The sequence below is a fragment of the Nyctereutes procyonoides genome, unplaced genomic scaffold (genome assembly GCF_905146905.1).
Source record: "Nyctereutes procyonoides isolate TBG_1078 unplaced genomic scaffold, NYPRO_anot_genome, whole genome shotgun sequence".
Classification (NCBI taxonomy): Eukaryota; Metazoa; Chordata; class Mammalia; order Carnivora; family Canidae; genus Nyctereutes; species Nyctereutes procyonoides.
The window spans coordinates 15,879,673-16,168,030 of NW_026575131.1; the positions used below are offsets into that span (position 1 = coordinate 15,879,673).

General features: G+C 35.5%; 1 protein-coding gene, 1 non-coding gene and 1 pseudogene across 2 annotated transcripts; 2 read left to right on the forward strand and 1 right to left on the reverse strand.

Moving 5' to 3' along the window:
- Nucleotides 1-26,546: 26,546 nt before the first annotated feature.
- On the reverse strand, nucleotides 26,547-182,168 carry CNTN6 (contactin 6). The gene is given in 21 exon segments (XM_055344121.1): nucleotides 26,547-26,733; nucleotides 27,779-27,947; nucleotides 28,717-28,829; nucleotides 38,432-38,461; nucleotides 38,464-38,617; nucleotides 41,624-41,739; nucleotides 41,852-42,086; nucleotides 49,056-49,126; nucleotides 51,796-51,945; nucleotides 52,059-52,217; nucleotides 53,070-53,190; nucleotides 53,545-53,720; nucleotides 74,853-74,980; nucleotides 97,531-97,681; nucleotides 99,721-99,850; nucleotides 101,342-101,478; nucleotides 105,109-105,293; nucleotides 125,704-125,806; nucleotides 128,057-128,260; nucleotides 140,400-140,495; nucleotides 182,012-182,168. Coding segments are annotated over 21 exon segments (2,871 nt in total). The 5' UTR covers nucleotides 182,154-182,168; the 3' UTR covers nucleotides 26,547-26,632.
- Nucleotides 182,169-213,788: 31,620 nt separating this feature from the next.
- On the forward strand, nucleotides 213,789-213,893 carry LOC129522659 (U6 spliceosomal RNA). The gene has a single exon (XR_008666953.1). It is a non-coding gene; the product is annotated as a U6 spliceosomal RNA (small nuclear RNA).
- Nucleotides 213,894-273,959: 60,066 nt separating this feature from the next.
- Nucleotides 273,960-274,868, forward strand: LOC129521646 (40S ribosomal protein SA-like; annotated as a pseudogene).
- The last annotated feature ends 13,490 nt before the right edge of the window (nucleotides 274,869-288,358 follow it).

The window sequence follows — 288,358 nt, forward strand, 5'->3', positions numbered from 1 at the left end:
AATGGGAGACCTCAGATCATACTTGGCTTTTAAACCTTTCTCCACACCTTCACACCTGGTCCTACACTGCTTCCAACTTCACTGGCTGGCACCACTGCTGCTTGTTTCTCATTCTGCAGCAAAAAGTTGAGGCATGATCTGTGGTAATTGGCACGGAGTTGAAATTTAACAGGGTGAGTGATTATGGTCCAGAATATTATCTGAACTTCAGCCAAGAAAGCCAATATTTAAGTAGAATCTATTTGGCATCCACTAACTCTCATTTATTCAAAAAGGGCTTCTCTGAATTGAAGCTTCTTTGAAATATCAACTTTCACATCACCTTGTGACCATCAGCACTTGGTAGGAGTAAGTGTTTTACCATGTCAGCTAATACATCATGAAGCCAATGGCAAGATGAAAATCCACTCACCGGGTAGGAATTCTGTTTTAAGTATAATTAAAACTTCCTTCATTATTACAACGTATCAGAATACAATGCAAATCTGAATTATTCCTCATGAAGTGACTTGGAGTGTGACAGGACAATACCCCTATTCTATCCCCACTTCCATCTTAACACATTTAAAAAAAAATACTGTCTTTTTTTTTCTTTCTTTCTTTCTCTGTGATCTTTAGAGCAAAAATGTTCTGCTTGGACTTTAGTTCTCAAGCTTTAAACTCCTAAGACAGATGAGCAGTTGAACAATAAGACATCTGGTAAGCAAAGATGCTGCTAGCCAAGGAATCACCATGGAAACCACCAAAGACATGGATTATGAAGATGAACAACTGTGAGTTAATTTCTTCTCGGGGTTGTGGCATTTTGGTTCATTGATTCATATGTTGAGGTGTCTTTTAGAGGAAATGCTGTCAGAGACACAGAAGAATCTCTTATGATTCATTATGGAGTAAAATTCAGAACAAGTCAGGCTCAAGTTCTTCAAGTAAGAAAAACGAACATTCAAAATATCCCAAAGAAGCATAAATTCCTGCTAAAATGTAATCATGTATGACTTGGAAATTGAACCACTAAGTATATCCTAAGAAAAGCATTATTGGGGGACTGCGGTGATTTCTGTCATTTCAGGTGTTAGATCATAGAATTCTTCTGTGTAATGAATCATCAGATGGAGTCCCCCTGTCCAACTCTCCATGCTTATTAAGTAGCAATTAATGCTAAATGCAAAGTGTAGGTTAAATCCAGCTACAGTGTATTATATCTATTTTGTATTCAGATTACATAAAATGTAATAAATGGCAATGATTTTAAAATTTAGAAATATACACTACACCTTAAGAAATATAATGAGTCCCTTTTGAAGACTGAAAAGTTGTCAGATGGAATATAATTGATTAGTAAAAAAATGAGTTGGAAAGGACCTTGAAAAATCACCTGATACAGCTGGAAGTCTTTGATTTGCACTCCAGCAGTTAAATATCTAAGCCTTCTAGAACAGATAGATGCCTGTTCCTACCTGACGTTCTCCAGGGAGGGAGTCTCGACAACTTAATTCAATAACCTTTGCCAGGGTTTTATCACTTTGACAGTCTAGAAGTTCTTCTTTATATTCCACAGAAATCTTTCCTGGAGCCTGTTTTCTATAGGTGGGTTTTTGGTGGACATAAAACAGAAAGTGTTCTGTGTCTTTCTCAGAAACATTGCTCACATAGCCAAGTTGTTGCCTCTTAATAGTATCTTCTCCAGGCTAAATTATAACCATTCTCTTGTGCTTTTAACATACAGGATATATTCCTGGGTCCTTTGGAATTCCTTTTTCCCTGACCATGAATTTTTGAAATAGGAAAAATAGCTTCACTCTATCTTACAAGAAGCTCCAGGGAAAAGAATAACAGCTAAATTTGTCCAGTACTTTGCAATATACAATCCATTTCACATGCATTATTTCATTAGATCTACAACATCAACCCTGTTAATTAGGCAGAGAATGAAATCCTCATTTATATTCTCAGGATTATGTAAACCAAGTATTCATGTGGATTAAAGTACTGGTAAATAAACCCAACTGAAAATATTGGGTCCCTGAAGCATTACCAGACACAGAGCTATCTGCTTTGCCATAGTTGAGGTATTTACATGCTATTTCATATACTCATTAGAGACTGAATATGCATTTTATAGTTAACAAAGCTAATTTTATTGTATTCCTGGTATGTATTTTCATAATATTGTATTTATAGTGTATGTTTTTCTTAAGGCCATATACCTGGCAAGCAGAAGAGCTGGGATTTGAACTTGTGTTTCCACAATTAAGGGGCACAGATTTTCTTGCTTCTAAACAGCTGACTCTTTCTTGGCATTCTTTCTTGGTAGAGAGATATAAAACATAATGAAATAACAAAGTACTATAATGAATATATTAGATAACGTCTGAATCAATGCTTGCCACAAAATGTATTACATAGTAAGTGCTCACTTAACATTAGCTCTTAGTATTAATATTATTAGAGCTAAAGGCACAGTAAAGGAATAAAGCAATTAGATCACTAAAATCGATGGAAGTGATTACATCTAACTTTAGTCCTATAACACCTAATAAATCCTTTTATAGGACAATACTTAAAATGCAATTCATATTACTTAGAAAAAACTTTAGATTGTCTTAGAAAACTAAAAGCCAAAAAATGCAACACATGAATTCTCCAGAAACTGAAGAAAGCTTGATATTAGGAATAATCAAGAGTATATCTCTAAGTGTAGTGCTACAGATAAATTAGGTAAATTATTATAGTGGACATTAGATACAAATGTCTACTGCTGTGAAATGTCTAATATTTCAAAATCAGTTCTTTAATATTCTATCCAAGAGAATAATGAATAATTTATTCATCTCTTGACTATGATCATCAGTATGTGATGCTTCTGAAATAGAGACTTCTCATTTTTAAACCTTTTGCTTTTAAAGGTACTCAACCAATGTGATAAGAAATTCTTTTCCTTACCATTAAAGAACTGCAACTGCAGTGTTTCTTTCTCTAAAATAGGACAATGACTTCTTTCTTAGTATTAAAAGTATAAGTAGGCTCTTTATGCTTTATCTACTGAGAGCAATAAATCGAGGTTTAAGGCTTAAAGGTTCTGAATTCTAGTTCAGCTTTGCCACTTGGTTGTTCTACCAACACGTTACTTAAATAGTTTCTCAGTCCCCTTGGTGCTGTGGACAGAGAGTTTGTGTTCCTACAAAATTTTAGGTTGAAACCTAATGCCAAATGCGATGGGATTAGGAGGTGGGGCCTTTGGGATGTACTTAGGTCATTAGGGTGGAGCTTCATGCATAAGATTAGTGTCTTTGTAATAGATACTCAGAGAGCTCCTTTTCTCTTTCCTCCATGTGAGGACACAGTGAGAAGCTGCCATCTAGAAGCAAGCCCTTACCAGATTACCAAATCTGCTGATGCCTTTACTTTGAATTTCCCAGCCTCCAGAATTTTGAGAAATAAAATCCTATCATTTATAAGCTACCTAGTCTAAGGCTTTTTTTTTTTTAATAGCAGCCCAAATGGACTAAAACATTTACCAAACAACAATGCTTCTATTCACAGAATTTTTTGAATCAGATAATGCAAAAGAAAGCACTTTGAAAATAAAGCATTGTCTCCCCCTGCCCTCCAGATAGATGAAGTTTTATAAATAGAAAGCACCTTTTTTTTTACTATGGCTTTTATTTTTAAATTTCCTTATAGCTTTTAAAATGTTTATATTGATTAATCAGCACCATACTCCTTTTCTTTCTTTCCTGTCGTGTATTCCACACCTTCTACCTGCAAAACTCTTGCACAATTTTCAAGTTTTAGTCAAGCATTCCCTCCTCTGAGAATCCTTAATTAAGTTTCCAAGACTGAGATGATTATTTCCTCAGTCTGTGATCTCATCTCTGGCCAAAGAGTCACCCTGCTAGAGTTCAAATCATACATTTAAATATCTGTTTCTTTTACTCTACTGAATGCATCACATCAATCAAGTCATGTTCCCCTCAAATACACCTAATGTTACAAGGGCTTATAGTACTAACCACTATACTTACCTTCAGGAGCATACATTTGAATTTGAATTTGAATCTCATTCTCACTCTTCCCTGAAATAAGTGCACACCCATATAATCACAAAATTATGCAAATATTATGCAGAAATTCTCCCACTCCCCCACTTACCTAGCTTCCAAGCCTTGTGCTGCTCAAAGATCTCCTGGAAATTCCATCAATCCCTCTCCATGATTTGTCACCAAATTCTCTTATTTCCTAGGCAACAATGAGGCTCATATGGGCTGCCATAGGTAAGGGCACACCTTTTCTGGTCAGATGGTCTTAGACTTGAACCTTAACTCTGACATATGTTTTTGTAACACCTTGAACAAGTTAACCACCTTGAGTTCCTGTTTCCAGACCTATAAAACTGGCATAAGGACACCAGTGTGTTGAAAGATATGTATATCTTTGCAGTGGGCTCAATACATAATAGTTATTTTATAAATGTGAAATACTATCGTTGTGGGCTTTCAAGTTTGACAATTATGAGATAAAACTGACACCCCCAATAATCAGCTGACTTTGGATAAATTTCAGCTTCTATGTATGTGTGTCTGATAAACACACACACACACCTTCTATGCTACAAAACAGAGTAATAACATCATTACATTTCAGGAATTTATCTTTGAGTGTATGGGTACAGGGTACCTGCAAAGGTAGCACTGTATCACTTCTCTCAATGTTTGTCTCCTGCTACAGGTGATCTAATTAGCATCCCATTATCCAGGCCTGCTAAACAGAGATGTTTGCTAAACATAGATGTTTGATTAACAGGAATCAGTTCTTCCCCTCCTTGTAAGTAGAGATGCACCTTACTTTTAGCCTTCAAGACCTTCGAACTCTATATTCCCTGCAAGGTGTGTATTCTTTCTTTTGAGCCTCACAACCACCAGCAAGGTGAAGTAGAAAAGACAATACTCTTATTTATGTTCATTTAAATAATAAAGTCTCCAGAGTTGAAATACTTTAGAAATTTTCCTAGGGTCACAGAACCAGTAACAAAATCATAGCAAACCAGCAACCTCAATGATCATTTATTGAGTTTTTGCTGTGCGCAGGCCACATAATTGGTGTTTTAAATGATTTGTCTCAATAGTAGGAGATAGGTATTGTTTCCATTTTAAAGGTAGAGCAACGAGGCTGACACTTGTGATGAGGGCCCAGAGACACGATTAGAAACAAGAACTGATCCCAAAACTTATGCACCATCAAGCATTCTCACAGGCAGCAATGTCTGATAGACCTGTGGGCTCCTGCATGTGGCTGGGTGTGTGCTGCTGTGGTTTGCGTCCTGACCCCCATCATTCAAGCTGTATGACTGTGGGAAGGTTCATCCAATTTTTTAAAAAATATTATTTATTTATTCACGAGAGACACGGGGGGCGGGGAGGGGTGCAGAGACACAGGCAGAGGGAGAAGCAGGCTCCATGCAGGGACCCCGACATGGGACTCCATCCTGGGTCTCCAGGATCACACCCTGGGCTGAAGGCAGCACTAAGCCACTGAGACACCCAGGCTACCCAAGTTCATCCAATTTTGTAAACATCTATAAGATAGTGATATTGTAACAGTCTCAATCTCAGGATTTTGGAATAATTCAACACAATAATACATGTTTAGTAATTAGTAATTTAATAGTGTTTAGTAATTAGTAATTTAATAGTGCTTAGTAATTAGTAATTTAATAAAGTGCATATTGCATTCTGAATAACACCTTTTATTATTATTTTATCTTTGCTATGTCAGTTGACAATCCCCATTTCTTGTTCATTTTCTTTCTCATAGACAAATGGCTTTTCAATTCCTTAGATTAATACTCTTGTAGTAAGGAAGAAAATCATGCTATCATACCTCTCAGGGAGGAGGGGGCTGGTTTCTTTGATGCACTGTTCTTCCCAGCCCACCCAAAAAACCATTGCTTCTTCCCAGCATTCCTCTACTTCTGCACTGATTTGATTGTTCATTAAAGCTACCTTCCTCTGAGGAAATGTGCTCCTCTTAAAATGGAAAAGAGGATGTCTATGAGAATGATAATAAAAATGGAAAAGATTATGGACCGTGTCTCAAAGGAAAATATCCCTTTTATTAGAAACAGATTAAAGGAAAGGAAATCAATCTTGTGAGATCATGAAAATCTGGAAGAGTCCAAAGTTGATTTATTTATTTAAGATTTATGCCCAGTCTACTTCCATAAAGGATTCAAGGTAGTCACAGACTGGGCTAAAATCATTTTCTTGTAATATGTTTCAGACTGGAATTAGAAGTTCGTTTTCTAGCAGATGAAGTTAAGCTGATTATACCAAATGAGCTATTGAAAATCAATACCATAAAACCATTCCATTAGTACCTGTACAATCATCCTAGGATTATAAGTAATATTTATATTCTCAAACATTGACATTTTCAGGAAATGAGATGCAAAACATTTGCACGAGGCATAGCCACCTGTGGTTGCTTGGCTTTGATGATTAAAGCATGTTGCTAATGAGGCCAAGGTCATGGGCTAGCTCCCTACATAGCCCAATTATCTCTCCTCTAGTCCCCTCTGTTCAACTATGAATGGAACCAGATTCCTGCAATAGCTGCCTTGCTATAACGTGCAGGGGGTCATTGAAGCTAAGAGAGCATTACTGGATCATGACAAATACATCCCCACTGTTGGATGAGCACTCCCAAGTATGTGGCGCAATGTCTATCTTTTTCCTATGCAAGAGACTGAGCACACACACACCCCACCCTGGAAGAGGCAGGGTGATACAGAGGAGGAAAAAAACATCCACTTTGTGCAGTCAAAGGAAATTCAGATCACGTCTCAGCTTTGACATATACAGGCAGCAAAGCTTTGGATAGATAACTTGCCTCAGTTTTCAAAATCACAAAATGGGTGATATATTTACTTTGGAGGGATGAGGAAGTATTAAAAGATGTAATACAGGGATCCCTGGGTGGCTCAGCGGTTTGGCGCCTGCCTTTGGCCCAGGGTGCGATCCTGGAGACCGGGGATCGAATCCCGCATCGGGCTCCTGGTGTGTGGAGCCTGCTTCTCCCTCTGCCTGTGTCTCTGCCTCTCTCTCTCTCTCTCTGTGTGTGACTATCATAAATAAATAAATAAATAAATAAATAAATAAATAAATAAATAAATATTAAAAAAAGATGTAATACACATATGGCACTTGTATTAGACACACCAATGATTTTAAAAACCTTATTTTACTGTTAGTATAAACCACATATTCTAGTAAGTTCTTTTAAAAAAACTATTTTATTTATTTATTTGGGGAAGAAAGAAAGAACAAACAGTGGGGAGAAGCAGAGAGAAAGGGAGAAGCAGATTTCTTGCTGAGCAGGGATCCTAACACTAAAAGCTTGATCCTAGAACCCTGAGATCATGACCTGAGCCAAAGGCAGAAGCTTAACTGACTGAGCCACTCAGGCACCCTCTAGTAAGTTCTTTACATACATTATCTCATTTAATCTTCATAACACCTCATGAGGTAGGTTATTGCTATTTTTTTCATAGTGAATTAAAGCAAGAGTTAAAGGTTTTCAGTCACCTGCCCAATGTCACAAATGACACTAGCTCGTAACTAGTGCTCAGATCTAAGCCAGTCTCACTCCTGAGCCCACACACTCATGTCGTACGCTATACCCACGCTGCTTTCCCTAAGGATGCGCTGCTATTATTATTCTATCCTCTATTACCTGGCCTTTAAAGATGTGGTCCATTCTTTGACACAAAAATATAATTTTATCTCGTCTGGGCTGCCTGCCACTTCAGCACAAATCCTTTAGATGGTACCATTCCTATCACACTTCAGGAATCTGCTAGAGCCACTTTTGGTGGTGTATTTCCTCAGGGACCTATGTGATATAAATTCTCCATCTCAGGAGACTTTTGCAAAGAATCTAATGTTAAATATATAAAGTAAACAAGAACCACAGATTACTCCCCACTCTATCTGTATACATCTATTTTTACCTCTGGGAAGTCTAACAAGATGAATTTTCTAAAACAGATTTACTGGAAAACTGCACGAACACAAGGCCATGGCTCATTATCCAGCTGTACCAATGACTTGAAATTGCTACTTCTTTTTTTGTAAGTAGCTCCCATGCCCAACCTGCAGCTCAAGCTCACAATGCTGAGATCGAGAGTTGCATTTTCCACCAACTGAGCTAGTCAGGTGCCCCTGAAATTGCTACTCTTGAAGGTCAAATAAGCTATATCAATCAACCTGATAGTGCCCAAATATTCTACTATTGTGAACATAATCCTTTTATCTCTGATAGAAGACATTACAGCTTCAGAAAAATTTTCATAGAATGGAAATCCAAAAAAAAATTTTTTTAAAAAGGAATGGAAATCCAGAGATTCCCAAGGTGACAGAGTTTTTGCTCAAGAATATTGTTGGTTGGCTCCTAGCACTAAAGTTTTGATTTCTGAGTTAGTTTGATGAGTGGAAAGACATGAGTGTCGGAGCAAACTCAGACTGACGTTTGAATTTTGAACCTGCTACTTACTAGCACTATAGTGAATTAATTGCCCTACCTCTTTGAACTTCTGTTTTCTCATCTCCAAAATTGGGCTAATAATAATATGTAATTCCAGTTCACAGTGACAGTTATTAGAAGTGATGTAAGCAATATGTTTGATGTCAACTAATTGTTATATATAACTATTAACCATTATAGTTAGAATTTCCTAGAGAATTACTTCTGTTGATTCAGGAGTATGAGGAGATATAGCCTAGGCCAATCTTCTTCCAAAGAAGTCTCTAATTATTTCTTGAACCATGACAGTAGGGGTGTCTACCAGGGTACAGATGGCATAATCAAAGTCAGATAATTTGATGACAGTTTATGAAAACTAGACTATTGATAAAGACATGGGACAGGCCAGTTATTGATCAGTTAGCTATTGCTATATAACAAAAATACCTTAAATGTAGTGTTTCAAAGCAACCATTTATTTTTTCATATTTCTGTGTAGCTATTTAAACTGGAATCAGCTAGGAAGTCCCTCTTCTGCTTTTGCCTGGGTAACACATTTAAGTGCAAAGATCTGGCAGATTGAATAAGATTAGATGGTCCTGACAACCTCATTCATGTTTCTGATGGTCAGTGCTTAGTTGTTGGCTGGGTCAACCTCTTCTTGTGGCCATTCATGTTCAAGGAGTCTAACCATTCCACATATGATAATGTCAGGTTTCCAGGAATAGACGGAGAGAAGTTACAATTCCTCTTGAGGTTGATGCTCTGGGACTTTAAAAATGTCACTCTTACCACATTGACTTGGTTAAAGCAAGGGACAAGTTGAGACTTGATTGACAAGATGGGGGGTGGACTCCACCTCTGTATTGGAGGAGAGAAAAGTCACATTGTAAAGGTGTATTCACACAAGGACAGGAGGAATATTACAGACAATTCCTGAGGCAATCCTACACAGCAAACCTTTGGGTCAAAGGGAAGAGGAGCCATAGAGAGAAAATCACATCAGCTGCCTTGAGAAAGGTAATGATGGTAGAAGGGCCTCCTTCCAATTCCCTTATGGTGTCCCTTATTGGCCATATTTAATAGGAAGCCAGAGACAAAGCAACTAATTAATACATAGTCTTTACAGATCATCCTCATAGAACAAAGAAAAGAGCAGAAAGGTGTGGAGAATGAATCTGGAGGAACAAATGGAAGATATCTAGCAAGAGAAAGGAGGCAGTATACCATGATGGATATAGAGTGTAGATTTTTTAGTTGGCTGGACCAATTTGAATTGAATTCCTGGTCTGATATTTTCCTACATGGTACCTATGGAGCCATTTCTTCTCTATCAACTTTAGATTTTCATTTGTAAAATCAATATAAAAGAATATCATCCTTGTAAGATGATTGTGAAGAATAAATTAGATTATACATATGTTACTTAGCACAGAAATGACAATGCATGGTTAGCAATTAAAGATTTGAGAGTCAATAATTGTTAGAAAAAGCCAATGCATACTTCTTATGATTTTCACAGTGTTGCTCAGAAGTTGGGTCTTAATTTTCTGATGAATTGTTTCCTTTCTCTTTTGAACTTTGTCTGAGTAGGCAAATCCTGACTGGAAGACTCCAGAGTTCTTTCAAGCCTAACAGCCCACAGAACTTTCTGCTGCTGCTCATTGCCAAGGCTCACATCCTTTAGCAGAGGCAAGTACTTTACCTGGACTGGTGAGAGAGGCTGGTGGGCCAGGGATTTATACAAATGTTATAGGTGTCTCATTTACCAGCAATTTCTCTTCTCAGCCCCTTGCTCCACATGAAGGGAGTGCATCATCAATTCCCCTGCAGTGGCAAATACAGGGACTCCAGCTGGCAAGAATAATTGGTGTGTAGTGAAAGAGAGAAAGGGAAAGCACTTTGTGAAAATTGGTCCCCCAGAAGCAGCCTCTTCCCTCTAGCATACTCATCCTGTACTCTGGTTCTGTACATTAATGGTCTAAACCATAATTTTCAGTGGAGGCTAGACAATGCTCTCAGAAAACAAGATCTCAGCATTGAAGACACAGAGGCACAAAGCCATTCCTGCATCCTCCAAGGGAAACATGTATGGTCTGGGATTGACAGAGGTCTTGGGGAATTGGAATATCATCTAATGAAGCATTTACCTCAGGGGTTTGGGGACATTATTGGGACATTTCATTGAAATTATTGTAAATTTCGTATATATAGTGGTTATTGTGATCAAAGAATTTTGGAAATACTGTATTAGACCAAATTAATGTTTCTTTATTGCAGGACTTCTAGGATCTTTTAGATTGATAAAATGCCTTGTGAAACTCCCAGAAAGGGGAGAGAACAGTACACCCTAAATGTAGTTGATCATGGGATGTGCCCTTTGGGGAAGGATCTCCCGGGCTCAATATTTCACAGTTGAAATGTTAGGAGGGGGACAGGGTTTCAATAAATAAAATCAATTAATTTCTCTCTGTTCTCTGTCTCTGTCTCTCTCATTCTCCATTTCTAATATGGAATCCCACAGAGAAGAAAGGACCTATGTGAGGTTTCTTAACAAAATGTTGGGAGTTTGGCACATATGGTTTTATGATTAAGTTTGTGCTAGCCTATCTCAAGGATTAAAATTCAGTGAAAGTTTTAAAAGAGGCTGTGTCCCTCATGAACCAAACTCTACTGGCTTTTTAAATGTAGGGCATTTGTTCTGAACTGAATTATTCTCTAACAGAGATAATTGGGTTGTGCTTCTTCATTGCCAGTCTCTCACCTTGCAGCCTCTGGGGCCAATGTTGTGTATTTTTCCTCTGATCTACCAAGGCTTTTAGGAACCATCAGCAACATTTCTTTCACATGGTAGAAAAGATGGCAGGTCAGATGGTGTGACAGTATAATACTAACCTCATGCTTGTGTGGAGCTTTTAACTCTACATAGTACTTCTGCATACTGTGTGCAACCTTATTCTCACAACTCTCTGTAAAAGGAACAATGCAGGTAGAACAAAGTTCTTTAAATACTAAATATTTATATGAAAGTCAACAGAACCCTGAAACAATAAAGATATAGCTCTAAGTTCTTATATTTTGACACCTTATTCTGTTTGTTTTTTGGTCTAAATGTGCACTTCTTTTTTCTTTTTTTTAAGATTTTTATTTATTCTTGAGAGACACAGAGAGAGAGGCAGAGACACAGGCAGAGAGAGAAGCAGGCTCCATGCAGGAGCCTGATGTGGGACTTGATCCTAGGACTCCAGGATCACTCCCTGGGCCGAAGGCAGACACTCAACCGCTGAGCCACCCAGGGGTCCCTAAACGTGCACTCGTTATAGTATGTTTTATTAAATTTGTTTCATATGATTGTCTATGAAAAAATTATGTTGTCTGATAAAATTTAGAAATGCTCCTTTTTATATAATGTATATCCCTCAGAGAACCACAATACAGAGAACCATACTGAAGCCTCTCAGAAGTCCTATAGTAAAGAAATATAATTGAATTCATTTAACAGAATTTATTTAAAAATGGACAGAAATCTTACGTGGTATATCACTTAAAAGTAGCTTATTTGACAAAGCAAATTTAAGGATATATTGCTCTAAAGCATACAAAGTTATCAATGGACAGCAGGGACAAAGAAGGAAATAATATTTGTTGGACACTGACACTGTCTCAGGTGATTTACATGCACTGGCTCATTTAATTACCACAACGGCCTCATGTGGTAAATACTAATGTGCTTTTTTTATGAGAGGAGAATCAAGTTCAGAGAGGTTAAGTGTATGATTCAGCATCATCCAACTGTAAAATGTGATGGCATTGCAAATTGATCTCTCTTCTTCCTGGCTCTAGGAAGTGGACATTCACTCTGCTTCTCTCCAAACATTCTAAAAATTTCCTGTAAATTACTTCAAAGTCTAGTTTTCAGGAGAGCTTCCCCACCTTTCCAATTACACTTGCTATCTAAGCTCATTCTCGTACCGACACAGCCTTCTCTAATTTCTTCATACATTTCTCAGTTCCTGGTTGTCACTTTTTGTCTGGTGCCATTAGTTTTGATTTTAAGATTCCTCATATCTAAATTATGAATAATTTATGAACAATCATTAGTAACAATTACAGTTATAAACATTCTCAGTACTTTGAAAGAAGGTAGATACATACCCAGACACACGCACGCTCAGAGTAAATGAAATCCACGATCCACAATCAATTGACAATCTGAGGATAATGCTGGTAGAATTGTAATTTCTTTTAAGTGTTATGTGTGCAGTACATCTTCAGCATCTCATAAAACAGGCTATATAAACAGTATTTAGTAGCACTTTGAAACTAAGTTTATCTTTGCACTGTCATTATCATAAAGCTGTGCTATTTCCAAATAATCAAAGTAAATGGAGCATTGCAGCATTGGTAATGACATGTATGTGTGTGTACACACATATTACATATATGCATGTATATATACAATTTTATACTATATATATGTTTGTGATATGTTTATATATTCATCTGTGTGTATGTGCATGTGTATATGTACACAGTTTCGAGTTTGTTTTTACATTGCCAATTACATAAAAAGGGTTTTCTTGTCAGACTATCTGGGTTTTATTTCTAACCCTCCATTCACTGTTTGAACTTGGCAAGGTTTTAAAACTCATTATATTTGCTTCCTATTACTGCTTTACCACAAACTTAGTGGCTTACAAAAACACAAAATGGATCTCCATGGGCTAAAATCAAATTTTTAGAGCATTCCTTCTGGATGCTCTGAAGGAAAATCTGTTTTCTTGCTTTCTCAGCTTCTAGAGGCTGCCTGTATTCTGTGGATTGTGGTCCCTTGTATCTTCAAAGTGTAAATGTATCTTCAAAGCCTAATCCAGTTTTTCTCACATCAGATGACTCTGACTCTTCCTCTTCTTCTACCTCTAGCTTCCACCTTTAAAGACCATTGTGATTACACTGGGCCCATCTGGATAATTCAAGATAATCTCCTCACCGCAAGATTCTAATTCAATCACATCTTTAAAGTAATTTTTTGCCATATAAGGTAATGTATTTACCAGTTCTGAGGTTTAAGATATGGACTGAGATAGGAGTGGGGGAATGGGAAAGCTTTATTCTGCTTGCCATACTGATTATTCTAAGATATTCTATTATATAAATAATGGGGTCCACATTTCAGGATTTGTATTTATGATAACTGGAATAACTGAGACAGCATCTGATATATATTATGGGAAGAAAGAAACATAAATTTTTTGAGTGAAAAACTTTTCATAACAAAACTACAAATTTTTAAAAAATATTTTATTTATTCATGAAAGGCACACACACAGAGAGAGGCAGAGACACAAGCAGAGGAAGAAGGAGGCTGCATGCTGGGAGCCTGACATGGGACTCGATCCCGGGTCTCCAAGATCACACCCTGCGCTAAACCGCTGAGCCACCCGGGCTACAAAACTATTCTTAAGGTATGGTTGAAACCAAAGCGACATGGTAATTAGAAAGTATGTTTTCTAAGGAGGGTACTTGATGGGATGAGCACTGTGTATTATATTATATTATATATGTTGGCAAATTGAATTTAAATAAAAAGTAAAAAAAGAAAAAAAAAAGTATGGTTTCCTCATTATACTTGCCCAGAAAATTTTATCTTCCTGATAACAGAAAAAAAGTGAGGCTGGTTTTTATTTACTTCTTTTAGGAATTACAAATCAATTTCATTTCACGATGCCAACAAAGTTAGAGGTGATAGTTGCCCATGGCATTGTAGTAAGAAGGATTCTGATGTTCAGTAGGAAGGATCATCTTGGGTGTAGGAAGTTGGGTTGTCCATGCCACATATTGCTGCCTTTATTTCACTGGTTTGATGGGAAAAAAGAGCAGGAGGGTACAAGATAAAGAGGAGTTACAAATAGAATTTAATGAAAAAAATTGAATTTCTCATTTTCTGTTCTGTTAGAACTACCTACTAGTTTTGAGGAATAAGTAGCACAGCAAAAACCCCAAGATAAGTTCTACAAATAAAAAAATCTTTTAGAAAAGATATAAATAATAATCACTAACCTATTAATTTAACCTTTTGTAATTGAATAACTTGTGTTTATTTTACTAGATACTTACTAGAATTTATTAATTGCTACCCATTTGTTTCTAAATAAATCCCATTCATTGAGAGCTTCCTATGTGCCAGGAACTGTGTTAGGTTCTGGAGATATAAAAATCAACCAAACCCCACATGGCCTCTATCCTCATGGAGTTTACAGTTTATTAGAAATTATAGGAATTAATTAAGACAGATTTTTTAAAAACTATAGGTTTGATAAATGTTAGGGGAGAATGTATTGGTGTCATGAGGGAATATAAGAGGAAGGTTTTATTTAATCAGAATGAATAGCATTTAATTTGGTGAAAGAAGCAGTAGATGAGTGAGGGCAATAGGAAATTCCAGAGAGAGATAATAGGATGTGGAAAAGTCCTGTGGTGAAATGGGGCTCAACATGGTTGGAGCAGAATGAAGTTCTGTTGTGCTGGCATCTCAAAGGCCAAGACTACAGTGCTAACAGATGAGTTTAAAGAGATTACTAAAAGAGAAGGTAAATAGCAGAGAGATAAGGCAGGACAATTCTGGAGAAGAGTGGAGAAAAAATATATATATAGCAGAAGGTGTTTCTCTGACACAGGAGATTTCACTCATAAGAACCTCTTTCCCTATAGTTCTTTAATTCCTGAAACCTGCATCTTACATTTCTACTTCTCCTCTCCTGTTTTACTGGAGCTCCTGTCTCACAGCATGAAAAATACTATGCCAAGTGTGAGTCCCTGTCTCCACTGTGAAGTTGTAGATATGGGTGGAGGAAGATGTGTTTCCCATAAGCCAAGTAAGAATCCTGAAAGCACTTTCTCAGAGAATCATGGTTTCATCTTAATATTTTGTTCTTGAGGACCACCAATGTTATACCGTTGACTCATTATGAAGTAATAAGTCTTTAGTGAGCTACAGAAGGGACCACTTCTAGCAATATTTCTGTGAAAAAAAAGTTAACATTATGTCTTAACAACCAAATGACAGATTTCCTAGAACAATACAATTTACTCATACACTAGTGACTATACCTTGAAAGAGTCATATTTTATCCCATCTGGAGACTACCATTTGGAAATAGCTAGAACTCACCTAACTCTCTGGGCATGCTGAATGCCAAGACTATATAGGCAGGTCAAAAGGAGAAAGAAGAATCCATTTAGGAGAATAAATTAAACATTGATCTTTGGTTATAAAGATGTCTAAATCATTTTACCTTTGGATATTGTCTTCTGGACAATGGAAGAAATAGTGCTGCAATTTTTTTCTTGCCTTGAAATATAAGTTTACAGAAAAGAACTGCCTCTTTAATTGTCACAAAGCTAACAGAGTTGTTTTAAATACAAATTTCAAAAAAAAAAAAAACCAATTCATGTATAGTCACTTGTCATGATATCTTAAAATGTTTGTTCATCAGCTTGTTTGAGATAAACTAATAAAAGATTCATGTTGATAATAGGCTTTTTTTCATCCTATTTCAAGAAACTCTTTTTATAAATATTACTTAAAAATGCTTTGCATGCAAACCAGAGTATTTAATATTATAATTTCATGTACTTGTGTTTAGATTACTCTTGTTTGGAAATATATAGCTGGCAAAATACTCTCAGACCTGTTAACAAATAAAGAAATAAAACTTTTTTCTCATTTCTTCCCTGCCTTCTTGTCTTTTTTTATGTTTCTCAAAAGCCTAATATGTGCTCAGCATGATCATTGAGTGCTGGAAAATTCAGTGTTCAATTAGTTCACCATTATGTGAAAGAAGATGGAAACTAAACCAACAATCTAAAGATCAAGTGTCAAAGGCTGTGACAGCAATGTATGCCAGGAGCTCAAAGGGTAAGTGAAGAAAAGTGCACACAGTCTCAGAAGGAGTCTGTTGGTCAGAGTGGGAACTCTGTGTCAGTCTGGTTACTGAATGAAGACACTGTCAAAGGGAAGGAAGGCATTCCCTTAGAAAAGTACGGAGGGCACTTCATGAAAAAAAGAAGAGCATAAGCAAAGGTCTACAGGAACAAAATCAAATGTCAGGGAACTGCAAATCATTTGGTTACCCAAAACTTACTAATTCAGAGTTTGCTAACTCTTTTTCTGAAATGAAGACAAAGTAAGAATAATAATAATAAAAAAACACTGTAGATATTCTGTTGATTTCCCATTTTGGAATTTCATTAAACCTGAAGAATCTTTTTGTTCTGAATCAACTAGCAATAAATCTTAATTGCCAAAGTAATTTCCAATTATTTTGAATTGTAGTTAACTTTTTCTTCTGAGTATCTTAGGGGTAAAAAAAAGATTTCACTTAGTAAAGTCAAAGTGGTAATCTGAATCTACCTGATTTGATGGCTGACTCAGGATCTTGCAGTGTTTAGGGTTCTTGTTATAAAACAGCAACTTTGCATCATTTATATTATTTTAGTACCACGAAATTACTTAGAATTATTGTACACATAAGAGTACATTATAATGGCACCTGGGTGGCTCAGTGGATGAGCATCTGCCATTGGCTCAGGTCGTGATCTCAGGGTCCTGGGATGGAGTCCAACATCGGGTTCCCTGCAGGGAGCCTGCTTCTCCCTCTGCCTATGTCTCTGCCTCTCTCTGTGTGTCTCTCATGAATAAATAAATAAAATCTTCTTAAAAAGGAGTACATTATAAGGAAGAAAAAATAAAGACATAAAAAATGAAGTAGGTCACTTTGAAAAGTTACCTCAGAGCTTAAGGGTCACTATTACCTGTTAACGAAGGAGCTGGAACCCTTGGGAAAACCCAGATCTCTTGACCCTAATTCCAGTGATGTGGTCCTTTGACATCTTTACCCAGATTTTTCATAGGCATTTCTAACTTATCATGCCTCCCCAAATCTTTGTTATCTCCCTATCTTCTGTATTCCTAGGTGTGCTCCTTCTTTAGTCCTCTCTGATAATACAATAAAAAATTAAAGGCATCCCTTATCTTTATTATAGCCAATTGATACTTTTTTAAAGTTTTATTTTAATTCCAGTTAGTAACATACAGTGTTACATTAGTTTCAGGTGTACCATATAGTAATTCCACACTTCCATACATCATCCTTTGCTTATCATGACAAGTACAAGTGCATTCCTTAATCCCCATCACCTGTTTCGCCTCTTCCTTCTAGTAACCATTGGTTTTCTCTTTATGATTGAAAGTCTGTTTCTTGATTTCTCTCTTTTTATTTTTTCTTTTACTTTTTTTGTTTTATTTCTTAAATTCCCCACATGAGTGAGATCATATGGTATTTGTCTTTCCCTGACTGACTTATTTCACTTAGTATTACACTTTCTAGCTCCATACCAATTATATATATACAATTATATATATTTATATATGTATATATTATGTATATATGTAATTTATTCTTTATCCATTAATTACCAAATGATAATTCTTGACAAGTCTACAGGTATCCATCCCCTGCTACCAATCTAATCTAAGCCACCATTATCTATCACATAGACTTCTATGAAAAACTAGTTCCACTCTTGACTTCCTGAAAAAAAAACATTTACCCCACAGTAGCAAAAGCAATCTTATTAAAACGTACATATTTAAAACTTAAATCCAAATTCTTCCTCATGACCTGTAAAGTCCAAGAGGACTGGATTCCAGCTTAACTCTGCAAACTCTGGTACCATTCTCCATCTGCACAGGTGTTCCTTGAATAATTAGAACACACGGAGCTCCTTCTCTCTCTTTAAACATTTGGAAATTCTTTCTTTTTCCTTTTCTGTCTGGAACACCCTTTCCCCTCCATTCTTTACATGTCCAACTTCTCTTCCTTTTTTGGGTCTCAGTGTAAATGGAAATTTCTCTAAGAAGATGTCCCTGATCGCTCACTCCAAGGTTGGTTTCCCATTCTGTTCTCTACCACATCACCTTCTATATTTCTTCCTAGTATTTACAATTTGTGATTATTTGAGGGAGATTATTATTTTTTTGGTGGTGGGATGGGGGGAGTTGTTTGGTTTATCACCTGCCCCCTAATATATTGCTTTTTCACTAGTTTTTTTTTTTCTTTTTGCAGAGCCAAATACAATGTATTCAATATGGTACACAATTAATAAATGTTTCTTAAATGATTTGATGATGTGTAGACCTATATGATGAGTAATTACGATGTTTCTAACCTCAATATAAAAAGAAAGATATATATTATTAAAAAACAAATGATTTATAATTATAGTTACATTTCATGTTTTATAAATATAGTTTTTCTTACATTAAACACTCACAGCTCATGAGAGCTAAGATGACGTGTTCATGTAAGTAAGTATAAGGTAAGATGTTATAAAAAGCAATGACAATATTTATTCCTAAGCTTTCAAAAACAGAATAAAACTGGGAATTAACATAATTAAAGTGATAATAGAAAGAAGTTATCCCTACTACCTAATTTGAGAGCCACAACTGGTGTTCTTCAGGGCTAACTACATTTCATCAAAAATGGTAAGTAGCTCACTAGGTTAGTGTCATGCAGGAAGGCAGATACAGAAGTACCCAAGTGAAGCTGGCTTCACATGAAAACTGATTTCTGAATAATGACAACTATTTCAATTATCAAATAAGTGAACTATCTAATCTGTATGGGGTTGGCTTGTGTCTTGTGTTGAAAGTTTGCAATATCTTTAATAACAAAAACTATTTTTTCTTTTGATTTTCCAATAAATCCAACAGATATTTGGAGCTTTTGGCAACAAAGCTGACTAAATCTTAATATGGCCAGAGGGATAGCATCTAAGAAAAGAATATCATAACTTTGTGTTATATTTGCTAACTAAATATACTCTCTTGACTAAATATATGGATTTAATATTGCAGAATGACAAGACTATTACATTTCATTATAGTTGTATGGTCAAGTGTATAGTCTTTAGTTAATTTGGCCATAGGGAGAATAATTACAACATAGACCTTGGAATGACTCAAAGGGCTTTCTACCAGTATGGGTGTTGCTCTCTAACTTGTCTATACAACTCTCAGAGTCATGTTTCTACAGACAAACCATTGAGTGTTATGCTCAGTAAAAATCTTATAGTGGAAGGAGGTTTTGCATAATTCTGCAGTTCATTCTATTGAAAAATATTGCCCTTAAAATTGTTTTAATTATAGAATATTTGAAAAAAATTATATGCAGTCAGAGCCACATCAATTATATATCACATCAAGTTGTAATATTGTAATATGGAAGCTTAAAAGACAACATCATTAAGGTAAGCTTTGCTGCTTTTGTAGGAGTAGTAATGAGATTCCATCGTTTTATACAAACAATGTATGCACAGCAATATATGCTTCCTTTTGGTTGTTTATTCATTAAAAGTCATTTTTTGAGTGACTATTAGATATAAGACATTCCACTCGTGTGGTGGATGCAAGAGGGAATACAAAGACAGGGTCCAGCTCGTCTGGAACTCATTTTATAGAAAAGTGAGATAAGAGATAATATAATATATAACATAACACATAATAATAAAAGTAATATATATGATATATAATATGACATAAGGCAATGTAAAATATTAGAAAGTATAGGAAGTTTTCTGGTACAGAATATTAATTTCAGGTAGACACATCCAGGACCCTAATTTTTTATCAATGGTATGAAATGAATATTAATTTCTTTCCTTATTGATTAACAGCAACAAGTTGCAGGCAATTCAAATTGTCTTTAACTCATTACAATGCATTCTTCAGCAATCATTCAACTTGAAATACTAAGGGATTTCAAACTTTGCTCCAAATAATTTAAGCTACTTCCCTATTTTTCTTTTAAGAGACTCTTTAGAAACTTTTGTACTCTCTTAAGAATTCAGAAGGATGAAAATAGCCCCATATGAGTTTGCAAGTCTAAACATAACAATAATTTAGGCTGACAATGCTTTCACTTTTAAACAAATAAGGAAAAAGATCAAATTTAGAAGGCCTATAATATATTCAATTATGCTTTGCTGTCAACAGAAAATAGGCTGAAATTAATCTGCTCAAAGTTGGGAGATTTTATAACTACTGCACTTAAAGGTAATAAAAGTTGCCTACACTCATTATTATTAGTATCTGAAGCCCTTGAGAATACTCGAGTTTTGTTATGAGTAAATATCATTTGAGAAACAAATTCTATTGCTATGACATTTACTTCACATTCTGAAAATTCCATAATGGATGGATGTAGACATATTTTGTTTGAATGAAAATTATTTAGTCCATGCAGGCTATTATGAATTTGACTAAAATTTCAGTATCTCAAAATTATTACCTTTCAAACTTTCCAATTACTGTTTTCCTCTAGGCATGATACCTGTTCTCAGTCACTAAAGTATGCTTTTTCAAAGTGCCATTGCAAAAAGTCAATATACTTCTGGGAAAAAAAAAAACATTGTAATAAAAGTTATTAGAATTTCTGAAGGGCTTTCCATCTTCAGTGATTTACAAACATTAATTAATCACCATCCAAGGACAGGTAGCTACCCAACACACCATTCAATTCTAGGAATAAATGACAAATCTGCCAAGATTTTATCCAGTATACTTCCTAGTCTTTGATGGAAATGGGAAGCAAAACATATCATTACATCAGGATTCCTTTTCTTTCTCATTGAACTGCAACTTACTGCCTTTATTTCAAGTCATCAAATTTGCTTATCTCTTGAGCTTTGCTCTGGACAAGGTAAGTATCTTCTAAGGTATGCCTAACCAGATTGTAAAGTATATGTTTTTCAAAACAGGAAAATAATTCTGGGGCTTTCTCAAAACTACTATGTTCCAAGAGTTTTATTTTTATTTATTACTTCTTTCAAGAATATATTATTTACCTACCAAAATCTGGAGTTTAGGTCAGCTTATTATTTTAGTCAGGCTATAAAAAATAACTTATTTTCCTAAGGAAACTGGGAGAAAACAAATTGCCCTAACAGTTGGCTGCATAAATCTGCCCAGAAAGCAAAATGTGTTGTAAGCTTCATTCTCTCTGCCCAGGACTATACTGAATGCTGTCAACCAGAATAATATTAAAAATAATGGAACAAAAAATTTACCTTTTTATCAAAATTATTTTGCTATTATAAAGGATTAAAGAACTATAAGCTATTATATATAATTTCACAAAAGAAAAGATATGTTCAAATGGAAAAGTAGAAAGCAAATAATAATGAAGAGGGACATCTGTGTGGCAAATAATAATGAAGAGGGACATCTGGGTGGCTCAGTTGGTAAAGAGTCCAACTCTGGATTTTGGCTCCATTCATGATCTCAGGGTTGTGAGACTGAGGTCCACATAGGGTTCTGTGCTAGACTCAGAGCCCGCTTGAGATTCTCTGTCTCCCTCACCCCCAGCCCTGTGCAGCTTGAGAGCATGGGCATTCTCTCTCTCTCTCTCTCTCTCTAAAAATAAAATAAAATAAAATGAAATAAGATAACATAATAAAATAATAAAGAAATTAAATATTTTGATATTTTTTCATTATTATCTTAATTATATTAATGGCTTGTTATAAAAGGTTTACCAGACTTCCTAGACCTGTAGTTTATGTATATAAACAGCAAGTCCATAGAAACAGAACCTTGCTATTCAAGGGATCCAGGATAAAAAACTCTGACATACAAACTTGAAGTCATTAAACAAAGTCAAATCTATTAATTTGATGGTAATGTGATAAAGAAGTAAATTTAAAGATAGATAAACTAACCACCTGTTATTTTCAAAGTTTTGATTTTTCTCCAAAGATAAAAACTTGAAATAATAATAATTGAATTGATTTATATAAAGTTACCTCCTCTTTTTTGCCAAGTAAGAGTATCTTAAAATTGAACATATAAAACAAACCAGTAAATATACTCAACTTCATGTCATCATAGAGTGGACATTTCATCACAAAAAAGCAGAAGAAAGTTGTAATTTCTTAAATAGTTCACAAATTATTCATTATTAAAATCTCATCACACTGTATGAATTTTTCTCCTTTTTCACTGAACAATGAAAAATTTACCACAGCTTTCACTTGGAAACCTCTGAAACACACCAGTAATTCTCAGTGGAGAGGAGAGATGGGTCAGAATTTCCGAGGGTTCTTTGTGTCTTGAAAAAGCATACTCCATTTACCCATGGTTTTAGGAATGAAAACTCAATTAACTCAGAGTTAAAGAAAGCTGAACACAATCATTTAAGCTAGTGAATATATAGAAATAAATTGGAAAAGCTATACAGAGTGTGTGTATGTCTTGAAAGGTAATGAAATACTACCTCATATTAAAAGTAGTCACCTCTGCAGTTTGATAGAGAATTGCAAGGTTTTAAAGGATCTCAGAGATCTTGCAATCCAACATCTCAAGTTACAGATGAAGAAACAGAGGAATATTTCAATAATTCCATTTCAAAAGTTGATGAGGTTAGAATTGGATTATTTAAAATAATTAAAAACAGCACTGTGATGGTTAATTTTCTCTGTTAACTTGACTGGGCTGCAGGGGGCCAGGTATTTAGTTAATATTGTAGATATGTCTGTGAGGAAGTTTCTGAAGGAGTTTGAATCAGTAGATGGAGTGAAGAAAATTGCCCTTTTCAAGGTGGCAGGGCCCATCCAATCCACCGAAGGCCTGAGTAAAATAAGACTATGGAAGAAAGAATTATTTCTGCCTGACAGTCTTTGAGCTAGAACATTCATCCTCTCCTGACTTTGTATGCAGACTCAGAACAAAATAAGACCGTAGATTCTCCTGATTCCCAGACCCAGACTGGAACTATGTCATTGGCCCTTCTGGGTCTGGAATTCTTTGTCTCCATAACTGTATATCAAATTCCTTATAATCTCCCTCTTTTTCTCTCTCTGTTTATACATGTATGCAACTGAGTACACACACACACAAACATACATCTTATTGGTTCTGCTTCTCAGGAAAAACCTGACTAATTCAAGTACTTGAGTTCAACAGTGATGTGATTACCAAGTTCTTGAATTCTATTGAATTAAGTATGTAATTCCATAGCAAATAAAGTAATAATTATGGCATATGGGGAGTGTTTGAAAGTTAACAACTCAAGAAGGAGTGTAGACTGATAAGATATGGAGGCTTAAAAATAGTAGATTCACTTATGGGAGAGAATGATTATTTTACTGCATTCGAAATCCAAAGAGATTCCAGATCATTTCTTTCTATTTGTATTTGCTGTTAAAGATAGCAGGCATGTTCTCTTGTGGGCCACCTTCTGTTGTACAGTTAGAAAAGGAACATTGACCTGGGAGGATTTTAGTGTGAAGAATAGAAGAGAGGACATGGAGCTGATTTGAACATTTAACATTACTTGGCAACCCATAGCTTTATAGGGTCATAAATCTGCTGTGTCGAGTCTCCTAATATTTATTCCCTTTTCCTTCTTAAACTGTTCCTAGGTGTGATCACATTTTTTTCTCCTTCCTGTAAGAAGTATGGAAATAAGTTGTCATATTTATAATAGTTTTTAACAGCAATATATGTGGTCAATAAAGGGATCCTCTAGAAATCTCTCCTAAATACCAGGTAAGTACATACAAGTAGATACAGAATATCCTCTTGAAATGGATTGATGAAATCATCATTGGTTACATTCTTTAGTGTCATTAGTGTCCAGAGAAGTGGACTACTCATTTTTCCTGAAACTTTACTGGATTTTGACATAAACATAGGCTGAATCTGTTTTCGTAATAAATTGATCACTTATGGAAATATAGTAACTTATTTCATCAGAGATTTAGTTCATAGCAGCAGATGACAGCAGCTCCACTTGTTAACAACTTACAATGTTGCATGCATTACACTAAATAATTGTACACATTATGTCCTCTAATTCTGGATAATAGTAATATGGGGATGTTAAAATATGTGTCCAAGGCCTCACTAATAGTAGAGATTCAAATCAAGAGCCAAAGCAGATGCTATTTAATATTAATGTCAAATTGTATTCCAAAAAATTTAGTATGGGTTGATAAAAAATAAATATTGGACATTGAATAATGCACACTTTTAATACTCCAACCATTATGAATTAAAGCACAACCACAAACTTTTAAGAGTTAATGGTAAGAATTGCCTTAGCTTTCAGACTTGTACACATATGACTATGTATCTTATTCACTTAATCAATGGAAACAAAAATCTCATAGTACATTTAACTCTCAATACCTGTTTTGAGGAAGAAGATACAAATCTTGTCTCGGGACGCCTGGGTGGCTCAGGGGTTGAGTGTCTCCCTTTGGCTCAGGGTGTGATCTCGGGATCCGGGATTGAGTCCCACATCGGGCTCCCTTGGGAAGAGCCTGCTTCTCCCTCTGCCTATGTCTCTGCCTCTCTCTGTGTGTCTCTCATGAATAAATAAATAAATCTTTTTTAAAAAAATCTTCTCTCACCAAGTTGAGAAAACCATTGAGACCATGTACCACTGGTATTTCTGGCCAATACAGATGTGTCTTGGACAGGCAGCTGTTAACACGACTGTGCCAAACAACAGTTGCTATTGCTTATTTATTTTGCTCCATCAAAGCACAACCATATCTTAGGGCATGGAGGAGAATAAGGCTCATTAATTTGTACTGTATGTTTGACACAACTATTCAGGCAGGGAGAAATTCTGAACTATGAAAAGTTATTGTCCATCTGCTGCTGACTACACTCGGTATTTTATACAGCTCTAAAATACATTAGAAATGAAAAGGATAAAATCCAATTTTGAGGACTGTGTGAATTGAGGGTTGTGAGGATAATTCAAATATTTTCAGCATAATTAAGAAGTCGCACCATGTGAAGAAGGCAAAACTAGTGTGACCATTTCTCAATCCTAGCTCCCCAGGACATCAAGTCTGATTGGCTGGGAGCAAGGGAGGACTGCCAAGAGGCCAAACCCCTCAAGGCTGTTTGTGAAGGAAATGGATGGCCACATAGAATGGCATTAGCCCACTCATTAACCTTACCTTCTCTTGGACTACTTTCTCCAGAATGCAGTTCTAAGAAATAGGACCACTGACTAAAATAGGTTCACCTTAAAGAGGAGTTGACCCACAAACATCTTTTTAAGTCTTGGTCAGTATAGGATTTTTATACTTGCAAGGAAGATTGACTATATATATATATATATATATATATATATATATATACCAAAATGTCAAAAACTTGGTTAAATAATTCTGTTACCAGATTTATTTATTGTATGAAAACAAGGCCACATGCATTGCTAACAATTTGTAATAATTACCTGAGATTTGTTCATGCAACTTTTCCTTAGGAGAATTCAAAATTGATTAAAAAATTAAATTTTGCTATGAGAAATTGCCTTATACCAGAGTTGTTAGATTGTTTTAGATGGGTGCTTATTTCCCTTCCTTTCTCCTTCTTTGCCATAAAGCACTTATTCCTGTTATTATTACTGGACCTCTTAGAAAAGCGAGTTGAAAAGAACATCATATTATATATATGATGAACATTATATATGTATATGTATATATATATATATATATATATATATATATATTATTGGGTACAAATATTTCCTGGCCTCACCACATTTAGGAATAAAGGAATATCGCCCTTTGGAATAGCTAACATTTTTTAAAGAATCCCAACTATAAACAAATACTTACATTTTATTTCCAAGTAGAGTGAAAATTTTTAATATTGAAGGAAATTGCTTGGAGCAAGTAAAAAATATACATTTTCTCTATGATAACTGCAACCTATTCCATATTTATCATCGTCATCAAGGGAAGTTATTTATATTTTCCATATAAGTCACTTAAAAGCCACTTAAGTTACAACTCCACAGATTATTTGGCACTTTCTGAATGTATGTAATCACGTGTGAACTTTAAAATTCAAAAGTGTTTAAAATTGTTTTATTAATGTACTATAGATATTTACAAGATCTTAATAATATACACTGTTTTCCTTTCCAAAGGAGTCTGTTTTAATATTGTATTTTGTGATGGGGGGTAGAGAGCTTATTTACAGGATGATTTGTTTCAAAAATCTCTCAAGGATTTACGATTTTATTCATCGTGTAAGTGGCTGAATTGTAAAATAGTAAAAAACGATGACAGCTGACAGGAAGTAGATGCTAGGTTCTAAGACTGGAATTCCTCTGGAACTCAAACCTGCAAAACAACAAAAAAATAAAACAAAATATCTTGAGAAAAAATAAGATTGCTTGTTAGATTAAGTTTTCATGCATACTATCGTTCCTCTTCTAATAACGTATTAGCACATTTGTTGCATTTATAGTATATTTAATTTTAGGAAGTGTCGGGAGGCCTGAGTGGCTCAGCAGTTGAGCAGCTGCCTTCAGTTCAGGGTGTGATCCCGGGATTCAGGCTAGAGTCTCACATCGGGCTCCCCTCAGGGAGCCTGTTTCTCCTTCTGCCTGTGTCTCTGCCTCTCTCTGTGTGTGTGTGTGTCTCTCATGAATAAATAAATAAAATCTTTAACAACAACAAAAAAATTTGTAAGGAAATGTCATTAGCTCTTTGTCCCTAGGATAACTGTTTTAAATGTAAAAATGAACAAGAAAAATGCCTAAACTGGCCAAGTGTGACTGAAGGGCAGATTAGAATTTACCAATGTGTGGTGGCTGATGATTTCACTCAGCTACAACTTCAAGCAGAAGCGATTCTTCTGAAGCAGAAATAATAAACTATTACTACATGCTAAATCTGACTGATTGGTATTACCTGCTTTGAACACTGTATTGAGAGGATTTGAGATTCGTGACTAAGCTTGGTATGCATGTCATAATTGATTAGTGATGCCTGCCACAGATATGGGAATAGGGGTGCAAGTACATGTGTTTCATATTTTCTCTCCCTGCTCCCAGAAGCCTGTGAGTACCCACAGAAAGTCTTATTAATTTTTGTGCCAATAGAATTAATTCTGCACCAATGACACACAGTTGTGTGTGTTTTCTTATGCTTTTTTCTTTCTTTTTGAGATTCAAATAAGGAAACATAAACCTGTTTGTAATATGTAAGCATGTTGCAAATTTGAAGGATTATTTAAAGAAAAATTGACTCATCACCTCTTGTTCACAACTGAAAATGGAAACACAGACCTTTTATTTTTTCACCCAACATTCGGAGAGCCTAGATTTCATGCTGCAGCTGTCTAGATTCAAAAATCTACAACACCAATGGTGATTCAACTTACTTGACATTTTTGGAATTCTAATTTCCTCACTGCTGCTTCCATCTCCACCATCGCTAACTGTTCTTATTTCAATCAAGTAGTCTTCTTCAAATGGAACAAGAAGCTCAGCTGATGTATTGTTTGTTTCCAAAATATGTGTTTTACTCTGTCTGTTTTGCCGGTACAGGATCTAAATAAAATGGTGAATCAAGTTAAATGGACATGCCTTTTTTTTTAAAGTCCAGACACTCTTATGGAACACAGTTAAGACATATCATTGTAAATTCTGTACTCCTTGAGTGGGAATATTCAGTCTATGCCTTTTCCTTAAATTTAGTCATAAAACAACAACAACACAAAAGATTTTGTCTTTGGCCAACGCTTCTGAAATAAGAATATATTTATCTCTATTAATTAAATAGCTTGGGGCTATTATTTGGAGCTTGCTGTGAAAAGTCACTGCTTATTTTGGACCCCTTTCAAATGTGTGGATACGTGCATTTGCCAGGAGATGTTGTCCATTATCAGTAATGGAAATAAGTTGCTCTGGGTATTTGGCTATACTCTTGGTAGACTATTTTTATGTTGTTAAAAGCTCACATGCTACTGCAGCCTAAGTTCTAGAAATTCTACTATTCAAGTAGAATATTGTTGGACTGCATTCTCATCTGACCTTACTGACCCCACACACACCATCATCTTTTAATGGCAAGAGGAGTCACTTGAAGAAAACTGTTGCATGGTATAGAGTTTTATTCTTGTTCCATGACACATTACTGTCCTTAGAATATAAAAATTGTCAATGAAGAATTTGAAAGCAGCAATGCTAAGTATTTTTCAAGTATTTTTAAAAAAGATTCCTGTATTTACACATGCATAGATTTGTTTCTTATTTGGTTGTGACACTCAGTTCCTTAGTAACCCAAATGATATTATTTAAGGAAAAATAAAATACTCACCTTGTAGCCCAACACTTCAGACTCATTTTCCATGGTTTTTACGTGCTCCCAATTCAGGCATAATTTAGAGTTTGTCAGCTTCCAGGCAATGTTAGCTGGTGGTTGGCTTGGAGCTTTAAAGAAATAATCAAACATCCAAATGAATATTAATTAGCTCATGGTTACTATATGACCCATCAGCATAAAAAGGGAAAATAAGTCCTGGATGATTATCATAGAAGCAGCAAAAATGTTTTCAGTGTCATTTGAAATATCATATTAATTCTATTCAGAATAAGCAAATTCATTTAAATTCTGGTCGTTTGAGACTGTCTTCATGACAAACTTATGAATTAATAATGGCCTATTGCATGTCCAGTATTAATTTATTAATCATTGCCATTGACTTTGTTTACTTTATCATACATAAATAGATGGAGGGCTCTGTTATCTAGTGTTCCATTTGGTCATCAATCAATGAGCACGTCAAGCAAAATCAGGCTGCAAATCTTTAATACATATGAACACAGAGGTGTTAATTCCTAGTAGTCTTTGCCTTTTTAATCTTGTATTAGTAGGACTCTTTTACTTTATGTAACACAATCTACTCAAGATATAAGCAAAATAGTAAGAGATTGTGAAGCATATAGGGGAATCTCTTAGAATTCATGGCAAATGCAGCAGAGCTTTAAGAAGGGCAAAATAGGGCAGCCCAGGTGGCTCAGCAGTTTAGTGCTGCCTTCAGCCCAGGGCGTGATCCTGGAGACCCAGGATCGAGTCCCATGTCGGGCTCCCTGCATGGAGCCTGCTTCTCCCTCTGCTTCTCTCTCTCTCTCTCCCTTTCTCTCTCTGTCTTTCATGAATAAATAAATAAAATCTTTAAAAAAAAGGACAAAGTAAAAATGTTAAAAAGCCAAGAAGTTCTTCTCTCTGCTCCTCAAGGTAGTGTTTGTTGCATGCTCATCTTGCTACAGACCACCTCTTTGTCATTCTCAGCGTATGTTGCAGAAATCATGACTGTTCTCCATACATGACATTTGAAACCTACTCTGTTCAGAGATACTCAGGGCTAGAAGTCCCAGGAGAAAGATGGTGATTGATTTAATTTGGCCATGTTTATCTTAGCCTGATCAATTGTAGCTAGATAGTGAGAAGAATGCATGTCATTTATTATAGAGCTGTTGGGAACCCAGAAGAGAGAAAATCATTACAAACTGGAGAAAGATGGTAAGTGAAAGGGAAGATGGCTTTAGAATCAGCTTTCTAAGGTAATGGACGTAGTCCAACTGGGGAATTTTACATAGAAGAATATTAGAGGTCACTTATCCAAAAGCAAGCAGTTAAAGGGTGACTGAGTCACATCAGAATCCTGGTCTCTTGATTTCTGAGCTGGTGTTCCTCCATGACAAAGTGTTGCTTCTCAGAGGTTTGAGTCTACATGATTATTTTTGAGATTTAGGAAACTGGAGAGATTAAAAATAATTCAGCTGGAAAGCAGAGCAAAGATAAAACTATCCAGCAAGATGTTTTTGGCATCTTATTTGAATTTGTGAGGCTGAATGAGCATAATATTTAACTCATTATAACACTGATGGAAATGGGAATGATTTCTTTTGGAGCTTTGACTCAACTGCTATTTAATCTCTTATATTTCACTGGAAAAGTCTCAGGGTGTCTGACATTGCATAATCATATATTCTCCTGTTACCATAAGCCCACAGAGACATTATTCTTGCTCACCTAGTTACTTACACCTCAGTTGGGATATGGCCAAGAGATAATGTTTACCTGCTGCTCCCAATGGGGCTCAGTTCATGTTTTATAATGGATTTGTTGAATTGAATTATAGCTGCTCTTGGTTGTGTATTTCTTTAAATTTATTGAGTGTGCATGCCTTGTCCAACTCTGTATTACCAACTACTGGCACTGTGCTTGGCAGCACAGAGGAGACAAACAATTAATATATAGTGAATAAATGACTATGATAAGATGGCTAAAGAAAAAACACTCAAGAGTCCTGAATGATTTTCTCAGATCATATTGATTATGTGCTGGGCTGTATGCAGAGCCATAGGTGACACATGTGGCCAATCCATTCATTATGCTTTTCTATAATCAAGGTCAATTGCCATGGCCAAACCTACAGCAATTCATAGGATTTATAAGATAGATAGGCCAATTGGATTAAACATGCCCTAGGACATTTCTTGATAATATAAACCCAATTCTAATTAAAGACATGAAAGTTTTGCACTTAGGGAGCACTCAATACATGTTTGTCAATACATTTATTCTGAAGGACTAGATGGCAACAATAATTATTTTGTAACTATTCTCCCTCAACTATCCCAGAGTGCCTTCTTTAATCTTTTTCTCAGTTATAAAGGAGATGATATAAAAATTCTCACAATATATCATAGTTTTAATATCTAGTAAGCTCTTGTGGCACATTTTTTCATCTATGTTCTTTAAAATGAAGCACTAACATAATGACATCATAGAATCAGTACAGAGAAAATATAAAGTCACTTCTTTAATGTCACTGGTAGTATTGGACTCTGAAGTTTTCATCTATTTCTGTGTCTATTTTGTTTGTTTATTTAGAGTAAAAGTACTGTTTTCAACACCATGAATCCACTGGTGAAGCTCCAGGCTGGGAGACAGGACTGACTTTGATCAACTATGTGGACAAGGAGTTTATAACTATGGCAATGATGCCAATATATTTGCATTTGTTTCTTCATTTACCAAAGCATAAGTATTCTATTGACATAAAATGAGAAGAGTTTTATCAGGAATGAATTCTTGGTATGAATGGCTAATGGCATAGATCACTTAGAATGTTTTACTTTCTTGCTATCTGGGCAGTAGAAAGAGCTGGCCTTTAAAGTCAGAGACAGATCCCTGGGTGGCGCAGCGGTTTGGCGCCTGCCTTTGGCCCAGGGTGCGATCCTGGAGACCCGGATCGAATCCCACATCGGGCTCCCGGTGCATGGAGCCTGCTTCTCCCTCTGCCTATGTCTCTGCCTCTCTCTTTCTCTCTCTGTGACTATCATAAATAAATAAAAATTAAAAAAAAAATTAAAGTCAGAGAGATGTGAATCTGCATCCAGCCTGGTTTATTTATCTTTGGAATGAGACAAAAATCTCCTAGTTTATAAAATTTTTAGCTTATAGGTACTAAAATATGTAATGTTCCTCACTTGGTTAGTGGTACACGCTTAAAAAAACTCAGTAACTGCTAATTCTCTTTTCTGACCTCCACTGTGGTCTTATGACATAATCAATTTTTCTATTGTGTTAAAAGCAGTTTGTTAGTAATAATATAATTCCAAAGCTTGCAAATGATCCACTTCTTAAATATAATCATGGTGAATTTAAGATTTGCCCTTAAGAACATTGCTCTTCTTAGGTTCTTAATATGCTCTTGAAAGACAGATAAAGAGTGGTAGAGTTTAAGCTAATTATTTGAGAAATTATCATAGTCTATCATCTTTCTTATCTTTGTTCAGGAGAATGACTCCAATGCCAATGCCTTTTGTCTAGTATCTAAATTAAAAGTTTCTGAAAGTTGCTTTAGAAAGTTGCTTAATATGAACACTATTAAGTATTCTGGTTTCATGAATTTATTGTACTTGATTAAATTGCATTTTAAAAATCTATGATGACATTGAGATTTCTATTACTTGAAAGTTTAAATCCTGTCAAATGGATAATATGAAACACATGGCAGGGATGTTTGTATCAAGTTGGCCAATGGTGAACTCAACAAACAAGTTGTTTTTTTTTTTTTTTAATTTTAAAAATCTTTCTGGGCAATTTTCAAAGACTAAATTATTTTCTATTAATCAAATGACAGAGTAACATTAAACTAGCCCTCTATGGCTCTAATGGTTTCCCTGTGATCAATTTTTCTGTAGATGGCATTTATATTCAACTGTAGTTCACACTGTGAACTCAATTCAAAAACAACTTCTTATGTTACACTTCTAAGTAACAGCATGGGGTTGACATTTGGGCAAGGGAGAAAGAACATAAGTGCAAGATGAAATAAAAGCTTAATGCTTCCTTTATGTCTAAATATGGATTGATTGCAAATTTACAGCAAGAAAAATCCAGTACAAAGTACTAGTCAGTCAATGACCGGGGCAAGATTGAGCCAAAATTTGCAAACACTTGGTGTTGCTGGGTCTGAATATTTCTTTCTATATAAGTAGTGTTGTTGCTGTGTTTTTTTTTTTTTCTTTTCTTCTTGGAATTGATGTAAATATTTTTCTCCCTTTGATTGTAAATCTAAATTCTGTTTAAGTGATATCTCTGTGGATCACAATATATTTGCAGTGCCCCTCAGTTGTCTTTTGGAAATCATTTTCACTAAGCTGTGATATTGTTAAATCATTGATAATTACTTTTTTAAAAAATCAAAAAGGCCAACATCATCACCAGTAACAATAATAACAAAGACTTCAGAAGCTTTGCATATGCTGTTCTTTCTGTTTGGAGATCCCTTTAGTCACTAGCTCCTTTTCATGTTTTATGCCATATCAAAATATATACCCTTCACTACACAGGTCCTCCTTTTGATGTATATCCCAGTCTCTTATTTTCTTTGTAGCACTTTTCCTAATTTATGGTTCTTTTGTTTTGTTTTGTTTTTCTTTTAGGTTGCCTCTCCCCTAAAAAGAGAGATTGCCTAAAGGCAGAGATCTTGGCTGTTTTAATCTCCATCAAGCACTAACCTAAGCATAGCTCATAGGAGGCACTGACTGAATCATCGTATTTCCAAGAAAAGGCTCCGTCTTCTGTTAAGCTTACCCAATCAAAATAGGCAGAGATTTTGGCAAATGTGAGCTTTGCTTTCTGAGAATTTATAATGGATGATCAAGTATCAGACTGAAAATCTAGACAGTGACAGTATGAATGTGTGACGGATGCACGATTTTTTTGCTGCCACCACTGTTCTGAGGTAATTTTGATGTCATCTCAAGGACATGGAAAATCAAAGTTAGATCCAAGGATAGCATATGGAATCAGAATTATCTTTAATGTTTCATTAAAGCCATTCCTCATCTTCACTTTGGTTGTCCTTTCATGACCCTTGAAGAAAATCTCTGCAACAATTTATAAAGAGAAAGAAAGTAGGAAGTGCTTTCCCACCTTAAGAAATGCAAAGGAAGTGAAACCACTACAGAAGAAGTATCAAATATATGTTACCATGCATTGAGCTCTCTCTGTATGGCAGCCTCTAGGATGCTTTGGGGTACATAGTATCCTTTAGTTCTCAGAGAAAACTCCAGAGGAAAGTATCATTATCTCTATTTTTCAGATGAAAAAAATGGGTTCTGAATTATTGGGGAATTAGACTTGTCACCCAGATAGTACACGGCTAAGCTGGGACTCAGCCAAACTTCTCTCACTCAGGAGTTCCTTTTTCTTTCCAACACTGTCTCACAATGGGCCAGAGTCATGGAACAGCCAAAAAACTGCAAATATATTAAAGGGGAAAATATGGGAAACTTATAGATCAGTAGGCAAGACATGTGACTTTGACAAGTATGGCAGGGGCACATAACACTGAGAGAATGTACGAAGTTAGATGAGGGACTGTGAAACTGTAGAAGATCATGAAGTATAGTGCTACCAGGACTGGAGGAGGAGAGAAAGGGAGTTAGGGATAGACAGTAAAAGATTGTCTCAGTTTTTGTTCTGTGGAATAGAGGAGACAATTAAATTTTGGAAGGAGAATAGGGCATGATTCCATTTTAGGAAGAAAAATCTAAAGACCATTTGAGGTTTGGATTAAAGATTTCAGAGTCTGGAGAGAAAGGGACTACTTAGATGGTTAGAGATGAAGATTACAAATTAGCGCAGCATTCATGGGGTGAAGAGATTCAGAGAATCCATGTTCATAATGTCTCAGTCGAATGGATGCCCAAAGAACCTTTTTGAGCATTTGTTTTCTTATATCTAGGAATTAAAATACAGAATTCCTTGATTTTTGTAATAATTAAGTGAGATAATGTATGTGGAAAATTAGCACAGGGCTTGGGATAGAGAAATGCTCAGTATTTTGTAATTATGGTCAATAAAATAAGGCCTGCTTCCTCAAACATTTCCATGTCCTAATGCCCAGAACTTGTGGGATTAGTATTCTTAAGCATCCCTCTCTTTTCTTAATTAAATCAAAGAAATAAAACCCATTGTAACTCCTAATATTTTTATATGGAGAAGGGGACTGTGTAGATGCAATTAAATTAAGGATCTTTAGATGGGCAAACAAGATGGAGGCAGGAGAGCCAGAGTCAGAGGAGACATGATCAGAGTCACAGGCAGATCTGAAGAAACTAAGCTGCTGGCCTTGAAAACAGAGATAAGGGTCACAGCTAAGATATATAGGTGATCTTTAGAAGCCAGAAACCACAAAGAAACAAATGTTTTTATAGACACTCAAAAAGGAGCAGAGCCTATGCCAACACTTTGATTTCCAACCATTGAAACTCATTTCTGACTTCTGGCATCTAGAGTTAGGATAATAAATTCATATTGCCTTAAAGCCCTAAGTTGTGGAAATCTAAACCACAACAATGGGAATCCACAACAGTTTGTATCCTATTTTCAAAATGTCAATAATATAGAATATTACAGAATGAAATTAGAGGTTTAATTTGTATTCAAATATGATGAGATGAGAAACTTGTAGAACTTCTCATTCTCAAGTCCTTATTGGCTATTTTGATCGCAACACTCATATAGACTGATGAAAGCCAAATTCAAGAAATACTGAAACAATATTGCCATTAAAAAATTAGGAATTACAAGGTTTTTATTTGCTTGATTTAATCAAGAAAGAAGATGAATGCTTAAAAATATTAAACTTCATTTTAAATTTTCTGAATCTCATCTTACTTTTCTCTCAGCAGATATATTCTAGCATTACATCTTGGGGAGATTACTTATTGTTAATCAAACTATTTTCAAAGTATATGTTCCACATTCTTTGAAGAAGACGATCATGTGTTGTTAACACTCAAAAAAACCCAACCAATAATCTTCTTGGCATTTATTTCAAATTTCAGTTAAGCCCACTTAAAGTATCAAGTACTTAAAGTAGGTCGACTGAACAAACTTGAGATCACCATGTCAAAAATGAGGTAAGCATAAACTAATACATGATTGATTCAAGTTGTATGGACTATCAAACTAGCAAATTCAGGTTGCAGAAAAAAATCATTTTTTAAAACTTTTTAAAGATACATACAATCTTTTTCAAGTAGTTTAATATTCAGGTCTCTATCTTAAGCTGGTCAATAGGAATACATATAATATGACCTGACTTAAGCATTGCCTCAACAACCACACCATCATGTCTGTCCATTAATTACAATAAAAATCTGTGAGGTTTTTAAAAATACTATCTTTTTTTCCGTATTTTTAATTTAAGTCCAGTTAGCCAACATATAGTACATACTTGTTTCAGATTTAGTGTTAAGTAATTTATTAGTTGTGTATAACACCCAGTGTTCACCACACTATGCTCCCTCCTTGCTCATCACCAAATTACCCCATCCTGAGATACCACCTTACACAAGGCAGAATGGCTAAAATAAACAAGACAGGCATCAGCAAATGTCTGCAAGGATATGGAGAAAGGGGAACCCTCTTACATTGTTGCTGGGAATTCAAGCTGGTATAGCCACTCTGGAAAATGGTATGGAGTTTTCTCAAAAAGTTAAAAAATAGATATATCCTATGACCCAGCAACTGTACCAGTAGGTATTTATCCCAAAGATACAAATGTAGTGATCCAAAGGGGCACCTGCACCCCAATGTTCACAGCAGTAATGTCCACAATAGCCAAACTGTGGGAAGAGCCAGATGTCCATCAATAGGTGAATGGATAGAGAAGATGTACATATATACAAGTTAATACTATCTTGACACATTTCTAATCATCCTTGATTTTGTCTGAAATAGAAACTGAATTACACACAATTCAGTTTCTGTGCATTTGTCATTCCTCAATCAGCCAGAAAGAAATGGCAGGACACCCTTAAAATCACTGAATGACTAGAAATTTCCATCCAGATTTTTAGATTAGCTGGAAGAGGCTAGACTCCAGAAGGACTCCAGAAGCAAATAATTCATACCAGTATATGGCAATGGTTTCATTGATTTGGTCAGCATAGGATAAAACAGGAAAAGGAACAGAACTACATCTCTAGCCAGTCAGTTCTTGAGAATCGGTCATGACCCAATTTCTTTCAAACTTGGGGGATTGGAAGAGAACTGGATTAAGAATTGTTGGTTGCACATACTCTGCTCCTGAAATGGACTGATCCCAGAGGCTTTTTGTTCGTTTGTTTCCTTCTTAGCAGTTTCATAGCACTTTATATTTTCCAAGGTGCTCCTATAATCAGCACCTCATTTGTGCCTCACCAGTGATTGGGAAAGGAGTCAGGGCAGATAGAATTTTCACTTGGCAGAGAAGAAAATTAAAGAAGAAAAATGGAATGTCTTGTCCTGTTTCAGGTCATGAATCAGTGATTCATTTAGAATTAGAACACAGGGTTATAGTTGGTGATGTGGACACAAATGGATTATGTATTCTATAATCAAAAGTTTAATAACTGAGATGATTTAGAAGTTCTTTTTTGGATAGGACAAATATATATAGAAAAAACTTTGTATCACTTGATTTTCAAACTATGTTCAACCACCTATTCTTTTTCAATACACGAGAGAAAAGAAAACTGCATTTAAAAGCAAGCTATACTTTTCCTGTGTATCTATTTCTTAGTCTTCCTCAAAATTCAGCAACTATATTTGAACTATATAATGTTTGAATTGTTTCTCAAAATTTAGCAACTATATTTAAATCCTTTTTTTCATCAGGTTTCAGAGACCAAAGAATGTATTTTTAAAAATCTGTGACCACAAATAATTTGTGTTCATCTACAACATGTAAATAATATACAAATATTATACAATCATAAAAAGTACATAAATCAATCATTACTACATCACATTTGATCACTGTGTTTCATATTACAGAATATTTGGTTGATACTACACTCACTCATAGGACAAACACAGCAAAAATCCACGATTCATTCTTTATTCAGTAGGCTTTGCCTATGTGAAAGACAGCTGGCTGGCAATTAAGGGAGTTAAAAAGAAACATAAGAGTTAATTCTTAAATTTGAGGGAATTCCAAGTACACTGCAGTGATAAGCTATTCTAGAAATAAAGATCTAGACATCTGGCAGTGCTAGGATCACCTCAGAGTACAGTCTAAAGGATGAACAAGATACTTTCTTTATGTCTTTCATTCTTTAAGAGAGCCCTGTGAGGAAATAGGTACTATTTTTCTCTCATTTTCCAGGAGAGGATATTGAGACCCTGAAAGTTTAAATAGCCACCCAACAATCCAAGGCGAGAGGTCAGGTTTTAAAGTCAGGTTGGGTGAGAACAGAGCCTATGCTTTTTAAACATTACACTCTTCTGTCTTTCATCTATATACTCAGGATATTTTCTCTTTTTTGGAATTTCAAAAAGATCAAACTGGTTTCTTTGAATTTTTAGCAGAAAGTTTCAACAATTGTCCATATTTAAAGGATGAACTAACCAAACAAAGCAATTGGTGAGATGATAAGGTGGGAGGAATAAAATGGAGATTGAGCAAATATGTTTCTATTTATAGGTGAATCTTGGTCCTTGCTGTGGGATGCATACTTACGAGACTTTTTGGTGGTGACATTGACTGGGGGCTTGAGGGCCCGGCTCCAGCACTGTTGTAAGCTCTCACGGAAGCAAAGTAGATGGTATTGGCTTTCAGTCCTGTTATGTTTTTGGTTGTGACATTGCCACTGACTCTAATTTTCCCAATCATTGATTCTTTAGAGTCATCTGTCCAGTATAATACCTGATCATTAAAAACAAAGAACAAATAATTCATTATTTTCCAGCAACTATCAGTCATGGTAGGGTATGTGAAAAAAACAAGAACAGAAATAGAAGAATATTTTTAAATTATAATGGTTATTTTTTTTAAGTTTTTTTTTTTTTAAATCTTTATTTATTTATGATAGGCACACAGTGAGAGAGAGAGAGGCAGAGACACAGGCAGAGGGAGAAGCAGACTCCATGCACCGGGAGCCCAACGTGGGATTCGATCCAGTGTCTCCAGGATCGCGCCCCGGGCCAAAGGCAGGCGCCAAACCACTGCGCCACCCAGGGATCCCAATTATAATGGTTATACAACAACAAAATAATCAAAGTTTTATATTTATAGGGAGGAAACTTTAAAAGACAAATTTACAATGGAAATTAGAGAACCTAAGAGATTTTTTTAGAATACCAAAATAAAGTGGGGCACCTGGGTAGACCAGTTGGTTGAGCATTGGACACTTAATTTCAGCTTGAATTGTGATCTCAGGGTCATGAGATCAAGCCCCATGTTGGGCTCTGCACTCAGTGTGGCATCTGCTTGGGATTCTCTCTGTCCCTCTCCCTCTGCCTCTCCCACCCTCAAACAAAATAAATAAATAAAATCTTTAAAGAAAAAAAAGAATATCAAAGTAAAGTATTTCATGGGCTATCCAAAGGTTATCAGCTTTACAAAGGATATATAATAGCTTGGACCAAAACAAGATTCATATTAGCAATCAAGGACTTTGGTTATGATGTTTTGCTCTTAACATTTCTTCCAGAGTTTTTTGAATGACAGGTTAATTAATAATTCAACTTAAATCAAGCTCTTCCTACATATTAGTACTGATTTAGGCACATAGAAAAAGACAAAAGAGAATGAATTTGGTGCCTGCCTAGGATTCCCTTATAATCTAGTTAAGCAGTAGGAATATCTAGGAGAACAAAAAACAGAGGATGAATTCCAAAGAAATGATATGGGGAGGTGGGGAAGCTCTGGGAATTTGAAGAAAGACAACATTAGGGAGTGATTAGAGAAGGATTCCAAGAGAAGAGGAGACTAGAGATGAGATCTCAGAAATAAGTAGGATTCAGGATTCAGATATTAGGCAAGGCATTTCAGGATTAGAGTAGCAAGAGAGATCTAGCATATGAATAGGACTTTCTGCTTGTTCCAGAAGTTGCATTAAAAACAACTCAAAATGGATGAAAGATCTAAATGTGAGACAAGATTCCATCAAAATCCTAGAGGAGAACACAGGCAACACCCTTTTTGAACTCAGCCACAGTAACTTCTTGCAAGATACATCCAGGAAGGCAAAAGAAACAAAAGCAAAATGAACTATTGGGACTTCATCAAGATAAGAAGCTTTTGCACAGCAAAGGATACAGTCAACCAAACTAAAAGACAACCTACAGAATGGGAGAAGATATTTGCAGATGATGTATCAGATAAAGGGCTAGTTTCCAAGATCTATAAACAACTTATTAAACTCAACAGCAAAGAAACAAACAATCCAATCATGAAATGGGCAAAAGACATGAACAGAAAACTCACAGAGGAAGACATAGACATGGCCAACATGCACATGAGAAAATGCTCTGCATCACTTGCCATCAGGGCAATACAAATCAAAACCAGAATGAGATACCACCTCACACCAGTGAGAATGGGGAAAATTAACAAGGCAGGAAACTACAAATGTTGGAGAGGATGCGGAGAAAAGGGAACCCTCTTACACTGTTGGTGGGAATGTGACCTGGTGCAGCCACTCTGGAAAACTGTGTGGAGGTTCCTCAAAGAGTTAAAAATAGACCTGCTCTATGACCCAGCAGTGCACTGTTGGGGATTTTCCCCCAAAGATACAGATGCAATGAAATGCCGGGACACCTGCACCCTGATGTTTCTAGCAGCAATGTCCACAATAGCTAAGCTGTGGAAGGAGCCTCGGTGTCCATCGAAAGATGAATGGATAAAGAAGATGTGGTTTATGTATACACTGGAATATTACTCAGCCATTAGAAACGACAAATACCCACCATTTGCTTCGATGTGGATGGAACTGGAGGGTATTATGCTGAGTGAAGTAAGTCAATCGGAGAAGGACAAACAGTGTATGTTCTCATTCATTTGGGGAATATAAATAATAGTGAAAGGGAATAGAAGGGAAGGGAGAAGAAGTGTGTGGGAAATACCAGAAAGGGAGACAGAACATAAAGACTCTTAACTCTGGGAAACGAACTAGGGGTGGTGGAAGGGGAGGAGGGCGGGGGGTGGGGGTGAATGGGTGACGGGCACTGAGGGGGGCACTTGATGAGATGAGCACTGGGTGTTATTCCGTATGTTGGGAAATTGAACAGCAATAAAAATAAATTTATTATAAAAAAATAAAAACAGTACAAGGCAAAATTAAAAAGTTTATAATTGTACCTTTATTCTAATTCCAAAACAAAAGAGATGTATTATCCATTTGGGGAATCACTGAATTTACAAGTTAAAGAATAATAATGAGTAAGAGTAAGTCTCATCACTTGACTTTGTGAGAGTTAAGGCATGGAAGTGATTTGCTTCATTCTACATAGACTATAAAGGACTGATTAAGGAGAATCTAGGCTTTTTTCTTATCACTTAATTGCCCTTTCCAAGATGACTACATCATTCAAGTCATGTTCTAAATCAAAGACAGCTTTCCCAGTAAAATTCTTCCATGGTTTAAAATCATTGAGGATTAGAAATTTATTATCCCCTAAGAAACAAATATGATGGTGATTTGAAAAATAAATAAGATAATCACTCAGTCACCTTAAAAATGGCTACCATTTGCTAATTTACTTGCTTAAGATCACCTAGAAATATCCCCTTTGCTCACTTCCCTCAATAGCTGTAGACCTACAATGTTATATGCTAAGAACTAGGTTAGTAGTATAGAGCTGCTGAACAAGAATTGTTGTGTGGTTAGCTGGCACATTCACAAGGGAGAGTGAAATTAATTTGGATTACCTCATAGCCCAGCACTCTTCCAGTGTTTCTATTCCAGGCAATAGCATTCCACGAAACCTCCATTTCTGAAGCAGAAAAACTCTGGACAGAAGTTCCCCCTGGGGCCAGTTGAGGTTCTGTCATTCAACAAAAGACTCAATTAACTTTAGCAGAGTGCTTCATGGAAAATAAATGCAAAATATGCATACATGCCCAAGTACAATCACCTCAGGTCTGACCACAACTTACCATCTTCCCCAGAGTAGACAATGGACACGGTACTCAGAGATCCTTCTCCTTCATTATTATATACACCCACTTTGACTTCGAAGGGAGAGAGAGGGGTGATGCTTTCATTTCTGTAAACAAACCTTGATGATTCTACAGATGGTACTCTTTTCTTGGTCCAGGATGTTGAGCCAACTGGCCGCAACATGATGATGTATCCAAATTCCTCTCCATTTTGTAGTTCTTCTGGAATTGACTTGGGCAGAAGTGATCAATCACTGAGTATTTACAAAAATATTTTATAGAGCTATTATAATTTTTATTGATTATTTGACATTTCTTTTGTATAGACAAACATGGATATTAACGTTGCTTAATGAAACATTGAAAAAATAATAATACTTTCATTTGGAATGCCAATTAGGAAAATGATCCCAATTAAAGATATTCAGATAAATAAATGAAAATTTTAAATGGAAATGTAAAACAGGTTTTACATGTTTGTATCTCTTTCCATGATTATTCATTAAGTTGCAATAATATAATGTAATAAAAATGGTTTAGAAGATTGCAAGATTTTATAAGTTAAAACGTAATTTGGGTATGAATTTTTAAACTCAGCACAAAATTAACTATTAACTATTTCAAGGCTACCTATGTTTTCTTTTCATAAAATTTTCAACAAATTCTTATGAGATAACAGATAATTTAACTATTAGGTAATAATACTTGCTTTAAGACATATAGAGTATTACTCAAACACAAAAGCATAAAAGACCTCCCAGTATTTTTTAACATATATCTTCATTAGTAGTAACATCAGCATGCACTTTTCCTAACATTTTTATTTATTTTTATCTGTTTTAAAGATTTTATTCATTTTTTCATGAGAGACAGAGAGGTTCCTGACATTAAAAACAAAAACAAAAACAAAACAAAACAGGGGATTCCTGGGTGGCTCAGCAGTTTAGCTCCTGCCTTCATCCCAGGGCATGATCCTGGAGACCCAGGATCAAGTCCCACATCAGGCTCCCTGCATGGAGCTTGCTTCTCCCTCTGCCTGTGTCTCTGCTTCCCTCTCTGTATCTCATGAATAAATAAATAAATAAATCTTTAAAACAAAACAAACCTGTTTATTCCCACAGAGACCAAATTCTATAAAATTCATTTAAAACCTAAACTTATTATTATTAAAATTACAAAATAGATATAAGGTCCACAGAGCTCTACAGATATTACATATTATAAATAGTCACATAGAGAAAACACATGAAAATTTATTCCTAATAGGACATTAATGCTTGAGTCCCACATGCCTATAACTCCTTTTCTGAGGTTTTCCTTACCCATACATATCCATTCATGTATCAAATTATCCTGAGACTTGGACCACATCTGATTACCCAGTAATGGGCATGGGAATCAATGGCCCCATCTTCATCACTCTCTAGGAGGTGTCCTGGTGCCAAACCTTCTTGTTCTATAGTGACAGCCAGACCCCAGCAGTTTCTCTCCTCTACAGAGTTTGAATATGAATCATAGGTGGGGACAGTTCTGGTTACGCTTAGAGTAAGGAATAAGTAGAAAACATACAATGAATATAGTAGGGACAATGAAGTGGTAGAAGCTAAGAGAAAATGGAAGCTATACCTTAGATAGAGAAGAAACAACAGAGTTGTAGAAGAAGTTGTAAGTTGTAAGTAGAGGAAACAGGTAGAAAAAGGTGCAAGCAGGAGGGGCTACTGGAGCAGGAGCTGGATTCCCAGAGTGGCTGGCAGCAGGCTAGGACTACCATGCTCTGAACAGTGATGGATGAACAATGTTCCAGTTCTTCATTTGACCTGCCTGCTTGGTTATTGAGACTTCTTTTCATCCTCATTACCTCCCACATAGCTTTAAAATAAATCCCCATTAACTGAGATGACCTGAGCTGGCTCTGTTTCTTGGCGTATGGAACAGTCTAACAAATACAGAAAGTGAAAAGAGGAAGGAAAATATAGGTCCAAAACTCTAGGGAAAGAAAATGTGTCCTTATTTTAGCACTTCACAGGGAGATTAGAATTAAAACAGTTCATTTTTAGTGGAGTGGAAGAGATTTGTGAGAACTTACCTCTCTGCTAGAGTATTTGGTTTTTGATATTTCTCTAATCTTAGATTTAATCAAAATATTTAGCTCATCTGAGAAAGTGAGCTGGTTTATGTTAGTCAAGTACAATCAGTGTTTCTCATGATGTTTCCTCAAGAAAGATCTGAGTCTAACATGTGCAGTTTAGAAAGGGGGGAGTGAAGATACTTATTTAGGGTCTTCATTTTATTCTTCCCAAATGGGCAGAGGGGAAAATTATGGAAAAAATATACATAGCTGTTTAAGATAGGATGAAAGTTTCCTTCTTTAAGCAAAGGAGGTGTTCAGTAGAATAAAGAAATTCAGAAATTCTTCTGGTAGTAAAATCTATTAAAGTTGTAAAGACTAAGAACAGAATCTTTAGTCTAGACCAAGGGTAGCAAACTATGGCCTAAGATCCAAATCTTGTCTGCAGCCTGGTTTTGGATATAACAAACATAGCCACAACTCTTCATTTATCTACAATATGTGGATGCGTTTGGTGACGATGGCAGGGTTGGGAAGTTGTGTGAGAGATATATATGTATATCAACTCCCAGTATAGGTGTTTATCTCTTATTCTGTAGTACTTTATCGTATATTCCGAACCTTGTAGTCACATTTTATAATGCATATTTACCACAAGTATTTCAAACCTGAGAGCACCTGGGAGGATAAATTATGATAGGATGTAAATAAAGATACCCTTAAAAAGGAATTGGCATTAACTACATTCCAAAAGTTAGATATCTTGTCTAGGTTGCTGGAAATAAAACAAACCAAAACAAATAAATAAACACAAAATTACTGTGGTATGGGAGAAAACACAAGGAGGATGTTTATTTCAGGCAGATTATACCAAGGTGTATTTACATGAGCAGCAATCTGGGATGACCAGTAAAGCTATCACTTATAAACCATAATGGTGGATTCTTACTGAATTTGGAATGGTCATTAGTTGTGCATTAGTTTTGAAAGCCCATCATGTACTATTTCATCTACAATAGTGGTGACTTTGGCCTAGAATGGTCTCTCCACTCTCAATTTCTTTTTCAAAACATAGGTCAGCTAAGCTAGAGTGGTACCTTACCTGACCTTCTTCCATGCTGGATTAAGACTGTCCTGTCCTGTTGAACTCTGAACATTCAGACCTTTTTAAATTTTATTTTTGCACCCTGACTCCTTGGAACAGAGTTGCTTTTCTTCATTGAATTTAAGGAGTTGCTAGATGCCTTCTAGTGACTTTAACTAATGTATGTGTTGTCTTCTAAATATACATAACTTATTCCTTAAAGAAGTTTGGGCATCAGAAGCATTTGGCTCAGTAATTGCACATACATGATACCAAATGTGAATGATAAATGGGAAACTGCATCCACTAATGTAGTATTTGCAAGTATCTATATATCTGATACCCCAAGAAAAAACACACAGAGCAAAGGACTTTGACTTAACTTTTTTAAAAAAAATAGAGGCCAACAAACTTTTTCTGTAGAAAGGCAGATAGTAACTATTTTAAGCAGTGGGAGGCATATGGTCTCTTGTAACAGCATGAAAGCAGCAACACATTACACCTGAGAGGATGGGTATGGTGGTAGGGGAAATTGTCTATGAAAACAGGGAGCAGGCCAAGTTTGGTTTGATGAAACGCACTTTAAAGAAAAGTATTTTCCATGATGGAAATACATGGAAATACACACACACATACCACACACATATTTGAACTTATATCCTCTCCATTATGAATAGTAAACACGAAATTTCCCATTCCTCTCACATATTGAATGCACAAAAACAATTAGTTAACCTTGAGTAATTTCTGACCTTAGAGGAGGAAAACATAATGCATGAAGTCAGGCAAAATTTGTTTTACACTATGACGAAATGCTTATTTGGCCTTGAAAGAATACTGAAGTCTAACCTACTTACCATCACACTAAAGCAAATCTCTTGTAGCCTCTTGTAGGAGTCACTGTTTTTGTGGGAAATGTGTTTAGAGGACAGGAATAATTTGATTAACTTACTGCTTAAGGCAGATACACAGGGACTCTTGCCCACCCTAACCATGACATCTCATGTAGGGATAAGTGGAGTTCTAATTTAGAACAAAGTAAAAGAGCATGGAGTGAGAGCCCTGTGTTCAAAAATGCTCCACTGCCCACTACCCATATCACATTTCTTTCTTTCTTTCTTTTTTTTTAAGATTTATTTATTTATTTGAGAGAGAGAGTATGTGTGCAGTGGGGAGGGGTAAAGGGAGAGTGAGAGAGAGAATCTCAGACTCCCTGCTGAGCATGGAGCTCAAAGCTAGGCTCAATTCTATAATCCTGAGATCATGACCTGAGCTGAAATCAAGAGGTGGACACTTAACTGACTGAGTCATCCAGGAGCCCCCTCATATCACATTTCTAAACCTCTATTTTCTTTTTTTTTAAGATTTTATTTATTCATTCACGAGAGATACACACACAGAGAAAGAGAGAGGCAGAGACACAGGCAGAGGGAGAAGCAGGTTCCATGCAGGGAGCCCAAAGTGGGACTCCATCCTGGGTCTCCAGGATCAGGCCCTGGGCTGAAGGTGGCGCTAAACCGCTGAGGCACCTGGGGCTGCCCTAAACCTCTGTTTTCTTATCTGAAAGTGGCATTCCCCACTTTTTAATATTGCTGTGAGGACAGAATGACATGAAATGCCTGCTGTAGCAGAGAAGCCCTGTAAGTGCTCTGCAAGTGTAGTCCCCTTTCCCTTCAGGCCTCTTAGAGTTTCTTACCCACCCATGCCACATTCCAGGCACTGTGCTGGGCTCACAATGTCTATGTGAAACTAGATGTCCCAAAGAAAGGACAACGTTTAGAGTAGCTAAAGTTTCTGCCTGGTTTCTGGCTCTGTTATTAACAACTTTGAAAAACAGCATCTCTGTGCCCCAGTTTACTCACAGATAAAAAGTGTTTACTATTACTATCACTCTTTCTACCTTTAATGGAATTTTGTAAGGAATAAAATGGACCTTTTACTACTGCAAAATAATTTATAGATACAATAAATTACTCTTATTCAACAACAGTGTTTCTAAACCTCAGCACTATTGACATTTTGGGCTAGATAATTCCTTTCTGTGTGTGGGGGACTGGGGAGGGTGGCTGTCCTGTGCACTGTAGAGGGTGTTTAGCAGCATTCTGACCTCTGCCCGAACACAACTCTCTCCCAACTTAGTTGTGACAATCAAACATGTCCTCAGACACTGTAAAATGTTTACTGAGGGATAAAATCACCCTGTCTCCCAATGAGAACCCCCTGTACATGTCAGCTATGATAATTTTTAATTAAAACATCCATGGCCATCACACTCTTATGTGTAATATTAAATGTCCAAGGAAGTGGATGTTTTGGGAGTATGAAAGTTATTATCAAAATGTCAAAAACATGTACACAGGGAATGAAATAGGGCAGGGCTCTTTTATCGGTTACTGCTGAGGCTCGAAGCTGACAACAAGGGTATGACATGATATGCATTCCAAAGAGAGACATCAAACCCTTTATAGGCAAAATTTAGCCTATCCTCTATGACAAAGATATATCAAAGGAGCATTCGTTTCTTTAGGGAGAGAATAGTAGGAAAATGTTTCTTCTAAGAGAGTTGTAGAAAAAGCTGTGCACTCTTACCCCTCTACCAAGGGAAAGCAAAGGGGACACTTCTTATCCTTTGCCTAGCCACGTAAAAAGGCCTCACAAAGAACCACTCGGTATGTGCTCTCTAGAATTTGGGACACATAGGTTCTTTTAACTGACAAATGCCTGAGGAACTTCTAAAAGAGAGAGAGACCTGGACAATACCTGGTAGCAGAGTGAAGAGAGAGGCTGGACCTATCCATGAGTAGCTTTGAAAGGGACTCTATCCAAAAGACCATCTAGAAGAGAAAGACAACCTCCACCAGAAGGGACTGGACATGGACCACCAGACCCCAGGAACTGAGGAGACTTTTCAGCAGCCAGTTGGGCTTGCATCAAGGTATTGTAACTAGAAGTCTCCAGTGAGGGATCTCCTGGATGTCCTGCCCCCAATAAAAGGTACCAAACTATCCTATAAAATGACGGCATCTGATGGTTACCAGAGGGGTGGTAGATAGAGGGACGTGTGAAACAGGTGAAGGGGATTAAAGAGCACACCTATCATGATAAGCACTGGGCAATGGACAGAATTTATAAATCACTACATTATACACCTGCAACTAATATAACACTGTATGTTAGCTATACTGAAATTAAAATTAAGAACTTAAATTAAAACTTAGAACTTAATTAGAGCTTAATTTAAAAAAAAAATAACAGTGTCCGGCCATTTGTCACTTCTGGAGTACATCAAAGTCAAATTACAAATGTACCAGCAATCAGGACCTTTTCAGTACTCTTCTTCTCTTCTCAACCCAAACCCACTACAACCTTGGAGGAGCAAGAGGTAACATAGTGAGTAGGGAAGGAGAAATTCAACAGCAGAATGGAGACTAGGTAGAGAACTGACTCTCCATCCACTTTCATACTGTGGAATCCCTATGCTGAGGCAAGCCCAAGCTACTAGAAACAAGAAACATTAAGACGAAGGAAAGTCTAAAGTTTATGGAATAAACCAGGCTGAAATTTTCAATAAGTGTAAGAATGAGCCTATATTTAATTTGTAAGAATAATAACTATAAAAGCTATGCCACCTGCCCAAGTTTTTATCTGGATGCAGGGAAGTGTTTAAAGAACAGTGTTAGAAAAAAAAAATGTTTCCACCTGCACTCTGCTGTGTCTAACTTGTGTGCAAGAGAGTAGTTCCAGAGGTAAAAAACACAAAAAATGTCTAGTCCATCAAGTAGCAATTGAAATGCTACTGCCAGACCTTAAGTAGAGACCTTAAAGTTGTTATATTTGGGAGAGAACTTTGTTGAGTTAGTTATACTCTCTCACTTTAGTAGAAATACGTTTCTAATACCTTCTCTAGGTAGTTCATCATCAGGAGTCTTTCATACCATGTATTTTTATATATTCTCAGTAGTAATCAAATACATCTTTTTGTTTTTCAGTTTCTTCCTGGCCAGCTAAATCTTTTTCTTTCAAAATAACTCAGTTGGATAGAAAATTACCTCCCACGTAATGATGAGTTCCGACCGACTTCCTCCACCTCCATTGATGTTTGTTGGTGCCACAACAGGGACTGGAAGCAACCAAGAGAAACGTGGGACAGCGATTATTAAAGTACATCTTCATCAGGAAGAATTTTGTTTTTAGATTTCACCTTTCAAAATCTCATGCTGCACATTGTGAGAGTCTTGCATTTTTAATGAACATAAATTATGTTTACACATATCCAAATTTCTAAGAGAGCGGACACAGTTGTGTTTGATCCATGAGCACCCTGGCTCCAAAATTAATTAAAAATCGAGTAACATCATGTATTTGACATTATTATGCATCATCTGCTAATTGGCAAAATGATGTTCCATTCAGATGGTAACAGTGACACCGCTGATTTAGTGCCTAATTATACAGTTGTGCTGTAAACAAGTTACTGAGGCAGTATATTAATTAATTCTTTTTTGTAATAAACAAACTAAAATGATTTTTTTAATCAAGATGGCTTAACATTTAAAAATGCATTCTTAAAAATACATTAAGTACATAAATCCTTGTTATTGTAACTCTGTGTTTGAATCTCACATCTCCCAGTACAGAACAGGAAGGATTCTTCCTCTGACTTTTCACTTGCCAGTTAAGAGGATGGCCTCCTGTCAAGGATGTGATAGAGAGTATTTTCTCCGTTTAATTCTAGGACTCTAAGGCTCTGTGGGAGAACATTCCAGACACTGATCATTTTTATGAATTAGAAAACAATTATGCCCATCACGTATACCCTTGTGAGGACTCATATAATGAATAATAAGTAGTTTGAGGTAAATCACAAAATTGATGACAGTTATATGTGTGGGTCTTGTAGTATGTAATCAGAATGGGGTTTGACTATATATACGTGGAAGTGCTAAAATGTAATCCTTTTCATGAAATAATGGCAGATGCATCCTAAAACTGTGATAATGGATATATCTGCATGATATATTTTTAAACGTTGAATTACATGTAATTATCTATATTTGGCCATTTTTGATCAAGATCTAGAGATGGGGGGGGAGTACCTGGTTATTTTTGCTGACTGGAGGGCAGGAATTAAAATACATACTATTTCATTGCCCATTTCAAAATTTTCTTTCACTGTGAAGACCATTCAGACAAATCTAGACTACTTATTTTATTTACTGCCATTTGATACAGATGTTTAACTCTATAAACAACACAGTGATATAATAGTCTAATTCTTCTTTTTAATAATAGCACCTATCAGACATTATCCATTTTCATATTCAAATTTGCCCTTTGTCACTGCTTTGAACTTCACAATATATTTAAAAGATTGCCTTGTACCTATACCCTGTTTTCTAATTTCTATTTTTCAAATGAAACATACTAAACCTAAAACCATATTGAGAAGCGACTTTAAGAAGCTACACACACACACAAAAGGACACACTTCAGTATGTTTTGGAAATTCAGGGTAATTATATTATGAACACCAAGTCATACCATGCTACTGAAACAAGACTGTCGGGGCTTATTAGAAGGTAGTGCACAAGCTTTATGTAAAACTTTATAGTTAGAGTCAACCCTGCCCAAAGCTACCATGATCTGAATCAGCTGTACAAAATGACATAAAACTCATGGTAAGAGTGAGACATAGGCCACCCTTGGAGATTTTCATCCAGCCAGTCTATGGTAAGGACTGGAGACTTCTATATTTACACATTTCCTTATGCCAATTTCTTACTCATCTAGGTTAAGACCCATAGTTATGGAAAAATGCTGGTGCAGCCTGAAGGTCTGAGTTCAAATTCTGACTCTTTCTGAAACAGTCAGCTAAGATCCTGGTTTTCCTTTTCCTCTTCTGTAAAATGAAGGACTCTCCTCTCAACTCTAAACTTCTACGATGATCTAATTTAAGATCTTACTGTCAAAAATGTTTTTCTGTCCCAATCCTACAATAAAAATACTTATATTATCTTTAATATGAAAAAACCTTATTGACATCTGACAGTTGTACACACTTAATTGAAGTACTTTGTGCTTGTTAAACTAAGCCAGTGACAACAGAGTCATCCCTCATTTATATGACTGAATAAGAATGTGAACTTTGTTAGCTGCACACAGCAAGCAGATCAAATGTTATCCTGGATGTAAAATTTAGGAGTGGAACAAAGAGGATCCATTGAAAAAAACTTAAGAAGAGGTGATTTCTGAGCCAGGTTCCACTTGTATTTTGCTGTTCAGTGAACCAACTGATGCTCAATTAGTGCTTCTGTTAAATGAGCTTAGGATTTTCCTCATTTGCATGGGAAAGGATTTATACTATTGCTCAATGAAGCTGCAACTAGGTCAGAGTTGAGAAATAGATGGAAATGTGTGGCTGATTGCACCTACAGAGTCTCAATTAATTCTTGGCTACAACATTTAATGAAACAAGCAGTAACTCATTTGCATGTACAAATCTACAGATTCTCTGTTGGAGTTTGGCTAGAAAATAGATGAGATGAGAGGACAGATTCTGAAAAACTCTTACTTTTGACATGTCTGCTTAGTTATAATCATCTCTTATTGAACTTATATTTAGGAGAAAATACTCCTTGCTTTGTGTACATACAAATGTTAAAATGAAAGCTGATGGTTTCCTGCCTCTGATTTGGGGCCCCAAACAAGACCCATAAAAATACTTCTTACTTGTTTTCTTTAAGAACTACATGGTAAAAAGTCTTCCACGAATTTAGAATAATTTCTTACCTGATGCTTTGGTTCTTAACAATTCTGATGCTTTACTTGGTTCTCCAATCCCAATGCTGTTTCCAGCAACGACGCGAAATTCGTATTCCACCCAAGGACTCAAACCAATCACTGTTGCATTGTACGTCTTGCCATTGAGAATTTCTGGAACTAAAAAGGGAGTGGCACTTCAGGCATCAAAACTATCACTACTTAACAACAATCAATCAATCGAACAAACATCTGTTTTGGAAAAAACATCTGAAAACACTGGTGTCACTTACCAGTTGAAACAGCCTGCCAACCCACTGAAAATGGTGTCCGAGCTTGAACAGTAAATATTTGAATGGGACTATTATTATCTGAGCCTGGTCTCCAGCTTAGTTGAGAAGTAGTACTGGAAATGTGTTCCACTCTTACATCCTCAGGGGGACCTGGTGGACCTTGAAAAATATGTTTGATGATTCAATTATCTTTCAATAATTGAAAATTATTGAATTCATTGATTTGAGATGGGGCAGTTTATTCTTATCTGTTATACTTAGAAAATAAAGTATTGAACATAAAGGTACTTGTAGGAAATTATTTGAGATAAAGCCCTATTAACTCAGTTTACCTGGTAAGAGACTAATTTAGAAACCATTCTTTGAAAATTAGAAAATTCTGGGGCACCTTGTGGCTCAATCAGTTAAGTGACCAACTCTTGGTTCTGGCTTAGGTCATGATCTCAGGGTTGTGGGACAGAGCACCATGTTGGGCTCTGTGCTGGGCAAAGAGCCTTCTTAAGATTCTTTCTCTCCTTTTCCCTCTGCCCCACCCCCCTTCCCTCTTAAAAAAAAAAAAAAGAAAGAAAAGAAAAGTCCAAACATGGGATGTTTGATTATCATTTGTTAGGGACCTAATCTCAAAAAGTGAAAACAATTTTCACCTGTTCCTTTTCAAAAGGTAACTCAAGTAAATGAAACTTATATGGAGAACTATAGAAATATATGACTTTGATGCTGCTCTGATGAGAATGTTTATTACAAATAGAAGGCATGCCTAACTTTTAGGGACTGGAGCTGCACACTGAGTCTGACCATTCCTAACAAATACACAAAATCTACTCAAATCAATATCCATATTCATACTACATATGCCCTGGAATCTTAAAGTTTAGAAAATAAAAGATCTGTGTTTTTATCTCACTTTTTTTATCATGATATGGTTGGTTACTCAAAGATCTGCCATTTACTTATTAACATTTCTGGCTGTGAATAAATAATGTGCTCATTTATTTCCACCATTATGCGTACCTCTAACAATGATATCAGCTACAGCAGATAAACTTTCTAGAGTTGTTTTTACCGTGCATAGATATTTTCCTGAATGATTTAACTGAATATTCCTTATCATCAAATCCCCAACAGATTCCTCCTGCAGATAGGAAATGAGAGGGAGATAAAAACATAATCATACCCAGCAGGTCCCCCCCCTTTTTTTTACAGCTGGATAAATGTTAAATATGAGACAACTCTGAAATTAGGAGATATACTAGTATCATTGTAGTTGCTCATATATGATCCCTTTTCTTATCCCCTTTATTATAATTGCATCTAGAACACAAGCATTTCTGTGAAATACATAACAAAATAAAACAAAAACAGATGCAGCTTCAGAAATAGTGATCATCCATGCAAATAAATATGGAGAGAATAATTATCAAAGATGTTGATTTCTGTAAAACACTTGATTTATATTATTAAGTACTTAAAAATTTCATCAACTTACCCCTCCAATCCTTTCAAAATGAGTGACTCCTTTTTTTAAGTCTATGACATCTCCATTGAAAGACCATATAAATACAACTTCAATGGAAGGGTCGTGGGACACCTGGCATGGTAGGACTATACTCTCTCCAACTGTAACATCCATTTTGGAAGGTGGAATGGTAATAACAGTCCTCTCTGTTAAGAAAAAATACTATTATTATAAAAAGCTTATAAGATGTGAGTATATGGTGACAAAATACATATTTTGAATGGTTTTGCAACTGCTAGAAATTATATCAATATAACTTGGGACTTCTATATCCAGTATCAATAATCTGATCCACTTTTTTCAAATATTTCTGCATTAATCAGTGTAGCTTATTACCTGTAATAAGGCATAGTTTTACTCATATTTTATAGAAAAAAAGTTGATAGAAAACTGTAGACTTCAAAAGACATTATTCCACACATGAAAAATGTACCACACAGCTTTTATTGCCTTTTTTTTTTAATTCTGAAATTTTAGGTGCAACATTACAATTCATACACTGGTAGCAGCTCTAGCCTGCATTAATTTCATATGCTATGAGAAAAACTATGTCATTAAGATCATAACTACCAGAATTTATATAGAAAATTTTAAGCATAAGTGTATATTTACTAGTTATGAATATAATATTTATTCTATTTCTAAAATAGCTGTGATAATAATTTTCTATTTTATCTAAAGGCACAACATGAAGAGGAAGGAGGTATGTCTTCCCTCTCTTACCTAGATTTTGCAATGCTAGAATTCTACATCTGTCATAAAAAGTCCCCTCTATAAACATTAGTCACAGTGCCAACCATTGTTCTACAAGCCCTAGTATTTCACTGACCAAAATTTCAAAGGTCATTTCCAAAAGTGTTCTAATGGACTTGAGAGTCCTGTATTTTTCCAGTTAAAAGAAAGTCATGGTGATAGATCCTATCTGACCACATTTTTTATAACAAGATAAATAGTTTTGATTTTAGAGGGCCAAGAATTGATTGAAAGGGGAAACTCAGTAACGATAAAGAAGCCCTGGACATACATTTGGATTCAGATCTTACTAAAATAAAATATATTTTAAGGAATTTACATTTAAGAATTAGGGGTTTGGGCAAGTGATACTGAAAGAGTACTTAGATAAAGAATTTTCAGAACTGTGAAATGAGAACCTGGAAAATCTCTTTCTCTAAAGATCATTCATGAGATAAAATTTAACCCTGTAGGAGATGGACTGAACCTTTTACTTTCCTTCTGGCTTTACCATACTATTCAAGAATCCAAGCAGGGAAAAAAAAAAAAAAAAAGAATCCAAGCAGGTATTAAGATTGAATTTGTGTGTTTAAATGGGTTAGTGTGCCAACGTATTTTATCATAGAATGCTTAAGTATTATTCTAATGTTTAATTCTAATGTTTAAAAAATTGCAGTTGTTTCCTTAGTAAATATTTGAGAATGGAAAGTAGAAACTAATAATCTTGGGTTTTAAGGTACATATTGATAAAAGAGCCATGGAAAAATAAAAGCACTCCGTATATTTCTGCATATAATGCAGAAAATCTAACTCCACCTACATCAGGTATATCTTTATGTTTGCATAATTTATTTATTTTTATGTTTACATAATTTAAAATTTCCATTTCCTTTATTATATTGGGTGCATTCACTTTCATTCTAATTATTTCTGGAGAAAAGTTTGGAGAATGATTAAATCCATTCTTAACTCCAAGTCTTCTTCACTTCTCTTCCCCAGAGTAAGGGTTTCAAGAACACTTTTCAGAACTAGAAAATATTTTTCTTCTTGTAGTTTTTTGGAAAAAGAATGTACCACTAATGTCTTATTTACATTTATGAGAGGATGAGTTGGCTAATTGGATGTGTTGGTAGAGCAAAACTGCTCTGATTTAAAGTTTTAGATCATGCAATTAAAGTAATTTTCAAACATTAAAAATGACAGCAACTTCTTCCATTTATGGCACCACAAAGTAGCAAAGTTAGACAAATCACTCCTTGTATACACAGCTCTTTGGTAGTACAGTAATAATGACTAAGACTTCATGAATAAGAAATACTGTATTATAATTTATAATGTTTAGATGTCATCACTAGTTAATTCACTTATTACCTAGTATTTACTGAGCACCTACCAAATTCCAGCCGTCTGCTCAGGAGGAAAAAGAAACTCATCAAAGTCACATGGTGCCTGCCTTCACAGAGATCTAAGTCTAATGAGGGAAGGTGACATTAATCCAATCATATTAATGGATATATAGTCACAGCTGTGATAATTGTCATATATTAGAAGTAAATGATCCCACTAAAATGGAGAGTCCTGAGGGGTTTATTGAAAGAGTTGCTTTGGCTGAGGGTAAAAGGCAAATAGAAATTAGCTAGTTAAAGATAACAGGTAGGGGGAAGGATGCCTATGTCGGCAAGAGGAAGGAGCATTTACAAAAAGCCTGTGTGAAGAAGAAACATGGATGGTAGATGTAAAGCAGTGGTTTTGCTGGAAATCCTAGTATTACTGAGTATAATGCAGGAGCAAAAAGTTAGTAGAAAGCTGGGTGATAGTCAAAATAAAGACATAAAAGCCCAAGATGTTTTTAGGATCTGCTACATAATCTATGGGTTACAGTGTGAAATGAAAATGTAGGGTGCCTTGGTCAAAAAGTAAAGAAAGAAGTTCTATTAAAGGTACTAAATATAAAACAAGTAGCTTTAAAAATGTAGTTTAACTTATAAAAGGTAATAAGCTAAGAGCAATACATGAGTAACAAACAGCATAAACTTGCCAGTTGCAAGAAGTGTATTTTTGGTGTCAGTTTTACATAATACATTAAATAATGCTTTATTAAAGTTATCTTGCTTGCTCTAAGCTTTTTCTCATGTTTCTGGAAATTTACTTATTGGAATTTACGTTTTTAAACAACTTCATTTTCAATGGATACAATTGACATCAGTCACTCATGACTAATGTAAAACCACAAATATTTTTCAGTAATTTTTGATTTTGCAAAGGATCTTTCTGCTGATATAACTTACAGAACTGTAAAGAGTCGTTTATAGGATGTGACAACATTGAAATACATTTCTGATAAGTTATTTTGAAATATAAATTTTAGAACACCTAGAGCTGATGATTCTGGGGAACAACTTTTTTTCTAGGAGATTTAACTCTTCATACAAATCCGTTTCGTGTAAGTCTGAATTAAATTTCAAATGTAAATTCAAACAATGGGACTTTAATGTTCTTCCAGCATACCCTGTAACTTCTGAAGGCTGTGCAAGAAACTAAAAGTGCCTTAATGACTTGTGTATAATCCAAAATGCCTATTTATGCATTCTGTTGCTTATCTTCAATTACAAGGAAACGCTCATTAATAATTGGTTCACCTGGAGCTTCGTATAAAAATAGTGTTATTTTCCATTGAGTGGAAAAATCTTTAAATTTAATTTCTGTTTCTAAGCCTTTGGATATTAGCTTTGCAATGTTGGACAAATTTTTAAAACCACGCATGCTAAACTTTTTGAAGAATCTGAATAACTGTGTGATATGCCTCACTGCAATGCTCATGTGCAGGCTTTTATTTTTGCAAGCCTTTGCAGACAAAGTTTACCGCTTGGACCCTGCAGATCCTGTCCTGGTGCTCAGGTTGCAGACTCATTTCTGCAGACGTCACACAGATCACACCACAGATGCCGATGAGCCCCCCTTCTCAGAGCCTCGGTGCCCCGGACTACCAGGAGGCACGTGGCTGCCCCGGTACCCACTCCATCCCGGACACTGCCTGCTGGGCGAGTGGGCCGGTTTCTGTTTGCACGCAGTGGGTTGCTGCATCAGAAGGACGCGCATATTTCCTCTGCTCAGGAGCACACTCCGCATTCCCATCCGACTTCACCGACAAAGTACAACCTCAGAGACAAGATGACTAAGAATTTCAAGACAGTGACATCAGGGCTAAACACCAAAATGGGCATTTCTCAGCAGACTCCTATGTGACTGAGCCACCCACCGACGCAGCCAGTCCTGGATGTCTTTTTTTTTTTTTTTTTTCTGACAGAAAATGGGAAGCATTGAATGTAGGACGCAGAGAGGCACCTGGGGCGGCTCAGTGTGAGAAGAGGCTGCCTTGGGCTCTGGTAGTAATCTCAGGGTCCTGGGATCAAGCCTTCCTTGTATGGGGCTTCCGGCTCAGTGGGGGGTCTGCTTCTCCCTCTGCCTCTCCGCCCTGGGCATGCTCACTCTCTCTCTCTCTCTCAAATTTAAAAATAAGAATAGGGCAGCCCAGGTGGCTCAGCGGTTTAGGGCCGCCTTCAGCCCCGGGTGTGATCCTGGAGTCCTGGGTTTGAGTCCCGCGGTGGGCTCCCTGCATGGAGCCTCCTTCTCCCTCTGCCTGTGTCTCCGTCTCTGTCTCTCTCTCTCTCTCTGTGTGTGTGTCTCATGAATAAATAAATAAAATCTTTAAAAAATAAAAATAAATTAGGAAGCAAAGGCAATGGTATAGAGACATACTGATATCTGTAGGATGAAAAAATAGATTATATATAAAAAGAAGTCTCTTCCATGAGAATCCACTTTTTATACAAAAGAAGGGGCTACATGGTTGTCTGAGCATAGTTCCCTGTGAGTACTCTCCGGTGGGGTGGGGGTGCTTGGCCAAGGACTCTTGACTGCTGTATCCTCATGTCACACCAAATGCAGACCTGTCCTAATCCCGTGTAGGTCGTTCTGCAAGAGCCACAAGGCCGCTGATTGCTACCCTACAGCCTTCTCTTCTATAACCACGCACAGCTGCAGGCTCAGAATTCAGAGTGGATACCCCACAGAGACAAAAATCACATTTGTGGAGAATGGGAGAGTGGTTCTCTGCCACAGAAATATACAGACTCTTCGACACTATTTTAGGAAAAGAACAAGGACTGTGCTTTAGTTCATTAACGAGTCCTCCTGTGCAAACACTTAAACTCTTAAGGAACTCTAATATCAGAGATTTTTTTTTTCAAACCATTCAAATCAATCTCAGGGAGCACAGGGATGTATACACACATCTCCTTACTCTTTTCCTAAGAGTCCATATATATACCTGTACAGTAGGTGTAATAGCCCAAAGCTCATGGTTAACACTGCAGCACTTGTCGGCTTTTATGGATAAGTGAGATCATTATGGCCTGAATTATAACAAATTAAAAAAAGGAAAGAAGTCCACTATGTTAGACCCTATCATAAGTTTGTGAAACTTTGAAATTCTTTAAGCCTCTTTCTCTTGAAACAAAATAGAGATAGCTATTCCTTTTCATCCTGTATCATTTCAATCTTTTTGCAAACTCCTTAAGTATTTGTAGAAATTCTAGTCTAGTAATTTAAACTTTTTAACATGCATAACAAGTTCTCAGAGAACATGTTAAAAATGTGAATTCCTCCACTCCTACCAGAAATACTGATTCAGGACGATCTGTGAAGGAAACAGAGAATACGGATTTTTAACATGCCATTTTTTTCAGTTGATTTTGATGTAGTTAGTCCAGGGACCATGCTTTGAGAAATACTGCCTCAGGTTTTGAAATCTGAATCTGAAATTTCTATTTAAAGAAAATCCAAGTTATGTAAATATATTGTCAGGAAGTCTCTAATGCTTTAGAGCCAGGAAAAAGTCCTAGTGAGTAAAATGTTATTGGTTAGTAATGCTTCAAAAATAAATACATAAAAATGGACTTTCAAGGTTATTTAACTGTAATTAATTCTGTATACTATATCTGCTTTTAGAATTTCACAGTACATTTTAGCATATTAAAAGCTCTGAGAATTTCTGGATTAAAGAAACTTTTAAAAGTATATTTAATTCTAGGTTTCCTACGCTTACTAAAAATGGAGCAGTTTTAATCCATATGACACCTCTTCATACGTCTTGGGATATAAGAGTGGTATCTGGGTAACAGTCCATGGAGAATATGATTCTTGATTTTGGTTCAGGTCATGATCTCAGCTCAGGTCATGATCTCAGGGTGGTGAGACGGAGTCTCAAATTAGGCTCCTTGCTCAACTGGAAATCTGCTTGAGATTCTTTCTTCCTCTGCCTTTCCCTCTGCTCCCACATCTGCATACGTATACATGTGTTTTCTCTCTCTCAAATAAATAAATAAATCATCAGAAAAGAAATACATTTCGAGATATAAGAGATTCTGAAAAAAAACGTTTGAAAATACGACTGTCATGGTTGAAAAGGATCAACACACATCCATATACACATGCATATGTGCTTATCTTTGTGTATTTATTTAGCATACATACACATACAGAAATACATATTTATGAGATGATCATGTAAATTTGAAATCTAATTCTGGAATAATTATTAATTTTGTAATATAAGAAAACTAGATTTATTGTTATATTAAAAAGACTCCCTTTTCTTTTAAAGATACATTATGAAATATTGATATATGAAATTATTAATTTTGTAATATAAGAAAACTAGATTTATTGTTATATTAAAAAGACTCCCTTTTCTTTTAAAGATACATTATGAAGTATTGATATATGAAATTATGATGTTTGTGATTTGCCTCTAGATATCTGGGGTGGATAGAGGAAGTAGAAGGGGAGGGTATGGCTGAAACAAAGTTGGGTATGAGTGATGATTAACAACCCTGACTGATGGGTGCATGGGAGTTCTTTACACTATTTTTTCTACTTTCCTGTTGTCATTCTCAATAATAATAATAAAAGATAAACAGAAAATGATGAAGTTAGTGAATATGTGCATACAAAATAAGGAAGGATCTTTCCCATTTAGCTTCTAAAGTGATGAGGATATATTACTTTTTTAAGATTATCCTAAATATGAATGACAAACATTCATGAAGAGTCCATAAAATTACAGAATTTTAATGTTTCCATTTTCAATCTATTTTAGTGAGATACAAATCATATAAAAATAGCTTTATCTAACAATCCTATTCTTAATAAGTAAAAGGAAAGGTTTAATAAAATATATAATGCTTTTGATGAACAGCTTTACTCAAATTCACGTAGTCCTAATAGCCAAAGATGCTTCCAGAACACATCTTTAGGTATGAGTACCTCAGGACATATGAGAAGTGATATTAAAACTTTGGTCATGGGATCCCTGGGTGGCGCAGCGGTTTGGCGCCTGCCTGTGGCCCAAGGCGCGATCCTGGAGACCCAGGATCGAATCCCACATCGGGCTCCCGGTGCATGGAGCCTGCTTCTCCCTCTGCCTATGTCTCTGCGCCTCTCTCTCTCTCTCTCTCTCTCTCTCTCTGTGACTATCATAAATAAATAAAAATTAAAAAAAAACAACAACTTGGGTCAGAATTGTTTAGCATAATTTCTTTAAACACAAATGAAGCTTGTTCCCTGTATCAATGTCCAAACACTATTCCATATTTTGAACCCTATGTTTTAGAAAGTAAGGGATGGCAATCCAGTGTGTAATTGGCCTTTCCTGATCACCCAGAAAATATTCCTTTTGGTCACTTTTTAGTTGTTTCTTTTGTACCTTCAACTCAACAACAATTGAAACCTTCATCTGTGAGTAATAATCTTTCAATGTCACTGTTCAGAATAATAACTGTTCAGGTATTTCTGAAGTTACCAACTTCTCTCAAATAATGGACAAAACAGGAAAAAAAATCACCAAACCTTTCTTACTCTGTACAAACATGTGATTACCTTCATTTGTCTATGACATTATAGGAAATGTTGCTAAGATACCAACATAAAGAAAACTAGTATATAAATAGCACTTCAAACAGGTGACTAAGTTCTCTGATATTTTCTCTCACTAGTTAATTTGTGAAGACTACAAGTAATTACTTTAAATCTGGTCCTCTTTGTAATTCCTCAAATCTCAATTTAACATACCCATTAACATAGTAACACTTTTCATGGTTCTTAATTTCTTCTTCCATTTACATGCTTCAATCTGGGATCATAGGTTTCCTAACTATAGGAATGTCATCAGGAGTGTCAACAGCATTTCTTTTAGCGTCAATTTGTTAGTGACGGGTTCTCAGAGGTTTGTGTGAAAGCATCTCTACTTTGTATTCATTTGGGAGGATATTTTTGCTGGGAAGAGAATTCTTATCATGAATGTCTTTCAGTCCATTAAAAAAGCCATTCCACAGTCTTCAGATTTTCTTATTTCTGTTGCTATCGCAACAACCAGCCTTATTGTTGTTCTTTTGAAGATAAGTATCTTTTTTATTAGGATAGTTTTCTTCTTTACTTTTGGTTTTACCACTATGTGCTTACTTAAACATTCCTTTGTGTCTGTCCTCATTAGGGCTCAAATAATTTCCTGAATAGAATGGCTGCTGTCATTTTCAGTTGTTGTCTTTTTAAATCTCTGACAAATATTTCTTCATACACTACTCATCCCTCATTTTCCTTCTCCTCTCCACTCCTTTTGGAACTACAATTTCACATATGTTGGAACTATTCATATCCAATATACTCCTTATGTTCTTTTTTTGTCTTCCCATTGCGTTTTATCTCCATGTTGCAGTCTGGATATTTTCTATTTACATATCCTCCATTTTACTAATTCTTTTCTCTGTCACATCTAATCTGGTATTAAATCATTTTATATTGTTCCTAGTTTTAGCTTTTGTATTTTTCAGTTCTAGACTTCCAGTTGATATTTTTTATTGCAGTAAAGTTGGTACACAATATTATGTTAGTTTCAGGTGCACAACATAGTGATTTGACATTCTATATATTACTCAGTGCTCACCACAATAAATGCAGTCACCAGCTGTCACTGCATAATGTTATCACAATATTACTGACTAAATCCCCTATGCTGTACTTTTCATTTTCATGACTTCTTGGTTTTATAACTGGAGGTTTGTACCTCTTAATTCTCTTCACCTATTTTGTCCATCCCTCCATCTCTCTCCCCTCTGGTGACCATCTCTGTATTTATGGGTCTCTCCATTTGTCCCTTTATTTTTTAGATTCTTCATATAAGTGAAATCATATGGTATTTGTTTTCCTCTGTCCAACTGATTTTTACTACATGCCATTTCCTTTTTTAATATTTTATTTATTTATTCATGAGAGATACAGAGAGGTAGAGACATAGGCAGAGGGAGAACCAGGCTTCTCTTGGGGAGCCCAATGCGGAACTCAATCCCAGGACTCTGGGATCACAACCTGAGGTGAAGGCAGATGCTCAACCGCTGAACCACCTAGGCATCCCAATACATGCCATTTCCCTTCTGAAATTCATCTTGTCATCTATTTTTAACATATTAATCACAATTATTTAAAAACTCTTGTCTAATGACTTTCATATTCCTATCAGCTGTGACTTATTGCTAATGTCTGATGTTCCTCTGAGTTTTGATCATTTGGTCCTGGTTCCAGCTATTCCTGGTAACATTTTACTGAATACAAGGTCCTGTGCATCAAAATGCAAATGTTTTTACTTTGTTATATTTTTTTTCCAAGAAGATTTACTTGTTTAATCTGCTGTAAAAACAGCAGAACCCAGTTGGGAATAGATATGAATGCAATCTGAATGTCACTCATTTTAAGCACTGGTCAACTTTGCTCTGTTTTTATCACCAGGACAAAGTCCTTTAGATGACTCCACTCAAGACTGAGTTGTGCAGTAGGCTTCATTTTATCTGGCTAATTCTGAGCCCCAATTTTTATCTTCCTTGCACTGTGAGGCTATCACAATTTCTGCTTGAGACATTTTCTGCTTTCTGCTTTTTTTTCTTTTCTTTCCTTTTTTAATTTCTAATTTTACTTCTTGGAAAGTGGCAAGTTTCTGGAAAAAAACACCGGGGAGTGTGGGGATCACCTATTTGTGCATTTCTTTTCCCCAGGATATTGTCCTTCATGTTGCAAACACCTTAGTTACTATTATAATTCCTTTGAAATATAGTTTTTATTTATTTTTAAAAGATTTTAATAATATTTGTGGCTCCTATGGTGTGACATTGGTCTGACAAATCTACTTCAACTACTCAGGACAAAAGTTTCTCCCAATATTATTAATGCTTAATAATAGATTGTGTATAGGGTTGAAAACATTTAGGCCATTTATCATTAAGTTTTTAGATAATACTTTGAACAGTATGATAACTGATAACATTGGAGAAAAATTATTCTTTTGACAGAAGTAGAAACCCTTAACATAAAAATATACTAATTGTTTATTCAGTCTTTTATTCAAAACCATTTAATTAGTATCAAATCCTTACCTTCTTTCAGGTGTACATTAGTATGAATACTAAGCAAATGAAACAACACTGAACTGAGGAACTAAGAGGACTTCCATCATGAGAGGTAAAAAATCTAATTTACATTTTAATAAGAACATTCTTGTTTCTAGAAGGGAGACCTGATGGAATCAAGACAAATCATGAGGTTGCATGTGTGGGTTTCTCAACCTCAACATTATTAACATTTTGAGACAGATAATATTTCACTGCATGTATGTATGGTGGATTCAGAGTGAGGTGAGGAAGCTGCCCTGTGCATCACAAGATATTTATCAGTATCCTTGGCCTCTTCCCACTAGATGTCAGTAGATCCTTCAGTTGTGACAAACAAAAAATACCTCCACACAATGTCTAAGGCCCCCTGGAGGCAAAATCAACATGGTGAAGCACCTCTGTGCAACAACAGCATTTGGGAAAGAGATGGTAGTGGTTTAACTAAAGCTTAGTTAAGTGCAGTGGTGAGAAGTAGTTAGATTCTAAATGTATATTGATGTTGAGGCCATCTGTTGGATAACTCCTAGAAAGCTAGGAGTAAAAATGACTAAAAGGATTTGGCCTGGCAAATATCAGTACAGACTATCATTAATACAGAGGGAAAGACCACAGTAGGAGCAAGTTTTGGAAATAAGAATTAAGAGGCCAGTATTAGCATATAGTAAATTGGTAAGTGAAGATGATAAATTGGTGGTGGATTTGGAGAAAGGTATGTATTTGAACTGAATGTATCATTTTGGAATTAGCTTGTGGATGGTACTACCACGATGAAACTGAGTAAGATACCAAATGAGTGGGAGTAGATATAGCAGAAAATACATTCAAGAACAAATCCCTGGCACACTCCAAATTTAGGAAATGGGTAAGATTAAAAGGAATCAGCAAAGTAAATGGAAAAAGAGGGACTTAAGATGTAAAAGGAAAACCTGACAAATGCAGTGTGCAGGCAGCCAAGTGAGGAATGTGGTTCAAGAAGGATGTGATCAATAGTCTGAAAGGTTAAGTAAATGAAGACTGGGAACTGACTGTTGGATTTAACAACGTGGAGGTTACTAGTGACCTTGTTAAGAGCAGTGCTGATGGAACGGTAGGGGAAAAGCCTGGTTGCATTGATTCAAAACAAAGTTGACCAGAAAGATTGGAAAAAGAAAGCTCATTTGGACAACTTCTGAAGAGTCTTGATATAAAGGAGAACAGTCAAATATGGCTGTAGCTGGAAGGGAAGCAGGGTCAGAAAACGTCTTTTTTTTTTAAATGATGAGAATAACAATATGAAAGTATTCTGGTGGGGATAGTGTATTACACAAAATAATAAAGATGAAAGAGACAGAGTGAGGCAGACAGAGACAGAGAGAGGAAATTGTCCCTGAACATGAGAGGGAATCATAGCTAGAACAAAAGTGGAAGATTTGGATTTGTGACCCAGTATCAACCAAATTGTGCTTTACTGATTTCTTGATAAATTTTGTTTAAGCAAGAAATAATTAAAGCTTGACTCTTTGTAAATATTAGTAAAGAAAAATACTACACTACAAAATATAAGATATATGATATCCTGATGAAGATAATTGATTAAACACAGTGTTCATTTTCAGTTTTTTATACATCTAGTAAATGAAGCCAAAAGAAATTTTTCCTAAGACCTAAATCCACCAAAACAGAGATCAAAAGGGGAAACAAAATTTGAGAAGCTGGAATGAAATGAAATGATTTCTAATTGATCTGCCATAGAGCTCAATCCTATGCTGGCTGTGAGGAAGGCAGAGAAGAAAATCCTTGAACATGTCAACCCCCCTTTTGGACTTTATGAATAGGAAACTGTTTGGTCTCTGTAGTGTTTCCCAGGCTCAGGAGAAGACTGGCAAATTATTCTCTTGAGAGGATATGAAACAGAGGGTCTCTGAACTAACTGCTCAGTACCAAGCACAGTTAAAGATGAAGGAATCTTACTAAAAACAGGGAAATTAAGGAACATGTACATAGTAAGGACTGAGATCCATGTTTTGTGATCTCATTTAGCTCTGAGGGGGCTGGCTGTCCGGCCTTTGCTCTCTGAGCAGGAAAGCAGGGTAGGAAGGGGGAGGGAAGCTTGTAAGAAGTGGGATTTTATAAACCTAAGAGAAAATCCTAAAAATAGTGTTTTAAAATTTTCCAAGGATATATATTGGCCAGATCAACCTTGTGTGAAGTCCAGTATTAAATGCCGCCCCCCCCGACTTGATCAGAACTTTCTATAAGAATTTTAGTGCCCCATTCTTAAATATGAGCAGACAAGATTCACAAAGTATCTTAGTATACCTCTTGATAAAGGAAAGGAATTAAAACAAAGAAAGAGGAGAAAGCAGTTTGGGACCACAGAAGCCATAGAGGAAAATTAAGCTAGATAAAAGAAAAAGTGAAAAAATAATTTTTTTTCTTAATAAACTTATTCACAAAAAGTGAGATTGTAGAGGGTCTGGGGGCTGTACATGGGCGGGGGCCTGGGGAGCTCTGTACATGGAGCTGGGAGACAGGGGAGCCTCCCGGTGGAGGGGTACTTTTTAATAAAAAAAATAATGGGAGCTACAACCACTGCCTCCCCCCTCCCCGATTAAAAAGACACAAAAATAGACGTCTCTAAGGTAAATGGGGAGCTTGGGCTTAAGGGTGTTGAAAGGGTTTCACAGGTGCCATGGCTTAAAGGGCTGGTCACAGGCACTGGGGCGGCATCAGTTGGTAGAACAGCACGTAGCCCTCGCTGGATACCACCTGGTTTTCACTAATGGGGGAGCAATATTTTCAGACAGACAAAAAAAGTGCAAGGTATTACATAAGGGAAGAAAGGTATTACATAAGTCAGAAAATAAAAGGACACTTAGACATTAAAAAAATAGCAAAATCAAAAATTTCCAGAGGGTAGGACCAAATAGATATCAAATGGACAATAGGAGAGACAAACAAACAAAAATACATACAGTTCATATACACATTTACAAACTGTATCTACTATCTAAATTTATAAATATATAAAATATAATAAACTACGCACAGAGATACATACATATATACGTACACATACCACACGTAAACTAGAGTACCAGTTTAGGAAATCTAACTTTTACACTAATAAGTATTATAGAAAAAGCAATGGAATAGACTATTAAATTATCCAGGAAGACATTCCAGGTTAAAGAAGTTTGAGTTTTCGGGATGGCAAAGTGAACCAAATGCCCTGTATAAAGGCTGAAAATGGATTTACACCACAGCACATCATCAGGCAATTGTGGAACCCTGGGAATAAAGAACTGAGAGAGACGACAGACAGAAAAGATGTCATAAACAAATCAGAAATCAAAATGGTTTCAGCTTTCAGAGCACAGTAACATCTCCATATTGCTAAGAATAACGATTCTCAATCTAGAATTCTGTTTCCAACTAAGCCATCAATCAAATGTAGGCATACAATAAATAAATTTTCAAACATGAAAGATCTCCAAAAAATTACATTCCTCTTGAATTCTTTCTCAAAAATCAATTGGAAGTTGCATTCTACCAACATGAGGGAGTATATCAAGAAAGGCATGATGTTTAGGTAACTAGGCTCCCATGCAGAAGGGCAGGTTGATATTGAAGGGAGACAAGGAAGACAAAATTAAGGAATGGATTATTGTTACGTCCACTGAAAATTAAGCAAACAAAACAAGACAATTACTAATTCTAGGGGAAGCAAATACAGGGAAATCAAAGTCAATCTCTGAAATAAACCCTGTACAGAGATAGAAAAAAAAAAAAAACAACCTACAAACACAAAGAAATCAGTGTGATGGAGTCTTTAATCTTCTTCTTTAGCAGGCCAGAAATGGAGGAGTTTTTAATCTTTATAATATAGCGTTCTTCTTCGTACATATACTTGCATAAGGGTTGGATGTTTTCTATCCTCTTGGTCAAGTGCAAGGTTTATCTGCTCAGACATGTGTTTTACTGATTAAAGTCTGTATGAATATACAGAATATTGAATATACACTACAAGCAGAGTAGAGTTTAATTTCATAATATCAATTATGCACAGTGTAACCATAGCCAATATATTCCAGTTTACCTTCAGGTACCATTACCCATTTATCTTTCACCTCAATATTTAAATAATTTGGGAGAAATATGAAAAGACTACCAAAGACCCAGAATAAAAGAAACAAAGAATAGTCTAGAGAAAGTAATTATCTAAAACTGGAGTTGTCTAAATGAGAAAATATGTCTAAGTATTGTGCAAGGTAACACTGAGAAATTCCCTAGCAAGTAATAATATAAAATGTAAACACAGGTCTTTTATATTAACAAGTAATCAAAACAGGGTCTGGCATCTATTTAAAAAGAGCATGCACTGTAGATTCTGCTTGCTGAATTAGATATGCCAACTACTCAGTTTCAAAGCTGTTAATACATAATAGGCAATGACTATTTATGACATCACATTTATATTTGTTATAAATAGGTAATGTTCACTCTGTCCTCCAAGTATAACTCTGTGCTGTGCCATAGTAAAGCATCAGATTGAAGAATTCTGTAGTTTGACAGGAAATGGAATTAGGAAATTCTATTTTGCCTGGCCACAGGATCTAGTAGGAAGAGGATGTTTTCTTCTGAACATTGATGTGGAGAGGAGGGCAGACAAAATGAGAAAATAAAAGCGAGAAGATGACAATCAGGGTGAATTGTGTTCTTCTGATTACTCTTTTCCCTGTCAGCACTGCCCTCCTCCAGACCCATCCCTCACCTGGGCTTGAAAGAATTTGCTAACTGCTTCCTTGAGTATTAAAGATCCATAGATTGAAAACGGAACTTGCACCTGAGGGTCTTTTACATCGTAATGATGCACATTATCCCTAAAAAATGGCACTAGAACGTAAGTGACCACCATGTCACGTTAGAAATAGAAGGTTCAAGCTGCGGGAAGCCTAATAGTTTCTTTTAGCATCAGAATGGAATCAAGGACATATTACTAAACTTCCAATTCCAAATACTCACGGCACACATGTGTTCAGGTTGGGGAGAGAAAGTGAAGACGAAAATACTTACAGTTCAAGATATGTTTTACTGCACAGACTAAACCTGCTGTTGATTAAAGTTTTGTTTTGTTCATTTTCAATAAAAACAGAAAGTAGATACATAGTGGTTTAAGCCAAGTGAAGGAAGCCAGATATCAAAGCATGTGAATATACTGTATGATGGCACATGTAGGAAATCAATGGCAGAAAAGAATCCTAACAGTGGTTGCTTCTCTAAATTGGGTGGGAGCAGGAATTAAGGGATTACCAAGCAGCAGGATGGAAAGTTCTATAGAGTGATATTAATGTTCTGTATTAGGCAGAGTTTGGTATACAAAGGTATGTGCACTTGCCAAAATTCAGCGAACGTACACTTAAGATTTGTGTATTTCATTACATGTAAAATTCACCTCAAATGGAAAAAAATATAAATAGATATTGAACTCTAATAAGTGAAAGCTGAAGTATTTAAGAAAGGTACTAATTTTTGCAAGTCACTTTATTTTTATTTCCAGTGGACTTGAAACAATATCACGTGAAACTGCATGTGTCTCATGCAGTTACTATTATATAAATTCAATGGAAGATAAAAAGAAGGAAAAAGGTTCTGTTCTTACTAATACAGGGGCCATGGTCAAATTGTTTTAGCAATCTATGCCTTGGTCTCCCCTTGTGTAAAAAAGATAATGATTATTTGCTTCACATTTTTGTGAGGGATCATTGAGATGATGTATATAAAGCTCCTATCATAGTGCCTGGAACATAATATATATTTAATAAATAGTGGTTAATGATAATAGTAATAAAGAATACACCACCAGTAATAGTAAAAACAAACTCTTCATGACCTCATGCTAGTTAGTAATAGAGCTAGTTCATCTAATTCCTAAGTCTGCACTCTTCATGACTTTGAGAAATGGTGTATACTCATCTGTCTGACTTCCTCCACTTAGCTTGAAAGACTAGCTATACACTTCCTACTTTTATTAAGAATAAACAAAACTGGGGATCCCTGGGTGACTCAGCGGTTCAGCGCCTGCCTTCGGCCCAGGGCGCTATCCTGGAGTCCCGGGATGGAGTCCCGTGTTAGGCTCCCTGCGTGGAGCCTGCTTCTCCCTCTGCCTGTGTCTCTGCCTCTCTCTCTCTCTCTCTCTCTCTCTCTCTAAGTCTATCATGAATAAATAATAAATAAAATCTAAAAAAAAAAAAGAATAAACAAAACTAAACAAAGCTTAACCAATTTGGGCTGAATTTATTCAGCAAAAAATGTCTGGGATAGTAAAAAAAAACAAACAAAAGGTGCAGACTTGAAATTCATTAATATCTGTCCTTTCCATTGTATATTATGAAACACATATTTTTAAAAAGCAGCTGTTCAGCCTACCTGGAAATTTTATCGGAGTGATATGTGCTACATTTCTAAAAGACAGTGAATTAAATTGTTACAGATCAAAATAACATCAATGTTGTTTTTGCTTAAATAAATTTTTTTGGGGGGTTGTTTATTCTTTTTTCTTTTCTTTTTTTTTTTTTTTACATTTTTACTTGAAGGGATTATGGAACTCAAGTGTCAAGATTTCACTCAGCATGATTTTCAATATTGGTGGGGGAAAGAAAATTCCTAGCCAGTATATAAATTCACTATGTATTTTTCCACCTGAATAATGCTTCCACTAATAATTTTTAAATCAAAGTTTTCTTTTTATAAAAATGCTTTAAATCATTCTTTGTGGAAAACTGAAGTGCATAATTAAACATTCTGAAGAAAATATTAGCAGTGCCGGGAGACTTCTCGGTGTTTTCAGTGGTGTTTTCAGCCACTAAAATATGACCCATGTATTCCAATGTGCCTTGTCATTTCTGTGAAATTGTACTTTTGGTTTACTCAATAAAGCTGAGCTTCTCAATAAAGCTGGGCTCAACACCTCAAATCCCTTAAAGTCCCTTTTGAAGCCACAAAGCCTCCAATTATCTACCTATCTTGGTATTTCTCTTAGTAAATATAGAACCATAATGGTGCACACCATCATTCTGCTGGAGAAAATGGATAGCCACTCTCTATGCTGGTATAATAAAGACTTCTATCACAAAGAATAAACAACTAAATGAGCAGCAATAAACTTAATTTGCACATTAGATATGCTTTTCCAAGTTCCGACATTTCAGTTGAAAATAATGCTGAAGCAATGAGGCCTATAATTGAACATCCAAAACTTCTCCAGTGGGGAAACAAAAACAAATGTTGCCTGCAAACAAGATCATTTTTATAGTCTGCTGTTATTCTGCCTTTTAATAATTTTTCAAATGCCAGATCAAATAATCTCCCCTTTTATGTGATTTTCATATACCTCTTAAATGTGTGTACACACTGTAATTCTATGCAAATCCTCCAAAATAAAAACACCTAAACTCTTTCTCTTTTTGATTTCCTGTTTGTGCCTATGGAACATGTCCTCAGATTACAATGGGCATCTTCTGAGGCTCTGGCAATGCTGGTGCTAATTGCACTCCCAATGTTTGAATGGAAAATGGCTTTATCCTGCTGCATGAGTGAAATAGAAATCTCTGACATACAGTGCAGATAACTTCAGAATCCCCTTAACACAGATAAGCCATATCAGCTAAAAACTAAGCTGGAAAATATCTTACTCTTGTAACTATTATCTTTTTACATGTTATCTAACAACAACATTTCTTGCATGACTGAGGCTCATCAGTATATTCAAAGAGAGGATTATTTTATCAGCTTTACTGAAATTTCTCATTTGCTCCTTACCACCCTATTACCAGTAAGGTCACCATATGCTGATTTTGGTGTGAGAAACAAAATTATATTTGACTCTGTAGTGACACTCAGATGAACATTCTAGACAAGAAATTACACACACACACACACACGCGCGCGCGCACACACGTTAGATCATCTTAAACAACCAGATGACTACACTCTTAAGAGTCAGGAAAATGGTTGAATCAATGCATATTATTGTAATTCTTTCTCAGATTAAAGCTTCAAATTAAACCTATAAACTTGTGGGTGGTAAAATAATAATTCTTTGTCAGTAATACCTTTAATGTAACTACTTGAAAGAGAATTAGAAGTCCAGTTAAAAGGATATGCTATGACAGACTTATCTTAGACCTGTATTTGCATAGTATTTTCATAGTTTAATAAAAATCATACAATACAGATTAATAAAAAATGAAGTTTCTAAAGACACTTTTATTTGTACTTTATACATTTTGTGTTTATGTAGTTATTTTTAAATGTATGTGTTTTGTGTTACTATGTATGTGTTTCTTTATATGTGGTTCTTGACAATGACAAAGAAGCAAATAAATCCCCCTTAAAATGGAATGTGGGTATTTCATGAAGATCAAAAATAATGAACACAATTTCCTTCTCATTATTAGATATAAATGAGTGAGAATTACTTGATATTCATGCATATTGATATATGCCCTTTTTGCATATGTAAATGATTCTCTTCTCTGTGCTGAAAATACTGGAACAGTGAGTTCTCTCCATGAAGTCTGTAGGATTTTCATGTAGCTTCACATTTGTTTCCCCCTTGCAGAATAAGGAGTTCTCTATGTATTAGAAACACATAACTACAAACCCTAAAATAGGGAAAGTGAAAGCATTTTAGAAGTTCATTATTTTCCTTTGATCCTCTTTATTAAAAAGTATCCTAAGCTTCACCCCTGAGAAATAAAAAAACCTTCATATTTTAGAGCAAAAAAGTCAGAACAGAAATTTGCTAAGAACTAAGGAGGTAGAATAAAATAGTTTCATTTAATCAATAATTAATTATCAAACATATACAGTTCCCAGGACTGTTCTAGGATTTGTGACATTCCTGCCTTCTTTATGCTTCTTTCTAGAAGAAGGGCAAGCTGGAGACAAAACCATAGACATGACAAATAACTGAATTATACAGTATGTAAGAAAATGAAAAATCCTACCGAGGAAGGAAGAGTGGAAAAGATTAAGGTGACCAGGAGTACAGATTGGGATAATTTTGTTCCAATAGCCCCAGCAAAGAACACTAGAAATAAACAAAACTACGGTTTTGTGTTTTGCCTTGTTTTATCTTGTTTCAAACTGAGCAATCTTATTTCGTCATTTTCTCCCTTGTAGAAAGAGTACTGAGTACCTGGGGATTATGGTGTGTTTTATGGACTATCTCAAATTACGGATAAACTTGTTTCTATCCTAAGAACTGGGAACCTATCTACAAAAAACATAGCTATGTTACTTATCTGAAATATCCAACTGCTACCTTGAGAATTAAGCACAGTCCAGCTGCTCCAGAGTTATTCATATTCATTTGAGTCTCCTTTTACTTTTCACCCATTGTTTGCTAAAGGACAGCATCATGATGCCATATGTTTGAGACATTTGAGAAAGAGAAACTATTCACTGAATCCAATATATCCAATAACTTCCTCCCCCCAAATCCAATCTCTAGGATGAAAGGTTCCCATCACCGTATTTTAGCTGTAAAACCATTGGTCCATCTCATGGATCACCAGCATTCTATAGGAACTTTCATTGGGAAACTACATTTCTACTAGTGATACTTTCTATCCTTTACATTTTATGTTTTAATTCTCTCTGGATTTCTCCATTCTTGAAAAAATTAACTGTGATACAGTCTTCCACCATGTTTTAACCTTCTTCATATTTTAAAATGAGTGCATACCACCCACACCTTCTTAATTTGAAATGAGGTAAGAAATTTTTTTCCTCCTTAATGGACATATTATTTTTTTTAAAGGCATTCAAGCTTTTCAGTATATGGATAGTACAAAACATTTGCTGGAGAGATATCCTATCATTAGATATGGCTACATAGCACATTCCTTGAAATATTAAGTCCATCTCTGTCTTAAAAATCTGATGACAATACAATCTCAAGGAAGTAAAGTTTTTCAAAATGTGTCACACTGGTTAGATTTTGACACAAGTTACATCAATCACATTTCCCCTGAGTGTTTCAGACAATTGTCAGCAGGCATAATGTAATATGCTTAAGACAATGTTGGCAGAAATATCTTCCGGGGATAAAGGTAGGTATTTTTTTTTTCCTTGAGACATTTTAAAGGATAATTGAAGTGTAGTCACTAACTACTTTTTATTTAATATATTTATTTTTAATAGAAATGATGATAAAGCACCAATTGCTGAATTTAATTATTTGAGCTTAATTAGCTGCTCAAACCACCTTCTCAAGACAGTCATTTTAATCATCCAGGAGGCAATGAAATGATAAAAGTGACATGGCTTCCAGTAAACATACTAGTTTTATGAGCTGAGATTCAACAAAGTAAAGTAGCAAAGATGAGGAGTAGATACTTGAATACTAATTATGTCCCTTGGTGATATATGGAGGTACATTTGGATTGATAGAAGCTTGAAAGTCTGAAGAATAGAGTATGCAGCTTTATCATCACAAATTATGTGAGCTTATAGGTTTATTATGTTGGGAATATAATAATGACTTATACGGACACACATTTTTTTTTCTCTTTGAAACAAACTACTCATTAGACTGTATTCAAGAGGGCCTGCATTTCACTAGCTATGCACCTAGGGTTATATAAATAAATGAACTGGTTATGTTCTTGGCAACCTTATATCCAGGTAAAAATTTCATACAAAATGAGAGTCTCTGAAGGAAATTTAACAAAGAAAAATATTATCAACTGACTTTATCAAAATGTCCATAAGCCTCCAACACTAAGGCATTTGTGAAAATTCAAATGTTTTAGGTGCCAGTTTTAATTCTGTTTAATTACCCACTGACAGCGTTTCAACTGCCAAAGTATTCACATCTGCCGTGGTATCCCACTGGCAAAGTAAACATACTATTAATGAATATGGGAACACAACTCTTAAATAAATTGTGAAACCAAATATTTCACATATACAATATGGTACAGGTTTGACACTATGATAGATGTTGTGATATGCATACATATCTCTAATGTTCATCAAGCACAAATGAAGATAATAAAATACCTTTTACGACTAGGCTGCCAGTGTTCTTTGCAACGCCAAACTGATTTGTAGCTATGCAAGTATATGATCCGGCATCTGACCTAGTAACGTTATATATCTTGAGGCTGCCATCCTCTGAGAGAAACACTCTAAAAGGAAAATAACATAATTAACAATAGTAAGGCTCTCAAAACTAAGCCTTAACCATTTATTTTCATTTTATATTTTCATTTTAAAACATTACTAAAACCATGAGCATATTCCTTTCCTTTTATTCTATTCTTGATTGTGAGCAATCTCTGAATCCTCATAGTAGAACAAACGATATTTGCTTTTATTCTGACACAGTACTGATCATTATCATACTATTACTTGAATTATCATTGTTGATTTTTATGCCCATTAAAAATAAAATGGATGCTTGATGCTACAATGCCCATTTGCTTGGTTAATAATAAATGCAACTACTCACTATGCATTTTGAAAAGTCAATTCTCTAGTGAAAATTGAACTTGGCATTATTGAAATGCAAGCTAGTTTTTACATTGTTTAGTTGTAGCTTTATAAACTGCTCTTATTTAGCACTTTCAACCACCAAACAACAGGGTTCTCAATAACAGTATTTGCCAGAGCTAGTGAATTGAAGGAACCATCTACATGGTTTCATAGCCAAAGGGCCCAGGCTTATCCAGTTATGTGGCCTATCACATAAAAAATAGGGTTAGAGTATAGAAAGAATGAAGCCTTCATGAATCAGACTGAATTAAACAGTCCTACAATACATGTAATCACATAGCACATAATAAAGGGATAGCTGCGTAAGAAGTTCTAATCTTTCATAAAATGATTCTTAAGTTTTCTCTGAAACTCAGAAATAATCAAAAGCAAATACTAGACCACTATTGTAATCAGGGAAACCCCAAGATTGGCTTCTTGACAAAATCACCATCAAATGTTTTAATAAAGAGACAAAAAAAAAAGGGGGGAAACTTAAAGCATGTGCCAAATTTTATGTCTTATAAATATAATTAGCAAATTTTTAAAAACATGCTTTTAAAATACTAGTAGGTAGTCAGGGTTGTGTTGTGCAAAAATAAGTGATGAAAACTAATTTGTCACAACAGTAATTTTAAAAGAAAGAAAGACATAATAACAACTGCCATGCATGTCATATCCATTAACAATACCAAACAGTATTTGTTTCATTGCAAACATATCATTGTGCCTAATATGTGTATCACACAAAATGTAGCTAATATAATTAATTACCCAATTTGAAACCTAGGGAATATCAGCCAACTACAATTTATCTGAAGCCAGCTCCTGATGTTGGGTTTATTATTAGTGATGTGTTCCACATTCTCTCATCAAGTGAGTAGCTGGGGCCACATTTGGGTTTAGAATATTCCATGGCATATAATCAGATTTTTGTTTAAGTCATTATCTTGGAGTACTCCCCAGCAGCAGACATTTGATATCGCATTTATTTTCTGAAATGTCTAGATTTCTTGATCTCAATTTACATTAACAGTTGAATCATACCATTAATGACACTGTAATAGTAAAGCTATTCTAATACGCAGCAAACTCCAGGCCAAACATTATTCTGTAACTGATTTAATTAGAAGAGATCAATGTGAGAAGCAATTGGGTGCATCACTTATCTCTAGAATTAAGGAAAACCCAGAAATTTTCAGCAACATAGAAATTTTGGCCAATAAAACCATTTAAATGATATAAAATATATATCTGCTGGTATCTAAAGGCCATCAGACAAATTTCCCAGCTGGCAATGCCAATGTTTATATGTCATACAATTTTTCACTTAGCTTTCAGAAAAGAACAATTCATGTAAAGAGTGGTTTATTACTACCTTTTTCAGGCTCATGGTTAAATAATGTTTGTTAAATTGAATTGAAATTGTCATCATTGAAATTTATTATTTCTGTTGAAATCTTAATCAGTCAACCGTTACTTCTCAAGTGCCTAAGACTGAAATACTGAGAAAGCAGACCGAGAAAAATTATAATCTGTCCAAGAGTAAATAGCTAGTAAATATTAGAGAATAAATTGAAAGTTGTTTCTGGTTATCTCCAGCACTCATCCTCTTTCTATAACATCCAAAGTTACTTGCAGTAGATTAATTCTTCATGTTAATTATGATGTTTAAGAAGTTCCTGTTGAATCATCATTAGATGCCCTTAGAATAGTCATCTGTGTTTACTTCTCAAAATGTGGTCTCATCCCAAACCTACTGTATCAAACTTTGCATTTTAACAACATATCCAGTGATTGGCATGCACAATAAGGTTTGTGAAGCATCGATCAGTTAATTATAAGTTAAACTTTAGTCTGTAAGCTTATCTTTATCTCTAAGCAAGAATCCACACTGTTCTCATAAGACCAGTATGCAAAAATATATAAAATATAAAAAAGGTTAGATTTAAATACTTTATGAAAATAACCAAATCAGTAACCAAACTTATTTATCACTTATTAAAAACAGATTATAAAAAGTAACTCTCCATAGCAACTTAGGATGTAGAAAACCAGAAATTTAACTATTAATAGAAACATAACATGATAAAGAGTATGAATATTTCAACTTATCATTTAATTTTTTTATTTAATAAGAGATGGTAAAATATAGTAAGAAAACTTAATCTATGATAACATAGATGGAATGAAACCACATAATCATAGACCTAATTTTATGTAGAATAATTAAATGAAAAATAGTAAAGAAAAAAAGCCCTGAGAATTCCCAGTTCTGTCATGTACTAAAATATGGCTTAGCAGAAGTAATTAAAATGAAAGAAAGAAAGAAAGAAAGAAAGAAAGAAAGAAAGAAAGAGAGAGAGAAAGAGAGAGAGAAAGAAAAAAGAAAGAAAGAAAGACCAAATAACTAAAATTAAACTGTACTAAACAGTTGACATTTTCAGGGAGGGAAGAATGCACCTATAAAAATTAGCTGGAACATTTTAACTCATCATTTTGGTAATATTCATAGATAAATATAAAGACTGATTTTTTAAATTCTTCTTTTGGAATATTCTAAAAGATAGTTTAAAATGTATCTGGAGTAATAGAAAGGACACATTAATAAAATATATTAAAATACTTTATCTTGATTTCATATAAGCTTCTTTGGTATTTAAAACAAGACACAGCCACAAGTATAGATAAGCTTGACTATCAAAAAATTTGAGAAAACATCCTAGTGATAAAAATAAAGATTTTTGTGAATAATTAGCTAAGAGAATATAGCTACAGAGAGGAAAGCATAGGCAATCAAGTAATGGATTACATACCATATATATTTATATTTATATTAGGACTTAGTGCAGAGGTTACAATGCTAATAGACAATAAAAGCCTAAATGAAAATATGTGAGCATCATTTAAAGTAGTATGTCTTCTAAAAATTCAATAGCAATTTACAAACAGAATAGAAAGCCCAGGAATAAACCCTTGATTATATAGTCAATTAGTCCATGACAAAGGAGGCAAGAATATGCAGTGAGGAAAAGACAGTCTCTTCCACAAATGGTGCTGGGAAAACTGGACAGCTACATGAAAAAGAATGAAACTTGACCACTTTCGTACACTGTACACAAAAATAAACTCAAAATGGATTAAACACCTAAATGTGAGACTTGAAACTATAAAACTCCTAGAAGAAAATATATGCAATAATTTCTATGACATCAGCCATAGAAACATTTTTTTCCCTTTGTATCCTCTGGCAAAGGAAACAAAAGTAAAATTAGACTACTGACCATACCAAAATAAAAAGCTTTTGCACAGCAAAGGAAACCACCAACAAAATGACAAGTCAACCTGCTAAATGTGAGAAGATACTTGTAAAGGAAATAATCCAATAAGTGGTTAATATCCAACATATATAAGAACTTATATAAATCAAAACCAAAAACTCCAAATAATCCTATTTAAAAGTGGACAGAGGACATGAATAGACATTTTTCCAAAAAGGACATACAAACAGCCAACAGAAACATAATAACATAATAACATTACTAATCATTAGGGAAATGAAAATCAAAACCTCAATGAAATATTACCTCACACTCAGAATGGCTAAAACAAAAAAGGCAAGAAATGACAAGTGTTGGTGAGGATGTGGAGAAAAAGGAACCCTTGTACAGTATTGTTGAGAATGCAAACTGGTGCAGCCACTGTGGAAAACAGTATGGAATCCCTCAAAAAATCAAAAATAGAATTGCCATATGATCCAGTAATGCTACCACTAGGTATTTACCCAAAGAAAACAAAAACACAAATGCAAAAAGATATATGTAGCCTTATATTTACTGTAGCATTACTTCCTATAGCCAAGGTAGGGAAGCAACCCAACTGTCTATCCATGGAAGAATGGATCAAGAAGATGTGGTACATATGCAAAGGAATATTACTTAGTGGAAAAAAAAAAGATCTTGCCATTTGCAACAACAGGAGTGTACCTATACGGTATAATACTAAGTGACCTACACAGAGAAAGACAAATACCATATGATTTCACTCATATGTGGAATGCAAGAAACAAAACAAACAAAGAAAGAGACAAACAAAAAAAGAGTCTTAAATACAGAGAACAAACTGGTGGTCACCAGAGGGGAGGCATGTGGTGGGAGGGCAGGGGGGTGTTGGGTGAAACAGGTAAAGGGACAAAAATTAATAGCAATTTAAATATATAAATGGAAAAGGAGCAATGCTAAGACTTTCTTCCTTCTAAACTTTCTCAGCAAATACTAATATCTACCGAATTCAAGCACAATATTAGACGTTGTAATAGAAAGATGAGAAATAGGGTGTTAATTACCAAGAACACACTTTTCTTTTTTGGAAAGATTTATTTATTTATTCATGAGACACAGACTGAGAGAGAGAGAGGCAGAGACACAGGCAGAGGCAGAAGAAGGCTCCCCGCAGGAAGCCCAATGCGGGACTCGATCCCGCATTCTGGGATCAGACCTGAACCGAAGGCAGGCACCCAACCACCGAGCCACCCACGTGTCCCAAGAACACACTTTTCTATGATTAAACTCGGTGATCAAAGTCCAAGGAGGTTATTGTTACAAGTCAACTCTACGCAGGCTCTCTACTAATTGTATAATAAATGTCAACTCACTGAATACTTAATTTAAACCTTTAAGCTCACTATTGTTATAATGCCCAGCTTTCCTGATGGGGAAACTGAGACAAGGAAAAAAGCACTATTTCACTCACATTACTCACTAGGTAGTATAGGGCCAAGATTCCAACCTGTCATTCTCTATGAACCAGGAAGCAACTATTTGAGCAAGTGCTCTTTCACTTCAAGTTTCCAAAGCATAGTTTACGAATAGGATAGTTACTAAGAACACAAATTTGAGCGGTTTACTTACTTTATATATGTGTATATCTTTGTACAGAATAATCTTTAATATTGAAGATTCTTACTCTCACTGTCAGAGAGTCCACATGCACATTTTCTCAGGGTTCTCAACTTTTGCGAAATCTTAAAGGCAAGTCTGATATTCCCTACTATGTGAGAGTCTGACCACAAACATTAGGCGATAACAATGGCAATACTAATACTGCTTTGCCTGCTACTGACTCTTAGCCCTAACATTAAATATTTGTAACCACTGGGCCAAGTTACTCAACTTTCCAAGTCCTCAGCTTCTCATTGATACCATGTGGATACTGATATTGCCTGTGTCAAAGAGTAATGAGGAGTGAATGATATAAACTATTTAAAATGCTTAGCTTAGCACTATGCCTGACTGCTACTTAGCAGTCAATAGGTAGGTTTTTAATGAACCAGTTTCTCATTCTGCCAAGGAATATAGGCACTTCTGTAACTCCATGAACTTTTGTCACACTTCATTTTGAACAAAGAGACCCGAGAGGTACATGCCAGGTTTTTTGAAAGGAGCCGAATGCCAGGAAGACTGTTCCCAGCAGTAAGTTTTGCTGCCCAAGACCCTCGGTTGAATTCATGCAACCTCCTGTCTGTGTACTTGTCAAGTTGCTCTTCCTGAGCCACAATGTTCTCATTTTTATTTTGGGAAGGGAAATAGGGTTGCTATGATAATTGAATTAATTAAATGCCAGCTGTTATTCTCATGCTTACTCTTCAATGATACTACTAGTCTTTGGCCTTTGCTCTCCTCCATGATTCAGACTTGGATTTTTGATTCTCATTTTGGTTCCTACTCATGCCTGATATCTTAAAACTCTTTTGTCTGATTGGATTCGGTGGTACATTTTGAGGTTTTAACTAACATGGTTATCGGTTCCTGGACTGTGTTGGGTTTGGTGTCACTGGGTCCTAAAACTCAACTTACACTGAATGCATATTTCCTCCTTAGCACTTCCAATATAATCGATTCATAGTTAAGTGATAAACGCCCTTCCTCCCAAGTCTCTATTCTCAAATATTCACTTAATTAGAATATTTCAGCTGTTCTCACTATCAAATAAAAAAAAAATTCCCCCAAATTACCAAAGATTAGTACTCTATTTAGGTGATTAAATCACAAATTGAGGCATTTGCATTTAAAATGTTCTGTAAAAATTAGAATTTGAAGACATTTACATGTGTAGATGTATCATGACCACACAACATTTGAAAAATTAATAGTTGGCATTTGTGATATACTATATTATTCCTCTAATTGCATTCTGGGCATAAAAAAGGTAGAAATTCAGAAGTACAAGCTGTTCTGACAGGTGACATTGGTAGATTTTATGGTGGTATTAGAAAACAAAACGTGGATAGCAGCCACCAACATATGTAAGCATTTTAAGGTTAACTGATAAATTGAAGGAACGCTATGTGAAGTAATTGAACATCCATTTCAGTCTTCCTATCGGGAATGTTCATGGCATAAACAGGAAACAAAAGTAATAGTGTACCCATTTACCTGATTTCAGATCCTTTGCCTTTACCTGATGTGTTACTGTGAATGAAATACCAGGAAGATGGATTACAAATCAAATGAACTCATAGGACTCTTTTACCTGAAACATGTCAAATTTTATGTCATTCTGAGGAACTACAGAAAGACTAATGTGGAATGTTTTTATCCTTGCTAGCTGGGTGGCATGTGATAACCTGTTTATTATAAATCTCCTAAATATAAAAGAGATTAGCATTCTCATTTACTTATGACTTCGGTGAATCTATATATCCAATCTTTGGTTAACCTACATACAGAAAACAAATCTGTATACCTAGATCCCACATGAATCAGAAGTAATGAAGACTCTTTTTTTGTTTATTTGGTATCAACGATAGTCCATCACGAAGTTTGAGGATGCAGGTTACCAATAGCTAAATTTCTTAAACTAAAAGAAATTAGGGCATTGGGCAATTATAATTTCTTATTGCTGAAACTAGAGCAATACTGCTATTTTTATAGTTAGATTATTAACTGGAGTATTGCTTCCAGTTCTGTCTAAAGATAATACTGTAGACCATGAAATTTTAATTGATGGTCTAATTTTACTGATATCTAGAAAATGCAAAATAGATTGGATTAAAATGAGTTAGATATGAAGTAGTAAAGTGTGTATAAATTCTGACTCTACACAATTTAGGTTTTAGGTAAAATGTCCCACTGGATTCCATTTTAGATCAAATATTGATATTACATTTTAATAATTTTAGCACCTGATTATCATAGCTAAGGTGTGATATACGCCAATTTCACTGTCATTTAGTAAACTATCTCTTAATAATTCCTTGTTTTAACAAACTACAAAATATGACTGACATGATCAACAAACAAGTAAATATCAAAGCTAGCTCATTTAAATTAAAGGTTCTCTTTTCCATCTTTTTAAGTCAATAACTTTAAATGGCTCTAATGGTAATTATACACAGAAAATAGCTCACACCTCAGGCCAAGGAAAATATAAAGATTTAATCAATGGATTAATGCAACCCTATTTTATCATTCTTTATAAGACCATCAGAGCATTAACAACAAAAACAAGAATGAGATCACACACGCACACACACACATACACAAAGAAGAGAAAGAGATGAAAATAGAATAAAAAGAAGTGCTATCTTGAGACATGATTGAATGAGTGACAGAAAATAAAATTTAGCCTCTCTACTAAAAGATGTAGATCATTCTCAGTAAAACACAATACACTTAGAATCTTCAGCCAGTTCTAAATGAGAGAAAACATTTACCAGGACATTCAAGAAAATTTATGGAAGAAATTGTTAAATATGTTGTCTCTTTTACTTGTCTGCCATTCAGGACAGAGCATAGATATTCTTTTCAGAAGAGAGTTGTCCCAAAGAGAAAACAAATGTGCATAATTTGCTAATCTTTTTTTAAGAGTATATCCTTCACAGACTTACCAGATGAAACCCGGAAAAAGGCTCTTCCCCAAGTACGTAGTACAGGATTTGCCCTCTAATCTGCTTATGTGAATCCCATCCATCTTCCCAAGCATACCCTGGATTCCCACTATTACAAATACACCTTATACATCGTCCCTGGTTCTGTCAGTGTCATTGGCTGTCAAAGGCTCAAATAATTTAATCCCATCATAAAATGGCAGCCAGCAGACCAGTCCCTTTTTCTTTCCTTCCAAAGACTGTTCCCACCGAGCTTCTGTCTGGAGATAGTTCGTATGTCGGACTGATGCCAAACTACCAGCTGTGTGTTTCTGTTCTCAAAGTGAGTCAGTGGCTAGTGCAATAAAATATGATCCTGCATTGTTGCCCGTATGTACCTGCCTCACCCTTAGCTGTTCCCCAGGGAACCTGGCAAAAACATGCAACTTCTTGACCATGCTACTGTATTTTCTCTTCCTCATTCTCCAAATATTAAAGATTAGTAATTTTTCCATATCAAAAAACTGATATGCAAGGAGGTTTAATACTTTACTTAGCCATAGCCAGGATGTATGTTTTCTGATCCTGAGTGAGTACTTTTCCTATGAAATCATTACCTGAATAATTATGCTACCTTGTATTTTGAATTTTCTCTTTTTTAAATGATTTTTTAGAGTGGTTTTAGGTTTGCAGTAAAATCAAGAAAAAAGTACAGATTTCCCATATACCCCCACACATTTATAGCTTCTCATATTATCAACATTCCCAATGGTGGTACACTTGTTATAACCAAGGAATCTATCTTGGCACATCATAATCATCATAATCGCCCAGAATCCATAGTTTACCTTAAGATTCATTCTTGGTGTTGTACATTCTTGGGGTTTGGAAAAATATATGTAATGGTATATATATCCATCATTATAGTATCATACAAAGTATTTTTACTGACCTAAAATTCCTCTGTGCTCCGCTTATTTATTCTTCCCTCCCCCAACCACTGGCAGCCACTGATCTTTTTACTGTTTCCCTACTTTTGCCTTTTGCAGAATGCCATATAATTGCAATCGCACAGTACATAACCTTTCAGATAAGCTTTTTTCACTTACTAACATGCATTTAAAATTCTTCCATTTCTTTTCATGGCTTGATAGCTCATTTCTTTTTAGCACTGAATAATATTCCATTGTCTGGATGTACCACAGTTTTTTTTTTTTTTAAGATTTTATTTATTTATTCATGAGAGAGACAGAAAGAGAGAGAGACAGAGAGAGAGAGAGGCAGAGACACAGGCAGAGGGAGAAGCAGGCTCCATGCAGGGAGCCTGACATGGGACTCAATCCCGGGTATCCAGGATCACACTCTGGGCTGAAGGCAGCGCTAAACTGCTGACCCACCTGGGCTGCCCCAGTTTTTTTTATTCATTTACTTATTGAAGAATAGCTTATTTGTATCCAAGATTTTGCAATTATGAATTAAGATACTATGAATTATAGTGTGCAGGCTTTTGTATGGAGATAAGTTTCAAGACCTTTGGGCAAATATTAATGAGTGTGATATTTGGATTGTATGGAAAACGTATGTTCAGTATTATAAGAAACCTCCAAACTGTTCTCTAAAGTGGCTATACCATACATTCCCATTAGCAATGAATAAGAGTTCCTGTTGCTCCATATCCTAGCCAACATTTGGTGTTAGTATTCCAGATTTTAGCCACTCTAATAGGCATGGAGCAGCATCTCATTCTAATTTGCATTTTCCTGCCGAAATATGTGGAGAATCTTCAAATATGTGTTCACCACCTAAATATCTTGTTTGGTGAAATGTCTCTTAAGGTCTTTGACCCATTTTTTTATTGGAGTTATTTTTTTAGCCCTGAGTTTAATCACTATTTGCATATTTTAGATAAAAGTTCTTTATCAGAATATTTTGCAGATATTTTCTCCTCATCTGTGGCTTGACTTCTCATTCTGTTGGTACTGCTTTTTACAGTGCAGGGTTTTTGGGTTTTTTTCCCTTTAATTTTAATGAAGTCCAGCTTATTATGTGTTTCTTCCATGAATCTGCCTTTGCTGTATATGAAAGTCATGGCCATATCAAAGGTCATTTAGGTTTTCTCTTATCTCCTTATCTTCTGGGATTTTTTTTCTTTTTTTTTTTTAATTTTTATTTATTTATGATAGTCACAGAGAGAGAGAGAGGCAGAGACACAGGCAGAGGGAGAAGCAGGCTCCATGCACCGGGAGCCCGACGTGGGATTCGATCCTGGGTCTCCAGGATCGCGCCCTGGGCCAAAGGCAAGCGCCAAACTGCTGCGCCACCCAGGGATCCCCCTTCTGGGATTTTTTTTAAAAAAAATTATTTATTTATTCATGAGAGACACAGAGAGAGGCAGAGACATAGGCAAAGGCAGAAACAGACTCCCTGCGGAGAGCCTGATATGGAACTCAAACCCAGGACCCTGGGATCACATCCTGAGCCAAAGGCAGACACTCAACCACTGAGCTACCCAGGTGCCCCACCTTCTGGGATTTTTATAGTTTTGTGTTCTACATTTAGGTCTATGATTCACTTTGAATTAATTTTTGTGAAGGGTGTTAAGGTCTGTGTTTAGATTCATTTAAAAATTTATTTTTTTTCCCCAATGTGGCTGCTCAGTTGTTTCAACACCATTCATTGAAAAGATTAAATCTGCTTCGCTATACTGCCTTAGCTCCTTTATCATAATTTTCTTTTTAGAAAAGTTTTCACTCTCTAAATAGACTGTAAGCCTAAGTTTTTTGAGGCAAGTAATATAGAGGTTTTAAGACAATGGACTCAAAAGTCAGCTTGCTTTTTTTTGTGTTTTGGCTCCCCCTTTTTGGCTGTGCTTGACTTCCTTGTAAAATTCACATGTAAATGGGGATAATGGTAATAATAACAACATCGATTTGTTTTAGAATTAAGTTTTAAATGTATTAAAGATGTTGAGCATAAGCCTAGAGAATAATGAGAGCTCCCAAAATGGTAACTATTACTCTTGACTTCTTGGTAATCTTTAAGAATATCTATAATTCATAGGTACTTGGTAAATATGCTTTCTGATTGCATTTACTCTGAAATCCTTAGCCTTTTCTTTGTAGGTCTACATGTATATTTATTAATATTATCAGTAAATTCAGCAAACCAACAGCAAGTCACTTAGATAACCTCTTTGCTTTAAAATAAATGCTAGGCATAGGTTTAAGCAAAGTGGTTATTTGGCTAATCGACTTTTTGTTAGTTTGCTGACACTGTATAAAGTAGCACAGGAACTGGAGAGATAAATTCAAATCAGACTTACCAAGGATAAGGCTTGAATATATAGAGTAAACTTTAATCATTCTTTTGTACAATTCCAATCACAAAACTAAAGTTTTAACAAAGGCCATCATAAAATCTTTTGAAGTTATTGTGGACCCTGTTGGGGCCGGAGAGGGTGTTTCTAATTAACTGATTCGCAGAAAACACAGCAATTATATCTGTAGTATTTTCTTAGCCTCTGTCCTAGCTTCAGACAAATAATTTCCAGACAAATATTTCTTTGGTCTCCTGAACTGAGTTACATTAAGCACAGTATATTTAAATTTATATGTTCAATGGGAGGTAAGGCAGGAAAAAAAAAAAAAGAAAAAGAAAACCTACATGAAGTGGCATCACCAGTTGGAAGCACAAATAAATTCGATTTTGCTACATTTTGTCAGAAAGCACATTTCTCTTGGTGCCTAGGGAAAAGTCATGCATGGGTACCTTTATGTTGCCCCCTTTAACACCCCTTTCAACAAACAAGAGGAACATCTATTTTAAACACATTAAATAACTAAAGATATGCCTCCCTAGATCTTATTAATCAAACATGATTTGGGGGTCATTACACAACTAACTGAAAGGGTTTAACTTGCAAAGGATTGTTTAGAAATATTACCTGGAGATTAAAATGGACTCAAACACTTTTTAATTTTCATGGAAATGAAAACATCACTGATGCCAGTGTCTAATTTTTTTTTTAATTTCTGGTTTCAGCAGTTGTATTTTATGCCTAATATGTAATTGATTGGTGTGAGCAGCCAAATGTTTCAAAGTTAAGTTCCCACATTCAACTGTCCTAAACTTCAAATCAGATATTCAGACCTTAGAACTCATCAAAATGTGACTCCTTGTTTAATATACCCAAATAATTTAAGCACCAGCTTTGTAGTGGCTGACACACAACAAAAACACGGATTCTGGGTGACTGAATTGTGACACAAATTAGGAGATGGCAGATAAGAGCAGTTGCTAAATAACATAATTATTTGGTGTCATGATGTGTCTTAATTCTGATGGCATGCCAGAATGTGCTGCTAGGCTGATTCTCATGAAATGTTAAGGAAAAGTGATTTAACATTAACAAAACAGCATCAGATGGAAAGCTTAGCTAAATTAATCCAGTGGAGAGGCCTAAGAGGAGTATTTAGCTGTTCAGTAGAAGGAAAGGAAAGATAAAGAAAAGTGTCTCCATTTGCTGCAGTATTTTGGGATGCCAGAGAACACAAAAAAGGGAATTAATACAGATTCATATGCTAACATGCCTTACAACCCAAGCAAATCAAAAGAAAATATAGGAAATTATAAAGCTGACAAAGGACAAGAAAGTTTGTGAACACAGGACTTAAAAGACATTTTTAAAGAAGTATGCTCCTAAAATAACTAGAGGAGAAGCAATCGAAAACACAATGGGAGGGAGAGCTGTGCAGAAAAGAATGGAGAAGTTCAAACATTATCAGGATTTTTGGCTACACTTTAATTACATTTATGATGATGAATCTATTGTGTGATCTCCTTAAGACTTGGGAAGTCTAAAATGTAAAGTTGTATCTGCAGCATACTTTGAGATAGATAGACAAGATTCAAGTACAGCCCTGTGACTTTAAACCAGTAATTTTATCCCTGAAATTCTTGGTTTCCCACAGGCATTAAAAAGGAAAAACAGGTGAGGGAGTTGGGCTGGAAATTTATGATTATTGCCCCTTTTCATTCTAGCTTTGTCCTTTTGTTATTTCAGAACACGGTGTATCTGGGAAATCTTTCCCCTACCATCTTGAATGTGGTTTTGGCAGTGGATATGAATGGAGTTTCCAGTTCTGAATCCCTTTTGGCTACTGAATTATTATATTCTTCAGAGTCTACAGAGCTAAGCTTACAAACATGGCTGAGAATGAGATACCAACTTGGATGTGACTCCTTGTCTGCTAACTCCAATTATTTCTTCTTCTTAATTATAATACATAATTTCATACCTACATAAAGTCCTTCATGGAACTTATGGAGTTTACCTTTATTTATTGAATTTGCATTTCTATGTCCATATGTCACCATAAATTATACTGCATATTACGTTAAAAATCCAATCAGTCATTTGAATATCATAGATGTAGGAAGCTAAGCCACTAAGGGGACTGATTTAAGACTCTGCCTATCAGTGCTATGACAACATATAGACCTATTCTATACCTTTTACTGATGGAAAAATAGAATTTGACTATATACCACTGTTTTTGGAAGAATTATAATTTGAACTGGAAAAAATAATGAAAAAATAATGTATATAGTATGACAGCCTGCTTTTAGCTCTACAGACAGATGCTGTATGATGCCAGAAAACTAACTAGAGGCCTACACTGTGGTGTTTAGGATTATAGAACTTTGGAGTCAGAGCCTCCTGGAATTGAATGCATTTCTATTACTCACTAGCATTGTGATGGTAGATGTGATGTTTAACTTTGCTAAACCTTAGGTTTAACCATTAAAAAAATACAAATAAATAATACCCCCCTAATAGGCATCTTATAAAAAATAAATGAAATGATGTATCTAACATCTTAATACACTACCCATCCATGACAGATACTATAAGTTGATATTATTACCAGTAATATTATTATTATTTGATGAGACTTGGGGTCAATAATGAGAAGGACAGATTTCTGATGGTCTTGGTTGATTAAATCTGAGATAGAATTAAAAAATGTGTATAACATTTATACATATGTATAAATGTGAATAACTTATAACATATAAGTGTATCCAAGCATCCCTAAGAAGTCAGAGTCAACCGTTGGATGGCTTACAAAATGATGTGTCTGTACTTAGAGGAATAATATACTGCATTGAGGAAGGTAAGTGCATATCCAAACCTTTTAACTGGCATCATATGTGACAATGACTATGCAGTAGACAGCCACATATATAGCCAGTTCTTCCACTTTTGTTTACTAGGAAAAATTCCTACCTACCCTTCAAGTGCCAGCTCAGTTACCTCCAAACTGCTGAAGCCTTTCTGAACTCCTGTAAGCCGAGTCAGTCCTCACCATCTTCTGTCTGTGATGACACATGCCCCACTGCACTGGAGCTGTTGACCTGTCTGCTTCCCCCATGAGACTCGGAGCTCATTCAAATTTATAAACCCAGAATTTTTTCACAGGGCCTGTCAAATTGGTTTGCAACTATGCTTATAAATAAATGAATAGTTTGACAAGTCACACTTGAGAATCAGATTTGTCACTCCAAATCAACAATTCTCTAACTGTGCTCTCAGGAGATACAGGGCGTTCTTAGGGCACACCACAGGCTGCTGGAAGGAAGGCAGCTTGTGGCTGCTGAGGGCAGGTAGAAAGGTGGGGAGTTGGGGGTGGGCGGGGCATTGAGAGGCTCTGGTTTGTCCTCTGGGGCATTAGCCAGATTGGTTCAGTTTTAGCTCTTGTATGAAATGGGCTCCAGCATAAATTTTATTTGGAAGCAAAACAAAAACAAAAGCACCCCCCTTCCCCTAAACACAGTTCTACTGTGGAAAAAAAAAAAGCAGAAAAAAAAAGATTTAAAAAAATGGGAAACAATAGCCAGTGACTACAAAAATGCTCTGACAAGCCTGACTCTTCATTGTGAAGATATTAATAAGACTCACTTTTCACATTGTTGGTTGGGCTTTTATTTCTTCAACTGGATCATAGTTTCTATAAGATAGCAATTCTATCCTTTGTATTTATTTCTATTGGTTTATTTTCCGTGTGTCCATCAGCATCTATGAGAAAATAAGGGTGTAACACAAACCTGTAGAGCAAACATTTTCTTTCTAAGGAGCATTGTACTTTAGGCTAATCAAGTAATCATTTCTTCCCTCAAAAGTCAAACTAAGAACAAAAGGTCATTTGTATAAATTGCACTAATAACTGACCTTTTCTATCTATAAAGTTATTGCTGTTGAATATTTATGTAAACTTTGGAAAATACAAATGTCACTCAGAAATTAGAAGCAAATACTAAAGTAAGTAAATATCATTCCAAGGCCAATAGTATTAATATTTTTAAAAAGTAACTAAAATGAGGACTTCTATTTCCTCAGCAGTGAAATAAGATAAAGAATCAAGCATTTTAATATAGTAATCAAAGTTCTGGGGGAAAGGAGATAACATGAAGTTTCTATTTTTCAAGTAATATGTTTGTATCAAACCAATATTTCTCTAAGGGGTATTCAAACATCTCAGCTTCTCTTGAGAACAGAGGACTTTATTATAAAAACTCAGATTCCTCAGCCCCTGCTTCCTACCTACTGACTGAAAATCTTGGACATTGCTCTGGGATCTGCATTTTTCACAAGGTTCTTATGTATGATTAAGTTTGAAGCCTATTGATAGAGACAATGAATTCACAGCAACTCTAAAACAAAGCTTAAGTATTTTCTGTTACAAGATACAGGAAGTGCAAGAATGTAAGATGCTATTTATTTGTGGCACTTTTTTGCTTTGTCATATTTGCCCTTGGTTTAAAGCTACAGGATGTTATTGCCCATCATTAAGACATTTTGAATAGGGAACTACAGCAATAATAGTGTAACCCAAGGCAGTAGCATAAAAGAATGCACACCCAGCTGGGCAGGCTGAGCTTAAAGGCAGGCTTTACATCTCTAATGAACCGGAGCTTCTTCTGACCATGGCAGGCAGGTGGTTTTGGACTCATAGTGCTAAAGGGTCAGTGATCCAGACCAGTGGAGGCCAGTGGGGATAAAGAAAGCAGAATTGGATGGCAAGAGGGAAAAATGAGGGCAAGACTGACAGGGGCACACAGGATTTTAGCTTGTTAAATCTTTGCGTGATAGAGGCAGGAGTATCAGATGGCTCTTGACATCTTCAGCATGTATTCCCTTGGAAAGGCTCACCTTAACAAGACTCTCAGGAGTTGAGTATGAACAATTTAAAATTTTATTACAAAGAGGCAGCACAGAAGGGAGACTGTAATAAGCCTGGCATTATGCAGACTGTCATTCTTCCTTAAACATGGGAACATATGGTTCATTTGCCTATTTGATACTCATGCTACCTGATGTACTAAGCACTATTACATTAAGTAGTTGGTGATACAAAATAAAATTAGGCTTATTTGCTTGTTCCATTAGGAAGCTTTGCAAGGAGGAGGAAGAGATAAAGAAGGCTGCTTGCTGGTTGCTATGTTCTGATTAAAGTTGCACTGAATTGAGATTTGTGGAGGGGGTGTTTTATTAAGGCTAAGTACTGGGGGTTAAAAGTAAAAGAAAAAAGAAACAGTGGTGATTTAAAAAGTAGATATTGAAAGATACACAGAGAATGGTCGAACAGGAAGGAAACATCATATAACTGGCTCCCTTACGTTCAGGCAGATGGATCCCCACTAGCTAAGGTAAAACAGTTGTGAAAAGGCTCTAAGGAGAACATGGATTGGTAGCAAAGTGTTGGGCAATGGGCTATATAACCAAAGGAACTACTTTGTCTAGCTAGTTTAGCAAAGAGTGAAATGAAGACAAACTAATGTTTATTCTGTTCATCTTCCTTGTCACTTGGCTAAGGACTTTCAAATAAGGCCTCCCAAGGGTGCATTTTTACTCATGAATAGAAGAAAGATCAAATGACTTGCTAAATAACCATCAATTCTTTCTTGGCACCGAGAACGCCCTGTTCCTCTTTTTCATTCTTCCCTCTCTTCATCTCCTCTCTCATCTCTTTTTCCTCTCTCCACTCATTCACTGCCATTTTTCAACTCCTCCTCCCCCAGCACCTCCCACAATTGACTATTGTGTTTATGAGGGAGGTGTCAAGGTGTAGGAGTGCCATGCAGATGGAAGTGGACCTGCTTAATTTCGGGCTCAAAGGCAAAAGCACCACTACTAGATTCCATGCTACCTAAGGGTTTCATATGTTCCCAAAAGGTACATGTGTTGTGCCAAGGGACCCAGGGCCACACAGAGTTTAATAGTATCATTATTATAGGACAAAGCACACAAGATTCATGGATTTGAGAAGATCTGTTTGTAACTCTGCATTTCCTCTCTCTCCTTCTCTCTCTCTCTGTCTCTGTCTCTCTCTGTCTCTCTGTCCTCTCTCTCTTTTTCTCCAACCGCAAGTGGATAGAGGTAATAGAATTGGTTCTAGAGAGTTCAGCAGTCCTCTTACAGCAAATCAGGGAAATCTGATCACGTTCTGAAACCAAGTGCTAAAGGGTAGAACCTCTACTTTTAATTTGATATTCAGTGAATTTCAAAGTATCTTGGTATCTACCTCTTTGAGATTACCAAGGTAAAAGTGGTAGAAACACAACCATATATAACTATGTTACAACTGTGTTCCTCAGAAATGTATCCCCAAGAAAAAAGGTATACTTTAATGTCTGATAAACTGCCTGACATATAGACAGTGCTTACGCCTGTTATTTTCATTATTAGTGACTATTTGATATATAACTGGATTTTATTTTATTTTGTTTTACTTTATTTTATTTTATCTAGGAAGAGAAAAATGTGGCAGATTCTCTTTCTTTCTTTCTATGAGGAAAAAAAAGAAGTGATTAATCAAATTTAGCTGATGCAGAATTGATTCCCTCAGTTGCCTAGAATACCTTGCAGAGATAAGCTTATTCTGTATTCATCTTGCCTTTCTGTGGCAAAATTTGTGGTTTTTACCCTGGCTGGTAGCAGTAAGAATGTGTAACTGAGATTTACATAAAGATTAGTTAGGATCCCAGCAATAAATGTACCCAGTGGCAGGAAAGAACACAGATCACCCAGCCTTTCCATATACGCTGTCTTTTGAGTCTCACACAACCATATGGGAGAGAAAAGTACTATTTTCTCCATTTTTCAAGTGATTTGACTGCGGACTACTGAAGTTCAGGGACTTGCTAGAAGTTATCAACTGCATGGGAAGTAGGGTTGAGACTTAAACCCAGATCTTATGACTCCCAATAACTTCAAAAAAAAAAAAAAAACCCCACTTTCTTGTGAAAGGATATTATGTGTCACGTTTTTGGCTAACTTAACATTTTACCCACAACACCTAGTATAGTATTTGGAATATAATAGGTGTTCATTAAGTATTTATAGAATGAATGAACACATCATGGGCCTATTAATTATTAAGTAAGTTCTGGGTTTAACTGCAAAATGTCTTGTCAGGTAAACAAACAAAACAAAGTAAATTTTAACTTTCACTGATTTAGCAACACATAAAATATATATTAAATGTCTGTTATGTCCCAGGTTGGAGCTGGGTGCTAGGCCTATAATGGTGAAGGAAAGAGTGGTGCTCACTACGCTGTTGTGCTACAGTCCAGCTGCCAAGGCTCTCAAACCTCTGAATCCATTCACTCAGATCATTTCAGCTGTTTTGACAATTTATAGCAATCATCATGTCTGGCACAATCACTGGGTCACCTGAGGAAATCAGTGATATATATATATATAATATATATATATATATATATATATATATATATATATATATAATTAAAACTATGATAATAGCTACAATTTTAACCTGGCACACTAATGTTTTGCATTGATTTCTAATATATAATCTCTATTTTGGCAGTTACTGCATGGGTATAGTGTTTAAATAAATCCAGAAAACAGTGACCTCAAAAGAAAAAAAAAAAAGGGAGCATACGCCAGTGGTTTTATCCAAGGTCACACTACTCAACAATGATACAACTGGGATCAAAATCCCTGTTTTCTAATTCCCAAGGCAGGGCTCTTTGCAATACATCCTGCTTTTCCCCACAGGAACATACCTTTTCTTCTTCAATTTAGGTGCTATTGCTAAATGACTTGTAGCTGCAAAAGGAATGAAGTAGATGTCATAAGACCATACATTCCCAGCAGGAAACCAGTTAGCCTTTGGACTCTATAATGCTATCTCCCTATTTTCAGTTGTAGGAAAACTTTTCTACTTGGACAGCCTGCCATAAATACAGGCATTTATAAAGACAGTAATCATTAAATAGTCCAGACTTCATCTGTGGCACATGGGCCAATAAGAAACATGCTAATTAAATTCAGAATTGTTGCTTGATCTGAGTTGCCAATACATGAAATTAGGTAAGTCATGTGAAAATAGTCCTGCAAAAAATAATCAAGGATGCTCTGTATTATCTGTTGAGTGGAAAAGATCTGGCAACAGAGATGGGCAACTCGGTATAGTGTCTCAGCTTTATCATTTACTACCTAGATGATGTATGCTGTCTCAATACATGTAAGAGTAGAAGAGACTGTCAAAATATATATATTGCCACCATTTTTTTATAAGTAGGCAATACAGTAAGGTTACTTTGAATAGGCTTCTTTAGAGTCCTTTCAACCAGCTCTAGGTAGTTACACTTTATTGGAAGCAAGAGTTAGTGACAATGAAATTTCAAAGTAGACAGGACCATATAGAAATTTTATATCAGAAAGTAAAAATGTGCATTTTCCCACATAGGAATTTCCAAGGTCAAGAACTAAAAACCATTCCTACTTGGAATCATTGTAAATATTTAAGTTGTTTTCCACATGTGAATCCTTAAATCTTTCTATGTTTACAACTGTGCCATGTTTTAACAGAGGTAGGAGAGGGTAGGCATCATATTTATTTTTCTATTTAAGAGAAATAAGCAGTCTGGTGTGGCATTTAAAAATCCATACTGGGACTCAGTGTTGTGTCTTTGAGTTTAGGATCTGGTTCTATAAAATTCCTTCCTTCTTTCCCCCCTCCCTCCTTTCCTTCTTTACTTTTTATCACGACTCTAAGTTTTATCTTCAACTTCTTTGGAAATTCCCATGATTAGACTACCAAAAAAAAAGGCATTAAGTCAACACAAATAGAAGCATAGGTGCCGCATTTCCCAGTAAGCAGCATGAAACCATGCACTTAATGAAACCAGTCTGGTCAGAAGGCATTAGAAGAAGGGACAGGATAGGAATCATGCAGAGACACAAAGTCTCATGGAACTGGCTGTGCGACCTTTGCAAATCACTGCTTAAGCTAATCTATAACTGGCAAAGATCTATGTTTGTAATTACTATGTACTTCTGGGACTCAACTTTCTCTTTTTCTTCTTCAATTTTTTGTTTTATAAACCTGAAAAGCCATTTTAAAAGCAGTTTCCCTAATACTCTACAAAACTTTTTTTACCCTCTCATTTTCTTATTTTAATTCAAATCCTCTTCCCTCTCTTTCTCTTCCCCATGTACATTGTGTTTGAGTCTTTAAAGGTTATAGAAAGTAAACAGCAGTCATTCCTGCTACTTAGGTGAGGACTTTTGAGTCACTTTTGGAAATGAAGTAATCATTTTATCTCAACTCTCAGTACAGACTGCTGTGTTTGATACTATGATATCTCTTGCGTTTTCCTGTTCTACAGCAGTGCCTTCAAATCTCAATTAGATTTTAGAAATCAAAGAGGAAACATTTAAAAGGAATCCACATCCAAAGCTGTTGAGAATACTTGCCATGATCTCCTAGGTAGTCTATACAGAGGAAGGAGCCCAGTCAGGGCCAGGCAACAGATTTCCCTTCATCTGTCTTTTCTCCTTAGCTTTGAAGCTTCTGTTCTTATGTCTTGGGATATCTCCTCCAGAAGAGCTTTCCCCTAAAGCTGGTGACACCTTAGGTAGTCATCCTTTTTGACACATTCATTCCACTCAATATGTATTGAGTTCAGGTTCTATGCCAAAGGCACAGGGCATGCACAGATAAATTTGACAAAATCCCTGTCCTGGGAAAAGTTCACTGTAGGGCTGTAGAGCTCACTGAAGACAGGAGAGATAGTAAGGAAAGAGAGTGCTCTAGATAAGTCTTTCTCTTGCATATTTTGTCATGTCAGGAGAGGGTCTTCAAGGCACCAGATATAATCCTGATAGCACTCTATACAATCAGCATTGTTTATTTGTTTTAACCCCCTTTCCTCTCTCCCTTGACCACAAAAGCAGTCCTAGATCAGAAATAACAAGAGAGTGCCCCTGTATCCAGCCTTTGGGCATTTTTACTGGCTCAGAATTCCAAAATGGAGATTTCAAATTTTTCTTGAAATGTTTGAAGTTGTACAACTCTGTCTGAAGTTCTACTTTCCCACCAAAAACATCTGCCTGAATTTAGAGTGACTATCTAGTTTGGTGCAAACTCACAGCTTTGACTTGTAAGACTGGCAGACTGCCATTTTGCATTACACTTCAGCTGTCCTTTTTTTACTTGGCCTGTCTTGTTTGTTTATATTACCTGCCTGATAATAGCATAGCTAATCAGCTATGCATGTCCACTAATAACACATGATACCGATAAAGAGCTCATTGAAACACTTTCACATATTCAGCATAATGGCTCATTCACAATAGTATTCCATTGCACATTTGAACATACAGTAACATACATGGGTCATTGCAATAGAGCTGTAACTACAGACTAGTCATCCTTAGGTACACAGGGTTCTATAGTAAAACTCAATAAAATATATTCTAAAAAGAGAAAAACACCTGTTTTGCTCCATCTAAACTCTCTTAGAAAATATGCCAGTGCTGATCCAGGATTTCTCAATCACATCCAGAATAGAAGGAAACCTCTCTTCTTTCTCTACAGGAGCCTCTCTACCATTTTTTTCATGTGGTGAATTCATCTTTGTCATGGGGTGAACACCTGTGTGACTATTTAAAAACCACAACACCAGGTGTGTGTGTATAAGTGTCTCTCTCTTTTGTGTAATGCTCTTCTCACTGATTTCTCAGCAGGCTGGGTCAGGAAAAATCTTCAAGCTGAATATAGAAAAGGTCTTAAAGGATTTTTAAAAATATATTACAAATGCATGCACAAAGTATATTGCAGCAAAATTATACAAATAGATCTTAAGTTTATAAGATTCTTTAGTTTTTGCTATTATGTGGCAATGTTTGATATCTCTGAGTACTCAGTTGTAAGCTTATCATAAAGGAGAGAATTTTAGACTTAGATTTGGAAGACATTGTATTACAAAATAGTTCAAAATATAACACAAAAGAGATTTATTTACCTTTTGCTTTGTCTCAGGCTCTCCATTCCTCTTTTCCAGGAGATAACTGCCCTAGGAAAAGCATTTGGCTTGCATTCGATAGTAATATCCCCACCAACTTGAACAACTGAATTCTTTTTAATGGGATTTTTAGAGAAATCAGGAGCTGAGGCTAAAAATAGAATTAAAAACAAAGTTTTTAAGTTTAATTAAGTTACTCACTTAATTAACATGTGGTAACATGACAATGTGGTATACCAGACAAAATTTAGTATTTGTACCCAGAGCTCTTTTTCAAGCTGTTTTGCTCAGGTTGTCCTGAGGCCAGTTACAAACTTGGCATTTTGGAGTTCTAGTTTCATTTGAAAAATGAAGATGACAGTAGATATCACCTCAGAAATTTACCGTGGAAATTAAATGAGAGAACATCTATAAAGAAGTATAGCATACTGCTGGGCACAAAGTATGTGTTCAATAAATGTAATTCATTTTTGTTTGGTGCAAGTCATTGTGATTAACAAAAGCAAGTTACAGAGTCACATTCTCAACAGTGCTTACAGTAAAGAGGTGAAGATAACCATGGTTAACTTCTTTTTTATCCACCCTTTTTAACCATGGTTATCTTCACCTCTTTATTATAAACAATAAGAGACAGAAGAAGGGATTTTAAGCCTGATGAGGGAAATCACCAAATCCGTTTCAGTCACTGTAATGATCTTAAATGTGAAATATAAGATACCGCTGAATTAAGTCAAGAAGACTCTATCACTATGTCAGATTTCTTCAGGCAAGCCTTTAATCAGCAAAATGGAAATGCTCTGCCTTCTGTAGAAGCAGGCAGACTGAGAAAAAAATAAAAAAAAAAAAGTCTATCAGTTTCAACTTTGACCCCACTAAATAAATGTTGAACAAATATCAGTTCATGAGAGTGAGAAAGTTTTAGACTGCTTGGATGCATTGAATCTTTCCAGCTTCATGAATGTGGGAACCCACGTGTCCAATGCCTGTCCCCAGTCTAGTCTAATTAAGCTGAAATTCTTTCAGATATGCCATACTCTTTTGTTTATGGACATTTAAAATATTGCTCCTTTGCCCTTCCACTGACCTGTACATGCCTTTCCTTTGGATCTCAGCTTAAAGAGAATGTCCTCAATTTAGGTTATGCTCAACTTGCCATGAAGTCTGACAACTACTCAGTTATTGACCATAATAATCATATTTTAAAATTTAGTGCCTTTTTTCTCAGTGAAGCTACAGATTCTATGAAAGTAAAAATCACAAGTATTGATAATTATATTTTAATGCTTAGTACACATAAATGTTCAATAAATAGTAGTGATTCAAAGAATAAACAAACAAATCAATGTTTATTGTCCATAAGCTCATGGAACTTTGTTGCTTTGCTTGATCCTTCCTCTTTTTCATCTCCTTTCTTCTTACCATTAAGAAAATTTTGTGGTAAAAGACACTAATGGGTTATTTATTGTAATAGACACCACTGAGATTATCATTCTCAAACTGCTTCTATTCCCAATTTTTCACTGTAGGGACTTATCTGCCCAGCTTTCTGTGAGGTCTGTGTGGTCACGTGGCAGGGTTCTAGCCATTGGCATAAAAGGATTTTACTGTAAGGATGCAAGGCAATTTTGCATTTTCTAATGACAGGGATAGATTTGGTCACTTTTGTCCCTACCTTCCCCATCTCCCTTAAATATGGGTTTTATTTCTGTAGCTATAGCAGTCATTTCCTCAAGGCTATAAGCATGAGGGAAAAGGATAAAGAAAAACATCATCAATCACAGTGCCATGGCTCAACGACCACCCCTGAACCTCTTAAGAGATAAAATAAATATCTGCTTAAATCATTAAAAATTGAGATTTTTCTCTTCTTTACTTTTAACTGGCAGATGAAAACATTTCTGACGGATAATTTTGAATTCTATTCAAAATATCATGTGCTAGGATCAGCTTTGGAGGAGCCCTCTCCTGGCTTGGATGTACCCAAAATTGTGCTCCACTGGAAGTCCTAATATATTGCTCAGATAGAATAATAATGATCACCCCACATTCTTTTAAAGTTAATTTAGACATTTCCCATTATTTCAAGGTAAGGCACTCTCTAATTTACATAAAAATTTGATTCATATTATGTATAATCATCACTTGCTAAAATGTCATTTTAAGTTTTTTAGTTATAAATAAATGACTTACCTAATACTCTCAATTCTGCATTTGCATAAATTATCTGATATTTGTTTTCTGCAGCACACTGGTAGACACCAGAATCTGACACATTCAGCATAGTTATGATAAGTGTTCCATTTTCTATTTGAATTCTTTCCTAATAAAAAAAAAGTCATGTGAAGATGCTAGTACGTTAATGTAGGCATACTCTTAACCAGAATATATTATTAAACATTTGTGCATATCTATAAGATAGGATATTTTGGTGTATGAGAACTGATGTTTATGAAGATGACACTTAATATACTGAAAGATTCTGAACAGATTTTGAAGTTAAAAAAAGAAATGTCTTTCATATAATTTTAGTGGTTAGTATATTTAATGTCTCATTTCTTTGAAAATTGGCATTGTCTGCACAGAGTGTGTGCTATCTTTCTGTTATTTGGCATATAAAATAATTTGTAATATTGACCTTTCCAATTACTCCAGAAAATACGGTTAGTAACAAAGTTAGACATGAATATAATGGTTAGAAATGTCTTTGGCTTTCCATCGTAAGGTCTCCAAAAGACTTGAAATGTGATGACTTGATAATATTCTGAGTCAGAAGTTGGAGAAGCTAAATTCTCCTTTTCTGCAGCCTGCCATAGTATGCTTAAACAGCCAAAATCTGTTACAGAGTCCCATTTGGAGTATAGAAATACAATTTTGAGTGCATACATAATGAAATAGTTTAATAGAGCAAATATAATTTTAAAAAAATATTTCGGTATACCTATTACCATCCTTTAAGGATAATAAAAGTTGGCTGGAGGAAACAGAAAATGCTCTATGCAAAAGGTATTCAGGAAGAAAAGTCCATTAAAACCAAAACAAAGAACAGCATTATATTCAGCTTCTAAACACCAGATGTTCTTTGTGTCCCTAGCTATGCCCACAAGTCCAAAGTAAAAGGGAGAATTAACGCAATTATCTGAATAATTTGATGAAAAAATGCCGTCTCATTTTCAGCATACTGTTGAACAAAAGTAAGCTTTAGACTGAAAAATGTGGATAACTGCCTTAATCCTCCATTTCCAATTAGTTTAGAGCCATTAGTTTTCTTAAAAGCAAGATACTGGGTAATGTTTAAGAGCTTGGATCCTGGAATCAGACTATGTTTAGAATATAAATTCTAACATTTACTAGGTGCTGTGTGACTTTGGACAAGTAACTTAACCCCTCTGAAACCAGTTTTCATCGTCTATAGAAGAAATAATACTAGCATTTCTCTCATAAAATTGCCATGAGGATACAGTAAGATAATGCATGGAAAAACATTAACACAAGATCTGGAGCATACAAGAGTTTGGTGGGTGTTAATTATGATGATGATGATGATGATGATATCTGAATGTGGATCTATCACGGACTGGTGTGTGACCTTATGCAAGTTGTCTTCTCTACCCTTAATTTTCCTTATTTGAAAAATGGGGATAATATTAATAGCTACTTTGAGTTTATTTAAGTATTATATAAGTTAGTTTATATGGAGTATACTACATTTCCTAGCACCTACTCAGCATTCTATGAACATTAGTTGTTGCTGGTAGTAACAATATTTCCCTAGGAGAATAAGTGAATTCTTAATATCAGCTTAGATACTTACCTCTGGGTTGAGGCGTTCACCATTCTTTAACCAGGTGTACCAAGGATTTGGCTTTCCACTAGCTCTGCATTCCCAAAACAGACTGTCATAGATAGACAGGTATGTATTTTGGATTTTTTGTTCCCATTCTGGTGGGGCTGTTTCAAAAATAGAGAAGAACAACTACTTGGCAAGTCAATTATTCAAAACATTGTGCAACATTCCAAGATCTATAGAAAGCAGAAGGACAAAGCTAACTGGATCCAACAGTGCTGCAAATACATGTCTTGAGGGAAGGGAAATGCAGGAGCCTCATTGTGGACCAACAGAAATCTTGATATAAATATCAGTGGTCCTTCAGCATAAAATAAATGTTTGCCATTTGTCATTTTGATGCACCTTTACAGCAACTTGGGAGTTGTGGGAAAAGGTCCAAATGCAGAACAAGGCCAGAGAATAATTTCATGTAAATAGTGCATAGGTCAAGTAAGAAAATGTATACCAAATCTGAATCCATTGTGGACCAAGGCCCTTGATTATATTTTGTCTGAACTAACTAAAGTCTGTCTATATCAGACATAATTACAATTCAATAGTTTGAAGCACAATTCAAATATGAGCCTTTTACATATTAGTAGGATTATGGTCCAATTTTTTTTTTATCCTAGGTAAAACATTGACAGACAATGAGTACTAAGGCACTTACATTAAGTGTTATTTAAGTATAAGATGGTATGATCCTTGCTACCATTGATAGAAACAGGTGGGGTGTAGATTTAATGTTTTAAAACTAGTATTTTTTCCATAAAGATGATATGAGGGTGCTGGGCTGTGTCATTTAATCCCTTTCTTTTAATCAGGCCTGTCCTCAGATACGTTAAGCAGGTGAAATTTCCTTTGGAACTGCAGGCTATTACAAGCTAGATGTTTTATATGTCTCATTGCAGTTGATTCTCCCTCCAATCATTTGTAGAGGATTTTTGCAGGGATGTTAGATAACTTGCTCAAGAAGATATAGTTAAAAAATACAGAAGTCAAAATTTGAACCTCAGAAGCAGAGCCTAAATCAAGGGGCTGTGTTCAGGCTGTCTCTTTGGGAATGCCAGCCCAAAGGTAAGGTGTCAGGAAAAGGAATAGTCAACAGGGAAAGAAAGAGGTAATGCAAGGATCAGTTATTGTTGGCCACCCAAATGGGCCACTGTTACTCTATCTTCTGTGAACTTCGAAGGGGTCTTTATAACTGTCTACCTAGGAAAGGAAGAGGAAGCATTTGTTCACTGGCTCCTGTCCACAGTCATTCAAGGGTAGTATAGGCATTATGTATGAGCATATCCAGGTTGTGGGTATTTATGTGCTGAGTATGTTCTCGAGAGCACAGAAAACTGGAAGAGGAAATCAGATGGACTCTCTGTGGCACCTGAAATGAGACTCTATCAGGTTACACTTACAAAGAGCTGCTCACTATAGCAGTGGTTGAAGTAAGAAGTGGGATTGAGAGTTTTTGAAATGTTATACAAGTATGTCTGACTTCCAGGGTTTTCCCACTGCAACGTCTGCTTCACCAAGATAAAAGGTCCTTTAGGGAGCTGGTTGCTGAGAAGAAGGAATCGTGATGTTTCACTGTAATAATGACTAAGCCTGGGATTGCCATCTGTGGGAATCAGGATGACTTCCAGTTACAGAACACGCTTATCACTGTTTTAAGGGACAAACCAAGGCAAGACTTAGAAGAAGTAGATGCATGGATAAAATGGAATCATGTTTCTGAACTTTATTACCAAAATTTTATAATTTGAAGATGATTGTTTAGAAATTGTCTTAGCATATGTTTGACCTGGAAGAAGAAATTCATGCTAACATATAATTCATATTGCTTAATAAAAGTTGAAATATATATGGTTTGTTGCTTAGGGCAGTAATTATAATTTTAAAACATATTTATTTAATATGTAAATTCTTGGGATTCTTCAGATTGAAAACCAAAGTTTCACACAGTTAATTCATGAAAGGAGTTAGGGTTTCAAGTCAATAGACAGGTTTGGATTTTAGATTTTATTTTTCCCTACTGAATGGTTATGGAAAGTTACTTAACGTCCCTGAATATGTTACATTTTCTATAATGATATTAATACTTTAAGAATTTCTTTTAGAGGTTATAAAGATACAATATAGAGGGATAGGGTTCCAAATTATAACTTAAACACAGCAATATAATAAACCTGATTCTATTCTTAAAATTTTCAGGTCTTATGCAGTTCTCAGGTAATTGAGTCAATTACTCAATTACTCCTTTGGGAGCACAATGACAAATAAATTAATAGGTGAGCAAGAAGCATAATATTTGTCCTATTGACCAATTATTCATTATTACTCCACAAGGATCATTTGAACTCATTAAATGGCTGATGACATGTGTTTCTACTTCTTACTATTGTTAACAATTACATGAATTAATATTTGTAAAATCTGCTGTGTAAGTTAACAGTTTCTGTATAGATGTGGGAGAAAGTACTTTATTATTGATTTCCGGTTAAAGATACCCTCATTTTCTGTTTAATCATGTAGTTATATCTTTGTCTATTTAATAGAAAAATAAACTATTTACTAAAAATTCGCAATGCCTTTAATACTTTGGTGACTAAAATGCTTCCAGTCACATCCTTACTATTTTATTTACAATGGATGCTAGATTTGAAAGAATTCTTATATGTGTGTGTGTGTGTGTGTGTGTGTGTGTGTGTATATAACTACAACTGTAGAGGAATAATCAGCAGGATATCATGTTCTATATATAAAATAGTACTTTCCATCCAAGGTTAAAATAGGAAATTCTAAAGGAAATGGAAAATAATATAACCAAGGCACAATATGTTCTCCCCACAGGATACTCAATCGCCATTCCTATGAGGTAATTACAATACCTTAGACTTTTCCAGTTATGAAAAAAATATGTATTTTCTCCAATTACTTTATCGTTGATTGTAAACATGTCACAAAGAAACATGGCAAATAGGAAAGTATTTTTGGTCATGTATAAATACAGTCTTAAAACGTTCTCCAATAAGTATGTATTAAATTTAGCAAAGAAGTTAAGAATATTTTAACAGCACCAAACATTTTGATAATTCTTGGGTGTATTTTATTGTTTATTTGCTCTAGAAAAAGAAGAAGAAGAAGAAGAAGCAAATTTTATGCAAGTGCGTATTTTGGCCTGGATAAACGAAGACATGAAGACAATTTTTATATAATATATGCTTTCATTTGAGATTCTGGTAATTGAGACAAACATGTATTTTAAGTAAAGTAATGACTTTATTTTTCTATTATGCACATATGAATAGACAAAATCTGGAAAATAGAAACAAATACTGAAAACTACCATTCAGTATTATGTTTCTCCTGTCATTTTTTTCTTTCTTTTGTGAATTTTACCTGGAATTATCATTAAGATTCTCATGGGCTGTTGCTCAATGTTTTATGGGATGTATATTGGATTCTATGGCACTTTGTGTTATAAAGTTTTATAGCTTTAATGTGACACTGCTGATACTTTCAAGGCAATTATAATAAACAGTAGCATGCAACAACCATGATGGAATTAAAGCTATATTTTAAAAATGGTCATTCCTACCTGTCCATCACTGTATTAAATATCCTAATCCAGACATGTGTCTTCTTTATTTCTCCTATGACACTCTTCCACAACATGCTAATGACTTTCACTACTTACTATGAAGGAAGGATATTACTGAATATTTCATAAACTTTTTGAAATTCTATTGGCTTACCATAGAAAATGAGTTGACCCTTTGCAAGGTTTCTCCCTCGAAGGTTGCCTGCAATACACTCATAGAAGCCTTCATCTTCCTGTTGAAAGTTCGGGATTTCAAGAATAGCTTGGGATTTGCTGTACTTGACTTTCCCTGGCAACGGGTTTCCATCCAACCTCCTCCAACTAATATCAGGGACTGGACTAAACAGTTATACCTCATTAGAATAGAAGACAATTTAGTCTTTATGACAGTAGGATAAAAGAAGAGTGTCCTTAAGAATAATTCTCAAGGAAAAATTTTCCATCGATCTATTATATTGTGACTAGTTTTCAGATCATGCAATCATTCACCATCCATTCATCCAGCAATTTATAACACTTTATTAAGTGATGTGCAAGTCATGGTGCTATAATCAGGGAATAAGTCAATGAATAAAATAAACCTGTTTTCTGCCCTCATGTTGCTTAAAGACCAGTGGAGAAACATACAATAAATAAATAATAAAAAATAATACATCTGTAAATTGCAGTAAATGAAACAAAGGAAACAGGGTGCAGAAATAGGAACAAGATTATATCAATGTATACATGGTGGTCAGGAAATTCTTTGTAAGCATGTGACATTTAAGAATAGGCAAGCTTTTTCTATACTTATAGATGCTAAGACAAAAATACAGATTACTCTATGGCTAATTTAGCAATAACAGATTACTGAAGATATATGTGATGAGTGAGCTAGATTATCATGGGGGACCAGTACTATAAAATGGACTTATATAAATTGGGGGTTTAGATTTCATGATTTTCAAAAGAATGCACTAACCTATAGCTTATCTAAAACAAAAATAACAAAAACCCTATAAAAGTTAATTTTATATTGTACCCTATCCCTGTTAGAATTTGTGGAGTTCCTTTATTTATAGGTTTAACTTAATCTTATATCTAATATCTTCAGTCTAGTATGAATATCTTTGAAAATAGCAAAAATATATTTATAATGTCTAAACCTAAGTGCTAATCATTTCTCTCTGCTTTTTACAAGGAATGGTCAAACTAGACCACTTTCAACTTATTATTTAATGATTCAGAATTTGCCTAACCATTCTAATAATTATTGGTTGCTCAAAATTCAGGTGACCTGCACCACACGGTTTCAAAATGTCTGCATCCTATTACATGCAGATTTTTTTTCGATAATAATAAGGGATGGACTTAGAAATTCATGATGAGAAAGACCTTATTTCTACAGATACAAAGACAGCAGGGTCTATGTAAAATTAGAGCAGGAAAGTATTTCCTAATAAACTAATCACTTATAATAACAAATCCCCAATCTATTTACATTAAACATCTTTCCTTTTCTAGTGTCAAATCATTCTTCATTCTCTTATAGATTTCCAGATGATTTAAATGTTTCTATTCTAAATACATTTTAAATTAATAATAATAAAAGTAAATCATTTTATAAAGCCAGATTATAAACTTTATCAAAGATACAGGATTTCTACAAGTCAACAAAAATAAAGTGGGAATTATCTAGTCAAATGCAAAGTAGATGACAAAGATCTGTGGAGTTTGAATGGTAAACTACAGAATATTGGTGATGGTGACTCAGTAAAGGCTTCAAATAAAGCAAAACTGATGAAGTCCAAGGGATTTTTTATTGGCAAACAATGATGCCCCTTCTGTGCAACTCAAAGATAGACATAATATAGAAAGTCATACATGTGCTCACATATTTGTCAGAAAACATATCCCCCAATCGCTGTGTGATTTATTTTTCTCAGAATTAGTATATAGTTACAAATATAACTTGAATTTGGTTAAACACAAAATAAAATAATTATTATAATAAACTTAGTTTTTAAAAAAACTAAGCCTTTTATTTATTTATTTTTAAAGACTTTATTTATTTATTAATGAGAGAGAGAGAGAGAGAGAGAGAGTCAGAGACACAGGCAGAGGGAGAAGCAGGCTCCATGCAGGGAGCCCAACGTGGGTCTCGATCCACGGTCTATAGGATCACATCCTGGGCTGAAGGCAGCGTTAAATCGCTGAACCACCCGGGCTGCCCCAAAACTAAGTCTTTTAAAAAGCCTTGCCACCAACCACAAATTTAGGTTGACATTTTAGTAGAATGGCATATTCTCGCCAACTATTAACCTCAGATAACTGTTTTTTTTTTAAAGATTTTATTTATTTATTCATGATAGATACAGAGAAAGTGGCAGAGACAGACGCAGAAGAAGCAGGCTCCCGGCAGCAAGCGCGATGCAGGACTCGATCCCCAGACTCCAGGATCACACCCTGAGCCAAAGGCAGACACTCCCAGATAACTTTTTTTTTTATTAATTCATATTAAAGAATAAAAAACTACAAATAAAAATGAAGTTATAGGGGCATCTGGGTGGCTCAGCCGTTGAGCATCTGCCTTCAACTCAGGGTGTGATCCTGGGGTCCTGTAATCAAGTCCTGCATCAGGCTCCACATAGGGAGCCTGCTTCTCCCTCTGCCCATGTCTTTGCCTCTCTCTGTGTGTCTTTCATAATAAATAATAAATAATAAATAAATAATAAATAAATCTTTTAAAAAAAGTTAAGTTCTAGAAGAAAATTGTTCACACAGAAAGATTAAGATTTTCACCGAATTTGGTGAATTTTAGAGTCTATACCCTATCATACAAATTTAAAAAAATATATATATATATAATGTATATGTAAAGATATTAAAGGTTGCTATCGATGAGTAGTAAAAATATTAATGCTTTCAATTTTCGTCTTTCTGCTTATCTCGATTTTTCATTATTTTCCTACAAAAGTCTGCATTATCTGTGTAATACAAATTTCTAAGAAAATTTATTCTCAAAGAGGAAAATAGAGACTCTGATACTTTTCTAAATTCATGACCCTTTGTTATTTTTTATGACTGTGTATCTCTGAGGTTTATAACAAATACATGTAAAGTAACCAACTAAAAAAAGCTTTTAAACTAAAGCATTAAGACAAAAAAAGATCAGTAAAGACTGAGTCTATTTCCTATAGTTGTATCATAGTTCTTTATTTTGATTATGAAGACAGAAGTCAATTTTTGATATCACTAAATATCTTAACTCTGAGTCAGTTTGACATTTAATAATAATTGTAGTAATATCACAATAGCTATTGCTTATTAACCACAAACTATGTGCCCTATATTATATATGTGTACAACATGCATAGATAATTGCATTTACTTTTCCTACAACTAAGGGTGGCAGAACTAGGATCTGTTCCCAAGTGTCCTTGCCTCAAACGCTATGCATTTAAACATAAAACAATACAGATCCCACAGCTATTACAAGATCATATTCTGATAGCTTTAATATTTGTGGTTTTACAAGAGTAGATATCCATTTTAAGTGTCCAAATCAAGTGGAGGCAAAAATAATAAGTCCCACCCACCCCAACTATTCCTACTTTCCCCAAAAGAACTCAGTGATAATCCTGAAGTCTCTCTGGATAATTTTTTTTTTCCCTAAATGGATGAAGTGGTAAATCCTATAGAGATATATCTTTCTAATAGAAGTAATGCAGCAGAAACTGTCAGTACTCTACCTGTGTGCCTTTTGATCCCTTAGCCACCCCGGATTCTGAAGTGCTTTTACCCTCAACAGTTAATATCTGCATCTGTATCTCTTTGTTGACAACTACCCTCAAGCTGCTGTAGCTAATTTTCCCTTCACAAAGAAAGAGGTGAAAGCAGCTAGACATTTACTCACCTCCAAGGTCAGCTCTTAATCACCTAATTGGGTGTTGTGGTACAAATCGTCCAGCTCCTTGCCACTGGTGGTGGGACATCTCTGGGGTGAGACTGCCCTCTCTTCAGAGCTCCTCCGCAGGACTTTTAGGCAAATTTAACTTCTGTTGAATATCGTATGATACCATACTCTGCTGGCTACTCTCTCTTCTCTTTTCCACTTCTCAATTCTCTTATGGGTTCTAAGAACTCTTCTAACAAATCACTTGCAAAAAATTATCCTTTCAAAGTCTGCTTCTTGGAAAACCAATTTATTGAATTCCCAATATGCTGTGACCCTTCTTTTACCTTAATTACAATATCAAGTGTAAGGAACCCTTAAATAATTATCAGTATGGTATGTCCATATAGCCATTAGACAGACATAGAAATGGTTTTCTGTGGTATTAAACATCAATGGAATACATGACCATAACTGAGCAGTAGAATCCTTGTGGAAAGCCACAACTGTGGAACATACAAGATCTAAGTTACACCAGAATAACAGCAAAAGGCTAGAAATGTAGAAAAAACGTAAGGCTGAACAGAGACAGAAAAGTTTTTTAGTTAAGAAAGGATACCCTCTAGATCTTTTTTCTTACCTCATTTGGGGTTGGAGTGATAAGTCTTCACTAATAAACCTTTTAATTATGGAGAAGCTCATAAGATTCAGTGTGCTGTCTTCTAACATAAGAACTTTCTATTTTGAAGAAGGATATAAGAATTAGAGTACTGAGTTCTCAATCTGCAGTGGTCCCATGTTTGTTTGTTGTCTGTATTTTGATTTTCCTTTAAAAAAACAATGCTTCCTATCTTTACTTCGTCTTATTTGATTTGGGAAGTCTACACCTCTGGCTTGAGGACAGAGCACAAGATTCAGGTCTTGCCATTAGAAGCAGGTACACCATGGTCACTGCAGAGGTCAACTGTGAGAACCAAGGCAACCTGTTAGAGACAACTACACTCAATTCTGGGACTGCTTTTAGAAGAACTATTGAAAGGAGAATCTTTCTTTGCTGTGATTTGCTCAGACAGTATAATAGAAACTTGGAACTTCTAGGCAATAATTTCCCACCAAATGGAGTATCTTTGAAATCCAAAGCTAACACAAAGGATAGACACTTGGAATTTTTCCACATGCCTGGACCAAGTTATGCCTGATGCCAAGCCCCACCCAGGCCCACATGTCTCTTTGAACATTTCTGTAAATCAATACTTCTTTTTGTTTCCTTTTTTTAAAAGATTTATTTATTTATTCTTTAGAGATGCAGAGAGAGAGGCAAAGACATAGGCAGAGGGAGAAGCAGGCTCCTCGCAGGGAGCCCGATGTGGGACTAGATCCCAGATCCCAGAATCACGACCTGAGCCGAAGGCAGGCGCACAACCGCTGAGCCACTCAGGCGTCCCTTTTTCCCTTTTTGACTGAAACTTGTTTGAGTTGTTTTCCTGCTGCTTACAAACCAATCCCACTCCCTGCAAAAAGACATGACAAATAGTTCTGAACACCTGGGTCTAAAGGCAACCTGTATGATTGAATTATACAATATGGTGGATTTCCTCTGGATGTTACATTTTATACTCCATATATTAGAACTGTGGGGCAACTAAACTATCAAAAACACTTAAACTTTTAAAAATGTTTTTTTATAAATAGAAGTCTTATCAAGTATATTTTGTGACTACATTTTAGGTTAAAATTACTAATAGGAGAAAAACAGTTTTATAAGGACTCAGTTACTAATTAAATGCTGAGATTTTTTTCAAATTTGTTATGTCACTGCTAAATAAGAATGCCATGATCCTTCTGATTATCACTGGTAATGTGATATATACCGACAGAATAAATGCAAAACACAGATTACATAAAATACATATGCATTTTAATGAAAACTTCCCATTTTGTCCTGAAACTTCTTATGAAGACACTAAATCAACTGCTTTAGATTTCACACCCTCTGTCTTTTCTGAAGGCATCCCAAATGGACAGTGGGTGGGAAGAACTGGAATCTACAAAAGATGAAATTATTTTAGTAATGAGCTTTAGTTTTTAAAGATATTTATTTATTTGATAGAGAGCAAGTGCTTCAGTGGGGGTGAGGAGGGCAGAGAGAATCTTCAAGCAGACTCCTCACTGAGCACAGAACTCAATGTGCTGATCTATCCTATGACCCATGATATCATGACTTGAGCCAAAACCAAGAGTCAACCAACTGAGCCACCCAAGTGCCCCAATTAGCTTTAGTTTTTAAATGCAATTTAATTTTTCTAAGACATACCATTCTATGTAAATTATAATTATAATAATAAAGCTATTATAATAGAATACTATTTATGTAGTACAGAGCAGAATGTAGCTCTTATCAGCTATATTTTGCTCTACCTCTATAAGCATGAATTTTCTCATTTATAGGATAGGGATTAAAAATAGTACATAATTCATAGGATTATTATGAGGATTAAATGATACAATCCAGGTCTCATGTACAACACGCTGTCAAGCAACATTAAACATGTTGTCTAGCAACATTTTAGTGTTAATAAGTTAATAAAACAACTTACAGTCATTATGTTATTGTTATTATTTCAAAAGCAAAAACCCTAGCTGATATTTGTTTTCTGTTCTCTATTAAGGACTCCAATATGACTATGCATTCAACATAAATTGATTTATGAATCCTTTGTCAATTAAAATTAGATCTCCACACTGTGAAAGAAATGGGCACACAAACATCCCCATATGTCTCTAGAAGTATATTTCTTGCTTCTCACTGCTTTATATATTGACTACTAAGATGCTATTATGCCCAATCATAGTGGTCATGCTCATTTTCTCATCATGACAACAGAGGTCTCTCAGGTGAGATACTACATGTTTTGCTGTGAAGTACCCTTGTTTTTCGACCCTAGTTAATCATCTAGAACCATGGTGGTAGTGTGGAAAGGAATTATACAGAATTCTCCAAAGAGAGAAAAAAATCCTATGTAACACTCGTGAGCATTTTTATGAATATTATAATCATTAATTGAGTGCTTACTATGTACCAGGCATTGTGACAGATGGCTTCCGTATGTCATCTGAGTTAGTCAGCTGGCAGCTGTTAACAATTCTAATTACCTTTTTGGAATGGTACTCACGTTTAGACAGGTAATGTCTGCTAAGTTGTTACCTGCCAATTCTCCTCTACTTAGAGTTCCAGTACAGGATAATTTATTGTGATTCACTTTTCAATTCTTTAGGTTACCACCCATTCAATTACAAACAATAGTAGACTACTTCTACTGGGCTATAGCATTATTTTTAGGATCTACCTAGTTTGACCGTGTTGATGATGTTAGTGATGCAGTATTTGCTGGCAGTTCATTCTAGTTTAAAATAAGTGGTCTATTTAAAATGCACAGTTAATATATTAATATATGAAGAATGTCATGGAGACAGGGGGTCTTTGAGGGAGCTTCAGAATGGAGATTATTGTTAAATCTTTTGAAACTGCACTGTTACAGAAGGGAAGCCAAAACAAAGGTGCTATCATCATCCTAACTGCAAATATCAGGCATTTCTGGCAACATTTCGCTTTTAGCTCCAATTCTTCCCTGCTTTTTTTTTTTTTTTTTTTTTTTTTTTTTGTCTTTCCAATATGATATAGAAATAGAGCTTGGATATAAATCTCAATACAGAAAACCAATCTGAAACAACTCTCTTATTCAAAGTTTCCTCAGACCATAGGAGATGCACTCAGGAGCCTTGCATTTCAAAAGGAGCTTTGAAAAAAACCTTTTCTGATTTTGCTACTATTTGCTAAATCAAGTTTGCCTGAAATGTGGGTCCTCATGGTTGTGAGATACTACCAGATAAAACACCAAAGTATTTTTTCTTTCTCTTTCTTTGTTCCTCCACCCCTCTGGTTTTGTGCTTCTTAAATAAGCATTGCCATAAATAAGGACTTTTCCCTCATTCTCTCTCATCATTATGCTTTTACTGTGTGAGCATTCTATTAATTTTATCTAGAGACACAGTATACATTTGTTAACCATCTGGCCTAGTTCCAACCTGAATTGGAAGTTAAATTAAAGCTCTTCACACACTAGTAGAAACTGTGCTTCAATTTTATACTATTATCCCATAAATAGAATTTTCATTACTAGTGCTATTTGAGAAAGCTTATATTTCTCCCCTGGATTTCTTAAACCTCATTATACACAGCTTAAATCCAGGCCATACTAAGTTTTTAACCAGAAACTTGTACAGAGAACCAGTTTCCTAAGATGCTCATATTTGGGATTATTCTTAACTTAAACCTCATTTCAGAAAAATCCTGTCAGTGGCCATTTTTAATCGAAGACAGTGAGGTAGAATAACAAAAAGCAGCAAAGGGTGCCTTTGTTAAATTTTCAGACTGCTCGGCTAGCTGCTTTCATTTCCCCAACTTGAAATATTCATACAAAGAGTTTGGAATGCAAGATTGTCCTGTGGGGATACAATGAGGATACATTCATGAGTTCTATAGAACAATCTCACTGTTATGGAGAAAGGAAAACATTTCTTTTTTTCCTGAGTGATCTAAATGCAGTCATGATCCTGTCCTACTGGTCAGAGTCTATACCAGGTTTCTCTCAGGGAAAAATCTTATGGTGTACATGTATTAGTCTGGTATATTTGACACTACAATTGCTGCAGCCATTTGGAAAGGTATGGTTTGGTCATAATAACAGTGGCAGCAGAATGAAGCTCTCATGTAGGGTAAAAGGACACAAGCACGTTTTATATGATTGAATGCAAATTGTCCAATTTCTCTAGGTCTCAGCCTTCTCATAACTAGAGATAACAATGGGCACATAAAAGGCTTCTTGAGAGGATCAAATAAGGAAATATGAGTGAGAATCTGTTGTGAAATAGAAAGTTTGAAATAAAAATAAGGTTTGCTAAATTTCCTTATTACCATGATTATCATCACATAAGGACAAGAAGGCCCTATTATCTAAAGATTCCCTGAGAATGTTATTGCCATTTTCAACTCCTTTTAACTAAAGTAAAGTAAGTTCTAATTGGCACATGAACCACAAACTGGAGACTGTCATTCCTAGGTGAAAATTACGCTTCATTTAGTAGTTGATTAACAGCTTGTCCATAATGTTTTATCAATATATAATATTAACCTAAATAAAGACCTCTCCAATTATGAACATTATGCTACTCTAGAATAAAGAAAATGATAATTTGGTTAAAGTATGTGAGGTTCTGGAGGCCTGTGTCCCATCAAATTTATGGGTCTTGACCTTAGCTCTGCTCATAACCATACACTTTCAGATAAAGGAAACATTACATATGGTATGCTAATATTTAATTATTCTATCATTAATATATCTAATATGTATTGAGCACATATTATATGCCTGGCACAGTGAAACCATGTAACAATACTATGAGACACAGGACTACTGTTATTAGTATTTTGTAGATGAGGATCCTGGGATTAGGAAAGCCTGGATAACATACCCAATATCACACTGTAAACTTAAAACAAAAAAATGCTTTCTTTTTTTTTTTTTAAGATTTTATTTACTTATTCATGAGAGACACAGAGAGAGGGAGGGGGGCAGAGACACAGGCAGAGGGAGAAGCAGGCTCCATGCAGGAAGCCTGACATGAGACTTGATCCATGGTCTCCAGGATCACACCCTGGGCTGAAGGCGGCCCTAAACCACTGAGTCACCTGGGCTGCCCCCAAAAAATAGTTTCATAGAGATTGAGCTCTAAACCATCATGCTTTGCTGTTCCTACATGAACTAACCAGATATAAAATGAGTTATCATATTAGGCTCTATTAGGATGTGCTAAGAAATATATTCTTCATCTAATGAACTAACGTGTTTGACAACCGGTGAATAGATTTCCTTTTGTACAAGGACAAAGATGAAAGGATAGAGTGGCTTTGTTTTGTTTCTTAACATACCGAGATGCCTCTAGATTCCAAAAAAGCTTCTAGGGATAGGTTTCAAGGTTGGCTGCGAGAAAAAAAAGGAAGTAAGTAACTTCTTTTCCTTCAGCACAGTACCACCTTGGTACTTGGATTTGAAATCTCTCTCATGCAATTGCCAATTATTTAAAAAGTAAGAAATGTAGGTCTCCTGAGAAAGGTGGTGATAGACTGGGATGGGAAGGATGACGAGTTGCTTCCAGAAGCGTATATATTCTTCTTGGATGATTTTTAGAGCCTTTAAATTAGTTTAATTTTAGAAATAGCACTGTTAAACTCCAATTTATGGCTTGGGAGAAGAAAAAATGAAAGCAATCTTTGACACTGTGGATTCATAGTATAGAGTATTCAGAGTAAAATCAAAAGAGGCCCAGCTTGTAGGCTGGTCTGTGAAAGTGGCCCTTTTACAAGCGTTCTTGAGGAGAATTTGGCAACACGTTTCAGAAAACTTAGCTTTTTAGAATCCTTTTACCCAATAATTCTAACTTTCTAAAAATATACTGAGGAAGTTCTCATGGACATGGGTAAAATATAGCCACAAGAGTATTCATTACATCATTATTCATGGCAACAAAAAATGGAAACAAAAGGAACATAAGTGTCTACTAGGAGAAGGCTGACTGAAAACATACATTCTGTCCCCGTCATCAAAAATGAGGGTAAAGAAGATTGGTTAAGGATTTAAAGACAGATTCACGGTTTATGGTTTTAAGATTTTTAATCTTTTTAAAAAAGATTTTATCTATTTATTCATGAGAGACACACACAGAGAGGCAGAGATGCAGACAGAGGGAGAAGCAGGCTCCCTTCAGGGAGCCTGATGGGGAACTCCATCCAGGATCATGCCCTGAGAGGAAGTCAGACACTCAACCGCTGAGCCACCCCGGCATCCCTAGTTCTAAAATTTTTAAAAAACATTTTACAAAATAATATATAGAAACAATGTGAACAGCACAATCAATAAAAGAATATGGGATTATAACCTAAAGTATAAAATAAATGTCCACTACGCAATACTGATATAAATAAATGAATAAATGGGGAGAGGGAAGTGACAAATCTCCCATGCAGAGGAATGCCAAATAAATTATAAGGACTTAGTACCTTAAAGGAGGTGAAGCATAACTCCTTATTCATTAAGTGAGGATGGTGCATACCAATCTCCTTCCAAAGGGTCAATATGGAAGGAGAGAAAAATCAGTAATTTTACAGAGGAGCATCTTGACAAAAACTACTTCAGCCGAGTGATGAAGACTCACATCAGCAGTCATAAATCATTTTGATAGCGTAGTAGCATTGATATGATGTAGTGAAATGGCACTTTGCCTTTGGGTTCTTCTTTCCCCAAACCATAACCTCCATCTAAATATGAGGAAAATATTACACAAACTCCAACAGAGGGTGATCCTATAATGACACTGACCATCACTCCTCAGAACTGTCAAGGTCATCAAAAACAAGGGAAGTCTGAAACACTTTTACAGCCAACAAGAGCCTAGGGAGACGAAAAAAAAAAATCTCAGTGTAAAATGGTAGCCTTAGATGGGCTCCTGGGATTAAAAAAGAAAAAAAGGATGTTAGGCCAAACCAAAGAAACTTGAAGTATGGATTCTAGTAAAAACATTGGTTCATTAATTGAAACAAATGTACCATCTTAATGTAAAATACTAGTAATAGGGGGAAATGTGTGGGGTTATATGGGATTTTGCTGTTCTATCTGCTCATTTCTTCTGTTCTTAAACTGTTATTAAAAGGTCTGTTAATTAAAAGAAAGTATTGGTGAAAGGAGACAAAGAAAAGCAAGAATCTCCTATTTCTCAGAGATCTAAAGGACCCCTTAAATAATAGCCTAAAATTAGTTCTGCCAAAGGAATGGAGGGTGAATCCCTCTAATCTCAGTGTAACAAAGGGTAGCCTGAGGAAAAGATAATCGGTAAATTTCCCAGAGTATCTTTGAATCTTCCTTCACTGAAAGTTTGTAAGGAAAAAGTAGATCCCAAGAAAAATGTGTTATCTGTTTTGTTGCATCCAGTCTATCTTCAGAAGCCTGTGAGCTCCTCGTGGCCTATATGTAATCTTTATTTCCCCAGCACCTATTTTGGTGTATGCTGCTGGCAAAATTCCTCTGACTGACTGACTGACTGACTGACTGACTGAATAAATGAAGGAATAAAGGAATTAATGATTGAATGAAGTTTTCAAAGCAGATTTGCTGAGTTAAGAAATACGTGCGTCCAATTTGCTAAATGAGTGAGTGAGGGGATGATAGTAATCCTTATATATGTTATTAACCACAGAATTTTGAAATGGTAAATCCATTATTCTAAGCAAGTCCTTGAGGATTGTGTTAGCACAAAATATAATGCAGGGATCCCATGTCTCCTTCCTGTGTGTTCCTTTTTACCTCCTCAGTTAAAGCAACTCTGACAATGACTGTAATTAATAAAATTGTCACTATTTATTGATTGTCTTCTATGGGCCAAGTACTTTGGTAGGTAAGTAGGTAAGTTTAATGATATTTCCAGTCCTTACAACAATTCTATTCTATCTATCTATCTATCTATCTATCTATCTATCTATCTATCTATCATCTAATTTTGCCTTTATTTTATAGATAAGGAAACTCCTCATAATAGCCCAGCTCTTGACAGAAGAATTTAGGATTGAAACACTAATCTCTTTGAATTCAAATTCTATGCTCTTCCCAGAACATAATGTTGTCTTGAAATGTTAGGGAATCTGCTAATAATTCATTCAGTCCTAGATGAGTGCACATGTATATGTGTTTGTTGAGGATTGATACCTTTCAATTTCTCAAAGATTGGCTTGAATATTTATCAGGTCTCAGATTTGCATGCATGGTCAACAGGTGTGTATGTGTGTGGGGGTGCATTCTATGGAGCTTACCATAGAATTTACCAGAATTTATCAGTTTATGCCAAGCAACACAGCATCATGATAACATGCAAAACAATTAGCAAGCACTTAGATCAAGTTTCAGTGTGGGGCAAATGAGACAAACTCTACAAAGAAAAATACTTCACTCTTCAGCTACTCAATTCAATGAGAGAGAAAGAGACAAAAAAATAAAGCTAAATTACTTATAAGACATCCATATAGGAAAAGTTTAAGGTATCTCTTTGATTGTATTTAAAGCTAATTGTTAAAGGCCTAAAAGATCTGAATGTACTTAGTTTGATTTGAAACTACCATTGTCATCCTGAGGTCTCACAGGGACTTTTTTGTGCCATAATCTGCCATCATGTCGATATGTATAAGAAAAAAAGTGAACATTAGATAGCCTCTCTTCATCTGAAGGTTCTGGAATACCTAAAGACATCTTAGTGAAACTTCACATTTATTGATTGCAAGTAATAGCCAAGCTGGGTATCTTTTCTTTCATAAATTAGAAAAAAAAATAAATAAGATATACATATATACACAAATATAGTCCTGCATGAAAGCTCCTGAATACATAGAACATTCAGTGCTGCTACTAATTTATTTACATTTTTGAGCTCTAGCAGCAAAGTTACTAAATTAAGGTTAAAAAAAAAAAGGAAAATATGTTTGGTTGTTTATAAGAGCAGTAGAAGAGTTTATGAGGGATATCAGTTTAACTTCTGCACAAACAGCAAAGGCCTATATTTTCCTAACAGTAGACACTAAAATATATCAGTCAGTCATACTACATTTGCATAGCACCTATACACAGAGTTTCTCAGGGTGTTTTACAATACAGTTAATTTGCAGCTTAGATAATTAAGAGTCTGTCATGTTAAACAAATGAGACAAAGCTGAGAGTTGAAAGCTGTGATCATGTCAACTCTGAAACCCCAACATAGAAAGTGGGTTACATATCCCCACAGTCATAGCAATTAAAGTTCAAGCAGGTATCTAAAATTTTGTCTTAATTACTCTCTACTCACACTAGTCTATGGTGGTTTAAGATGGCTAGCTTCCATGAGTAAACACTCAGGTCAGCTTTCCCTACACTTTACTCTCTAGTCTCCCTGCCTACCTGATGGCAGCAGCCTCCCAAAGGCTGCTTTCAAAAGGTTATATTTTGAAACTTTAAAAAATTTATAATGTATAAAGATAAAACTTACTTGTTACTGAAATGTTAGTAATTATAGAGACTCTAAATGGGAAATGTATCTATAATTCCATTCCCCAGATAAAATCTTTTAAACATTTTACTGAAAGTTTTCAAGGCTTTTGTTAGGAAAACATTTACAGACTTGGGGCTAACTACCTCTACACACAGTGAATGAATTCATATATTAAAAGATAATTTGATGCAAATATCAAATGGCTATGTGTGAGGTTTTTTTTAAGATTTTATTTATTTATTCATGAGAGACAGAGACAGAGACAGAGAGAGAGAGAGAGAGAGAGAGAGAGGCAGAGACATGGGCAGAGGGAGAAGCAGGCTCCATGCAGGGAGCCTGATGTGGGACTCGATCCCAGGTCTCCAGGATCACACCCTGGGCTAAAGGTGCGCTAAACCGCTGAGCCACCTGGGCTGGCTGAGTGTGAGTTTTGAAGACTGAATCAGTGCGATTTAGATTAGAATTCCAGATCTGCAATTTATGTGGATTAGTTAATTTCTTTAAACTTTACTGTATTTACCTTCACAATTGGCAATAATAACAATACATGACTTCCAACTATGTTCAAATCACTGGGACTACACTTGCCTTTCTGCTCGAAACAAATGAAAAACTAGACAATTACATGGGAAACAAACTTGATTCCAGAAATATAACAATGGAGGGCACAAAACTGTGATCCCTAAAGGAGAGGAAATACACAAAGCAAGACTTTGGTATCCTGTTTTCTATATACAGGTATTTTCCAGAGAAGAGAATAAGGAAGAGAAACCTAAATAGGACATTAATATTTCTCTGAGTTGAGGAGACACACAAGATTAAGTGACTGGGATTGCAGAGCAAAGTATCAGAGATAATGGGGTAATGAAAAGAAAGTGCATAAGCGTGTCACATGAGACTCAGCATAGAACAATTTTCAGAGCTCAAACAGGGCTATAAGAGAGTTGAGTTCCTCTGAGCTACTAGAAAAGAGACTTAGTAAATATTTGGAGCATTCAATAGGGGGATGTATCTTACTAGTTAACTAGCCTCAGACTAAAGTCTATTCTATATGTAGTCTAAGGAAGCTTAATAATAAACCATAGATCAAGCAGATTTATAGTAACTTAACTCCTGTCAATAAAATCCAATACTTTAAATAAACATGCCATAATCAGGATATAACAATGTAACATTCATTATGTTTAAAATTCAATCTAAAATTACTAGATAACCTAAAAAAGTGTAAAAATGAGAATCATGACTAGAAGAAAAAGAAGTCAACAGACACAGATTCATAAATAACAAAGATGATAAAATTAGCAAGCTAGGAATTTCATATTATCAATAAGGATCCTGTATAATAGCAAGGGATTATAGCTGAAAGAACTGTAGACCTCAGACTCTACACAAGAAAGAGTCTCCTGGGAAACTCAAAGACAATAGGGGAGGCACAAACAAAGACAACAGAGAAAATGTTAGCCTCTGACACCACAGCTACAGTAAACAAAAATGGTAAGCAGTAAACACATCTTAACTCCTTGCTGGATAAACATAAAACCTCACACTAAAATCTAATAACCCCAATTCCGTTTAATTGATAAACCTCATCTATGGTTTCAATGACAACAACAAAAATGCAAAGCATATCAATAAGCAGACTGCAGAGACAAAGCAAGCATTGGAACCACCCTCAAATATGGCAAATATTCTGGGATTACCAGACTGGAAATTTAAAATTACTATGGTTAATGTGCTAAGGGCTCTAATGGAAAAAAACAGACAACACATGAAACATATGATTAATGTAAGCAGAGAAAAGGAAGTTGTAAGTAATGATCAAAAGGAAATGCCAGAAAAAAAAGAAAGAAAGAAAAGAAAAAGAAACAGCAAACAACATTGTAATACAAGTGAGAATTCCTTGATAGGCTTGCCAGTGGCCTGAACATGGCTAAGGAAAAAATAGGTGAACTAGAAGAAATAGCAGTAGAAGCTTCCCAAACTTACATGCAAAGAGAAAAAAGAATGAAAAGCAAACAAACAAAATCAGAAACCCAGAATATCCAACAACTGTGGGCAACTACAAGTGGTGCAACAGATATTTATCAGAAATACCAGAAGGAGAACAAAGAAAAAAAAATAGAAGAAATAGCTGAAGTGACGATGGTTGGGATTTGCCAAGATTAATGACAGCTACTATGTCATAGAGCCTCCGAAGGAGCTCAGAGAACACCAGTCATGATACAAGCACCCAAAAAAGCTATACATTCAAGAGAAGGAATATTCCACAGGAAAAGGAAGATATTGCGTAATTATGCAAGTATGTGTTTGCTGTATTCCACCCACATTTAATGAAAACCAGTCAGCATTTTAGAAACCATCTTAGGTCCTAAAAATAAAAAAAAACTTAGTAAGAATAAGACATAGCACTGACCTGTCTTAATTTTCCCCTCCCATATACCAACCGTTTCACCTATTGATTGCCTTCCTCCCTTCCTCCCTCTCTTCCTGCTTCCCTTTCACTATTTATCTCTCTTATGTATCAAAATATATAAATGCTTGCTTAATGATATATATTTTATAAAATAAAAAGCATTCATTATTTAATGAAAGTGTTTAGAAACCTTGTTAATAAGAAAAAGAACTTTGATTTTTTTCGGCAAATTAGCTTTGCTCAGTTTTGTGTTGATCGAACATCTTAAAAAGAAATGTGGCACCTCAGAAAGTGAACAAGGAAATTTAAATTGATTTGTACAAAGCAGTTCCTATATTTGAAAAAAAAAAAAGAATAACAAAGCCCAAATTCAACATGGCAATATATTCATGAAGACATGTCAGAGAACATGATCCATAATTATTTTTAGTAGAGTTTGTAAAAGGACTTTGTAATAAATCTGCAAATATTGATTTATAATTTATAAAGCAAGAGGTTTGATTTTTAACATTTTCAGGTTGTTATTTTATGCCTATCCTATAATAATTTTTTAGAGAATGTGTTGTTTTTATTAATTATGCAAATTTTTAAAAAGTTGTCATAGTATAAATGACAAATTTTATAATAGACTAAAAGGCATTTTCAGTATGTTTGCAGTGTCTCAATTGCAATGCAATTTGTTCTATGAAAACTGCTGGCAAGCATATATAAAAACTTTTTGTTAGTAGCTGTATAGTAGATGTATAATATTTTCCAAAATATACAAAACATTTTCACATGCATTTCATCCACCTATAGAAACGAGAAATGCATCTACACTGCAATTACACAAAATATGTGTTTCTTATACAGGTTACTTTAAAACTATCACTTTGACCTAGTGGATGCTTTGGACTTTCCATTTTAACCCCAAGGAGTTTCAATCTCATATTAATGACTATAAGAAACATAATCTCAATATTGATTGATTTTGTCACAGAAAATCTTATGGAGTATATTCCAGTAAACCAATTATTTCCTCAGCAATTTTCTATTTCTATTCTCATCATTTTCCATTCTTCTTCATTTTATTTCATGCGCAACACATCTTCTATGTATAAACTTAACAGTGAATATACAGTTTATCCATGAGATTTAACATTTCAAGAGGGTTTTTTTAACTATTATTTTTCCAACTCAAATTTTCCTAAGTCCAATATTGCTAGTACAAATTATATCAGGAAGCTTAGGTACTCCTACATGTTTTTAAGATAATACATTTTAGCACATGCAATTTCACCAGTTGTCAGGTTTTAATGTGTTAATTGTTAACACCACGAGATAAATAAAAGAGAAGATTTCATTTATTTCTAAAGCATTCCATTTGAGAATTTTCAACAATTTCCCTCATATAGCCTAAGGCTGTGGCTCCCCTATTTGGATTATTAATTCACTCCTTCCATTTCCTTCCAGTGAATTCTTATAGAATGTACCCATGAATGGATCAAGAGTGAGGTCAAATGCGGAACTTTAACTGGGATGGTCAACATTTCCTGACTCTGCTTTTTTCCTTTCCTCCACCACTCCATTTCATAGCAAGCTGACCTGAAAATGGAATGTGGATCTTTAGCAATATTTTGAGTGACATATCTTTCACCAAAATGCAGGCCAAATTAGAACCTATCACCTATCTGTTTTAATGCATGGCATGTGCGTGGGTGTGAGTATGGGTGTGTGTGTTGAGAGAGGAAGAGAGAGAGACAGTCAGCAGAGGACAGAGAGAGAAGGGAATGAGACAAAGATTTATACTTCGCTGGCTCAGGTGAAGGATATATATAACTGACATAATTGTCCATGTATTGCTCTTTTAACATTTCTGTAGATTTGAATTTTTTAGAAATAAAATGTAAACATAAAATTAAGAAATCTGATATGTGAGCAATTCAAAGCCTCTACAGATCAACCAAGTTTTCTTCTTGTTTGCTCCTCTTTTCTACTCCAGAATTGAGCTTCTTTTTTTGTTCTCTCTTATACTGCCATGAGTATAAGAGACAAAAGGAATGGACATGTAGATCCTCTGAGATACCGATATCTAATTCCCTCATCCTCACTAATTCAAACACTGATTAGACAAAAAGATAAAGATAATTTGCATTTTGGATTCAGAATAATTCAATGAACGTTCATTGCCTAAATGCCAAGCTTAGTGCTAAATGTTTTTTTACGTGTAATATCCACTCTATACTTCAAAATAACATAAAAGGCAGGTATCATTATAACTCCTCTTGGATGAGTATGTGGAAATTCATAAAGGTTAAGAAACATATTTGCTAATAGACAACTCTGGAGAATATTGCAAATTGAATCTGTCTTCATTGGTTTCACAAGCAGTTATCTTAATCATTTATTTAAAAGTTTCTAAGTTCAGAATTTAAAATCAGGTGAATTTATTTACATGAGATTCTTGAGAGCCAGCCTCAATAATTTTCAAAGTTATTTACTATGTAAGAGTATTTTTTAAATTACAGGAATCCATATTTCCTGATGCCAAATATAATAGAATCAACTATAAATATTCCTTTCAGATGCTTTTATTGGTCTTTTTAAGTAAATTGTCTAATTCTCAAAGTATTTTGCTAACATTTTATGTTTTTTTTTAATAAACTTTAGTTTTGGAGAAAGCTTGAAAGTGGCAAAAGTTAATCATACCTTAAAAGGCTGTGACATAAAGTCCCCTTTCGTCACTTTCTTAAGCATGATTTAATCAGTTGGTAATTATTGGACAAATACTATGGGAACAATATTGGATGAAAATAAGATATGATCTCTTAAATACATGAGAAATGAATAACTTGAGAAATTTAATATAAAGATCTACAAAATTTCATATATGGAAAGGAACTTAAGAAGACTTAGTATATCTGATAAAAAGACAGGTAGGGCTAGCTAGGAAGAGATAGGCAGGGGGCTCCATGATCAGGTTCACAGAAATCTCAAAAATGTGTTAAGTGTAAGGAAACCAGGGGTAAGGGAACACATCAGACTACACTGCCCTAGTTGTTGCGGGGGTGGGAATGGGGGTGTCTTTTTTATGACAGTCATCTGTGACCAACAAACTAAAAACAGACCCTAAAAAGAAGTAAGCCATTAAAGATGTTATCACTTGTCCCGCTTACACAAAGGTGCTGTCAGTAGAGAAATTAAAAAGATTTAAGTTCCCTGGTTAGCTTTTAATAAAAGACCAACCCTAAAAGCCCTCAGTGGCAGCTCTGCCAGGACCCCTCTCAATCCTGAGAGCTTTTTTTCCTTGTATCCTTGCTTAATAAAACCCTATTGCTTTACTCACTCTCCTTCGTTCTTTGACTCCATGAGACAAGAACCTGGCTCTCCTGCTTCATATTTACTTAATAACAAAATGGAAACTTTTAAAAATGTTTTTCATGTTTTGGAGTGTAAATTACTTTTTCTAAATGTGATGACCACTTTGGGAAGAGACTGTATTTAGAGGTAAGCCTTCAAATTTGATAGGGTCAAGTCTCTTACTATTCCAAATATGTTTTATAGAAAAGAATCATCATTACCTGGAGGTTTGTTAGAAATAGAAAAATCAAGACTCACCTCAGACCTACAGAATCACAATTTAACATGTCCCTAGGTAATTCATATGCACACTTTAAAAACAGCAGATCTAGTCTATCTCTTCCTTACTTGGGTACCAGTACTTAGAGGCATAAAAATGAATCTGAATATAGCTAAAAGGCAAAGACTTGTCTGCATACTCTATGCAAAAATGCAAATATTTGGCTGGCTTAAAAGCATTCTAAACCTGTTAGCTCATAAATACTTATCTGAGTAAAACAAAGTACCTGCACGACCAGGGCAGGTTTCGCTCAATTCTAATGATCTACTATGAACAATAGCCTTTAATTAGTTTTATTTTGGAAACCGGCAGTGCAGATTTTTTCACTTACAAGTATTGCTGATTAATTAAGCAAAAAGATACTCCAGGCAATATATAGCTGGATGTAGGATAAGATGGAGTGAAGGATATGTTGGAGATTTAGTGACTTGTTCACCATCTTATACAAATACACACATTCCTCCTCAAGATGCTGCCCAAATGGGACTCATTATGCTCAAACTAGAGGAAATATCAGCACATTTAGGGGAGGCCCAATCATTTTCAGAGTATTAGGCATGTTTGTTTAAATTCTAATCAGAAAGTTCCATTTTTGCCCAGCATTTGAAATCTATTTGGTAATTTACCTTAGAGCAATGTTTGAATAACAAAAAGGTTTAAAAAAATTAAACAACCAGAAACAAAACAAAACAAAACAAAACAAAAAAAAAAACCTTACTTTCCAAGGGCAAAGCATTCCAGTTTTACAGATGAATCCTTTGCAGCTTGTATAGTTTCAGGAAAACGAACTTCAATCTTTGGTTCATATTCCCCCATCACACCTGTTAAATATCAAAAGAGCTAGCAGCATTTCTGGAGAATAGAGGTTTTCTGTGAAGTAAATGCTTCATTAACCAAAATCCGATTATTTTGTCCTTCAATTAACAACATTTTTATATATTTCAATAAGTGATAGAGGGCAAAGAAACTATATGATGCTACTTAAGGAAATAATGCATTCCTTTTTTGCTTAAAAAAGAAATATCTAAGATATATCAATGTATCAGAGTAGAGGCATCCCAAATTTCCCTATATTTCATATCAGAATCTTAACAAAGAATTTGTCTTCCAATTAAGAAATGAATGCACCTAGATTCTTTTTTTTTTTTTTTTAATGCACCTAGATTCTGAAATGCTTCTGAATTATCAAGAAAGTGTCTTCTCATATCTATTACCCTTGCATGGAACTCATGGGGCCAGATCTGTTCAGGAATAAGGAAATTTTCAACTAATACTGTAGGAGTTCTCTTAATACAGAATAACAGTATTTCCACAACAAAACCTATGAAGTAAAACAGTAATTGAAGTAAAGACATAAATCTGCTTATGTCAGTTCATCAAGGATTTACTGCTAAAGCAGTTTGCTATACACTTATTAAAAAACAGTTGTTTTTATAGTTTCAAATTTTTCAATAAGGAATTGTGGATATGGGCAAGGATAAGAATAGGACAGTAGTCTAATATATGTAAATATGCTATCTACGAGAGGTAAAACAGAAAAATCTCTCTAGGCTATCCTCATTAACTCAATTAATTTAATCAGTGGCAAATCAAGATTCTTCAAATATTTGATTCTTTTTTTTCTTTTAACTTACATACTAAATAGCAGAGTAATACATTCCAAAAGTAAATTATTTATTTGTGTCCAGTACAACTGCACAGAAGCTGAAACTTACAAAATATGTATCAAATAAAAATACTTGATTTTTAAGATCTTGATCATTCCAAACATTCAAAGAAGCTATGGTTGATGTGGTAGAGAGTACTAGTTCAGCCAACTAAATCGGTTAAATTTTCTATGTTCTATTTTCTTGACCTCTTATAGTTCTTGAGTGACTACTTTTAGAAGAGATTTGATATTTCTTATATAAATACCATTAATATTGTATAATTCTTCTGATCTGTTTTTACCATGTATGTATTAAGGAGAATAGAGGGGATAGAAGAATGAAGGAATTAAGAAGGGGAGAAGCAGAAACTAAAAGTAGACCAAAAAAAGGAAAAATGGTAGAATTTCTATTCATATTATTGGTTATGAGCTCTTTCTGTGATGAACTGAATACTCACTGAAGGGAAGAAATTGGACTTATGAATAAATCTAGTGGTTGCTGAATTCTGAATGAAGACTACGCAAACATGTTTGGGTGGTTAGTGATTATAAAAGCTCTGTCATAAGAACTACCAGTATGGAGCTAGTTCCATGATTCTGTTAGTCATCATTAGCATTATGTTCTTGCTCTTCTTAAAATCGTCAGAGAAGAGAAAAACTCTATGAGGTACTACATTTCAAGTCCAGATCTGATCATCAAATGCATCAACAGGTTTTCTATCTTTACATTTACCACTGTGAATATTTAATTAAAGAATCGACTTGAGGATTATTCTACTCAATGACTTCCCTAGGTTTTCTAGCTTTCTAAATCTGGTGCCAGCTACGTCTTGACTAAGCTACAAAACTCATCAGAGACTAATTTGAATTATCTTCCTTGGAGAAATATAATTAGTATGAATCTCGTGTTTCATTCCTCTTTGGAATGTTATAATTAATATTTGCTTGCTTTACTTTCCTTGGATGTGAGTTTTTTTCCCTCCATTTTGCCAGTCAGGTGAATAAAGTGTGAACAAAAAAGATAAACATGGAGAAGAAAGAGGCATTAAAGAGAAGCTGCATCCTATTCTCACTGAAAAAAATATTATTCAATTAATAAGTTTGGCAGCATCCACACGTGCACACACACACGCTTACTCTTGCAAACAAACTTTTTAAATATTAGATGTTCCTTAAGCAAAGAAAGGATATATTCCAATGGCACAATATACTGAGAATCATATAAACTGCACCAAGTGAATGAGTCAGAGAATTTTCTATTATATTTTTTATAATATCTGATTTTCATCATATTTGTAAATTGGACTTCAACTCATTGATGATATGGCTCCTCAACCAGAGGGAAGCTGAAACCTCAACAGATGTCCCCAGGCTTCAAAAAGCGATGGACAAAGTATATTCCCAAGATAGCTCATCATCTTACCATCAGTGCGCTGCACTAATGGAGTGGGTGGTCCTTGAACACTTCTCTGGGCTTCCTTGTTTGTTATGAAGCAAGTGTAGTTGCCCACATCTGATGGTTCCACTTTGGCAATGTATAGGTTTCCTGTCTCTTGTGATACAAATCTCCTTTTGTCCTCTTGAACATATAAGGGGTTATCATTGAAGGTCCATGCATAAGATAAATCTAGAAAACAGAAAAAAAAATAAGCATTATCCTTACCGTATTCATTCTTACCTGAAAATTTTGTGCCCTTTTCTCTATAATTAGAATAAAAGTATGCACCTGTTTGTCCAGTTTATGCTTGCTGTCTTGATATAATTGTAATATTCCCTTATATTCAAATATATTCAAATTTGGATGATAAGTTATATGTCTTCCTGCCCATCATTGCATTTGTGCATTTAGGGGTGTAATAATGGCATGCCAAGAGAACAAGTGGACAAATGTATTAAGAAAAGCTATAACGAAAAAGAAAAGAAAAGCTATAACATATATAAAATATTATAGGCATAAAATGCACACTGTATTTCTCCAGTAATTTCTCCAGTAATAAAGACATATTAAAGCAATGTCTTTCAATATATGGCCCAAAGGATGTCCACACTAAACTGTGTCTGAGTTCTTTTAACATATATTTTTTAAAAATTTTCTCTTATGTTGTGTGACAGTACCTCATTCCTTTCTGTTGCTAATATTCCATTTTATAAATATACCACAATTTGTTCAGCCACTTTCTTACTGATGAACATTTGGATGGTTTCCAGGTTGGGACCATTATGTATCACGCTGAAATGACTACCAACATTTTCATTTCTCCTGGATAAGTTCCTTCGAGTGAAATAGATGTATGTTTAATTTTATAAGAAACTACAAAAGAATTTTCCAAAGTTGTACCAGTTGGCGTCTCCACCAGAAATATATGAGACTTATAGTTGTTCCATATCTTTGCACAAATAACATGTCAATTTGAAAAAATTTTAGCCAGAAATATTTGAACAAAGAAAAACATTTCTTGTGAATTAAGGTTTTTAAGTGTAGTAAGGGTGAAGAAGCGAAATACACAGCTGAAAAACATCTTTACCTACACATGAACTTGGAAATCACATACTAGGAAATCACAGCTCATAGAAGAGCTGTTGAAGCAACTAGGGTCCTCTTGTTCAGGCAGAGGCTATGGGTCATATTTGTCGTCTGCACTTTTATTAAAAATGAGTGCAGGAGCAAGGTATAGTAAAGCCAAAAATGACTAATTATTTCTGATATGTTCTAGTGGTCTATCCCAGGTGCAAGCAGACTATATGAAACATTTTTCACTAACTTTACAGAATTTAAATTCTCTGAAGAATGAGGAGGAAATACACATCAATAGCTATTCTGACCTTAATTTCATCTATAGAGAAAAACTCATGAGGAAGTGTTGTCATCTTTGTCATCTCTTTCACTAAGTTAAAAATAAAGCATTAACGGTACACTCAGAGAACCCAATTTTAGAAAGCACAAAAGGAAGGAAGGAAAGAGGGAGAAAAGATCTACAAACGGACCATTAATGGTGGGGAGGAGCTAAAATCTTAAATTCTAACAACAACTCATAAGTTAGTAAAAATGAATTCATCTATACTGAGAGAACTCTGATATAATTGTCAGAAGGAAGAAAATATGTGGGGATGATACATCAGAGATCAATCAACAAAATGTCACTTATGTGTCAAATGAGAAAACAGGATGCCATTAAATCTATAAAAGTACTGTTCAGGTAGAAAAAATCCAAGATGTATGGTTATGTGAAAAGCATGTTGTAAATCAAGATGTTTAGCACTGTGTATATGTATATGTGTGTATGTGTGTTTCTATATACAAATTATTATATTTAGCAACCGAAGAACGTATACCGAAGTTTTCTTAGGGTGATGGGAGGAAATACAAAGGCTTTTACTCTCTGCATAATGTGTTTCTGTCATATTATAATTTTTAATTACTATGTAATATTTATATAAATAGGAAAAAAACCAGGATGGAAATAGTGTCAGGAAAACTAAACACTAGAAATGAATTACATACAACTTGTAAAACAATATGATGAATATTATTTTTCATTCTTACTCTGAACTGTTCAGACTGGAGTATTATGTTTTATTCAGAGCACATTAGAATCACGAAGGAAGCTTATTAAAATACAGATAGCTAATCCTATTCCTAGCAATTTGATTTCCTTTTATCTGAGTGAATTATCATGGAATCTGTATTTTCAACACCTTACAAATGACTCAAGTGGTTGAACCAGAATATTATGTTCAGAGCACCCCTTACTGAAAGGGGAATTAAAATTCTCAAGTATATCAAGAGACAGATAACCAACATAACAAAGGCCAGAAGTTAAGTCACAAAGAAAACAAAAAGAAGTTAGATTTTTACCTTGGGGCAAGGTGGGAAAGAATAATTGAGCGGTCTTCATAGATGGAATTGCTGTCATGTGCATAAAGGGTTAAATAAAGCCCTTTCTATTGATGCCCAGCAGGCAAAAAATAGGACTTGGCTGTTGAGGGTTACAGAAGGCCATATGGCCCTTAATATAAAGAAGACCAATCTAAACTTCAGTTATAACTGCAGGTGATTTGTGAGGTAATGAGCTATCATTAAAGATGACCAAGCAGAGGGTGGATGAGCAATGCTTGAGATGTTGCAAAAACATTTATTTTTGCAATGAACAGGAAGTGAAACCTATGTTTCTATGAATTGTCTACTCCACCCTTAGCATTCCTTTGATCTCCTTAAGAGCCTTATGCTTTAGATCAAGTATGCATAAATGCGACTCACTTTTTATTTTTGAAAATATGCTTTGACATTCTTATCCTGTTGCAGGGTATTGAAACTTCATTGCTTTTGCAAGTCCCTACTGGAGTCTTTTATCATTTCATGTGGTCTCTTGCTTCTAAGTTTTTTTACTGATGTCCTTTGCTGCCTCACTTCTAAGCCTGTTACTGTCTCCACCAAAGAGATGCTCAAAGGGTTTTTGTTTGAAACTGAGAGGTATCTAGATAGTAAATTTCTCCTCAATATAAAGAGGAGGAAAAAATATAGTTCAGATTCCCTTGTTGTCAGTGACTCCTCATCTTTTGAACCTTTGTGAAATAAAGACAATATTGAGTAAATTCCCAGGGCCATGTCTCAGTTTAGGGATCTTTATTCAGTGGTGATCTGGGGAGAGGAACGAGCTCTAGCTCTCTGAAATCCAAGGTTAACCCTTCTCACTTAACAGAAATTACAGGTTGCCACTAATGCCCAACAAATCTTTGTATTCTTTACCCTATAATCTTGAGACCAGAGACTGTAATTTCCATTTCTCCCTTGGTGAATTCCTTTTTACCTTAGTTGCTAAAACTTTCTGATCTATTCCTTCTTTAATAGTGGAACATTTAGAAGCTGCCAAAAGAAAGTGGTCCAGAAATAAGGAAGATTACATAAAGAATAATAATAAAAAATGAGTACTTTTATTTCATACCTGTTGCGTCATCTCAAAATTTTATTTTGTGGAGCTAATTGGCTGTTGGTAATATGCCCATTAAAAAGGAGAAGGTACTAGAGCTAGGAATATAAAAGTAATTTCCCAACATCACATTGTTTGCGTAAATTGTAAAGGTAAAAGGTGGAGGGCTTGAACCTAGATCCTTCAGATGCCAAATCCTTTGCTCTTTCCCTAAAACCACTTTTCTTCTTTTCTATTTATCTACCAACACTGTCTGTCCTGTGTTCAATTTCCTCAGAATCTTACAGAGAAAAAAAGGTCAACCTGTCATTTCAATTACTTCAATGTATCTATAGCTACTGCTAGCAGGTAACAGAACACATTTGTTAAGCCATTAAGAAATAATTCTTTTCTCCAAAATGGCCTCACTAGAGCAGAGATTTTGAAACTTTAGTGTGTGTAACAATCACTCAGAGGATTTGGTAAAACACAAACTGCTGGGATCTACCCTCCCAGTATCTTTTTCAGTGTGTCTGGGAAGGAGCCAGAGAATTTGCATTGCTAACAAATACCCTGGAAATGCTGGCACTGGTGGGTCCTGGAACACTACTTTGAAAATCACTAATATAACAGTAATTCCAAATCTCTTCTGTATAATCATACTAGGAAGGGAAATGGCTCAGAGTTTGATAAAATGGTGACTATATTTTAAAAGTCTCTTTGGGTGGTGTTTGGGACCCAGGAAAAAAAGGATGTTCCTTAGTTCACAGATGCATGGCATGTCTGGGATGGAAGCTGACCAAAAGATCTTCCAGCTCAATCTTCTCATTTTATGGGTGGGTGAGCAGGGGGAAGATGGCAGCAGCTCTGTGACTAGACACCAGGTACTTCTCTGTGCTCCTCTGTGAACTGGTGAAGATGCTAACCTGCAAGACCTTCCTGTCACTGTATTTTTCATCCTTCCCATCTGCCATCTCCCCATAGTATCTCTATTCCCATTCACCCAAATAGCCAGGCTGTAGTGGGGGCTCTTATCTATTTTGTTCCATCATCAGCCACTGTCATACTTAATTTGTATGTATTTAATGGGGAAAGAAAAAAAATACCTTACAAATTGGAAGTTTAAAATTCTTCCCATTTGTCTTTTCTTAATTAAATGTATAATTCATGAGCCATTTAACTTGAAATCATTGAGTTTTTAAAATATTTTCTCCACCATCTATGACATTTATCTGTTATTAATGATTGTGATGCATTTTCCCTGTGATGATTCAGCAGTAACATCAGAACTGAAGGATAATTGGTCCTTTCTGAAGCATTGCTGGTAGTTTCACATTGACACTATCCTCTACAATTTTATTATTATTAGAAATGGCACATCTGCAATAAGCAATTGAAAACTCTATCTGCTGTTCTCTCAAGCATACAACAAATTCTATTTTCCCTAGAGCATGATTATGTTTTGACATCTTTTACAGCCCTATATCTTGCACTGTAATATTTAAAATAGAAACACAAGAGATATATGCAATTGTACCCATTATATGGGATGTTATTTTTATTAGAGGGCAAGTATCCCATGCGAAAGACACCAATAGTAATAAACACTGACACTGAGAACTTCTACTGGCTCTGTAAAGCAGACCTTAAACTTGGTAGTATGTTTCTAGAAGTAGGAAATAAATGAGAAGAATAAGGAATTTGAAGCATAGTGCCCAGATTTAGTGGATAAATCTCCCCTTTGGAATATTCTGGAATGAGTATACTTTACTACAAACCTTGTGCAGAGCTCTAGGGTTAAATGTGACTGCCTGCTGAGTGGTAAATCAAGGCTATGCTAGCTCAGTGGCAAAGACCTAATCCAAGAAAAATAATTCCTTTTCTGGGTTGAAGTCATTGATATTGGTATTGGGCAAGTTTATGATGTAATCCAGAACACTGCCTTGACACCTTTACAACCACTCCTATTTGAGTTCCCATTTGTCCCACAATTATTGCTTAACCACCTAGATTTTCTTAGATGCCTTTTGATTTATACATCTCCTGTTCATAATCATGGAGATAGCTGCTTTTGTGACCTACAAACAACCACTAAATAAAGGCCCTCTGAGTTCCTATTATTGCTAGCTTCCAAAGAACTCTAGGACTCTTCATGTACTGGCAAGTCCTACCTGGAGAAGGAACGAAAACACAGTCAGCTTCTGAAGGAACTTCTGAGAAGCCTCCAACTTTAAGGAAGACTGGGTAAGTCATGGGAGGCAAATACAGAAGGTCTAGACTTCCTTTTTGCTTCTCAATTCCCATCCTCTATGAGTGAATTAAATACAGAGAATATAAGAGATAGGTCATGCCAGTGGTTCTCAACCATGGTGATTTTGCCTGAGAGAGGATATTTGGCAATATCTGGAGATTTTTTTCCCTTCTCACTATTGGGAGAAAGCCGCTACTAGCCTCAAATGGGCACAGGCCAGAGATGTTGCTAAACATCTTCACAATGCACAGGAGAAACCCCATAACAAAGAATTATCTCACACTTAAATTGTCAATAGTGCTGCTGTTGAGAAATCCTGGGCTGTACAAATGGAAAGAGTATATAACATGAGAGTTCTGTTTGATGTGCTAGAACGGAAGGGAAAATATTCTTACCAGGAAAAGTAAGATTCTGAAAGTAGACAGAGGAAATGTAGAGCACTGGACCTGGGAAAATTAATTCTGGGACTCTGGTCAGGTACATGATCTTTCTGGTTCTAACACGGTACACTAATACTAGGCAAATCAATTTACCTCTGTAGGTGGTATTACATATTCTCCAATACAGGTAACAACACTTGCTATTTCCACTCCTCTCTTTCTCTTTACAACCTACATCCAATCTTTCAGGAAATTATTTTAGTTATACCCTCTAATTATTTACCAAAGATGGTTACTTGTTCACCTGTCTGCTGCTATCATCCTGGTTCAAGTCACTGTTACTTATCACCTAAGTGATTGTAATCACCTTTAATTCCTCATATTATTGTCTCTTTATGGTCTATTCCCTAGAATAAACTTTTTAAACTGGAAGTCAGAGAAAGCATGTCAGTCTTTTGCTCAAAACCATACAATCCATTCTAACCTCACTCAGAGTAAAATTCAAAGGCTCTAAAATATCTTTAAGGCAGTGCTTACAACCTCATCTATGCTCCTGTTTGCTCACTTTTCTTTATCCACACTTATTTTATTGCTATCCTTCCAATGTGCCAGATGCAGCCCTACTGTAGGGCCTTTGCACATGCTGTTCCCTCTGCCCAAATTGCCTTTCCTCAATGTTTCACTCTCTCATTCCTTGAGTTCTCCTCTCAAATATCAAGAAAGTTTTCTTTGAATATACAATAGCAACACCCAGCACTCCTTATCCCATTTAGTTTCCTCCCTATCTTTTATTACCATCTGTCACATTTTTATGCTTGTTTTATTATAAGAATCATGAAGGTAAAAACTTTGTCACATTGTTCTCCACTATATCCCTAAAATCACTAAAATGATTGGCACTTAGTATGTACACAATATACTTTTGCTGAGTAAATAAATAGTACAGGTTCAATAATGATGTTGTCACTATTATTATACACACGGCAACTGTTCTGTCTTTTACATGTTCAAGTAACCCCAAAGTAAGACTGCTAATTTGACCTAGTCGATAAGAAAACATCACTGTCAAAAAAACAAAAAACAAACAAAAACAAAACCGAAGACTCCACCAAAAAACAAAAACAAAAACAAAAAGAAAATGCCACTGTCATTTACTTCAGAAACAGAAGGGGGAAAAAGCTAATTGAGAAGAAGAGTATATGAAAGCTTAGCACTTTTTCTCAATGTAATTTTCTTCTTTATTCTATGATACAATTTTGAGTTTTTGCTGGAATGATTTTCCATTTATGCTGAATTGTCAACACTTTTATTGATGGAAATACAAATGCTGGGCTTAAACAACAGTGCTATCTTCCTACCACAGACATAGATGCTCCAAACTACTGGCATAAATTCAATTGTTCTACTAACCTAAAAGTTATATCTTTGAAGACAATGGGATATTTCCCCTAAAACAAATTTTAAACCTATGATTTTTATGAGCCCAGGATTGAGAGTTTTATATCGAGGCAATAAAGGGAAAGAATCTGCTTTACTTTAGATATGGGGAAACTTATTTCACAGTGAAGGTGGTCTTGATTATATTAGACAACATGTATCATTTCTTCACATTGTCTTTTTTAAAGAAAATTTCATGTGAAGCTCAGCCAACTCACTGCACCCATGAAGATCTACTGACAGCTTATTTTCATATTCAACCTACAGCTTTGGCTTCAAGGGTTTCATGTCCATTAGAAAAATTTAGAGGACATTTTGCTTTCAGGGCTATTGCAAATGACTTATGCAGAATCTCTGTTACAAGTTCTTAACCAAAGCTCATCCTGGAGGTGAGTGAAAGCCCATGATAGAAAGACTTCTCTGCATGGCACTTCAGGTCCATTCTAAGACTCAGTGACCCCTCCCCCAAATGAATAAGTATAATAAATAGTGTATTGTCTCTTTCTGTCTCATAAACCTGGATATAGAGAATCCTCCAGAGACCTTGTGGAGGAAAGGAAAAGTTTTTACTTAGCTGACTACCAAAGTTTACCTTTGGCAATCACCAAGAGTCTAACTAGGAGGCTATCCAAATTAAGGATAATAACTGTAATAGACAATAGAAGGAATTGTGAGAGATTGTGAGTATATGGGGGAAGTCATAGACCATCATACAGAGACTTCAGGAGAAAGGAAAGTGATGTCTAACAGGAAAAAAAAGAAAAGTATTTCAATCAGATGTGCATTGTAGCACTCTGGTTGTTCAGACAAAACTTTCAGTAAAACTTCTATTTCTCTGTAATATTTTAGAATTATATTTTTAGGAAGATGGAAACGAGGGTTTAATCTGGTTCTACTGGCATAGATTCAGTCACATTCATGGAGTTTATCTCTAGTTAAGAAATAGGATTAAGAAAGCCAATTTACTTCTCTCCTTAGAATATAGGGAATAGTTCCTGTTTTGTGTCCAAATATCACATTTCTAAGGATAAAGCAGAATGTGCAAGTTTTGTGTTCTGGCATCATTGTCTAGGTTTCTTTTCTTTTTCACTATGGATACTTTTCTCTAGAATAAGCTTTCTCTGTAAATCCTCTCTTTCTAGAAGAATAGCACCTTTGTGGTTACCTTAAAAATTGGGTAGGTAATCCATGAGAAAGCCTATTCTGGAGTCAGGTCTCCTTTGGTGTACTCAGGAAAAAAAGGACATCCATATAATAGCACCTGTTCAGTTTGGCTTATGCTGATTACTCTATTTCACTGAGTTGTCACTAATAATTTATATGAGAAATCCATCTACACACTTTTTTCTTTTGCTTTGTTCCTGGAGCTATTTTTTTCCTGGATAAATTTATAGGATTCAGTCCCATTGATAATTTTTCTTATTCTCCCATAGTTCTTGGTTTTTATGGTTTTTAGTTTTTGTTTTATAAAACACACTAAAATGTATTTGATAAGCCTGCCTTATTAAGAAATATTTTCCTTTGTGTGTGTGTGTGTGTGTGTGTGACTATACTAGGTAGAAAATATAAAGAACTCAGAATGTTTTGATCATATCGAGTTTAATATAATTGCTCCCTTGTCCTGGCTAGAGAGATTTGAACTATCAGAGGGAATTCATGTGAGGGACATTTGCTGCTGACTCTGGAAATGGAGAAAGATGTGGCAAGAAATGTGGGCATCCACTAGATGATGACAGTGGCCCTTGACATCTGGCTAGATGTCCCAAGGAATTGGGAACCTTGTTCCTACAATAGCAAGGAAATGAATTTAGCCAACAACTAGAGTGAGTTTGGAAGTGGATTCTTCCTCAGACTTTCCAGAAGAGAATACTATCTGGTTATGATTTTGATTTTATCCTTCTAAGATTCTCTGTAGAGAAAACATCCACATCCTTTGGCTTCTGACTTATAGAACTGTGTCCTAATAAATGGGTGTTGCTTGAAGCTACTAAGTTTTGGTAGACTGTTAGATACTAATGAAAAAAAATATGTATATCCTAAACCAAGGAAAAAATTACAAAGAAAAAATTTCTATGTGTAAAGTTGGCTCATTTTAAACCAGCTGACCATTAATCCAGTTTGAAGGTTATCCAATCATTATGTTTCTCTATATTCTTGAAGTCTTTCTTGGTATACAATTCACCTTCATGGAAGGTGAGAAAGGAAAAGGAAGAATAAGGAATTGTTTTAAATGAGCCAGTTAAAGACACTCTTAGAACTCTTAGCAAACCCAGGAGGTGTAAGAGTGTTGAAACTGATAAATAATCTGAAGTTTAACCATTAACTACAGAGGTTCCTATCTGAAGGTTTTTTTTTTTTTTTTTTTTTTTTGAAGTTAGAAATTTCTGCATTGGAATCTCACCTTCATTTACTAGCTGAAAACTGATTTACTTAGTTTATCTGAGTCTTGGTTTCCTCATTTTAAAATTATTGTTCCTAATTGTTGGAATACTGGGAATGAGAATTTAAGTGGAAAGCCCTTAGGGCTTGATCATGATAACAATTCAATAATTGGTAGCCATTATTACTATTATTAATATTTTTTCTAATTAATTGGATCAAAGGGTGTCTGTCAATATTCCCCTTAATTTTGATCTGTTAAGAACTATAAAGAACTGAAGAATGGTATCCTAGTATTTCTGCCTTTATAGAGATGAGAAAGCCCATGGCACACCCTAGAACACTGTGGATGAAAATTCCTATATACTGGATGACGTCAATATGGAAAAATACCCTTGGGATCCTGCTAAAACATTATATATGATATAATAAAATTTGGTATCATACAAGTTTGTCATAACTTGCATGCAATAAGCATTAGTTATTTAGTTAAAAAGATCTAAATTGAAGGCAGCATTTGTCTATCTGTGACTTAATCTCATGGCATTAAGCAGAGAGACACTGTTATAACAAGGGTTACAATGCTTTAAATGATCAACATATATTTTAACAGTGGTAGATAACAAGGTAACAAGGGAAAGCTTCTCCTACTTGGCTGCCTTTTTTTTTTTCCCCTAAAGATTTTATTTATTTTAGAGAGAGAAAAAGAGAGAGAAGTAGAGGGGGAGGGAGAGGGACAAGCAGACTCTGTGCTGGGTGGAGCTCCTATCTCACAACCCTGAGATCATGATGTGAGCTGAAAGCTAAATCTACTGAGCTATCCAGTAGCTGGCACCCACTGGCTGCCTTTTTAAAATATGTGACATTCATTCACAAATATTTGACATACCTGTTACCTTTATTTATAGTAAACAAAGTTGAGAATAATCTTCAGTTCTGTCAAGATTCCTTGACCAAAGTCAGAGCATAAAATGACATAGACTGACAGTACCAAAAAAAAAAAAAAAGAGAGAGAGAGAGAGAGACTGACAGTACAAACAGACATGACCTTGCATATCTTGTCATCTTGGGTTATTGTACCAACAAATAATTTCCCTATGGTTGAAAAATAAGCACCATCAAGTTTTTTCAATGCTCTGGAATAATATTATTTTATCTCAAATAGCACTGCAAACAGTATAATTCTTGCCTAATATTTCAGGTAAGCATAATGCTATGCTACTCTATAATATTACTGAATATAATATTGTTAACTTCTAATCAGTTTCCTTTTCTTTTTACATCAGCATTTCATGAGATCATATAAAAATGAAAATAATGGAAAAGTATTTTCAAGTTTTTAAAAGATCATAAATAATATTTTGTTTAATAGTAGGGATAAAAATTTATTTTATTTTATTTTTAAGTATTTGTTATACTTGCTTTCAAAGTTCTCCCATTCCAGAGTGGAAATCAACTATAAAAGGGCTGCTCTAAGGAGCCAGACTGCCTGGAATGGAAGCTTGACCCCACTGCCTATTAGCTATGTTACTATGGACGGTTTCCTTAACTTCTCTCTCTACCTTACTGTTCTCTTTTATAAAACAATAATCATAGGAATCTCTCTCATGAAGCTGCTGTTAGAAATTTAAAAGTTAATACATATAAAGTATTTAGATCTCTACTGTTTAAGTACTTGCTATTATTATTAAGGTAACTGTAAAACAATCAGTATGGTATTTGAAATGGTACCAAATAAATGCCTCCATGGATATTTTGATACTGACTCTTCCAGATTCACTATTGGTTGAGAATCTACCAAATTTTACCAAATCATTTTGAATTTCACAAAATGCAATCCCAAGGGGGTGAGAGTCAGTAGGTGGTTTAGATCCTTGGCAACAGGTTAACTCACAGGTCAATCCAGATTCTTACAAACTAGAGACTGACATTGACTGCATGATTTCACCATTGCTAGGAGAAATTCTGATTTGGTCCCATTGAAAGTTTGCTTCTAATTAATGGAGTAACTCTCCTCTTCCAATTGTTAAAGTGAGGTTGCCAAGAGGAATGCTGGAATTTGCTTTTCCAAGGAGGTCAATAATAACAATGAAATAAGAAGCCAAGTACTTCTTTTCTGAATAAGTACTAGCCACTACACTAATCAGTTTCACTTTGTACCCTTGTCCTCACATTGGGTGCCATGCTGCATCTCCTTAAGGTCATGCTTGTTGAGTGACTGCATGAGCCAAAATTTCCTTTAAAAAGAGATTTAGATTAGTACTATTTAGATATAGTAGGATGAACGTGAAGAGCTTTCAAGGTCCTTTTGAGTTGATGAAGAGCTACCATTGACTTCAAGACATGATGTGCCTTTTTTAACACCTGTAGTGACCACATTAATGGCGTGACCCAAATTAATCCCCACCATACCTCCAAAGTGTGGTGGTGGGCCACAGAGAAGCACCACACCTTGACCTTCTCGGACGGATACCATGCTTCTTGTTTTGGTTTCAAAGTCTTCAATATCTTGGAAAACAAACAAAACAGCTTTAGAATTATTTTGCAGTAAAAAAAAAACATTTTAAAGTATAATCTTCAACTTATTTTTATTCTTAACAGTAATGGGCATTCATACTTGACTGACCAGGAGATTTAGTTGATGATTAATTTATCTGCCCTGATTGTTATCTCTAAAAATCTTGTTTTTCTTTCTTCTTTCCTTTTAATATAATTAAATCGAATATGTGATGAAGACATTTATTAACATTACCTACTATCTGTTTACTTTTATTCCTCAGGCAGTCTGTAGCCCAGCAGGAAATCTTTAAAACCCAGCACATATTTACTTTCCTTACCCAGGGAAGGTGTGATAAAAAACAAACAAACAAAAAGTATGCAGCAAGTTTGCTGCAATCTTCTAGCATCTTAGATTAATGGTTGGTATTTGATGTGCAGATGGGGTCTGTGAGAATTTAGGATGGAATGGTGTGGGGAAAGAGTTCTATGTGACTGAACCATTGAGAAAGAAGGTATATTTTCTAATTTCCTTGTTCTACTCCTTCACAAAGCATCTTCATGATCTTGTTTGGAGTTTTGTAATTTCCTACAATATTAAAGAATCATAGAAATTCACTGTTAGAAGGAAGCTAACTAGTTATCTCATTAAACCATCCACATGAAGTACATATTCTTTCCACACTCCTGGAATCATCATTCAGTCTCCAGGACTGTTGAACTTCTCTGAACTTTAGTTTTTTAGCCTGTAAAATCCCATTAATACTCATTTACTCTTTTAAAAAAATTGTAGTGAACACCTATTAAAAATATAGGAAGTGTATTAAGGAGAGAAGATACATTAGTAAATAAATCAGGCATGTACCTTGCCCTTATTGTGCTTATTATCTAATAGGAAAACTAGAATACAAGTTAAAAAACAAATGTACATCCATAAATTGTAATAATTTTTGTGGAGTGAGGAGTGCTGTTACCTACAAAAATGCATTGTTCCTTCTTCCATAGTAATAGATTAGTAAATCAAATACATTTTTCTAATCAGAGGATACATTTCTTAGACATCTTTGCAATTAATGTGGTAAGCAGACAATGAGTGAAACTTCCATCTATTATGTATGAAAGGAAATATCCATAGTTTTACATTCTCCACCTATCCCACCAGCACCTAGGTTGCCAATGATATGAAAGATCTTGTTGAAGATGAAAGAGCCACCTTTAACCTGGGTACTTGAGTGACTGCATGGAGTACAACCACAGCCGATCTGGAACATCCACTTTGGATCATTATAGTAGGGATAAGTAAACTCCTATCTTGTTTGAAGCATTTATCTCTGTGTTATAGCAGTTTAACCTTTTATCCCAACTGACATATCTTGTGAATGAAAAGAACCAGAATGCAGATCTATTGGATGAGAAAGAGACAGCCATGCAATGGTGCTATGGAACAGGGTAAATATTTCTTGCTGAAAGAAAAACAGGTTCCAAAACCTAGATGTAGAAAATGGCAGGAAAGTTTCACAATATTGAAATGAAGCAATGTTCATGGGCACATAGTCAGCAAGGAACAATGAGAAATTGCAAAAATCAGGTCATCTGAGGCTATTACATTATATTGGGATTATATTAAAAGTACAAAAGAAAAAAAAAGTACAAAAGAAATACCTGGAAATAATTAAATAATAAATCAGTGCAGAAGTTGAGCAACATCTGCAACATTCATAGAATGGAATGCCATCAATGATTAGAAGGAATGTTTTAAATATAAAGGACTAATGTGGAAAGTTCTTGGAAAGTGAGTTATACTATTATGTTAAAAAAAGTACTAAATATTGCTATGACATTATACTTTTGTGAGAGAAAAAAGTCAAAACCTAAATACGAGGATCTCTTTTAACTGGTATAGAGAAAGTTATAGAATATGTATTTTTAATATTCACCTTGGTTATAACAAGGGAAGAATAAGAGATATGCGAGTAGAGATTATTAAATCTTTACCTTCACCTCTCTTTATTTTTAAAAAATTATAAAGTATATAAATTATGTGTGCATTTTTTGCTCATTTTTAAACAACTTTACTGGAGTTTAATTGAAATAAATTAGTGGTGTGATTTAGAGAGATTAAAGACTTCTATTTTGAATATAATATGTGTGTCTCATCCATGAGTTATTTAAATGACAATGTCATGTATGCTATATAACATCTGAGCCCTGAACTCAGAGGAGAGGCAAGGTCTAGATCTATAAGAATAGAATTTATCAGCATACAGTATTTAAAGCGATAGGAATGTGTGTAATCCCCATGGGATGACTCTTAAATTTTTCGCATGAGAAATTTGGTAGTCAGTCATCTAGAACCAAACTCTAAAAATCTTCAATTTTTTAAAAGATTTTATTTATTTATTCATGAGAGACACACACACATACAGAGAAAGGCAGAGATACAGGCAGAGGGAGAGGCAGGCTCCTCGTGGGGAGCCCGATGCGGGACCCACCCTAGATCCTGGGATCATGCCGAGCCAAAGACAGATGCTCAACCACTGAACCACCCAGGTGTCCCTGAAAACCTTCAATTTTTAGAAGTAGAGTAGAAGACTATGGAGAAAGAAAAGAAGGAAGGAAAGGGAGGGAAGCAGAGAACGAGACAGAGAAGAGAAAAATTGTAAGAATTATTTGCTGGACAGATGAGAAAGTTTTTCAGGGTGGTTTCAAATTTCTCAATGAAACAGATGACAGTGTTGGGTAAATCAGTGAAGAAGGGAAAAAATGCAATAAATATACCTATTTATCAGTGTTGTTATGAGGATTAAATAAAATAAGGAATTTAAAGTATCTAACCTATATAGTGTGTTATAGAGGAGGTGATCAATATATGGTAATCATTATGATTATGATACAATAACTCATGACATCATGCTGTTATATTTTCCTCTGATACAAAGCTGAGATATGCAAATTTGCAAACACAACTTTAACAGCATATTTTGGTTCCAATAAAATTTTTTGTAGGTGGGTGTTTCAATTTGAAGCATCCATGCTGTTTATCTCTGTATCTACCAAATAAGTATTCTTTTTTGTAGATTTGCTTTCTATTCATGAAAAGAGTCCAATGAAAGAAATGGATTAAGTCTGATACACAAATTTGGTAACCCTTATTTGTACCCTATTTTAATAATACAAATATTTGACCAAGATAAGCCCTACTTTTCCCCAGGTACACCCCCTTTTCTTCCTCCACCTGCTCTTGATTATCAGTTATTAGCTTTACACTAATTCAGGACCTGGCATGCCTTGTCTATTTCTTAAAGAGGATTTTTTAAAATAAATTTATTTTTATTGGTGTTCAATTTACCAACATACAGAATAACACCCAGTGCTCATCCCATCAAGTGCCCCCCTCAGTGCCCGTCACCCATTCACCCCCACCCCCTGCCCTCCTCCCCTCCACCACCCCTAGTTCGTTTCCCAGAATTAGGAGTTAAAAGAGGATTTTAAATCAAATATGTGCCCTCTCTTCTTTGGCAGTAGAGAAGTTAAATCAACCTACATATGCTGGTACCGTTAATGTGAACTATTGCCTTGACTTCGGAGTTCTTTATGGGTTGGGTTTGCATAATTTTAAATGTGACTCAGTAAGAATCAAGTTAACAAACTCTTTTTAAAACCAAAAATCAATATATTGTATTCATTGTTACTATTTGTAGTAGTAATAACAGATGAGGATTTAAAAATGTTTTTTCCTGCTATCATTATTGAAAGGTCCCATTAAATTGTCTTTACTTTTTAATGGTCACAAAAACAAAAACTGTCACAAAAGAGTAATGAGAAATTGAATGGTTCTATGAAATTAACAAGCTTTGGATTGAATTTTCTGTGTCACATTGTCAGTGTGCCATACTCCCAGTAATATCAATCATGTTCTCAGTGTTAATCAGAAGCCATTATAACACATTGTTGATAAGACCACTGATTTTAATATATTCTGTGTTCATTTCCACTTATACAGGATCCACGTGCAACATAATTTCTTCTTGCCTTTTACGATTACAATGGGGCATCTAATAGTTGACATGAAAGGAAATCAACATCTCTCAAAAGTCATACAAGTCTTGTTAGCTATCAAAACACTGTCATTCCAAAATGGTACTAGTTCATAGGCTTTAATTAATAATTCAGATTTTAAAACTGTTTAATAGCCACATAGATGATAGACAAGATATAATTTTGCCGTATTTAAACTAGGTGCCATCTCATGTGAATACGCTTTGATCAAGATGTGTTTTAAGTATCTAACTTGTATTTCAAGTGTCTTTTTGCTAGCAGGAGACATGATCTAATTCAGATATTTTGAGGCAAGGTTGACTGAATTAGGTAGCCATTTGAGCATCCAATGAAATTTTCTTTGCTCTATAACACCCTTTAAGACTCTAGATTTATTCTTCTATCAGGAAAGCCCAGAAAGAACCACCAGTTTCTATTTTTGTCCTATCCATTTTTGCTTAAGAGAAAATAGCTTAGTGTGAGATCGGTCTCAAATTCTGTATTATTTGGAGAAACTCCTATAAGCCACAAAGGTGACCTGCCCAGGCTGTCCTTGTGTTCAAGGTATAAGTCCTGCAGTGTAGGTTGTTGTTAAAGACCCCAATTGTTGAGGTTGCTCTCATTAAGCCATTCTGATGACCATGGCTTATCGAATCCTGTGGTTTTATTGCTGGTTTTGGAGGAAGCTTTTGGCAGGAGCATAAGCAAAAATGCAGTCACAAACAAGGCTCTGTTCCAAAGGCCAGCAGGAAGTGCCTGAGAATGGCCCATAAAATAAGCTTTAAAGAATTACAAGGCCATATGCTCTCTCCTGGAGCAACCAAGGTGCAGAGGAAGGATGAGGGCCACCAAAATGTACTTAAAATTAAGTCCAAGTAATGTTAAGTGTTGCAGCATCTAATTGTAAGGAGAATACATCTTTGCAGCTGCCATGTGTAGGAATGAATCTCAGCCTAATTAAAGTGAGAAAACTGTATTATTTGCTGCCAAGGCCTGAGGATCACAATCAAGAGGATGTGCTTGGCAGTACCAGCCCCTGACACAGAAGGAGGCCAGTGGCTTGCCAACTCTCATAAGCTTGGAGGACGGCTCTGGGTATCCGGGGTACATTGACCAGACCAGGAGGACGACACCTGCAAAGTTGAGGATAGGAAAAGATATTCACTGGGAAAGTGTGTATGCTGCAAGCAGGACATACCCCAGTTGAGTTGTTCAAGATCTGAGTAATAATATAAATTGGACCTTTAGCTCCTTGCTACACTTTATTGTATTTTAATATTTTAAATCTTTATTTTTCTCCCTTTCTTTCATATATCAAGAATAACTACTATGTGCCGGATACTCAGTGAGGTAGTTTCATTGAATTCTCATGACGACTCTGGAATGCAGGTACTGCTATCCCATTCACTTAACAAAGAGCCAGAGGCTCCTAAATGATCAGCAGCAGACCAAAGACCACACAGTTTCTACATATCAAGACAGAACTGAAAAGGAGGTAGTCTGGTTCCAGAGCTCATGTTCTTCAACATGAGGCTATTCTGCTTTCCAAATGTTAACTAGGGTCTCCCTGCCATACGCAAGATATAAGTAGGCAAAAACTGCCACTCCATGTTGAGACAAACAAACAAACAAACAAACAAACACAAAAGCTTAGTGACTTTTCAAAGAATCCTGCAACTTCCTGGAATGAGGAGGAGGTACTATATTTTCAGATTTAGAAATAGTTTCATTTCTGATATCCTCACTTTTCAGAATCCTTGTTCTGTCCTCTCCAGGTATGTTTCCCAACTTATCTCCACCCTCATGTCCCTGCAAACAAGGAACTCAGCTCCTTATCTTGACCTACATAGAGATATGCATCTCACCAGCCCGGCCCACACACACACAAATAGGAAGCACCACCACCCCAACTACCATATTTGTGCCTCTGTTAATCTTATGGATTTAGTAGGCTGCAATCCAAACACCGTGAAATCAAATATTGGATATTTAGTTCTTAAAAGTCTATAGTTCCACTCCCCCTCTGTTGTTTATGTCTGCTCTCTCTCTCTCTCCTACAGACTTCCCACTACAGTTCTGGTTCAAGAACAGGGAGAAACCCAGATCCTCCGCCTTTCTTTTGCAAAGTTCACCTCCCTCTGTCTCCTACTACCACACTCAGAAATGGAGAGATCTTCAGTAGTTCACAGAGCTTCTAACTAAAGGAAGTAAAATTAAATTCCAAATATCATGGCTCTGGAGGGCATTTGCTTAACCGCCAGACTATACTGCCTCCCTAAACAGAGCTTCCCCACAACACAGACCATATGGTCTGCCCCTAAACCCGAGAAGGGGTTTTCTCTCTTATTTTCTTTCTCTCTACACCCCCAAAACAGCTTCAATTATTTGTTACTTTGAGAATGCTGAATCTGATCTTAAATTCCCAGGTTTCTTGTACTGTACTTTGTTTTGCACCTGTAGAATACTATTCCCCCTTTGCAAATTCTGTGAAGTTTTAGCACTGAAGGTTTGCACTGGAGTCAACAGGACCAAAGAGTGCTTGTTCACCTTCCTGATGCAGTTTGCACGTTGTGCTTTGTTTTGGCCTACGGCAAAAACATTTTGCCGGGTAAGAAAATGCTGATGCTCTCCCCAGCAAAAGGGAAATGGTGAAAGAGACCAAGAATAATTCTCTAGTTCTGTATTAGTCTCACTGAACTCCTAGGTGTGATATATGAAACTTTTGAAATCAAAGTACTCTTTTTTAAGAATATCAAGACATCATAGTAAGGTTATTCTGAATTCACATCTTTCCATCAGTTTTCTCCTTTGAAGAGGACCACTCCAGGAGAATATCAAATGGGTCGTGTTACTCTTTCCTATTTCTTGGGTGGTTTGAAGTAAGCTGAAGATCCTGGTGCTGTAATTAATTTTCACAGAACTTTATTAAGTGGCATACAAAAATATTTCTCTTTAGACCAATTTCATTTTATACCGTCATTCTCAGGATGCTATATGCTCAGTTACAGTGTTCATGATATTATTGTGTTTCCTAGCATAACTCAGTAACATAACATGACATAACCTAATAAAGCAGAGTGCCATTGTCAAATTCTGTAAAAGAGGCAATAGCTGAGTCTTGATATTGAACATAAATTTGGAATGCTAATATCTAAGCAAGAAGTAAGGAAGTATTTTAAGAGTTTCTGGTGTCAAATTCATTTACAATCCAAGTTAAAATTCCTTCCCCCTCTTTTTTTTTTTTGATATAAAAGGATTCTTATAAAACTTCATAAATAAGTGAAGAGCAAGTAAGTTGTTTCTTTGTTTCCTGGGAATAATGAATTCACTGAGAACCATTTCCTTATGGTGCTTAAGAAAATAATATATAGGATAGTAAAGAGGAGGGGCTGATACATTCTTTCCTATCAGCTGAGCATCTAGAGATAAACATTTATTATATAGAGCATGGTAAGCATTTTCAGAGAGATAAGCATGTATTATTTAGAACACTGTGAGTAACTATGAAATACTTAATTGGTCTATTAAAACACACACATAAAACTGAATTTGATTTTCTATAAAGGACTCATTTGTCTGACTAATGCTAGGAAAGCAGGGGCATCTATGACCAAAAAAAAAAAAAAAAAGAATGCAAGTACTAGATAGATATGGCCTGTTCCCAAACTTGTCTCTTTCTAAATCTGTATATTCCCTACAGTTAATACCAGCTGAATGAAAGAGAAGCAGAAGGAACAATGGGATGATATAACTTTGACAGCATAATATAGACTGAGACTCAGATTACTTAACTGTACATTGCAGTGGAGGTCTTCAGTGTTTCTGGAAAGAAAAGAAGCAATCTAAGTAGGCATGCAAAAATCAAACAACTCACTAATGAATTCTGTATAAAGTTATTAACGATGAAACAAAATTATCTAGAGCACAAATTTAGGTCATACTCTGTGGGTTCAAATGTTAGCTTCACCATGCATTTGCTGTAGATTTAGGGTTCATTAATTAGTTTCTTTCTATCTCAGTTTTCTCTACTCTTACAATGAAACTAGTAATAGCACCTATCTCACAGGGCTAGTGTTGTGATGCCTTTAACATGCTTAAAAGGTATGAAGTACAAAATACCTGAAGCTGGGGACTTAAATTATGTTATTGATGATATACTTGCACATCACCAAAAGTTGGATGCTTAGAATCTTTATAAAGGTTTCATTTCAGTGTCTGATGATTTAACAAACATGTTTTCTTAGAGACAGAGCCTGGAATTTCCTTCTCTGTCCACCCAGTGGCCAGTTCAAATGCTCTGTGAATAAATAAATTTTAAAAAATGGCCCAAAGTCAAAAGTATGTGGATTTTCTTCCAAGTATTGCCACATCACGTTGTTACTTTATTACAGAGCATGTTCTGCCAACTTGACAAGAATTGTTAGATGGAGGGTCATTGAACCTCTCTGCCCAGAAAGCACCACAGCCCAGCTGGAGGCGGAAATCACCTCTTGGCTTGTTATTTGAGTCGCCAGAAAAGTCCTAGACTGCCCTTGTTTCTTCTTGGTCTTGGCCTGTGCCTTTTGGCAAATGTTCATTTTCCCATCTTTTGTTCTGTAGGAAGGACAGTACTAGTTCCTTTCTAGTCAGTAATCTTTAAAGGGATTTCTTAGAGCTGTTTGTGTTGCCTACGATTAATGAATGATACAAATATAGCTCAAGTGCAAAAGGCGAGTATCCAGAATGGATCAGAATCTCAGAAGAATAAAGGATGCAATACAGCATGTGGAAGATGTAGACTTAGTTGTGTGTGCCAAGGTATGTTTTTCTACCAAAAAGAAGATTGGAGGATTTTGCTGAAGAGTCCTGCATGGCAGAGAGAAAACCTGGAGTCTAGTGTAGACAGCAAACTAGCTAATCCGAAAGACAGTGGGTCTTTATTAGATTCTGGTTAAACATGTGAATGGAACAACTAAGAGCTATGGAAAGTGCAGTGAGAGGGGCTGTCTAGCATAGGGGGAGGCGAATTCTTATTTCCTGAGACCTCCCCCCAGAGCCCCAGACCTTTATAAACATTCTCATGGTTAATCTTTGCAGTGGCCCTGAGATGTACCTACTGTGGCTCTCATTTTGTAAACAAAAGGTTGAGGAACTTGGCCAGGACCTCAAAGCGAGAAGAGGACAGGGTAAGGACTCCTCCCACACTCTGACTCTAGAAACCTTTTCAGAGATTCAGAACACTACTCTGTCCACTCCATGGAAGAAGAGGGAAAGGCAGGAAGGGGAAAAGAGGAACACAAAGCAGAATTTCTTTTTTTTTCAAAGTGAGTGAGCACAGTCTATCCTGCCTCTTGGGGAAGAGAATCATAGCCTGGGTTCTTAAGTTTTTGAACGTGGTAGCACAAAAGCTAAACTGACCCACTGGTCTCCTGGAAGTCTGAGGGGATTTGGCTACAGCTCAGTTGTTATTAGCTCCTGTGCTAGGTCATCAGCAAAGAGCGCTGGATATCGAAGTTTTCGTGAGAAATGAGGTGAACTTGTGTCCCTTCTGGAACAATCCTACTCCTAGCTCCTCCAGGCCCGCTTCGGTGCTGGACATTAGAGAAAAGGGAGTGATTTCCATGAAGCAAGGCTCCCTGCCCCTTGATAACACTGGTTAATGCGAGCCACCACACAAACTATGGTTCTTTTCAGACACAGCCCAGAATAAGCCCTTTCATTCATTGTGATGGTTTAATCAGAAACTTTGATTTCAAAATTTGCAAACTATGTAGAAAATAAAAGGTAGAGTTTTCGAGGTAATGGGGAAAAGCCTCTGGGTAAATGTGTTACTACTCCTGTTTCTAGAAGGAGTGTAGAATGAGAGCACTTTTTCAAAGATACCCCCCCCCCCCCCCACACACACACACACATAAGACAGTTTCTATCCTACTGACTTCACTTTGCAGGAACTTGCAGTACTGGAATTAAGGAGACTGACTTCAGGGTTGTTGCTAAATACTGTTATTTTTCCATCAAATTGTTTTACTCAGAGCAAGGTCTTTGGAGTCACATTTGAAATCTGCATTTCCTTTGCAGATTTCTCCAGCTCAGCCCTCAGGGTAATTAAGGTCCGCTGGTAAGGACTTTTGCATACATTGTCATTTAGAGACAGAAAAAGAGAGAGAAAGAGAAAGAACAAGACACAGTCCCAGAAACAGAGACAGAAAGAGAGCATTAGAGCCTCTTTTAAATAAAATCCCAGTATTTGCCAAAGCACTTTGTCATCTTTTTTAGTATTTATAGGAACCTTGAGAGATAAACAAAAGAGAGATTATCATTGTGTGTGGTAGTTATCATTGGTTCTTTGGCAATGCACTTGAGTGTTATGGAAACACACATTTTTCAATTTTAATAGCTACATGGTGCTTTTTAGAGTTCCCATTTATTTCTGATGAATTACATTAATTTTCTAGATACAGTGGTAATAAATATGTGCTTTCTAACATTTTTACTTACTAAAAATGAAAGCAGTTTGACTGGGAAAGAATAAATAACTGGTGGTACATGGATATTTTAAACCCCACAAAGTATAGATGCCTGAAATTTGGGAATCTGACTTGGGAAAATGGTGGATCCAGAGGATATGGTGGATCATGAGACCAGATATATTTGAAAGGACCGCACACTGACCACACACTGTGTGAGCAACGAACAGGGATGGAGGGAAGGGAAAGAACAAAAACAAGAGGAAAATCAACTTACAGAATGCTGCAGGACTTGTAGGAAAAGTCCTTTCAACTTAAGATGCTTTATGTCCTTCTTAAACATTTTTTTAAAAATAGATTTTATTTATCTATTCATGAGAGACACAGAGACATAGGCAGAGGGAGAAGTAGGATCCCTGCGGGCAGCCCCATGCAGCACTCAGATCCCAGAACCCAGGGATCATGAACTGAGCTGAAAGGAGATGTTCGACCACTGAGCCACCCAGGGTCCCCACTTATGTCCTTCTAGTGTCGGTAACCCTTTCCTCCCTCAAACGTCCACAAATGTGCCAATACAAAGCACAGACTGTGTGGATGAGTTTTTATGTTAGCAGGTGTGTTATTTGGAGCACAATTAGGAAGCATTCGTTCCTCTTTTAGATCAAGACTAAGATCAAGAAAGAAAACCGACTATAAGAACTGGGCAGGGAGTAGGACCTCAGCTGAGGTAGAGTGGGAGTTAGAAGGGTTGGAAGGAATGTCTCTTCACCAAGATATGCAGGAACGTGAACACTGATGTTCCTGGAGAACAGTGAGTAGATTTCATCTAGATGTTAAAAGCAGAGAGTGCCAACTGAGAGGAGTTTCATAGAAATGCAATTGGTCTGAGCTACAGTTTCATTTCTGTCAAACATGAAACTGGGGCTGTTTCAGACTTACACCAGCAGATCACATAGCCTGCATCTCACAGACAGCTGCTTCAAAAATATGGGTGGATTTAATACATTAAAGAAAAAGGTAATTTGCTTGAATTAATTAATTAATTAATTATAATTTACCATTACTCTGCTGCAATTGTTTGTATGACTTCCTTTTTTGTTTGTTTGTTTTAAAGATTTTATTCATTCATTTGACACACACACAGAGAACACAAGCAGGGAGAGCGTCACGCTGCTATAGGGGCAGAGGGAGAAGCAGACCCCCTGCAGAGCTGCAGGAGGGGCTCCACAATGCTAGGACCCCAGGATCATGACCTGAACTAAAAGCAGATGCTTAACCAACTGAGCCACCTAGATGTCCCAGTGTGACTTCCTTTTACAAAATGAGCATATGGGCCTTTTTTTTTGCGTTCCCAGTACCCAGCACAGGGCTGGCACACAGTAGATACTCAATAAATGTTCTATTCATGATTAATGAGTTCAGAGAAATAAAAGTAAGTTTAAAAAGCTTACTAAGCTATTTAAGACTCCACATGATATGATTTCTATTAGCACTTTCCACCCACTGTTCAGAAAACTCCAGACACAATGGATACTTTACTTTCTTGTTTCTTATAACACAGTGTTTCCTCCCTTTATGGCCTTTGGCCTTATTGTTTCTTCTGCTTCAAAACTTCTGCCCAGATGCCCACATGGCTGGATTCCCCTTGACATTCAAATCTCAGCCTGTGTGTTAGGGAAGCCTCTTTTGGCCAACCAGTCTAAGGTAGCAGCTTCCTATCAACCTCTCTTTTTCCCCCCAAAGTCTAATAACTGTCATAAATGATTATTGGTTTAATTTATTTCAAATTTTTCCTAGATAGATTATAAGCTTCAGGAAAATGGGGACCTTGCTTTCTCCACAGTAGCTAGGTCAGTGCTCACAAAAAGCAGGTATTCAACAAATACATGTTTAATGAATTAGGAAATAGTTATAACTCCAAAGTAATTGAGTGAATAGAAAATATTATGTATACAGTCCATAGTATTTTCTTTAGGAATTGAAAAGGGGATACATTTTTTGCTGGATCATAGAGAAGAGGCTAGGATTTATTCTAAAAGATGATTTAGTAGTCAGACTCCAAAACGAACCTCGGTGAACCTACTGGTGGTATCCACTGCTTTATCCAGTCCCTTTCCACTGCACTGTGCTAGGATTGGTCTGTGCAACCAACACAGTACAGCAGATACCATGGCAGGTCACCGCTGAAATTTGGTTATAAAAGACTGTGCATGGCCCAGGAAAGAGAAGCAAACCCGTGAGCAAAGGGAACATAACTTTTTATTTAAAATGAAAGAATGGTCACATAGTTGAAAGAAAAATATTTGAGTTTTGGATTCAGATCAGCCTGTGTTTGAATCTAGCTCTCTAACTACAGTGTCTAATTATGAGGCACTGTAAACTATAAACTTTATTTTTCACCTACTTTCTTTTTTTAAAATTTTTATTTATTTATGATAGGCACACAGCGAGAGGGAGAGGCAGAGACACAGGCAGAGGGAGAAGCAGGCTCCATGCACCGGAAGCCCGACGTGGGATTCAATCCCGGGACTCCAGGATCGCACCCTGGGCCAAAGGCAGGCGCTAAACCGCTGCACCACCCAGGGATTCCTTTTCACCTTTCAATGTTCTCTAATATGCCCAGTGCCTGATACAAAAGGACATTCAATAAACATTTGCTGAAAAAACAATAGATGGGTAAATCGAATCTATAAAATGTTTCTTTTAAAAAATATTTACAGTATTAGATCATTGTTAGGATTAAGTGAGATGCCAGAAGTCACTTGTTTAATATATGTGTCAAACAGCTCTCCATAAGTTATAGCTATCACAAAATTTATAGTTCATTAATTTTCAAATAGAATTAATTTTATATATAAGTCTATTTTATGTTGTTATTTTTTCTGTTATATTTATCATTTTGTATTTGTATTTATATTTAACGTACACAAAGTTTATACTACATGTGTAGACACTAAAAAGCACATTATGTGGCTATCTAAAAAGTATGCACTATCATGAGGCGTATTTTACACATGAAATGTCAAAACAAAAAATTTAAGAAAACTGCCAATAAGTCACTAAACTAGTAATTATTTTTAAAAAATATTTTATTTATTTATTCATGAAAGACACACAGAGAGAGGCAGAGACACAAGCAGAGGGAGAAGCAGGCTTCCTCTGGGGAGCCTGATAATGGGACTCGATCCCAGAGCCAAAGGCAGACGCTCAACCACTGAGCCAACCAGGTGCCACTAAACTAGTAATTAAATGATGGAACTAAATTTTAAATACACAGTGCCTTAATATCACACTGTCATAATGCCTAAATGACCAACTAGTTGATTTTCTAGTTCATTCCAATTTCCACTGAAATAATAATCATGTGTTCATTGTTTCATCTCTTTGCACACCAGGGACAGACATTCACTTAAGGCAGTCTGAACTAATGGAGGAGGCTGTTAAAAAGGTATCGAGACAAAGCTCAGGCCAGCAAAGTAGTGGAAACACATCTGAGGGTAGTAAGGTTCACTGCCAGCTGTTCTCTTTCCATCTCCCTGTTTCTCTTTTCCATGGGCCACACAAGCCCATGTCCTCTCTGCTTTCCTTTGAGCATCTGCTCTATTTTTTCTCACTGCAGGTTGGTCTCCTTGTATTTACGTAAGTTCACGAACTCATAAAATCTCAGCCTGCATATTATTTGCTTTATCCTAGCCACTCCACAAACTTGTCAGCTCTTGCTCCTACCATGAAGTTCATTTGTGTCTTTTCCTTGAGATTTTTGAGATGTTCAATGCCAGACGTCTGTCACTGTAGAAAAGAAGTTACCTACTTAGCAACCTAGGCCTGCTCTTTTATAAGATAAGCAGAGACTATTAATTGCCATCTTCAGTAAAATGATTAATCAAGGAGATCACTATCCAATTGTCTCATTTAAGTATTTTGCTTATTTTAAAGATAGAATAAGTTCAGTCCAATTACTTATTCAGTAATCAAGTAGAAATAATTGAAAAAGACCCTGTTTACTCAGAAATGCTAGAGCCAAGTATATGGAAATGCAAAATTCCTGAACTATTATCTTTGAACTTTTGCATATCCCCTTGCTTATTAGGTAAGAATGTAACCTTTTTAAATTAAAATTACAAAATAAATGTAAATATCAAACCAATTCCTTGGATACTCTCACATTTAGGACTGTCACTTAGGAAACCAAAAGTGTTGTGGTTCTTTTAAGGGATGGTTGTAACAGCCACTGTAGATGGCTGCTACACAACCCCTCAGCCCACCTAGGAAGTCACCTATCATTTTGGGAGACCATTGATAATTGAAGGCTTGTCACTTTCAGCACCTTGGTCCCTTTGCCTGAAATTTTTCTGAGGAATTATTCATTCTATGGGCACAGAATACCCCAAACCCTGGTATGTCTGCTGGGGATTTAATATCCTCAGCAGTGAATCTCAGCCGAGGAATAAGGGAGTTTGTAAGTAATAACCCAGCTTCCCTGCCCTAAGATGGAGTGATCATGAGGCATGTTTTCTAAAGTCAAGAGGAGAGCACAGCCATACGGAACCACAATTTTCCATAGTGATAACCCACTCATTGGCCCACTCTTCATGGGTTTTCTCCCTTCCCTACAAACTTCCCTACTCTTTCACCAGGCTTCCTGAGATTACTTCCTTTCCTAAATGTACAATTGAATCCAAATATGGTGTTATGAACTCCGCTTTTATTTTTATTCTTAAAGATTTTTTTTTTTAATTTATGAGAGAGAGAGAGAAAGAGAGAGAGAGGCAGAGACACAGCAGAGAGAGAAGCAAGCAGGCTCCATGCAGGGAGCCCGAGGTGGGACTCGATCCCCGATCTCCAGGATCACGCCCTGGGCAGAATGCGGTGCTAAACCACTGAGCCACCTGGGCTGCCCATGAACTCTGCTTTTAAAGAAAGCAAATCAGGCAGAGTGTGCTATGGACATTTAAACAAGTCTCATCTGCTAATTTATTAAGCAGCTACTATTTGCCAAGTAATGCTCTAGGAGCTATAAATGCAGCAATGAACTACACAGACAAAATTGATTTGTCTCCTGTGGGAAATCAATGTTTCTCTAATTTTTTTTTCATGGTACACATGGAGTTTTCCGAAGCTTCACATTAAATTTGAGCTGTTTCCTTAATTATTTTTTCAGAGAGCAGAGAATATGATATATTATAAAGACAAATCAATTTTTGTTTTTCTTTCCGTGCATTATTACCTAAAGCACCAGTGATGAGGGGAAATTTTGTTGTTGTTGTTGTTGCCACTCCTAAAATGTTGAAGAGAGGCAGAGAAACTCACCATGGTATTCAGCAACCCAAACATGCTGCAACATCAAACATCTGCCCTGAATCCATCTTTGGGACTACACAGTTAATGGTATAAAATATTAAGGCTCACCTTTGGACTGTAAGAGCTGCTGTGCTGCATAGTAAGTGTGGATAGAGCCTCTGGATGTTTTCAGCCTGGACTCCCATCTGGAAGCCACAGGCAGACAAGGCCATTGACTTGCCAAAACAAACAAAATATTTTCAATATTCTGTGTTTTTGAAAAGTTCTCTTGCTTGTCATCACAAAGTCACTTACAATCAGGGAGTCAATTTGTATTCAAGAGGTTCTCCTTCTATCAGAAAATGGTTTATAGGCACTTTCACTAAATTGCTTCTCTAAAAGAAATAGACAGGATCTCATCTGCATTGGCTTAAGAATATCTCTGCCTGAAGACAGAGGAATGGACTAGATGACCCTCAAGAGCTCTTTACACTTCAGAATCTAAAAATTTCTTCTAAAATTTTGCTTCAAATGCATAGGATTTTTGGTTTAGATCATTTAAACATAGATTTTTTTACTCTCTTAAGAAAAAGTGACTTTTTAACATCACTTATATATATGTGTGTTTTTGTATATGTATATATAATTACATATAATTCCACTTTATGCTATATATGTGATTATTATATACTGATATATCACTATGAAACTTCTCCACTTAGTGTCTCAGTAGATCCTCAGAGGAATTTCTAATATAGCTATACAGCTAGAGTTTTTCTAGTGTCTAATTTCACAATTAGGGCTCAAAATGCAACTTACCCAAAATCATACATTTTTTTAAGTGACAGCCATAATTTAAAAACTCAGCTCATTTAACTTTATAGATTTCTGTCTCTTTTTTTTTTCAGTTCATGCTGACTTTACATATTTAATTTTAGTCTTCTGCATATTTTCCCTATCAGTAAGTTAATTTTCTTGAATAAAAATTTAAACAGTTAAACTGCAATAATAATAGCAACCTAGCATCCTGTGAATAATAAGCTGGAACATAGGTGGGACTTTATTTATTAATAATTTAAAAAAAAAGTTATTCAATGAAAACATCTCACCAAAATGGGTGTTCATGGCTTTTCCATTCCTACTGATGCATTAGAAAAACATTGTGGCACAGTGGTCCACAGCTGTGGTCACAGCTAGGGTCCCAAAGTGAGCTTAACTTCAAACAACTTTCTACCATATACTAGCAAATTACTTGATCTTTTCTTATGTTTATGTATCTGTAAAATTGATTTACAATAGTAGCTACCGTTTAGTTTTGCTAAATTATATGAGATATTAAAGTATATGTTCAATAAATGTTAGCTGTCACCATTGGCAGGCCACATCTAAAAATATATTCTAAGTCTATCTGAGGGCTCAGTAAACTACAATGACCTATGAGCTAAACTGAGCTCACTGCCTGTTTTTGTAAATAAAGTTGTGTTGAAACACAGCCACACACGTTTATTTATGTGTGGTTGCTTTTACTCTATAATAGCAGAGACCTCGGCCTGTCAATCAAAGATATTTACTATGTTGCTCTTTACAGAAAAGTTTTGCTGACTCCTGATCTTTACCATGAATACCAATCCTTGATACTAATGTCTCAATCAAGACTACATGATTGATATGTGACACACAAGAAGATCTGGGAAAGAAAATTGAAGGTACCCTCCGATGAAGGTAACTGCACCGTGGAACAGATAAAACCTGAACCCAAGAGCATCAAGATGAACAACAAATATAAGTCCTCAGGAGTACAGTGATATTAGAAGGGTGGTATGAGAGGGAAAAGTTGAGAAAGTTGACTTTTAACAGCTATGATCCCCAGACACAAATGAAACTTCTTTTATTTGAAAAACTAAGCTGCTTCCACCCACACTTTTTTATTAAAGGTATTTATGAGTACTCTTCCAATCCCTCACACATAAACCATGCACCACTCGAGCCAGGCCACTGCACATTCAAGCTTTGTGACTCATATGAAGCAAGATTTACCTGCATTACAACAGTGAAAGGGAAATAAATTGGGTGATTTCATTACTTTCTGTTCAATGAAATCCTTATTTTATTGCTAAGCTTTGACACTTTTTCCAGAACCTCAACTATCTTTTCTCTCGCCCACTAAGAAGTAGCAGCAGCACCAAAAAATCATCCAGACATCTGGATATTGCATCCAATAATTTATTGGAATCTCAGTCATACTGCTACAATGAAAGTAAAGGAGATAAAAGGAATTTCACCCACACTACAAATAAAAGAGTTGGAATAATAGCCTTTTTTTTCCCCTCCCTTCAAAATATTAAATTTTATCAATCAGAATCTAGCAGTTCTGGGACCAGTACATGCTTTGTTGTTAACAATATCTCAATCACACATATTGCTTTTCCAATACAACCTGCAGGGGACTGATTTGTGATAAAGCTGATATAGGAAATGCAGAGGGGGACAGACATATAGCCAAATAAATCAGGTTAAAATGCACTTGATGGAATGGACTTAAAGGTAAGTCTTCAGTCATTTTCTCCAGTTTAGACTCTGCATTTGGTCTTAATGGCTGCCTTTGAAACTTTTGTATCTGACCTATTCATAGGAAGAATAAAGCACCAGAAACTACTAAGATCTAGGCAGTGCTGTCATTTTAAAAGTTTGTCTTTAGATGATAAATGGGCTTTCTCCAGAGGAGAAACGGCACCGTGTAGTACAGCTTTGTGCTTTGTAGAAGAGCTTACTGTGTCACCAGGTATAGTGTTAACATCCTGCGAAGAGGGACATGATGGATATATAGTGGGGGTGGGGTAGGGTGTAGATAACTATTTAGGATAATTTGAGATTTTAACTACTAAGAACTACTTGGATTCTAAGTGGAAAATGGGCTTTGTCAACACTGGACTACTAATAAATAAAAATGAGAAAGCTTTATGGGATGGAGATGGGACAACAAAACTAGGTATTGTACCTCAAACTCCTTACAAAAATAAATTCTAGGTGAATCAGAGATCTAAATGTAATGAATGAAAGGACAAGAGTACTAAAGGGGAATAGTTTCATAATCATGGGCTTCAGAAAATTTTTATACATGTATCACAAAACAAAAATTTTAAAGGGAATAAGAGATAAATCAAATTACAAAAAAATCCCAGTTTTACAGGCTAAAATATCAAAAGCAAAATTAAAATAAAAATGGAAATATTTTATATAATTTATAATAGAAAAATATTAATATACTTTAAAGAGTACCTAAGAAAAATCTGAATCTCTCACTACAAAAGTAGGCAAAGACCATGTTTAGGAAATTTGAAAAAGAATTCCAAGTTTTCAATAAGCATATGAAAAGGTTAATTTTATTAATAACCCAAGAAATCCAAATTAAAACAATAACAGTTTGTCACTCATCAGATGCTAAATATGTATAATATTGAGAAGGACTAAGGAAACCAGCATACTCACTGCTGCTCCAAGTATAATTTGGTAAAACTGTTTTTCAAGAGTTGTTAATCAAGATGTATTCACATTTAAAATGTAAAACCTATTTTCCCTAGGAATTCCACTTTTTGGTATCTACTCTAAGGATATAATTGGTCAAACAAGTAAAGGAATATATAATAGATAGTGATTATAGCACTGTCTAATGAAGTCTAGCAAAGTCCATTAATTGTCAATTATTTACAATAGTAAAGTCATATAATCAGGTACTATGTAACCATTTAGAAGCATAAACATATCTATCTATATTTCTTGAGGTCTAATAGTTAGAAATTTTTTGTATTTATTTCTGGGCTCTCGTCTTTTCTTTCCCTTTCAGTGACTTCAAGTACTCCCATGACTTCAAGTGACATTTACGCACAGATCATCGTCAAATTAGTATGGTTAGTCCAGATCTTCCTTCTGTAATACATACACTTGTATCTGACTATATGGCATCTCTGAAATGGAACACTTAATTCCTTCTAGAGAATAGTTCTTCAAGTCTTCCTTATCAAAGTGAATGATAAATATCAACCATCTATTTTAAGGGATCCATTTTAAGATTCCTTAAAATCTACATTGCATCTAGCAGCAAACATTATTAACATTCAAAATTTCTCAAAAGTATCTCCACTTTTCTCATTCTCTATTGCTACCCTCTTAAAAAAAAGATTTTATTTATTTATTCATGAGACACACACACACAGAGAGAGAGAGAGAGAGAGAGAGAGAGAGAGAGAGGCAGACACAGGCAGAGAAAGAAGCAGGCTTCATGCAGGGAGCCCAAATGCAAGACTCGATCCTGGGACTCCAGGATCACACCCTGGGCTAAAGGCAGACGTTCAACTGCTGAGCCACTTAGGTGTCCTTATCGCTACCCTCTTAGTCATGTTTTCATCATCTAACATCTGAATGGTTGCACAGCCTCCCAAAGTGTTTTACCACTTACACATTTATAATCTTTTATATCATATATATCAGCTAAAGAAATTCAACTAAAAAATAGATCATATAATCTATTAAATCCATGTAATAGATTAAATTGGATCATGCAGTCAATTAAAATGAGATAATGTAGTCTATTTCTTAAAATTTTATGGAGTCCTATTATTTTTGGAATACAATTCAAAATCTAGAACATGGGCAATCTGGTCAGCATGATCTGGCTCATACTGCCCTCTCCAACTTTCTCTCATAACATTCTGTATTTTCTACAATACATTATTTTTTTCCCTAGGTTTTGAATGGTTTAGCTTCTTCCAGACTATAAGCCTTAAATATATTTGTTGTTTCCTCTAAATGCAATGTTTTTCAACTCCATCTTTCACATCATTTACAGCAGATTAACTACAAAGTAGCCCCAATTCCCCACCTCTCACCATATCCACCTCCTTGCAATATGACTTTGTAGCATTTTCCATCACAGCTAAATTCTATATCAGCACTCATTGTTTCATCTGGTCTGGCCTTGCAAACAAAATGCAGTAGGAAGTGACAACATGCCAATTCTGAACCTAGACTTAAAAATAGCTTTGTTCCCTGTTGATCTTTCTCTTTTTCTCAGAACCCCACCTAACCACCATGGTAGAAGCTTAACGTAACCCAGAGGAACATAAGAAACTGCAGAAGAATTGAGTTAGACCAGAGAGAGACCACAGAATCACTAACGCTGCTTATTTGACCACCAATATGTAAGCAAGCATAGATGAGACCAGAAAAACCACCTAATAACCCAAAGACTTGTGACCAAAATTAAAACTTTACTGCTGTATACTACAGGGTGTTTCTCATTGTTTGCTGCACATTATTATGGATGCAAAAAACATATAGGTAACTGATATTGCATGAACTCCAATTTTCATCCCTCAAAGATATCATCCATCTTGCATCCTATTTTCCTGTGTCCCCAATGAATAACCCCTGAATTTTGGTCTCTCAGAATTTCTTCAACCATTAAGATATTTTAATGCTGTATATATTTACATGATCCCTTTTCCACACCTGCATAGGCTCATGAGGGCCAAGGACATGTTTTTTTTTTTTTTTAAGTACTATACCCACAAGATATCACAGAGTGTCTAACACATGATAGTGGGTCAATAAAAAGAAGTAGAATAAGTACATAAATATATAATGAGAATATCTTTACATTATTCTTGATAAAAACAGGATTAAATGTTGTGCATTTCCATCTCTGTAATGAAATGGAACAAATTTCATTCTTTTTTTTTTTTGCGAGGAATTCTATACAACAGTTAAAAGGAAAATAATGGAGATTACTCATGAAGTGAAATAAAAGAGTGAAGACGTGGCATAAAAAAAAGAAAAAAATGAATGAACATGTAGAAATATGGCTAAATTTTGAAAACAATGTAGAGTGGGGAAAAAAGTTGCAAAAGGAATTGCATTCTGATATTATTTATATACAAATTTCAAAGAAAGCAAGAAAAAGGTACACCCATGCTTGGAAATGTTATCATCAACTTCTGAAAGTACTTATGTCTGGAAAGGTTTGGAGGATGAATGAAGTAGAAGGTGGCAGTGTCTACACATTTAATGTCTTTAAAAAAATGATCTGAAGCGAAAGTGGCAGAACATTAATGTACATTTGAATAGAACTATGCTTATAATAAATATTTTTCTAGGTATTTCTGTATGCTTGAAACTTTATAATTAATTTTTTTAAATAGAGTAGGTTATTTAGAATGATCCTGTTTATATAAATGCATGTGTGTATATGTGTGCATGCATGCATCTGATTAATATGTAGGGTGTGTCTTGTGGCTTTTAATATCATTTAAATTGTCTTCAATCAGCATGACTTATTTATCAAAAAATATAATACATTTATGCTTATTTGGGGGAAAGAGCGTTTGAGATCAAAATCATACCTTAGATAACCAAGTAAAAGTTCAGTATTTTTGATGTCAAATCAGTTGAAAATGGTGCCATTGATATGCATGACTGCTTAAGAAATTTATTGAGAATTAACAGACAACATTACCTTAGCATGTTTTTACTTTCAATCTGCAGTTGCTACATCACCATATATCAACATATCATAATTATAGGGAGAATATAAACACCAATAACTCTATTTATATCAAGAAAAAGAGTGACAGTAACTGTATGTTAAGATCTCAGTTTTGTGAAGAGGAAGGTTACTCAGGTAAGATAATATGTAATACAAATATAACTATTCTCTCTCTTGCATTCAAAAATAGAAGGATAGGGACGCCTGGGTGGCTCAGCGGTTTAGTGCCACCTTCAGCCCAGGGCATGATCCTGGAGACGCCGGATCGAGTCCCATGTCGGGATCCCTGCATGGAGCCTGCTTCTCCCTCTGCCTGTGTCTCTGCCTCTCTCTCTCTCTCTCTCTCTCTCTCTCTCTCTCATGAATAAATAAATAAAATCTTAAAAAAAATAGAAGGATAAAGAATATGGTATCCTAGTGCTCAGCTATATAAGGTATGAGAATTGATGCAAATGAAGCCCTCTGACAAAAAGCAAGATGGGAATCTGGGAAGGTAATTAAGCATGTTGTAGGAGTTTTACCTATTGACAAAATAAGGGGGGTGACTGAAATAGGTTCATTAGATGAAAATATACACATCAAACCCATTTTTATACCTGTTTATATATATATTTTAAGATTTTTATTCATTTATTCTTGAGAGATACAGAGAGATAGAGATAGAGATAGATAGATAGAGAGAGAGAGAGAGAGAGAGAGAGAAGCAGAGACACAGGCAGAGGGAGAAGCAGGCTCCATGCAGGAAGCCCGATGTGGGACCCAACCCGGGTCTCCAAGGATCACACCCTGGGCTGAAGGCGGCGCTAAACCACTGAACCACCGGGGCTGCCGTATACGAGTTTCTAAACAAAATCTTACCAGTTTAGAGAAAGAAAAAATGCAGAAACGGAGAATTCTGATTTCCCAAATTTATCTGTCCAACACCTTCTTCCAACAGGGAATCTTTGTTAAGGAAATGCCCTAGGCTGAGCCAAGCAGCGTAAGATTTAGAATGGCCCAACCAGGAGGTTCTCAGAGATGCATCCTACCACTATCTGTCCATCTCCTCAAGTCAAATTGATAGAAAGTGTCCTTTTTTTGTGTATAGAACAGCCCATCTTTCATCTTCAGCTTTATATCTCTAAAAGCTTATTTCTCAGAAGTAAAATGAGCATCTTAGTTAAGAGAATTGAATTTTAAAACAAAGATTATGACTATCAAACATTGAGGATTCTGAATTCCTGATTATTCTCCGTATTTTATTATTTTTGTTAGGTATCATCTTTCTCTAAAATAATTGGCAGGGAAAATGTTTTAAAGTGTTATTATATTATTTTTGTAAAGTGAAAAGCTGGTCTACAAATAAGCATTCGTGTATGTGTATGTGTCCATAATTCCTAGAAGAAAAAAACTCCAGAAGGATCTACTAATACTAGTTGCCCCCAATGCAGGTGATATAATTAATAACTTTTCTTTATTTCTAATTTTATATATCTTCCAGTATTATGTTCATAATAAAAATTGATCAGATCACTACTGAGAAGGAAAAAAGCACACAAAAAGAAGCAGCACATGCCTTGTTGCTTGTCTGTGAAGGGCAGCACAGAGTCAGACTTAAAAGAAGTAAATTTCAATATAGAAAATGAATGTTAACAGTTGTTAAAAAGGAAAGACAAGCTGAGTGATGTCTAAAAAGTGGGTCTAGGTTATGAGATAAAAACAAAAGGCCAACACTTTTAGAACTTTGTGGTAGAACAGAAACTCAATGGTATATTAAATCTGGGATGGAAAAAAAGAAAGAAGTTGCCTTTATTATGCATTTTAATGATTGATAGGCTTCATTTTCAAGAAATGACTCTAGACACGGGCACCTGAATATCATCTAGATGGTCAGAGTGCCAAATTATCTTGAAAATCCTCAACATAGCAGGTGCAGGCAAAGTCCATCCTGTCCTAGTGATCAGGCAGTAGAATTTGAAGGCAAAACCAGACCTGAATCAGGACTAAGTATTGATCAGTCCCTAATACAGAATATATTAAGAGCTGGAAAAAAATGCTGTTTGAAATGTACTGTGAGATGAATTAGTTGAACAATGTAGTAGAGAAATCCTAGCTGGTACATTTCAATTTACATAGGAGACCTTCTAATATTAAAGACTCAGGTAATATAGTAACAGGTTTGAATTTCGTGATTACCTGCCTCCCTAATCTTTTTAAAAAATATTTTATTTATTTCTTCATGAGAGACACACGAAGAGAGGCAGACATACATAGGCAGAAGGAGAAGCAGGCTCCCCACAGGAGCCTGATGTGCAACTCCATCCCAGGACCCCGAGATCATGCACTGAGCCAAGGGCAGATGCTAAACCACTGAGCCACCCAGGTGCCCCTGCCTTCCTAATCTTAATGTCAGGCAGCATTAAGGCCCCATTTGATGTGCTTCTGAATTCAAAGTGAGACCAGCTGTCATGGTTGGATTTTTCTCTAGGTAAAGATTTTGTTTTGGATTTTGCCATGGTTTGGGTTCTATGAGAAATGAGCACGAATGACTAGAAAGATGTTTCAAAGGTAAGCTAGGGAAATCAGTCTCACTAAAGAGAGAATAATGACAAGAGGGACAGGGAGCAAATGTTAGGATTAGTATATTGCAGGATCCAGTAGTCAAAGTATTGTTGGAGTCCATGGACTGGAGATAGTGAGCTAGACAGTTAACAAGTGGTGTTCTACAGTTGAGAAGTTTGAAAATCCTACGAGTTAAGCTTGACATTTTAGAAAATTGACAAAGTCTTGGAGTCAGCTTGGCAGAGTGATTTTTGGCTAAGTTAGGGTAATGAACAGGGCAATGGTAGACAAGAAATCAGGGAGTTGTGAAGTCAAGTTATTAAATATGAATGCTGATCTCTCTGAAAGCTGAAATCACTAAGAATTATGACAGGAATATTATAGACAAAGTAACAGTGAGCTAGGAGATAAAGTGTTTAGGGAACTATGGGGGTGATCTCAAGAACATGATAACTACATGTGTTGCATAGTCTGATGGCATGATGGTAATGCTCAGGGCACTGGATATGAGGGAGGAATAATCATCTAGAAGAGACACTGAGGAGAAAGGAAGCCTCAATCCCTATTCACAAATCAAGTAGTAAGAGTATAGGAGAAAATAGTTACCAATTTCAGGAAGATACAAAAGAAGCTGCATCCTCAGGTGAAAGTTAAATTTCAGTCAAAGCAACAAAATGAGGAAAAAGTTTAAAACAAAAGTTAAGGGTGGAAGCGTTCAGCAGATAACTGATCTTTGGTTTCTGGACATCCAAGGAAGAATTTCAGCAGCTAGGGGGGTTGCAAAATGGGTTCACAAATGAAGAGATGCATTATGTGTAGATCAAGGTTTGGGCAATGGGGGTGGGGAGAGCTTGGGATTCTAGGCTTATTACAATGCCTTATGTACACCCTAGGGAAGGTCTAACACATCAGAGATAGTGAAGTCAAGGCAAACATTTGGGCAAGGATGTGTGTTTGTCTGTGTGTTTGTGGGAGAACTTTTCAAAACACCCTCTTCATTCCTGCTATGAGAATGTGGAGATGAAGGGAAGAGACAATTTTACCCAGAGCATCACTCTGACACTTCTTTCTGTTAAGTCCAGAGAAGTGGAATATGAAGGCAAAATAACTGGGGCCACAAACGGGACAGACACTCTTTTGGGACACCTGCCATTATGGATGCTTTTGAAAGGCCACCAGTGTGTTCAAAGCCTGACTTATGTTGCAGCAAGGTTTAAAATCTTCCCTTTGCCACTAACTTGCTGTGGGAATTCAAGCCTGCCCTGGAACTATTTTGCCCAGTACTTGGTTTACTGAATATATATTAGCTTTTATTAAAACTAATATTTATATTGATAACAATAGTCAGGACCCTCTCAGTCAGCCAGACTTGCCAAACAGGAATGTCATAAATCCTGATGTTTGACTCAGCCAGATTTCATGTCTTTTTAAGTGAAAACGGTAGGATTACTTTCCACAAGTATACTAAAAATGATACAAAGACCAGAGAGCCTTCCAGAAAGCTGAGAGGCTGACATGGGGCATTGCCTTCCAGCACAGTTGTTTACTTTTGCTTAAAACTGATGAAATAATTAAAATAAATCCTTTGTGTTCAAGAGGAAGTCTAGTAGCTCTTAGGGGTGGGATTTCTGGAAGAATAAAACAAGGGTTACAGGGATCCCTGGGTGGCGCAGCGGTTTGGCGCCTGCCTTTGGCCCAGGGCGCGATCTGGAGACTCCAGATCGAATCCCACGTCGGGCTCCTGGTGCATGGAGCCTGCTTCTCCCTCTGCCTGTGTCTCTGCCTCTCTCTCTCTCTCTCTGTGTGTGTGACTATCATAAAATAAATAAAAATTTAAAAAAAAACAAGGGTTACATAATCTCCATTCATGAAAGAATTGATTTATGCAAAATAATTCATTAATATATAAGTAAAGGTTGATATCTCACCTGCACAATTCTTGAAAAAGGGGGAAAACCCCCTGCATTTGACTGACTGGCGAAATCATGTCTACAGATCCAGTCTCATCCTCATTTGCATTTCTTGATGTCATGGGTAGAAATACTGCCTGGGAGTATAGTATTTCTGACAGAGGATTGTAATCAAAAGCCTACTACTTTGGATAATTCTCAAGCACATTTTTTCCTTGTTCTTTACTCCAGTGTTTTATATATATATATGTGTGGCAAGCCCGTGGTTATAATTGAGCAGAGGCACACATAGAGAAAGTCTTATTTTGAGACTATGTTTCCTACTCACTCTGGCATTGAAGCTGGCACCTGGAAGCTTGCTAGAAAAGTATTGCGCCCCAAGTTAGGCCTACTGAAACAGTACTTGTATTTAGTAAGATCCACAATTGATTCATATACACATTGAAATTGGATCAGCACTCGTCAAATGAATAGAGAGGTAGGTTAAGCCATCAGAATGACTGGCATCAAATCCCAGCTTCACTGTTTTCTAAGGTCTCTGGACACATTATTTTACTCCTCTGATCCTCATTTTCTTTATCTATAAAATTGGGATTATAATTTTACTTGGTAGTTTTGGGAATTGAACTATAGAATATTTTCTTTACGAAGAACTGTTGAAAAAGTTGGTACCTCATTTCAGGAACATATGTCTGCAACATCTATCATAGAAGACATCCTTAGATCACAAAAGTTGAGAGACTTATGGACCTTATTTCTATAAGTTCCCATCATTTCCTCACTCCTACAATAATGAATGGGATAACATAAATATAATAATACCAATTCAGAAACCAGAACAACTTTCTTCCCAAGCACCCATATTATAGATACAGGAAGAGACTCAGTCTCATAAAAGCACACAGGAATGTTCAAGGAAAATGTTCTAACCCAGTTTTCTCAAACAGGTAGGCAAGAACTCTGGAAGTAGCTATACTTTGTAAACCATTCACCAAGAAAAGCCACATAATATATGAACAACAGAGTGAGCGCTGGATTTACTCAAAGTTTGAAGAATTCAGCAACTCATTTCTATTGCTTGGGTTTCTGAGGACCTAATGATGTTGTAATGGCTACAGCCAGAAATCATGAGTTTGGTGGGATTTACACATTGATGATAATAATGGCTACAGTAATAGCAAACTGGGCACATAATTTGGGAAGCCTCCTAACAAATATTATGGAAAAAAGTCTGAGAAGTATCTAATGAACATTAGCTATTATTTTTGAAATATAAGAAGCCACCATAGAAATCCAGTGTTGTAAGTGTATGAGCATGTTTGTGAGGAGAATGTCATTTACTGAATCACCTACTTTGCTGTTGATAAGCATTCACAAGAGAAACATCTCTCAGGTTCTACAGTCAGAGCAATTATGCATATAGGAATAATGGCATGTTTGTATTCCATAAAAGATATAAACTTTATTTAGTTTATAAAGAAACTAAATATTCCATGAAAGATATAAACTTTATTTAGTTTATAAAGATATAAACTTTTTTTTTGTCTTGGCCCCTAGAAAGCTCACCTGGAGTAACTGGATAGGACCTTATCATATTAATTTTTATTTTTTTTATACTCTTTGGGTTTTATTCTCCTTGAGTTCAGCTTACATTTTGAACCTCATTTTTTTCTTTATCCATCTCATCTATTCTAGTAACTACCAGATATCAAGACTTAATTATAAGAGTGAGGTAATTAATAGAGTTTGGCATTTGCACAATGATAGACACATCTACTGATGAAAGAGAGACTAGAGAACCTAAAAGCAGTCCCGAGCATACATACTTGATTTCTTTCAAATTTGGCACTATAGAACAGTGAGGAAAGATTACACTTTTTAAAGGATTGCATTCTTAATATATCTGCTGGCTTAGTTGGATCCTAATAGGAAAAAAAATATTCCATATTGAACCTATACTGAACCATGCAAACAAATAAATAAATAATTTCTAGGTGCATTGCAATTTTAGTAGGAAAGACAAAACAATAAATTATAGAATATAATATATGAACATATCTTTATGAATTCAGGGCAAAACAACATATCATAAAATTTTATAAAAAAAGCATCATCACAGGATATCCCTGGGTGATTCAGCAGTTTAACGCCTGCCTTTGGCTCAGGGCGTGATCCTGGAGCCCCGGGATCGAGTCCCATGTTGGGCTCCCTACATAGAGCCTGCTTCTCCTTCTGCCTGTGTCTCTGCTTCTCTCTCTCTCTCTGTCTCTCATGAATAAATAAATATCTTTTTTAAAAAGCATCATCACATATAGGAAAAGATTGATAAATTGGACCTTAATGGAATTTTAAAATTTCTGTTTATCACAAGTTGTAAGAGAGTGAAAAGGCAACCCCCAAGTAGGAGAAGCTGTTTTCCCATATAAAAGCAACAAAGTGCTCAGATCTAGAATTAGTCACTAAGGAAAAGGAAGACAACTCTAGAAAATGGAAAAGTGACTTAATTTTAAGATTTTGTTTTTAAGTAATCTCTGCAGTCAATGTAGGACTAGAACTTACTGTCCCAAGACCAAGAGTTGTAAGCTTTACTGACTGAGTCAGCTAGCACCTCTAAAAAAATGATTTACATTTCTTAACTTAGGAGGAGTTACAGGTAACCAATACACATGTAAGAAGTTGCTCAACTGCCTTAGCTATCAAAAAATAAATTAAACCAAAATGAGATATGCTTATATAGCCCCCAAAAATGCTAAAATTAAAAAAAAGAATGGAAGTTAATAAATTCAAAATAAATGAAAGATCTAAATGTGAGACAGAAAAAACCATGAAATCCTAGAGGAGAACGCATGCAGCGATGTCTTTGACCTCTACTGTAGCAGCTTCATACTAGACACATCTCTGGAGGCAAGGGAAACAAAAGCAAAAAATGAACCATTGGGACTTCAGCAAGATGAAAACCTTCGCAGGGCACTTGGGTGGCTCAGTCAGTTAAGAGTCTGCCTTTGGCTCAGGTCATAACCCCAGGGTCCTTGGATTGAGCCCTGCATCTGGCTCCCTGCTCAGCAGGGAGCCTGCTTCTTCCTTACCCCTTCCTCTCCCCCAGCTTGTGATCTCTCTCTTTATCTGTCAAATACATAAATAAGATCTTTAAAAAAAAAAAAGATTAAAACCTTCTGCACAGTGAAGGAAACAGTCAACAAAACTAAAAGGCAATCTATAGAATGGAAGAAGATATATGCAAATGATATATCCAATAAAGGGTTAGTATCCAAAATCCATAATAAAATAAATAAATAAATAAAACCAGTTAAGAAGTGGGCAGAAGACATGAACAGACATTCTTCCAAAGAAGATATCCAGATGGCCAGCAGACACACAAAAAGATGTTCAATATAACCCATCATCCCATCATCAGGGAAATAAAAATCAAAACCATGTTGAAATATCACCACACCTTTGTCAGAATGGCTAAAATTAACAACAGGTGTTGGCAAGGATGCGGAGAAAAAGGAACTCTCTTATACTGTTGGTGGGAACATAAACTGGTACAGCCACTCTGGAAAACAGCATAGAGTTTCCTCAAAAACTTAAAAATAGAACTACTCTACAACCCAGCAATTGCACTACTAGGTATGTTACCCAATGGATATAAAAACACTGATTTGAAGTGGCACATGCACCCCGATGTTTATAGCAGCATTTTCAACCACAGTACAATTATGGAGAGAGCCCAAATATCCATTGACAGATGAATGGATGAAGAAAATGTGGTATATATTTACAATGGACTGTTACTCAGCTCTCAAAACTAATGAAATATTGCCATTTGCCACAACAGGAATACAGCTAGAGTGTATTATGCTAGCAAAATAAATCAGCCAGAGAAAGACAATTACTAAATGATTTCACTCATGTGGAATTTAAGAAACAAAACAGAGGAACATAGAGGAAAGGGGAAAAAAAGAGAGAGGGAGGCAAACCAGAAGAGGTTCCTAAAGTTAGAGCACAAACTGAGGGTTGTTGGAAGGGAGGTGGGCAGGGGATTGGCTAAATAGGTGATAGGTATGGGGGGGGGGTGCATGTGATGAGCACTGGGTGTTATATATAAGTGATGAACCACTAAATTCTACTCCTAAAACCAACATTACAACTATATCTTAACTAGAATTTAAATAAAAATAATAAAAATAAAATAAAAATAATAAATAAAAATAAAAATAAAATAAAATATAAAATAAAATAAGACTGGCAATACCAAGTGTTGTCAAGAAAGTATTGCAGCTAGGAGGCTAAATTAATAAAATCAGTATGGACAACAGCTGGTATTATCTTTTACAGTTGCAAATATGCATACCCAAATGCCCTATAATTCTACTCTATGTTATTTACAACAGTGAAATGTATGCACAAATGTACCAAAAGATATATATAAGAATATTCATAAATAATTATTAATCTTTGCCTCTTGAAACAATCCAGGGTTCCCTTGCCAGAAGATGTCATTCATAAACTGTAGTATATTCATACAACAAAATATATAGCAATGGAAATGAATGAACAATGACTACCTACAACAACATAGATGAACCTCACAAACAGTGTTGGCTACAAAACCAGACTTAAAGGAGTATATGCTGTATGGTTTATCCATATGAAATTTAAAAAGCTAATGTTTAATTATAAATTTACAAGCAAGATAGTGGAGAGGAAGGAATAGTAACTGGAAGAGTATAAAGGAGAGGGCATTCTGGGGTGTTGACAATATTCTGGACCAGGCTTAGTCATGCTTCATTGCAATATTTATGTGTTTTATAGTTTTCTATATAGGTTATACTTCTTGGAAAAATATAGTGTATAAATTAATATCTTAAATTATGATAAACATTTCCAGGAGTTGGCACCAAAAATTCTTTATATTTGTATTTACTTTTAAAATATGTGATTCTAATTGCTACTAGGTAACATTGGAGATATGTTGACAATAAATCTCAGAAATTATTTCATCTGATTCCTTAATGCAAACAAATATTTTGTCATAATTCCCAATCCATTTTGTAAATCTCAGAAGCAAAGTCTTTATGGGCTATGCTCATAACTTCCTCAAAACCATTTGTCATATAGCACAAGAGTAACAAATAAGCATTTCAGTTTTGGATTTCTCCCTTAGTTTTGTAAATCAGAAACTCTCAGTTTTGATAGAATGAATACCTTACTTTTTAACATTTGCCTCTCCTACCCCAGCTCAATCTGGCAGCTTAAATGTGCAATTTTATTCAAATGGACCAAAAAGACGAGGTCCTACTGAATATAAGTAGAGGTGGGAGGTGAGAGGAGGCCTGAATTTTCAGACTATCATTTCTGATAAGGCAGATAAATAGATGTCTAGTAGTGATGATGAAGAAAAAAATGAAGTAAAAACATTGGATAATCTGCTTCCCAGTTGATTTTTAAAATACAATAGTGGCTTGCTGTAATTCAACCACATCCCATTGTTTAACACGTGAATTGTTTTTAAAAGCAAAGATGAAGGGCAGTTCGGGTGGCTCAGTGGTTTAACGCCACCTTTGGCCCAGGGCCTGATCCTGGAGACCTGGAATCGAGTCCCACGTCAGACTCCCTGCATGGAGCCTGCTTCTCCCTCTGCCTGTGTCTCTGCCTCTCTCTCTATCTCTCATGAATAAATAAATAAAATCTTAAAAAAAAGCAAAGATGAAGTCTTCTTCTTGATATATCAATTGGTAGTTATTAGTACATTAAGACAAATTCAGAATATTAATTTCACTGAAATATTGTTTAGTGATTTTCCCAAATGATAATGAAAAACCAATACTGATTTATCAACTTTCTTTTAAGAAATTAAAGAAAAAAATATGTATTTTCCCACTTTGGTTAGCTACTTTTTTAATATACATAAAAAAAAGTTTAAAAGCCATCTAGCATTTTCATTTGTAATTAGATATGCATTACCCACTTAACACATACTTCACAATTATCAGAGACTTTACAATTTCCAAATGAGTTTTTAAGTGTTATTTTTAAAGCATCTTTTTCTGATCTTAATTTCTTTTTCAGATATAAATGTATGTTATCACCATATCATCAGGATCATGTACAACTGTTTTTGCTTTTTTTATATATGAAAAAAATTTAAGGACATTTTAAACTGGTCAAAGACCTCTATATTGTAGCTTTCACCTGGAAACCTTTTCGGTTGTGCTGTGACTATGGTTTTTATTCATGTGGAATCCGTTTTACTTTCTCAGTCTAAAAATAAATACATATTTAAAAATTATTTTGAGATGGAGATATGAGAAATTCTGGTCTGTTGTAAGTTGGGTCACCTTGGGCAAATAAGAGAGTTCCCCCACCTTGAATTTCTCCATCTGTAAAACACAGTTTAGAATAGCTTACAAGCATAGAATAAAGATGCACAGCATTGCCAATATAAAATCCTTTGCATTCCTCAGGAAAAAAAAATATGATGATTGTAAATGCCTATATTTATAGCCCTTTAAAATGAATTATTATTGCATTTTAACTTGAACCCTCTAAAATCATCCCTGTGATGTGGAGCAAGAATTTTTTCATTCCATGTAGTAAGTGTGAAAACTGAGGTTTGAAGTACCCCCAAATATGCATACTGTGATTTTAATAACATTAGCAATATCATTACTGTGTCAGACAAATATTTTTATAGGAAAAGTATGTAATGTTTTTAAACTACATTTTATAAACAATTTCAAAATCCTTAACTAAATCCTTAATTTCATTCAAAATATTTCCATTGTTCTGAGGATAAATACTAATGTCCCAACCATGGTCTATTATATTTTAGTTGCATAGCCAGGTCTCTGCTGAGCAACCCATTAACAACTCACAGTCACCCTTACCCTCTGTTCTATATTTAGTAAGTTTTGTCCTGATACCAATCCTATATGAAGTGAATAATATTAACACTCCATTTTATTTATTTATTTATTTTAAAAGATTTTATTTATTTATTCATGAGAGACCAGAGAGAGAGAGAGAGAGAGAGAGGGGAAAGAGAGGCAGAGACCCAGGCAGAGGGAGAAGCAGGCTCCATGCAGGGAGCCTAACGTGATGCCATCCCGGGTCTCCAGGACCACACCCTGGGCTGAAGGCAGGCACCAAACCGCTGAGCTACCCGGGTTGCCCTAACACCCCATTTTATGCCTGAATTAACACTTGTGCACAATGTCACATCATCTGGAGAAAATTCTTCAAAAACAGGCAGTATGCCTCTGGTGCCTCTGCCTAAAAGCATCACATTATGATGAATTTTTGTGTGTTTCTTTGGCATTTCACAGTATCACTCAATCATCCCATTGTTTAGATTGGGCTTGGATATAAAGGGGGTCCAAAATTTGGATGCACCTGCCTCCAAATTATTTTTCAGCCTTTGTCTGGAAAACTAGTCATTTTATAAACATGGCCTTTTGCATTTCTGTTATGATGCCTGGTCTTTTGTCCATCTCCTCATATTTTTTCCAGTATTTGGGCTTATTCACACATCTGCATTTCCTCTTGGCTCTACTTTCAACCTGAATGTTCCTCCACCCACTTATTGTGTCAGGAACACAAACTGATATTCAAGATATTCAAGGCTTAATTCAAGCCACGTTGCTTTTGGGAGACTTCTATTGCCCTTTTTCCAATCCAGGAAAGCCTTACTGTTCCCTACTCTGGGCTGCATTATAGGTTAAGTCTACTTCTCTCACTTCACCTGATATTTTTTTTAAGTAGGTGTAGTGGGTGGTAGGAATGTGGACTCTACATTCCCGACAGCATGGGTTTAAACACTGACTCTGCCATTTAACTATATGTGTGATATAGGGTGAGTCAATGAATTCTTCTATGCCTCAATCTGCTCATCTGAAAATAATCTCACAGGGTTTTTGTGAGGTTCATTGGAGTTAATTCACATAAGAGGTAGAAAAATGCCTGCCCTATAATATGTACTATAGAAATGTTAGTAATTTCTTTCTTTCTTTTTTTTTTTAAATTGCACTTAAGGTTTCAGTTGTCTGCCCTGTGAAGACAGGGAGTAGCTATTTCTTATCTATCATTTAATCTTTAGGCCCAGCACAAGGCTAGATGCATATAAACAAGGTGTTTTCTGGGTGGTTGGTGGATGAATAAATGAATGGTCAGTTAGGAGGCTCCAATGTAGCTACCTTTCCCTCTGCAATCATGGGACTACCTTATTTGAAATAGTATCTGTGACTAAATAATAACCAGTGCATAACCAAAAACCCCTATTCATGAGTACCTTTTATCCTGAATGTTTATCTATTCATTAGTAGAGCTGTATTATTACAAGAATCTCAAAAAATATATATAGCTCAGTGAAATCTTAGGTTTATTTCGAAACACCTATCTTTTTTTTCTCAAGGCTGACATTTTAAACAGCAATGACAGATGCAATGTTCTCTCACACAAGTACAGAGTAATTCATTAACATACACATGAAAGGAAGAAGTCTACATTCAACCTTTTCTACCAAAGTCCTTGAGAAATAAAAGAGATTCAAAGCAGCTACAAGTGTAGCTTGTAAAAAGTCAAACTGGTTTTATCATACAAGAATACCAGGTTGGTAGCAGGAGCTTTTGGTAACTAGACACCTGCTGCATTTGCTTTAAGGTTGAGGTTGAGGGGAAGAAGGAAGAGCTTAAAATAGAATCTACCTGACAATTTGAAATGACATAATCTTATGTAGAAGAACTGAAGGGGAATTTTGTAATCAGATAATTCAAAACATACCTTTAATAAGTCCACAGAGATGAATGTCTTGTCTGGGTAATGTAGCTGGTTAAAGACAGATTTGATTTAGGAGTATATTTTATAATAGGTAGTTTTGTATACATGGGCTGCATTGTAGCATGGTTTCATGGTGGGATGAATCAGGATGAGGCAAAGTGTTATAGGCTGAGTCTAAAATAAACTCTGAAGGTGTTTTCGAATTGCTGAACATCAGGATAAAAGTTACAAACAAAAGCCATCAAATATCTAGAGGTATGTACCTACAGAGTCTTTCCCAGGGACAGGTTAGGTTCTGAAAGGCTATTCATAGTTCATTTGTTCTGAAGGTCAAAGTGACACTATACAATTGACTGCCAACCAGTAGGAAGCAGAGTTGTTGACACAATTTTCCTTTGATGTATAGCTTTGTTCTTACTATAGAAATTCATATGAGTAGGGCTTCTGGACCTAATTTTTCTATCAATAAATAGATCAATTATCTTATATTAAATGTTTAGTGCCTGTCTTACTTTGAGTCCCTTAGAAGCAGAGCCTGAGGCAGATATTCAAGTGTGTGTGATTTAGTGAGAGAACACTCCCAGGATAAAGGGAAGGAGGGAGGGAAGCGGGAGAGAGCCTGGGCAGGAGCTAAGCAAGAAGGGGCTGGTTCTCAGCTGTTGTCTGGTTTCAGCCTGATGGAGTCTAGGGTGTAACTGGTAGACCAGGTGCAGTTGCAGTTATTAAAAGCTGAGGATGGGCAGGCTGTCCATTAAATGGAATCCGGACAGGGTTTCAATTTACCATCAGGCTTATATTGTCAAGCTATCTGTCCTGAAGATATGGCTTAATATTTAGGCAATTACTATGCCAATAGCAAATTAAATTAAAAAAGAAGCACACAGGTTTTGTGTGGGCAGTGTTTGGGAAGGATACTATAACATGAAAGGCATGCGCTTTAGAATTTCAACTTTTATACTGAAGTTTCAATTGGTTCTCTAACACTACTTTTAAAAAGCCCCATTCTCGTAGCATTTCAGCCTTCTAATCTGTAAAATAGAAACAAGAATAGTATCCATCTCCTATGGTGGTTACCTGGCTCAAGAAAGTTAGCATATTTCAAAGCACCTAAAAGTCTTGAAAACAAGAAGAAGGAACTGGTCTGGAGAAAGTTTTAAAATGTAAATTAGAAGATTTTTCTATGAGTAACTATAGCAGTTTGAAATATGTACATGTTTGGCCAAATTGAGGGATGTGATTAAAAATAGCAAGAAAAATTAGAGCTTTCATTTCACAAATGCTCATAAAGGACCGGGTCTTTGTAATCATTACCTCAGACAATTCAGTCATTGTCCTGTGGCTGATGCTATAATTTCCATTGTATTGTATTCATAACAGAGACTTACTATTGTTTAGAGTTGGCCTGATTTTACCACTAGATATATGAGAGAGAGAATTTGAACTCAGATCTGTCTGTATCAAAAATCTTAACATTCAACTATCATTGTTATTCAACCTACCAAAAGCTTTTTCTACCAAAATGGGCATTGTTGGAAATCTATGAAGGTGGTGGTGAGGAATTCAAATTAAATTGAAGATACAGGAATGCCTGGGTGGCTCAGTGGTTGAGTGTCTGCCTTTGGCTCAGGACGTGATCCTAGGGTCCTAGAATTGAGTCCCATATCAGGCTCCCCAGAGGGAGCCTGCTTATGCCTCTGCCAATGTCTCTCTACTTCTTTCTCTGTCTCTCATGAGTATATAAATAAAATCTTTTTAAAAAATAAATAAACTGAAGATACAGGATTTGCACTTTAGGAACTTTCCATTTGGCTGGAGACTAGCATTCAGACTCGAATTTCTGTGTGAAAAGAACCTTAATACATAATACTTAACAAGGAAAACTTACTTTTTTTTTTCTTTTAATAATTCTGATGAAAAAATCTAACTGAAATGATGAATTATGATACTATTTTTAAAATAGTAATAAAAGACATGTAACAAAATTTACCATTTTGATCACTTTAAAGTGTACAATTTAGTGGGACTGAACACATTCAGATTGTGTAATCATTACTACCTTTCATCTCTAGAACTTTCCATCTTCCCAAACTGAAACTCTGTATTAATTAAATGCTAACTCCAGATTCTTTCCTCCACTCAGGCTCTAGCAGTCACTGCTCTGCCATCTGTCTCTATGAATTTGCCTTTCTAGTTACCTCAGATAAGTGAAATCATATAATATTTGTCCTTTTGTGTCTGCCTTATTTCATTAGCAGGATTTTTTCAAGGTTCATACATGTCGTATCTGACTTTTATTCCTTTTATTTATTCATGAAACACACAGAGGGAGAGAGGCAGAGACATAGACAGAGGGAGAAGCAGGCTCCATGCAGGGAGCCCGATGTGGGACTTGATACCGGGACTCTGGGATCACACCCTGAGCTGATGGCAGACACTCAACCGCTGAGCCACCCAGGCATCCCAACTTTTATTCCTTTTATAAAGTTGGATAATACTCTATTCACACACCCCACACATACTCCCACCCCCCACACCCACACACACTACATTTTATTTATGTTATGGACATTTTTTTTTTCTACCTTTTAACTGTTGAGAATAATGCTGCTATGAAGATGGGTATACAAATAATCTGTTCAAGTCCTGTCTCAATCTTTGAGGGATACACACAAAAGTGTAACTGTTGTGTTATGTGGTAATTCTGTTAAATTTTTGAGGAACTGCTATATTGTCTTTCACAGTAGCTCTACCATTTTACATTCTAAGAATCAATGCACAAACTTTCCAATTTTTCCACATCCTTGCAAACATTTGTTATTTTCCAGTGTGTGTGTATGTGTGTGTTTTAATAATAGCCATTCTAATGGGTGTGAAGCAGTATCTTTTTATAGTTCTGATTTACATTTTCATAATCATTACTGGTGTTGAGCGTGTTTTCTTAGGAAAACTTATTCTTGATGAGGTATGTCCCTTCTACCATTTTCTCTCTTGTTTTTGTCTTTTTCTCTCTTCCCTTTCTCTCTTTCTTTAATAATAAACATTTCTCAACCTGTCTATAGATTTACATGTGGATACAAATGTGATTTTTTGGATGAGATTTCAGAAAATCTGTTGCAAAATTAATACCTTATATTCTAAAATGAGATCAGAAGAAAGGATTTGTAAGTCACCAACACTTTTTTGATTCATTCCTAAGATCCTTGTGTAAACCACCTGGAGTAAACCACAGAGAGCTGCACGGCAGTGGGTGGCAAAGCTAAATCTGGCATTTTCACCTTTTTTTAAAGCTATACTTTACTACACAGAATGAATAACTAGCTTAAATGAGTTCACAGGGTACTTATGAAATACAAGAAATGGAGGGAAATAATGCTAAATTAATAAAATGTGCTGGTTATGTTTAGGGTTGGTTCAAAGGAAGAGAGATAATCACACTCCAGTAAATCTCTGGACTCAGCAGGAAACACTTCAGGCATATGGCACCACTACACGTCCTGGACAGAGAGATGAGATGGTGTGGTTTTTGTTTTTGTTTCTCTAAATTTCAGACTTGGAACCCCAGATCCTTCAAGTTTGCAGAAGAAAGATCAGTTAATGGATATAGGCCATCCTACTTTCTGCATGAATAGTGAAAGAAATGCTTTTAAAGATCAACAGTCATATATCTTCAATCCAAAAAGGAACATTTTATCAAGAGACAGGATAGTCAGGGAAAACAGAAGAACTGATTTCTCCCATTCATTCAAATAAAAGTCTGTAATTTCTTCTTAATTTAAATCTTTTCTCTGTCTCTCTCTTTTTTTAGCAAACACATTGTAACTTAAAGAGGCTTCTAGTTATTTTTTAAAAAGATTTATTTATTTATTTATTTGAGAGAGCTCGAAAGCACAAATGGGAAGGGCAGAAGGAGACGGAGAGAGAATCTCAAGCAGGCTGTGCTGGGTACAGAGCCCAACATGGGGCTCCATCTCATGATGCTGAGATCATGACCCCAGCCAAAACCAAGAGTCTAATGCTTAATCAATTGTGCCGCCCAGGTTACATGCATTTTTAAAGCAGAATAGGGTAAGAAATAATGTAGAGAATTTAAAAACACATTTTTCTTTAAAAAAAAAAGAGATGAAGAAAAGGAAATCTACAATTGTAGTAAATACAGTGCATTAACTTCAGGCATAGGTATTCAGTTGTTGTCAAGAATAGAATCTATAGCTCTATAGAGTAATTGTGCTGTGTGAATTTTCCTTTACCAGAGTGTCAGATTTATCCTACAGATTCTGATCCAAATCACGTGCATCTTCTAGGGTCAATTCCTATCCAACCAGGAGAAATAAATAATTACTGTGGTAAAGTCATTCAAAATCTCTGAAGCAATTATTTCTTTCTACAAGTTTCTGATCAGCATTTTGTTCTCTATTATTTTCCAAATAATGATCTTAAGCAAAATACAGAAATCAAGTATTGTGATTATCTTTATCCTAAGTTTTAAAATAGCCTCCACCCTTTGTTCATATTCCACTTCATTATCTATCTATCTATCTATCTATCTATCTATCTATCTACACACATATATAAAGACATTTGGATACATTTAGCAAAGTATGTGTGTACATATGTGTGTATATGACCATAAATATATATATGTGTGTGTGTATGTATACCCTATATATAATGCTTGTGTGTGTCTGTGTGTATTTATGTATATGTATATGATATGTGACTAAATACACACACACACACATATTCAGAAACAAAATCATTCCCAAAATAGCCAACATAAGAGGAACTGTATACGAAGCAAGGGATCTTTGGAACACAATACTTGCAATGAGAAACATACTCAATTATTAATTCATGTATCTACTGATGACTATAGTAGTTTTGAAAGGTAGGCTCTGGACATATATTTTATTTAAAAATTTCAAAACAATTACTTTTTCAAAGTAGCAGATAGAATATACATTTCCATGAGCACCCAAAGATTAGCTACTAACTCTTTCGTCCCCTGATTTATCCTCTGAGGTGGGCAGGGGTGGAGGAGGGGTGAAGGAGGAAGTGTAAGGAGAGAAATTAAAAAAAAGAGAGAGAGAGAGAGAGAAATTCAAGGCTTCTTTTCCATCTACATCAACAGATATAATTACTTTCAATCAAAGCTATTCTTGGATCCAATATGAAACATTTCAGTCCCTGGAAACACTACATATAAAGGATATAAGAGGCAATATGTCTATTGTTCATCTGCTAATGTCCTCAAATGTCACCAAGGTAATTACTTGGATGACATTTATGTGATGCAGCTGGACATTGTTACAGTTAATATAAAGCCTGCCTTTGGCAACCACTTTATTTCCACCTACATCAAACTGTAGGTGCATAATCACTTTTCCTGGGAGAACACCCACCTCTCACAAAAGACATCTCTGCCCTCAGCTTTTTCTTTCTGTGTTCTACACACTAATATATATTGCAAAAGAAGAAGAAGAAAAAAAGAAAAAAATAGTTATATGCCATATATCTTTTTCTTAATATTTATATCTGGAACTTTTAGAGATGTTTCTAAACATAATTTATAAAATATAATAACACTGATATTTTCTTTTTTTTTTAATTTTTTTTTAATTTTTATTTATTTATGATAGAGAGAGAGAGAGAGAGGCAGAGACACAGGCAGAGGGAGAAGCAGGCTCCATGCACCAGGAGCCCGATGTGGGATTCGATCCTGGGTCTCCAGGATCGCGCCCTGGGCCAAAGGCAGGCGCCAAACCGCTGCGCCACCCAGGGATCCCATGATATTTTCTTTTTTTAAAAGAGGATTTTGACTATCCCCAAAAGTATGAATTCATAAAATGCACAATTAAAACTTTTTATCTCTGTAAATTAATCACTCTCAAAGAACAGATGATTGACAAATCCAGATTTTTTTCCTAATATGAACATAAAAAATATATTGTATTAAAAAAAAAACCACAGAGATTAGATTCTTCCCCACAAACTCACATGCAAATTGGAGCTTTGCCTTCCGACTCAGAATCGTCCCTAGTGAGTTGGTGGCCAGGCACTGGTATATGCCAATATCTTGATCTGTACGGGGGCTACTGATGGCCAAATTGCCTCCATCCAACCTGTAGTGATAACTCATGATAAAATCAATATCTGTGCCATTTTGCTTCCACCTTCAAGGAAAAAAAAATCAAATTATGTTATAATATACAGAGGTAATCACTCCTACTAGTCTTAAACGACATGCAATTGTAACTGCTAGGACCATTTACACATGTAAGCATATATATATATATATATATATATATATATATATATATTTGCTAGGATTATTTAAAACAACAGCAACAAACAACAAACATGGTTACATATGGAGAAAATCCTTCAGTTTCATCAAAGATGATTGTCTTCGAGCTCAGTGTTATTAATAACTAGGTTATTTGAAATATCATCCACTCTTTATGAATAACAAACATTCACCCATATGTGTACAAAGAAGGAGCATACGTTTTGACATGGGAAGTGAAACTGAGACATTCAGTCAATGACGCTGGCCATTCTATTCCTTCAGAGACATTTCAAATAACATATACCATACCTGAACTCCCACAACCGATACTAAAAATTTAGATGTTGAAATGACTTAGAGATAGAAATCCAAAAAGCATTTATTACAACTGGCATAAAGAAAGTCAGCAAAGATTTTATAATGCCAATTTGAGGCTGATAACAAAACAATAACAATCTGACTACTTTAGAACACAATTGTCTCTGTTAATCTCTTACTTGGAAAATTAATTACACCAAATATATTTCACCAGTACTTAGAAATGCCAACCTAAAATTATACTTTTACAAAACAAATGCAATTTGGGAAGTTTTTATTTTAGGCAGCAAAAGTTCTCTTGGTCTACCTATTAGTCAACAATTCTTTACTACATGAATGAAGTAGCAGAAGGCCCTTACAGGTATATTTATTTTCAAAGAACTGTAAGACGTCTTAGAAAATTCCATTTGGGGGATCCCTGGGTGGCGCAGCGGTTTGGCGCCTGCCTTTGGCCCAGGGCGCGATCCTGGAGACCCAGGATCGAATCCCACATCGGGCTCCCGGTGCATGGAGCCTGCTTCTCCCTCTGCCTGTGTCTCTGCCTCTCTCTCTCTCTCTCTCTGTGACTATCATAAGTAAATAAAAATTAAAAAAAAAAAATTAAAAAAAAAAAGAAAATTCCATTTGGTCATTTTAAGATGAATGAATACCACTAATTATTTCTAAATAAACCCACATTCCCCTTCTTTCTCCCCCTAACTTTTAGAAAAAACAAATGAATGGCTTTTTCCTATGGAACATAGCTAATTTTCAAACCATGTATTTTCAGAATCCATGCCAGGTTTGCTGTGATTTTCCCTTTCATGTTAAGATCATATTAAAAATATTTTGATGAGGGTGACTAACTATAAGAAAGAAACTTTCTTTCTTATATACATTTTAGAGTATTGTTCCATATGTCCTTCCATGACTTCTTTAGGAACATCTTGAAAAATCCATTGTAGAGAATATGTCAAATGTCTACCATAGTCAAAAAGAAATACAAACTTGGGTAATCCTCTAGTCTATTAAAGATGAGAAGTGATTGACCAATATCAAATCAATCAGAAGTTTTCCATCAACTTTAAAATTATTTAGTCAATTCTAATGTATCTCAATTTCCTTTTAATAAAAAGAAGTTGAGAGGCAATAGCCAAAACCAATGTATTTCAATTACCTGAACTTTGTCAAGATTCTTTTTCTAAAGAATTTTGTACAGTTTTTTGCTTTCAGTGTTAGGAGAAAAAAAAATATAGAAACATTTTCTTTCTTTAGGCCTACCCCAAGACTCCTCTATTCTCCTCACCAGCTCCATAATACTGTCTTTCACAATTTGCTTACAGGGCATGATCTTTGTACCTCCATGCTTCCTTTCATTTTTAAAGCAAGGATATACCACACTTAGTTTGCCAGCTCTCTTTAATTTTGGAATCAATCGCTGAAATAACTGCTGTCATCGTTACATGCTCCTAATTAAGCTTGGTAATTGTTTTTCAACACAAATTCGAAGTTGTTGGCTTAGCTGCAGCAAATGAATTTTTCACAGTATCCCCATAATCATTCTCATCACTATGGTACAATGATTATTAAACTGTGCATATAGATCAGGGGTTCAGCTCCTGGTGTGGGCTTTGTCCTAATTAATATGTTTAAATCAATGGAGAAATAGTATTAATGAATTCAAGTGATGGTCATAAACACATTACTGATAGGATTGCATACCCAGGAGAATTTTCCTACAATGCAAAGTAGGGAATGTGCTTTAAATGATTATTTTTAGCATCTGAATTAATATCATATTCATTCCAGGAAACATAATGAATTTGAACTAAAATATTGACCTTTTTCTGGAGAACATCCTTCAATATTAAGTAGGTAAGCCCAGTATGAAGAATACAATGGCTGGGGGCCATTTTTTGTTGTCCTTAGATAATATGCATGTCTGTGTCTCAGAACTGGGGCTCATTATAGAATTATATTTGTTTTTTTTTTCTTTTTTTAGAATTATATTTGAGTGCCTGTTAAAAGGGCTTATTTAAGGGCTTATTTCTGAGTCCATTTCTAGACTTCTGAAAGAGAACTCCAAAACTTAAATTTGTAACAGTCTTCTGGATGATTTTAATATGCACTAAATTTGACACCATTGACGTTGTGGAAAGAGTTTTTGACCTAACTTTGGCATTCCTTTCTTGTGTATCCCTGGATAAGTCATCAAATTTCTTCAGGAATCATATCCATCAATTATAAAATTTGCACAATAATATATATCCTGCTTTATCCCATGGGCTAGTTAATAATATAAAGTGAGAAAATAAACAAAGAGAATAGAAGGGCAGAGTGACCAATGCTATGAGTTTTACTCAGAGACATCTAGACCTTCTCAGACTTGAGAATGTCTTCATGAGGGAGGCCTGGGTGGCTTAGTGGTTGAGTGTCTGCCTTTAGCTCAGGGTGTGATCCCGTGGTCTGGGATTGAGTCCCACATCGGGCTCCTTGCAGGGAGCCTGCTTCTCCCTCTGCCTATATCTCTGCCTTTCTCTCTCTGTGTGTCTCAAATAAATAATAAATAAATAAATAAATAAATAAATAAATAAATAAATAAATAAAATCTTAAAAAAAAAAAAAAAAGTATGTCTTTATGACTTGAGTAGAGCTGACCAAACTAGAGGAAAGAACTTCCTCTGGTGATCAGGTGAAGAGGAGATCCATCGGATATCCCTTACAACATTCAAAGACCTTCTTCTGATAAAGTGTATCCTGCATAGAAACCATTTATGTGCGTGTTGCTTCATTTTCCCAAAAATAAATATTCTGAGCTGGAAATAAGTTCATTGCTATCTGATTATCTTAGACTTTTAAGTATAAGCAATCTTACCCAAGTATAAACTTTGGGTAACCCATTTTCTTTCCCTTTGCAAAGCTTCCTCTTTAATTCTCATGTGTTACCTGGTGCTTAAAAAATTAAGAGTGATCCTTTCCATGAGAAAGATTTGTTCACACTTGCCTCATATTTCTGTATTTTCACACTTGCGCTAAAATCCTGTTTGTGAATGTGTTCACACCACTGGAAGTGACTGGAAGATAAGTTGCTTTTAAACTATTTCCAAAGTTATGCTTTAGATGTTGCTTATTTTCCCCCATGAGATTTCTTTTCCTAAAGACAAATTACTAAAAGAAGGAAAACATGTCTTAACATCAACCACACCCTCACTTTATGGATAAGGAAGTTGATGCCAGGAGAGAGAAATGATTATTCCAAGGTCACAGGTAAATATCATTGTTGTGACCAGAAATGGTAACTCTTCATTCTAACCAAGGGCTCTTTCATATGACTTCACAGTGCATTCAAATAATGTCAGAATGTCTGTCATAAAGATTTTCCCTCTACTACTACACACACACATAATCTAAAGTCATGAATGAGTCTTTTTAATAAAATTTAAGTTAGAAAGGGTCATATTAAACTAAAATTTCACATTTTGTTGCTGATGTGCATTATCTGAAATATCTCTGCCCTTTGCTTTATTATCATGGAAATTGGGTCTGAGTCTGACATTTAAGCATTAAAAACAGTTCTTTTTTTTTTTTTCACCCTCTTTCCGAAGCCTCTTGCCTATGAGTATTTTATGTTATAATATTAGAGATGAGCTAAACCAGGTTAAGGGGATTGAAAATAAGAAGCTAAATTACCTGTCTTTAGCCTACTAATGTACAAGTCTCTTAGAAACAGAAAACTTTAACAATAGTGAAATTTGTAGTCTCTTCATTCAGAATATGTCTTCATAAGTAAAAACTAATGAGCAAATTTGTCATAAGAACCATTATTTTATATCTTTCTGCCTGTTACAAGCCAACAGATACTTTTATATAACTATATGACTGATGGACTGATGATTTGTTTTATCTATACTTAGCAAATATTTCTTATTTTATAGGAATTCATAGATATTTTTTCCTCTTTTCTGATAAACCCTACCAATGGTGATGACCAATCAAATTAGCTCTTGAAAATAAGATTTCCACTTTAAGTATCACATAATTGTGAAAAATGTATTAATCAGATTTTTACATATTTAACCATAGGTTAAATTTTATAAGACCAACTATTGTTTAAGGAAAACAAATAAACAAACTCTGAATTGAGAGAACCAATTTATAAAGTATATGATATTTACCTAACAGATGGGTTATATTGATTTGGGCATGTTAAAGATAGGGAACCTTTAGTAAGTAATGAGAAGATATAGCTTTTAGTTCGTTATAAAACATGCTGACTTAATCTCAACAAAATATAAGGTGAGAGTTGTCTTAAATTTGTGCATTTATTAAAATAATCTAGACAATTTTAAGATCAAAGTAATTATACATATAAATGATTTTTCGAATGCACCATAAAAAAGTAGGCAAAACCAGTTTTTTTCCAAAATGAACTGAAATTGTTATTTCCCACATGTGCTGATTCAATTTCACTGCTAAAACTTACAACTTAAAAAAAAAAAGCTTTTAAAACACAAAGCTAAAGGAGTCATTTTAATATTTGTTATCCTTTCTTATATTCACATTGCATATGTAGTTCTTATGAAAAAATATCCTTATTTATAGAATCATTGTATATACTTGTATATATTTTTAAATTTGTGAATCCCACTCACAATGTGGATCAAATTCTGCCTCTTTTTTTAAGAGAGAGTACATGTGAACATGTGGGTGAATGCTCTGGGGTGGGGGAGGGGGAGAGAAGGAGGGAGAGAGAATTAAGCAGACCCAGACTTAGTGGGGAGGCTCATGCAGGGCTCCATCTCATGACCCTGAGATCACGACCTGAGCAAATCAAGAGTCTAACACTTAACCAACTAAGCCACACAAGCCCCCCTCTACCTTTATTGTAACCTCGTTAGAACAAACCATTACTGACTCTTCTTTCTTATTAATCTACAGGTAATATGTGAGAAACAAATACACATTTTTTTTCCTATTTGCCCAGAATAAAAAAAATTATTTTTCTGCGTTAGAGGGTACACAGCTGTCTTCAACATGTATTTCTAAAATCAGTGCTTTTTGGGTGATAGGATATGCCAGTGAAGTCACAGAAATTGATCTGATAAAATTAAAGTCTGCATCTTGTTTAAAATTGTTTAAGGGAACATTTCCACAGTCATTGTATATGGGGCAACTGAGCCTGTAGCCCCAAATTGGAGAAAGGGGGTACAAGCAGCTTCTACTTCAGAGTTTTTCAAATTGAAGAAACAAGTCTTTTCCTTTTCTTGCTTTTCCTGTCCTTTCTTTCTCTTTCTTTCTTGCTTTCTTCCTATCTTCCTATGCCTCTTTCTGCCTTTCTATTTTTTTCCTTCCCTCTCACCTTCCATCTTTCCTTTCCTTTTCTTTTCTCCTTTTTCCTTTCCTTTCATTTATTGTATGTATGTTCTACATCCAAGAGAAAGAAAGAAAGAAAGAAAAAAAAAAAAACAATGTGGTGCCCAGAAGTAGGACTTTACCTATAATGGGGTGAAGGGTAACCAGTGGCAGCACAATTCAGTATGATTTCAGATTTTGGTAAGTCCAAAGGAAAAATAACATCTTGTGGTTCCTCAGTAAAAATAGGACGGCTTAAAAGACCAGCACCTGAAAACAGAAGAGAAACACCATGTGAAAACATTTGACCCTGGTTTGGATGCAATTCTGTATTAGATACCAAGTCAATATACGTTTTTAAACTTTTATCTTGAAATGATCTTAAATATATAGAAAGTCTTGCAAGAATGCTAAAAGAAGTATATTTTCTGAACCATTTAGAATGATTTTTCAAACCAATGCTACATCATCCCAAAACCTTTTACATTTTCTAAAAGGGAGATTTTTGTACATAAGCACAATAAAGCCATCAAGATAAAACAAACAAACAAAAAACCTCAAAACATTGACCAAGTACTAGTACCCAGTCCTCAGGCCCCCTTTCAATGTTTTCCTAATAAAATCTTTTATAGCAAAAGCTTACAGTTGAGAGTCACAGACTTCATTTAATTATATCTTTTTAGTCTCCTTCAGCGTGGAACAGTTCCCTACTCTTTCCTTGATTTTTCTTTGACACCACTGAAGGCTATAATTTGGTAAAGTTGCACTCAATTTGGGCTTCTCTGAGCAGTCAGCTCCCAAGGACAGGGTAGTAGCCCTGGCAGGAGCTGTATGTTGAGATAATAAAAGGGTCTCTAAGGACTTTAAAAAGACAATTATAAAACCAGTGAAAATTGGCTCTTATTTTTTAAAAATTATCACCTTGAAGAAGACTCCTTTTCCACCAGCCAGAGTATACTGATCACATTGTCTTACCTTCTGTCCCTTCATTCCCCAACCTAGCTGCGTGTACCTGAGTGTCTGTTATTTCAGTATGATTAGATTTAGGAATTCTTGTGTGCTTTAAACTGTCCTATCACGTGGTACAGGATGTCTATTTGCCCCAAAACTGCTAAAGTTAACTTTGGTCACTGATTAAGGTGCTGCCTGCCAGGTTTCTCCACTACAAAGTTACTTTTTTCCTTTTTTTTTTTTTTTTAGGATTTTATCCCAAGATCCCGAGATCATGACCTAAAATTAAGGCAAATGCTTAACAGACTGAGCTACCCAGGTACCCACTTTTTTTCCTCTTTGTAATTAGTAAGTATTTTAGGTTTAGGGATTTTGAGACAATGCAAATATACTGTTCTTCATTGAACATTTAAGTATTTTATTAGCATATTATATCAGAATGGCCTATTGTATCAGTGTGAATCCATGATTTCTTATTTTATTAAACAAGTTATGATCCGTTAATATTATTTGGATGACCAAAATGTCAATTATTTGGCCAGCAGGAGCCCTTTTAATGTCGTTTGTCTTTTCAACATGTGCCTATTATTCTTTGAACTCTTCTTTACTTTCTGGTATGATAAAGTGTTCCAGAATTATCTTGTGTTTCTTCTACTCTGGCCATGGAAGTAGTCTTCCCCACTGCCATGCCCCGATAAACACTTGGATCCTTTTATTAGAGAATGGTATTTAGAAACCATGATCTGGATGCTAAGTATATTCAATATTACTAAGGTGTTCTTGTTCTGAGGTCTTCTCATTCACCGTGTGTATATGTATAGACATATTTATGCTTTTGTTGTGTTCCTCTGTATATAATTTCTAATTACTGCCACTACCTTCTCTTTATAAAGGTTCTCTTCACACAGGTTCTGACATGTGCTCCCAAGTTTACTCCCACACCTGCCTTGAAGCCAGTTAATTGGACTATCCCTTTCCTTCTCATTCAGGTTCTAACCTTGTGCAGCACTCCCTCCTTTGTGGATTCCTTCATTTCACATCCTTCAGATATAACACCTCACAATGGAACACATCTTTCCTATGGAAATTGTCCTCATTCCGCTTGGTTCCAACACCAAAATCCAGGTTTCCACTTTTATCGCCTTTCCCTGACAATGGAACCTTCCTGGGTCTTCTCAGACTCTGATATCCTGGGCCAGACTACTGCACTCTAAGCGTCCTTACCACCTTTCTAGAGCTCTGCCCCTTCACCACTAAGCCACCATTGCCCTATCCTTTGCCCTGCATGGATACCTCTCTCATCCCTCTCAGGCTCTACTACCTCATGTGTGGCTGCTGTAACTCTCATCTTCCACATTCATGTTGATATATATCTTACTTAGCTCTCTTCATGGCATTTGGACTGAATTATTAAGAAAAAAGGGAAAGGAAAGAGGAGGATGAAGAGTTCAAATCTTATATTTAAGGTGAAATACTGTTTTGTTGTTTTTTAAATTGAAATGAACAATATAAAGCATAAAGATCATCATTAAGACTTAATTTAAGGACACCCAGTCCAGAATTCTAATAGTTATACCTGAGAGACATGTAAGAGCATGGTCATCTCCATCTACCATAGTTAGACACATCAGAGTTGGTAGGTGTTTGGTAGACTATGCCAGACTTTTGGTATGGAAAGACAATAGAGCTAGTAGTTAAGAGTATGTGTCCCTATAGGGTGCCTCGGTGGTTCAATTGGTTAACTGACTCTTAATTTCAGCTCAGGTCATGATGTCAGGGTTCTGGGATTGAGCCCTGCAACAAGCTCCACACTCAGCAGGGAATCTACTTGAGGATTCTTTCTCTCTCCCTCTCCCTTTGTCCTTTCCTCTTCTCTCTTTCTCTCTCTCAAATAAGTAAATAAATCTTAAAAAAAAAAAAAGAAAAGAAAAGAAAAGAGTATGTGCTGCTGAATCAAATTGACCTCAGTGGGTTTGAACAATTCTCAGTATCTTTATTGGTAAAACAGACATATGTATATCAAATGGTTGTTTTTTTATTTAATGATATATAATGCTGCTACACACCACTTAAAAATAAACAAAAATAATTTTTTAAAAAACCTTAAAATAGAGAGAAGTACTCAAATATTCTAATAAAGACTGAACTTCCCTCTATCCCATCATTCCCTCAAGTTCCAAAATGTGGGTACTTGTGATGTATGCAGCTTCCAAACTGGAGCTAAGAGGGAGGGGAAAAAAGGTTCTTGCTATGATAAGACAAAAGTTAAGAAATATACCTCTCTATAAAGGAATATATAAATTGTCTGTACATATTTCCTCAAGTATAAGCAAATGAAAAGAAATGGAAGAGTAACTATGCAAATATATTGCAACAATAAAATTGAAAAACATAGCATGCCAAAGATAGACAGAATATCAATCTAGGAAATTTCTCAAAATCATTTCATGCTGCATAGTAAGAACATAAATTCAGAAAAAGCTAACATAACTCAATGGCAGTGAAAAAACAAATAAACAATAGAATCAGTTAAATCCAGGGGCTGCAAATTTAAGGATACATGTTGCAAACCAAACAGCATCAGTAAAGAACTGATAAATCAATTAGAATAGGTGAGAAACAAAACAGATATCTCCTGAAGTCAGATTACTGACATACAGGGACATTTTGAAGTAATTTAAATTGAAGTTGAAAAAACACAGATAAAAAGCAACTGAAAAATAGGCAATGAACAGGAAAAATAAAGACGAACAAACAAAATCTTTGATGTCACTGAGATAGACTCATCTATCTCAGTGACATCAAGTTTACTCATTTGATAAAAGAAACATATCAGCAGCAGATATCATGAAGAAAATTTCCCATATTTTAAAGAGTACACCATCTCCGAAGGACATTTAAGAGAAAGTACTTAATAGCAAGGCATGTGTTAGTTAAGTGATCTTCAAAGTTAAAGAAAAGCTTAACAAGGCCAGGCTGAAACAGAATATCATCTAAAAGAGTGAAAGAAAATGTTAACTTAATCTCAGATTTTAAAATGATAGTCGTCTATAGCAGAAGACAGTGGGAAAGGAAGTCTACAATATTCTGAATAAAAGGATACACGTCTATTATCACCCACCAAGTTATCTTCCAAGTATAATTGTATTCAACATTCTTTAACAATAAAAAAAAAACACCTTAAGGGGAATATAACATAAATGACCTTTCTTAAAGAAATAACAATGAAATCCATCCAATTAAAAATGAGCCAATATATATAAATCTCAAGAAAGAAGGAGGAATAGAAGGCATGTTGAAAATATATAAATATAAAACTAATACTTAATATCCATGTTATTTTTGGTTATAGAGCAGAATATGAAAGCCATAAACTTGGATAATGTAAAAATAACAATATAAATTGAAAAATGAAGGGTCATAAGGAAATATAGATAGAAATGTGTAAGTGCTGGGGTACCTGGGTGACTCAGTTCATTAAGCATCTGACTCTTGATTTCAGCTCAGGTCATGATCTCAGGGGTTGAGCCCTAAGTTAGGTTCCTTGCTCAGCAGGGAGTCTGCTTGAGATCCTCTGCTCCTTCTGCTCCCTTCCTTACACACTTTCTCTCTTTCTAAAATAAACAACAGGCTCCTCACCCCACAGGGAGTCTGCTTGAGATTCTTTCTCTTCCTCTGACCTCCCCTTTGGCCCCTCTCTTTCTTTCTAAAATAATAAAAAAAAAATCCTTAAAAAAAACAAACACATGCGAGTGCTAATACCATCTTTTATGGAAAAAAGTCAATTGATAAAAATACATATAATATATGTATATACAATTTTTAAAAGCATAAGCACTCTAACCTTTTATTATTATTTAGTGCATCTTAGAGAAATCTTTCAGAAAAATAAATACAAATATATATATCTCTGTTGACTCAATTTATTAGAGGTTCAAAATTCTCTTCATTTTTATTCGGCCTTATTTTTACTTTTGTTAAACCAAACTAAAATTTAATCCTCATGTTAAAAGTAGTACTTATGATATGATCCCGTTTTTATAAAAGTATTTTTCTATGCATTTATTAATCTACATTCTCTTCATTTATATGCATAGAAAGATAGCTAACCAAATTTTAATAATTTTTATTTTGGGGGAGAGTTTTATTTGGGATAAAGTTTATCATTTTAATTGCATAATTTTTCACAGTTTGAATATTTAAATTAAACATAGAATATACTAAAGAAAATACAGTTGACTTTAACAACATCGTTTTGAATTGCACAGTCCACCTATATGTGGATTATTTATAGTACAGTATTGTAAATGTATTTTTTACTTATGATTTTTCTTAATAACATTTTATTTTCCCTAGCTCAGTTTATTGTAAGAATACAGTATATAACACATATAACATACAAAATATGTGTTATTTAGCTATTTATGTTATCAGTAAGTCTTCTGGGCAACAGTAGACTATTCCTAGTTAAGTTTGGGGGAGTCAAAGTTATACATGAATTTTCAAGTGCATAAGAGGTTGGCAACCCTAACACCCATATCATTCAAAGATGAACAGTAACAGATTTTTTTAAAGGATTTTATTTATTTATTCATGAGAGACGCATAGAGTCAAAGACATAGGCAGAGGGAGAAGACGGCTCCCAGTAGGGAGCTTGATGCAGGACTTGAGGGATCATGACTTAAGCCAAAGGCAGATATTCAATCACTGAGCCACCAGGTGCCCCCAGATTTTCTTTTTAAGTGAAGGAAAGAAACTGAAAACAAATAAGTTGAGGTGGTAATCTAATTTTTGATGGTAGAATATGAATGATTTTCTGTTCTTTTTGTAGAAATTTCCAACCACTCTTCCTGTTCCCCAAAAAAGAAACCTGTCTGAAATATTGCATATTAACCACCCAGCATAGTGTCATACACAAAAGAGGCAAACAAAAAAATGTTAGTTTATCTACCTTCCTTCACCTTCACTCAGACAAAAGAGCTCTTCAAATTTCATATAATCCAAATTTGGAATATAACTTGACTTAATAATACCTTATATTTGGGAGAATGATTTGTGGTTTTCAAAGGACCTTTATACACACCAATTAAATTAAATCCCTGTGGCATCTTTTTTGAGACATACTTTCATTCCCATTTGGTAGTCTAAGAATTTATAACTAATAGAACAAGACATTTTCTAACAAATTGTGGTTTATTTTGGAAGACATAAAAACTTGTCTTAGTGAATTATAGTCAGTTAGTATCTTATTTATTCATTTTTATTTGTTATTATCAATATTTGAAGAGCTTGAGTTCATACCAGTGAAAAGTCTAGCTTGTCAACTAATTGGTCTCTTTCAGTAAATTTTGAGGGTTTTTTAAGGCTATACTGGAATGATTACATAATAGCACACTTTTGTTGCTTTCTTTATACTGTCAGAAAGCAAAGAGAGCATCAGTTTTTTGTATAAGAACAGCTAAAACTGTGACAACCTATATCAAAACCAAGAAATCAAAATGTTTTTTCAAGTACTTTAAGAAGATACTGGAGGTTAGGAAGAGTGCTGACAACAAGAAATTAAATAATTGTATTGATAATATCTACTATTATAAAATCACCTATGATCGTAAAGCTACTCTATAAAACTGTTTTACTTGACAGTAAAGCAAGTACTCTGTAATAAAGGTACACTGAAAAATAAATGCTTTTAAATGGAATTTAAAAGAAAACCATACAGTTATTGAAAATTAATGTGGAATTCTATCCCATTTTTCTTCCTCTTCATTTTACATGGAATTAAAAATATATAATATTTATAATATTTATATATAAAAAACATATATCTTATTATCTGACTAATACTGGATTAAGCCTACCATTGTCATCTCCCTGAATATTGAGAATATTTGTATCTCAGGCAGTCACATTTTAGCATTTGTGAACAGTTCCACAAAACTCTTCATGGAATATAAGCTCTTTTTTATATTTATTTATTTATGTATATATGTATGTATGTATGTATGTATGTATTTATTTATTTATTTATGAAAGACACAGAGAGAGAGGCAGAGACACAGGCAGAGGGAAAAGCAGGCTCCATGCAGGGAGCCTGATGTGGGACTCAATCCCAGGACTCCAGGATCACACCCTGAGGCAAAGGGGGATGCTCACCACTGAGCCACCCAGGCATCCTGGAAAATCAGCTCTAAACCCATGTTAAGAGTCATGTGATTTTCCTTTACAGAATAAAGTAAAAAAAAAAAAAAAAAAAATATATATATATATATATATATATGTATATATATATATATATATCAAAAAGTCTTATTTGGTTTACTTTACTTTTCTGGCGATGGTTGACTAGACCTAAGGTGAGTATGACCTTCTGGGCTGCTATTCCTTCTCTGGGACCAGGCAAATAATATTAAGATATGGTTGTCACTGATTTTTAGTTGAATAGAGATGAGGAAATCAGGAGTATTAGAGCAATCCATTTTCCATAAAACTCATAAAAAATTAGAGAATGCTAGTCTATATAAAGACTGAGGCAGACATGAAGACAAGCAGTAGAATGATGGAGAGAAAGAATAACTGAATAAAGAATGGCTTTATTCTCTGAGCTTGTTGATCTTTGGTCCTAATTTTCAGTGAGATCTGCTCTGGGTTCTGTGAGCCATCAACTCTACTATTTCTGTTTCTTGCAAAGAGACTTTAGAAAGACAAAATCAAAACAATAAACAACAGAGTGAAGCCAGTGTTATGCTAGTTATGTTCTTTTTCTAGAACTATGAAAGCACAGACAACCTAGGCAGTCAACCATTTGTTTTCAGGAGAAGTTATTAGGGGCAAATTCAAGCACATGAAAAGGTTCATATCTAAAAGAACACGGAGCTAAAAAATGTTTAACCATGGTTTTACCTAAATCTCATTGTTTGGGCTTGGGCAAATTTCACGTTTCACAGAAGGGTAAGACTAGTTATCTCCAAGGTCACATCCAGATAGAAAGTTCCTGGGATCTTTGTGTCATAGCTCTTTCCTTTCCATAGTAGTTCCCTACTTAAGCTCCTGGCACTCTTTTTTACTGCAGAAATTCAAGTTCTAAAATGATTTTTGGGGTACCTGAGTGGCTCATCAATTAAGAGCCTGACTGAATTTTGGCTCAGGTCATGATCTCAAGGTTGCAAGTTTGAGCTGCTCAATGGGACTGCATGAGATTCCCTCACTCTCCCTTTGTTCCTCTCTCCTGCTTGTACACGGGTGGCCCCCCCTGCTCCCTCTCTCTCGCAAATAAATAAAATCTTTTAAAAAATTGTTTTTCAATTCACTAAAATCAGATCAACATAAGAAATAAATAAAATTTGATGACTTTACTTGGTTTTACCAAAGAAGAAACTAAAACCAGGGCTTGTAACCAATGTGATTACACAGGGCTCATTTCTTAAGAGGGCCCTGCATTTCTGGCTTAATGTTCGGAAGCACTGCCTTAACACTCTTAATACCATTAGGTAGAAATTTGAGTTTTGTAAGTGAAGTCTGATGAATCTGGTGAGCACTGAGGGTCTGACACCTTGTCTAACACTTGGTGCCTCCTCCTGCCACCACCAGGACTGTCTCCCCAGGACCCTGCATTTTCATATTGTATTGTGCCCTACAAATTTTGCAGCTGGTCCTGACTAAAGCTTACAGAAATTAAATGATTTGCTCAAGGTCACACTGCTAGTGAAATTCCAGAGCTAGTATTCAAATCCAGGTTTGATTCAAAGTCCAGGGTTGCACATACTACAGTGTAACCACTGGAGTTCTGCATACTCTCAGGACTAAAAGAGGCTCTATTCTCGTGGCTTTGTTTTCTTTCTATTACTAAGCCTCTTTATTTTTTTCCAAACCAAGCTCTTAGGCCTGTTTAACCTAACTTAGACTATGGTCAATTATGTCTTCTTAGGAATTCAGGTTCAGAGGGGGAAGAGCATTAAGGATTGCTCAGAAATTTGTTATTCTTTAAAATAAAGGAAAAAAAGAAAGGTGGTTTTATAGCAAAAAATATGTATTATTCATTCTTGCAGATGTTCATTTTCATGAGTCTGGGGCTCATAGTTTTTGGCTGTCCAGTAAATAGTTAGATAGATATACTGTTGTGGCTATATAGTGAGGGCTGAGTTGGAGAAACTGGTTTTTGGAAACACTATCCTTTAAATTCTAAAGGAAAGAGAATTTTGTTCTAGGAGTTTTATTTTAAAGATTTTATTTATTTATTTGAGAGAGATGAAGCATGAGCAGGGAAAGGACAGAGGGAGAAGCCAACTTCACCCTGAGGAAGGAGCCCAATGTAGGGCCTGATTTAGGACCCTAGAATAATGACCTGAGTCAAAGGCAGACCCTAAACAGACTGGGCCACCCAGGTGCCCTGTTCTAGCAACAGTAATAAATGATAGTAAACATTTTACAAATATATTTTAAATTATTTCAAGAATTTATCTTCCCATGTTCAGTGCAGCATTATTTTCAATAGCCGAGACAGAAACAACCTAAGTGTCCAACAATGAATGAATGGATAAAAAAATGGTATGTACAGGGCAGCCTGGGTGGCTCAGGGGTTTAGTGCTGCCTTCAGCCCAGGGCCTGAACCTGGAGACCTGGGACAGAGTTCCATGTTGGGCTCTCTGCATGGAACCTGCTTCTCCCTCTGCCTGTGTCTCTGTCGCTCTCTCTCTCTCTCTCTCTCTCTGTCTCTCATTAATAAATAAATAAAATCTTAAAAAAGTCGTATATACATAGATGGAATATTATTAATCCATAAAGAAGAAGGAACTACTATTGTCTGTGACAAGACAAATGAACTTTAAGATTATGCTAAGTGAAATAAGCCAGACAGAGAAAGACAAACACTTATAATGTCACTTATATGTGGACTCTTAAAAGAATGAACTCATAGAAACAGAAAAGGTGGATGTAGGGAGGAATGGGGAAAGGGCAGGGAAATATGTGAAGGTTGTCAAAGGGAACAAACTTCCTGTTTTAAGATAATAAGTTTTAGTTAGGACTATAATATACAGCATGGTGGCTATAGTTAACAAAAGTATATTGTGTATTTGAAAGTTGCTAAGAGAATAGACCTTAAAGATTCACAACATATAAAGAAAACAATGGTTACCATGTGAGCTAATAGATGTACTTACTTTATGTGGTAATATATAATATTTTCATATATCAAATCATTACATCATAAACCTTAAATTTGTACAATATTATATATCAATTATATCTCAGTAAGTTGAAAAAAAAGATAATAGTTTCAAAATAGCCTTAAATTCAAACCTTAATTAGAATCAAGCCATACTTTGAAATTGGCATTCATTTTACAGCCTTGGTAATCAGTGAGATATTCAAGCAAACATCAAAAATGAGGAGGAGAGGCTTAACATCTACCTAACAGTGGCCATACTTGGTATTCTTTCATACAATAGACATTTGAGAAGACAATTCTTAATTGAGAAGCTACTTTGAACATGATAGAATCATTCCAGTTATTTTTATATCAGACACCCTAACAGCATAAATTTATGGTATATATTTGGTAGAAGATGTGTACATAGAGACCTATGGTATTTTGGTCTGGTCAGACATCTATAGTGACCTAGGTTTATTTGGGCCTGAGCATTAATTAAACCTGCCTGGAAAGTATAGGACACCTTGGAAGTGGCACACAGATCACCAAGTAAATCATTGTAAGAAATATGCATTTCCATAGATTTTATATTCTGTTGATCTCTGCAGTTTCAAGACAAACCAAAATATAATTCTACATTATTGCTTATTTAGATATTGCTGGTACACAGTAATAAAGTCTAACATAAGTAAATTCAACCAAATCTTATTAGCTCTAATTATATGCTGAACCTTCTTCAGGCACTGATCATATAAAAATAAATAAATAAATTGCACTCAAGGAGCTTATTATCAGATAAAGGCAAACGGGGCATGTAGTAAGTGCCAAGGATAAAGCTGAACTTCTACATGAATTATCTTACATTATCCTTACAAGAACTCTGACAGGCAGATTCTAATATTGCCAATTTAAGTGTAAAGAAATTGAGGTTTAGAGAACTTAGGTAGCCTGTTCAGTATTGAACAGCTAGAGAGTGCTAGAATCCAATTTTGAACCTAGGCAATCTGACTCCAGAACAGACACTCAGTCACTGGGATATATACCCCAGAAAGGGAGGCAGACATGAAAACAAGTAACTAACTGCAAACATTATAGGACAAGTGTCACACTGAAAGTTTAATTATACTTTTAAGGGAGTTCAAAGAGGAAGTGATTAATTCTGCCTAGAGGTTATGGAAGACTGATAAAAAGGGCATTATTTGAGCTATGTGTAAAACAATGAGAGTGAGAATAACTTTGAAAGGGAAGGGGGTAGTAACACAATTCTAATACTGGCTTGAATAAAGATATGAACATACCTGTCACTCAAAAAAATATAACTAGTCTGGAAGGTAGGAGAATAATGAAATATAGAAATGAAATGGCATATTTAAAATATTTTGAAGGCCCTTAAATGGCATTACAGAGGTTTGAACTTGATGTGTTAACAGTTAGAAAACATGGAAGTGTTTTCAATTTTAAGCAGGTATATGACATGCTTAGATCTATGATTAACTGGAGGAAGGATAGGGGAAGAAAACCACAAGTCAGGGAGATTATTTATCAAACGTTTGAAAACGCTGAGATAATTGGGGCATTGTCAGTAGGAATGAAGAGAATGAGAACAATGTGCAAGGTCTTTTGAAGTGTTTAGAGGCAATACCAACATAATGATATAACTGATTTAAAGTGAGAGATAGGGAAAGAGAGCATTAAGGATTCCTCTGAGCTAGCTATGAGAGATGAACTCAAGAATGTGTGTCTGTTGACTTCCTTAACTGTTAAAGGAAGAAGGAAAAAGATGAGGGCACCATGGATGAAAGGAGATGAGAAAGCAGCTACAAGTTTAATTCATATTTTACTTATTTACTGAACAAGCTTTGATTTGTGGGATTATCATTTGCAAAAACTATTTTTGGAAAATCCAGCAATGAAAAAAAAACCTGCTAAAAACTGCTGCTGTAATGGAGTTTGTCTTCTAAGTGGGGGCAGCACAAATTAAGTCAACAAATAAACACATGGTACATGAGATGGTATTAAGTGCAATGGAGAAAAATAAAGCTAGGCCAAGCTAGGAATTCTGGGTGAGGTGGGGTGTTATTTTATAAAATATTGCAAAGGAAGACATCACTTGTCTGGTAACGTCTGAACAGGGTGTGGTGAGCTTTGGCAAATAGGGATAGTAGGGCAAATAAGTCGAGAGGAAAATATATCATTAAATTTAGCAATGTAGAGATCACTGAGCACTCAGCAAAAGTTGAGTAGGATATGGATCCTGAATGGAGTGTGTTCAAGAAGCAATGTGAAGAGAGGAAACTGAGACAGTAAGTATGAAAGAAAAAAAAAAAAAGGAGTTTTTCCATGAAAGGGTCCAGAGAATTAAGATAGACAGATTCAGGGTCAAGGGCATATTTTATTGAGATGAGATATTATATCATATATTTGCATACTTCTGGACATGATGCAGTACAGTGTGAACAAGATGATGCACGATAGTGAGAAGACAATACCTGGAGAGATGCCCTTGAAGAAGTGCCAGAGGAGCAGTCCAGTTCACTTTATAGTGAGCGGATTTAGAAAAAAAAATTTTCTTCCACAGTAACAGGAGGGAAGACAGAGTATATGAAGACAGAAAATACACTGGTACATGTGAGGTTGAAAGCATGTTAAAATTATCTTCTGATATTTTCCTTACTTTCTTAGGAAGGAGGAAGAAATATTATCGGCTGAGACAGATGATGGGAGAGTAAGTGTGGGAAGTTTGAGAGGAGATGACAATGTATAAAATGATTATCAGGAGAAAGAAAAAGTGACAGAGCAGAGAAATGTGATCCGCCATTATCAGGAGAATTTGTGAAAGATTTCAAAACGGGGGCAGCCTCGGTGGCTAAGTGGTTTAGCGCTGCCTTGGGCCCAGGGCCTGATCCCGGAGTCCCAGGATCGAGTCCCACATCTGGCTCCCTGCATGGAGCCTGCTTCTCCCTCTGCCTGTGTCTCTGCCCCTCTCTCTCTCTCTCTCTCTCTCTCTCTGTGTGTCTATCATGAATAAATAAATAAATAAATCTTAAAAAAAGAAAAAAGAAAAAAAAAAAGATTTCAAAACGGACACAAGATGATTACTGGGTATCCTGTCCAGTGCCTTCTTGGTGTTAACACTGTCTTTCAATGTCTTTTATCAATTATATTACATAATAAAATAAATTATATTTTATCAATTATATTACAACAATATAAGGAAGAGAAAACTGTTAAGAATGCAAATGATTTCTAACCATTGAAATGTAAATGAATTGTGTCCAGTGCAATGGAATTGTTTTTTCCCTTTTTCCCTTGCAGATAAACTAGGTTTTTGTTTTGTTTTGTTTTTGTATTATTTTCCATGAGATATAATTGTCATACCATGAAGTTTAGCCTTGATAAACCCATTTTTGCATCCGTTTATAAATCCATTTTACCATTTCTTACTGCCCATGCACACATGGTTCTTTGAGTTCTACTTTGAACAAATTGCAACATTTGACTGATTCCCGTAATTAACATGGGTAACATCTTTCACATGGGTTCATTCATATTTGTTTGAGATTCATTATTTTGTTATTTTAAAATATCATTAAAACACATTAAATTTGAGTTGCCAGTGGGACTCATTGATGTAGAACCAGTAGCTAGCTATAAGTAGGAGTTGCCTGGGGGGTAAAGGAACAATTGAATGGCATTGCTCTGTAAAGACAGTACCAACATGGAATTGTGTAAAAGGAAAACTGATGATGGAAAACCAGAGATTATCAGCATCTTTAGAACTGACAAAAGAGAGAAAAGAGCCAAAAAATTCTAAGAAGGTCTATATGAGAAACTGAGATTATTTTACTTGAATCATTATGTTAGTTATCTATTGCTACCATAACAAATTATCTCAAACTTGGTAGCATAAAACTAAACAAATTTATTATCTTATAATTTTGTAGATCAGAATTCCAAAATGGGTCTCATTGAATTAAAATTAAAGTGTCGGTAGAGCTGCATCCCTTTCTTGAGAGGCTCCAGTGCAGAATGCTTTTGCTTACTTTTTCCAGCTTCTAGAGGCTACTTGCATTCCTTAGGTTGTAGACTCCTTCGTCTTCAAAGCCAATAATAGTACATTGAGTCCTTTTACATCAAATTACTCTGACCATTCCTCCTTACTCACATTTCCCTCTGATTCTCTTCTGTCTTCTTCTAGTTTTAAGGACACTTGTGATTACATTGGGCTCAACCAAGGTAAGCTTCCTCTTAAATCAGCTGATTAGCAACCCTTATTCTATCTGCAACTTTGATCCCACCCCCCTTGCCATGTAACCTCCATATTCACATGTTCCAGGGATTAGGAAATGAACAACTTTGAGGTCATTATTCTGCTGATCACATCCATCATATGGGAGGCCAGGAGAGGAGAGTTTTTAACAGAAGACATGGTTAAGGTTGTTATGTGTTAGAGAACAGTGAAAAACAAGAATAACAAAACCTTACTTGATAATTAGAAAATCTTTCATTTCTTTAGGAGAAATTTCATTATCAAAGTCAGGATAAATTGGTATACACAAGGCCAAGTCTAAGGTAAACTGAAGATGGAAAGAAAACTGTGGGATGGAATAGAAACAACACAAAAGTCAGGTGGCAAAGAGAAAGAGAGAAGTAAGTGGGGTTGAGAGAACTTGTTTGTATGTGTGTGTTTGAGTTTTGGTTATTTGTATTTTCAGGACTAAAAAGACAACCTGGGCAGACCCGGTGGCGCGGTTTGGCACTGCCTGCAGCCCAGGGCGTGATCCTGGAGACCCTGGATCGAGTCCCACGTCGGGCTCTCTGCATGGAGCCTGCTTCTCCCTCTGCCTGTGTCTCTGCCTCTCTCTCTCTGTGTCTCTATGAATAAATAAATAAAATCTTTAAAAAAAAAAAAGAGAGACAACCTGATTTGTAGACTGATGCCAACTGAGAGGCAAACTCAAATTCTCTCTTCTCTCTTCCAGAACTTCTGGGTCTTTGACACTATAACTTCCTTAATGTAGAGCATTTGAACATTAATCTCTGAAAAGTAACAGCATGCTGTCAGGTATACAAAGCACCTAAAAGCACTTTTCTAAAATGTCCCAGAGTGAAGATGCTAGAAAGCCCCACAAAACCAAATGTTATCATTGAGATATTACAGTGACCCCGTTGGTTGCTCTCTGAGCTAAGATTGTGTCTCCCCGAAATGGCATTGATTCCATGTGTGTATCAATAACAAACTGAAAGAAGAACATTTGGAAAAAGATAGATAACTGAGAAAAGCACTCTAAAAATCTGTGAATAGCCAAGACAGACATATTCCCCAAATATACATTACTTGATGATAACTGATACAATTTTGGTAACAGAGTGTGACAAGCAAGCATGCTGATCCATCAATCCTGTTCATGCTTATTGCCAACATGAATATCTTAATGAAATCTGTAAGTTTGGGGTGAAATGTCACCCAAGTGGCCTTCTTTAGAAAGCTGAGGCTGTACCTCATTCCCATGTATGTCATCTATGTCTTGCTATTTTCTCAAGTTGAATTCCTTCTCTCATTCTAGGCACGTACTTCTCCTGTCCTCTGTGCCATGCAAAAATGCCACCAAATTTGTCAGAAAAGATTTGCCCTTTGTGAAACTAGCCTGATTAAGTTTTATCAGCTCATATCTCTCTGGATGTTTGGTAACCTCATTCCTTATTACTGTCTCAGAGATCTTGCCTACAGCCAAGGGCAGATCTGCTCATTTATAATTTCCCGGTTCTTTCTCGGCTCTTTTCTCACAGATTGGGGTGAGGTATTTTTGTTTTTGTTTTGCCTCTATCTCTCTCTGTGAAATATTTTTGCTAAGCTTTTCTCATTTTAGTTTAAAACTTATTTAGAAATAGATTTATATGTTTTCCAATTTACCACAATGAAAGTTTCTTATAAATTTAAATTATTGGTTGATAAAAATCTTTCATGCATTTCCTCTACTTGCCAATGTGATCTTTCTTATGAAGAAATGCTCCTTAGAGTAGATGAGCAGTTGTTCTATTTCTCTCTTGCTACATCAGTTTAAACTTCATAAACACCATAATTACACTAGACTAAATTCGAATATGAAATAAGAAAATGAAATAGCATCCCCTGATTCATTATGCTATATTGTCTTCCTCCCAGTATAAAGATTAAATGACAAGGATAGTTTACAGAGACGACAAACATGAGTTCAATTTTTTTTTGCCAGGCTCATAATCAACAAAAGATTTTTTTTTCTTTTATGAGTGGGGAAATGGTTGGTTCCCTGTGTGAGAGAAGCCCTTGACATTTTCTATTGATTCTTTCAAGTTTCAGACAGTTCTAAATTTTGGTTCCTGTTTTTCCTCAGTTGAATATTTGAACATAAACAGTTTCTCCGGTGATGCTACACTGACTGTAAATATTTCACAAAGATGAAGTTACATCACGCTTTTCCTTCTCCTCCTTCCTATTCATATTTTCCCTTCACATTGTCTATCAACCTGTTTCCACGTTCTTCATCATACGGGTAAAGTTAGACAAGAGAAACACATGACACATTTTATTGGCATGGGCTGGTATGGGCATGTAGGAAAGAGTTTTATTTACTCAACCAGCATTCTTTTAAGTTTAAGGTTATTATTTTATGCCATTATATAAATAATAGATGCTTATCATGGGATATTTACAAGTCTCAGAAAGATAAAGAGAAAAAAAAATACCTAATTTTGGATACTGGCATCTATAATTCCTAAATCTTTGGCTGTACTGTGCTGTCAATTGTTAATCTCTCCCAGTATCCAGTTAAAAATTTAACATAAGCAATTTTTCTACTAATAATGAGCACTTGTGAGATTTTAGTTTTAATGGAACTATATATTTTGAAAGTTTCATAATAATCCATTATGTGACTAATATATCTAAACAAAGATGTTTATATTGTTTTATATTTTGTTTATCAAAAATAATGCAATAATACATGTCTTTATGTATTTATTATTATTTTATTTTTTAAAGATGTTTATTTATTCATGAGAGACACACAGAGAGAGGCATAGACATAGGCAGAGGGAGACACAGGCTCCCCGTGGGAGGCTTGAGGGGAGACTCCCAAGTGCCCCATTTATTATTATTTTCTTAGCATAATTTTCTAGAATTAGAATGATGGATCTAAAAGATTTAATATTTGGGGTGTTCTAATAATTATTATTAACTTTTATCTAATTGAATTCTGTGAAGTCAGGGAATGCTTTTCAGTGCCAACTTTATCCCACCTGGGTTTTGAAAGATAATTAATGGTGATGATGATATTTTTGACAATTTACTAGCTGTTACATGTACTAATTTGGCATTTATTATCTAAGTCTTACCACAAACTCTATGAGGAAAATGCTAATCCTTCCCCAGTTTACACAAATTTGAACTTGAAACTAGTCAGTCTGACACCAGAAACCACAATCTTAACAACCTCAAAGTATAGGAATTAGGACAGAGGGACTCTTTAGAAAGAGGATAAGGTAAATAAATTAGAATTCCTTGAGTTGAGAGAAACCAAGAAGCATTTGGAGAGCTCAAGTAATCCTTGTTAAGGAGGTTGACAGAAGATGGGGCTAGAAAAATAGATATCCAAAGTGACATCCAGAAGTCACTTTTAGCTACCTTAAAGAATGAGGAACTCATCTTGAGGGCTTTGGAAAACCATAAATGTGACTTAAGCTTGTGATCACATTTTCAATTTGAAAAACATGTCCGAATTCTGCATGCCAACGTGCCTAGAAAGCAGTAGCTGCCAGGCTTGCATTTAAGGAGTTTAATAGGGAATCCTGATAGGACGTGCTCTGCAGAAAAGAAGGAACTAGACTTCTGGCAAATCTACTTTTTTCTTTATTTGCTTATCAGACCTTAAAAGGGCTAAGTGTCACTGGCTTCTACAGATGCCATGATCTTGATGGTTCCTTCTACTGCTTTGGAGAAATCACAGATGGCCCACCATCAAGTGTGACACATACTCTGAGATTGAGTTCAAACAGAGCTGAGTGGATGCAGCTCTCTGAAGGGCTAAATTAAAAGCATATGCTGTTTTGTTTCTCTAGACAAAGAAAAGAAAACAAAATTCTATTCAGCTCTTGATCTTTGAAAATGTAAACATTCATCTTAATTTTCCATGCTGATTCCAAAACTAAGCAGAGAGACTAACTTAAATTTAGCAAACATTGCTATCATATATTGGCTATTACTTATTCTATTATTTATTTTATTTGTTTCTCTTGGTGCTAGCATGGAAGAAGCTATTTTATAAACTTTTCACAAGCACCGATAATTCACAAGTGCCAAGTGCTTTTGCTGACAAGAGCACAAATGATGATAATGGACAGTCTACTTTTCAACCACAATCAGACTCCTTAGCACTGGACATGCTGCTTATCGTTAGCATATACAATTCCTCCCCCTGATCCTGCAATGACCAGAAAAATGGAAGAGGAACCCAAACAAAAGGGCAGAAAAGTGAAGAAAGCTCTTATCGAGATACAGTTAATGGCATTTTTCACATTGCAAATTGTCATTTTTTGGACTACTACATATATGTATATTCTTAGTTTCCCAGGACTGCAAAACAAATTACTACCAACTTAGAGGTGCAAACCAATAAATATATTCCCTTATAGTTTCAGGAGGCTTAAAGTCTAAAATGAAGCGGTAGTCAAGGTTGATTTGTTCTGGAAGCTCTGAGGGAGAAACCAACCCGTGCTTCTATCCTGGCTTCTGGAGGTTGTTAGCAGTCCTTGGCGGTCCTGGGTCAGCATCACTCCAGTCTCTGCGTCCCTCTTCACATCATCACCTCTGTATCTCTGTTCATCCTCCTCTCTTCTTATAAAGTCATCAGTCATTGGATTTAGAGCTCAGTCAGAATCCGGATGATTTCATGTCAGTGGTTGTAACTAATTATATTTGCAAAGACCTTATTTCCAAATAAGATCTCATTCTTAATTTCTGGGGGGACATGAATTTTGTGGAGGACACTATTCAATCACAACACTTAACCTCTGCATTTTTTTTTGAAAGATGTTTTGTGTAGTAACACAAGTAATGTGAGATATTTGGGGAAAAACACCTAAATCATAAACTAAATAAAAGGATTTAAGGCTGTTCCTTTATTCCTTTCATTAGAGCTGCTCCAAATTTCTCACAGCCTTCAACACTAAAGTGGGAATTGTGATTCTTCAAGGGACAATTTAGTATATAGTGTTTTTCAAATTTCTTTGAAGGCAGATTTTTGTTGATTTTTGGTAGCACCGCATCAGTTTTTGTTTGTTTGTTTGAGTTTTTTTGTTTTCTTACATACAGGTCTTTGCAGAAGACAAGCCTCAAGTAGTTCATAAAATTAAGTTGGCTTCTTATCCTGCCTTCCAGTATCTCTTGAAATTCTATCCTAAACTCTAGTACAACTGGACTATACATCTTGAGAAGCCCAGCCTAAATAGTAAGAGTTACCTGTCTTTGACTTCTACTGTGAGTCTATGCAATCCTTATAAAACTGGAGCAATCACTTTTTAATAAAATTATTATAAAATGTTAATTGCTTGCTTTTATGAGTTGGACGAATGGGGTGGTTTCCTAGAACAATAATAACTATCATGTAATTAGCATACATTATTGAACAGATTGAATATCTTATAAAATATTATTTAGTGTGTTTTCATCCTTACAAGAACCTGGTAGGTATTAATATTATTGCTATTTGACAGATAAGGAGAATGACATTCAAAGGGCTATGACTTGGCCATGTTCACAGAGCTGGTAAAATAAGAAGCCCATGCTCTTTCTCTCCATAGAAGAACACATTTTAGTATTTTATCACATTGTGTGTGTGTGCATGTGTGCGTGTGTGTGCGCATGTGTCCTGGATTTACATCGCTAAAAACAACAGATGCCAATTTATTTATTTATTTTTACTTTATGAACTCCTTAGGTTTCATTAAATATGTGTAATTGACTCGGAGATAAAAATGTCCCTATACATATAACCTCTCACAACAATTTGGCTTTAACAATTGGAACAATGTTACCCCAACAAATCACAGGAACTGATTAGCAAGGTTTCAGGGCTGTGCTTGGAACTGCTGACACCTCTATCACTGTTACATCCAGAAAATGTATGAGGTTAGAGATAAAATGGTTTAATTAACCAGGAGCTGCTTCAATATGCTCAATGACTGGACAAAGATTAATCAGAAACTGGAACCCTGCTTTTCAGAAAGCTGAGAGATGATGCAGAGATGTGTGTCAATGAACAATGACACCAAAATGACTGATAGCCAATTATGTCTATAACCTGAAACGACTGGTTGCAAAATTCTCTAAGGCAGACATGGGAAATGAAGAGGGGAGTCTCTGAATAATCTCTTATCTCAGAGAAAATGCTTTTATAGCTCAAGAGTTTTAGAGACTGTGACAGATACAAAAATGACAAAAGATTAATAATAAAGTTAATGATCTAAAAGCTCTGTTTTCATCACTGGCCTGCAGGTTTCATTTTCCTCAGCCATTGGTCACTGACAGACATGTGGGAACTGTACACTGGGCAGAAGGTTTCATGGATGTCCTTTATTTTACAATTTGTGTTAACCTCTGAGCTCCCAGGACCTCCAATAGCGCATGTGTGTGTGATAATTGCTCAATATATATTGGGTGAACAAAGAAATGGACAATACAATTAGGAGTCCAATATAATTAATGAATTTCCTATAAACCCATCACCACACATTTCACTGAATCTAAAAAGTTTAATCAGTTTTTATTTTCATTGTAATAAAGGATAGTTGGAAGAAAGGAGGGCGGGGGAGGGGGCCGTCCTTAACAGGAAACCACCCTTCAATGGATTTTACACACCCTGGAAGGAACCCTACATTTTCCTAGGTGAACTACTACCTGATAGGTAGATGAGCGCGTGGACAAAAACCTGATTGGGTGACTGGCACATGGAGGGTTAATCAGATTAAAACAGCCCGCCAACATGCCCATAAAAAACCCTAGACCTCACAAGTCTGATGGCAACCCTCTCGGTGTCTTCCCTCTTCGCGAGCTCAATAGGCTTTGCTTTACTATCGCTCAATAAACTTGGCTCTGCTGCCCATCCCTCTTCATTTGGTCTGCCTCTTCATTCTTCAAAGTGGTAACCAAGAACCACTGGCACTAAAGAAAAAGAAATCCTGCAACAATTCCATGTTTTTCAAATGAGTATTTACTTAGAGCTAACTAGGTGCCAGATCCTAGTCTAAGGGCGTTGCATACCTAGTGCCAGTTTCTCTTCATCACAACCCTTTGTTCATTCCTTAAAAAATATTTATTGCCCCTTCTGTGCCAGTCACTTTTAGAGGCAGAGCATACAGCTGAAAACAAAACAAATACAAAAACCCCTTTCTCTTCCCGGATCTAAAAAGAAGAAAGTGATATTACCACCACCCCCTCTTGAGCAGAGCAGTTACGCTATTTGTCTGAGCTCATCAAGAGCCAGATTCCAGGGTAGACTCTGACACCTGTAGATCGCCTACTGTTAATCAGAGCATATTGCTTCTATGCCAGCTACCAAGGTGAAGGTTTTCTGCATATTCCGTGTAATATTTCTGCAGCGGATCACTAAACTAAAGAAAGAAAGAAGACACAAACTCTCCGGATGACTGTTCAGCCTGAGCAAATGCCAAAAGCTGTTAAGCAATGCCCATTGCTAAAACAAATTCTTTCAGATTGTGTCACCAAGGTTAAAGGAGATATTTCCATAACTACAAGCAAATTAATTTGGAGTTTTGCATCAACAATAATGAGACAGGGCAATAAGAATGTAACCTTTCATGTGTCTTTTTGTTTTATGAAGAAGAGAGCACCTTTCCAGGCCGGGAAAAAAAGGAGTCATTGCTGCTTAGTTTTGTGCAAGCCTTTAATGATGCCAAAAAAAAAAAAACAAAAAACAAAAACAAAAACAAAAAAAAAAAAAAAAAAACACCCAACAACACAAAGCACACACGGAAACACACAAAACCAAACCAAAAACTTCTTTGGTGGCTGAAATACTGGGTATAGGTTCATATATAGAATATAGGAAGTTACAGTGATGTGTCCTCTGATAATGTAGAAATAAGATTACACTGGAACGCCTGGGTGTCTCAGTACATGATCCCGAGATCCAGGATCCAGTCCCACATTGAGCTCCTTGCATGGAGCCTGCTTCTCCCTCTGTCTAGGTCTCTGCCTCTCTCTCTCTCTTTCTGTGTTTCTCATGAATAATAAACCAAATATTTTTTTAAAAAGATTACACTAAAGGTGAGAAGAATATTAAGATTCGATATAGAATGAGTGACATCAACTATCTGTCAAAATAGCCCCAGGGGTTCTCTCTAAACATGTACCTGAAAAGGTCTGGGGATACCTAGCGTTATTTAAGAAGTAAACTAAGAAGGCAAAACTACAGTTTGTGTAGGTCTAACCAAAGGCTATAAATCTTAATCAGGTACATGTTACCATGAATGAATAGAAAGCTCATTAACAACATAAAAGTGTCTGCTTAGACCCAGAAAAGAAAAAGCAAAAAGAGTAAGAATTTGGCACAGTGCTTTTACAGCACACTTCAGGCAGGAGAGATTTTAGCATGACAACTAAGACAATAACAATACTCATGCTGATTATGCATTAAATGGGTGTGGCAACTAGCCTAAGTGCTCCTTTAGGAAAAAATTAAACTTGCCCAGAGGAATGTTTGTCCTTTGCCAGAAGATGTAATCTGTAAATCCTTGGAATGTCTGTGATAATGTATGTGACAAGAGTGTCTATTTACCCTGGGGCGTTGGGCCATGCCAGATAGTCAATGCCCACAATGTGATCTATGGTGTGTGCTTTGAGCAACACTACACAGTCTACAGTAATGATGTGATTTATGGTGCAATCTGTGAAAGGTAAGGGGAAGCTTGGGCTTTGTCTATCAGCTTGACCTCTGGCGTGATTTGAGACTAAGGTAAACCACATGGGCAATCAAGCAAATCTACATGATTGAATGCAAAAACAAAAAACAAAAAACAAAACAAAAACACCAACATCAAGACTCAAGTGAGCTTCCCCACAATGCCATGCATCTTCCCCAGGAGAGTAAGCACGGTCTGCATATCTGCTAGGAGGGTACAGCTGGAAGTCCTGCACATGGGACTTCCTTGGACTCTGCTCTATGCGCCTCTGCCTTCAGCTTATTTGAATCTGTATCACTTCATTGTAATAAACCATAATAGTGAATATGATGGCTATGTGGAGTTCTGTGAATCCTTCAAGGGAATTATCAAACCTGAAGGTCATCTTGGGATCTTGAGAACTTGCAGTTAGTATTGGAAAGTAAGGGTGGTCTTGGGGATTCCTATTGTTTGCAGTGCATTACACGTATTGTTTAATACTCATGGCTAACCCATGACGTTCAAGATCACATAGCTGAGAAGTAAAGGTAAGGTTTGATCCCAACAGTCTGGCTGCTGAGATCATACATTTATCACTTTGCAAACTCCTACCAGCACAGAGAAAACTAAGGATGGTACTTTGTTAGGTACAGGGAATATGTACAAGGCTTCACCATAACTCTAACAAATACCTCTCAAGACATTTCAGCAGACAGCCTCCCCTCTGCTGTCCTGCCTGCCCCTCCTTTGTGGTGTATTCAATAAACTACTATATCCTTCAAAAAGACTATCCATATTTCATGCTGACCAACCAACTTCCTGATCCATAATTGTTTTAAAATGTGGGGTTTATTATTATTTAGGTATAGTGAAGACAATTGATTGGGAGATGGCTGCCACTGAAAAGATGGCTTATAAAAAAAAAGAAAGAAAAGAAAATATGGCTTGTTACAGTTCCCAAAGGAGGGGAGTTGCCTCATTGTGTCAGGCTACCTAGGGGAACACTGGGGTCAGTCAGGAGGCAGAGGGAAATGTAGGTAAGAGTAAATAGGCAAAGCAGGGTAAGAAATCTAAAATGGACTAGTTTGAATAATTTCATCAGCCTCTGGGGTGTAGGGGCTATCCCTAATTGTTTCATACCTGGTCCTGGAGTAATTGGATAGGGGAATAGGACCAAAGTATAAAAGCCCAATAAAGGAGGTGGTTGGAGTTATGAGGTCTAGATGGTTAGTCTGCACATGAAAGACTTTTCAAAGCTGAATCCTCCAATATCTGTAGGAAATCGGCTAGCCTTGGCATTCTCTCCACATCCAGCAACACTCAGGATGGGAAAGTATCAGAGATACAGGATTAATATAATATTCCATAGTGCCAAGTAGCAAGAAAAAAGGAATAAGGCATACATTCTCAATGGAGTCAATATTTGTCCTCAAAGAAGTAAAAATTGGCTTCAGGGAGTACAGAGGGTGGTAAAAAATGTTACTTTTTATGTATAAAGCACAGGAATACATATATTATATAAAAAGATGTACAGTATGCATGGTTTTAAAACTTCATGGGCTTGACTAAAAGGGCTCCTTTGTGGAAATAGGAGGGTGATAATGTAATACAAACTGAGAAAGTCTAAAATAGAGTATCTTGGATAATGGTTGTAAATATAATACTAAATGAAAATTTAAAAAAAAGAAAAAGAAAACAATCCATTGTAATAATATATTGTTAATGTATTGATACATTATATTAATAGAGACTATTACTTTAATATTTATATAAAAATATCTTTAAATTTGCTTAGCAAGTGTTTATCCATAAAGACATGATCAACTCCATGCTAGGAAAACCAAATCTCTAACTCCAAAGCTGAGAATCAGATAGAAATGTAAGTACTACAATTCGATGATGTTTTTTGGGTAACACCATTTCTCTAAGAAATTTTCTGTCTTCTCCCTCTAAAATATCAGTAACAGTATAAAGACACCTTACAAAACAGATTTTGGGGATCCCTGGGTGGCGCAGCGGTTTAGCGCCTGCCTCTGGCCCAGGGCGCGATCCTGGAGACCGGGGATCGAATCCCACGTCGGGCTCCGGTGCATGGAGCCTGCTTCTCCCTCTGCCTATGTCTCTGCCTCTCTCTCTCTCTCTGTGTGACTATCATAAATAAATAAAAAAAATTTTAAAAAAAGATTTCTACCTTCAAACAGTCTGGGGGTCATGCTCACGAAGCGTTTTCTTTCTTTTTTTTTTTAATTATTATTATTTTTTATTGGAGTTCAATTTGCCAACATATAGCATAACACCCAGTGCTCATCCTATCAAGTGCCCCCCTCAATGCCCATCACCCAGTCACCCCCACCCCCTGCCCACCACCCTTTCCACCACCCCTTGTTCCTTTCCCAGAGTTAGGAGTCTCTCATGTTCTGTCTCCCTCTCTGATATTTCCCACTCATTTTTTCTCCTTTCCCCTTTATTCCCTTTCACTATTTTTTATATTCCCCAAATGAATGAGACCATATAGTGTTTGTCCTTCTCCAATTGACTTATTTCACTCAGCATAATACCCTCCAGTTCCATCCACGTCAAAGCAAATGGTGGGTATTAGTCATTTCTAATGGCTGAGTAATATTCCATTGTATACATAGACCACATCTTCCTTATCCATTCATCTTTCGATGGACATCACCAAGTGTTTTCTGATCTTAAATTGACTTAAGGAGATTCCTTCATAAATTATTCTTTTCCCTTTTTATAATAATTTCTGCTAGAGGTGAGGAAACAGGGGAGGTAATACGAAATGTGGTGGGTCATGCCCACTTTGACAGAATGAACTAAAATTGGCCCAATACAGAGAAAATTATCATAGAGCCTACATAAGGATGACACAGGTTTTTGAGGCATTCCATTTTGGTTCTTTAATTGAAAAAAGACATGAGAAATTCCCTGGGGCAATAAAAATGTTTTATATCTTGTTTTAAGCAGTGGTTTCATGGTGAGTACAATTATTAAAACTCATTGAACTGAACAGTCAAGATCATTGTATTTTATTGAATATTAATTATACTTTGACTTTTTAAAATGAGTGCAGTGGGAAGACTGAATGATGATTTAAATCTGAGGTTTTCAGGGTTGCTCCTTCATATATAACTAAGGTTGAACAATTAGAGCATTAACCGTAAGTTTCTTGTACTTTATGTAACAGATGAAACTGCATTGGAAAATCACATTATTTGTAAAGTAAATCACACAGATCCTGAGAAAATGGCCCAGAGAGAAAGGTGACTTTTAAATATAGCAACCAGAAGAAGAGTAATATTAAAGAAATAATATTCAAGAATATGCACTGATTGTTCACCATATGCTAGATACTGTATTAGTATTTCAAACTTCTTATTTAACTTAATGTTCATCATGTAACAACCAACTTGTGTGTATTCCTAGAGGCTGTTTGTAATCCTCTAAGGATAAAAGCACCTATCATGGTAAAAGGAAGATAGTCTCAATGGAAGAGATAGAGTCAGCAGACTGTTAGAAGAGATAATATAGTCAAGAATTTGAGAGTCTGAGTTTGTATCATAATTTTTCCACTGATTGTGTGACATATAATAAAATGTGTTAACACTCTGAAGCTGAGTTTATCTGTAGAATAAGGGGGTAGGACACATCTTAGGGGTTACTTTACAGCAAAGGTGGTAGCCCTCTTTCTATTCTGTTGGCTTAGCAGACATTAGTATTTAATCACAGAATTCTTTCCAACTGAGTTCTTATGTAACCACCAAGGGATTCTCATTGCAGTCAATATGAAACGTTGGTACTCACAGCTAATTGATGTGGAGTTAACTTGGAGAAGACAATATATCACCTGTTCAGGTTTAGATAATCTGACTTTCTTGGCTGTAACACTCAAAAATTGCTACTTAAATTATTTTATATGCCCATTCATTGAACAGATATTTGCTAACTGTGCTAAGAATGTGAATTTCAATTAAAAAATAATTCCTTAAAAAAAAAAAAAGAATGTGCAAGTCTGTGTGGTAGGCACTTTCAAGGATGCAGAAATAAACTGGACAAACCCAAAGGAGTTCGAGATTAGAAAATGTGATTCTACCTCTACATCTATTCTACAAAATAAGGTAGACAGTGATAACTGTAGTAAAGGATGTTTAGAAATGAGGTTGTGGGAGTACATGTCTGTGCGTGTGTGTGTTAAGGGGGGGGGCAAACAAGTTCATAGGAGACCGTGATTTGGGTACATTTTGTTCCTTAAGTCATCAAAAATCATAAACTTCAATCACAAGGCTGTTGTGAAATCTTAAGGTGGGTCTAATAGATTCTGGTATATCAACTCCAGCTATACCTCTAGGCTACATGGCATCAACCTGTGCTGACTCTTGCCTTATACAGCAAATACCCTTTTCAGCCTCTTTCTATATCACCTACAGACATCTGCATTTCAAAGGTAAGATTTGTGGTACCAGTTGAATGGAGTAACTCAAGCCTATTCTAGACAAATATGCAATCACACTTGCACAGAAAAAAAAATGAAACAAACAAAACTAATCTATCCGTAAATACCAGGGAATTTGGCCAATAAGAGAAAACTGAATTGAAATTCCTAATAGAAAAGTATCGGTAAAATTTCACATCATATTTTTCTACAGAGGCTTGGGAAGAAGCCTTCCATTCTCCAGGAGATAACTGAATATTCTATTTTTCTGAACTTAGAGTTAAGAATTTTAATTGAATTTATGAACATTATGTTTCTTGGTTATTGGAAATTAACATTTCCATTTAATATTTCCCATATTCCTTATAATATTATAAGGTATAGCCATTTTTCATTTTTAGATTTTTTTAAATAGCATTTTAAAAGCCTCAATTGATTCATTGTTTGTTTGTTTTAACCAAAATCCAGTCCTAAGAGACCATAGAAAAACCAAAGGTACAATGGGGTGGCTAATTCTGTAAATCCTGTAATCTTTTAATTTTTCTAATATTATGAAGCTGTAAACTTTCAAAATGTTATCAACTCCTGTAAATTCCAAAAGGATAAAATTCTTGCTAATATATAAGTAGAATTTAAGAATCATCAATGTTTTTGATATAAAATCTCATTTTGAGAGAGGTAGTTTATAAGAAGTGATCTCTTATAGAAGTCTCTCAGTCCCTTCTGGGGATGAAGGTAAAGATAAAGATGAAGTGCCAACATTACTCTCCAGTTCTAAAAGTACATACTAGCTACTGAGTTCATGAAGGCTGATTCCTTCTTACCCTTGAGATGGGGGATACTATTTTTCAGTTGCTATTGATTATTGCTTGCTTATTCACCTTGGATTATTGGGTCAGTATTAGGACTTTTGCATGTGTGTGTGTGCTTGGTGTGGGGAGTAGGTTGATTCTGGATAAATGAGCACTTGTAGAGGAAAATGAGGACAAGGAGGAAGGAAGTTTGGTGGGAGTGGGATCCAACAGAGATACTTGTAGTCTATACTCAAGGAAGTAGTATATAGTATGGAGTTCCTATTTGGGAAATTGCTGAGAGAACTGAGGTAAGGGTCACTGTAGGAGGCCTCAGGAACCTCTTGGATCCAGAGATAGACTGCCCTCACGAATTGTGCAGATTTAGTGTTCCAAAGAAGAGCCACACATTGGATCTTTGTTACCCAGGCATCCAAGAACTGGTATGACAACTGCACAGTTCCCCATGCTTATAAGGACCCCATATAAAAACCTGTGAACAAGGAAACCTGCGTTTTCATTTCTACCTGGGCTTCACAAATTATGCAACCAATCCTGAGCAGGGGCAATGCTGGGACCCTACTGTCAATCTTTAGACCACTTCACCCTCTCTACTGCTGTCCCCATGAAAACTATAGGACCAAAGGTAAAACCAGGAAGCTGCTGGGTAGGAAAGAAACAACTAAATTATACTTGGGGAAAAACATGAAGACTTGACATGGGGAAATGAAGTCTTTGTAGCTTGATACCACAGCCTATAACTGTATATATAAACATACTATAGTTTCTATAAAAGATAAAGAGAAAATTATGTCTATGAAGAAGGATTTTTGTATAACATACACAAACTTTAATTATTTCATCTTCATTGGCCTCTACAACAGAAATGTAAAGCAAGGTGTGAAAGGGTAGAAAAGATAAAAACAATTCCATGTGTGGGTAGAACTGATGTCAGCTACTAAAGAGGTATATAACTATATATTAAGCAGCTTTTCAAGCTTATGTAGCTCCCAATGGGAAATTTTTACTTTGGGGGAAATAAACCATTGAAATTGATCAATGGGGAAGACCATGAATTGTAAGAAGGATGGCAAAGGCTTTTGCAAGTCATTCTTTGCGGATAAAACAGGTAGATCTTATATTGCGGCGTTTATGAGGGCACCCTGGTCTTACCTCTTCACCTGCCTTGATTGGTTTCACCCTTCAACTTTTTCTCTTTTTCTCTTAAGCAACATAATAAAAACAGATTAATTTGATTATTATTATTATCTTTAAAGACTTTATTTATTTATTCATGAGAGACAGAGACAGAGAGAAAGAGAGAGAGAGAGGCAGAGACACAGCCAGAGGGAGAAGCAGGCTCCACGCAGGGAACCCGACGTGGGACTCCATCCCTGGTCTCCAGGATCAGGCCCTGGGCTGAAGGAGGCACTAAACTGCTGAGCCACCTGGGCTGCCCTAATTTGATTATTATATAAGACAAGATTTCCTTTTATATGTGTATTTGCACAGGGATAAGGGAGAGAAATCACACCGGTAAGGGCAGTTTATCATACCTCTTTACCTCTCTCCTTTATTAAAAAAAAAAAAAATAGATTGAATGACTTCAGAAAGGCTACTGAGTGTGGCAGACATTTAGCCATTGCAACAGGGGCTCCACACTGGAAAAGGTCTCCCACCAGGAAGACTGAGCAGTGCTTCTTGCCACAGCCAAGTTCAGGTTGTCTTTTCCACTCAGAAAGCTAAATTAGGAGTTAAGAGGTACTAGTTTAGCTCTTCATGCTGCAAATAAAAAATGAAAGAGCCTTAACTCACAGGAAATATAAAAAAGAAAGAAGGAAAGAAGAAAGAAAGAAAGAGAAAGAAAGAAAGAAAGAAAGAAAGAAAGAAAGAAAGAAAGAGAAAGAAAGAAGAAAGAAAGAAAGAAAGAAAGAAAGAAAGAAAGAAAGAAAGAAAGAAGAAAGACCTAAGTGGAAAGCAGAGTGGCTAAATGATTGCATTTGGATTTTATTTTGCTGGTCATGCCAATAAGACTTGATATTTTGATCATTCTAAATTAAAGATGTCTTTGTGAAAGTTTCTCAAAATGATCAAAATGAAACAGGTCATTTGCTCTAGGTAATTCTGGTAGAGTAGGTGGAATTTGGGAAGCCATCTGTGAAAATTGGATTTGTATTCACAAGAGGGTCTGAAGGTATGAAACATTTTCATATATAAACATAGATCTGCAAATCTCTTTTCAAATGACAGGTTACCCTCTAGGAATATCAACCATCTTTGTGGTTGACACCCTTCTGGGTGCAGTTCAAAATGATTTCTTCTACAGATACATAGAAATAGCTCCTTTTAACCTTTTTTCTTTGAGAATTTGGTATCTGTAATCTCTTCCATTTCCTTCAATATACTACTAACATATACACAAATATCTATTTTCTATATTAAACAATAAATACATCTATCATAAAAATCATCTTACTCCCTTTTATATTCCTCCTATTATTTGCTGTACTGCCTTGAAGTTGGTAGATGAATCAATTCATGTTTGTTAAGTGGATGAAAATAACACAGGCCTTAACATTTATTGATAAGATTACATTTCGAGGAACCAGAAAATAGTAAGGACAAAAAATAGTCATAGTTCCTAATCTATGCAAGTCACTATTTTCTTAATTTACATAATCTTCATAAAACTTAATGAGATGTCATTATTAATATTTCAATATTTTAGATAAGAAGAGTGAGATACAGAGATTAAGTAATTCAAGTTTATAGAGCAGCAGAGCAAGGATTTGAACCAATGCAGTCTTTAGTCTGTGCTTTCAATTATTATGCTATCTATTGCTCTTCTAACAGATTATATTTATTGTGTCTGTTGTAAGTGCTCTACATGCACTAATTCATTTCTAACATGATTCTGTTTAAAGAAGCTGGCTGTATGCCAGGATGGGATATATTAGCACTTTAACTGGCCTTTTATAATACCAAACATAGGCTGAGAATTTTATACTTTTGTGGTTTTATTCTAATGTAGTGGTTATCAAAACATGCATTGAGAACCCTTAGGGGTTCCTGATTTCCTTTCAGATTTTTTTGTGCAAGCAAAGCTTTTCTTGACACCAAGTTTTGTACTTTTTTGTTTTTTTTTCACATGTTCTAAAAAACATTGTTCTTAAACATTTGTTTTCATAGTGGAAGAGATAAGAATCTCTAAGTGTAAAAACTATAGTAAGTAATATAAAATTAAAAAGAAAGTCATGGATCAGCTCCTTAAATTCAACAATTTTAAGCAGAAGGGATTTTGAGGTACTTGTATCCCATAGGACTTGCTCTATTAACTAGTGAGCCATATTAAATTCATTATTAGATAAAGATCTAACAAGCAATGATTATTTTACAAATTTTAAGAATGATTCTTTACTGTCTAACTTTCTCTAATGTAATATGATACTCTGTGTGTGTGTATATACACATATATATGTGTGTGTACATACATATATATGTATTATTTTTAACCATTCCTGAGTTACCTATTGCTCTAATCTACACCAAAAGTATATTAATGTAATGCTAAAACAAACACTAGTTGTTCCTGATTCTATAAACAGAAAAAAACATAACCTTGTATATTGCTGTTAACATTACAGTCCCATGTGACTCCCTAATGAACTCTAGTGAGAAATACCATGAATGAAAATGGTCTACTAAATAATACATCACTTCATAAGACTTTCTGTACACTTTTATGCTTAATTCCTAGGCTATGTAAGTTTCATGTATTTGCAGTTACCTGTTTAAATTAAATCCTAGGGCAATTGAAATAACTATTATGTATTTTCAGATGTTCATAAGGAAAGACATCATCATATTCCAGTGAAATCAGTATATTATATTACTGTAGTACAACTAGTTCCAAATTAGGGCTTTATTATTATTATTATTATTATCACTTTAACATGAATTTGTGTCCTTCAAATATGGAATTAACATAAAAAATAAACATCTGGCTTCATGGCAGATATCCACCATTACATTAAAGGAAGGTACTGCTATGATATTTACTAAATTCAAAGCACACTCTTCTCAATGAAACATCATTAGAATTTTTGGTATCAGTCAGAGTAAATAAAAAAGAAACTTTTCCATGTACTGTATGAGCATTATCTTCCCTTAAATTTGCTATCTCTTCTGTTGTACTTCTGTAATAATCATTTGGCAGACCTGTCAAAACTGCCATTTGTGGAATAGAAAAAGTATGGTGGGAAGACTCTTCAAGATGACCCCCAATGACCTTTCACCCATATGCACATGCTTTTGTAAGTTCCCTGCCCTGGAGTGTGGATGATTGCAGTGACTTGCTTCTAATCAACAAAACAAATCAGGGGGGATGGAGTGTCACATCTATGATTAGTTACATAAGACTGTAATTTCCATCTTGTCAGAAGGGTGTCTCTGTTGGCTACTCAACTTGTACAATTTATCAAAGCAAGAATGTGTGGAGAAGCCCATGTGATAACTAATAGAGGGTAGCCTCTGGGTTGCAACCTTCTAGGAAATGAGGCCCTCAATCCAACAATACTCATGAAACTGAGTCTGCCAACAACCTTAAGCATTTGAAAGCAAATTCTTCCCCAGTTGAGTATTCAGACAAAAACCCAATCATGTTTGATACCTTGAGTACCACTTTCATATGAGATCTTGAAGCAAAGAGCCCAGATGGGCAGTGCCCAGAATACTGACCCACAAAAACTGTGACATGATAAATGTAGGTTATTTAAAGCCACCAAGTTTGTGATAATATTATTTTGCAGCAACAGAAAATCAATAGAGTGACTCAGATACCAGGTCTCTTTAAAAGTGTCTTTTAAATTACGGTTCTGATTTCAGGAGGTACTGTTATTCATGAAGAAAAGTAAGGAAATTTTAAATGAAAATATAAAAATGTGTCTAATAAACCTAGAAAATAAGTGATACTGAAGATTATAAAAATATGAAATTGAGTTTTATACTGTACAATCAGTAGAATATTGGCCCTTGTGAGACATTTTGGTACTTAGCTAATGCTGAAGGAAAAAATATGACCATGGGCAATGAACCTGCTTACACCAGTCTTTGATCAATCTACTTCTTTTTAAATTTATTTTCATTAATATTTTTCATACATTTAAAATTATTAATTGACAAATAATATATATTAATCCATGGTATCTCTTTGAATAAATAGAATTGTCTTTTAATAGGAAAATTTGGCACATTATATCTTCAGGCTCACCTTCTTCAATTTCTTTAGTCTGATTTTTATTTTGCTACATTAATTTTTTTTCTGAGGACAATCTTGATGTTAGAATGATTCTATTTCCCTGAGAACTGTAAATTTTAATATTAACTTAGAAGCACTGTATGTTGTCTTTTAAATTCCATGCCCATGTATATAGAATATTTCATCTTGTCCTTTTTAAAATTCACAACTTTAACCCACACATGAAGGACAAAAAAAGACCATGCCTGTGAAAATTGCACTAATGTTTTCAGCAACTTAAGTCAATGATCAAATAAAAATAAAATAATTGAGATAATACATTTTACATATTAAACCTGGACTCCTATAGAGCTGATCTTTAGTTGTATCTTTTCAAAAAGCTCTAAAGTGAAGTTCTCCAGGATTACTTTTAAAGAAAGAAATTAAATTGTCCATGCAACACCATTACATATGCAAGAAAAAATATTCACAGATGCATGATAAACATTTCAATTGGATTACACTTTTATAGCTGGAACTGAAATATAATTTTAAGCCACAAGCATTCAGGCATGTTTCATCAATTTTCTGTTTCTTTGCCCATATGAAATGTGTGATAAATGATATAAATATATGCATAGTTTGTATATGAGTTACACTTTTGAGGTTAAAAACAAAAAAAATAGCCAAATAAAATGGCAACAAAAATGAGTGAGTGCTTATCTGTATTTTAACAAAGACTGTAGATTAATGATATGTTTTAAACTAAGAGAATACTCATTATAACTACATATTTGATCTCTGCTCAGGAGGATGATACTGTTTTGAATTAGGAAAAACATTAACAAGACTCGCTGAAAATGAACTATCAAGTAACTATAGTTCTACAGTGACTTCAGAGAACATTGCACCCTAACATCAGTGATTCATCTTTCTAAGACTCTGGAAACAAACTATGTGGAAAGTCTGTTAACTGGAATACCACCCTGAAAACTGGAAAAGGAAGATGCTTATCTTCAGACACCAGTTCTGATAAGGAAAATATAATCACTAAAAGTTCATGCATAGGAATGCTAAGCTAGTTGTATTGTCTCTCTGGGATACTGGAATAAAACATTGAGTAGATTTGTCTACCATTCCTAAACAAAGGCTTAGAAGAATAGCTGGAAATAATTAAGGAGGCATTAATAGGTGAATGTCAAAAGGTCTTGGAATCATTCAATATACACTGAGTGCTTTGAAAATATAAAGCTTTGAGAAGTAAAAGGAAAAGATGTTCTGGGGTGATTGCTGTGGTGACTAGTGTGATATTGGTGGGGTTGCTGGAGGTGAAGGCTGATGGTGGACAGAGATGGTGTTTTTCTATTGAGTATGTGGAAAGCGCACAAATATGTGCAGTAGATACATACTGAATATTCAGTAGTCTTTTGTAAATGTTATTACTAGTTGGATTCTTTATAAAGAATAAGCGCAACTGAGCAGAATAAAATGCTCTCAAATATCAATTTTCCACACTCATGAATAACCTAGCTGTTTAGGCCATGAATCATTAACATGGCACAAACAAATCACAAGGATAAAGTACCCCGTGTGCAAGACATACATTTGGCTAGAAATAAGTCACCTTGCAAACCCAAAACTGCATAAACATAATGCTTAGAGAGATATCTATACACATAACATTGAGAAATATAGATGAATTTGTGTCTCAACAAATTTAGCCCAAAAGCTTAGATGTTTGTATTTTCAGAGCACTTTTAAAAATAAACAAAAATAAACTCTATTATTTCTTATTTTAAAGACTTTAGTTATTCCACTGTGTGTGCATGCGTGTGTGTAAAATAAGATAAAATATTAGAAAACCCCACAAAGATTTGGAATAATAACTAAAGCAGCTCACATAATTTGATGATGTATATATAATCACAATGTTTGAGAAGTGAGTTCTTCCTAATATAATCTCTATAGAAAAGGCAACTCCAAGTTTTTCTCCCCTTTGTGGGGATATGGGTAAGTAAGTGTTTGTAGCAATGTGTTTTATTCATTGTACATCTCTGGAGAAAATCAGGTCACCTTCAATGATCTTATCAGTCAAAGAAAATAGGACTGCTTCACAGAGCTATTAAGATGGAAGAGAATTAGAATGTATAAAAAGCTTTCAGATGCCAGGATCAAAGGGAAAAAGGTCACAGACTAGGCAGAGATTGTTGCCTTTGCTGAAATTCATGGTTTTGATTAACATGAAGTTGTAAATGGCTATAACATTGTAAGCAGTCATAATAGAGTAAGAAAGAAAGGCCAAGGACATAGAAATGTAGAGAAAAGAGTCAAAAGAATAATTCTAACAAGTGAAGAAAAATAAACAACTAGAATAGAATTATAATAACATGCTTTTGGGTAATTTTTTTATGATTCACAAAATGCTTTAGCATGCACCAGGGAATTTAACCCTCACAAGTGAAGTAGGTATTGTTATCCATAGTTCAGAGAGATGGAGACCAAGGTTAAGATGGTAAACATTTGTGCCAGTTCAAAGAACTATTGGCAGCAGAGCTACTGTTCTCTTCCAAGCCTTTACAACAATCAATAGAACATTGAAGGAACATTGTAGGATCACCAAAAATATTTGTTAAATAGATAAGCTTGTCCTTAAGCCTATTTTTCTAATTCCAAATATTATGTTCTTTCCGGTTAGCTGACTCCCTCAATAAGTGATAAATCTATGCAAAACCATTTCCACTCTGTTAAAAACACTGCTGAGAGAGAAGAAAATAAAATATTTAGTAAATGTCTATTTTTAAAATAGAATTAGCTAGAGTACTATGTTAGGTGACAATGTCCCATGAGGATGGAAAAAAATGACTCACTTATTTTGGTTGTGACTAATAAGAATATCATAATACTATCACTCAACAGATTATGTCTTAATGACATGTAAAATAACTAATTAAGCACTTTCTATGTGTTAACACAGAGAAATTGAAAGGTAGGTATTATGAATACCCATATTTACTTCTCCTAGTTCACTAATTATTGTCTTGCTCTGTGTCCTTTCCTTTTTTGTTTTTTTTCCCTGAGTCATCTGAAAGGCAGTTGGAGAACCAACATTTTTTTTTTCTTAAGATGAACAATGCTGGAAAATATTATACCAATAGTTTTTTGAATCAACTTTCCATGGATAAGGAGAGAGGATTAGCTAGCATTTTTGCCTCCTTTATAACAAATTAGTAGAGTATAGGGCTGGTGGCTGCAGGTAACATAGAAATTCTCCCTCACTTTCAGGTTCTTATCACAGAAACACTTGGGGCAGGAGCTATGAGAGAACTTTGTACCCAGTCACAGGCTCCTTCTTTCTTTGAACCTCAGCAGAAGCTCATAAAAAATTACTGTGGTATAATCCTTATTATACAGACAAGGGAAAGGAACAACAGCCACTGTAGGAAAGGCAAGAAACCCCATTCATATTCTTTGCACCTATATCTCCTACGGAAAGAAAGCTTCAAACTGCAGGGACAAGTGTCTTCAGGAAGTGGTGAAAACACATTATAGCTGGAGATAGAAGATATAAACAAAACAAATCAAAACCTATACATCTTGCCCAGAGTTACAGCTGGGAAGAGGGCAAGAAGACTGACGCAGCCACCTTCCTGAAACCCAGGAACAAAATGTTTGCCTAAATTGAGCCTTAGTAAAACAAGAATGCCCCTCCATCACTGTACCCTGAGGTTGAACAAGGGTGAGAGACATCTAATAGTAGAATACAACTTGAGGAGTTTCAAAAATGGGTAAAGATTTTGTTTGAGGTGGAGTACAAAGAGAAGACCCCAAAGAGAGAGAGCAGAATAGACATTGAGAATAAATTTCTGGCAAACCAATTCTCATCCTAAACATCACTGACCCAAAAGAAGTTGAAACCAGTGGTACACTGAGGATATTCACAGCAAATATAAATCCGGTACCTCTCTCTTGGCTAGATTCACTCAAACTCCCACACTGGAGGTAAAAGCATGCCTACTCCCGGGAACAGAAACTATTTAGTTTCTACTATTCTGTCCAAGATGTGCAACTTTCAGCAAAAAAATTATAAAACATATGAGAAAACAAAGAAAAAAATACTACCAATAGACAAAGCAATCAACATAACCAGAATGAGATATAACACAGGTACTGGAATGATCACAAAGAAAATTTAAAATAACTATGATTAAATGCATTAAAGCTCCAATGGAAAACACAGATAATAGGTAACATTGGTAGGATAATTTAGACAAAAATCAATTGGATAAGTTAGAAATGAAAAAAGTGATAAAGAAAGCTTTCAAAAGTCTCATCAGCAGACTTGGCACATTTGAGCAAAGGATCAGTGAAACTGAAGTTGAGTTAATAAGAGTCCCCAAACTAAATCATAAAGAAAGAGCCTCCAAGAGCTGTTAGATAATATGAAACTATTTCAAATGTAATTAGAATCTCACAAGCAGAAAATAAGACCAAGGTAGAAGAAATACTAATCAGGATTAAAAATATTTAAGGAAATTATATTCAAACAGAAAAAAATCAAGGCAGACAGGAAATCTTAAAGACAACACAGAGAAATAACACATACATCAGAAAAACAAATACAAAAATTGTAGAGTTACCTTCAGAAATCAAGAAGGTCAGAAAAAAATGGAGGCTATCTTTAAATGCTGAACAAAAACATCTGTCTACCCACAATTCTATACCCAGTGAAAGTATCTTTCAGAAATGAAAGGAAAATAAAGATTTTCTTTAGACAAACAAAAACTCTTAGACTATGTTGTTAGCGATCTGCACTAAAAGAAATATTAAAGGAAGCTCTTCAGGTGGAAGGAAATGTGATGCTAGACAAAATCTTGAATGAATATTTGAAACAAGGAAAGTAAGTGTGCTGGAAATGGTAACAATGTGATTTATTGATGTAACAAAAAATTGCAGAACATTACATTTCATCTCTAAATGCCTCAGCATTTATTTCCTAATAAAGGGCTATTACCCTTCAATAATCGTGATAATATTATCACAATTGATACAATTAACATAGATACAGCATTTCATTCTAGTCTATATTAAATTTATCCAGCTGGCCAAAAATATATACTCTTTATTTCTGATTATGTTATTCAGGTTCACATCAAAACTGCATTTTCAATACAATTTCTTTAGTTTCTTTTAATCTGGAACACTTCTATATTTTCTACTTTACCATATCAAGATTTCTGAAGGGCCTTTGCAATGGAGTTTCTCAATCTGAAGTCTATGGTGGTTTTCTCAAAATCAGATTTAGCCTAAACATTCTTGGCAAGAAAATGTCATAGATGATGTTCTATACATCTTATTCTATTAAGAAGCATACTATTTCAGTTGGTCCCTTTACTAGTGATGCTAAGTTTGATCACTTGGTTAGAGTGGAATGTGCATGTCTTGCCAATGTGGAAGTCTCTTTCTTATTTTTTAAGATTTTATTTATTTATTCATGAGAGACACAGAGACAGAGAGGCAGAGACATAGGCAGAGGGAGAAGCAGGCTCCATGCAGGGAGCCTGATGTGGGACTCAATCCTGGGACTTCAGGATCATACCCTGAGCCAAAGGCAGTGACTCAACCGCTGAGCCACCCAGGTATCTCTGGAAGTCTCTTTCTCTGTAATGCAGACAATCTGTGGTGTGATAATTTGAGCCATGTGTAGTGTATTTTATTCCCCAACAAATTATAAACATCTTTACTTCCATCAAAGCTAACCTCTATAAATTGGCTTCTATATTCAGTTTCTATTTTCTTACCTGCCATTCACTAAATTCTACTTTACTATTAATTTCTTAAATAAACATATATAGTTCAATTAAGGTTACAAGTGACATGCTCATCATAGCATCTATAGGTATTTCTATAGTACTCAAGTACTTCAAGTAGTCTTCATGTACTTGACTCATCAATTGTCATAAGCTGTTTCCTCACCAAAAAAATGCTCTGTGATACAACATTCTAGCTTGCTTTATATCTTTGTTGTTTCAACTTTATCACTTTTACCTGCTAAATATTCTCCATCAGCCATTCTCTTCAACTAACCAGCTTGAGTCAAGTTGCCTCACATTTGGTCATGGTGCCCCTTTTTTTTCATCTCTGCCTATTATATTTTATTCATACCCATGACATAATGATTCCTAAATTCACCATGGCTCTAACTCAGCCTTATTCTTTTTGTTCCATGGGTAGCCATTTTTGTGGTCCATACTTCTATAGGAATAATAAGTTTATGTGGAATAAGGAATTCATGATCAAACTCCAGATCTGGTTATCTTTCTTATGCAGAAAATGGTACCATCACTGAACTGAATACTTCATCAGATACTCGGGAAGTTTACCTTCCTCTTACCTTTCTATAAAATGTTAAGTCCAATTTTTAACCCTTGGATTAGGTCCTCAATCTTTTCAAATACTTCTATTGTCACAGTCAGATTCCTAAACCAAACCACTGATTTTTTTTCTTGCCTTGATTACTATGATTGCCTTTTAACTCTCATTCTTTCTATACAGTCACCATTGAGTGGCCAATGCAGTCTCTTCAATATATAAATCTGATCATGTCTTTGTTGTTTCTCTCCCCATCTACCTCCCTCTTCCACCTGGAAATCACTTAATGACTAGATTACTTTTAGACAAAGGGAAAAATGCTTAATAATTTGTAAAAGGTCCTACAAAGTCCTGTATGACTTGGTCCCTACCTCTCCCTATTGTCTTATCTGATGTTCTCCCTATTATTATCTGTACTACCCTTCTGTTGGCCTTGAGCTACCTCTGTTTCCTTCCATCTACTTTCTTTGTTGTTTATTTTTGCCTGTGTCATAAATACCTTTTCTCCACTTTACCTAATAAATGGTCAATTATTATTCAGATTTCATAAAGTTAATTCCTCAAAGTAGTTTCATTGAATTCCCCAAAAGAAGTGAACTTTCCCTATTATAAACTCTTAAAGACAGTAGTCTGCATGCACTAATCACAGGTGTGTGTGTGTGTGTGTGTGTGTGTGTGTGTGTGTGTGTATAAGGATAAAATTACTGGCCTAAGAGCTCTGTAAGGATTGAGCCCATGTCAGTTTTACGTATAGAATAGTTCTTGGTATCTTAATTTAATTTTATTTGAGTTTCTCCTGTGTGTCCCTCACTGAGTTAGGCACAAGGATTCAGAAGTGAGCAGTAAGAGATATGTGACTAACAGTTGTTGAATGGATGACTAAGGTTTTATGAGATGACTGTGGACCCCAAAGTCCACACAAACAGGTACTAATTGTACTTCCTACCATAATTATAATCTGTAATATATATAAAAAAAGGATTCAATGATTGTCATTACCATCATTCAATCTACAGAGTTTCATTTATGACAGGAAACCTGACGAGAATATTTGTGATAGGAAACTTGGAAATTCCATGTGATGCAACTAAATAATTTCAATTCGGGACAGAGTCCACTCTAATGCATTAAAAAAAGATTCAATATGAAAGCATTTACTACATAAATACCATAAATACATACATTGTGTATTTAAAGAAATAATTCTTCTCATTGTCTCTCAGAGGGCATTCTATAGGTTCCCATGCCAATTAAAAGGCATTTAGTAAATTGGGTGCCTCTGAAGAGATGTACAAATTTGTTAGCTTTACCTCTGGCTGTAGCTAAATGAACAGGAAATTCTTAGGGGAAAAAATAAAGCCTTTGTAAAAGCGAATGTATTATGTGGGTACTAAAGAAATGCCTCAAGCGAGATTTTCAGAAAAGACCCATTTTATAAAGGGCTATATTAAATTAAGTAAATGCTTAGAATCTCTGGGGAGAGACACTATGGAGATATTTGAATGAGCACAAAGGTAAGTAGCAGCGGAGGTAGTATTTCCTATTACTGGTGGTGTCTCCAGTGTATTTTACAAGTCCTTTATGAGACAGAAATACCCTATGCATCAAAAAAATCAGAGAATATCAAAGATAGAAAGGAATTAAGGATTCATAAATCCAATCCCATCAGTTTACAAATAAAGAAACTGAAGTTTAGAAAAGAAACATGATGTTTCTGGTGTCAGAGAGAAAGTAGAAGCATATTTTAGATTGGAATACTGGTATAGTCCATTATTCTAGGTTCCTTACACACACACACACACACACACACACAATTAGGAAAAGAGAACTTCCAGAGACTGTTTTGTTTTTAATCTAATTTTTATGTCTTTGAAGATTTTACAAAGGCATTCAATTTGTCAACAAAAATAAAACGAAGATGAAAATAATATTACTGATCAAGTAATAAAAAATAATTCCAAAGGAACTCACTGGAAGGCAGCGTGATAAATGGAATATCCTTAGTCTTGGGATTGGACGAATCTGGGTTCCAATTCCAACTGTGCCACATACTAACTATGTGAAATTCAAAAGCTATTTAGCTTCTCTTCATTAGTTTCCTCTCTCTAAAATGGAGATAATAATATCTATTTCCCTTCACAGTTTTCTGAAAATTAAATGAAATCATTCATGTAAAGCACTTAGCACAATATTGGGCACATGTTAAAAAGCTTAATGAAGATAGCTATTTTTATTGGAGCATTCACACTAAAGTCTAAGCAAACTGCCAGATGATATAAGAACATTTAGCATAAGGGCTAGATTTCCAAATGAAGAAGCCAGAGATGAGTCAGTAATAAGCAGAACTGGACTGATTAACTCCTACTGCAAAGAAGAAAGAAGATAATATATACAATCACTCCCTGTATCTATAGCAAGGATGTTAAACTTTTCTAGGACAAAACAAATAGAACAGTCCCTAAAAATGTCCTCTCCTTAAGGTTTGCCTGGTGTGATGTCACAGCTGGTAGGGAGGCCAGAAGGGAAAGAACATCTTTAGATAGGAAGACAAGTAGGTTAAATGAGCAATGGCACAGAGTCAGTTCAAGTGTGATATAAATAGTGCTGAGATCTGTCTCTATTTCGCAAGACGAGACCTTGGCCTGAACCCATCCACTTCTGGAGAAAGATCTTCCAGTAGGAAGACACGTACCTTATGTGAAATGGGCAAAGATTCCTGCCTCTGATGATGAATAGCCAAGCTAGACACTAACAGACTAGCAGACTGGAGTCCAGCTGCCTCTAAATCATTTTTAAAAAGAGACAGCTTGCCTCATGACAGGTCTGTAGATAGAAACTTGTCTTCACTCTGAAGTGGATGAGTTGCTTATCAAAAAATCTGACTATTCTGGATGATCCTCTGAGACATAGTTGATTCAGATTTTAGTGAGATGATTAACATTTTAAAAGTAGGCTTAAGGTGTGAGATAGATACACACACACACCACACACACACACACAAATATGGTTATGCCGGCTGTTCCCACTTTTTACAGGAATTCCTGAATGCTGTTATACGGGTACACTAAAGTGGGCACAGAATACTGAGTCAGGCAGAACAATCTGGAATGGCTGATTACTTACAGTGCAGTGTTGAAAACTTAATCTATCTCAGTCTCAGTTTCTTCATGTGAGTTTTTACCATAAAGACTAAATGAGAATATATACAGTCTAGAGGCTGGCATGTAGTAGGTGCTCATTGAGAGTCATTGAAAGTTCGCTAATTTCTTGTCCTATTCCCTCTTTCCTGATATACTCTTTTAGGTTAAAAGCCCATTTTGGTTTTCTAAAATATTTTTATTACCAGTAGTATCTGCAGAAGCCAATATAATCCTGCTTTTTTTGGAAGACCCTCAGGAACTGATGAAAGAGTAAACTGGGGTTTAGAGCAGTGAAAAATACTATTTTTAAAGGACCTCTGAGGAAGTATAAAGTTGGGAAAGACAGAAGTATGAATTTCATGTAGTTATTCTTTCCAGAGAGTACAAGGGGAATGTATTTGATGGGAATTGACCTATTTGGAGAGATGGTCCAATAAGACAGGGTAGGAATTCCTAGGTCTGAAGACTCAACAGCTATAGTAGGTTTGAGTGGTATGATATCAGAGGCTAAGTTTTCACCAGAAGGCAAAGTATTGCTAATAGCTGCTTAGAGATTATGTGATTTCTTATATACAGAAATTGTTTTCAGTGGGGGGCACTTCTGATTCCCAGTAGACTTTTTGAGTCTGGAGACAATTTTTGATCATCATGACTTGGTTGGGGGGGTCTCCAGTCTGGAGGCCCGGGATAGTGCCAAACACTCTACAATGCACAGGACTGTCCCACATAGCAAAGGATGATTTGGCTCAAAATCTGATTATCAGGTCAATAGCACTGAAGCTGAGAAAAACCTGATTTATGGAAAGCAGATTGATTCTGTAGCCAAAATTTTGAAATGAAATTTTGAAGCAAAATTTTGGGCTTTTTTTCTGAATTTTCACAGTTCTTCCCATCTCTTTCTGAAACCCGTATTTTTTCCTTCATTTAAGTTTGGGGTTTTATCTATGATCATAATCATCCAGTTATTCACTTAGTGTAATGGAGGTGGAGCATAGCCTTTTACCATTTTAACATTGGATATGTGACTCAGAGAAGTAAGAAGCCCTAAGTAGCCAGCCATAGCCCAGGGATCGAAGGAAAACAGTAAATTTCCCAGTTGACTGAGTATAAAGATCTGCCCTTAGAGATAGGAATTCAATGTAGCAGTCATGGTCATTGCTGCTACTTTAACTGTTACTATTAACAGACTCTTAGCTCCATTCTTACTGTAATCACTAGCTATCATTTATTGAGCACTGTGGTAGGCACCCTCCACTCTTACATGTCTATAGTAATGTGAATGTAAATAGTAGTGTGTCAAACTCACTCTATGAAGTAGTTGTTATCTCTATTATAAAGGACTATGCTGGGATCCCTGGGTGGCGCAGTGGTTTAGCGCCTGCCTTTGGCCCAGGGCGCGATCCTGGAGACCCGGGATCGAATCCCACGTCGGGCTCCCGGTGCATGGAGCCTGCTTCTCCCTCTGCCTGTGTCTCTGCCTCTCTCTCTCTCTCTCACTGTGTGCCTATCATAAATAAAAAAAAAAAAAAAAATTTAAAGGACTATGCTGAGAAAGGTAGGCAATTTTAGGGTAGCCAACTATCTGAAGGGCAGCAATCAGATTTATACCCTGGTATGTCCTTTTCCAAAGTCCATGTTCAAAGCTAAGCACAGCAGTGTATGTAAGGAAGGAATAAGGGAAGGAGAAAAGAGTTGGTCATGGAATATGTAACTTCTGACACTCTTAATTTGGTTCTCTATGTCCCCTGTGCTACGATTTGGGGAATACAAGCAATACAAAAAGGAAGTATTTTTGAACTTCATATAAATGTTTTAAGTTGCACTTTGATTATTCTGATTTATGCTAAGACCTCAATCTGTATCTTCCTGGGATATCAAATTCTTGAAATCAAAGGGCTCTAGAGATCAAGCATTTCCCCTCCCAAGGAAGTTTGCAATTTAAATAGATACTCTGGGTTTTCGACTCAGGTCTGCTATTAACTGAGAGTCTTCGAAGATAGCTTTACTCATTTTTTTATACATAATGGAGAGAATAACATTTTTCCTTCCTACTTCATATTTTTGTTAATTGTCATGGTATAATTAAAGAATTTTGCACAGTATAAATGAATAAGAATATTAAAAGTACTCTTTTTCTCATAAAATTTAAGATGAAATATAACTTCAGTCACATATGTAACTTGATAGTCCTAAGAAAATATGCAAAAAAGCTAAGTATTTGATTATTTATCAAAGTCAAAATTCTTGGTAGCATTTGGAAATTCAGAATGGTCAAGGTTTGTCAAATAAAGTGAAAAGTTTAGAGCATGGTTTTGCAGTCACTGTTGATCAGCAATGCCAGCAGTTGGGACAAAAGCTGGATATGAAAAAAAGAGAGCAGAAGCTCTTAGCTTATCTCTGTCTCTCTCACAATTATTTACATATTTACATATAGCTTTCAGAGAAATGTGTCATTTCTACCTTATAAGTTTCACCCAAAATTCCTTTTTGGTCAACTTTAATCTAAAACCATACAGGGAGGGCAGCCCCAGTGGCACAGCGGTTTAGCGCCGCCTGCAGTCTGGAGTGTGATCCTGGAGACCCGAGATCGAGTACCACGTCGGGCTGCCTGCATGGAGCCTGCTTCTCCCTCTGCCTGTGTCTCTGCCCCTCTCTCTTTCTGTGTCTCTCATGAATAAATAAATAAAATCTTTAAAAATAAAAATTAAAAAATTAAAACCATACAGGGAAAAGAGATTTGGAAATATAATTTTAGCTAAGCCAAGTTTGTTAGTCTTTCTTTTTCTGGATTCAGATTTCTCTTGATCATCACTTGGGTTTCTACTGAAGATAAGCAGTCATGTAAATTGAGAAGAATCAAATGATTATAGATTGGCTGCTAGGTGTTTCCCTTCTTAACACATCAGTTGCCAAACATATATTTCAGTCTGTCTCCTCCCATTAATAGTTTGTTTGGAGTGTCTGGGTGTCCCATTGAATTAACTGATTGACCACATTGACAGACAGGCAGACTAATCAATGAGCTCTTAAGGATGGAACAGGAGAGTATAGTACAGCCTTAGCCATGAAGTTGTGGCATTTGGCAACTCGACCACAGCACTAGAGTTTAAAAATAAAAAGCATTACTCACGTATGACTACGCTCTATCCGTGATGCTCTTGAAAATAATTTCAAAATAATAATCAGAAATTGTTTGATGAAAGAACACACAGAGCAATTCACTCATAATTACCCAAGGGAACAGCATAAGATGGATAAATAAAATTCATAGATGAGTCCCAAAGTGCCTTTTAGCTGAAAGAAGCAGTGCTGTACTTGTACATTCTTTCATCAGAATTATTAACAAATAGTAAGTTGTAATGCTTTTCATCTTTAAACCACTGGATAGCAAGACTGTAAAGGGTTGTGGTCATCCTTAGTGAAGAAACCTCCCCCCTTGTAAGTAGGGCCAGCCCTAATCCAGAGGCAGCCCATCCAGTCTTCTTCCTGAAATTTTAGCAACTAAAAGCATTCTGTTTACAATAAGAAAACCGTTCCCCCCCCCCACACCCTGACTGGAATGTCCCTGAATAGGTTCATGTTGACCCTCCCCGAAATCAACCTGGATGCTACGCGACTCCCGCGGTTCTTTGGTCTTTAGGCAGTTTCTTTCCTTTTGCCTTTTAAAAGATCCCTGTGATTGCTAATCGGGGCTCTTTTCCTCCTCGGAGGCGGAGAGCCCGTTTGCGCAAATGTTCAATAAACCCTCTTGCTAATTGCATCTGCCTGTCTGGGGTCTGGGTCTCTGGGGCGTCCACCGGGCCACGTTGGCACCCGTGAGCCAGGGTCCAACATTAGGTACATGGATTATAAACTCAAATGTTATCAAGGGCCAAACTGTAACGAGGCTAAGAGGCCAATCCTCAGACACATTATTTTCCCTGGTCTGACTTTACTTCTGCCTCCTTTTCCTGTTTCTGTATTCTCATATGAAATGATTTTGATGTTGTAAAAATAAAGGCAATAGACAGACACAAAGAGATAGAATATCCAAGTAGGTGGTAAACAGAAAAACCCAGCATTTGAACAGGAGATGATTTTTCTGGTACCAGTTCTCTACTAAAACAAAATCCATCTGCTGGGGGTTACACTTGGGGTGAGCATAGCCTAATGTATAGACTTGTGGAATCACTAAGTTGTACACCTGAAACTGTAACATTATATGTCAACTATATGTCAATAAAAATAATAATCTATCTGTTAAAAATAAGTAAATAATAAAATTTAAAAACCCATCTGCATCATCAACCCTCATGTGCTTTGGACTCTGGAATTATACTCTCCAGCACAAAGCATGGTCGAGCTCCCACAAATATTTCATCATGCCCCAGATCATTTGGCAAGTTGTCAACTTCTATTTAAGAGAGACTGAAACTTGGGGGTATGTTAAATTATACTTATGGCCTTGGATTTAGCTTAGCATTATTATATAAAGAGTACAAAATAGAAAGAACAATTGGCAATTATTAAGAGATACAGTGGCTATAAGGTTGATTCTGATCATTTGTTCCCAGAAAACACTCTTCTTCAATTATTGGTGATTCTGAATAAGACTTCTATGGAGACGATGGGGGATTTGAACCTCTCTCCCTTTTTAGTGGCACAATTGTGGCTGTGTAGAGCTTCAATCACAAATGTAGCATACATTTGCTACATTGTGCATCCTAGGCATACAAATACAGGTAAAACACACAAATAAAAACACACAAACCTCCCTGCCCTTTGGTATAAGAAATGATCATTGTTTCCTGTCTCGGAGTTGAGAACTGATTATAGAGCTGGTGAGTATTTGGGAAGGGTTTTGTTCTTTGTTCAAATGTTGGTTTTAGTTCTGTATGTACTAAATCTCTCCGTTGTGAACTTTTGGTAAAGTGAGCAGACGTGTTGTTAGACGTGAGTTTGATTTATTAATTAGGAGAAGGGAGAAGAGTTCTTTTCATCTGTTTTTCTGATAACCTATTAGATACATTTTCAGATTGAGATTTTTTTTTCTTTTGAGCAGCATTCAAGGCTGTTATGTTTGTTTCTGAAATTAGTACTAATTCTTTAGTACAAAATATTTTGTACCCTTTGACTATGTGAGGTGATGGATATCTTAATTAGCTTGATTAAAGGAGTCATGTCACAATGTGTAAGTATGTCAAATCATCACACTGTACTCCTTAAATTTATACAATTCTGTCAATTATGCCTCAATAAAGCTGGAAAAATAAATTAAAAATTAAAATATATAAACTCCAATACCCATTAAAAGTAGAATGAAAAGATAAACTGGGAAAGATTCATACAATGGAATTCTATACACAGATGGAAATTAGCAAACTCCTGTCATACACAACAACCTGGGTGAACCCCACAGAGTTCACATTAAATTTAAAAAGTCAGATAGGAAAAATACATACTGTATGATTTTTTAAGTATTATAATCATACATATAATAAACATGATTATATATGTATATATATAACACAAAGAAGTTATATATTACATAAACTTTTCATGTAAAATATAAAAACGAATCTACATGATCATAAGTCAAATAATGGTTATCCTTTTGAGTCTCAACTGTGTTTGGAGGGACTTCTGGGATGTTGGAAAACTTCCGCAGCTTGATTGGAGTGCTGGTTATACTGAGTGGGTTCAATTTGTGAAAATTCATTGAACTGACACTTAAAACTTAATCCCAATAACCAAACTGAACATGATTAAATTTGAGCTGCTGGAGGTGGGTTTCTGGCACAGTATTTGGAAAGGTCCTCACACGATTCTTTAAAAATAAATATACTAAGGTATTTCTTTGAAAAAAAAAGATACAGATAACAATGCAGCTGTACTAAATCTGTATAATTCAGAGATATTCTGAACAAAATCCAGCCCCTTATCATGATTTATAACACTCTGAATAATTGATCCCTCTCTCTCCCTCACTCTGACCTTCTAGTTTTCTCTGATTCTGAATCAGTGAAGCCACATGAGAGAAACAAAGTGAAATCAGGGGAGGAAATATCTAGACAACCTGCCGAATTACAGAATTAGTTGCAGATCAATAGGCAATTGATATATATATATATCTACAATTTTAAATAAGGGATCTATAGGACTGCATGTGTGTTCTTAAGATTTGCATAATATTTTAATGACATATGATATATTAAATCATTTTCCCAATTTTACCCATTTTGCTTTAATCACAATTTTTCAAATATGGCTACTTTTCTATCCCAAATATTCCCCATTGTTATGGTGATTTGAGAATTGCTGTCAGTGCAGATGGCTTTCTATTCCCTTGAGACTCTTCCACATAAGACAGATCCTTTATCTTTAAAATGCATAATCTCCAAAGTGGGGCACAAGGAGTACACAAGGTGAACTATTGATAATGAGGAAAGAAAATGTTAGAAATTCTATGTGTTTATTTTGTCTATAATTTTAATTTGTATATTAAAATTAATATTATTTTTAATGTATATAAAACAAATATCCACACATTGAATTTATATGCCTATAACTATTATTCCTTTATTTGTTGCTCATAAAATTTTGGAGACTGCCTCCTTAAATCTTATTACACTCTGAGTGGAAGCTGGCCTCTAAATACAATTGATACCAACTCAAAGAAAAACAACAGTTACATAAATTTGAGTCCATGTCAAGAAGTGATGCAAGTGATGCCTTGAATAAATACTGAACAAAATTTTCATCTAAGCTTTGGGTTCTCATCATAAACTCTGCTATTTTTTAGTCTTATGGTCCCTGATAAGTCTTGTATCTCTGAATTTCAGTTTCTCCAGGTAGAGAAGATTACAATCTTTTCTCTGTTCACTTTCAAGAACAGATGAAACACTGCACATAAAACACTTTATAAACTATAAAGCATTAGGTATAAGGCATAACTAATCAAATATTAAAGGTTAGTTTTTATTTTCCTTTTAGAACTAAGCATTCCATCTTTATAAATTTATTGTCAACAAAAATAAATACAATATATTTCTCAGAATGAGTACATATCTGCAGAAAATGACCTCTTTTTAAGCAAAGTATGTGGAAATAAAATTCTACTTCATGGAATAAGTAGTAGGAAAAAGCAAATTATTTGTTGCTTGGAGGATTATTCAGAATGGAGTTTACATTTCGCCATCACTAAGAAAGACTGGATCTGACTTCATTAGAAGAAAGTAGATCTGAAGAAGGGCAGTGCAGGTGGAGACATTCATATGAGGAATGAAAAAAAAAAGTGCAGAGATCTCATTGGTTGTACTGTCTGACTTATATGAAGGATACATGAAGGAGAGAAAGAGAAGAAATGGCTCAGGACACAGGTTGAATTAAATTAATTGGAGAACTTTCAATATTTGTTGAAGGAAATTGAATTTGAATGCTTGATTAGATGGTTTGAACTTCATAGGAAATTGGATCTTGACATAGAGTAATGACAAAATCCTCTGTACTTGATGAAGATTTGCCTTGATAGTAGTCTGTGTCAATAAGCTATGTCTTGGGAAAGATACATAGGATGCTTCAAATTAGGAAGAACACATAGGAGGCTACTACAGAAGTCTAGAGTAGAGGTAGTGGGGGATTGACTTGATTGATAACCCTGGAACTGGGAAGGAAGGGACAAATACATCTTGAGATGAAATATAGCTCAAAGGCTTTAAATATTCAGATTATTTGTGACACAACATCAGTGGGTATCTGATACCCAATATTATTAAAATAACACTGACTGTGTTTAACATATGCTAGTCCTTGAACAAACAACACTAAAATTATGCCTGCCTAGGTCAAGTGTGCCTGAGCAAACTTCATGTGTTCAGTATACATCATGAATTTTTTAAAGAGTAAAAACAGTGCTTGAAAACAAATGATATACTGTGATTAAAATGCATGTGTTTAAAAGAAGATTCTAATAATATATAATAAAATTTTAAGTGTTTGTGGATATTAGATTATCCCCATGTAGTCTTGGCAGCTTACTTTGAGTGGTTTATTTATTTATTTTATTTATTTTATAAAAATTTTAAAAATATTTTATTTATTTATTCATGAGACACATGGAGAGAGAGAGGCAGAGACACAGGCAGAGGGAGAAGCAGGCTCCCTGCAAGGGGCCTGATGTGGGACTGGATCCCGGACCCCAGGATCATGCCCTGAGCCAAAGGCAGATGCTCAACCACTGAGCCACTCAGGCATCCCAAGAGGTCAGTCATTTATTAATTCATTTAAAAATATTTTTTGAGTGCTTACTATGTGTCAGATACTCTAGTATACTTAAGAGATGCAGCCACATACACGGGTAGAAATATTTTTACCTGCATAGAGTTTGTATTCTACTCGATGTACACAGAAAAATGGACAAGTAATAAACAAATGTATAAGTTAATTCCAGATAGTAACAAGTGCATTAAAAATAGTAAAAAAAAAAAAAAAAAAAAAAAAAAAAAGGTAGATAAAAGTAATTGGGGTTAATGGTGGGACCAAGTGCTGGCTACCTTGATAGGTTCTAAGAGATCATTCCATGGAGGAGACTAATTGAATAAGGGTTAGGGAAAAATCCAGCCACAGAGAGATTTGAAGAAGAGTGTTCCAAGCAACTGAACAGGAAGAGAAGAATCTCAGAAGAGAAAAACCTTGATATTTCTGGGAACATAAGAAAGAATTATGGCTCTAGTGTAGTGAGCAAAGGGGAGTTTACTATAATTTGAGATGAAAAAGGCTGAAAAAAGTCAGATTGACTAGTTTTTTCCTAGCCATAAGGAGGGTGATTGTAAGTCTCAGGATAAGTTTTAAGTAGGAGAAGAAAAACTACCAGAATGCCCATGTTATCTTCAATTTGTGGTTAAGCTATTTATGGCACCCTTAAAATAAAAATATTACCTGATGCTATTACCTCCAGAGAAAAGTTGACTCTCTTTTTCAAAGATTTGGAGTCGAAAGCACAATTCCCCATATTCCCATCTACTAAAGGCCAACATCCTTATCTGCATACCAATCATTTCCTTCTAGTGCTGACAAAACAGAAAATTTTTTTCTAGATGTTATCAGTCCAAAAAATAATTTCATTTAGAGTTTAAGGATCAATTACTTTGGAGGAAGATTTTACAATCATATAAACACCTTTATCAGTAGGCATTGCATTTTCAGCATTTCTAAATTGGGCCATCTCTATTAGAAATTGCAAAGATGTCACTTGACTTCAAAATATAGCCTGGTGTTCCATTCCTAAAGGTGCTATTATGTTAACAATAAATCTGAACAAGACCGTAGGCAGAGTGTGGGTTGTGATGTACTCAATATTCATCACCCTCTGACCCAAAGGAATATCTATTATGTGCTTCTGGGATCCTTGAGCAAAGTAGGTTTATTACATCTGCCAATTTTCATGGATTTGCTGTGTGATACATCGTCTTCTTTGAAGAAATCGTGGTCACAGTACATATTTCCATCCTTGTGGTTTTCCTCTCTCAGGTAGTTCATTTACTCTGGTTCTCAATTCAATAGAAGATTATGCTTGAAACAGAATAAAATTCAAGCAATCATAAATAATTTTCAATGTCTCCTTATTGTAGTTCTCTGATTGTGAGTGTTTAGAAGGAGGTAGATTTTTTTCCCAGATTCAATTTCAGGCTACTCCATTTGCAAAACGGCAAACTATGTAAAAATACTGACACATAGGGTGTGTGTGTGTTTTTTTTTTTTTTTTCTCAATTGTTGGTATAAGTCCTAAAAACAACTGTATTCAAGTTTTAAAAATCCATTACTTTGGGAGAAGTTCTGATAATAATATAACCACACTTCCCAGTAGATACTGCACATAAATGGTGGCAGGAAAGACCTGGAATTCCTAGTCTCATTTTATTCCTCAAGAGTAATTATAGGGAGGGAAAAACCAGCTTGTTACCCCCTGATGACATAACACAATAGTTAGAAAGCCTAAAAGAGGCCTTTAATACTATTCTGCCAATAAATGTGACTAGCTCTAGGTTCATTTCCTTGAATAATTCAGTTTCTCTCTGAAACAAAAATGAGTCTCATCGTGCATAACCACTATGTACTTCTTCAGGACTGACCAAATAGATAGGGATTCAGTCCATAATTTTATAAGATATGTACAGAGTGCTCAGCCCTAACAAAATAAATACAAATGGCACATAGATAAGCCACTTACATTTATGAACCTAGTGGAATGTTTAGGAAAATTACCATTTAAATGATAATATTTTGTTAAAATAAATAAAGTTAAAGATAGAATAGGGAGAAATTCATAAGATGATATGAATATTGCATGCCACGGAAATAAAGTTCCTTATAACCAGTAAGGGCTGCTATTTCTTATTATGTTCTATGACATAATACAGCCATTGACCTTCATTGGCACTATTCTTAAGGACTGCCAAGCATGTATTAGGTACTGTGTTTAAAATAGTGCTATCTCTAAACCCAGATAACCCAAAGCAGACACAGTGCGTGATTCAGCTGATTATTATTTTATCCTATTATTTAATGTTTTAGGGACACTTGGGTGGCTCAGCAGTTGAGTGTCGGCCTGTGGCCCAGGGGGTGATCCTGGGATCTGGGATCAAGTCCCACATCGGGCTCCTTGAGGGGAGCCTGCTTCTGTCTTTGCCTCTCTCTTTCTCATGAATAAACAAATAAGATCTTTAAAATAATTTTTTTTTACAATTGTCACATTTTTTAAATGTGAGAAGTTGAATTTTACAATATGCCTATAATTTATCAAATTGTACACAAAAATCATAGTAAAGTATAAGATATAAAGAAACTTGGATTTCTCACGCTTGTGACGTTCTAGCATTAACAGAATCTGATCCTACATGGTTTTTCAGCTTCTTCATTATACTCACTATAGATTTGCTCTAGCTACTTTGTTTAATATTTATCTTAAGATCAAAATATTTCTTTGTGAAAACTTCCTGTGCATTGTGTGAAAGAAAATTAGAGTTTTCACCCATTTATCAATGTAGTCTCCAAATTATTCCATTAATATTTGTTTTCCCTACCCTAAAGACATGCGCATGTCTCCACTAATTTGGGGGCTAAAACTCAAAACTTCTGAGTCTATACTAAACTTGTTGATGCTTTTTTTCCTTCCAAGAAAAACTGGTCTTTTTATCACTCTTTTATTTGTTCTGTTCCTCATTCCCAGCAGTGAGTAGGCTTTCTCTGGAGTAGAATTCCATGCTCAGCCTAACCTCAGCATCTCCAGTAATTTACATTAAAAAAAATTTTTTTTTTCGGGATCCCTGGGTGGCACAGCGGTTTAGCGCCTGCCTTTGGCCTAGGGCGTGATCCTGGAGACCCGGGATCGAATCCCACATCGGGCTTCCAGTGCATGGAGCCTGCTTCTCCCTCTGCCTATGTCTCTGCCTCTCTCTCTGTGTGTGTGTGTGACTATCATAAATAAATAAAAAATTTAAAAAAAATTAAAAAATAACTTAAATCTTTAATAAATTTTTTTTTCTAACCCGCATTAGACAAGATTCTTTCTGTCATGGGGACAGAATCTCAATGTAAACTACCTTTAAATGAGAAAGGGCCATTTCATCGGCTTATCTTACTTAAAGTTCCAAAGGTAGAATAAAAAAAAAAAAAAAAAAAAAAACAAACTGTGCCTTTCTTCCCTTGAATTGTCCTGCTTCTGTGTAAATTTCATTTCCAGGGAGACTCTCCCTTTACCCTGGGTACAGTCCTACACTAATTAAAACACAAACAGAGTGCTTCTCTGTCATTTTATTTTAGCAAAAATCTAGAGATTTCCTAGATAAAATATATAAATAGATTGAAGGTTGAAAAAGGCAGCAGATGTCCTCCTTGAACATTTCCATGTTATATACTCTCTACTATGTTGTTGATATAGCAATTTGTGCTTTATTTCATATATCAACTTACTTGCTGGTTTCCATTTTTAGACTGCAGGCTAAAGGGGGCAGGGACCAGGGCCCTCGAATTGTTGAAGATCAGCATCTAGCCCAGTGCCTGGAACATACGAGGTCCTAATGCACATCTGTTGAATTGAATGGAACTGTTTTCTTTAGTTTATTTGATAAATATTTCTAGACCATCTGCTAGGTGATAGAGAAATAATAGAGAATATAGCAGATGGAAATCATTGCCCTCATGGAGTTTCCATTCAAATGATTTGAAACTTTTAAATATTACTAGAATTTCATCTCAGAAACCCTTTGAAAATAACATCATAACACATATTTATTGGGATAGACTAAACCAATGGTTTCTCAGAGGAAATTATATGACTAATTTTTTTCTATTTGATGATAATCCAAATAGGACCAACAACATTGAATCTCATTCATTCATTCACTCATTTATTCAACAAATGTTTACTGAGTCCCTACCAAGTGCCAGGAAGATACAGTCCCTGCACCCTGGAGCAAAAGGTCTAGTGAGGAAGAAACATAATACTTCGGTTTCCTATGGCTCCTATAGGAATTACAACTTGGTGGCTTGAAACAACACACTTCTTTTCTCACAGTTCTGGAAGTCAGGACTCCAAAATGGGTTTCATGAGGCAGAAACCAAGGTATCTGCAGGGCCATACTCCCTCCAAAGGTTCAGGGGGTGAATCCATCTGTTCCCTTTTCTATAGCTTCTAGAGTTTCATTCCTTTCATTCATTGGTTAATAGTCCTCTTCTTCATACATAAGGTCAACAACATAGTATCTTCAAATCTTTTTCTGCTGTTTTCATATTGCCTTCTGCTCTGTGTCCAATCCCACTCTGCCTCTTTCTTATAAAGGTACTTGTGACATCCCACATAGGTTTTTCAGAATAGTCTACCCATCTCAAGATCTTTTTAACTTAATCACATTCTTAATATCTATTTTGTTATTTAATGTAAAATTCAGTTTTCAGATACTGGAACCTAGATATCCTTGAGAATCATTATTTAGTCTACCACAAACATTAATGAAATAATTTAAAAGTATATGATTAGCAGTTAGATATCTTAATGAAATGGGCCTTAATTTTCTCATAATATTAAAAAATACTAAGATACAATAATAGAACTTTTAATCACTCACAACTTAAAAAATATTCCAGAATCATAATATATGCCTAGATAGATGATGATTTATAGTAAAGGCTCAAGAGCCTAAATCAATAATAAATGTGCTAGAAGAAGTTGTAAATTTAATTAAAGCAAACTAATAAAAAGAAAACAGAAGAGTTTTGGGACAAAATGTTGTTTTAATTTAGAGCCTAAGGGGTGCCTGGTTGGCTCAGTCAGTTAGGTAACTGAATCTTGGTTTTGGCTCAGATCAAGATCTCTGGATCTTGAAATTAAGCCCCAAGTCAGGCTCTGTGCTCAGTGCAGAGTCTGCTGGTCTCTCGCCCTTGTTCCTTCCCCCTCCCCCCACTCATTCTCCCTCTCTCAATAAATAATAATAAATCAATAAAATCTTTAAAATAATTCGAGTCTGGAAAGATTCAAAATATCAAAATTTCCAAAAGATTATACCAGTGAAAATAGGAAGGAAAAAGCAGATAATTACAAAAGATTTGCTAGTCTTTCAGAATTAATAAAAAGTAAGAACTGGGAAAGAAAAGAAGATATTATTATATATATATATATATATATATACATAGAAAGAGCACTTCATCATCAGATAATCTAATTTTCCAAAAAAGAAGAAAATCTAATTTTCTCTCTACTTTATCTGCAAGTAGGGAGACATATCATGAGATCTTAAATAAATAAATAAATAAATAAATAAATAAATAAATAAATAATTAAATAAAATTAAAGCAATGCACTCTTGTATATATCATTATCAAAACCCTTACCTCCGGGACAATGTTTACCTCAGACTATTTTATTTAAATAGCTATGGCTTAAAAAATATATATATTCAATCTGTTCTTTTACAAGGAAATTGTGCACCAAGGGCATATGATTATTTTTCCCTTGAGACTAAAGCTAAAGGACATGTTGAATCACAACCAATTTGGATAAGTAAAAGTCAATAGAAGAATTTCTCAGATCTGATATGCATTCTGAGAATAATAATTTATTTTAATTTAACACAAAAGTTCTTTTAGAGATACTATACTGATTCAATATACATATTTAAAGGGCAAAGTGTTAATGTTAAATTTTGATAGGAAGCCAAAATATGAAGTAGGAAGAGAATTTCTTATTCACACATTTATAATTTGGGGGCACCTTGATGACTCTGCTCTGTCCTTTGTAATCTATTACAAAATAAAAGCATTATTATTTAACTGTGAATCTTTGTTAGAGAGAGTTAGAAGTGACATGAAGCAAAATAATGTAATCACTTTGAATAAATATGTAGCACTTCTAAACACCAGATTCTCTAGTAGTAAAAATACCTTTATTTACATGGTTTTCAGATTCAAATGGTTGATTTCTACATATTTTAGCATTCTCATAGCTTTCAAGATTAGTATAAGCAGGCTCCATGCACTGGGAGCCCGACATGGGATTCCATCCTGGGTCTCCAGGATCGCGCCCTGGGCAGAAGGCAGGCACCAAACCACTGCACCACCCAGGGATACCCCTATCTTTCCATTTCTTAAAATTGCTATTAAGTATGTATCTCTTATAACTGCTGCTTTTCTGCTTGTAAATGACTATGTTGGTTTCTGTGCTCTCTCAATATGTTACTGTTCTTTTTGTTTTTTGTTTTTGTTTTTTTTTTACACAAATATGAACTTCAAGAGTACCCATTATCACACAGTTGGTGGAAAGCAGCATGATATGGTAGAAGGGCTGCTTTGACAGTGAGATAATTTAGCCAATGTCCAAGCTCTGTGACAATTCAAATAGGTAAACTTGACCATTAAGAATAGCACTCTATGATCTTAACAGACTATGGTTGATGATTTAGAAAAATGGCCACTCTTATTCCCTTTTCTTCTTCCAGCCCTTTTATAACTTCGCAGCTTCTCTATCAAGAGATGAAGTATATTTCCAAACTCCTTGAACCTAGACTGGTCTTGTGATTTCGAATGGTTAAAAGAAAATGTAGCAGAAATGATACTGTGACAGTTTGTAAGTCTCAGCATCAAGAAATTTTGCATGCTCCTGATTTCTCTTGGCACTCTGAGCAGTCACTATATGGAAGAGCCAGAGCCACAGGGGATGAGTGATCACTTGAACCAAGGCCAAGGCAGCCCAGTTATCTCAGTTAAGAATGTCTTTGACCAGCATAGTCCCGGATGACCCAGGAGCTGACCACAGATATTATTCATTCCAGCCAATACTAAAAGAACAGCCCAAGTGAACCTACCCTAAATTGCCAACCTTCAGACTTATCAACTAAATGCATGGTTATCTCCTACTTAACCTACTAGATTTGGGATGGTTTGTTACACAGCAAAAGCTAATTAACACACCAATATTAATAGATATAGGCTGAGTAAAAGAACATGTATCATTGAAATGGAAAGAATAATTTCAAAGGTTATTTCTATTTTTGATATAACATTCTATATCACTTTTTCTTCTATTTTATTATAACTTTTTTATACTAAATTCTAATTTGAGAGAAAAATAGGTATTTCAACCTTAATTTTTAAAGACTTCACTATACAGGAAATAAAAAAACTATACTTCATTGTTTATTAATGCAAAGATGATTTAATTACATCCTATTACAATAAAAATTTCATATTTGACAATTTATAATTGAAATAATGTTAGCTCTGTTTAAAAATAGAGCTTGATGCATTTCTTAAGGATTCTATATTAGCCATAGACAGTACCTTAAAATTTTTGTTCATCACTTAGTAATTCAAATAAATAACATAAGTATTATGCATTTGCAAATTGCTTCACATATAGAAAAAAAGTATAATGCTAATAGATTATCAATCAAAATCATAATAAAACACTTTACCTGCACAAGTATTTATGAGTGGCAGCAGAATTACCAGTTTCCATAGCAACCTCATTTCCACTTTCTAAGGTCTAAATTTCTCCCATACAATCAGCAGGAAAAAAAGTGTCTATCTTCCAGTCAGTAGCTCAAGAGTCTGAAAGAGACAAAATTGTCATGAAATGACAAATATACATTAGATACTTAAAAATGTATATGAATTTTTGAACATTATTCAATTTATTATTAAAACATTGTTATCCGATATAAAGCAACCTAAATGTCTACCACATATATATATTTAGTTTTGCAAAGTTTCCATAATTTCAATTCATATTTCCATAATTTCAGTTCGTACCTTAGATACGCATGTCATTTGCTATGAGATTTGAGGTAGTAGATAATGGATTGGAATGCACTTCAATTGAATGCATTATGTGGATTAAAACTTTCATTAATATAATTTTGAGCTTAATTGCTCTTAATGAGGATTAAAAACATATTAAGCCAACTCCTATAATTCTGTTGTTGCTCTTATTTCTGATCCTATGCCATTAAGAATAGGATAAAATATTACTCTATCTTATATTAATTAACAGTGATTTTATAAATTTCATGGACTTTTCTAAGTTTTTTGTTACTATTTTTGAGAATATATTCATTAAGAAACATGATCTTTCCTAATGTTACTAGAACTAAAACTAATATTGTGCTACAAAATTTTTACAAGAAATGAATTCCTAGAAGTGTTATCTTTCAAATATGAGACATGCTTTTCCTATTGTCTTATAATTTTCTCTAATTTATTTTGACAGGCTATCTTATGAAAAAAGAAATTAAGATAAAGTGTTCTGTGTTCCTTACTTTGAAAGAGAAATCCAATAAGGAGATTCTTAAAACTCATGATCTCAAAATATATATTTTATATATCTCTCTCCTCATATATATAGAATAAGCTCAGAATAAATTCATCTAGGTTACATTTGATAAAATGATTGTATATCATATCAAATGATAGTACCCTTTGGGGATTTTTAACTTACATATATAGTTTTCTTGCAATTTTATTTTATTTTATTTTATTTTATTTTATTATTTATTTTATTTATTTTTAAAGATTTTATTTATTTATTCATGAGAGACAGAGAGAGAGAGAGAGACAGACACAGGCAGAGGGAGAAGCAGGCTCCATGCAGGGAGCCCGACTTGGGACTCGATCCCGGGTCTCCAGGATCACAACCTGGGCTTCAGGTGGCGCTAAACCACTGCGCCACCGGGGCTGCCCGTTTTCTTGCAATTTTAAATACTTTTGGAAATATGTGGACTTTTTATGTGATGCTAGCAGATAATGAAATTTTGAATATTTCCTGATATATTTTTAAATTTTAAAAATCTTTCTTGGGATGTCTGGTGGCTCAGTCGTTGAACATCTGCCTTTGGCTCAGGGCATGATCCCGGAGTCCCGGGATCAAGTCCCACATCAGGCTCCTTGCATGGAGCTTGCTACTCCTCCCTCTGCCTCTCTTTCTGCCTCTCTCTGCCTCTCATGAATAAATAAATAAAACCACTTAACAATTTTTTAAAATAAAAATCTTTCTTTTTTCTTCTGTTGCTAATTACTTCAACTGAAGTAAAAAACGGACTATATTCAATTTTAAGGTTTTACAAAACCTAAGTTAAATGCTTTCAAATTTAATCAAGGAATAGAAATCCAAGGGAAAATAATTAACATTCAGCTAATAAATATGCTATATTGAGTTGATAATGTTATTGAGTTGAGAGTCTTTTCACAAATTCTCCCTTTCTGTTCTTTTTACCCTACGAATTCTAAGACTCAAATTCCTTATATTTAAATGAAGTAATATTCTATATCAATTCTTCATTTATGTTTTCAACACATATTTATTTATCGGTTTATTTATATTCATTCTCTGAAAGACATTAGATACCTAAGTATTAGTAATGAATCTAAAAACTTTTGTCCACCTCAAGGTCCTGCTGAGTTAGGGACAAACAGGGCTAGGCAGGGCTAGGTAGGGGCCCACAGTAGCAGGCTTACAAAATCCCAGGAATGCTGAGATGTAGTGAAACCAGAGATAAGCAAAACAGACCTTCCTGTCCTAGGTGCTAGACGTGGGGTCTTGTTATAATAGCTACTTGTGACCAACAAAGAATTACCAGACCCTAAAGAGGAAGTAAGCCATAAAAGATGTTATCACTAGTCCTTACTCAATGGTAATATCAATGGATATGTTAAAAGGATATAGGTTCCCTGAATAGTCTCTCAATAAAAGACCAATCTACAGGCCCTCAGGGGCAACTCTGTCAGAACCCCTCTCACTTCAGTGAGCTTTCTCTGTATCTTTACTTAATAAGCTTCTGTCCCTTTACTCACTCTCCTGTGTCCGCCAGATTCATTCTTCAACTCCGTGAGACAAGAACCAAGATCGCCTGTATCACTGCCATCTTATGAGACACAGACATTTAACAAAATCAACACAGATCAGCCACAAAATCAAACACAGATATATACACAGGTGAATATTTATTTGTGGTAAATATGGTAATGTTTTGAACTAAAAAATGAACTCTATGTGATCTATGAGATGGGGTTCAAGTAGCATTTTTGAGCTGAAGTTTGAAGGACAGATAGCTCTTACCCAGGCCAAGAGTGGGTGTACATGGTATGGGCGGTGTAGGAGTGCAGGGATCAAGATGGGAAAGGATTAGGAATGAGAGTAGCAGTCTAAGCAAAATGGAGTAAGTAGGACGAGGTCATGAGGCAGGACTAAATTTGCATTTTCAAACACCTGGAGAAGAACTGGTTTCATGAAATCAGAAGGACAATGGCAGGAGACCAGGTTGGAAAAGGAGAAAAAGGCTTGAATATGCAAGGCCTGTAGGCCATGTTAACAAGTATGGATGCCATACTTTCAAATTATAATTGAGGATTTTAAGCAGGACAGAATTTAATTTATATCTTACAAACACTACTCAGGCTGATGTGGAGAATGGAAGGGATGGAGTGAAACATGGATTTATACAGATAAATTAAGACTTTTGTAGTCTAAGAAACAGATGATGATCGTTTTGCCTAGAGTAGTGGAATCTAAGATAAAGACAATGTGATCTCTGAATAGTCTTCCAGCCTGAACTCTCTTGTCCTTTCCATGCCTGTGAATATCACATCCAAAATTATCTTTCTAAGACAAAGATTTGGTTTCATTATGCCAGCATTCTGAAACTTTTGATCATTCTCTACTGTTTAATCATCTAAAGCCTTTGGAATGGTATTCAAGGCCTTATACAATACATTTCTAACTGTTCTTTTCCAGCCAGATTACTCAGTTAAATACTTCCAGTATAGGCTCAAGGATCTACTCTCTTTTTATATTCACTTTCTATATTTATCTCTTTTTATATTTGATTTACTTTGCATATGTATCATACATTGTCTCCACATGGATGCTCTTTGACTTGCATAGAATTCTCCATTGGAACCTACATCTCTCTTAAAAATCATATAATGGTAACATGACCATATATCTCTATTTTTCCCTGACAGTTTCTGTTTATTGAAATGTCAAAGCACAACTAGTAACAGTACCCCATTCCTCCTCCCAAAACGTCCTAGTTTACAAGATAAATTATATGACCAACTTATTTGATGGACATTCATTATTTTTCCAACCCAGCATTTCTTTCCTCTTCTTCTGATAAAAAGCTCTGTGACTTTCTTTTGAGGAACTGCTTCCCTAAATATCTTCAGTCCATATAATTAGAGTAGGATTGCTTTTATCTTCTAGCTCCAGGGATGAGGATGTAACAAGGGCCCTGTCAATCAGAAATCCATTCACTTCACTACACTGTTTTGTAAAAGGAGGGGCACATAAGTCAAACCAATGACAACCAAAACCAGGACCTTTGCCAATATTATTAAGATGATTAAATTGATATCATAAAAATCTGTTAATTAAATATAATATTTCACAAGAGCTCTCTTAACCAAATTTTGTAAACATGGCTAAAAACTCAATTTCTCTTGGCAAACAGTTTACTAAGTCCTTGCTCCAACTACTTCTTATAGGATCTAATGCTCCTGGGTTATAATGCATGCAGACCCAATTTCCAAAAGCCTCCAGATACCTAACACCCAGGAATGGTTCCTTCTTCTTTAGGCTAACATAATTATTCAAAACATCAAATCTCACAGAAGCGCCCCAAAAATCTAGCTAACCCTACCCCACCTGGTATCCATGAGTTGCTTCCTACATTCCCAACTTGCTTTTGACCCTTACCTGGTATAATCCCTTGCGTGGCCCTTGTATTGTCTGGATGTGCAAGAAGAGTTCTGCTTCATCTATCCCAGCTGTGTATATCCAAGTGTTACTGTGCCATGTTCTCCCTTCCAAAAAACCTATAGTAATACCTGATACCATGAAATTATGAAACTATCTGCCATGCTTATACCCCTGGAATTTCCAAATGTTAACCAATACAATGAAATTTTTGCCTAATCTAGTTTTTATTGTATGTTTATCTCTTGTAACCAAAATAATCTGAATAGTACATCATTCTTCACATTCATTTATATGAAGTGTTTCGCAAAGCTCCCAGAGCAAACTGACATGATATATATCTCCTGAGACTTGTATTTATCAAAGCCTCCACTGTATTGCCAGAATTTTCATACCTTACTTTGAAGATAAACACCATATATAATACTTGCTCATAATACTTGGTGTGATATACAATGTAGAGCTCACAGTTATTCCATAATATGTGCTTGGTTTGTATTTGAAAGCCAAATAATCTAGTATTATCAAGAAAAAAACTAAACTGGGAACCTAGAGATATTGCTTCTACTGTCTCTCTCTTAACAAGCTGAGTAATGTTGGGTGATTCATTTATAATCACATTGACTGCCATTTTCCTCTTACAAAATGGAGGTGCTTGACCTAGAGATTACCTTCATGTTTCTTCCAGCTCTAATATTCTAAAATTGTTTGATTCAACCCAGCATATAATTTCATAGTAAATATTGCCCTTTACCATCTGGGTGTTTACCAGCATCCTGTAATGAGGGCAAAGCCCAGGAGACATTTTATTTGGCAATACTCTACAAAGATAGGTTAATAGCCATTATTTATACGTTGGTTGTCATTTGTAAAAGTTCCATTCGTAAAAGTTTAAATTACAGGAGGAAGGAGAGTACTCTGGCTCAATGAGAACCAACCAGATAACAAGAGTCTGTTATTTACTCACAGCCAAATGGCCTAGAAATATTCAGTAGGTAAAATTTATGCTGGTCACTGACACGCAAAGTAGCCATAGGAATTATTCCTAGGTTCCTAGAATCCTAAATATTGCCTGAGGCAAAATAAAGAAAGTTAATACATAAACTCAAAAGAATTTCCAGAAGCTCTAAAAAAGTTTCAAAGATGCACCACCAGCATTTTGTTTTTGATGAAACTTTTAGGTCATGCAGTCTTTTAAATATCATTTTGACCTAGAAAAGTGGGTGTCTTGACCCAACTGCTAAGATCACTGTTGTATTTTTACTGAACAAACTTTGTTCTCTCTAGACCATGTGTGTTTCTTTGTTCTCTCATGGGATTCCTCATTACAAAAGTATCAGTTTCAAACACTACAACAAAAAGAATATGCATCAGTTCACAATCCCTTTCTTGCAATTCCAAAATATATATATTTTTAAATCTCTGAAAGTTATAATGCCCTTGTAAGTTGGATGGCAAAATTCACTGGGTGGTAAAACCTGTCCTAAGTTATTGTGAGGTTGTTCAGTCTGTTTTATCCAATTTATTGAGTATTTATCTGTATTGTTGCTCAACCAGAAATTTTGGTTGATAGAGCTATTGCCCACTGGAGGTATTGTCTAAATACATATGAAATTATACTACAGTGTTTTTCACTGTGGCAAATCGGGATCAGCAAACTACAGAATGATGACAAAATTTGGTCCCTTATCTATTTTTTGTAAATAAAGTTTCCCCGGAATACAACATGTCTGTTTATTTATGTACTGTGTACAGCTACTTTTGTACCACAAATGCAGAGATGAATAAGTTATACCACATGAGACCATATGACCCTCAAGAAAATATTTATTATCTGGACCTTTACAGATTTAGTTTCTGGAAGTTCTTTTGCTCATCCTTACTCTAATATATTCTAAACTCTAAAATATATTTGGCTATAAAGATTTCAGGTAAAGGATTGTGGCACTGTATTTCTTTAACCCTATGTATATGCACTCAGCAAAAATATTGTTTGTTTAGCAGAAAAAAATGGGTCCTATATTTTGAAGTAGCTTCAGCTAGCCAGTATTCTGCCTTAAATTGACCTCTTTGGATCATGTGTTGTTAACAAGCATCTGACCCTAGAAAGCAGGTAAGAGAAGAATCCAGAAACAATTGCTGTGACTGTGAGGTCACACTCAACATTAATTATTCTTAACCCAGGCAATGCTAACAGTTTCTTTGTAGGGTTCAGAATAATTGCTTTCTTAGAATTGGAAAGCTATCACTCAGTCTACCCCTTGGCTATAAAACCATTCATCAGTCTATGAATTGCATACAATTGCTAGTAAACCAGGAATTAACTAGGAAAGTCAACTATTGGCTAAACCTCAAGCAGCAGGGAAAATCAGAGGGGGTGGGGGCTGTTACCATATTCAACTGTGGTATTATAGCAGACATGGGAGAAATGTGATTTATCAAAAGAGAGAGATTCTTTTTCTTTTACAAAAGAGGTTTCCAACCTGGGACAGGAGCTTAAATAAAAAGGCAGGGCGTGGAGCCCCTGGGTGGCTCCGTTAGTTAGGCATCTCTTGGTTTCAGTTCAGGTCATGATCTCATAGGTTATGGGATCAAACCCTGAATCTGGCTCCATACTCAGTGGGGAGTCCGCTTGAAAGATTCTTTCCCTGTGCCCCCTGCTTCCCAAATAAATAAATAAATCTTAAAAAAAAAAAAAAAAAGGCAGGGGATCCCTGGGTGGCGCAGCGGTTTAGCGCCTGCCTTTGGCCCAGGGCGCGGTCCTGGAGACCAGGAATCGAATCCCACGTCGGGCTCCCGGTGCATGGAGCCTGCTTCTCCCTCTGCCTGTGTCTCTGCCTCTCTCTCTCTCTCTCTCTGTGACTATCATAAATAAAAATTTAAAATAAATAAATAAATAAATAAATAAATAAATAAATAAATAAATAAATAAATAAATAAAAAGCAGAGTAGATGTGCAGGTGTAGCTCTACAACAAGCCTTTGGAAGGGGCTCAGACAGGATTCTGGTGGGTACTCTCCAACTACTCACAAGCTTCAGAAATGCTTAAGATGACCTATTACATCACATTGTAGGACAGAAGGAAAGCATGGGAAGTTATCCGTGTCTAACTCTCAGTCTCTTGCACTTTAATAATAGAGATATCTAGGTGATAACATTTTGGATGATGGAGAATTATGTTCTTAATACACTCTTGTAGAAATCCTTAGGTCAATTACAAATTATACCCATTCCTTACCCCTTTTATACCACTTGAAATGATTTTTCTCACTTTGATAGAAAAAACAAAACCAACTACTGCTACTACTGAATGGTTTGGTGATTGGAATGGTTCTAAATAAAGGGTAATAGAATGGTCCATGCAGGAATATTACTTAACATATTGGCCAACTTCTTTCTCTAATTGTGTCTCACTTTTGTTGCTTTAGCATGAAAGGAAACCATTGTTGAAAGTGCATTAGTCCTAATGGGCTTTATTCTTCCTCTACTTATGGCAATATTGCTTTGACACTAAAGAATTTTGTAGCAGAGATCAAGATCCATTTTCAGATTGTGTGTTCATCATCAGAACAAATGTGCTCAGCACTAATTGCCCTTTTGTTTTTAATTGACCAGTTAATTAACTGCATCAGATAAATTAAAAATCCCAAATCCATTTTCTTCAGGTAACTTTACTGTTGTATTTCTGTGTGACCAAATTCCACAGATGGACAGAAGAGAAGATGCTTAACAATTTTTACCACAGATTTCCAACCTCAGCATTCATGGAGTTATTTACTATCAAACTAAATCAATAATAAATTAAAAGATGAAATATTTATGATCTGAAAAAATCTGACTTGGACTAGGAAACTCCAACTGCCATTAAGTCAGGCAAAGTAGCAAGATAAATTGTACCATCACAGCCTTTGTTTTCAGAATATAATGCTATCACTTATGATAATTGTTATGCCAGCTCTCAAAATAGGCAGTCATAATAGATGATAGATTAGTAGAAAGATATAACACAGCGTGTTTAATGCAATCACAGAAGAAGTATTACTTTTTTTCTTAGAGGAGGCATGATTACATGTTAAGTTGTTAACAGCATGAAATAAATGCAAATACGTTTGTTATGAAAATAGAATTATTTGTACATTATTTTTTTGTTAGAGCAATAGGCAGTAGAACTTAATTCACTCTTCGATATAGTCTATCTCAGATGCCTTCTGCTTGAGGAGTCTTACTGAAAGAGATCAGTGTTGAAAAACTGATTTTCTAACTGCTAAAAAATCATACTTTCAATGGACTGCAGAATTTAAAGAAAGTGATTAAATGACATAGGTCAGCCCTTTGCTTTCATAGGTGAGGCCACTGAGGCCTCCAGCAGGTAAATGTTTATTCTAATTCAGTTCATGACCTAGAGTAGACCTGGGACTTACAGGCACAACCCTGACAGAGGGTTCTCCTTACTAGTTGTTCCTCATGATCTGCCACATAGGACATAACACCCAAGTCTAAATAGCTTCAGCTTCTGTGGGTCCATTTTCCCAAATGTAAAATGCAGGTAATGAGAACTTCTAGGAATGCTCTTGGTGTTTATGCTACTCAGAATAAGAGAATGCAAGATGGGGGATACTGGTTTGGAGGATTTGTAATGTCCACTCTCCACTCCTAAAAGGATGACAAGAAATACCTGTTTGGCCAAATGCATGTTTATTAGATTTATTGCAGAAAAGGAGACTACAATTTGACATGGTCTTAGCACTACCTTGGGAGGGGAAGTTATGGATGATATATATATATATATAGGATTTCATGGCCTGAGCTGAGTGATTTTAAAGTTGTTATTGCAAGACAAGAACTTGAGTAGGACTGGGCAAGTTTATGCAATAATAGCTGTAGATTGATGGGTACCATGAAGTGAGACTTTTTTTTTTTTTTTTTTAAATTTTTATTTTTATTATTTACGATAGTCACAGAGAGAGAGAGAGAGAGAGAGAGAGAGGCAGAGACACAGGCAGGGGGAGAAGCAGGCTCCATGCACCGGGAGCCCGACGTGGGATCCGATCCCGGGTCTCCAGGATCGCGCCCTGGGCCAAAGGCACGCGCTAAACCGCTGCGCCACCCAGGGATCCCAAAGTGAGACTTTTGATGTGCATCCTGAAATGTTAAGTTTTATCCCGTAGAAGCAAATATTTCCTGAAGCAAATAACTAAATGATTTTTTCTTTCAGTACCATTTAACATAGGGATAGGGATATGCCAGTTGTAGTTCCCAGTATAATAGAATAGATGGACTGTTAGCCAACCACAAAAACAAGAAGTTGGGAAACTTTTTCTGTATAGCATCAGACAGTAAATACTTTAGGTTTTTGCAGTTTGGTCTTTGTCACCACTACTTGAACTGAACTATTGTAGCATAAAAGCAGCCATAGACAGGATAGTAACAAATGCAGTGGCTGTGTTCTAATAAAACTTTATTTATCAAGAAACAATAAATGATAGAGTTTAGTCCAAGGCTGCAGTTTACCTAAAGTTAAAGAATGACATGGAAAGTAATTTCTGGTGGTTAAGTTCTCAGCCCCAGCGTACTGAATATTTGATTAATCTCTGGGGCAACAGAAAGCTGAGAGTCATAGGGAACACCTCAGATGACAAATTTCAGAAATATCTAGATTACAAAGAATTTATTCAATTATTTTTTAACTTTGCTACTGTATAAAATATACATATAATATATTATGACATATATGATTTGGTGTATGTGTGTGTATGTGTATGTTAAACAGCAAGGAACAGATTATTTTACTTTTCACTTTTTTTAAATAAATTAACCAAAAAATAATCAAAACAAGAATATTTATAGCAAGATCCTCTTAAAACAGATATGTGTGATGTGTATGAAGTATTTTTGTTTTGTTTTGGGGAAAGTATAAAATCTGGGGAGAAGTATTAGAAGAGCAGAGGAAAAAAAAACCTTCTAGTTCTTTCTGTGCCTAAGAAAAAGTAGTCTGAATATGAGAATATTTAAAAAGAAATTTTTCTGCTTTGCTACATTCTTTAAATTAAAGAAAAACAAAACAAAACATCAGTATAGGCCAAAATATTACCTAATTCTAATAAGTCATACATATAAATGTTTAGATATTTTATATACTATATATTATATAATACTCATATTATATATAATTTATATATTATATAAATAAACTATATATTAAATCTTATACTTAGGTTTAAAAAATTTATCTACTTATTTAGAAGTGGAATATGGTGGAGAAAAGTGACTTTATATGAATCAATATTTAAAAACCGACACAACACAAACATATGGAGTGAATCTAGGCCAACATTTAATATTTGCCTATTTTTTACCTAGTTACCAAAAATCAGATATAACCAAGACTGCATTAGTAAAATCATAATGGTCAAAACAAGGGAAGTGTTATTTTTGTCTTAACGTGAACTTATGTAGCCACATGAGGGGACTGTATTCTCTTCTAAACATCATGGTTTAAGAAGAATTTTGACAAATTGAAACTCCCTCCTGGGGAGAAGGGTGAAGATGATGAAGTGCCTGGGAACTTATGAGGGTCAGTAGAAAGAAATGAGTATGTTTAGCCTGGAGAAGAGAGGATTTAGCAGGCAGAGAAGAGCCATCTTCAAATATTTGAAGGGCTGTCTTGTGGAAGAAGGATTAGACTTATTATTTGTGTCTCAGGAGAGCAGAACTGTGACCAAAGGGTAGACATTTCAGGGCAGCAAATTTCAGCTTAATATCAGCCCAGAGCATTTTAACAAGTAGAACTGTTTAGCCAGTGGTTAAGCGTACTGGCTTTGAAACCTAGACAGTCTGGGCTACTATCGCACAACCTACAGATACTTAATAGCTTTGGTGATTTTAGAGAAAATAGAATAGCCTTTCTGAGCCTGAGTTTCATGATAATTATAATGGAAAAAGTAGTATCTACTACATGGGTTTATATGAGTATTCCATGAAATTGTTCCTACAAAAAAGTAAAAGTGAAATGGTTTCTCCTTGAGATACCAAGTTCTTTATCATTAGGATTATATAAGGTAGCTAGATGACACCGTTTCTGGATATTATAGAGAGCATTTCTGCATCAAGGAGAAGGTTAAACTAAGCTTCTTAAGCCCTTTTAAGCTAGTTTATTTTTAATTCTATTTAAGAGCAGGAAGTCAGAAATCCTCTGGACCAGGGTTTATTCGGTGATGGGCCAAAAGCTAGATTTTTTTTATCAGAGTATTTAAACATTGAGGAACCCATATAAAAATTAACATTTGGGTTTCTCTTTCAATATCTGAAGAGATACCACCTCATACCAGTCCAAATGGCTAAAATGAACAATTCAGGAAACAACAGGTGTTGGCAAGGACTCAGAGAAAGGGGAATCATCTTCCACTGTGGTTGGGAATGAAAACTGGTGCACTACCCTGGAGAACAGTATGGAGGTCCTCAAAAGGTTAAAAAATGGGGGGGGGGTGGTCTGTTGGTTAAGCATCTGCCTTCAGCTCAGGTCATGACCTCTGGGTCCTGGAGTTATCAAGCCCTGCATCGAGCTTCCTGCTCAGTGATGAGTCTGCTTCTCCCCCTCCCTTTCCCCTTTCCCTCTGCTTATGCATTCTCTCTCTCTCTCTCTCTCCCTCTCTCTCTCTCAAATAAATAAATAAAGTCTTGGGATGCCTGGGTGGCTCGTTGGTTGGGCATCTGCCTTCAGCTCAGGGTGTGATCCTGGAGTACTGGGATCGAGTCCCACTTCCTGCATGGAGCTTACTTTCCTCTCTGCCTATGTCTCTGCCTCTCTCTCTCTCTCTGTCTCTCGTGAATAAATAAAAAAAAATATTTTTTAAAAAATTAAAAAAATAAAATCTTAAAAAAAAGATTAAAAGTAGAACTACCTTATGACCCAGTAATTGCACTGAGTCATACAAATGTAGTGATCCAAAGGAGCACCTGCACCCCAACATTTATAGCAGCAATATCCACAATAGCCAAACTGTGGAAACAGCCAAGATGTCCATCGACAAATGAATGGATAAAGATGTGAAATACATACATATATATACACATACATACACACAATGGAATATTACTCAGCCACCAAAAAGAATGAAATCTTGCCATTTGCAACAATGGGGATATAACTAGAGGGTATTATGCTAAGTGAAGCAAGCCAGTCAGAGAAAGACAAATACCATATGATTTCTTAAATTTCACAAATGAATTTAAGAAACAAAACAGATGAACATAGGGAAAGAAAAAGAAAAATAACATGAAAATTGAGAGGTAGGCAAGCCATACGTAAGAAACTCTTAACTACAGGTAACAAAGTGACAGTTTCTGGAAGGGACAAGGGTTAGGGAAGGAATAACTGGGTGATGAGCACTAAGGAATGCACTTGATGGAAAGAGCACAGCTTTATATGCAACTGATAAATCACTAATTCAATATAAATTGAATTCAGTTAAATATATTTTTTTAAAACCTAGAGATTTGGCATCGAGTCCACATTTTTACAGTAACAATACAACAAAAATTCATTAATGACAACCAGTTTCAGGAGTGCTTGGCTTTTTTCCACTGTTTGTCTTAGCCTGGGGGACCTCAACTGTCTCAGACCCAACCCATTTCACTCTTTCATACCACCAGCCTAGTCTCTGTCTTCCCTGCCTGACACCACCCAGGTGAGATAGCTGGAAGCAGAGTCCTTTTGGATTGTGTGACAGCACAGAAAAAGAGAAGGAATAGGAAAAAGAATGAGATACCAGGGGGCTGGCCGAAAGGGAAGATCACAGGAAGAATAGTAACATGACTTTTTGAATACTGACCAGGCTCTGTGCCAAGGATTGTACGTGTAATGTCTCATTGAATTTTCATAGCACAACTATAAGGTATGTACAAGGACTGCTCTCTTTGTACAGGCGAGGGTACTAATGCTGGGAGGGGTAAGGAATTGGACAGAGTGAACCCAATTAATGAGTGGCAGAAAGGTCTATCATCTGACCAGTTTCTGCTTGAATCCTGAGCCTGTGCTTTCTACCACAACAGTCAATTTTATAGACTTTACAATTTTGCCCAAAGCTGACACTAGGAGATGCAGCTCAAATTTCTTAGCATTAAAAAAAAAGATCTCTCCGTATTTGAGTTGCACATGGATGATTCCTCCTTTGTTGTGAATAATCTGAACTGTTATAAATCTATATGGCAGTGGGCAAGGGTTCCGAACATCATGTGCTTTTCAGGCTTAAGAAAAAAAGTTGCATGCAGTCATACAATGCAAAACATAAGGTTAAATAAAGTGAACAAATTCCTGCAGGATTTTTCAATATCTCTGCTACTGGAAGGTCTATCATAACATTTGAAGAGAAAGATATAGTATATTGTATTACTCAGACTTTCATGAGCCTGGGATTCGGTTTTCTACAGTGCTTTTCCCTAGGGTGAATGCTCCAAAGAAGCACTTTGGGAAAACCTGCTCCAGGCAAAAGAGCCCTGGACCAGAAATGCAAAGGTCTCTGAGTCCTATCTCTGCCACTAGCTAGTGATAGAATCTAAGTAAGTCTTGCAACCTCTGTTCTTAGGTTGCTCACAGTAAATTCTGGGACAGTCGTATCTGTACTACCATCTGCTCCTAATTTTTGTAAGGATCAACTAAATAAAGGGTTGGAGAGAGCTCTCCAACTTGGAAAAAGCCCAAGATATACATCAGGGATTAAATGACTTGAGTATCTCTCTCCTGCATAACTTATTAGGAAAATTGACTGGATTCTAATCACGTTCATGCCAATCAGTGATTTTCTGACCGAAGTAAATGGTATATCTTCTTTTTTTAATGCCTGGATGTGTGAATTTTCTGACTTACCTGGAGAAGAATTATTAAAAGAAAATCTATATATTCATATTACCATGAACGTATTAAAACTATGCAGTTGTAGGCTCTCTGCTGAGAAAGAACGCACTTTCTTCCAAGGCTATCCATTATGAGAGAAAGGGTGAAAAAAATAGTGAACACTCACAGCAGGATGTACACTGATTCCATTCTGTTCCCCTTGGCTAAGGTTCATGGTCCCCAACCCCTGGACAATTGGACCTTTTGCCTTCTCTTCCATCAACCTGTCCCCTGATATGTGCTCCCATTGGCAGTCCTGACCTCACAGAAATAGGAGTTGCCTCAGGAGGAAAATGCAGTTGCCTGTCAACACTGTTGCTGCAAAAGTCTGGGAAATTCCTCTGCTATTGAGAGGCTAGAATTTTGAAAATAATAAAAATAAAAAGGAGAGAAAGAAAAAATAATAACTCATTTGGGAACTGGGAATGCCATTACACCTCAGGCTCTTAAGTGCCCCATTCCTTGGCTTTTTGAAATTACAGAAATGCGGATCAGGCTTTTTTTTTTTTTTGTTGAAGGTGTGTTATTCTCATTAAATACCTAGGCCCTGAGAGGAGAGACTATGGCAAGAGGCATGGGGAACCAACCTCATTCCCAGCCCTTGGCCCATTCTATCACCTTTGGAGATAGCATTTGCAGGCAAAATAAATGCACCTTTTGACCTGATTGGACACTTTCCCAAGAGGAGGGTATTAGGATGTTGCCACTTCATGTCTGCTCTGTGCCCTCTTAGTAACAGGACTTAACTGCCTTCTAACACTTAAAACTCATATTCATGTAAATGGTACCCACTTTTGTAAAATGATCTACAGTGTGAAAGGTGATTTGTCAAATAAAATGTCTCTTTTTGATTTCTTAAATTACCAGGAAAGAGAAATTTAGGTTCAGTGAGATTAACTTTCCTAGAACCACATAGGATAAAGTGTGCATACTCTTTTAAAAGCATTGTTTTATATTATGTACCCTATGGTGACTTGGACAGAACTATAAGCCTAATTTGCACAAGGCAAGAGTCTTGTGAGTATTAATAGTGGGGAGGGAGTGAAGAGAGGACATAACCATACTCAGTGCCTTCTGCAGAGCTTTCCTAAGGGTAGACTGGCCCAGCGGGGTGGTGGGGGTGGGGGGAGGGGGAGGAATTGAACCAGGAATCCAAAAGGCTCAGAGAGAGTCCACCACTGCTTGTAATCAATGACAGAATTCCAGTAAATTCAGCAACATTTTGGGTCTCAGAATTCTAAATGGAGATGAGACAGTAGGCAATTCAACAGAACAAGTAGGAGGGGAAACTTCCAAATAATGTAACAATACTTCAAGTATCATTAGGCCAAAAGCACATAGATGGTTTGTGCCTAAGCTGGACCTCATCCCCAGATCTTTTGATTTCAAGACAAGGCTCCTTTTCATATTATATACAGGAAGCACGGGCTTATTGTCAGCTATCTGGATATATGTGCCTGGAATTACTCTGAAAATAGTATTAATTGGTTTCTATCACAGGAGGCAGATTGAATGTGAAGGTAATTTGGGGAAAAAGTCTAAGTAAGGAGGGGCTATAGTGGGAATAAAAGCAGAGTGTTGCTCTCAAAGATGACATGGGCTCTGTCAGACTATCCATGTCTGCAGGGAAATGAGAAGAAAAATAGTCACTGACTCAGGGGCTCTGTGAGCTCCTCAAGAGAAGACAGTAGCAGGTAAGAGCCCATGCTTTGTAGCCACGCTGCTCATTCCAGTCCAGCCTCTGCCTCTCTCTAGGGGAGACTTAGTACAGATTACTTATCTCCTCTGTGCCTTTCCTCCTCAAAAATGAGGATACTAATAATAGTTTCTTTCCAGGTTTGAGGTAAGGATATGTTAACTCACATAAACTGCTTAGAGGAGCATCTCAGATGAAATTAGGGCTCAATTAATAATAATTGCTATTATTATTGTCATCACTATCATCATTATTAACTACAAAAACAAAAAAAATTAAAAGATCAGGTCATTTTCAAGAATGCTTCTATCTTTGATTATGTTTGTTCATCTTCCTGGAATTCTCTAATTTTAGCATTCTGCCAAGATTCAGTGATCTTTATTCCATGAAGATTTTTTATTATGTCTTCATTTAGAAATGCTTTTGCTTTTCTTTCACCGTCTAATTGATTTATCTTTAATGAATGAATGAATGAAACATTTAAGGTATGTCTGCTTTTTCATGATATACTTTGCATCATCTATTTTTCTAGGTTGTGTGTGTGTGTGTGTGTGAGTGTGTGTGTCCTTGTACACCGGAGTGGTTAAGTTATATTAATTCACTGAGTGAATGGGTGCTTTGTTGGTACTTATGAGTGACTTAAATGTATTTCAGGGTGTTATGGAAAAAGCCATCTGGAAGCAATAATAATTTTGAGAGTTACTATTCTCTTTGCTATCTTGATAGAATTTAGTACAATCTCCTTAGAAGGTGCTACACTAGACTTTTTATTTTATTTTTTTTAAAGATTTTATGTATTTATTAATGAGAGAGAGAGAGAGGCAGAGACATAGGCAGAGGGAGTCTGATGTGGGACGTAATCCCAGACCCGGATCACGCCCTGAGCTTAAGGCAGATGCTCAACCACTGAGCCACCCAGGCATCCCACACTAGACTTTTTATACAAGGGAAGTGAACAGAAGTAAGTAGACTTAATCTAGACTACCTGCTTTCAAGGGCCTGAAGAGTTGAGAATGAGCACATAAGTAGAAGGAAGAATTCTTTTTGCATTAAAGTGACTCCAGCAAACATGGTATCACCCACCCACCTCTTCATATGTTTTTATAAACTATGTGTCTGGTATGACATCAATGGGATAGTTGATCTTTAGGTCCCAAAAAGTTACATAACTTCCAGAAAAAGACAACAACTTCAGATTCTGCAGCTGGATCCCCAGTGACTTAAACATGCCTTCCCAAATGTAAACTGGTACCCGGGTAGAAGCCATTTTTGGTTTACTGATTGCAAACAGATTTTAAAAGGATATGAATTTGAAAATGTATTGATCATGTTGCAAGATGTTATTCAGAGGTTTTAGAGTAAAATAAATACAAGCACAGCTGCATATTTCACAAGTTTCAGGCCCAATCTGGTTGTCAATTCCCAGAATATACTATTTTTTTTGAGGATGTACACATATAAATAAACTAAATGCATATAGAAAAGCACATACATCTTTTCTTTCCAAATCACTTTCCTTCACTCTACCTGACATAAACTCCCTGATGTCCTGGTCAGAGTAATATTTTTGGCACAATATTGTTCCTGATTTCTCTTATTGCCTCCTGGGGACCTCCCTTTCAAACATCTAATGTGAATTTGCTCATGAATGCCAATGATATACAGCTACATTTTTCCTTCAAACTTTTCATCCCCCAGGCACTCCAAGTACTCTGTGACTACTTCCAAGATATCCATAAGTAGATGAATAGCAATTACTTGTAATAGAGGGTAGAAAAGGCAAGGACATTTTTATTGGTTCTGGGAAGATTTAACTACATTGATACAGCATTTACTGAAAATCCCCATCATCTTCAGAGTATGATGAATGGCCACCTCCGTCTCAGCTCTGCCCCAGGAGACTCCTGGGTGCAAAGTGCCTTGAGGTCTTCCCTGACACACAGAGAAGTTTGTCTTCATTCATTCTCACATGTTAACTTCACTTGAGTTTAGTGAGCAGTGAACACTTTATTCACTCCCAATTCAAATCAAAATAAAGGTTTAATTTGCTCCCCTGTCTTCTGGGGCTAATTTCCCTTCATTGAACACTCATACTTCCATTAACTCAAGGAGAACAACCCCCTAAGCAGCCTTTGATTAGACTCTGAAGGACTGACTGTTCGTGTGAAGCTTGCACACAGCTCCCACCAGCATTAACAAGAACCTCCCTTTGTGTACCACAGGCTATGAGACATGATCATCAAGCTTTATGTGTCTAGTGGCTCATAATTCACACTGTACCAGCTTCTGAGCTCTTGTGCTGAATTTCTAGGATACATATCATAGTCCTTAATCTCCTATCAGACCTACCACTTACAAGTAGAACACCAAGACATCAACTTCTAAGTGTCAAGAACTTTTATCACATAGCAGAGCAGGCTTTAGCAGAACTTAGTTGTCTGGAACATCTCCAGGGTCTGCCTCTTATCTTATGGGTCAACCTCCCAGGTAAGAAAATAGTTCTCAGTTCCTTTGCTGTTCTATATATTCTATGACTTCAACTTTATTATTTGTATTCAAAGAATCTCTAGAGACAAAGCAAAAATAATAAGGTCCACCTCAATTAAGAAAAGACTTACTCTCCCCAAATCCTGACTGAGTTCCTTTTGTAACACTTACAAAACCAACTTAGAGAAAGATGACACAAAGAGACAGAGGTTTACCTGGATATGTGTGTATCTTTTCATACTGGTAGATTAATTGCTTTACCAAACATTATTTTCTTGTTTTGAGTTTCCCTCAAAGTAGATTACAAAGTAAGGACTTGAATACAAGAAGTTGTTTGCAGAGGTGATCCAAAAAAAAAAAAAAAAAGTGAAGAGAAAAAAGCGAAAAAAAAAAAAAAGCAAAGAATGAAGATAATGAAGATAAAGATTTGTGATCGGGCCTGTTATCACTGTGGTCAATTGAATCCCAGTCTTTCTGGGGAACACTACAATGTACAGAACAATGTATAGTTATCCCAACTGAAGGCACAGAAGATGGGTATTTATTTATTTATTCTTTCCCCATCCATTATGGATTGATGGTTGCTTCTGGGAGCATTAACTCTCAGGCAGTTCTAGTTTGTCCTACATGGAGCAAAGCATGTTTCTTATGTGATAAAACAGTCAGAGATAGGTTTCCACAGTATTAGCTGGTCTTTAGGGTTGTAGTGGTGAATCTTGGTGGTGGGTAGTGGTATGGGAGATTCATTCAGTGAATGGACAGCATCAGCTACAATTATTAAACCTCTGCTATTAGACATTCAATTAGCCTTAAAATACAGTCAGTGCCTTTTATGAAGACTGCACTTCAGTAAGGATTTTTATGACTAGAATACCAAGATTATTGCTACTTATCAATCTTCTTGTTTTGTAATTGGCTTTTTCATTAAGTAAAGAGAATATAGAGAAGACAGGACTTTCAATAGGTAAGTCACACTAAAAATTAAGGTTTGGCCTTTCAAACCAATTTTTAAACTCCACATTAAGGAAATGTATCTATGTCTACCTGGACATATTTGCATATATATATTCAAAAGGACTTAGTATTTAATAAGTTCAATGATGAAAAGTTAAAAAAGAAGACAAAAGTCATTTTATACAAATAAATATTGCCTAATGTAAATAGTTTCCAAAAGCGAAGATACTTAAAAGCATGACCTGGGACTTGAAATCAATATTTATAAATGTACAGAAACTCTTATCTAAAACCAAGTCATGTACACTTGACATTAAAGTTACAGTATATATGTTTCCAACAGTTATCATGTAGAAAGGATGCTACAAACTTGTTGGAGTTAAGAAAAACATATTTATACAGTATTTTGAATATTAGAATACATTTCACATTCATACTTTTACTTATATTTCACAATTACATGTGAGAAAAGTATTATTCATATTTTGGGGAAAAACTGGGAAGTGAGAGTGAACAGTTCGGTGATTTGCTTTAGGTCACAAAATTAGGACAGGTTGAAGCCAAAAATCAGCCCACATTTTCTTCCGACTTGTGCCTACATGCCCAGAGATAATGCATTCCTGGCTACTTTTTCACTCAAAACTTTTGATCAGACCAACAGCACCAAATTTCTTGAGCTATCTGTGAATGGAGGATTTCTTGGGATGCAATATTTTGAATTCTATAAACAGGACCATTCCAGGCAAACAGGAAAAGTTGAGCCCTTTGACACTAACAGATGCATATAATTTTAAAAGCATATGCTGAAGGCTGTGGCACTCATACTGCTCTGTACATGTTCTGCAGAGTGATAGTTCTATAAGAGCACTCTGCTGATCTTTTAAGATTGATAATATTCTATAACTTTCTTTTTTAAATGAATCCATTTTTTCCTAAGTGGTTCCCAAGAATGGCATTAGCTATATTAGTATTCTAATATCCTTCCTGGAATATATTTTACTCATTACTCACTTAAACCCATTTACATAAATACTAAAAAGAAAACTATACAAATAAAAGAAGGCATACACCTAGTTGTTCCAATATTGAAATGAAGATGAGATAAGAAATAAAAAACTACCTATCCAAAATAGCTTTGTGGAACTTAATAGTACACAGAAAGCTTGAGTTATTAGAAGTCCAATATCTTTCAATTTATAATTTGAATATATTTGGGTTGCTAAAGGGAAAATCAGAAGTTCTAATGTTGTCATTTGATCAAGAACTTGAGAAACAAACAGCTACCACAATGTTGCTGCTTAGCAGTATGTATATCTGTAAGAGGCTGTTGACATTCAAAAGGAAAAATGTTAGGTCAGCTGCTAGTGACTTTATTTCCCTCAAACCAGCACAGCTACATTCCTCCCTTCTAAACTCAGTGATTCCATCCCTAGAAGCTTCTATAAGACAATTTTTTATCTATATAGTGTTTTGCTGTAGGCCCTGTCTCTAATTTTCTTTGTGACTTTAGGAATATGCTTTGCTTGTTTGGATGGCAGTTGTTTTGTTGTTGTTGTTGTTAATCTGATTAAACTGTGGAGCAAGGAGAAAGTCAAACAAGATTGAGTTAAAGAAGCTGACCTGATGACAAGGAATATGATAGTTGGCCCTAGATGGGTGTCAATGGGGGATCACAAAGTAGAGGTGAGATCTTCTCTGTATTTTGGCCACACACATCTTGCCTTGTACTTCAAGCCATCATCATGTGGGCATAAATAAGACAAAGTAAGCATTATGTAACAAAATGTCAAAATACATTTATGGTGCATAAGTAATGTTGAAAGCTGTGGTATGGAAAACTATTCTGACACGAGAGATAGCAATTTCAAAATGATAAGGTAATTGACTCAGAATTGTGCCTCTAAAATTCAACCAATAATAAACCATTTCAAGGTAAAATCTAACAGTAGCTAAAGGGAAGGCAATTACATAAATCTGGTTGGTACATACTTAAACATACTTAATTTCTTAATTTAGAATATGTCTTGTAGACAGTGATTCTCTGCTATAAAACTCTGTAGTGGGTACTCTCTCAATTAAAAAAAATACCCTTTGGCATCTCTCTCGATTTTTTTCTTGAGCAATTTATGTTATATATATATATATATATTCACACAACAATTGAATGGCCATATCAAATATTGAAGTTTCATGAATATCAGTTCAACAAATGCTTTAGCTTGATGGAAAGTCCTAAAAAAATTCTGGGAAAATAGAAAAAATCCTCTCATTATATGTTGGGTTGCATTACCCAGGGGGCAGAGATTCAATAAAAACACATTTAATGCTGAGAATACTTGATGTCAAACTAACAGATTAAAAAGTAAAAAATTCAATCATTGTATTTTTTTGTATATAGGACATGAAACTAATTTATTGACTTGACAAATTTCTTCTGGTTGTGTCAGCTGAATCCAATAATTGGGCCTAACTGAACCTCATGATTCTAGGGGAAGAGAGTATAGTCAGAGAGGTCTATGTGTTTACATATATTTCTGAGAGTATACAGCAATACAGATAAATTTGACTTGAAAAGTTTAGAATTCAAGGAATTTATGCAACCAAAAATGGATTTGGTTTATAATACAGAAAGTATTAATCTTACAGAGTTTTTCTCCTTTTACCTATTATTTAATATTATTGTTATATAATAAGAAACATTTCTATAAAGTTCTAATTAATTAATAATTATAAATGACAAATAAATTGTCTTTTTTGTGACAGTTGTGTAATTATTATCGAACTGTGCTATGATATGTCTTTTAAGCAACCACATTTCTGTTTATCTTAGTAAAGGAAAGCAGGCATTTTTTAACATTTCTGTTATATGTGCAAATATATAAATAAGTACTTTTACAAAAGTATATATAAAGTGTATATAGTAATATAAAACAAATGAAATGTATACTCATATAATTCATATATTATGTACATTAAATCATAATATATTAATAGTTATATATTGGTTATATATTTCTATTACTTATATAGCTTATACTGTTATATGTACCTATATATGATACATATAAAAATAGTATTTAGAATGGTTAAGCCACCAATGATGTATTAATGACCTATCAGATTATTAGGAAACAAGAAGATTCAGAACCCGTAACAGAAGTATTTGTCTCCAAATGGGTTTCTTTCTATCCTTCCTTTGGTCATGTTGAAAGTTCCTAGTTGGTGTTTGAGGAGGAGGAGGCATGAAGAAGATATAATTTAGGAAAAAGCTCTAAATATAAAGATTATGCAAGCTTTGTGGAAGTCTTTGTCATTTCTTCTGGCTTTACCCAGGGCATTTCTTTTAATCCCTATAATATTATATCTGCAATCAAAGAAATCTAATGTAACAAATATTGGTTGATGACCTACTACGTGCTCTTCATGTCAGTGATTTAAAAAAATTGAACAAGGCAAACATGGCCCCTGCACTCCTGGACTTTTATTCTAAAGATGGTATTGTCAGAGACAAAAAGAAAGTAGGCAGAATCACAATAAATAAAGGTTAGAGTAAGTATGAAAAAGGAAATAAATGGAATAATAAGATAGTGACCTGGGGTATAATGAAATGGGGAGTCATTGCTTCTACTTTAGATAAGCTGATTAGAGAGGATCAAATCTCTAAAAACCCTTCCAGCTAAATGTACTCTTCTTGCCTTACTGCATGCTAAGACAAAAGAGAGGAATGAGTCTGATGACCAGATTTACCTTAACCAAAATAATAGATTTATTTTAATAAGCACCTATAATCAGCATATACTCATATACATGTATAAGCTTTTTAAAATATCAAGTACTGATTAACTTTCTCTCCAATTTTTTACATTGCTGCTGAGGAAATAGATGCTCAGAAAGTCTGCAAGCAAAATAAGTGAATGAAATCTAAAACTTCTCCAAACAATTTTCAATTTAAATATTTGGGCAAACATACAAGCAAGGCAAAAATAGTCTGAGGAACATAATATGCATTTAGAAGATTGTTGGACCTTAGCTAACGCCAATAGTTCTAGAGGTTTTAGTATGTAGCTAATGATAAAAGAAGAAATTAGAATTTTGAAAAATGCTAAGAAACATAAAACCAAACAAACTGAAAACTACAATCCCCAAAAGGCAGAACACATCTAGCATGCCATAATAACATGGTGTTGGCTTTTGTCTTAAATCTTCTCCTAAGATGATACTATCTCAGGGTATTGGGGCTTGTCAAATAACCATTAGGATATATTATCAGTACTTTGATTAGATTAAGTGAAAAAGTAGCCTTTGATTTACTGAAGTTCACATCATAGCCAACTCCTGCTTGAAACATTTCTGGTCCTTAAAGCAACACTGAAACTTGAGGCATCTTGCTGACAGCATGACTTATTTTTTAATATTTGTAAAGGGCAATAAGTGAGAATGAGTTTATATCATTTTACAAGCTAGATGGCTGGTTAGTAGTCATTCTTATTCTGACCTGGTTTGAACTTGCACAATAGTCACATTGCCCCTGGCATTTGACTGTGTGCAGATTACATTTTGTTTCTCTCTCTGGAAATTGGACACTGCCTATGAAACCAGAAATTCTTAGAAAGCCATAATCCAAGCCTATTGATTTAAAACATTGACATGAGCTACTTTCTTTTGCCCCAAATACCACTTTCAAATCTTGCTTGTATGTGTGGTAATTTATTCAAGAACCAATTTTAAAAATTAGTACTGTATAACTCTGGGTCTGCATCGCAATCTTTAGGCTGATACTGGACTAACTATCTGACAGTTTTAAGAGATGAGATATATTAATAACTAATTATGGGTCAGATTATTTAAGTAACTAAAATTAAAATATTTTAATTGAGTATTTGTTTCAGAGATATCTGAGATGTACACACATAAAACCTAACTTACATTTTTTAACTCCCACTCTTCCTGAATGTTACAGATAAAGGAAAAATTATTTGGCCTCCTTCATCTATTCTCGCAACTTAAAAAAAATGAAACAAAATACAAATACATAAGTGGCAAAGATGCAGATCATGATGATAAAGCAATTAGGATTAATAAAAAGAGCAAACAGGATTGAATATGATTCTCTAGGACTTTATAGAAGTTAAAATGTGATTTTAACAAACTCTGAGAAATGCAATCTCACAAGTGGTGCTCACATTTGGGAAAAACGCTGCAAAAGTACCTTTCCTGGTCTAAAAGGAATCGGAAAACCATCCTAGAGGAAATACTGGAGAACCGAAGAATGGGTAGAAGTGAAACCTAGTGATGGTGTTGGGGAATGAGAGGGAAAGTGATGTTCTGATCAGACGGAAATATATGTATAGAAAATGAAAGCAAAAGATAACTTGGTTGATTAAAAAAAAAACAACTAAGTGAGGTTTGCTATGGCTAGAGCATGAAAGAAGATAGGAGGAAGGTGAGGTGTTTTAAGGAGGCTGAAGAGAGTGGGATCAGGTAATAGGTTAGCGAGAGAATGGTTGTCCACACTAGAGGAATGTTAGCAGGGTTGGCATAATTAAAAGTTTCTCACCCTGGGCAATAATGATACCTTGGTATGACTAATTCCTTGAGTGGAGGAAAAAATGCTGCCCTGATCATTGCAGACTGTTGGAACACCCGGGCCTCCACACATCAGATGCCAGTAGCACACTCATCCAGTTATAATAATCAATATCTTGACATTGCCAAGTGCCTATCTAGGAAAAAATCACCATTGATCCAAAAGCATGTTAAAAAGATTACACAACATGACCAACTGAGATTTACTCCAGGAATGCAAGGATGGTTCAACATAAGTAAATCAATAATGAAATATACCTCTTTAAGAGACTAAAGAGAATAAAAAACATGATTACGTTAATTGATGCATAAAAATGATTTGACAAAATCTACCACCCTACCATGATAAAAACATTCAGAAAACTAGGAATAGAAGAAAACTTACTCGAAATGATAAAAAAGTATTTAAGAAAAACCTACAGATAATATTATACTCAATAGTGAAAGACTGAAAGCTTTCTAATAGGATCAGAAACAAGACATGTATGATCTTCTTCACAATTGCTATTCAATATTGTACTGTAAAATTTAGTTAAGAAAATGAAAGATACAAATCAAGAAGATGCCACTTTTGCAAGAGGCACAATCTTATATTAAGAAACAAAACAAATGAACACAGGGAAAGAGGGAAAAGGAGAGAGAGGAAAACCATAAAAGGGTCTTAACTACAGAGAACAAACTGAAGGTTTGATGGAAGGAAGATGGGGGAGGGAATGGGCTAAATTGGTATTAAGAAGAGCACTTGTGATAAGCACTGAGTGTTGTATGTAAGTGACGAATCACTAAATTCTGTTCTTGAAACCAATATTACACTATATTTTAACTAATTGAAATTTAAATAAAAACTTGAAACAAATTAAATAAAAAGGAAAAAAAATCCCAGAGAATCCTCAAAAAAAGCTTCTAAATGAATTCAGCAAAGTTTCAGGGTACAAGATCAATACACAAAAATCAGTTGTGTCCTATGCACCAGCGATGAGCAATCTAAAAAGCAAATTAATAAAACTATTCCATTTACCACAGCATTCAAAAGAAGATACTTATAGGTAAATGTAACCAAAGAGGCACAAGTCTTGTACACAAAGAACTACAAAAAATTCCTGAAAGAAATTAAAGAGGGCAGCCCAGGTGGCTCAGTGGTTTAGCACTGCCTTCAGCCCAGGGCATGATCCTGGAGACCTGAGATCGAGTCCCACGTTGGGCTCTCTCTCTGTGTCTCTCATGAATAAATAAATAAAATCTTTTTTAAAAAAGATGACTCTGTCGTCACAGAATCTTTACACACCATTGGAATCAGTTTTCCACTCTGAGTAGAGTTCTAAAGTCTACACTGATGAGTTCTGTAACAGAAAAGAGAAAAGGAAAGAATCATTCATGTTATGTGATGAAAGAACAGTCATATCCCCTTTTCCACACCAACTTCAAGAATGACAATAAAGCTACAATCATCGGAATGCCCTCATGGCTTGGCAGTCAAACATCTGCCTTCCTTTGGCTCAAGGAATGATCCCGGAGTCCTGGGATAGTTCCACATTGGGTTCCCCGCGGGAAACCTGCTTCTCCTTCTGCCTGTGTCTCTGCCTCTCTCTGTGTCTCTCATGAATAAATAAATAAAATCTTTAAAAAAAAGAAATTAAAGAAAGCTCGAATAAATGAAAAAAAATCCCATGTTCATGGATTGGAAAATTTATATTGTTAACTTGTTAATGTGGACTACCTAGTGTGATCTACCGATTCAAAGCAATGTTATTAAAATTCTAATGCTGTTTTTTACAGCAGTGGGAATTCTCATATATTGCTGGTAGAATTGTAGAAATGTAAAATGGCACAACTACTTTGGAAAATGTTTAAGTCCAATGTGTGTACAATCCTTCAATTATAATCTTAAGTATGATCCAAAGCAAATGAAAACATATATCTACCCAAATAATTGCTCAGAAATATTAATAACAAATTTATTCATAATTGCTCTAAACTGAAAGCAACCCAGATGTCGATCAGCAGGTGAAAGGATAAACAAATAATGATATATTCATATCACAGAATACTACTAAGCAATAAAAAGGAACAAAGGTAGTGATACATTTAATTACATGGATGAATCTCAAAAATATTATGCTGAGTTTTTTCCATGCTACCCAGAGAGGGGTCCATATGGCATGTTCTGGGTTCCAATTGTTACTCAAAGGGAAACTTTCACAGTGTTGGGAGCCCTTAATGTCCTGCAAGTGAAGGAAGAGGATGTCCTCAAATTCCTTGTAGCAAGAGTCCACTTAGATGGCACCAACCTTGACTTCCAAATGGCATAGTATATCTACAAAAGGAAAAGTGATGGTATCTACATCAAAATCACAAGACAATCTGAGAGAAGCTTCTGCGGGCAGCTCATGCCTTCATTGCCAATGAAAATCTGGCTACTGTCAATGTCATATCATCCAGGAATAGTGGCCGGTGAGCAGCGCTGAAGTGTGCTACTGCTACTAAAGCAACCCCTATTGCTGGAACCTTCACTAACCATATCCAGCCAGCTTTCAGGAAGCCTAGATTTCTGATGGTTACTGATCCTAGGGTGGACCACTAGCCTCTCACAGAAGTGTCTTATGTCAACCTGCTTACCATTTCCCTGTGTAACACAGACTCTGCCCTGTGCTATGTGGACATTGCTGTCCCTCGCAACAAGGGAGATCACTCAGTGGGTCTGATGTGGTGGATGCTGGCTCAGGAAGTTCTGCACATGCGTTGCACCATTTCCTGTAAACACCCGTGGGAAGTCATGCCTGATCTCATCTTCCACACAGAACCTGGAAATACTGAAAAGGGAGAGCAGGTTGCTACTGAAAGACTGTGACCGAGGAGGAATTTCAGGGTGAATGGACCACTCCAGTTTCCAAGTTCATTGCTACTCAACCTAAAGCCACAGACTGGTATGAAAGGGTGCAGGTGCCCTGTGGGCCCCTAAGCAATTCCCTACCAAAGACTGAAGCACTCAGCCTGCCACTGAAGACTGATCTGCAGCCCCTGCTGCTCAGGCCACTGAATGGGTGGGAGCAGCCACTTAGTGGTCCTAAGCTGCTTTTCCATGAAGACAAACCAAATGGAAGTAAAGTTGGTGGAGTGTAAAATTTCTAAATGTAAAAAAACAAAACAAAACAAAACAAAAAACACTGGGCTAATCATCAAGCATAAAAGAGTACCATACTGTATGATTCCATTTAAACAAAGCTCTAGAGTCAGGGAAAAAAACAAAACAAAACAAAACTAAACTAATCTATAGGGATCAAAATCTGATCAGTGGTTATGGGTAGGAGATATAGAATTAATTCCAAAGAAATCAATAAAGACCTTTTGTCCATGATAGAAATATTCCATATCCTGATGGAGGTAGGTAGTTACACAGGCATGTACATTTTCCATACTCAAATTTAAAATGTACATATGCAGTATATATGAGTTATATCTCAATAAATTTGACTAAAAACAATATTGTGGGGAGACATAAGATGGAGTGAAGGAAATGTAAAAATGAAGAAAAGGGTAGGAAAATAAAGAGAAAAATATGCTTACCTAATACTTGAATTTGCATGTTTATGCATATTTGCAATTCTCTCTTAGGTTTGTTGTTGGCTTTTATAGTTTTGCTACCAACCTAACATTTTTCAGTGGACTCAGTTCTACTTACATTGTCTTTTCAAAGTTTCTTAGAACCTGGTAATGACACCTCAGTTTAACCATTTTCAGAACTTTTTTCTTCATTTTTCAGAACTTTGAAGAAATAACATAAATACCTAGATATGTATGATTGTGGCCATGGAGTTTTTATATTCTAAGAGCTGAGTTGTGCCAAGGGAGCATTCTCTCTGAATTTTGCAGTTTCCTGTCTCTCTTACATACGCACACACACACATACACACACACATGCAGTTTTTCTAATGCAATTCATTCTCTTTCTCAAATGTGCCTATAGACATTAATGTTCTAAGGGTGAAAATCAGACCATCAACAGATAAACAGAATGACAGTCATGTTAAGATCTGTATCTCCAGGCTTAAAAAGAATTGAAATCATCAGTTTGCTAACAGTTTAGCTTAAAAATGTATATTACAATTATTTGGAATAAGGAATCTGAAAAAGCCTGTGACACACTCTCCAATAGCTCCCTCCTTGACTTTTGCCACACTTATTTCTTTTCAAAATCATTCCCTAAGTGGGTGGAAAGATGTGAGATGGATCAATGAATTTTAGCCTTTATGTACAATCCTCTAAAACACTAGCCACTCACCATTCTCACCTTATAAATGTATGGATCAGAGATTACATTTGTAAATAAAAGAAAACAGGGAAAGAAAAATGACATTTCCTAAAGAAGAATTGGAAAGCAGCCATCTTATTAACACGAAGGTCGTTGGTCTGGCAGAAAATGTTAATAACACAAATGCTAAACGTAACTCTCAGATGTCTCTTGGAGTTGCCAAAATCATTTCCATTAAATTATGAATTAGAGAGACCTGACTATATGAAAGACAAAGTATCCAGTACTTGAATTGAGGAAAACAACATGAATTGGATTGGTTTGGGAAATAAATACATATTCATCTTTTTAGCAATTATGCTGCCTATATTGACCACCTGTCCACCAACCATAACCTCAAGGAGGGGACAGAATAACAAATGAGAAAGACAGTTGGAAAAGATAATGATAAAATTCACTTATTTAGAAGGTCTCATTTTCTGCATTTATGAAAGCAAGACTTCAAAGTCCCTGATCTCTTGGTTGACCCTGACACCCAATTTTTTTTTACCGAATCTGATGTTTCTTCCCTGAAGCCTCTATCAAATAAATAATTAAATATCTCAAGAATAGCCTGCTTACTACATTCCTTAAAATGTTTACTTATTTTTAGGAAGGGATTTTATTTCAAATGAAACTACAATTTCTTCATTCCTCTTCTGGTTTATGGACATGGCCATTCCATTAATCATACAAGTCAAATACTTCGGAGTTATTCAAAGCTCCAAACTTTCCCTCCCACCCACCGCCACCCCCACACATTCAGCTAGTTATTAAGTCTTATAGGTTTAACTTCTATTCTGCCAAAGCCTCATTTTTACCCTTAGGATAATGCCTAAGCTTATAACTGAGGTACAAAAGACTTTCCTCACATTCTAGCATTTAGCAATGATAATAATGGATTAACAATTAATATTTAGCAAACATTACTATGTGCCTGGAGCAGTGTAAATAATTAACTGTGCTTTGTAGGGATTATACCACTTAATACTCCTGAAAACATGGGTTATGCATTTGTTTGAACTGGACTGGCTTTCCTCAACCGCAGACCCTGAAATAGGACTTCTTTATTGGAGAAGTGATAACAAGAAACAGGTGATATGGGAAATGGGAGACAGAGACAGAAAAAAACCTAGTAACATGTCACATTGTTCCTCTGCAGACTCTCTGAGGAACCACATAGTATGCGCTTCAGGATTGTTTCAGGAAGGGATGGAAAAGATAGCATATTACTGACCTACTCCTTTACTTCATCTGAGGACACTTAAATCCCTGACACTTCTAGTTATCACTTCCCATTTGCCTTCTGTGTTGACGAGAAAGCTTCTGGAAAAGAAGCAGAGAGCAACACAGGAACTCGAAGAAGGTAAGCTTGGGTTTCTCCAGTGCCATTTGTGGGTGAGCTTAGAAGCATCTGAAAACATGTGGATGAGTCTCCTACAGTACTAATTAAGGTTTCTTTCTTTCTTTCTTTCTTTCTTTCTTTCTTCTTTCTTTTTCTTTCTTTTCTTTCTTTTTCTATAATAGAGAGAGAGGAAGAGAGGAAGGGACAGAGAGAGAGAGGGAGAGAGAGAATCTTAAGCAGGTGCTACACCCAGCATGGATCTGATGTGGGGCTCTATCCCACAGCCCTGAGATTATGATCTGACCTGAAATCAAAAGCCAGATGCCTAAACAGCTGAGCCACTCAGAAGTTTCCTCAATTTTCTGATATGGATATCAATACAGAAACTTAGAGAGATTAACTAACTTGATCAAGGACACACAGCAAATTGTGTGGCCATAATTCAAAAACGGAAGATAGAGTCCTGAGCTTAGAGCCTTAACCATTATGCCACGTTGCATCTCTGCCCCTTAACTGTCAGCCATATGGCAATTCCATGGACAGGACTTGTTATTTCCAATCTTTGCTTTTAATCTTCCTTTTCTCTCTGGCTACCATGTTCTTCTGTCCTTGATAATCTTGAAAACACCAAATAGTATGCTAAAGCTCTCAAAAATCCTTTCTTTTTATTTTTAAAATTTATTTATATCCTTATCAAAATAACACACACACATATTTAAGAAGCCAAAAAGCAGAAGTCTGAGAAAAACAACAAGGAATACACATCTCCCTAGTCTAGACTCTTATGGTATCCACTTTCAGTCTTCCAACTATTTCCACAGGCATTTACCTCTCAAGCTTTAAATAATATGCATGTTATGACAATATCTTGATTCATAAAACAGAATTCTCCAATGGCTGCCAGTTATGACAGGTGACAATATCGCTCTTTTACATCACTATTGCTCTTTCCAGGTCCCCTGGCATAATCCTACCTTGGTTTTTCTTTAAATTTATACTCAGTGTTTTAATGACTGTGACCACCCAAATACTGTCTACTGCAGATCCAAATAATCTGACCATATTTTTTTCTTTTAAAAACAACATTTCATTTTCTTTAAGAGGTAATAGCTTTCTTCATAGCTTCATTTCCTTTCATGTCTTAGCATGGATGAATGAATCTTCTTTCTTTTAAAGAGGTCTGTAAAACCCTTTTGCTACAAATGTCCTCCTTTTTTCCTCTCATTTTAAATTTTTATTTAAATTCATTTTGCCAACATATACTATAACACCCAGTGCTCATCTCATCATTTGCCTCCTTAATTCCTGTCACCCAGTCACCCCACCCCTCACCTACCTCCCCTTCTATAACCCTTTGTTTGTTTCCCAGAGTCAGGAGTCTCTTATGGTTTGTCTTCCTCTCTAATTTTTCCTCACTCAGTTCCTCCCTCTTGCCTTATGGTCCCTTTCACTATTTCTTATATTCCACACATGAGTGAAATTACATGATAATCATCTTTCTCCAAATGGCTTATTTCACTCAGCATAATACCCTCCAGTTCCATCCACACTGAAGTAAATGGTGGGCATTCATCCTTTCTGATGGCTGCGTGATATCCCAAAGATATATACACCACATCTTTATACATTCATCTGTCAAAGAACATCCCGGCTCCTTCCGTAGTTTGGCTATTGTGGGCATTGCTGCTATGTACATTGGGGTGCAGGTGTCCTATCGTTTCACTACCTCTGTATTTTTGGGGTAAATACCCAGTAGTACAATTGCTGGGTGGTAGGATAGCTCTATTTCAAATGTCCTCCTAATCAGGCCTGCCAAATAATCAGTCCATTCCTTTGATTTCCTGCGGGTCCCACATAAACTACCCCAAGATACTTTTGTTCTCTAGGCTTATGGAACTGCTGTTATTCAGGGGCTTCCCTTTGTCTCTCTCCTTATTGTTCTATTCCCTGGATTTGAGAGCATTTCCTTAAATATCTGATCACAGGGAGTAGATTTTAAATAATTTAAGAATATGGAAAAGTTTTCATTTTACTCTCTTATTTGTATAGGATATTCTCAAGATTTGGGTCTTCACATTCATTGTGTTGGACGTGGAATCCTTCGAATCCTAAGACCTATGCCTTTTATAATTGGGCCACTTTTGTGATTATATGTCTTATTTTATTTTCTCCTCCACTTTTTTTTTTATTTTATCTTGTCTATGTTTTAGAAATTCACTAGGATGTTGAACTTTATACATTAATTTTTTTACTTTCTTATATATTGCCACTCATCAGCTTATTTTTATTTGTTTCCTTTCTGGATAATTCCCTTCACTTTAGTCTCAATAATTTACAAATTCTTTCTAATTTGTATATTGTGTCCTTTTATTTGTTTTAATTTCCTTTTCTTGGATGAAAAAGCTTTTATAATTATAATTAAGAAATTGGGGGACACTTGAGTGACTCAGCAGTTGAATGTCTGCCTTTGGCTCAGGGTGTGACCCCAGAGTCCCGGGATCGAGTCCCACATTGGGCTTCCTGCATGGAGCCTTCTTCTCCCTCTGCCTATGTCTCTGCCTCTTTCTCTCTCTGTGTCTCTCATGAATAAATAAATAAAATCTTAAAAAATAAAAGTAAAGAAATTGGTAAATTTTGAGGCTTTCTTATTTGTTTCTTTATCATGCCATTTTAATAGTTGTCATTTGGTTGTAGGGCTCACTCTTCTACACTGAGGGCTTCCTAAAATGTCTAGTAACCCTAAATAATCATTCATGTATCTATAATTATGGATGTGTTTTATTGCTTGGTGATCTTAATTCTTAGGTTATCAAGGTTGACTCTATTCTTCGTTGAAAAATTCCTAAAGATGGATATTTATGAGTTATAATTGGAATCTTTCAATTTCTCCAAAGAAGGATAATCTAAACTCTCAGTTTTCTATCTGAAGTTTCATGTTATTTTATTTCCTGTCTGAAGACTGAAAGTTTACAGCCTCTCTAGCTTAATTTCTCGGCAAATATTCCTCCTCCAATTTCCAATAGGCTGTGTGTGTGTGTGTGTGTGTGTGAGAGAGAGAGAGAGAGAGAGAGAGAGAGAGAGAGAGAATGAGAAAGAGAGAAAGAGAGAGAGAGAGAGAGAGATAGTCCACTGATGGGAAAAGGCAGATATCTGGGAGCCCAAGTGAAAGGCTTTCAGATAAGTCTTCTACTTTCAGTCTCAGCATCCCTCCTTACTACTTTCATGCTACAAGGTAACTTCTGCTCTGTATCCTTTTTAGGGAATCTGCAAGGTAATTCATTTCCTTCTTGCAGCTTTTTTTTTTTTTTTTTTCTGTCAGGGCAATTCAGTGTGACTTTTCCTCTCTTCATTTCCTTTTACCATGTATCCTTCTGTTTTGTATTCCTGTATTTCTGAGTTATACTAGTCTCTGTTTCATTAACAATGGAATTTTTGTTTCTGCTGCTTGTTCTCCTAGCTTTTATGAGTCTTTCAAGGGAGGACAGAGAGTGAGAAATCTCTTTGCTTAACGTCTTGAGACTAAAAATAACACTTCTGTGAAGTCTTCTTTCTTGACCATCAATAGCAATTATCCTTTACCTCTTCTGAGCTAACATTTGACTATATTTACGTTTGTGTTCTTTTATTGACTACATTTATCATTATTCTTTAATGGTTCCCATGTTTCTTTTGACCTATGAGACAGGAAATTTGTCTTTTCTTAAATTTACATGCACATAATTTCACATAGGATATAAGGTATAGAAGGTGCTTAATAATCTTTGTCTGAATTGAGTTAATAATGGAGAAAGCAAGAGGATGTTGTTACTTCTTTTCACCTCCCCCTTCCTGCAACACACAGAAACTCAGCTTTCAACATCTCCAAGGCTTGATTCATTAGTGAATAAAGCAACAGCTAATAACAAACTATATTCAAGTTATGTGATAGCTAGATAGGAAAGAGGCTTATACCAGTGAACACAAATATAGATCTCTTCAATTAATGCTATCACTCATCCTGCCAGTGCAATCATTTCTCTTCTTTTAGTTTACTTATACCTTCCTGTCCTTCCACAGCCTGTGACTAGAATACTGAATACTCCTACACCCACATATAACTGAAGAGTCTATTCTTTAGAACATGGATTGTATGCCTCTACCTTCTTGGACTCTTTCCAGCTGGAAAGCGTCTCCTGCTCTTTTGAATTCTGTAGTACTTTTGCTATCATAGTGGCTGGCTGTGAGCATTCAAATTTCTATTGAATGGACAAATAAATGAATGGTGACTATATATGAGGAGAGGATTGTTCTAGCTGCGTGCCCATACAATGAAGAGATAACGTAGAGAGATGATTCTCTTAGTCCATTGCGTAGGTGGGGGCTTTTGATTAATGTGTTTTAGTAACATGATACCATTACGTATAATTATTCATGAATTGCTGTGTGCATCTTGAGATAATCTGCAACTTAACAGAGGTCTCCAGTTAACACTAGAGAGCTATCTAGGATTAACTAGATGACAAAGCAGAGTTATCACTGCATCCTGAGAAGATCCTCTAGGACAAATAGGGAAATGCAGATTCAATAGTCTCATCGTGCCAGAGTTAGTGAATTTGATTATTGAATTTGATTACTATATCCTGCAAATTTTTTAATTATCTCTTAATTCAATCCTTAAGATTTTTTTAATGTTATTATCTTTCTTCAGAAATCAAGCCCTTTTCCTAGAATTTACAATGAAGTTGTTCACATATTGAGCAATCTATTTTATTGCATTAATTACTCCCAGGCTCACATTTTTCATATGATAATTTGTTATTTACTTATCTTCTCAACCAATAATTAGACTATAAACTGAATAAGTCATGATTCTGGAAAAATATACATATGCTTCTCATTTATTCAGCAGGAGGATACAAAAATTCGGCATCTTTTTTCAGTAAGAGGAAGCTAATTTGAATAATATCAATATTTGTGAATGCATTTGGCTACTAGTTAATCCAAAGTAATTAGATCTTCTATTTACTATTCTAAACATCCCTTGCCTCTTTAGAAGTTAAAAGCAATATATTACTTCCACCCCTATCCATCCCTTCTAATTTCATCTCCTACCACTCACTTGAACTCAGTTTTCTTATTAGGAACCCCAAGAGATATCAGAGCCTTAGGAAAGACACTCTGACTTTCATCTTCACAACCCAGTACCAAAAGTACTGCCTGGGAACTAACAAGTATTTAATAAGTGACAGTGTAATTAGTAAATGCTCCATTATTACTGTACTCATTATTCTACAAATGTTATATATTTTGACCTCTCTCATTCATTTATCTCTTCTTATGGTTGCTTTTCCACCCAGTGAAGTTTCTTCCCATTTCTCAATGCCATGGTCATTCCAAATCTTTATGTGACCTGCCTGGGAGGATTTGGTCCTTCTGACATTTAACACCATACAGTCTGAGGAACTTTTGTATCTGTTTTCCATATTTTACTGTGAGCTCCTTGAGAAAGGAATTTCTAAGTACCTGAGAAATTATTAAACCTTAATATATTAAGGTTTGATTGAACTAATTCCTAAATTTCAAATAGAATTTCCCTTGAGGCACTGAACAATGCAATGTAGAAGTTCTGCAACTTTTTTCTGATCATGTTACTCTTTCTGTCTCAGTAATTTTCTTATGGCATCCCTAGGCCAAAATAAACATCTAACAGTTCCATTTATAAAGTAGTTTGGTTCAAACAATTTGTATTCTAACAACTTAGGGGGCTGTTAGAAAATCACAATATGTATATACTGAAAGAAAAATAATTCTTTTATTCCATTCGAAAATAACCACTTTTACTTATGGCAAGTGTGCTCCTCTTAGGCAAAACACGACTTGTCAAACCTTGGAATAAGAGTGCTCTGCCTATTTCCTGCTCTATATTGACTGTCATGCAGTATTTGCTTCTTATCAAAGCAACTACTGGAAACCCAGCTTCAACAAAGATGTAATACTGAAAGGAAACTAGTACCATATGATGTTGAAAGAAACCTAAAAGTAGTGGTTCATGTAGTAACTGACATGTTGAACATCAGATGTATTTCTCTGAAACACTTAATTGTATCCTGTGGTGTCTCTGTGAGTTCTCTGGGGTGCCCTAGGGTGCCTTGGTTTTCAGTTTATGAATGCAGAGTATGGTGGTAAAACCCACTGATTTTGGCAAAAGACTGATTGGTTCTGAATTCTGGCTCCACTGTTTAATGGCTGTTTGATGTTGAATAATTTCTTTTACCCCTCCGGGTCCCATTTTACTTATGTGTAAAATGTGGAATGGTATTACTTATGTCTGAGGGTTTTTATGAAAATAAATGTGTTAGTCTATGTAAAGAACTTGGAAAAGTACCTGGGACTATATAATGTGAGTGGCTGGTCTTGTTACCCTTACTAATTTGAACTGAATAACACACATTTGCAAAAGAGAGGAGTCAAATACTGTATGGGGTCCCTATAGGTCCTCAGTGGGCCACCACATTCCTTATACCATCTACAACATTTTTTTTTATTCATAATGAATCTAATGAAACTATACCACTTGAAACTCACTGAGTAATTACTATATATCAGACACTGTGCTAAACCTTTAGATTCATTAATACCAATTAATCCTTCAAATAACCATAAGAGATAGGGCTACTCTTATTTCCCAGTTTTACAAGTGAGAAAACTGGTGAGGCTAGAAAAATAAAAATGTATGTTCCAGTTCATCCAGCTTGTATGTGGCTCAGCTGACTAGTATTCAAATCTGAATGTGCCTGACTGCCACCATGAATTCTTCCCAACTCCCTCTTCATTTGGACCCAAAATAAGGACAAGTTTTATCTCTGCACTAAGAATCTCAGATCTTCCTGTGACAAAGGACAAAGCAGAGGTCATGAAACCAAGTGTAGGTTTGGGTCAGGATCCAGGAGGCCTTATATTCATATCACCTACAATGCTAGCTTCATATCAATCACAATCCTGACAACATTGTCAACCTGCTCATCATTTTTTCCTGAAGTACTGATTTAGAGTAGAAGATAGAGAAATCCTCAGGGCTGCTGAATATTAAGTGAAAATCTTAGTGGAGTCATTATAAGATATGTCATCTTACTGCAGGATTCATCTATAAAAGGAATTTATTTTTCCCAAATTTGCCATTTTTGAGAGAACCTATTTTAGAAATGTCCAGAAGCTAGAATGTATGCATAGTCCACCTTCTGAGAAACAATGGATGGTATTGATTTCTTCCAGCCACTCACACCTCTATATCAGTTTATGGGATCCTAAATCAAGAAGCAATTTTTGTTTTTTGACAATGATATAGAAAGTACCTACTTTCCCCATGATAATATACTTGCTTTATGTGTTTTTTTTTTCAATTAAAAAAAGGGGTTCTTCTATTTTTGAGCAGAGTTGTATGTGTTTTAAAGTCGAACTTTTAATAAAAGTAAATATTTGCATACCCTAAATCAAAAAGTAATTCTGCTTTTTTGACATTAATATTTAAAAAGACAATTCATCCATGTCTTTTCCTAAAACTCTGTTCACTGCTTTTTTAATGCCTCTCATGTAAATATCAGATGTAGAGAGCATAAAGCACTTTCCCTGAAGAAGAACATTGGTCTGGTATTTTTGGTCACGTAGAATATCCAAGGGTGACATAACAGTTGAATATAAGTGCTTAAATATAATACAACAATTTTAAAATACCACCCATAGGTAGTTTAAAACTGACCTACCCTTGAGAGAAACTATCAAGGGCCTGTGTGGAGAAGAAATATATGAAAATAATTAAATTGGAAAAAATTACAATAAAAGGGAAGAGTGAGAGGAAGCATTAAAATTTTTTTGAATCTAAAAATAAAATTTTTTTGAATGTGTTTGTAGTCCCTTTGTCAAAAAGCTGATATAACTCTTTACAAATACAAAGCATGTGTGTGCATATGAATAAAAATATGGGTCTATTTGCTTTCCATTTAGATTTATATCACAGGATCATCATCAAAATTGGTAAAAGGAAGAGAATAAAAAAGATATCATTTTTGTAGATATTACTCAGATCCTCTTTTCAAATCTGTTCAAGAGGCAATAAATAATGTAAAATGAATTATTATGCCTTCTAAATAAGAATATATTGTGAGTATAGACTCAAAATAGTTATGCTGTTTTAAAAAGTCAACAGCAGCAAAACTGCTGGTTCTGTTTAGAGTTAAAAATCATATCCAAGAAGATAAACTTTTTTTAACTGGGAAGAGAAAAACAATGGCAGATAATATCTTATTTATAGCATTATGACTTATTTTAACGTACTGTAGGTTTATTTTCTTTTGGCTTTGTTCCATTTTAAGCAAGAAAATCAACAAATAAAGATTACAGATTGTTTCAGGAGATGATGTTATTTTACTCTAAAATTTTGCACACATCTACGAAAAGCTAACTTTTTTTTTAAGAATGAATATGGGAATCATAGCCACTGGATTTGCATATTAAAATCTGAGTCTCAGTGTCTATTCTGTCATCTTGGGCAAGTCTCTTTACCTCCATAGAACTTAGGGTTTCAGTACTCAGTGAGGACTGTACACTAGTATATACTTTATTAGAGTTTCATGTACGCTGTTTTCTTCTTAAAATGTTAAACTTAGGGGCACCTGAGTGGCTCAGAGAGTTAAGTTTCTCTCACCCTCTTAGGCTCAGAGAATGATCCGGGGCTCCCTGCTCAGTGGGGGAGACTGCTTCTCCCTCTCTTTCTGCCACTCCCTCTGTTGTGCTCTCTCTCTCCCTTTCTCAAATAAATAGAATCTTTAAAAAACTGTTAAGCTTAATTTATTTGGCTATATTTTTTATGTTAGTAAAATAAGAAAAAACTTTTTACTTTTGCCATGATTTATATTCAATTATCTTAATGTGAATAGACTAAATATACTTAAACAATCAGGCTCACTGACAACTTAGGTTATTACAATTTCTTTAATATTTTGGATATTATTCATAAAATTGAAATATTCTGTTTTCCTGCGTGTTTTAAATGCCAATCAACGTTAAGACCCTAACAAGGAAAATATTTCTGAGTATTTAAATCTTGTTTATTACTCTAATAAAATAGTAAGCCTTAACTTCTCCTAAATATTTTCAAACTTTTAAAAATAAAAATTAGTAATTTAAAAACATTTTTGAATTAAATTGCTATGTTTTCTGTTGGTTATTTAATTACAAAGTCTGACTGGGCAGAGGCCCCTCAGTGTTTTAAGTATACAAGCATTTTATACACACACAGAAACCATTCTAATTAGTATAGTCTTAATTCTAAAACTTAAATCCTAAACTTACCTCAAAGATATGAATACTATGGGTTTTGTTTATGTCCTTGTCTCTAATTCATTCTAAAACTTCTCGTATTAGATAGACTTGTATCCTCTTATGAGTTTTACCACATCAAATGAATTAAAACATTTTGGAGGGTAGAAGCTTGAGGATTAAATGTAGGTAGTGGAAACCAACTATATCTCAGGTGATTTTCTGCAAAATACTCACACAGACACACTGTAATTGTATCTACTATAACAACTGGAGACTTCAAGTTAAAACCCCTCAGATGGAGATGGATTTTTGCAGGTTCTATTTACCCCTAAATAGCTTCTTGTGATTCAATTTTCCACCTCCTGACACAGATTACAGCTACCTTTGTTCAGCAAACTCTTTACAGCTCAATTAATTCTATATCCATTTCATATTATTCTCAAGTGGCTAGACCACAACTCTTATAAATATTTCTCTGCCTTAGGGGTCACAACTCTGAAACCATGCTAATTATACACATTAGCACCTAACATAAAAACTGAAAGACTACAGAACAGAGAAGTGCACCATCTTCAGAAATCCACCAACACACCTGGAACATGGTCAAACATTACTAAACTACTTAATGTTTATCACTCAGGAAAATTTAAAATTCTGGGCCATTTCGTTTTGATCTTGTAAAGTCTAAAATATGATTAATGACATATTTAAAAACCAATCTAATTTTAAGCAGGAAAGGTTATTTATTTTGCCCTCTCACAATATACACAATAAAATGTGGCATTTTTGACATCTACATGAATGGCAACTGCAAATGAATGTTCTTGAATTTGGTATGAATAAATATGCAGTCACATCATAATTATATAGAGAATCAAATCAATTTAACATTTAATTTTCAAATGAACAATGGAACTTTTTGAGAAATAGAAATGCTATGAGTATAATTTTAAAGCAAAAAAATTTTTTATATGATAGTCATTTCTCTAACTTTCATGTGAAAAGCACCTGTTTATTAGCTAGGTCAACTGAGTTTCTCTTAATTACTAATAATATAACACTTGGGGAAATCAGTGCAGTTTTATTATTATCACCAACAATGTACATTAGCAAAACAAAATAATCATGCTACAAAACAAAAATCCATATGGTAGCATGCATTGTGACAATAAAATTATGCTTTAAAAATATTAATTTCTGGTTATATTTTTACCTCTAAATTGTTCTATGAGCCCAAAGAAATATATGATGTTCATTGGACAGACTTCTAACCAATATCTGTAACCTGATATGAAAATAACCCAAAGTCCACAGTATATTAAAGAAATCACTTAAGATAATTATAGAGATTTTTCAAAAATGAGAAAAACTCTCCATATTTCTAACCTAAGTATATGGGTATCTGTGAAACTGCTTTACTCTTCTTCCCCTCAAGCCACCTCAAAGGCCAAAAATAGCATACATATCTTGTATTTTGGTATTGGTTCAATTTCTAACCAACTCTGCACATATAAAACACATCAAGGTAAAAGTGAATCTAACAGATTTCCTATCTATTTTTTCATTTCTTTGGTCTGATGCAGCAGTTTATAATTTTAAAGATTTGAAAGTCCAAAATTAACCACATA